The sequence below is a fragment of the Vulpes vulpes genome, chromosome 9, assembly GCF_048418805.1.
Source record: "Vulpes vulpes isolate BD-2025 chromosome 9, VulVul3, whole genome shotgun sequence".
In the NCBI taxonomy this organism is placed as follows: domain Eukaryota; kingdom Metazoa; phylum Chordata; class Mammalia; order Carnivora; family Canidae; genus Vulpes; species Vulpes vulpes.
In genome coordinates, this window is record NC_132788.1 from 16,454,261 (window position 1) to 16,698,122 (window position 243,862).

The 243,862-nt window shown below is 52.2% G+C and overlaps 13 protein-coding genes and 2 long non-coding RNA genes across 43 annotated transcripts; 8 read left to right on the forward strand and 7 right to left on the reverse strand.

Moving 5' to 3' along the window:
• The first annotated feature begins 4,756 nt into the window (after positions 1–4,756).
• Positions 4,757–26,636, forward strand: NPM2 (nucleophosmin/nucleoplasmin 2). 6 transcript variants are annotated; one of them, XM_072719444.1, is made up of 9 exons: positions 4,946–5,123; positions 5,395–5,496; positions 5,601–5,686; positions 5,826–5,951; positions 23,993–24,086; positions 25,061–25,254; positions 25,431–25,465; positions 26,324–26,357; positions 26,442–26,636. In XM_072719444.1, the coding sequence occupies exons 1-9, from the start codon at positions 5,042–5,044 to the stop codon at positions 26,484–26,486; spliced, it is 798 nt and encodes a 265-aa protein (XP_072575545.1). In that variant the 5' UTR covers positions 4,946–5,041; the 3' UTR covers positions 26,487–26,636. The 6 variants fall into 6 exon arrangements, with proteins under 6 accessions (XP_072575546.1, XP_072575549.1, XP_072575545.1 ...); XM_072719447.1 differs by lacking the exon at positions 25,431–25,465 and having other exon boundaries at positions 4,955–5,123; positions 25,058–25,254; positions 26,442–26,572; XM_072719445.1 differs by lacking the exons at positions 26,324–26,357; positions 26,442–26,636 and having other exon boundaries at positions 4,757–5,091; positions 25,058–25,531.
• A 5,050-nt stretch (positions 26,637–31,686) lies between these two features.
• Positions 31,687–37,306, forward strand: FGF17 (fibroblast growth factor 17). 2 transcript variants are annotated; one of them, XM_026007961.2, is made up of 5 exons: positions 31,687–31,808; positions 31,988–32,024; positions 34,976–35,120; positions 35,363–35,469; positions 36,516–37,306. In XM_026007961.2, exons 1-5 carry the CDS (start codon positions 31,774–31,776, stop codon positions 36,807–36,809), a joined length of 618 nt encoding a protein of 205 aa, XP_025863746.1. In that variant the 5' UTR covers positions 31,687–31,773; the 3' UTR covers positions 36,810–37,306. The 2 variants fall into 2 exon arrangements, with proteins under 2 accessions (XP_025863746.1, XP_025863745.1); XM_026007960.2 differs by having other exon boundaries at positions 31,691–31,808; positions 34,943–35,120; positions 36,516–36,882.
• Positions 37,307–37,479: 173 nt separating this feature from the next.
• On the forward strand, positions 37,480–65,921 carry DMTN (dematin actin binding protein). Of its 19 annotated transcripts, XM_072719441.1 has the most exons (17): positions 42,779–42,821; positions 43,119–43,521; positions 54,648–54,849; positions 55,060–55,134; positions 55,547–55,702; positions 56,628–56,672; positions 57,002–57,101; positions 57,492–57,548; positions 57,784–57,936; positions 58,618–58,742; positions 59,348–59,453; positions 63,437–63,501; positions 63,670–63,718; positions 63,899–63,906; positions 64,084–64,149; positions 64,434–64,514; positions 64,682–65,921. In XM_072719441.1, the coding sequence occupies exons 3-17, from the start codon at positions 54,832–54,834 to the stop codon at positions 64,793–64,795; spliced, it is 1,218 nt and encodes a 405-aa protein (XP_072575542.1). In that variant the 5' UTR covers positions 42,779–42,821; positions 43,119–43,521; positions 54,648–54,831; the 3' UTR covers positions 64,796–65,921. The 19 variants fall into 19 exon arrangements, 11 of the variants coding, with proteins under 11 accessions (XP_072575537.1, XP_072575540.1, XP_072575533.1 ...); XR_011994147.1 differs by lacking the exons at positions 42,779–42,821; positions 43,119–43,521; positions 63,899–63,906 and adding an exon at positions 37,487–37,748 and having other exon boundaries at positions 63,670–63,725; XR_011994146.1 differs by lacking the exons at positions 42,779–42,821; positions 43,119–43,521; positions 63,899–63,906 and adding an exon at positions 42,041–42,297 and having other exon boundaries at positions 63,670–63,725.
• Positions 65,922–67,531: 1,610 nt separating this feature from the next.
• Positions 67,532–71,406, reverse strand: LOC140593831 (uncharacterized). The gene is made up of 2 exons (XR_011994153.1): positions 71,315–71,406; positions 67,532–69,709 (listed from the first exon to the last, which is right to left on the reverse strand). It is a non-coding gene; the product is annotated as an uncharacterized lncRNA (long non-coding RNA).
• On the forward strand, positions 70,869–86,966 carry FHIP2B (FHF complex subunit HOOK interacting protein 2B). Of its 2 annotated transcripts, XR_011994144.1 has the most exons (18): positions 70,869–70,985; positions 74,726–74,804; positions 77,287–77,459; positions 80,475–80,579; positions 80,668–80,790; positions 81,012–81,239; positions 81,345–81,541; positions 81,835–81,943; positions 82,175–82,251; positions 82,633–82,822; positions 83,294–83,439; positions 83,540–83,668; positions 83,837–83,927; positions 84,128–84,271; positions 84,632–84,772; positions 84,991–85,091; positions 85,321–85,760; positions 86,247–86,966. XR_011994144.1 is itself a non-coding variant. In XM_072719428.1 (17 exons), exons 1-17 carry the CDS (start codon positions 70,941–70,943, stop codon positions 85,457–85,459), a joined length of 2,217 nt encoding a protein of 738 aa, XP_072575529.1. In that variant the 5' UTR covers positions 70,869–70,940; the 3' UTR covers positions 85,460–86,966. The 2 variants fall into 2 exon arrangements, 1 of the variants encoding a protein (XP_072575529.1); XM_072719428.1 differs by having other exon boundaries at positions 85,321–86,966.
• Positions 86,967–88,564: 1,598 nt separating this feature from the next.
• Positions 88,565–91,217, reverse strand: NUDT18 (nudix hydrolase 18). Of its 2 annotated transcripts, none has more exons than XM_026007955.2 (3): positions 90,838–91,217; positions 89,754–89,967; positions 88,565–89,507 (listed from the first exon to the last, which is right to left on the reverse strand). In XM_026007955.2, the coding sequence occupies exons 1-3, from the start codon at positions 90,997–90,999 to the stop codon at positions 88,912–88,914; spliced, it is 972 nt and encodes a 323-aa protein (XP_025863740.1). In that variant the 5' UTR covers positions 91,000–91,217; the 3' UTR covers positions 88,565–88,911. The 2 variants fall into 2 exon arrangements, with proteins under 2 accessions (XP_025863740.1, XP_025863741.1); XM_026007956.2 differs by having other exon boundaries at positions 89,754–89,946; positions 90,838–91,103.
• A 2,709-nt stretch (positions 91,218–93,926) lies between these two features.
• Positions 93,927–111,632, reverse strand: HR (HR lysine demethylase and nuclear receptor corepressor). Of its 2 annotated transcripts, XM_026007954.2 has the most exons (20): positions 111,505–111,632; positions 109,713–110,363; positions 107,918–108,707; positions 106,331–106,481; positions 106,064–106,251; positions 104,488–104,652; positions 103,564–103,653; positions 103,280–103,395; positions 101,772–101,853; positions 101,218–101,381; positions 100,864–101,100; positions 100,502–100,667; positions 100,245–100,314; positions 99,913–100,043; positions 99,667–99,786; positions 99,449–99,564; positions 97,328–97,492; positions 96,775–96,903; positions 96,538–96,620; positions 93,927–94,866 (listed from the first exon to the last, which is right to left on the reverse strand). In XM_026007954.2, exons 2-19 carry the CDS (start codon positions 110,322–110,324, stop codon positions 96,558–96,560), a joined length of 3,555 nt encoding a protein of 1,184 aa, XP_025863739.2. In that variant the 5' UTR covers positions 110,325–110,363; positions 111,505–111,632; the 3' UTR covers positions 93,927–94,866; positions 96,538–96,557. The 2 variants fall into 2 exon arrangements, with proteins under 2 accessions (XP_025863739.2, XP_072575550.1); XM_072719449.1 differs by lacking the exon at positions 93,927–94,866 and having other exon boundaries at positions 95,375–96,620.
• A 33-nt stretch (positions 111,633–111,665) lies between these two features.
• HRURF (HR upstream open reading frame) lies at positions 111,666–112,226 on the reverse strand. The gene has a single exon (XM_072719450.1). It carries the CDS (start codon positions 111,778–111,780, stop codon positions 111,676–111,678), a length of 105 nt encoding a protein of 34 aa, XP_072575551.1. The 5' UTR covers positions 111,781–112,226; the 3' UTR covers positions 111,666–111,675.
• A 6,676-nt stretch (positions 112,227–118,902) lies between these two features.
• On the reverse strand, positions 118,903–122,886 carry REEP4 (receptor accessory protein 4). The gene is made up of 8 exons (XM_026007953.2): positions 122,429–122,886; positions 121,556–121,628; positions 121,116–121,192; positions 120,904–121,024; positions 120,374–120,487; positions 119,837–119,972; positions 119,519–119,673; positions 118,903–119,430 (listed from the first exon to the last, which is right to left on the reverse strand). The coding sequence occupies exons 1-8, from the start codon at positions 122,458–122,460 to the stop codon at positions 119,365–119,367; spliced, it is 774 nt and encodes a 257-aa protein (XP_025863738.1). The 5' UTR covers positions 122,461–122,886; the 3' UTR covers positions 118,903–119,364.
• On the forward strand, positions 121,901–135,304 carry LOC140593833 (uncharacterized). The gene is made up of 3 exons (XR_011994154.1): positions 121,901–122,032; positions 130,674–130,750; positions 135,186–135,304. It is a non-coding gene; the product is annotated as an uncharacterized lncRNA (long non-coding RNA).
• Positions 126,121–134,938, reverse strand: LGI3 (leucine rich repeat LGI family member 3). Its single transcript, XM_026007952.2, has 8 exons — positions 134,328–134,938; positions 133,364–133,435; positions 132,429–132,500; positions 132,011–132,082; positions 131,835–131,906; positions 131,069–131,238; positions 130,759–130,923; positions 126,121–128,305 (listed from the first exon to the last, which is right to left on the reverse strand). The coding sequence occupies exons 1-8, from the start codon at positions 134,870–134,872 to the stop codon at positions 127,488–127,490; spliced, it is 1,986 nt and encodes a 661-aa protein (XP_025863737.2). The 5' UTR covers positions 134,873–134,938; the 3' UTR covers positions 126,121–127,487.
• A 5,610-nt stretch (positions 135,305–140,914) lies between the features above and the next one.
• SFTPC (surfactant protein C) lies at positions 140,915–143,707 on the forward strand. Its single transcript, XM_026007790.2, has 6 exons — positions 140,915–141,090; positions 141,795–141,953; positions 142,310–142,432; positions 142,686–142,796; positions 143,154–143,304; positions 143,504–143,707. The coding sequence occupies exons 1-5, from the start codon at positions 141,022–141,024 to the stop codon at positions 143,292–143,294; spliced, it is 603 nt and encodes a 200-aa protein (XP_025863575.2). The 5' UTR covers positions 140,915–141,021; the 3' UTR covers positions 143,295–143,304; positions 143,504–143,707.
• A 768-nt stretch (positions 143,708–144,475) lies between these two features.
• Positions 144,476–188,210, forward strand: BMP1 (bone morphogenetic protein 1). Of its 2 annotated transcripts, none has more exons than XR_011994155.1 (20): positions 144,476–144,788; positions 151,925–152,038; positions 154,390–154,554; positions 154,729–154,846; positions 155,171–155,349; positions 156,073–156,178; positions 157,703–157,827; positions 158,382–158,497; positions 167,065–167,167; positions 169,738–169,854; positions 170,107–170,252; positions 170,352–170,547; positions 174,121–174,246; positions 174,980–175,140; positions 175,511–175,691; positions 179,057–179,891; positions 182,852–182,979; positions 183,376–183,589; positions 185,129–185,379; positions 187,474–188,210. XR_011994155.1 is itself a non-coding variant. In XM_072719452.1 (20 exons), the coding sequence occupies exons 1-20, from the start codon at positions 144,635–144,637 to the stop codon at positions 187,606–187,608; spliced, it is 2,961 nt and encodes a 986-aa protein (XP_072575553.1). In that variant the 5' UTR covers positions 144,476–144,634; the 3' UTR covers positions 187,609–188,210. The 2 variants fall into 2 exon arrangements, 1 of the variants encoding a protein (XP_072575553.1); XM_072719452.1 differs by having other exon boundaries at positions 179,766–179,891.
• Positions 188,211–193,318: 5,108 nt separating this feature from the next.
• On the reverse strand, positions 193,319–205,371 carry PHYHIP (phytanoyl-CoA 2-hydroxylase interacting protein). Its single transcript, XM_026007951.2, has 5 exons — positions 204,323–205,371; positions 200,540–200,733; positions 199,144–199,318; positions 197,115–197,232; positions 193,319–195,416 (listed from the first exon to the last, which is right to left on the reverse strand). Exons 2-5 carry the CDS (start codon positions 200,702–200,704, stop codon positions 194,882–194,884), a joined length of 993 nt encoding a protein of 330 aa, XP_025863736.1. The 5' UTR covers positions 200,705–200,733; positions 204,323–205,371; the 3' UTR covers positions 193,319–194,881.
• A 9,091-nt stretch (positions 205,372–214,462) lies between these two features.
• POLR3D (RNA polymerase III subunit D) lies at positions 214,463–221,529 on the forward strand. The gene is made up of 9 exons (XM_026007950.2): positions 214,463–214,597; positions 214,809–214,978; positions 215,902–215,945; positions 216,905–217,056; positions 217,216–217,340; positions 217,528–217,696; positions 218,120–218,385; positions 218,837–218,989; positions 219,153–221,529. Exons 2-9 carry the CDS (start codon positions 214,814–214,816, stop codon positions 219,273–219,275), a joined length of 1,197 nt encoding a protein of 398 aa, XP_025863735.1. The 5' UTR covers positions 214,463–214,597; positions 214,809–214,813; the 3' UTR covers positions 219,276–221,529.
• The last annotated feature ends 22,333 nt before the right edge of the window (positions 221,530–243,862 follow it).

The following is a 243,862-nucleotide window of genomic DNA, read 5'->3' on the forward strand; positions in this document are numbered from 1 at the left end:
CCAACAGAAGTAATGGTGAAAGACTGAATGTTCCTTCGAAGATCAAGAAGAAAGAGAGGGTACCTGCTTTACCACTTCTATTTAACATTGTACTTCAGGTCCTAATGAGAGCACATAGGCACTTAACTCATTAATGGCACAAATCAAAAAGAAAATGAAACTAGTCACAGATGTCACAGTTTGGGGATCGGAAAGCTACTAGAACTATTTGAATTTAGCAAAATCACAGAATACAAGGTCAGTGTACAAAAACCAACTGTATTTCTATATCCTAAGAATAAGCTATTAGAGGATGAAATTTCAGGGGCACCTGGGTGGCTCAGTGGTTGAGTGTCTGCCGTGGGCTCGGCGTGATCCCAGGGTCCCAGGATGGAGTCCTGCATCGGGCTCCCTGCAGGGAACCTGTTTCTCCCTCTGCCTATGCCTCTGCCTCTGTGTGTGTGTGTCTCTCATGAATAAATAAAATCTTTTTTAAAAATGATGAAATTTCAAAATACATATTATTTGCTCTAGCATCCAAAAACATGAAATACATAGGAATAAATTTAACAAGATATATGACAAACTTGTACACTAAAATCTTTAAAGCACTGCAAAGGACAATCTAAATCTAAACAAATGGAAAGATTGTAACATGGTCATGGTTTGGATAACTCAAAATTGTGATGTCTTTCTCCTCAAATTGAACTATGTATTCAACAAGATCCCAATAAAAATGCCAGAAAGTTTCTTCATAGAAACTGTCAAGCTGATCCTAAAATTTATTTGAAAATCCAAAAAATTGGGGCACCTGGGTGGCTCAGTGGTTAAGTGTCTGCCTTTGACTCAGGTCATGATCCCAGGTCCTGGGATTGAATCCTGCATTCGGCTCCACATGGAGCCTGCTTCTCCCTCTGCCTACGTCTCTGCCTCTCTCCCTAAGTCTCTCATGAAGAAGGAAAGGAAAGGAAAGGGAAAGGGAAGGAAAGGAAGAAAGAAAGAGAAAGAGAAAGAAAGAAAGAAGAAAGAAAGAAAATAAAGAAAAAAGACAAGAGAAAGAAAAGAAATGCAAAAAATCTAGAATAGCTAAAACATTTTGAAATAGAAGAACAGAGTTGGAGAGCTCAACAACCTGATTTCAAGGTATACTGTAATGCTACAGTAATCAATACTATAGTGCTGGCACTAGGACAGACAAATCAACGGAAAAGAAAAAAAGTCCAGAAATAGTACATGCTTATTTAATTCTCCACAGAAGTGCCAAGGTATTTCAATAGAAAAAGGGTAGTCTTTACCATATATGGTGCTAGAGGAACTGAGGATCCACTTGGGAGAAAAAAAGAAACGAACCTAGCCCCTTACCTAACACCACACACAAAAATTAACTTCAAATGGATCACAGATGTAAAAGTAAAAGCTCAAACCACAAGACTTCCAGAGGAAAACTTAGAAGAAAATTTTCACGGCCTTGGGTTAAGCAAAGATGTCAAATGCCAAAGCCATGCCCCATAAAAGGAAAAAAAAAAAAAAAAGATTAGCCTTCGTTAAATTTTAAAATTTCTCTCTTCAAAAGATACCACTTGAAAGTGAAAAGATGAGGGGCACCTGGGTGGCTGAGTGGGTTGAGCGTCTGCCTTCAGCTCAGGTCATGATCCCAGGGTCCTGAGATGGAGGCCCAGGTAGGGGCTCCCCGCTCAGTGGGGCCCCTGCTTCTCCCTCTCTCTCGCCCCTCTCCCCTGTCCATGTGCACATGTGCTCTATCTCTCAAATAAAAATCTTTAAAAATAATAAAATAAAAATGAAGAATAGACAAGCCATAGGCAGCAGTAAAAGAATATTTGTAATGCATATACATGACACAACACAGATATCCAAAGTGTATAGAGAATCCCTACAACTTAATAATAACCCAAAATAGCCCAATTTAAAAATGGACAAAGTATTTAAACAGGTATTTTGCAAAAGAAAGTACACAAATAACCAGTAAACACTTGAAAAGCTGCTCAACATCACTTGTCATCAAACACAAACACAGGAGATGTCACTGTATACATGTATATGTCCCCTGGAATGGCTATGATTAAGACAACTGGGGGATCCCTGGGTGGCTCAGCAGTTCAGCGCCTGCCTTCAGCCCAGAGCGTGATCCTGGAGTCACCGAATTGAGACCCGCATCGGACTCCCTGTGTGGAGCCTGCTTCTCCCTCTGCCTGTGTCTCTGCCTCTCTCTCTTTCTCTCTGTGTCTCTCATGAATAAATAAATAAAATCTTTAAAAAGGAAAAAAAGACTGACAATGCCAAGTGTTGATGAAGATGTATGGCAACTGGAATTTTCATTCACTGCTGGCAGAAATGCAAAATGGCACAGGAATTCAGAAAATAGTTTAACAGTTTCACATAAAGTTTAATATATCCAGCAGTTCTGCTCCTAGGTATTTATCAAAGAAAAACTAAAACATATGTCCAAGCAAAGACTTGCTCTCTAATGTTCACAGCATTTTTATTCATAATATGTGTCTAAAACTGAAAACTACCCCAAATATCCATCAACGGGTGTATCAGTCGGAGATGTGTCCTAAGGAATTGGCCTCATGCAGTTATGAGGACTAGCTACAGGTCTGAAATCTGCAGGACAGGTCATCAGAAAAAGCAAACTGGAAGCTCTCTGGCAGGAGCTGAAGCTGCAGTCCACAAGCAGAACTTTTACAGGGAAACCTCAGTTCTGTCCTTAGAGGCCTACAACTGATTGGACCAAGCCCACCCACATTACTAGGAGTAATCTTTATATAAAGGCCCCTGGAGGGACGCCTGGGTGACTCAGCGGTTGAGCATCTGCCTTTGGCTCAGGGTGTGATCCCTGGGTCCCCAGATGGAACCCCACATCGGGCTCCCAGCAGAGAGCCTGCTTCTCCCTCTGCCTGTGTCTCTGCCTCTCTGTCTTTCATGAATAAATAAAAATCTTAAAAAGAAAAAGGCAGCTGGTTGTAGATGTCAATCATCTCTACAAATGCCTTCATAGCCACATCATCATCGGTGTTTGACTGAATAAGTGGCTCTGATAGCCTAGCCAAGGTGACACATGAAACTGACCAGCAGTGACTGGGTATACAAATTGTGGAATACTACTCCACAAGAAACACAAACTACTGACGGAAGTAACAGTATGGAAAAATAAGTCTCAAACAATTTTGTACAACAAATAGGGCAGACGAAAAGACCCTGCAGGATTCTACTTATATGAAATTCTAGAACAGTCGATAATGATCCACAGTGTCAGAAAACAGGTGTTTGCCTGATGTCAATTAGGCATTAAGGTGAGGATATTGACTGCAATGGGAAACAAAATTTAAGAGAGAGGTGGAAATTACAACTGGACTGTGGTGGTGGCTACGCAGGTATATACATTTGTCAAAATTTATCAAATGATGCATTTTTTAAGATTTTTTTTGAAGATTTTATTCATTTATACATGAGAGTCACAAAGAGAGAGAGAGAGAGGGAGAGAGAAGCAGGCTCCATGCAGGGAGCCGGACGTGGGACCCAATCCCAAGACCCTGGGGTCACAGCCTGAGTCGAAGGCAGACACTCAACCATAGAGCCACCCAGGCGTCTCTAAAATTTTATTTTTATTTTAGATTTTTTGATTTATTTACTCATGAGAGACACAGAAGGAGAGGCAGAGACACAGGCAGAGGGAGAAGCAGTCTTCCCCAGGGGAGCCCGATGGGGGGCTCGATCCTGCAACTCTGGGATCCCATACTGAGCTGAAGGCAGAGGCTCAACCACTGAACCACCCACGCATTCCAAGATTTTATTTTTATAAGTAATCTCTACACCCAATGTGGGGCTTGAAACTACAGCCCTGAGATCAAGAGTCACTTGCTCCACTGACTGAGCCAGCCAGGCACCCCAAATTATACATTTTTTAAAAGATTTTATTTATTCATGAGAGACACACAGAGAGGCAGAGACACAGAGGGAGAAGCAGGCTCTCTGTGGGGAGCCTGATGCAGAACTCGATCCCAGGACCCTGGAATCATGACCTGAGCAGAAGAAGACAGATGCTCAACCACTGATCCCCCCCCCAGGTGCCCCAAATTATACACTTTAAACGAATGCATTTTGTATATAAATTATTTCTCAATAAAGTTGATGTGTTAAAAAGGGGGAGGGGGAGCTGATTCCTGCACAGCAGAAGCTCCAGTCAAGGTTCCAAAGACATATATCTAGTTCCTATAGCACCATTTTTGGCAAAGACTATCATTTCCTTTTTTTTTCTTTTAAAGATTTATTTATTTATGAGAGAGAGAGAGAGAGAGAGAGAGGCAGAGAGAGAAACAGGCTCTATGCAGGGAGCCCGACGTGGGACTCGATCCCGGGTCTTCAGGACCACAATCTGGGCCAAAGCCGGTGCTAAACCGCTGAGCCACCCCGGCTGCCCAAGACTCTCATTTCCTTATTGGAAAGCATTGAACGCTGTAGGTAGGTGAGAAGTTTCCTGGATGGGAGTGAAGGATGCAAGTGCAATGAGATCAACTATGCTTCATTTAAGGGAAAGAAGGAGGGAAAGGGGGGGGAGGGAGGGATTAGAGCTTAATCAGAGAGATCCCTGTTTTCTTCTGACTCCCAGGGATGTCACAGGAGGGAGACAGGGGGGTTGTGGGCAGATGACAAACCTCCTCCCCCTCACCACGCCCACCCCACGCAAACATTGCCTGCCCCGCTGTGCCACGGCGGCCTCTGGTGACCAAACGCATTCGCCCTCCTGCTGGCCCCGGGAGAAATCCTCCTCGGGGAACAGGGCTCTTCCTCTCTGGGGACCGTGACCCTGGGGTCCGGGCCTCCTGGCCTTGGAAAAGGCCCACACCTGGGGGGAGGGGGAGGGGGAGGGGGAGGGGGAGGCGCAGGGAGCCTCGCGGCCGCTTCCCCCCGCGTGGCCGGGCCGTCCGCGCCGGGCAGCCTCACCCAGCAGGCCCCGGCGGGTCCCCAGGGGCCGCCAACGAGGCGCCCGCGGCCGGGGCCCGGAGCAGCAGCAGCACCTCCACCTGCGAGCGCGTTAGAAATGCAAAGCGCCCTGGGCGGTCCCAGCCCGGCGAGCGGAGCCCCGCGCAGGTGGGAGGGGCGGAGCCTCAGCAGGCCGCCAGGTGCGCGCGGGCAGCGGGGGGCGGGATGGCGGAGCCGACTGCGGCAGGGGGGCCCCTCCTTTAAGGCTGGGGAGGCGCCCCTGCCGCGCCCCGCGGGCCTCCTGACAGCCGGCGGGACCCGGCCCTTTCCAGCCCCGCGACCTCGGCGCCCAGCGCCCCGCGTCCCGCCTCCCGCCGGCCAGGGGCTCGGGATCCGGGGGGATGCGGGGCGAGCGGGGCGAGCGGGGCTGGGGGCCCGGCTCGGCTCACCGCGGACGCCCCTCCCGCACAGCCGCCGCGCCCCCCGCGCCCCCCGCGCCCCCCGCGCCCCGCGGCATGAACCTCAGCAGCAGCAGCAGCGCTGCCGGGAAGGCGCCCGCAGCCGTGCTCTGGGGTGAGCGAGGGCCCGGCTGCCCCCGAGCCGGGAGGGGGAGCGGGGCGGAGAGCCGGGGAGCCCCCTCCCCCTGAGCCGGCCCCCTCGCTCCTCTCCCTTCTCAGGCTGTGAGCTAACCCAGGAGAAGCGGACCTGGACGGTCCAACCCCAGAAGGAGGGCAAGCAGGACTGGAAGCTGCTGCTCTGTACGGTGGGTGCCGCCCCCCGCCCCCGGGAAGGGCGGCGCCTGCAGCCCGAGGGGCCTGCACAGCTGCGGGGGCGGGGGGAGGGGGGACTCCCCGGGACCAGACCCCCCGGTGGTGAGGGGGCCTGTCTTCAACCGCCCTCAGATTTGCTTGGGGGAGAAAGCCACAGAAGAGGTGAACCTGGTGGAAATCCTGCCCCCGGCCAGCCCGGACGACAAACAGGCCAAGCCCATCACCATCGCCTCGCTCCAGGCCTCCGTGCTACCCATGGTGAGCCTCTCCCCGCCGGCTTCCGAGACTGCCCGCCCTGGGCACCTGCTCGGGCCTCACCCCCAGGGTGCGGATGGACAGGCCCAAAGAGGGGGTACAGGCCTCCTGCAGGGGGGCAGCGCTGCCAGAGAGGCCCCGTAGCCCATAACCGAGAGCCCTGGGTTTAGGAGGCAGAGAGCCCCACTTCCATCCCAGCCCACCCTTTCCTAGCTGCGTGACCTTGGGCAAGTCCACCGCTCTGCAGAATCACCTTTTTTTAAAAAGTTTTTGATGCTGGTGAGAGGACACTGTTGATGACTTCTATACTGATTGTCCATCCAGAAACTCTCTTATTTTTTCTAATAATTTATCATGAGTTCTCTTTGCAAATCATCATTGTTAATGGCATTTTTTTGTGTCTTTTTTTAATCTGACTATGCTGCCTAGGGTCTCCAGTATAATATCGGGTAAGATTATAACGGCAAATGTCCTTGTTTCATTCTTGGGGTGTGTGTGTGTGTGTGTATCATGTATATTTTTATAGCTTATTTATTTGAGGGTGTGTGTGAGCGTGGTGGGGAGGGGCAGAGGGAGAGGAAGAAAAAATCTTAAGCAGACTTGGAGCTGGCGCAGGGCTGACCCTGAGATCATGACCTGAGCTGAAACCAAAAGTCTGCTGCCTAACTGAGCCACCCAGGTGCCACTATATGTATATTTTGAAAGGAATGCTTCTAATGTTTCTCCACCAAGTATGACGTGTTTGGTAAGTCTAGTCCTGCTCTGCCTTTTAAAACTGGGATTTCTTCATTTTAATCGTAAATGGTTATCAAATGCTTTTCTATTCAGGTGACCATAAGCTCTTTTTTCTTTAACCTGTTCATGTGGTAAGTTATATTAATAGAATACTATTCAACCAACTTTGCATTCCTGACAAACACTACTTGATCATACTATAAATTTCTACATTTGCTTTGCTAATATATTAAAACTTATATTTAAAAAATCCCTTATATACTCAGGAGTTTATAGGCCAACCTCACTTATCTTATTTGGGTGTCAAGCGATACTAGCCTCTTGAACTAGGGGATGTAGTGTTCTCTCCTTCTATGTGGTGGAACAGTGAATGTGAGACCAATGTCCTCTGTCCCTAATCCGGGAGGTTTATCTGTAAAACTGCCCTCAAACCCTTTTTTCCCTTCTATCTATGAGATTTCCCTAGACCATTCCTTGCCAGGGTTTTAAAGACCATTTATGCAAATGAACACTCTGGTATTTATTTCTGCCACTCTTTCATGCTCCAAATCCTCTGTCCAACTCAATATATTTAATAGGTATCTAGGAGATAACCCATACTTAACAAATCCAAATCCAAACTCTTGATTGTTATCTATAATCTCTTCTCCCACCCCCAAACCTGATCCTCTCCCAGGATATAATTGCTCTTCCAGTTAATCAGGACAAAAACTTCCTTCTCAAACACTGCATATCACCAGCAAATCCTGTTGGCTCTACCTTGACAGTATACACCAGTCTGACCACCTCCCTTCTATACCCTGGTCTGGATGACCATTACCTCTTGCTCAATTTTATTGCAGGGCCTCCTATCTGGTCTACCTACCTCAACCCTTGGTTCCTTATAGTCTGTCTATTCCAGGGTTCGACAAACTGCAGGATTAAACCCAGCCCAATGCCTATTTTTGTAAATAAAGTATTATTGAAACACAGCCACACTCGTATGCCTGCCTATTTTCCCTTGGTAACAGCAGAACTGAGTCATCTCCACAGAGACCGTATGGTTCATAAGCCTTAAATATGTATCAAATACAGAAAAAAATTTCCCCAACCCCTGGTCTATTCTATGCACAGCTGCCAGAAGGATCCCTGTATTGTGGGGTTCTTTTGTTTGTTTGTTTGTTTGTTTTTTAGCATTTAAGTGATCTCTACACCCAATGTGGGGCTCGAACTAAGACCTCAAGATCAAGAGTTACATATTCTTCGGACTGAGCCAGCCAGGTACCCCTAGAAGGATCCTTTTAAAAGTCAGACCATGTTGCTTCTCTGCTAGAACAGTTAGGTCAGTGGTTTCCCATTTCACTTAGGATGAAATCCAAGATCATTTATGTTCTAGCCCGCAAAAACCTCTCTCAATTTCAACCTCTGCTACTCTCTGCTCCCTAACCCTGTTCAAACCACGCTGGCTTCCTTGCCTGTGCCTTGGAAATTCCAAACATACCCCCTCCTAGGTAGGAGTCTTGCATTTACTGTTCCCGTGCTAAGGACACACTTGCCTCCCACTTCAGTTCAACTTTATTCATATGTCCTCTCACTGAAGAAGTCTTGCCTGACTACAGACAGCACCCCCTCTTCCTATCCTTCCATAATCACTTTTCCTACCCATGGGACCCGTCACTGGCTCAGTCTTCATATGTGCCTTGTCTTTCTCCCCAGCCAGGATATAAACTCTAAGAAAGCAAAGACCGCCTATTTATTTATTGCTTTTGCCACACTACCTATGTAATAGTGTCTGGTATATTGGAGAAACTCAACATACAATTAGTGAATACGGAAGTGAACAAACCATATGGGACTGGTTTGATTTTATTTTTTATTCTTTGGTTTGATTTTAAACTATCGTCATTTCATAGTTTTAGGTCTCAATGTTTCCCTTTCTTTGAGTCAGTTCTTGTATCTGCTCTTTTGAGATATAATTTATATATAATAAGATTCACCAATGCTAAGTATACCCCCTGATGCATTTGACAGATGTATGTAATTGTGTAGCTACCACGACAATCAAGGTAGAGAAAATTTCCATCACTCCCCCCCAAAAAAAATTTCCTCATGCCTCTTTGCAGTCAGCCCTTTCCCCCTTCCACGGTCTCTGGCAACCATTGATCTACTACTTTCTGTCTCTATAGTTTCTAGAATTTCATTTCAACGGAATCACACAATGCGTGGTCTCTCATACCCAGCTTTTTTCACTTAGCGTAACGCTTTTGAACTTCATGCTGTTGGTGAAAGAATCACATGCTCCTTTTTTATATCTGAGTGATAATCTGTTCTACAAATACATATATACGTCGAGATTTATTCATTCACTTGTTAATGGATATTTGGGTAGTTTCTAGTTTTATACTACCATGAATAAAGACTGCTGTGAGCATTTGAGTGTATTTGTAAGCACATATGTATGTTTTCATTCCTCTGAAATTGAGTTAATTTCATTCCTCTGAATTGAGTAAATACCTAGCAGTAGAATTACAGGATCATACAGTCAGCCTATATTAAACTTTATTCCGCCTTCCCATCCTCTTGCATATGTTCGACTTTATACAAAACTGCCAAGCTATTTTCCAAATTACTATACCATTTTGCATTCCTACCAGCAACGAATGAAAATTCCGGTTGTTTCACATCCTTACCAACACTTTGCATTGTCAGTCTTAATTTTAGCCATTCCTGTGTGTGTGTGTGTGTGTGTGTGTGTGTGTGTATTGGCATCTCATTGTGGTTATTATTTACATTACTTCTTAGGGGGTTTTTTTGACTAAAAAAACCCTCTTTTGCAAAAAGCCTGTTTAGATATTTTTCCCATTTTAAAATTGAGTTATTCTTATTAAGCTGTGGAAGTTCTTTATATACTTTGGATACAAGTCTTTTATCAAAACTATTTCAGGGGCGGCTGAGTGGCTTAGTCAGTTAAGGATCTGCCTTCAGCTCAGGTCAGGATCTCAGAGTCCTGGGATTGAGCCCCAGGGAGTCGTCTTCTCCCTCTATCCCTTTCCCCACTTGTGCTCTCTTCTCTCTCAAATAAAATCTTTAAAAATGTATTTATTTCATATATTTTCTCCTAGTACATGGCTTGCTTTTGCATTTCATAATCATTTTTTGAGGGCCACAAGTTTTTAATTTTTATGAAGTCTAATTTAACATTTTTTTCCTCTTTTTTTTTTTTTAAAGATTTTATTCAGGGACATCTCGGGGGGGCTCAGTGGTTGAGCGTCTGCCTTTGACTCACGTCGTGATCCTGGGGTCCTGGGATTAAGTCCCACATCGGGCTCCCCTCAGGGCACCTGCTTCTCCCTCTACCTATGTTTCTGCCTCTCTCTCTGTGTCTCTCGTGAATAAATAAATAAAATCTTTTCAAAAAAAAAAAAGATTTTAAGAGAGAGAGCGAGTGTGCACATGTGCAAGTGCATGAGTGGGGAGAGGGAGAAGCAGACGCTGTACTGAGCAGGGAGCCTGCTGTGGGGCTGGATCCCAGGACCCTGAGATCATGACCTGAGCCAAAAGCAAAGGCTTAACTGGCTAAGTCACCCAGCCCCTGAAATTTTTTTCTCATATGGTTCGTGTGTGTGTGTGTGTGTGTGTGTGTGTGTGTGTGTGTGTGTGTCCTGAGAAATCATTGCCTAAACTAAGGTCAAAAATGTTTTTTTCTAAATTTTCTTCTAGGAGTACTATTGTTTAACTCTTAGAGTCAATGATCCATTTCTTTCTTTCTTTTCTTTCTTTCTTGATTTTACTTATTTATTCATGAGAGACAGAGAGAGGCAGAGACCTAGGCAGAGGGAGAAGCAGGCTCCCCTCTGGAAGCCCAATGTGGGACTTGATCCCAGGACTCCAGGATCACGACCTGAGCCAAGCTCAACCACTGAGCCACCCAGGTGCCCCCAATGATCCATTTCAAGATAATATTTTTTGCCTGATATAAAGTACGGATAGAGAAACAAGTTTAGCAAGTTGATATCCAGTGCTTAGTACCACATTTTTTTTTAAGACTGTCCTTTCACTATACAATTTTGTTGGGATTTTGGTACAAATCAGTTGCCCGCCTATGTATGCATATATTTCTATATTCTATTCCACTGGTTTACTTTTTACCTTTACTCTCATAACAGAGTGACTTAATTATTGTAGTTTTATAGTAAGTCTTAAAATTAGTGTGAGTCTTCCAACTTTGTAGTTCTTTTCCAAATTTGTGTTGGCAATGCTATGGCAATGCTAGGTCCTGAGCATTTCCATAGAAATTTCAAAGTAGGTTTTCTTTACAAATCAGTCTGTTGAGATTTTGAATGAGGTTGTATTGAGTCTATGGACTCCTTTGAGAGGAATTGGCATCTTAGCAATTTTGAGTCACTAATAACTGAACATATGTTTCTCTATTTGTTTATGTCTTTCACTTTTCATTCTAACGTATGTCTTTAACTTAACTTTCCTATTATTTTGTAGATTTCAGGGAACTGGTCATGTACATACTTTGTAAAATCTACCCCAACATTTGGATGCTATTGAAAACAGCATTAATGTACTTATTGAAAGATAATTCATGTGCCATAAGCTGCACCTGTGAAGGTCGACAGTCAGATGGTTTTTAGTAAATTAAGGGTGGCGTAACCATCACAATCTAAGTTTAGAACGTTTTTGTCACCCCAAAAAGTAACCCCATACCTACTAGCAGTCACTCCCTACCTCCTACCCCTGCAGCACTAGGCCACCATTAATCTGTTTTCTGTCCTTCTAGATTGGCCTGTTCTGAGCAGTTCATATAAATGGAATCATAAAATATATGGTCTTTTGTGACTGCTTCTTTCACATAGCATAATGTTTTTAAGATTCATCTATGCTATAGCACACAACAGTACTTTCTTCTTATTGCCAAATGATATCCATTGTATGAACCACATTTCATTTATTCACTCAGCAGTTGATGGACATTTGTTTTATTTCTACCTTTGGCTGTTATGAATACTGTTGTGAACATTCATGCACAAATTTCTGTATAACATGTTTTCATTGCTCTTGATCATGTACCTGGGAGTACAATTATTAGGTCACATGGTAGCTTTCCATATATAACATTTTGGGCAACTGCCAGATTGTTTTCCAAAGCAGCCTCACCATTTTACAATACTAACAGTGTGTGAGGATTACAATTTTCCCACATCCTTTCAATACTTGTTATTGTCTGTAATTTTGACTTGTTGTTTTATTGGGTGTGAACTGGCAGTTCAACGTGGTTAATTTTTTTAAAAGATTATTTATTTATTTATTTATTTATTTATTTATTTATTTATTTATTTATTTAAGAGAGAGAGAGAGAGAGAGAGCAGGGGGAGGAGCAGAGGGAGAAGGACAAGCAGACTCCACCCTGAGCTAGGAGCCTGATGCAGGGCTGGATCCCAGGACCCCAGATCATGACCTGAGCTGAAATCGAGAGTCAAACACTTAACCGACTACACCACCCAGGTGCCCCCAATGTGGTTTTGATTTGCTTTGCCTAATGACTCTTTTGATTCGTCATTTGTGTATCTTTTTCAAAGTATTGTCTCCTTAGGGGTTTATTCATTTTTTTTAATTGTGTTTGAGTTTGATATTTTAATATTGGTCTTTAAATCATAGTTTTTTAATATACTCTGCGTACAAGCCCCTTATCAGACGATTTACAAATATTTTCTCCCATTTTCTGAGTTGTCTTCTCACTTTCTTGATGATGTCACTTGAAGCACAGAAGTTTTTAATTTTGATATAGTTCAATCTACATGTTTTGTTGCTTGTACTTCTGGTGTTGAATCTAAGAAACTGTCACCTAATCAAGGGTCATGAAAATTTGATTCAATATTTTCTTCTGGGAGTTTTATAGTTTTAATTCTTATCATTAAGTCTCTGGGCCATTTTGAATTGTTTTTTGTATATAGTATAAAGTATACAAATGGTCGGCTGACTGTTTGGCTCAGTTAAGCATCTGACTTTGGCTCAGGTCTTGGTCTCAGGATCCTGGGATCAAGCCCTGGGTTGGGCTCCCTGTTCAGCAGTGAGTCAGTTTCTCCCTCTCCCTCTGCCCCTACACCTTCCCCTCCAATTGTGCTCACATCGTTGCTTGTTCTCTCTCAAATTTTTTAAACGTTTAAAAATGAATAAATAAAACCCTTTTTAAAAAAAAGGAAGTACCCAAATGACATTTTAAAATTTCATTTTATCATTGTTCAGTAATAGTATAGTTATGTAATTGTTTTTTGTCTTATCTGACCTTGCTAAATTTGCATATAAGTCCTAGCAGCTTTTTGTTGATTCTTTAGAATTTGTTATGGATTTATTCATGTCATCTGTAAATAAAGTCAGTTTAACTTCCTGCATTTCTTTTTCTTGCCTTCCTTCACTGATGAGGACTTCGAGTATAATGTCGAATAAAAGTGGTAACAGCAGGTCTATCCTTGCCTTCTTCCAGCCTATTACCATTAAGACAGATGAAGGATTTTTATAGATGTCCTATATGAGGATGAGGATGTTGCCTTCTACTTCTAATTCCCTGAGCTATTTTATCATGAATGGATGTCAAGTTTTGTCCAAGAATTCTTTTCTACATCTATTGAGGTTATTTTTTTCCTTTACCCTGTTATGTGGCAAATTACATGTATTGATTTTTCAATTTTTATTTCTTTTCACTTTAGTTTTTTTTTTTAATTTTAAGTATGCTCTATGCCTAACATGGGGCTTGCACTCACAATCTATCGATAAGTAAAAAGATAATACATCATGACCGAATGGGATTTATCCCAAGAAGGTAGGTATAGTTTTATGTATTGCTGAGTTCCATTTGCTAATATTTTGTTACAGGTATTTGTGTTGGGGTGCCTGGCAGGCTCAGTCAGTAGAGCATGTGACTCTTGATCTCAGAGTTGTTAGTTCAAGCCCCGTTTTGGGTTTAGAGATTGCTTAAAATCTTTGAAAAAAATATTTGTGTCTATATTTATGAGCAACATTGGACTGCAATTTTCTCGTCATTTTTTGTTTCTGTCTGATTTTAGTATTAGGGAATACCGGCACCATAAAACGAGAAGGAGGATATCCTCTTCTGTTTTTTTTTTTTTTTTAAGATTTTATTTATTTATTCTTGAGAGACACACAGGGGCAGAGACATAAGCGGAAGGAGAAGCAGGCTCCCCACAAGGAGCCTGATACGGGACTCGATCCTGGATCCCGGGATCATGCCCTGAGTCGAAGGCAGAGACGCTCAACTGCTAAGCCACCCAGGCGTCCCCCTCTTCTGTTTTCTTAAACCATTTATGTAACTTTGGTATTATTTTTTTCTTAAATGTTTTGGTAGAACTCGTGTGAAGCAACCTGATTAACTACAAGTTAAATTTCTTTACTAGAGCTAGACAATTTGGGTTTTTTTTTTTTCCTTAAGAGAGCTTTATGTCTTTCGATCAATTCTTCCATTTTGTCCACGTTGTCAAATTCGTTGGCATAGAGCTGTCCATAATATTCCCTTCCTCTTCTGTAAAGTTTGTAGTAGACTCTATTCTTTTGTTTTCAATATTAGTAATTTGTGTCTTCTCTCCCTTTTCACTGTACAATCTGCTTACAGGTTTAATATTTTTATCCATCTTTTCAGGAACCTGCTTTCAATCTCACTTTTATTGTTTACTCACTTTTGTATTTTATTGATCTCTGTTCTTTATTTCCTTTCTTATATCTGGGACACAGAGAGAGAGGCAAAGACACAGGCAAAGGGAGAAGCAGGCTCCATGCAAGGAGCCCGTCGCAGGATTTGATCCCGGGACTCCAGGATCACGCCCTGGGCCAAAGGCAGGCGCTAAACTGCTAAGCCAACCCCCTCTGGGTTTGTTTGTTTTTTTTAAGAGTTTATTTATTTATTTATGAGAGACAGAGAGAGGCAAAGACATAAGCAGAGGGAGAAGCAGTCTCCAGGGAGCCCAGTGTGGGACTCGATCCCAGGACCCCTGGATCATGACCCCGAGCAAGCGCTCAACCACTGAGCCACCCAGTACCCCCTATTTGGGTTTTAATTTCCTCTTTTTCTAGTTTTTCAAGGCAGAATCTTACATTATTGATTTTTTTTTTTTAGGCCTTTATTCTTTTTCTGGTACAACCATTTCATGCTCTGATTTCCTTCTAAGCACCTTTCTGACTTCATCCCACAAATGTTGATAAGTACAGTTTTCATTTTCATTCCATTTAAATTATTTCATAGTTTTCTTCTTTAGCCGCTGGGGTGTTTAGAAATATGTATGCTTTTAAATTGCCAAATAGGAATTTTTAAAGATTCTTTTATTGATTTCTAGTTTGTCTCATTGTGGTCTGGAAAATATTCAATCCTGTGTTAATATTTTACTCACGATCCTGAGGTCAAGACCTGAGCTAAGATCAAGAGTAAAATGTTTGACTGAGCCACCCAGATGCCCCTTAAGTTTTATTTATTTTAATAACCTTTACACCCAACATGAGGCTTGAAATCACGACTCTGAGATCAAGAGTCACAGACTCTTCTGACTGAGCCACCCTAATAGTCTATATTTTAAAGAGAATAGAAATTAGAATAAAATGTTGTTATATTTACCATTTCTGCTACTCTTCATTCCTTTGTGTAGAACTCTAGGTTGACTTTTTTCTCTTCAACACTTAAGAACATTGCTCCATTACCTTCTAGCTTGCATAATTTGGATAAGTCTACTAGTATCCTTGTCTTCATTTCTCTGTATGAAATGTCCTTTATTTCCCCTCTGGCTGCATTAAGATTTTATCCTTAACACTGGTTTTGAGCAATTTATAAAATGCCTTGAGGTTCATTGTTTTCATCAAATTTGGAAATTTTTGCCCATTATTTCTGCAAACATTTTTTTTTCTGTTCTCCACTTCTCTCCATTGGAGAGTCCAATTACAGCTTATTGTGTTCAGACCTACGTATTTTGTCTCCCTAATCTATCAACTACCAAAATAAATGTGTTAAAATTCCCTATTGTTATTGTGGATTTTCAATGGATTCCCCTTATAATTTTATTGTTTACTTTGTGTTTATTTTCAATTGAAAATTTTTTTTCAATAACTGTAGATTTACATATAGCTGTAAGAAATAATAGAGGGATGCCTGGATGGCTCAGTGGTTGAGTGCCTGCCTTTGGCTCAGGGCGTGGTCCCGGAGTCCCAGGATTGAGTCCCATATTGGGCTCCTTGCATGGAGCCTGCTTCTACCCTCTGCCTATGTTTCTGCCTCTTTCTCAGTGCCTCTCATGAATAAATAAATACAATCTTTAAAAAAAAAAAAATAGATCCCGGTATATTTGCCCAGTTATCCCCAAGTAACATTTTGTAAAACTGTAACATTGTTGCAGTATATGACATTCAATGTAATATAGCATCAAAACGAGGATATTGACATTGATACAATCAGGCCATCTTGTTCAATACAATTTCATCACCTAAATTCATATATTTAGCACCACTGTGGGAAACAACAGAGATCCCTCATATCACCCTTTTATAACCACACCCACCCCCCTTCTGGGTCCTGTTCTATCCCTAACCCCTGGCAACTACCATCTATTCTCCATTTCTGAAATTTTGTTCTAGAAATAGTATCATACATATGGAACTTTTTTGGAACAGGCTTGTGTTTTTTTTTTCCAGTGTAATCTGGAGTTTCATCCAAATTGTTGTGTATATTCTTTGTTTTTTTTTTTTAGGATTTTATTTATTTATTTATTTATTTATTTATTTATTTATTTATTTATTTATTTATTTTTGAGAGACAGCATGAGCAGGGGAGAGGGGTAGAGGGAGAAGCAAACTCCCAGCTGAGCAGGGAGCCAGATGCGGGACTTGATCCCTGAACCCTGGGATCATCACCCAAGCCAAAGGCAGAGCCTTAACCAACTGAGCCACCCAGGCATCCTGTGTATTCTTTTTATTGCTAAGTCTTATTCCATGGTATCACTGTACCACAGTTCAACCATTCATCCCTGGGAAAACTGAGCTGATTCTACTCTGGGGCTGTTATGAAAAAAGCTGCTATAAACATTTGTGTAGAAAATTTTATATAAGCATAAGTTTTCCTTTCTCTGGGATAAATTCCCAGGAGTACAATTGCTGGGTCATATGGTGGTTTCATGCTTTCTTTTTAAAATGCCCAACTGTTTTCTAAAGTGGCTGTACCATTTTACATTTCTACCAGTAATGCATGAGTGATTGCCTTTTTCTGCATCCTCACCAACCTTTAATGCTGTCACTATTTTGTTTTTAGCCATTCTAAAATGTGCGCAGTGACATCTCATAGTGCCTTTAAGTTTCATTTCCCTAGTGGCCAATGATGCAGATCATCTTGTCATGTGTCTATTTGCCATCTGTGTATTCAGTAAAATGTCTGTTTATGTCTTTTGCCTGTTTTTTACTTGGGTTGTTTTGTGCCTGTTGGGTTTTGCTAATTCTTTATAGATTCTAAACACTAGTCATTTGTCAAACCTTTGGTTTGTAAATATTTTCTCTCCAGTTACTTGTCTTCTTATCCTTTTCCAATGAACCTTTATGGGAGAAAAATTTTAATTTTGATGAGGCCCATCTTATCAGTTTTCCTTTTATGATTTTTGGTTTTAAGCCTAAGAACTCTTTGACCATTCCAGGACCACAAAGATTTTCTTTTTTTTTTTTTTTCTTTTCTTTTCTTTTCTTTTTTTTTTTTTTTTTTTTTTGTCCAGAAGTCTTATTGTTTTATGTTTTACATTTAAATCCATGATCTGGGGCAGCCCAGATTGCTCAGCGGTTAGCGCTGCCTTCAGCCCAGGGCGTGATCCTGGGGCCCCGGGATCAAGTCCCACATTGAGCTCCCTGCATGGAGCCTGCTTCTTCCTCTGCATGTGTCTCTGCCTCTCTCTCTCTGTGTCCCTCATGGATGAATAAATTTTTAGAAGTCTTAAAAAAAATAAATCCATGATCTGTTTAGAGCTAATTGTTGTGTAAGTTGTGAGGTTTAGGTCAGATTTCACTTCTTTGCCTCTGGACATCCAGTTGCTCTGGCACCATTTGTTGAACAAGCTGTCCTCCCTCCCTTTAACTAATTGTGCACCTGCATCAAAAATCGGTTGCTCATGTTTGTGTGGATCTATTTCTAGGTATTCTGTTTTATTGATCTTTGTGTCTCTCCTTCCAATACTGTAGTCTTGATACTGCAGCTATATTCTTACGTTAGACTATGTCCTTGGTACGTATGATTTACGCAATTATCTTTTTCATGAACTAACATTGGTTCTTTGTTCCTAAAATGCTTAGTGGATTAGAGCTTACCTCATCTGCTATTAGTTTTCCAGTTTTCTCTTAATATTCATTTTCCTCTATTCTTTAGTAATGGAATTCATGACTCTTAGTGGGCCACAGGCTACTGAGAATAAAGCATGGCCATGAAGGTCTGGCCAATGGAATGTAAGCAGAAGTGGTAAAGTATCCTTAAAGAGAGTTTTTTTTTTTTTTTTTAAGATTTCATTTATTTATTCATGAGAGACAGAGAGAGAGGCAGACATACAGGCAGAGGGAGAAGCAGGCTGTCTGCAGGAACCTGATGTGGGACTCGATCCCGGACCCTGGGATCATGCCCTGAGTCAAAGGCAGATGCTCAACCACTGAGCCACCCAGGCATGCCTTAAAGAGATCTTGTGGTCATTTTTATCCTTTCCTCCTTCCTGCTAGCTGGAATATGGATGTGATAGCTAGAATGTTTGCAGCCATCCTCGCCCAGAAGGTGGAAGGCCATGTATTAAAGATGGTGGAGTAACACAATACAAAGAGCCTGGATCCCTGGTGATTGAAGAGCAGTATACCCACAGCTGACCACTTATCTTCAGATTTAGTTTATGTGACAAGGAAACGAGCTTCTATGTTGTATAAGCCCCTGGTATTGAGTTTTCTGCTGCTTGTTACCAAACCTAATCCTAACGAATACAACTAACTTCATTTTTGTAAGGACTCTGTTTTTTCTTAGCAGTTTTAGGTATACAATAAAGTTGAGATGAAAGTACATACAGAGAGTTCCCATATGCCTCCTACCCCCACGCATACACAGCCTCCTCCATTTCCAGCATCCCACACCAGATGGTACAACTAGCTTCATTTTTGTTTTAAATAGGTATGCTTGCAATCACAGAGACCCAATACAGGGACTCAAAAACATTCAGGATTCATTTCTGTCTTGGATAAAAGACATACAGAGATAGGCAGTATAAGGCCGGTAAGCTGGCTCCATGGTCACCAAAGACTTGGTCTTCTCTTTCTCTTCTTGGTTCAAAACTTCCATGCTCAAAATTGTCTTAAAGTCCAAGAAGGCTGCTGTAGCTCCAGCTCTCACTTTTGCATTTAGAGTAATCAGCATGAAGAAACAGGGGGAGACCAAAGGGACTTTACTAGGTTCTCTGTCTCCCTCTTCTAGAGTCTTCACACAAGCACCACCCACCAAATTCTGCCTACAACTCATTGGTCCAGAAATTAATAACACAGCCACAGCCAACTGTGTTTCCAGTACAGGAAACCGGGATACAGTCTTCATGGGTGCAGTATTTGAATAATATCAGGGCATAGTTATTATGGAAAAAGGAAAGAATAGATATTGGATGAGCCATGAGAAGTTTCTGCCACACCTGGTACATATGCTTTCACATCTTTTCTCCAAAATTTCTGTGTGCTTATATTTTAGATATGTATCTTATAAGCAGTAAGTAGCTATGTTTTTTTTTTGTTTTTTGTTTTTTGTTTAAGATTTAATTTTTTAATTTATTCATGAGAGACAGAGAGAGAGAGAGAGAGAGAGAGAGAGAGAGAGGCAGACACACAGGCAGAAAAAGAAGCAGGCTCCATGCAGGAAGCCCGATGTGGGACTTGATCCAGGGACTCCAGGATCATGCCCTGAGCTGAAGGCAGGCTCTCAACCGCTAAGCCACCCAGGTGTCCCAGTAGCTATGTTTTGTTTTAATCCATCTGGTCAATATAGTCTGCTTATGTTTACTGTGATGCTAATATACTTGGGTTTGTTTGTAACCTGTACTTTGTGCTTCTACATTCCTTGCTTTTTCACGTTTTGTTTTTCTTTTTTCTCCTTTTTCTTTTAGTAGGTAAAGGTTTCTTTTCCCCTACTCTACTAGTTTGGAAGCTGTTGAATCTCCTTCTGATTTTTATTGGTTCTCCTTAATTTTTTAACAATCATGCATGATCAGTCTAAAATCAATATTTTATTCTTGCCCCCCAAACAATCCAGGGAGATTTTCCGGTTACCCTCTTCTTAACTTATATGTCATTATCATGAAATATCTTAGCTTCAACTTGTTTTTCTTTTCTTTTTTTAAGAGTTTATTTATTTATTGAGACACAGAGAGAGGCAGAGACACAGGCAGAGGGAGAAGCAGGCTCCATGCAGGGAACCCGACGTGGGACTTGATCCCAGACCTCCAGGACCACACCCCGGGCTGTAGGCGGCGCTAAACCGCTGTGCCACCAGGGCTGCCCCAGCTTCAGCTTGGTTTTTTTTTGTTTTTTTTTTTTTATTTATGATAGTCACACAGAGAGAGAGAGAGAGAGAGAGAGAGAGAGGCAGAGACACAGGCAGAGGGAGAAGCAGGCTCCATGCACTGGGAGCCCGACGTGGGATTCGATCCCGGGTCTCCAGGATCGCGCCCTGGGCCAAAGGCAGGCGCCAAACCGCTGCGCCACCCAGGGATCCCTTCAGCTTGTTTTAAACCCACTCCACACTTGTCATTAACTAGAATGATTTTATTTTACAGTAATGCTTTGTTGACCAAGGTGCTTGCTCATCACTGCTGCTTGTATCCATTTCTTTTCTCTCCATGTAATTGTCCTCTTTTTAAAAAAATTTTTTTTCTTTAAATTCAGTTTAGTTAACATATAGTGTATTATTAGTTTCAGAGGTAAAATTTAGTGATTCATCAGTTGCATACAACACTCAGTGCTCATCACATCCTGTGCCCTCCTTCACCTAGTGCCCTCCTTCACCATCACATCCTGTGCCCCTGCCCATCACCTAGTTACCCACCCACCCCCACGCACCTCCCCTCCAGCAACTCTCAGTCTGTTCCCTAGAGTTAACAGTCTCTTATGGTTTGCCTCCCTCTCTGTTTTATCTTAATTTATTTTTCCTTTCCTTTCTCTATGTTCACCTGTTTTGTTTCTTAAATTCCACATGAGTGAAATCATATTGTATTTGTCTTTCTCTGTCTTATTTCACTCTAGTTCCATCCACATCATTGCAAATAGCAAGATTCCATTGTTTTTGAGGACTGAGTAATATTTGTGTGTGTGTGTGTGTGTGTGTGTGTGTGTGTGTGTGTATAAATATCTTTATCCATTCATCTGTCTGTGGATGGACATCTGGGCTTTTTCCATCATTTGGCCATTGTGGACATTGTTGCTCTAAACATTGGGGTGCAGCTGCCCCTTCAAATCATATATTTGTATCCTTTGGATAAATACTTGGTAGAGCAATTGCTGGGTCATAGGATAGTTCTATTTTTAACTTTTTGAGGAAACTCCATACTGTTTTCCAGAGTGGCTGTGTAATTGTCATCTTTTTGAGACTTCATTGAGTAGGTCTGGGAGGAGTGAACTTTTTTGGGCTTTGCCTGGAAATATCTTTATTTTACCCTCATTCCTTCATGGTAGTTTGGCTATGATAATTCCACGTACAGAGGTAGTTTCCCTCAGAACTTTGATGATTCTATTCTTCTAGCTTCTGATATTGCTGTGGAAACCCTCTGTCATCTGGTTATTGTCCCTTTTTGGGAAATCTGTCTTTCCCAAAGACAGATTTTAAGTTATTTTAAGATTAACTCTTTGTGAGCAGCCTGGGTGGTGCAGCGGTTTGGCGCCACTGCAGCCTGGGGTGTGATCCTGGAGACCCGGCATTGAGTCCCACGTCGGGCTCCCTGCATGAGCCTGCTTCTCCCTCTGCCTGTGTCTCTGCCTCTCTCTCTGTCTCTCTGTATCTCTCTCTCTCTCTCTCTGAATAAATTAAAAAATCTAAAAAAAAAAAAAAAAGATTAACTCTTTGTTTTTGCTACCCTCCATTTCACAATGGGATGTTCAGGTGTACGTTTATTTTTATTCATCTGCTCAGGACTTAGGTTTCCTGGACATGAGAATCTGTGTCCTTGATTGTTTCCAGAAGCTCTTGGTTATCACTTTGAATATTGACTCCATTGTTTCTCATCCCTTGCTGTGACTAGATGCATGTTGGATCTGCTCATTCTGTCTTCCATACCTCTCAGCTTCTCTCCCATATTTTGTCCATCTGTCTTCTGGGCTGCGTACTGGGCAGCTTCTTCATAGCGTGATCCCAATTTCCTGGCCTTTGCTTTAGCTGGTTTATTCAGCTTTCTAACCATCTGTTCAGTCTAGAAGCTGCATTTGGTTCTTTTTATTTCTCAAACTACCTATTCTTATGGTTCTGATTCCTACTTTTGTTTATTTGATTTTCATCAGCCTGATTTCATAATTGTTCAGGCTGTTATTCCTTTTACCTCACGTTCTTGCTTGTGCTAGTCTGGGGTCATTTTTGTCCCTTCTGCTCACTCTAGCAGGATTGTGTCTTGTCATTATTTTAGATGGGGAGTTGTCTTAAGGGTCTTGTTTTTTTACCCTGAAAGAATACCATGGGAAGATAATTGACAGTGCCCCAAGAAAATAGTTTCATGTCGGTGTCTGTCATTGGCCCCAGGAATGTCATCACCAGCTTGGGATTTTAGACCAGCTTCTTGACTGGGTAGTCCTCACCAAGTGAATTCAAACTTTGTGTGAGAGGTACAGCCATGGGCTTTTAAGTTCTCACAGGTTTAGTTTCTCTTCTTTTATTACCCTTGCATTTCTTTGTTACCTTCCTTCATTGGGGCGGGGGGGTGGGGATGCCTACTAGGTTGCTTTGGAATTCTCTGGCCCCCTACCCTTACCCTGAACATGGAGCTTTTTAGTGAGGTGCAACCCTTGGAGGGTCCTAGCTTCCACGCAACAGCTCCTTGACAGCACTCCTCTCTTGAGCCCGGGCCCTGCCCCCTGTCTCTGAGCGTGTGTCTAAACTCCAGGCCAGAGCTGTTTTCGGGGGCATTTCCCCCCAGCTGCTACAGCAACAGGCCTAGTGCATGGTGCCCTTCTTCCTGGATCATGGGACCACTTTCCTCTGTCTTACTAGTCAGCCATGCAATAACCACATTGGAGTGCATTCTATCCAGCATCTCTAAGTGTTGATGGCTGCAGAGTTTCAATTCTCGCTTATCTCCTTCCTGTATGAGCCCAAAATTCTAAATTAATCTCCCTAAGCTTCAGCTCCCTCCTCTGTAAAGTCATGGCACCTCCGTTGCAGGATTGCTATGAAGGGTTAGGTGAATAAGGCAGGTGCTTAGCACTGGGCCTGGTACACAGTAGGAAGTCAATAAATAGGAGTATCATCATTGATACTCTAGGACATTCGGAAAGTTTGGAGAAGTATAAAGAAAAGAAATATCGTACTATCCACTGAAAATTATGGTCCACACTTAATAGAAGTCTAACTTTATTTGTATGTATATCCATGCATTACTCGTACTGTTCATATCACTTTGTGTCTGCTTTTCTCATTTGTTTAGTGTCTTATTCAGGTTGGTTGCTGTAACAAAATACCATAGACTAAGTGGCTTAAACAACAAACAATAAAAAAAAAAAAAACATTTATTTTGTCACAGTTCTGGAGGCCGGAAGTCTGAGACCAGAGCACCAGCATGGTCAGATTTTGCAGCTGGCTGGCAGCTCTATCTCTTCTCACTTGGCAGAGAGACACAGGGAACTCTCTGGTCTTTACAAGGGCACTAATCCCATCATGAGGGCCCAGCTCTCATGACCTCATCAAATCCTAATTACCTCTCAAAGGCCCCAGCTCCAGATATCCTCAGTCTGGAGGTGAGGGCTTCATCTAGGAACCTGGGGACACAATTCAGTCTGTGGCAATCAGACCTCTCTAACAGCTGCCCCTCAGCTTGGAAGCCCGTCTGTGATCTTCTACAAGAACGGGGTTATCAGATTCACATTATTCTCCGACAGGATCCACCTTGACAGGAAAGGCCAGGGATAACCTCAGTGGTCCAGAGAACCTGTAAAGTGTGTGTACTCGGGGTTTGGGAATACATTCTGAGTGTTTCTGCCAGAGACCTGCCCCCCCCCCCCCCCCCCTGCAGCTGCCAGGGCTGAGTGAGTCCATCTTCTCTTCTCTGTCCTTGTCCCTCCCTTCTCCCCTCCCCCTGCAGGTCGTCATGATGGGATTGGAGCTTTCTCCTCCAGTTACTTTCCAGCTCCGGGCTGGTTCTGGACCTGTGTTCCTCAGTGGCCAGGAATGTTACAGTAAGTGGGAGCTTGGACCCGGGGAAGGTCTCAGAGTACAATGCCTAGCACAGGGCCAAGGAGGGACCAGGTACCCAAGAACTAGAGAGATTCTTGAATCATTAGTAAAAATCCCTAAAGGCAGTATGATTCCCAGTAGTCTGGACTGGAAGTCCTCCTTTACCTTCCTGCTTCTATGGGCTGTAGTCCCCTTGCCTGTAACACGGGGGCAGGGCTATACTTGGTTTCATCTTCAAAGAACAGTTGTGAGGAATAAATGGGATATTCAGGAAAAAGCAGTTTGCATGATGCCTAGTACTAGCCCGCACTTAGAATGTTAGCTGCTGTGAGGGGCACCTACCTGGGTGGCTCAGTGGCTGACCGTCCGCCTTTGGCTTGGGTTGTGATCCCAAGGTGTTGGGCTTCCCGCAGGGAGCCTGCTTCTCCCTCTGCCTGTGTCTCTACCTTTCTCTGTGTGTCTCTCATGAATAAATAAATAAAATCTTTTTAAAAAAATGTTAGCTGCCATGAAGCATGAAGCTGGAGGAGTAATATGGCTCCCAACAAACCACTGTGCTATTGACTCTTTCATACCCTTCTCTGTCCAATTGCGCCTCTTTCATCAGATTACTGTCCTATCCCAAAACCCTGGCAGGCTCTACTTCCCTTTGGATGAGATCTGAATTCCTTGGCTACTGTTTCGGGTTCCTCCCTTTGCTGGCACATCCCATCCGCCCTCACCATCCTGACTCCTTCCCAGCCAGAGCCGCAGCTGGCCACTTCCCCTGCCTTCGTCTGCACACCCCCAAGCTTTCTGGGGTTCTGGGCCCCTCAACCCCCTTACCCTTCATTTTGGCAGAAAGGTCAGAAAGGGTCCATAGGAGGCGGCAGGTGCTGGCTTCCCTGGGGCAGCTCTGAGAGCAAGACCCAGGGCGGACCAGGAGCTAGGCAGAGAGCTGTAGCTCCACGGCCCTGCCCCCTTTCCATGCTAGTAGACGCTGCAGACGTATCCTGGGAGGAAGAGGAGGAGGACCCTGAGGAGGAGGAGGAGGAAGAGGAGGAGGAAAGTCACAGTGATGAGGTTGATGATGACGACGATGACGACGATGATGTAGATGTGTCCCTAGAGGAGACCCCTGTTAAACAAGTCAAGAGGCTGGCGTCCCAGAAGCAGACAAGTGTTGCCAAGGTGAGGGAAGGGACCCCCAGAGGCTCCTCAGAAACCTGGGCCAGCCCTGCCGAGTGGAGTGTGCCTGAGTGTGTGAAGCCTGGACGGGACCCGCCAGGGGCATCTGCTCAGCCCTGGGCCCACCCTAACCCCCTGACCCTCTAACCCTCCCAATAACGCTTGTGTTTGGTTCCCAGAAAAAAAGGATGGAAAAAGAAGAGGAGGCAGTGAGGTAACTCTTTCCATCTACTAACTTGGCCGACACCTTGTAGCGGGGGTGTATGGGGCTACAAAGAGCCTGGCGTGTGTGCACACGGGTATGAGTGCCCAGGTGTGCTGCCACTGCTGGCTGGCATGACCTTTTTTGAAAAGCATTAAAATATTCTTACCTTCTGCCCTAATTCCACTTATGGCACTTCCTTCCGAAGGATGCCGTCCAAAATAGGGGTAAAATGATATGCACTAAGAAACTTATCACTGCATTATTCAAGTAATGGTGAAAAATGGAAGCATTCTCAATATCTACCAATATAGCAGTTGATGGAGCCATGTCACATGTTCCCAATGGAATGGGACATAATGCCTATGAGAACATGGCATCCTGGAAAGTGCTTATAGAATTTTTTAAAAAACAGGATATTAAGTCATTTTCATGTTGCTTCACATGTTTTTAGAAGAAAACAAAGCAAAAAGCCCTCAAAGGAAACACACCAAAATGTTAGAACTGGTAGGAAGTAGAGAAAATAAGTAATTTAATCCCCATTTGCTGTATTTTGTGCAATGTAGTTAAACATTACTTTTGCCATGAAAAAGGCCTATTTGTGATCAGTAAAAGAAAGCAGATGGAAGCCTGAGAAGAAAAGGACATCTTGTTTAAAACAGCGAAAAAAATAAATAAATAAATAAAACAGAGAGCGGTCCCGGGCAGGTGACAGGTGGGGAGGTGAATTCTGCAGCTTCCAGCTCCCCAGGCCACAACCCCCTGCTCTCAGCATGAGCATTAGGAGGGTCTGGGCTACTGGGGTCCGGCTGAGCTCTCTCTCTTTCCCACCCTCATCCCCTGTCCCTGCCCCGCCCCGCCCCCTTCCAGACCCAGGCTTAAAGACCAGAGTCCTGTGAAAAAGGTGAGTATCAGAAGAAGGGGGGCTGGTCCTGGGGTCCAGGGGGAAAGGAGAGTGGGACACTGGCACCCTCCTTTCTATCCATAGGCCAAACCCACACTCAAACCTAAAAAGCCAGGATCCAAGAAATGAGCCAGGAGTGGCCTGGCTGCGGCGACCCCAGGTCTCCCCACCCAGCCTCTCTCCACCTGAGTCTGAATGGGATGGAGCTGCTGAGGCCAACACGAGAGGCCCTCGCCCCAACTCTCAAGTGTTCAGCGGGACCTGGAGCTCCAACCTCAGGGCCATTAATAAAGTTTGCTTTGCCAGGACCTTGTTTCTGCCATCTGTTCCCAGGGGCCGGCCCTCGAGCAGTCTGGCTGCAGCGCGCCCGCGTTCCCGGTAGAGGGCGGCCACGGGCCAGCACACCCCGACCTGGGGGCCCAGCCAGCTGCCTTCTGCTCTACTCCTTTATCTCCCTCCTTCATCCTCAAAGTCCCGCCCACTCCCACCCTCCCCCACCCCCAGCTTTGGGGGGGAAAACAAGTATCTCAACCCCTTGCCCAGCTTCAAATTTCTGCCCCTGGTCTGAGGAAGGGAGCCCCAGCTGGTGTGGGTCTTCCGGTGTCCACACTCCCTTCTGGCTGGCTGGTGTTCCAGGGACCAAACCAAAGGACCAGAGCTGCCTGCCCCTGTCAGACTGGCCTCAGGATCTTCTCTCCTGGTGCAAACCACATCTGTCCACTATCAAGTCCATAGAACGTCTCCTGGAACCTCAGAAGCACGATGCTAGTTCTGCTCTCCAGGCTTGCATCCTGTTCAGGCTGAGCTCCTGCTCATTTGTGTGAAGATCTGTGTCAGGCAGGAGCCCAGAGGCCTGTTCTTTCAAGGAAACCCTCCCAGACAGGGCAGGTGAGGTGGGCTTTTCAGAGGCTGTAGAGGGCCTCTTACAGGAGGTGGACTCCCATGCTAGGCCTCTCCCAGGGCAGCTCTGGGAGCCACGGGAACAGGGTTCACCAAAGTGTTCAGGGAAAGCAGTGGGGGATAGGCAAGGGGGTGAATGACCCATTGCGTGGCTCTGGCCTCCTGCCCTCTCCCAGGCCTGGAGCCTGATTCACCCATCAGGACACACAGAGCCCCCACTTGGGGTTATACTTGCAGGGTCCCTGCTGGGCTTCTCCCTGGCCCTCCCCCACACTCCCACTGGCCAAACCTAAAGTGGGCCAATGGGGAGATGGCCCTGCCTCTCTCCAGGATCCCTAGGCAGGGTCCCCAGAGGGTTGGAGCTCTTTGAAGCCTGCACAGGCAGGTCAGCAGCCAGGCCCAAGTGCTCCTGTTCAGCTTCAGCTTCTCTTCATGCCAGAGAGACGGAGGAGGGTAGGGCAACCATTCTTGTTGCTCGCTCTCTACACCCTGGGAGACGGGTGTAGGCATTGAGCACCCTCTCTGACAAATGAGAATGAGCCACTGACCTCAGGTCGCCCAGATAGTGACAGGGGACGTCAGTTCACATCTGGCTCCAGGTGGGCAGCAGGCGTTCACCATGGCCTCGTGACACAGGGTAGACAAATCCCTCACATCAAGTCACGTACAGTCTAGTGGAAACCAAAGCCACCAATAAAATGTCAGTTACTGTCCAGTGCTTTGGAGGAAACGAAACAGGCTCCCTTCCAGGCTGGAGAAGTACCGTTGAGATCAGAGGAAGTCCCTCAAAGGAGAAGAGTGCCGAGAAGGGGGCGGCAGGCCTCGTGAGTAGCTGCCAGAGCAGAAGCCAAGAGTGCAAAGGGCCTGAGGAAAGCGCAGGCTTGGAGGCCTGAACAAAAAGGAAGTTGTCATGATTCTAGTAATAAGGTGTTGGGAGTGAGGTGCTGCTCCGAGTGCCTCACTACAGTAACCCGGTTTCTCAGGCCTGGAAAGTGAGGCACAGGGGGGCAAAACAACTTGCCCCCAAGGCCGCACAGCTGGTGGAGGAGCCAGGGTCCACCACCAGCTCTAGTCTTGAACCGCACAGCAGCCAGAGAGGTAGGACATCTCAGAAGCGGAAAGCAGGAGTGGGCATGACGTCCCCCGGGCAGCTGGGACCCTGGCAGGGGCGGCCCCCAGCCAGCTCTAGCGAAGCAGGGATTCGCAGGGGGCACTTCCCTTTGCCTCCACCCAGCAGACCCGGCCCGGGGTCCAGAACAGCTAACCAGCTGATTTCATCTCCAAGTGCTGGCAGGCAGTAGGGATCACACAGCAAGGATGGAGGGCTCCCCGTATTGTAAGGGCCCCTGTGCCCTGCCCTGCCCTGCCCAAGCCCCAGCCCCAGCCCTTCTGTTTTTCGACAGGAAAAGGGTGGGCTGGGGTCGAAGCAGGTGGTGACAAGTGGCAGGTCTGCAGGTGGTTTCTGCGGGCTCTGTGTCTGCACCAGCTGGGCTGTTAGAAGGAGCAGGCGTGAGACGCCTCAGCTGGGGGGTGTTGAACTTGGCACTGGGGGGGTGAGGATTAACCAAGGCAACCCAGGCTACTTCTCACTTCCCTTACCACCTCCTGCCACCTCCCCCCATAAATGTTAATGAACCCGACCCTTCTGCCTCCCAGCTCCCTCTAGTCAAGGGAGAGAGTGGGTCAAAGTTGAGATAAACCGAATCTGGACCACATAAGGGGGTCTAGGCCCCTTGCCCCCACTCTTTTGGCACTTGATACTTTTCAGGGAGCGTCCACCTCAGTTGATGCTCGTGGTGGTGGCAGTTTTGACAGCATCAGTAATGGCCATTTTGTTTTTATAAATTAGAAAGCTGACACCAGAGAAGTGAAGGGACTTGCGGTGGGTCACGCAGCCCGGAGAGGACAGGACCTGGGGATGGGGAGAAAAATCCATGGAACACTCTCCATGCTGCCTCGCCTCTTAGAGCCCAGCACTGGCCTTCCCATAGGGGTAAAGGAGCAAGCTGAGTCAGAAAGCCAGGCCTGCAGGTGCACAAATGGGAAGGGACAAGGAGCAGATGTCGCACCATGAAACTGGCTACCCAGCCATGCCCCAGAGCCCCCTGGCACCGGCCCCTGGCTGAGCCCCAAGGCCAAGCTTGACTGCTGGCATCTGTTACCATGGAGACCCAGGCCGGGCTGGGGGGCTGGCCAGTGACAACAAGCCCCTCCCCCACCGACAGGAACCAGGCACTCAGGCTCAGAGGGCAGAGGACTGGAGCCCAGACAGCGCGCTAGGTGGCACTCCCCACACCTGACTCTTGATTTAATTCCATCCCCCAGCTCACCCGCCCACCCCAAACTCCAAGCCTGAACTGTCCTTCCAGCACTTGCTCTCTCACCTGTCATCCCAGGACTGAGGGCCGGAGGGGGTTGCCCTGAGTCCCCCACCTGGGAGCTAGCAGCTGGTGAGACGTGGGGGAGGTCACAGGCTCCCCAGGAGACAGAGCTGGAGCAAGCACCAACCACAGCAGAGACGTAGATTCAGGAGCTTCCGCAGAAGAGACAGAGTTTAAATTGGGCCCCAAAGGGAACAAATGTGGAAAATGGAAATGATCGGGAACATCAGTCAGGGCGAAAGCAGAGAAGCAGCTCAGGCTGGGGCATGCTCAGAAAATGATGAGCACTGGACTGGGAGTCTGGGCACCTGGTAGCTTGTCCGAGTCACGCCACTCACTCACTAGCTGCGAGACCCCCCTGGGCCTCACCAGTGGGTGAGGAGGCTGGACCAGATGCAGAATGTCTAAGACCCCTTCTGGTTCTGACACTATAATTCCAGTATGGTTCCAACCAACCCTGGACTCCCCCAGGGACAGGGCCACCACTGCACCCCCAGGCCAGTGCAGGCTCAACAGGGCCCTGAGCCCCTGCAGGGCACTGGGGCGGAGCTGGGAGCCAGGTGCTGGGGCTGGACAGCTGGAGGTGGCCAGGAGGTGGCCTTGGGGCTGGTCTGTGGGGGGGGGAGGGGTGGCAGACAATTTTGTGGATTGACGTAGCTCAGGAAGGTGAGAAGGAGGCTTGGAGGTGAGAGTTTCGCCCTCCTGCTCATCTCTTTAGGTAAATACATCCACCACCAGCATTTCCCCTTCTCTCTCCATCCTGGGGGCACTTAGACCTCCGGGGAGCCCAGAGCTGATGTGTGAGCTCTGCTTCCCTACGCGGGGTGGGGGGGCTTCCCTCAGAGATCCCCCCCCAAAGCCAGAAGCACGAGCTCGCTTCTACAGTCACCACCACCCACCTTCCGTGGGGAAGGAACAGTTAGAGTTCCTGGTCACCAGCTTCCAGGACCTTGGTGATTGCAGCCTGGAGGGCATGCACACAGCAGACAGGCTCCAGAGAGACCCACGTGGAATAGAAAGAGCACTGACTTTAGGAACCTAGATCTACCTACCATTCACTAGCTGTGTCATTCTGAGCAAACTACATACCCCTGTGCCTCAGTTTCCTTCTCTGTCGAATGGGGTAATACCGGCAGGGTAGGACCAGGGGTCCTGTGAAGAGGCCGGTGGGCACTTCATCCCAGGCAGCTGCTGCTGCCGCCAGGCTGGGGTGGAGGCCCGGGGGTGGCTGCTGCCCAGGCGGCGGATGGTGAGTGAGGCCCAGGACATAGGACGCCTTTGACGTCTGCTAGGTGCAGTTATCTCCTACGGTCCTCTGACGTGAGGAGGCATCTCTCAGAGAAAAAGGTCCCGGGCCCAGAGACAAGTAGTTGGTGCCACTGCGCCAGTCTGTCTTTTCCGAGACGGCAGGCCAGCTTTCTGGATTCCTCGGGGTCCCTCCACAGCCCTACCTGCACCTTGTCTCCCATCCCTGGCCCCCAACCTGTTGCACCCACTATTTGCTGCCAGTCGGGACAGCCTTAACACCTCCATCCTGGTGGCCAGACAGCAGAGGGGGGGGCAAGGGGTGACAGAGGCAGTGGAAGCAGGCGCTCCTAGCCAAGCCCACCGCCTGCCCCCTGGAGGGAGGCTCCTCCTTTTAAGGCTGCTTCTGGGAATTTCCACCCCCAGAGCCAGACTCAGCAACCCCTGGCCCCGGAATGCTACCTGGCTCCCACTTGGGGAGGTGGGGCATCAGACCTGAGGGCACGAGAAGCTGGCCCTGGGAGGGGAGGAGGGGCCCTCCAGTCCAGGTCTGAGGGTCAGGAAAAACCTGGGAGACCACAGGGGCAGCCTCCTTAGCCAGCAGCTCCATCCCCTGTGCTCGGGGAGCCCCCGCCAGCGGCTGCTTTGCCGGCTCACTGGCCGGGAAGGTGGACACCTCACACCTCAGTCTCCCAATTACGCCCTCCTCCCCCACTCCTCCTCCCCTCCCTTCTCTCCTCCTCCTCCCCTCTCTCTCCTCCTCTCCCCCCTGAAAACCTGTGGCTTGAAGAGACCTTGGCTTCTCTGGGACTCTACCCCTGGGGAACTGCCCATATCTGCTCCTGAGTTTGGGGGCAGGGGGGCAACCGCCCCAAGAAATCTCTCCGGCGATGGGAGCCACCCGCCTGCTGCCCAACCTCACTCTGTAAGTGCGCTGCCTCTCTGGGCCGAAGTTCTGTTGCCATTTCCAGCCTGGGGCAGACCTGATCTTACCGGGACTCCCACACGGAGGGGTGGGGGGGTGCGGGGGTGGTGGTGACTGGGTGCTCACCCTGGGCTGACTGCTGGCACCCACACCAGCGCCTGCCTTGTCTTCCCACACAGGTGCCTGCAGCTACTGATTCTCTGCTGTCAAACCCAGGTAGGCGGGCGCCCTACCCCACTAGCTTCCCCCCATCTCTCCCACCCCACCCAGCTGGGGCGGGGGTAAGTCTCCTTTGGGCTGACAGAGCCAGGTTCTGGCCTCTCCCTGGACCCAGATGGTTTTTGAGGTGGAGGGCGGGAATGGTGTCAGGCTTTGGAGGCCAGAAGAAGGGGCTAAGGCAGGTTTGGGGGTTGACTGAGGTCTTTATCTATCCCTCCTCCATGACCCTCCCTACTTGTTCTGGGGTCTCTGCTTCTCTCTGCATCCCGCCACATGGGTTCCCCCAAAAGCTAAATGCATGGAGTCTGGAGTGGGAGGTACAGGGCCAAGGCTCTGGCTCAGGTGAGGCTTATACTTGGAGGTCCCCGAAAACCACTTGTGTGTCCACTGGCTACCCCAGTCCCCACAACAAGGATGTCCCCGGGGAGTCACCGTGCTGGGGATTGCGTGGGCAGTCAGATGCCCAGCCCGGGCGAGGTGACTCCTTACCTACAGGGCAATGAGGTCAAGCCCAGAGAGGTTTGTTTGGGACAAGATTCAGAGTTTGCATCTCCATACTCCCCCCACCCCGTGTCAGCCCCCCATGCACACATACCCCCACCCCAAGCCTCAGCCCCCTGTGCGAGGCTCGGTCCCTTTTTGTGATCCTCCATAAAAGTGCAGCTATTAAAATGCACTCGTCCAGAACCGCTCTGGGGAGAGATCGCTTGGCTTTCCCAGGCCAGAGGCCCGCTTCTCTTCATATCCAGTGGGGACTTTTTTTGAAGGTAAATGCCTTTTCTCTGGGAGAAGGAAAGGGGCTGCCTTTGAAGCAGTGGGGGGGTGGGAGAGAGAGAGACAACTCCCCCCCCTCCCTTCCCCCTTTTGCTCTAGCCCCCGTTCCAGGCCTTTTGCTTCACACATCCAGGGAGAGCAAGAAGAAAGCCCCCAGCCTGGCCGGGAGGGGGCCGGGGGTGGGCCCAACCTGTTCTGGAAGGGGAATTAGCACAATGGTGAGGCTGGCCGGGGCGTTTATGGCCTGGCTGAGGCCCCATTCAGGACTCAGGGAAGGTGGCAAAGCTGTCCTTTCCCCCTTGAAGTGCCCCCTCGCCCCCCCTGGAGGGGGGGCCGGCAGGCCGGACCATAGCCATGCTTGAGGGGCCGTCTGACAAGCAGCTGTCTGCAGCAGTGGAAGGGGAGGTGCCCCCGCAGCGGGAACATGAAAGGGACAGGCCAGGTCCCGCGGGGAGAGCGACTTGTGGGCTGTGGGCTGTGGGGGGGGCGTGGGGCTGCTTTTGTGCAGGGCCTGAAGGGGGACAAGGAGAGGAGGGGGCTTCGGGGGGGCCCTCCCTGCTCCTGACCTGGAACAGACAGCCAGAAGGAGGCTGCCCGCCAAGAGGGGCGGAGGGCCTGAACCTGGGCCAGGAGGCTGGGGGGCTGGGGCCAGGCCGACCCCACCGAGGGTCCCGGGCCAGCCAGACCCCACCCACTGGCAGGGAGGCAGGCCCCCACCCCAAATGCCTGCCTCAGGTTTTTCCAGGATGGGGTGTGGGGCACACTTTGCTGCTCTGAGGCTCCAGACCCTGCTCTCATAGGTGGGGGTCCCGGCGGCCACCCCAGCCTATGGCCTCTCTGGAGTCGGAAATGAGCAGTGACACACACACGAAGGGTTAACCCTGAGCAGGTTACAGGGTCAGCCTGGAGCCAAGCACTCACCGCCCCCTTCCTCAAAGCTGATCCTTCCTGCTCCTGCTCCTCCCTCCACAAAAGAGTGGCCTCGAACAGATGCTGATCTGGGCCCAGGTCGCCTAGGTGGCTGTGACTGGGCCTGGGATAAAGGTGGCCTTAGTGACGTGGGACAGAAGGAGTCTGGCCAGCAGGATCCAGTGGACAGAGAGACAGTTTAGTCTAGGGTTGAAGCTGTCACAAGCAGCTGAGAAATGTCATCTGGTCTGCACCTTACTGGAGAGAGAGGACAGGAAGTGGTCTGTTTTTCTCCCACTCAGTGTTGTAGATAGGGAAGGAGAGACTGGCCGGAGAAGGTACTCGTCCTGGCTTTGCACCACGTGTGGGCGGAACCCGGAAAGCACGGAGGGGGCAACAGCATCGTCCCCACTGGCCTGTTACATTGTGGCACAGGCTGGCGCCCACCGGGCCACTGCTGATGGCTCCTCTTGCTGTGCAGCCTCAACCTCCCTGACTCCTAGACCAGGGAGGAACAGTGAAAGGGGGACGGGCTTCTCTGAGGGCCCTGAGCACCCAGAGTTGAGGGGCAGGGGGAAGCCAGGCAGGAGCTCAGGATTCCACAGTTAGTGCTGAAAAGAAATACCTGGGAGGTGGGGGGGAAACTTGCAGGAACCCAAACAATGCTCCCCATAATGCTCCCCCATAAGCCTAACAGGTCAGCTGCTGTGTGTGCATGTGTGTTTGGGCATGCGTGCGTGTGTTTGCGCCTATGCCAGGCATGGGATCCTTCAAGGCCAGTGGGGAGGATGAAGGAGAAATCCGGTTGTCCTGGCGAATGGAGTCAAGACCCTGGAGTTCTGGAGAGGAGACAAGCTCCAAACCTAGAGGCACAACAGGGCTTCTGTCTCTAATTAGCTGGGTCACCCAGGGCACCTCCTCCATAGAACACAGAAATTGGGTACCATAACTATGAAGGTTCCTTCCAGCAACCAGAGTCACGATTCCAGGTCTACACTTGACCACCAAGTGTCCCCCAAGCCTGGGCAGATGGAGAGCCAAGAGATCATGACTGGCTCACCCACTGGCCTGGGAAGATCATGGCCATAGATACCCTTCCCCTGCACCTCTGCTTCCCAGGACAAATGGCCTGCCTCCATTACACTCACCTCCACAGCCCTCTCCCCTGGATGGCCCCGTGGTGGTGTCACCCAAAGCAAATTGACACTATTTTTCCCTTGGTAACCGCAAAGGGGGAGAATCACCCGTCTCCTAATTTTAACCAGTACGTGAGGGACCAGGGTGCCATGACCGACCAGCTGAGCCGGCGGCAGATCCGTGAGTACCAGCTCTACAGCCGGACCAGTGGCAAGCACGTGCAGGTCACCGGGCGTCGCATCTCTGCCACCGCGGAGGACGGCAACAAGTTTGGTGAGACCCAGCCCTCACCAGAGGCCACTCACACCACCGGCCAGCCTAACCTGGTCCATCCCCAGATCCTGGGCCAGGGCAGGGCCGAGTGGGAGAGCAGGGAGAGGCTTCTTGGAGGAGGGTCTCCCGGTGCCCCCCACCCAAGTTCGGAGGTCAGGCTGGTTGGGGGGGGGGGGCCCTGCCACAACCCTGAGCCGGCATCCCCGATGGACAGAGGTCTCTCTCCCCCTCCCCCATCATAGCCAAACTCATAGTGGAGACGGACACGTTTGGAAGCCGTGTGCGCATCAAGGGTGCTGAGAGTGAGAAATACATCTGTATGAACAAGAGGGGCAAGCTCATTGGAAAGGTGAGACCTGGGAGCAAAAGGGGGGGCAGTGGCTGAATGAATCAATCTCACTGCGTGCCCCACAGCACCCCACTCTCCTCTACTAGGCCCAAGCCAGGACTGCTTCTCCTCACCCCCCAACACTCAGCCACTCTCTGTTTTCTCCATTTAAATGAGTTCCAGTGGGTCTAGAAGTCCTCTGAGGACACTTACTGATCCATGAGGCTCTTTGGCTCTGATTTATGGGGTATGCCCCCAACATCAACGAGTCAGCACTGTAGCACCTCCATGATACTGCAGCCCCCTGTGTTGAGGGTTAATTGCTGATCAGGGCTGTGAGTGTGCATCTAGAGGAGGCCACAAGCTCCCCCGAGGTCACTGGGTCCACAGGATCCCCCACCAGGACAAGGTACACTAACTGCCCACTCGCGTAACCGCCTGCTAGTGTGACCACTCCGCAGTGGCAGGTCCGGCCCTGTCGTGTAGAGAGAGTCCCATTTCCTTTAGCATTTGTCAATCCTGGCTTCCGATTCTGGCTGTTCTCACCAAATATTTGCTAGTTTTGGTCAAGCCTCAGTCTTCTCATCTATGAAAATGGACATAGTGTCAAGGTTATCGATGGGGTCAAACGGGGGGCTGTGTGGCTCCTGACAGTCTCTATTCTGTACACATTTGCCCCTTCATCAAAGACTGTTGTCTCCTTTCCCTGCACCCAGCAGTACCATTTGCCCATATTGAGGAGCACTCCTGTGGCCCGAGTGCCGACGGGGTGGGCACTGAGCTGCAGAATAACCTTGGTCTTGATGCCACGTCCCAGGAGCCAGGCTCAGCATAGCTAAACACTGCCAAAGCCTGCATTCAAGTTCAGATCTGACTCCACGCAAAGCTTGCTCCTTTCTCCCACCTTGGCCTCTTCAACAGGGGCACCTTCTCACCAGGCCATCTCACCTGGGCCTACAGCTCCTGTCACTCCCTCCTTGGTCCTACAAAACGGGTCCAAAAGGCAGATGAGCCAGACAGGCCGGGTGGACAAACTGCCCCCCCTCTCCCCCCTTCCCCCACCACAGCCCAGCGGGAAGAGCAAGGACTGCGTGTTCACGGAGATCGTGCTGGAGAACAACTACACTGCCTTCCAGAATGCACGGCACGAGGGCTGGTTCATGGCCTTCACCAGGCAGGGCCGGCCGCGCCAGGCGTCTCGCAGCCGCCAGAACCAGCGAGAGGCCCACTTCATCAAGCGCCTTTACCAGGGCCAGCTGCCCTTCCCCAACCACGCCGAGAGGCAGAAGCAGTTCGAGTTCGTGGGCTCGGCCCCCACCCGCCGGACCAAGCGCACGCGGAGGCCACAGCCCCTGACGTAGGCAGGGACACAGGGGGCAGCGGCCCCTCACCAGCCTTCCCATCCCCTTCCCTTCCTAATCCCAAGACTGGGCTGGGGTGGAGGGAAGGGAACCGGAGCCCCCCAAGGGGGACCCTGAGGACCGAGGAGCAGCAGCGAGGCCTCAAGCTGGATGGGGCGGGACTGTCACAGACCAGGGCTGGGGCCTCAGGGCAGCCGCCCCAGACCTGACTGGGGGGTGGAGGTTGGGGCAGACGCCCGGGGCCAGGAGCTGTAGCGGGACCGGGACTCGGGCTCCCCGAAGCAGGTGGACCGGGCAGCAGATTCCGGGCCTTGGCACACGCCGTCTGGAGGGGGCCCTCTCTAAACCCTGCCTGCGGAGTCTTCCTCAGTCTGCCCCCAGCTTCCAAATCCCTCCTGGCCAGACTGTAGGAAGGGACTTGTCTGTGCGGGTGTTTCAGGAAAGAAAAAAGAAAAGAAAAGTAAAAGGGAAGAGAGAGAGAGGAAAAAAAAAAAAAAGGAGGGATGGTCATTTTTCACATTCCACCACCCAGGCCTGCACCCCCATCCCCAACTTCGAGCCCCAGAATAAAACCATTTTCCTGCAAACGGGTCATCTGAAGGCGGAGTGGAGGGATCCAGCCGCGCGCAGGAGCTGCCTCCCCGAGGCGCGGGGCCGGGGCGCGCCCGGCAGGTGCAGGGGCGGCGAGCGCGGGGCGCCGGGCACGCGGGCGTGGGAGGCCCGGGAGGCCCGGGAGGCCCGGGAAGGCCCCGCACCTGCGCCGCCGAGGCTGGCGGCCCCTCCCTCCGCGCGGGCTCCGGTTTCCTGGCTGCGCGGCGCGTCCCGAGCTACCTGTTGGGGCGACGCAGGCCCGAGCCCGCGGGCGGGGGGGAGCAGCGGGCCCGGCCCCCGAGCCCCCGACGCCGCAGCCTCCGCCGGCAGCCGGATCGCAGCGTAGCGGTGAGGACGGGGGAGGGGAGGGGAGGGGAGGGGCGGGGAGGGGAGGGGCGGGCGGGCGGAAGGGGGACGGGGGCGAGAATGCGTCCTCTTGTTCCCTGGGTCCCCGCGGGGGGCGGGGGCGGGGGCCACACCTGAGGGGAAGTCGCAATTAGGGGCAGCGGGCCCGGGGGGGGGGGGGGGGGGAGGGGAGGGGAGGGGAGGGACGCCCCCGCCGCCGGCTTCTCGGGTGGGCTTTCCCAGACGCCTCCAGGTGTGCTTTTGGGGAGTGGAACCAAGAGGCCATAGAGGCCGCCCCTTCCCTCCTCTGCGCCGGCTTTTAATCTCGCGGAGGGGAAAGCCCCTCCCAGCAGGGCTCCCCCCACCCCGCCTCCAGGCCGCTCCTCTGGGGCTGGACAACTCCCCCCCCCCGGCCTCAGTTTCCCCTTCTTCTTCCTTCTGGGAAGTTGTCGGAGGGAAGTGTTATGCAGAGAGCGGAAAAGGATGAAAGACCTCCCTGCTCCCCACTTTCCCCAAGAATGGCCTAAAAATAAAGACCGAATGGGAAGTTAGGGAGGAGCCTGGTTTCGTCAGAACGGGAGGTGGGTGAAGCCGCAGTCCTAGGCGGTGGCGGTGGGGGTGGGGGTGGGGTGGGGTGGGGGGGTCCCTCTTCTCCCCTCCCCTCCCCTCTCCTCCCTCTCCTCTGCTGGTGCTGGAGCAGCCTGACACCCCCAACCCTGGGCAATTGAGAAGCCAGTAGCCTAGAGGGAGGTCCCCCGGGCCCCAGGACAGACATTCTCCCCCGGCTTGTCATAATTGCTTTGCACCAGGTTGCTTTCCTCCCCCCCCACCCCCACCCCATCACAAAGAGCCCTAATCCTGGTGAAGACTGCGGGAGATGTGTTGGGGGTCGTTTTCTGAGGGGGGGGGATAGGGAGGGTGGTCCGGAGCCACAGCTGATAACTGGAGAGTTCAATGGGATTTTGAACACAGAGGCAACGCCCAGCAATTACCTGAGGACAAAGGGTTGGGGCCCCCAGGTGTGGAGGTCTGGACTTGGGGGGCAGGGGGCTGGGAAGGAGGTGTGTTGGGGAGGGGGGGCTCTTACAATCCTGCTGATTTCCGCAGGAATTTAAGACATTCTTTAAAACTCTAGACTGCCTCCCCCCAGCCGGGCTCTCAGACCCACCCCACCCTCCCTGGCTCGGGTTAGAGACAGCTTCAAAGGTGGACCGAGCCCTTTGTCCTGCTTCTGCTTTCTTCTCTGCCTTTCTCGGCCCCTCCCTCCCTCTCTCTGACCTCCCCAGCACAGACAGGCCTCTGGGGGCCGACTCCAGAAAGCCCTCACTGTTTCCTTTCTTGCCTTCTGAGGTGAGACCTGGTGAGGAGACACTGAGCGCACTGGGTGAGGGAGGACGGCGGCCTCGAGGCCGGGGCCATCTCCAAGGGGGCCTAGCCCCGCCCTGAGCCCAGAGGAGCCGGCAGGGCTGACGCCTGCTGGTGGCCTTGGGTCTCGGGTTTGGCTCTCCCAACCTTCTCACCACACCTTTCAGTGCCTCTGCCAAGTCCAGGCTCCACATCCAGAGGGCCTCTTCATATTCTGGGCAAGTCTGTTCAGTCCCCTGAACTGGGGATGATTTCAAAGATGCTCAAAGGAAGAGGCCAAAGGAATGGATCTCTGATAATGGGGCCTCAGGGGATTTAACATGGGGCGGTGGGAGAAGGCTCCCCTGAGGACCTCAGACCACCCCGCAGCTGGCTGCAGCCGCCCTGGCTGCTTTCTGTGTGCCAGAAGGTTCGAAGCAAGTGTGAGGATGGGGGTGGACATGGTGGGGGAAGACTTGGGGCTAGATGAGCGCATCCATCTCCGGGAGGATGTGACCAAGTGGAGGGGGAGGGCAGCAGGTGCCTCGGATCCTGTGCTGGTTGGGCTTACCAAGACCTCCAGCTAAGAATAGCCTGCGTATTGATCTGCCCTCCTCTGTCCTGTCCTCCAACAGCCAGATGAGGCAGAGGGGGAAATCCATTCACTCTCTGGTCCCTGCAAGCTGGCTTTTTTTTAAGTCACTCTCCTGAGCCCTGTCCCTATTCTTCAGTGGCCAGTGACCTCTCTGGCTTCAGACCTAGCTGTCCTCAGCCCCATAGCCCTGGACTCTGTGGAGGACCCCCCCCCCCCTTTCTGAAGCTCTTTCCTACCTCTTCATCCTCTGTCACCGGGACCCTTCTCTTTCCTGGCTCCTCTTCATAGAAACATTCCCTAAGATTTCTGCTTTTCCCTCCTCGCCTTGTTCTCCCTGCTGAGCCTCTGCTAGCAATGCAGCACGTCAGCTGTCACCCCCTTGCACACCGCTGCTTTCTCTCCAAACTCAGAAATTCTGCACCATTGCCAGACCTCGCGGGGGTCCGTCTCCGTTACTACAGTAGCTTTCCAAGCCCTGTCTCTGCCTCCCGACACCCCCACCCACTCCAGGACATCACACGGTTTGTTCTGCTCGTCCTACCCCACCCTAAACCACAGCTCTGCCCATGTTATGTGATCACCAGTGGACTCCTTAGCATGATTCTCAAGGCTCCTGTGCAATCCTGCTCTACCTCCCTTCCCAGCCCTGTCCCTGTAAGTCCCCTCCAGGAGCTCTGGCAAAACAGCAACCCTGGCTGTCCGGCCAACACCCCGTGCCCGTCTTGGATCATGAGGTTCCTACTGTCCAGCACACCTTTCTCCAGAACACTTGCATGCCCAGACTGCTGCTGTCCGCTCTGCCCTGTAGACTTGCCCCTTCTCTTGGGCTAGTGGTGGTCTCTGGTGCCACAGGGCTCTCTGGCCACCTGCTTGCCCTTGCCTAATGGCACATATCCCAGCTTGTCCAGAACTGTACTTATTTGTGCTTGTGTAATGGTTGTGCACAAAACAAGTGCCTCCGTATAGGGGTAGTCAGTCTTTGCTTCCCCCGTAGTAACCCCCAGCAGAGTACATTACACAGATTAAGTATTTGTTGAGGGAATTAAACCAACTGAAGGTCCAGAAAGAAGTCTTTGGCCCAACACCCTCAAGTTGGAGGCAGAATGAGAACGAGAATCCTGCCTCCACCTTCCATCCTTAGGTGGAGGTGGGTGAGGACGGGTCCTCAGCGGTTAATCCAAATATTTCTTTATCCCCTACAATGTACAAGCACTGTACTAACCCTTCAGTTAACAAAAAAGATGTCAAGATCTCGAGGCACTTGAAATTTAAGGACTTGTGGAAATCTCTCTCTTGCACCTAAGATAGCAAAGAGGCACTTGGTACATCCTAAAAGAGGGGAAAAGGAGATAGGAGCTATTGGAAATAAGGACACAAATGTGTACAGAACTCTGGAGATGTGCCAGGCAGCCTGCAAGGCATGCTCACATGTAACCTGTTATTCAGGGGCTGAGATTATTCCCATATCATGTGTGGGCGAGCTCAGACTCAGAGATATTAACTCATCCATGGTCTCAGCTAGTGAGCATTACAGTCTAGATTCTTGCCTGTCTTCATTGCCTGAGTGGGCTGTTTTCCACTTCCGGCCAGGCATGGTGGGTTTGGGATGAGAGAGTACATGGGGCCAGGGCATTGGGAAAGGCTGGGGCTTGCATGGTCTTTAAGGATTTCAGGGGTGCTTGGGTGGCTTAGTCGGTTAAGTGTCTGACTCTTGATTTCAGCTCAGGTTGTGATCTCAGGGTCTTGAGGCTCCAAGCTCAGCGGGGAGTCTGCTTGAGATCCTCTGTCTCTCTCTCTCTCTCTGTCCCTCCCTCCAAAAAAATAAAAATAAAAGAATGAGCAGGATTTCATTCAGCAGAGAAGACATTCAAGGGAAAATACTGAGAGGGAAAAGAGCATGAGAAAAAAGGGCTTTGAGGCAGGAAGATGTGAGGTGTGTTTCGGGGGAAAGTGAGCAGCCCATGGCTTTGGCTACAATTGCATGTCTGCCTGGAGAAGAGGCAGGAAAGATTGGGTCACATTATGAAAAGTTTTGTAGCAGCAGGGGTTTTGAGAGTGACCGTGCAATTGTGGGGTTGGGTTTGGTGGAGAGGCTGGTCTGATGGCAGCATGCTGGGGGATGAGGGTCTGGGGTCCACGAGACAGAGGGTCCAGTGCACAGAGGTAGAGGGGTGTGACTTCCAAACTCTTGAGAAAGGGTCACTTCTGGGCCCTTGTCCGTCCTTTTATTCCCGTGGCCCAGTTCTTTGTCACCTTTCCCCTCTCCTTAGGTGCCTGGGTGCCCTAGTCAGCCTCCCAGGGAGTTAATGTTTAGATGGCCCAGGCAGAGGGGAGAGTCCCTGGTGCTCCCAGTCTCAGCAGGTTGGGGCATGGGGCGGGGCGAGGGGCAGTGGAGTGAGGCAGAGGAGAGAGGCCTATCGCGCAGGCCTTGGGAGGGGGCTGGTGGCAGGGCCGGAGTCCAGTCAGGACGGCTGGCACCAGTGATCCTGCCACAGAAGGGAGCCAAGGACTCCGTGTCTGGGGCCTGGGACTGCCTGCCTGAGAGGGGCAGGAGCCCCAGCCCTGGTCGTGGACGCAGGGGTCATCCTCAAGGCCTCAAGGCACTCCTGAGAGGTAGGCGAGTCCCCTTAGCAGCTGGGTATGGCCAAGGGGTGCCCAGGGAGCCTGCCCTGAGGCCTGGACAACCGGCACAGGTGTTCAGTGTTGCCCGGTTCTGGGAGGAAGATTTTGCCTCCCCTCCCACCCCAGCCTGAAGGGGAGGCAGGCAAGCAATGGCGTCGGGCGTGGGGAGCATGGGCCACTGGCCTTGAGGAGTCTGGGGCTGTCTCAGGAGGAAGGGGCTGCTGGGCAGAGCAAGTCCCACCATCGGGCAAGACCGGAGGGGAGGTAGAGGTGGAGGAGGGCAGGCGAAGAGAAGGGTCTCCTGGCTTGGCTGTGCCCTCCCCGTGGACACCCACCACCCACACACCCAGACACACACACACACACACACACACACACACACACACACACACCAGGATCCCTCTCAGTGAGGAATGACCTTGACAGCTACCACGCCTCAGGTCGACAGAGGGAGCCCTAACTCTGCAGTCCCCTCGGTTCCAGGGCTGGCTGGTGGCAGACTCTTCCTGCGCAAGGTGGCTCTCCCACCCCGTGGAAGGACATTCCTAGAGAGTGGGGGGCAGCGGCCCGGGCTCTGCAGGATTGGAAGACTTTCCCTTTGGTCAAGGGGAAGAGAGGGTTTAGGACTGGGAGGAGGTGCTCAGTGCTAGCGGAGGTCCCACAGGGGGGCAGGCTTCTGGGCCCGCAGCCCCATGTCCACCCTAGCCATGCTTGTGGGGGGGGGCGTGGAGAGGGCCTTGTCTTCCTGCTGGGAGCCACCCTCTGACCCTTCTACACGGTCATCCCTCCCTGTTCCGATCACTCCTCCCCAGCTCCACACCTAGCTTCCTGGAATGAGGGACACTGTCCAGTGCTGCGTCCCTCTGCAAGGCCCGCCTGCTGTCGGGCCCTGAATTAGGGGTGTCCGGAGACCGCCCCGGGAGCCAACCCCACAGACTCCCGGATGGGGTAGGGGAGACTCAGTGGGAGCCCTGGCCCGGGCGGCAGCTCCCCCACCCCCACCCCAGCACGGAGGCAGACCTCAGGCCACCTCCCTCCATCACTGAGGAGGCAGTGGGAGCCACCGCCGCCTCCTCCCCCCTCCCTGCTGCCGCCGCCGCTGAGCCGGCAGGTTGTCTTGGCAACAGGAGGCGGAGAGGAGATGCGCCGAGGGATGGAGGTGTATGTCACCGAGGAAGCCGCGGTGCTCCTGCCCCACGCCCCAGGCCCCTGAAGGTACCGGAGAGCCCTCCCCTCCCCCCTGCCCTTGCCCCTGGCTGCTTGGCTTCCCCATTCCATCCAACGTGCTCGTGTCGCAGAGGAGAATGTCCCCCTCTTCCCGGGCCCAGAGGCTCCGATCCATTCGTCATGAGTCTCCTTCCAGGCCCCTGTCCACAGCTGTCCTTCCCCGCAACAGCGCATTCCAGCCCTGCCTCTGGCCACCCTTGCACCGGAAGACAAATCTGGGGTGGGGTCTGGTGGGGGGCGAGTGGCAGCAGGGCAGGAACGTGGCAGCGGGGAAAATCGGGGATCCTGCGGCGCTGGGGTGGAAAGGCACCGGCGCTGGGCTCCTGGAAGGGTGGCAGGAGGCTGTGCAGAGCCGACCGGGTGGGGCCGGGGCGGGAAGGGTGGGCTTCACCGGAGGAGAGCCGAGAGGCTGCCAGGGCCGGGCTGGTTGCCCAGAAGGGCTGGTGCCCGTCCTGCCACACCAAAGGTACACCCCCTCCTGCATCATGTCCTGACCTTTTTTCCCCAAATGTTTCTTCCCCCACCCCCACAATTTCTGGTTCCTTTCTGCAGGGCCCTCTCCCAGCCACTCCCCAGCAGCTGAGCCCGATTCTTCCTCAGCCACTCCGCTGCCTGCCTTCTTCATTTCTCCTTTCTTTCTGGAGCCCATCCTTCAGAATTCATTCTCCTCTGCCTTCCACTACCCCAAACATGCCTCCTTTCCCGTCCCTACCTGTCCCCTCCTGTCCTCTTTTCTTCAAGAAGGAGGTCCGGGGCACACTGTCACCTGTCCCCCTAAAGACCCTTCCCCTGTGGTTTTCCACTCAGAGACCCCAAAGCCTCCTCCCCAGATTCTAGATTTCCCCAAGGACAGCTCATACCATCAGCTGACCGGCTGTGGGCAGCGGTTACCAGGGCAACAGCAAGGGCTGCCTAGGTAGGCAAGTCTGCTGTGAGGTGGAGAGGAGGCTGGGGCCACGGCCAGGGTCAGCCCTCTGAGGTCAGCCCGCTGGGCTCCCTCCCCTACCCCCAGGGGTCACAAATGAATGAGGCACTGCTCTGAGCCCAGAGAGAACCACGGGCCAGTGGCAGGGCCCTGGAGTGGTGAGGGTTTTCCCATTCAGGGAAGGCACATCCTGTAGTTCTGTGCTAGGCCCTGGACATCACCGGGCAGGAAATTCCCTTCTGATGCAGCTGCCCTGGTGAGCGACAGGGTCCTTCTCACAGTTTCCAGGGGATCCAGGTGACCTCAGGGCCAGCCCAGTCTCTGGTGCTGAGGATCCTCCCATCCATCCCTCACCAGGAGGGGGTTAATCCTTCCTTGGGTGACCAATTCTGGCATCTTTGCCCTCTCCTTGCCCCTGAACATCTGTGCCCTTTAGCACCCTAGGGAGGCAGGGCCCCCGGAGGCCTCTGTCACTTGCTTTTAGGTGACGAGTAGGAGATGCAGGTGCTGGTGTTGAGGTGTTGTCACCCCTCGGTTATCAGTAGAGTCCCCTTTTGCCCCCACCCCAACTCAAACTGGCTGTTTCTGATGAGGCTTTAGGGGCTGTGTGTGTGTGTGTCTGTGTGTGCGCGCGTGCATGTGTGTGAGCGAGCAGCAGCGTCGCAGGGTTGGGACTATGGGAAAGGGGAAAGGCCAGCCGCTCCCCTGGTCTGCTTCCGATTCTGCTTCGTCATGATGCCTGGTTAATGCTCCTCTTGTTTGAAACGGATTGAGCTGCAGCGAGCGAGGTGGAAGAGCAGACACACACACACCCTGGGGCGGCCACACGCTATCAGCTGGAGGTGGGGGGTGCCGCGGGGGAGCCAGCGGCCCGCCCGCCAGACGCAGGCTCCGAGCACCAGCTCCGGGAGAAGCAGGGTGGGGACGAGGGGGTGGGGGCCCAGAGGGTAGGTCCCCTCCTGTGCCAGCTCCCCCCACCCACCCACCCACCTACCCCGGAGCCGAGCCGGCTTTTTTCCTGTTATTTGTGCTCTGGGAAAGCGCGGCTGGGTTCCTGGAAGAGACGCCTGTTACCTTGGCTCTTGAGAAAAAGCGGCAGCCCCCGGGGATCTGGGCCTGTGCCTGCCTGGCCTGGCCTGGGGGCCTCAGAGCATCTGGGCCGCACTGTCTGGGAAGAGGTAGGTGGCAAGGTTTCCCACCTCTCTTCCCCTCTGTGGGCACTTTGGGCTCTGGGTGGTGGCTGGGACTCCCTGGGGAGGGGTCAGCTATGGCCCCTGTTCAGTGGGAGAGTGGTCCCAGACCCTGGGACTAGCTGGGTTTGAGCTCATCAAACCTGACTTGGGGGAAAGGGATGGGGTGTTTCATACTGGCACCCCAGGACCCTCTTCCCCTAGCTGTGCTGGGCGGAAGTCCAAGTGATGGCATGGGGAGGACAGAGGTGGGCAGGGGAGCTGTTCTTTCTTTGCTGAATAACAGGGAGAACGTGGGGGGAAGAGAGAAAGGGGGGCAGACTCCCTCCAGCGAGCCCCAGATCTAGAGAGGGGACCAGTCCACACAGAGACCTGCATGCTGTTGGTGACCGGTGTGCTGCTTGTGGGGAGGTACCCGGGAGCCCCTTTCTAGCCCTAGGCTGGCCAGGCTGCAGTGAGAACCACACGCAGAATGAGGTTGGGTGGTAGGGTGTGGCCACAGGCCTGACCCCTGCTCCATCCTGACCAGCCTCCGAAGCACTCCAAGGGCTGGGGGCTGAGCAGACATTCAGGCCCTAAGGATCCAGAGGTGCCTTCTTGTTAGCTGTGCCCCTGCCTGGGCAGATGCACCTGGTGTTTCCCTCCCAGAGGACTGTGTTGCCAGGGTTTGAGAGTCAGGGGAGCAGGGGCAGGTGGAAGAAAAGGAAGGTGGTGGGGCTTTGGGAACAGGGAGCAGGAAAGCCCCCAGGGAATAGGTAAATGGGGGGGTGCTGTGTGTGTGCCGGTACATGTGCTCAGCTTGGGGAGGGGATGGCAGCATGTGATGCGGGTGGTTGTGAGCGTGGAGAACGGGTGCCAAGGGAGGATCAGTGGGTGGGGGTGAGTGGGTGTCAGTGGCACTGTGCAGCACTGTGGGGGGGCCTTGCTGGGAGAGTGGGGGTGTGATCTTGGAAGGAGGGTGCATGGGTTTTGCAACTCTGTTTCAGTGTGGGCTCTTGCCTGTGTGGGTGAAGCACTGTGTCCACGTGTGAGGCTCCGTGCTGCCGGCCTCCCCATATGTTGAATACTTGAGTCATGCTGTTCACCTAAGGGTGCAGGTCTGTAGGAATTCCTCTTTTGGAGCTCACGTGTGTGTGTGTGTGTGTGTGTGTGTGTGTGTGTGTGTGCACCAGAATAGGGATACCCCCAGAATTCAGAAAGCTAAATTTGGGACACAAGACCCTTGCATCTTCCCTATGAATCCAGCTTGTACAAGTGACAGCACAACCCCCCAACCAGACCAGCCATAAATAAAGGCCAGAGCAGGAACATACTGAGGACCATGCAAGCCTGAGGAGTTGGGGGGGAAGACTCAGAAAGAGAGGCCTCCTCAGAGGGAAGGTATAGAGAAAGGATACAGAAACCCAACAGAGATCTAGGAGAAACAGGATGAGAAGGTGCGTATTTGTGTGAAGTAGGAGTGGAAGGAGGTGTCTGGGCCTGGGCCTGCTGCCACCAGGAGCAAAGATGAGGCAGGGCCTTGAGCAGGTGGGTTCTTAGGCCGGGACCCAGTTTTGGGCCCACCCACACCTGCCTGATGCTTCATCAGAGTGTGAGAGGATACTATATAGTGTTGGCATTAGAGGAACCTAACCCTCGTCCTGGCAGATAGAGCAGGATTTAAAAAATGGGGGTGGGGAAAAGGAGAAAGGAGAGCTGGGGAGAGAGGACACAGGCTTCAGGGATGCCCCACGAACCCTGGCCCAGAGCTGGGAGCCCTCTCCTGCTCTTTCATGTCCCTAGGGGCAAGCATGGGTGCCGCCTATACACACACACACACACACACACACACACACACACCCTCAGGTCTTCCCTGCTGCTCCTGGTCTGCCCCTGCACCCCCCTTCCCCACTCCACCCTGGGATGGGATGCTGTTTTGGGAACTGGTGACCTAGCTGGATCCTGCCTTTATTTCTGGCATTGAATTGTTGCCACAGTAACTGTAGGGGTGGGGCCGGGAGCAGGACAGTGTGAAAGGGAAACAGAGCCCAGGGAGGAAAGATGAAGAAAGAAGAAACGGGGAATGGCACGCAGAAAGAGTGGACAAGGAACAGGGAGGGAGCAAGGCAGGCGGCCACACTGTGGCTGAAACTAGAGAAAACAGAGAGGGCCAAGCTCCTGCCCGCCCTGCCCTCGGCCCACTTGGACAGTCCGCACGCCTCATTTCATAACTGGCTTCCTGTGTGCAGCACCCTGCCCGGCTGCACAAAGCCCCCCCACCCCCAGCCCCCCTGCTCCCTGTGCACAGGCCAGGCCAGTGAGCAGGAAATCTGGGTGGCCCCACCAGATCAGGTCATTCTCAACACTGAAGTGGGGACCTGAAGTGGGACCTTTGTTCAGACTGAAGTGGGACCTTCGGGGACCTACTGAGAAGCATGTTCATTGGCTTTGACCCGTCACAGGCCTGGGCAAGGATTCCAGCTTGACTTGTGTTTGGGTGGCCTTTGGCAAGTCACGCTCTCAGCCACGGTTCCCAGTCCCTGAATGGGGAGGGCACTGGCCCGTGTGAAGGGTAGAGGGGACGTATGGAAGTCCCTGGGACAGTAACGGGCACATGGCCCGCGGTGCTTGGCTTGGGACTGGAGGCCTCCAGCCGTGGTTCTGCCTGTTGAGCCTTCATTTCTACCAGTCCAGGGAGCCACAGCCAGGTTAGTCCTACCTGGGGCAGAAGCCGGCTGGGATGGGTGCTCGGGTCTTATCACCCCCAACCCAGAGCCCAGAGGGTCTAGGAGCTGCAGAGACGCAGATGCCAGGCAGGCAGTGTGAGGCGGGGCTGGGCTGGAGGCTCAGATAAGGGGGAGGGTGGGGCGGGGCTGGAGGAGTGAGGATGGGAGTGAGCAGCTGGGAGGTCCTCCCCACCACCTGGGCTGGCCGCCTCTGCTGCTTTTCTTTCCCTTTCCTTCCATCCCGGCCTCCCTTCCTGCTGCAGCCTGCCCTCTTGGTCTCTGTCACCCGGAGGCTGCTGGGATGGAGACAGTGCATTGTACGTGTGTGACACAGGGTGTGTCCAGAGGGGGGAGAGGGCCAGCATGGAGGAGGAGGGGGACAGGGGGTGTTGACTCAAGAGGAAATTAGCTTTGAGGGAGGGGGCCACTCGAGGGTGGAGTAAGCACTTGCCTGCATGATGTGATTTGAGAGAAGCCAAGAAAACCCTCCTTCCCTCCCTCCCTCTCTCCTTCCTTCCATCTCTCTCTCTCTCTCTTCTCTCTCTCTCTTTCTCTCTATCTCTCTATCTCTCTTTCTCTCTAGAGTCTCTCGAGACTCTATCTCAAAACACTTTTCCTTAAAATTTCACCAGTAAGACCTTCACTTCTTTTTTCTTTTTTTAAAGATTTCATTTATTATTTATTGAGACACAGAGAGAGTCAGAGACACAGGCAGAGGGAGAAGCAGGCTCCACGTAGTGAGCCCCATGTGGGACTCGATCTCGGGTCTCCAGGATCATGCCCTGGACCGAAGGTGGCGCTAAACCACTGAGCCACCCAGGCTGCCCAAAAAGATTTTATTTATTTATTTATTTATTTATTTATTTATTTATTCATTCATTCATTCATTCATTCATTCATTCATTCATTTATGAGAGACAGAGAGAGAGAGAGAGAGATATGCAGAGACACAGTCAGAGGGAGAAGCGGGCTCCATGCAGGAGGCCTGACTGGGACTCCAGGATCAGGAGTTCACCTGGGCTGAAGGCGCTAGACCGCTGAGCCACCTGGGCTGCCAAGACCTTCACTTCTTAAGGCAAGCCCTGAATTAAAATGCAGTGCCCCAAAAGGGTAAGAAGTCAGTTTGTCAGCATGTGTCCTACCTACAGCACTGGGCACTGGCCAGCAGGCCCTGGAGGAGTGTGGCTCAGGGGACATGATAGAGGAGTTCCTGAGGCTGGGAGGGCGGGGGTGAGCCAGCACCGGGGATGGGTCTGGGGCTGCAGGCAGCTCTGGATAGGAAGGGTCCGGGGAACAGAGCAGAGACATCATTATTTCAAATCACATTTCTGAGTGGCGATGCCCGAAGGCAGTGTTTGTGTGTGTGTGGGTGCAGAGCATGATCACGCATCGCTGTGACTTGGCCAGTCCTGGACCCTTCCCCTCCCTCCTTGACTGGGCAGTGACCCCTCTGATACACAGTCATTGCCCCACCCAGTACCCCCAACACACACACACTGGTGTTCAAGGGGAGGGTGCCAGGGCCACCGCCAGGCTCACCCTGAGGCTCCAGGACACAAGGAAACTCTGTTCTCCCTGGTGGCTCAGCCATCCGCCTCCCCACCAAACTTTTTCTACCCTCTTCAGCCTCTGTCCCACTGACCTGTCAGATCTGCATATGGCCTCCGCTATCATTTTTCCTGGGAAAATAAGGGCCTCCCATTGGGGACTGGCCCAGGCCACAGGGCCCTGTGTTGTGGATACCAACTTTTCCTTTCCTGTCCTTCCAAGGAAGCCCTGAGTTTTCCTTCCAGAGCCCGCCCTCCTCTTGAGCCTGGGCTGCACCCCTTCCTGCTGCTGGGACCCCACTTCCTCCCCACTGCCTACAAGCATCTTCAAGTCTCCCCTTTCCTGAAACACCTTCAGCCAATCTGGCCTCCTCCAAAGTCGCTCTCCGACCCCCCACACTCCCCTGCCTGTGGCCTAGCTAGGCCTTCCCTGACAAGAAGGCCTCACTTTTCCTCTAGAAGTGTGCTTGGAGGCCACCAAAACAGAGAGCCATCACTCCCTCCAGTGCCTCTCTCCTCTGGCCACAGACTCTTGGCTTCATGACCTTTCCTTATCCCCTTGCTCCCACCATGTCTCTCCATAATGCAATCGCCTCCACTAGATTCACTCCCTGCCCCCAAGGAGCTGGCCATCTCCTTTTCCTGGTCCCTTTCATGCCATCTGGGATGATATTTCTTCTAGTCCCCTAGGTGTTTCCTAGGATTCTGGTTTTTGAACTTCTTTCTGCCTTGGCAACCTCATGTGCAGACTACCACCTCTAGTCAAATGGCTCCCAAGTCTCTCTTTCCAGCCTGCCCCGGGCTCAACCTCCTGTCCCTCCCGGACATTCCCACCTGCTCATCAACTGTACCCACCTCCACCTCACGCTGGCAAAAAGTGAACTCACTGCTTCCCCTTCCTCCGTCTCTGAGCCAGCCACCTTACCGCTGCCCTGGGGGGCTTTCGGATCATGTCTGTTTTGCACATTCTGCCTCTAGGGTCTCTCCCATTTGCTTCCTCTCCCTCTTGGGCTGCACACACAAGTCAAGGCCCTCACGAGCTCTTGCTGGGACTCCTACTGTAGCTTCCAGGCTGGCCTCTGTCCATGCTGCCCCTACCTGTCCAGCCCCCTCTCCCAGGCTGCAGCCACATTCATCGTCCCAAAGTACTGCTTGGATCTGTCACTTCTTTGTTTGAAAAAAGTTTCTAAGCATTCTATTGCCCTGTTGTCCATAAAGTACAATCTAAATCCTCTGGTCTGGATTGGAGGCCTCCATAATCTGACTCCCAACTTCTTGCCCAAACATATTTCAACCCCATGAGCCCTTAGTGTAGCCATACTTGCTGTTCCCTAGATAGACCCAGTGCTGCCCCTCCACCTCAGGCCCGTTACTTTGTTCATTTTGTCTTCTCTGTCAATAATCGATTCTTTAGTTTTTGCATAAACTCAAACTGGGCATTCAAGGCCTACCTCAAATACCTCCTCTAAGGAATCTTCTTTATTTTCCCTTCTCAACACCCCAGCTTGAGTGATCCCTCATCCTATGACCTCTCATGGCTCCTTCTATTATCTTATCTGGCATATGTAATTTTCTGTTTTGCATGGGAGTTATCTATATACATGCCTCATTTCTGCCTGGGCAGCTTGGATCCCTTGACTCGTCTTTCTGTTCCCCATAAGACTTGTCACAGAGTGTTGTCTGTGGTTATTGCAGAAAGGTCAGGAAGTATTTGATGAATGGATGGGTAAAGCAATATATGACTGGGGGGTAGATGGTTAGTGGATGGATGGATGGATGGATGGATGGATGGATGGATGGATAAGTGGATAGGCAGATGGATGAGTAGATGAATGGATGGAAGGATGTACAAGTGGAGGAATGAGTGGATGCGTGGATGGATAGAGGGAGGGAAGGAGGAAGGGATGGATGGAAGGATGGACGGATGGATAGATGGGTAGATACATGAATGAATGAGTGTTTGGCTCTAAGGCTAAGCCAAGTATATAGCTAGTTTGACAATGGCTGTCAATACAGTAAAGATCAGAGAGGAGTGAAAGAGAGCTAACAGCTCTTTGAATATGTATTAGAGTTGATTCTGATCCTCAGACACCTAGTTATAAAAGTATTACAAAGTGAGAGCTAAGAAGGCCGAGAAGGATAAAGGTCTGGAATGGAGTCTTTCCGCGGGCACCAAATACCTAGTGTGACCCAGGAGCTTGTCTTGGAGAAGCCTTGACTCTAGAATTCTAAAAAGACTTGAGAAATGTAGCAGGTTTTACTCTATCCCCACAATGCACCTGACACGGTACTAGCTAGGCACTTTGAACCATGCCGGTGCTGAAGACACATTTTCAGCTTCATGACTCTGGACAACTTTTTAACCTCTTTGAGCCTCTGTCTTCTCATCTGTAAAATGGGTCTACCTTATAGGGATGTCGGAGGGGATGAAACAAATCATCCTTTTAAAGTGCTTATTAGAGGCGCCTGGCTGCCTCAATTGGTGGAGCATGTGACTCTCCATATTGGGGTTGTAGGTTCGAGCCTCACATTGGGTATAGAAATTACTTAAAAATAAAATATTAAAAATAAGTGCTTATCAAAGTACCTAGCTTGAGCATTCCAAAAATGATGGTAATTGCTTTGTTATTTTGCCCTCCAGAAGTTAGCACTCATTCTGGTTAGTGAAAAAACATGTTCCTGCGTTAGGCAACCTATAATCAAGGTCTGTTGTATGGGCCTCTTTTTCAGTCCTGCTGGAATTCAGAGAAGGGTTATCAGAAGGACTAGAATAGTAAGAGAGGCCTCCCAGGAGAGGAAGGCTGGGATCGACCCTGAAGGACAAGTGGCATCTGGGAGACAAGGAAGTGGACAGAGAATAGTGGAAGGGCATGTGCAAAAGCAGAAGGTGGAAATGAGGGCTGCTCGTGGGGCCAGCAGGTGGTTTTGGTGGTGGAGCCAAAGAATGGCCTGATACAAAGTAATAGGTGATAAGATTGGGAGCACTAGTGACCTCAGTCTTTCATTACCCCCTGTGGTTAAGAATGGCTATGGAATAGACATCTAAATTGATTAGTCCTTGGGGAAATAGAAATAATAATAGCTAATACTCTACATAGAATTTATAGTGTTTTTTTTTTAATTTTTTATTTATTTATGATAGTCACAGAGAGAGAGAGAGAGAGAGAGAGAGGCAGAGACACAGGCAGAGGGAGAAGCAGGCTCCATGCACCGGGAGCCCGACGTGGGATTCGATCCCGGGTCTCCAGGATCGCACCCTGGGCCAAAGACAGGCGCTAAACCGCTGCGCCACCCAGGGATCCCTATAGTGTTTTTTTTTAAATAGAGTTTATTTTTTTATTTTTTTTAATCTTTTTTTTTTAAGATTTATTTATTTATTTATGAGAAAGAGAGAGAGAGAGAGAGAGAGGCAGAGACACAGGAGGAGGGAGAAGCAGGCTCCATGCCGGGAGCCTGACGTGGGACCCGATCCCAGGACTCCAGGATCGCACCCAGGCCAAAGGCAGGCACTAAACCGCTGAGCCACCCAGGGATCCCCTAGAATTTATAGTGTTTTAAGCACTTGACATGTTATAACTTATTTAATACTCAGAGCTGCCCCATGACATGGACACTAGTACTATCTTCCATTTTTACAGATGAGAAACATGAGGCACAGAGAGAGTAAGTAACTTGCCCAAAGTCACACAGCTGCTGTAGCAGAGTCAGTACTCATCCCCAGGTACTCTGGTCCAGAGCTCGTGCTTTTAACCACTACATTAGGCTGCCTCTTGCCCGTCCCTGCTGTAGCCATCAGCTCTCTTCACTCTAGGAGGCTTATTGCCAGCAGATGGAAAGCTAGCCTCACTGCCACCATTGCTGGAAGCTCGGCCAGGCATTCACTGAATGGTTGTTACGCGTCCAGGACTAGGGGGTGGGGGGATGGGAGGAGTGCTAAGGGAATTAATGAAGGCTGAAGGTGAAGACACCAAGGCATGGGCTGTGGCCCCAGGGAACTCATAATCTACTGCAGCAGACAAGACCCAACTGTCTAGGAATGGAGAGCAGTGCGGGCTGGGACGCCTTCCTGCTGAACCTCAGGGGTGCTGCCTTGCAGCGAAGCAGCAGTTTGGAGGGCAGCGTCAGCACAGGCATCCTGAGAAGCCTGCCTACAGCTGGGGTGTGGCCTGGGCCCCAAGGGGGGCTCTGTCAAGTGAGACAGACTGTGGGATGGGGACAGGGACAGGGACGCGGGGGTTGGGGGCTCCCTCCAACCTCTCCTCCCTTCTTCCCTGCCAAGGAACCCAGGGCAGAGGACAGGGGCAGGGACCCAGGGAATGTGGGCTCCCTCCAGCCTCCCCTCCCTCCTCCCTGAGGCCTCGCCCCCCCCCCCCCCCCCCATGACCTGACCGCGCCACGCCAAGGCAGTTTGGCTCCATCCTGCCCTCCCGGTCTGTCCACCTCGCAGGGTGAGCAGGTGCCTCTGTTAACCCCGCCTGGGCTGCGGGGCAGAGGGGGCGCCACGGGCAGCTGATTGCTCGGGGAGTGGGCCAGGGGCCGGGCCAGGGAGTGAGACGCGGGGCGGGCAGGTGTCCCCGGGCCGGAGCGCGGAGGCCGCCCGGGCAGCCGGACCCCTGCGGGCATTTCCTTTCCAGCCGGAGAACAATGGCTCCGGCCCGAGTGCGGCCCGAGCGCGGCCCGAGCGTTTCCCCGCGCCGAGGCCGGGCCCCTGCCGGTCCCTCACCCGCCCCCGCGCCCGCCCCCCCAGGCCCGCCCCCGCTCCACGCGCGGACAGTCGCTGAGGCATGAGGACGCCACAGCCCGGGGGGACGCACTCTCTGCTCTCGGGGCCCCGAGCGCGCCGCGCCCAGGAGCCGGCCAGAGCCTGACGCCGCGTCGTCTCCCCGAGCGCACGGGGCTCCGCGGCGACCGACCGGCCAGCTCCCTGCTGCATGGACCGGCTGCAGAAGGTGCGCGGGGCCGGGCCGCGGGGGGGCGGGGGGGCGGGCGTCGACGGTGCCACCTGCCGGCCGCCCGCAGCGCCGCACCCCGGGGCCCGGAGGCCTAGGGCAGCCCCCGCCCCCGCCCCCTCCCTCCGCCAGGCCCCCCGCCCGGTGGAGAGCCTCGCCCGGCCCTGGCACGCACGCTCATCCCCACCGCCCGCCTTTCACTCTCCCCAGCAACCACTTACCTCCCCTGGGAGCGTCAGCTCCTCCCGAGGCTCCAGTGTTCCCGGCTCTCCCTCCAGCATCGTGGTGAGTACCTCTCGGCCACCAGCACCCTCAGGCTGGGACCAGCGGGTGGGGTCGGGACCCGCTGGGCACTTCACCCAGAGCCTCCCCGACGACAGCGACCGACCGTCCTGCCGGGGCTGGTGGGCAGAGACAACCCAGAAACCCAGAGAAGGTTCCCCACCGCCACCTTCTACTGGTCTGGTCCTGCCTCATTGTACCCGAAGTGTTAGGTGAAGGACTATCATCTTTTAAGGTGACTCTCTAAACCCTTAAAATAAAAAAAAAAAAAAAATACACACTACTAACTCATACGAGCTGATGGCTCAAATGGCTGTCCCTTTTCTTCCTGATAAATTGCAAGTCTAGCTGGTAAGGCCAGGATTCTAGGTGAGGCCTTCGGCACATCTGTTCCATTCCTACCATTTCCCCCCAGGCCAAGATGGACAACCAGGTGCTGGGCTACAAGGACTTGGCTGCCATCCCCAAGGACAAGGCCATCCTGGACATCGAGCGGCCTGACCTCATGATCTATGAGCCCCACTTTACCTATTCTCTCCTGGAACACGTGGAGCTGCCCAGAAGCCGGGAGGTGAGGGGTGGGAGGCTCCTCTTGGATGGAACTTGGGGGAAGGGCTCCCCCAGCCACACAGGGAAGGAGGCAAAATCCCTCTCCTGCTTCCTTTCCTGGCAGCCAGACTCCAAAACAGGAAAGGGAACCGTGGGCAGAAATCAACCAATGGTCAACCCAGTGTTCGTGGAGGGCAGGCAGGGACGGGCTGGAGGCCGGAGGGGAGCTCCATGCTGAGAAGCCGGGAGGCCGGGTTGATTGGCAGCCTCACAGAGCAGGGGGTGGAGGGTCGTGGAGGAGAAGGCTGGCAGTGGACAAAAAGTGCAAATTTGCCAAAAGCCTTCGGGAACACTGCACTGGGATTCTGAAGTCCCAGCTGACTGACCTGTGAGAAGGCGTGGTTTGTTTCCCCTCCTGTACAATAGAGGTGATACATCCGCCCCCTACCTCCCTCACCAGTACTTGAGTGCCGGAGATAACACATGGCAGCTACTCTGTAAACCATGTTCCAGAAAGGGCTAGTGTCATGGCTGAGCCTTGAGCTGGAGGCGGGCTGTGGGGAGACTTACTACTCTGCAGGGAGCCCAGATTCCATCCTGGATACTTGTGGCTCCTGGTCCTTCCCCTGGGCTCTAGGCTCTGTGGACAGGCCAGAGCCACCTTCGGTTGGCCCCCAGAGCACAGACACACTGCTGCAAGATCCGTGGCTTCTTCGTGCATCCCAAGAAAGACAGGACTCTGCCCAGGAGAGCACTAAGAGGGAGATGGATGGAGGGCCAGTGCTGGGAACTGGCAAGGACTGACATAGAAGACGTGGCTCAGAAATTGGCCGGGCCAGGGTGCAGAGTTGGGTGGTGGTGGGGGGTGAAGTGGCCCCTCCGGGGATCTAGGGATGAGGATTTACCCCTACCCTCGTGGCTCTGACCAGCCTCCTCTCCATCCGCAGCGCTCACTGTCACCCAAATCCACATCCCCCCCACCATCCCCAGAGGTGAGTCTGCCCCACACCTGACACTTGCCCGGCTCCCCGCCCCCACACATATGCACAGCCCACGGGATGACCTGATCCCGTCGCCGACCAGCTCTGGGTGCATCTGTCTGTCTGACCCAGGACCTCATTTAACCCTGTCTCCCCGGGTCATACACCATCAGCAAGTTGAGTCCTTGGAGACCCTTCCTCTGCCCTGGGGTTGGGGGCTTGTGGGATGCTAGGGTGGGAGGACAGAGATGGTGGTGTGAGGTGAAGCAGTGTCTCCATGGGTTGGAGAGGGTAGGGTGGGGGACCTGGGAGCTCCAGTCAACAACACGTCTGCTCTGCAGGTGTGGGCGGAGAGCCGGTCCCCTGGAACCATCTCTCAGGCTTCAGCCCCAAGAACCACTGGGACCCCCCGGACCAGCCTACCCCATTTCCACCATCCTGGTAGGTTTTCTGGCAGTGTGGCTGCACACTTTCCCCAGGACCTCTTTTTCTAACAGGGACCCAAGCTGCTGCTTCTCAGTCCCCCATTCTCTGAGGTATATGCTCAGCACAGAATGGCTGCACCCCTGATGCCCAGACCCCAGGCAAACCACCCTACTCCTCCCAAGATGATGAGACCTCTTGAGCCTTTCCTCCCACCCAACCAGAAAAGTGTGGAAAAGTCCAAAACCCCTGAGGGACAGTTCCAGGCACTCAGGTTCTGTCTCAGGTCTCGGCTCTCGGCGGGAGCCCATGAATTCCCCATACCATCTCGTTTGTGCCCTTCTCTTCACTGACCCGGCCTCCCCCACCATCAGCATCTCCTCATCTGCTCTTGCTCCCTGTCCACAGAGACCACCCGCCCAGATTCCAACATCTACAAGAAGCCACCTATCTACAAGCAGAGAGGTGAGGGCTCCCCTCTGTGACCTGGGCCCCTTCACGCTGCGGGCTGGGAGGCCACGGGAGAACAGCTGTTCATAGCAGCAGATAACCTCTGCCCCGTATGCCCTTTCTTGTGTGCACTGTTTGTACACCCACAGTGTCCCAGGTGTGAGCAGGGGACAGGAGAGAGAGCTGGGGGCTGGGGTGGGCTAAGTTGGCCTGGCTCAGGATGTGGGCTGACCCTGACCTCCACCTGCAGAGTCCACGGGAGGCAGCCCCCAGAGCAAGCACCTCATTGAGGACCTCATCATCGAGTCCTCCAAGTTTCCTGCCGCCCAGCCACCTGACCCCAACCAGCCAGCCAAGATCGAAACTGACTATTGGCCGTGCCCTCCGTCGCTGGCGGTCGTGGGTAGGAGACTATGCTGGAGGGGGCAGGGGAGGCCCAGGGCACCGCCTCACAGCCCTGTCGAAACTCATGAACCCACCTTCTCTCTCCCCACTGCCACCCTACATACTTCATGACCTCCTGGCTCCCTTCATGACCTCCTGGCTCACCGTTATTCCCTGCATTCCTCTAGTCTTGGTTATGTGGCCCTGCTTGTTAGTCTTTCACTAGCTTTCCATTTACTTATTTGGCCACTCAGTAGACATATCTTAAACACCTGCATCCCAGGCTCTGTAATAGGAGCTCTGGAAGAGAGAAGGAGGAATGAGGCAAGGTCCTGGTCCCCAGTGACTTTTTTTTTTATTTTTTTTTTTAATATTTATTTATTCATGAGAGACACAGGCAGATGGAGAAGCAGGCTCCATGCAGGAAGCCCAATGTGGGACTCGATCCGGAGACTCCTGGATCATGTCCTGGGCCAAAGGCAGATGCTCAACCACTGAGCCACCCAGGCACCCCCCAGTGACTTTAAGTTGTGTGACTGAGTGTCGCCAATTCAGCTTTACCATAAGGCTAGAGAATGGTACTTTTATTTTGCACGAGATGTCTTGTCGCATTCTCTGGAAGGTGCACAAGGCAGCACCTGATAAATACTTGGCACGTGAATGGCTGATTGATGAGCTTGCTTTTGTCTGTGTTCCCCAGAGACAGAATGGAGGAAACGGAAGGCCTCTCGGAGGGGGGCAGAGGAAGAGGAAGAGGAAGAAGATGATGACTCCGGGGACGAGATGAAGGCTCTCAGGGAGCGTCAACGAGAGGAACTCAGTAAGGTAGCATCTCGCTTCGCCCACGTCTTCTTGGGGACCAAAGGCCTTGGGCTCTAACTCTTCTGTCCTAAAGAACCTCCTAGTAGAAACATGAGGGATTCCCCCTTCTTCCCGGGACACCAGGTTGCTGCTACTGAAGGGACACCAGGACTTCATGCTACTTGGGGGGAACACCAGTTAACTTAGGGTTAAAGGAAAGAAAAGTCCCCCTCCCTCAACCCAGTGCCAGGATTCAGGAAGGCTAAATTCATGGGAAGAGGAGCAGGGAGAGAGCAGGCTGCTGTCATCCAGGGCAGCAGAGAGGGTGTCAGGAGTCATAGGAAGGCCAGTGACAGTGGCCTGGGCTTGTGCTCTGGGTGAGTAACCTGGGATGCAGAGGCCACTCAGATACAGTTAAATACCAAGCAGCACTGCCTCCTTGCTCTCGAGGGTGGCCAGACCCCGAACGGCAGTGCCTTAGACCAAAATGACAGGCCCCACAGGCTCCGGGGCACAACCCCAGCCCCTTGGGAAACCTGTCCCCAGTCCTGCCTGCGGATACTCAGCTCCAATGGAGATGAGAAGTGAGTATAGAAGTCTTGGGCGCATCTTCCTTTCTCCTTCCCCAGGTTACTTCCAACTTGGGAAAGATGATCTTGAAAGAAGAGATGGAAAAGTCACTGCCTATCCGGAGGAAAACCCGCTCTCTGCCTGACCGGACACCCTTTCATACCTGTGAGTGACATGGATGGGGCCCCGAATCACCTGCAGAATCTGTCTGTCTATCGTGTGGCTGGCACTGTGCTCCTGTGGTACAAGGGACAGAGGATCCTGTGCTGGCTCAAGGCACTCATGCTCTCCTTAGGGCAAGGATACCAGTCATGGAATAAGACTAGATGATAAAAGATAGGATTAGCTACAGCAGAACTAGCAAATTATGTTTAATTTACCAGATGTTTATTGAGTGTCTAATATATGGTGACACAGGAGATTATAGAGTCCAAAAATATACTGTCCGTCAGTAGCTTCCAGTCCACGGGGAAATTGACATGGAAATTGGGGTCAGTGCAGTGGGGCAATGTTGTGGTGACATGAGAGGCACACAGTGAGTGCTTCGAGGAAACTGTGACAGGGCCTGGGGCCAGAGGGCCAGGGGTAGTGATATGTGTGGGTCACTAGGTCTTGAAGAGAAAGACAAAGTGAGTGGCGGGGGGAGGGGGGTGGAGATGGGCATTTAGGACACTGGGGACAGTGCTGGAGCAAAGGCAAGGAACAGGAAACATTCTGGCCAGCTTACAGGGCCTGCAGGAACCCAGAGTGTGCCCCAGGGTGGCAGGGATTAGCCAGAGAGATAAGGTGGCCTGGGCTCTAGGTATTATGCCTCTAATCATGGGAGTCTAGCCTGGACTTCCCTAGAACATCAAGGCTGGAGCAGAGGGAGGGAGATCTGAGAACCCCAGCTGAAAGTATGAGGCGTCTAAAAGCCTAGCATCAGGAGCCACACAGCATCACTCCTCCTACGTCCTGTTGGACAGAGCAGCTTAGCGGGCAGCCTAGACTCAAGGGAAACCATGACTCAAAGGCACACAGGCCCGGAGATAACATGCAGGCCATCTTCTGAGACACTCCACCACATTTTCCAGAGGTCTAGGTAAGGGCTAAAACTACACATAGATCCAGAGAAGGGAGGTGAGCTTCAGAAATATATAGAAGATGGAGTCAACTGGACTGAGTTGCTGATTGGACATGGGAAGGGAGGGAGAGCCGAGTTGGGATCTTGGCTTGGGTGCTGGGCGGGGATTGGCTTGGGTTTGGGGGAAGGATGAAGGGACTGGTTTGGGACATCCTGGGCTTGAGGCACCGGTAGGTGGGAGCCAGGTCTTGCTCAGTTGGAAGCTTGCAGGATGAGTTGAGTTTTCAGCTTGTATATAGTAGCAAGACCTTGAGAAAAAATGGGATCATGCAGAGAAGAGAGGGAAGAGAAAATGTGAAGGCTGAGCCCTGGAGCTGTGCCCTGGAGTGCTCCCCTCAGCAAGATCCAGGATGTGGGAGGCAGGCGTCAGGCCCCAAAGGCCTCTTTCTCTGTGGGCTGGGGACCTGGGTCTGGGAGCAGGTCACAGGAGAAGTTGAGGCTGTCTGCTGAGTGGAAGCAGGGTGAGGCTGGGTGGGTTGGGGAAGCTTTAGACTACCCATTTGCAGGGAAGGGGAACCAGTGCAAGGCATTCATCTGTAGTGAGGATAATCTAGCAGTGTGGGCTTTATCCCCATGGACTGCAGGCAAGAGAGAGCTGGCTGATTCAGGGCTAGAGTTTTGTAAGGCAGGTGCTGAGGGATGAGAGGCCAGGGGAGCTGCTGAGTGGTGGTGAAAGTAGTGATATACCTAACTGTGGGTCGAAGGTCAGGGGTGGGGGTGGGGGGTTGGAGATCAAGACCCCGGGGGTCCCCATGACACTGATGAACAGACATGCTGGGAGTGAGGTTGAGAAGTTACAAATAAGGAAGGGTATGACGTGGTAGCTGCAAAGTGCGATTCCCGGGCTTCAGGCATCAAGGTATTGCAGATGTAGACAAGACCAGGGGGTGGCCATTTGAAGGGGCTGCCTTGTGGGGGGTGGAGGTGAAGGCCACTGAGATGTGGGATTCAAGGAGCGGTAAGGGTCATATGTGCATGGACATGCACAGGTCACTGAAAGTCCCCAGGATGATATTTCAGGATGAGTGGGAAGAGTTACAATAGGACCTTTTTAGAAAATGTAGAATAGTGAAGGTTTGAAGAAAGAAGCAGATGGAGAGATGCCCTGAGAGTTGGATTCAATCTTCATGTTGCACCAGATTTTGCTATTTAGTCAAAATTAGCTTTTTAACTTCCATTTTGGCCTTGCAAAGTCGAATGGCCAAATGTCTATGTCATCATCATTTTTGGCATCCCTGATCTTATATGTGACCAGTGATCACATGATTGCATAGGTTATGGTCATAGCTAATCAACCTCAACAATTTCAGAACTTTTTCCTAAGATTTCTTATTTACTTATTTGAGAGAGACAGTGAGCACATGTATGAGCAGGGGGCGGGGCAGAGTGAGAGAGAGAATCCCAAGCAGACTCCATGCTGAGCCAGGAGTCCGATGTGGAGCCTGATCTCAGGACCCTGGGATCATGACCTGAGTCGAAATCCCATTGGACACTTAACCTACCGAGCCACCCAAGCACCTTCAACAATTTCAGAATTATGAACAGGAGTGTCATTCCAACTTCATGGTAACATTGAAATGGTGACTTTCAAACATAAATAAGCATTCTAAAAATAATTTGAAGTGAAAATCTTCCTATGTGCTTTGTTGGTTAAAATTCTATCAGCTACTTGAAATATAAATGTATACTTATAAAGTGAAATGCTTCAATAATGAATGATCATTGTAGAAACAGATAATTTCCTGCACAAAATTAAAAAGTATTTTTAAAAATATTAAGAAAAAACAAGTTCCTCAAAATACATTTCATGCTCACTTAACTTCCAAGCCACAGATTCTAAAAGAGTGTTTTAAGAAGACAGATCTGTATATCCTTTAGTTTTGAATCTATCAAGGCTAAAATCTTCAAATAAAAACATTTATCAGGACATCTGGCGGGCTCAGTCGGAGGAGCGTGTGACTCTTGATCCTGGGGTCATGAGTTCGAGCCCCATGTTGGTTGTACAGATTACTTACATACACTTTTTTTTTTTTTTAAGATTTTATTTATTTATTCATGACAGACACACAGAGAGGAAGAGAGAGAGGCAGAGACACAGGCAGAAGGAGAAGAAGGCTCCATGCAGGGAGCCCGATGTGGGACTTGATCCCGGGTCTCCAGGATCCGGCCCTGGGCTGAAGGCGGTGCTAAACCGCTGAGCCACCCAGGCTGCCTTTACATACACTTTAAAAAAAAATAGTTATCCAAATGATCACCGTAGAATGCCAACGATTTCTAGTATTTGGACATGAAAGAGTTTTGAGATTTGGCCAAACTAAGAATCTTAGTTACAAAGTTCTTTTTAGGAAAACCTGTTAACTTAAAACCAATTTTCTTGAGTTACAATCTGTGGTGCAAGAAAGTTAAGTGATATGAAATGTGTAAGTTGAAGGTGACATCTGGTCTTGCAAATGTGAAGTCTATATATATAATTTTAAGTAAGCTTCACATGCAATGCGGAGTTTGAACTCAGGACCCCGAGATCAAGAGTCACATGCTCTCTCCACAAGTGTGACGTCTACTGGCTGCTGGTACAGTCTAGCAGCTGATGGTGCAGAGAACATTATCATTTCTGCATTGTAATAAATAGCAAATGTTGGAAATTTGATTACTAGCATTACTAATAATAATATTGTAACGATTCAGTAATTTTGACTAAATTTCAGACATATTTTTGTAGCCCATAGTGTCATTTTATGATGGTGAGCCTCATCGTCTGGCCGTTATTGGCTGACTATCCATTTTAACACTCAGGCATCTCATCCAGATGTGTATTTGGTTAGAGCGATGGCTCAGAGCCTCAGCACAGTGCCGCTTGCTGAAGGTAATGGGCAGGAGCTGGGAGCCAGTAGGCACCCCCACCCCTCGAGCCCCCCAGGTCCATGCTTCACCGCCTTACCTCTGGCAGGGGAGGCCAGGGAGGCAGCCCTCTCAGGAATGAATGTCAGACCAAAGGCACTGAACAGGGCCTCCTGCTCTCTTCCAGCCTTGCAAGCAGGAACATCCAAGTCGTCTTCTCTCCCCGCCTATGGCAGGACCACTCTGAGCCGGGTAAGGTCCCTGACCAGAGATCACAGACTGGGAGGGAAGAGTGTGCCCTTGGGGCACCTCAGAGGGGCTGAGCTGCTTGGGCATCCGGGGGAGCAAGAGACCTTTAAAGTGAAGGGAAACAGTGCAGACTTTTCCACCTTCCTTCTGATCCCTTCGTGTCCTTTCTAGCTACAGTCCACAGAATTCAGCCCCTCTGGGAGTGAGACCGGAAGTCCAGGTGAGAGGCAGGGCGACCCAATGCCAGGCGAGCTGGGCAAGGGGCCTGAGCAGGCCCCATGGCAGCCCGTGTCTGTGCTGCGGGCAGGGCTGTGGCTTGAGGTTGGGAGGCTGAGCCGGCAGGTTTGGAGGCCTGCTGCCCTTAGAGCCGCCTCTGGACAATAATTCTTCTCTCCTATAGGCCTGCAGGTGAGTGCCTTCTGGAGGGGAACACATGGAGCAGCAGAAGCAAGCCGTGGATGGGTGACAGGGGTGTTGGGGGTGGTGGGGCTACAGAGTTGCCTGGCAAGGACAAGAGAAGCCCAGGGTAAGGCTGGGGAGGTCTCCCTGCCCCACTCTGGCTCACTGCGGCTTTGGTCTCCCCAGAACGGAGAGGGCCAGAGGGGGAGGATGGACCGGGGGAACTCCCTGCCCTGTGTGCTGGAGCAGAAGGTGAGGGGCAGGGGCAGAGTCAGGGGTGGTGGGCAGGGGACAGAACCATCTACAGTGGGGGTGGGTCAGCCAGCCTGTGGGGAGAAGCCAGGGAAGCAAATGCACCAAGGGGTCACTGACGGGAGGGGCAGCAGGGAAGTTGGGGGCAGTGGTTGGCAAAAACAGCATGAGCCCCAATGGCCCTTACAGGCTGATCAGGGGCCCAGGGAATTGAGGGGGTTACACTGACAAGAAACTCTATGAGCCTGAGGTTGCCCCCTCTTTGCCCCCCCCGCCCCCCCCAGATCTATCCCTACGAAATGCTGGTGGTGACCAATAAGGGGAGAACCAAGTTGCCTCCAGGTGTGGATCGGATGAGGCTTGAGGTATGCAGAGGAAGTGTGGGGTGGGCCTAGGGGCTTCCAAAGGGGCAGCCTCCCTGGTGGGCCTGGTGGGGGAGACCTGGGGCCTCTGTGTGAGCGCTCCCTTAGTCATTGGCCCAGCCTCGCCCCAGCCCCTGTCTTTAAGCTGCCTCTGGGTGTCCCCTTTCCAGAGACACCTGTCAGCCGAGGACTTCTCAAGGGTATTCTCCATGTCCCCTGAAGAGTTTGGCAAGCTGGCCCTGTGGAAGCGGAATGAACTCAAGAAAAAGGCTTCTCTCTTCTGACCATCCTTCCTGCTCCGTGACTGATGCTCTCCCCTGCTGCTTCGGGGCTCTAGAGCTGGGGTCACTAGACCCCAAAGCATCGTCTCTTAGGGGCGCAGGGTGGTGGGGGGGGGATGGAGGTAGGGTTGTCTCCATTCCCCAGGTGAGGGGGAGCCAGGACCTCTGCAGTGCTGGGGTGTGGGACGTGAACTTGCTTCCCCATAAAAAGCCAGGGGCCTCCTTCCCTCTTCCTTGGTCCTCACTGCACAGGGCAGACCCAGTCTGGAGCCCAGCACACACAGAGTCAACGTTTGCATCCTCTCCCCCCATCCCACCCCCACGGGAAGGTCCCCACAAGAGAGTGAGGAGAAAGGAAAGCAGCACTTAGTGGTCAGGCATGTTGGCAGTCTGGACCCATGGGTGGGTACAACCCTCAGGCCTGCGGGGGGAGGGGGAGAGTGGGGAGCAGCCAGGAGGGCAGGGAGAGCCCCAGGACTCTGTGCACCCAAGCACGCCTCCTCACCTCACCTAGGACAGCTTCCCCTGCACCTGGGTCTCTGGCTTCTCTGACTCTTAGCAGGAACAGGCTTGAGCTCAGCCTCTAACAATGAAGCCACCCTGCCCTCCAGCTCACCCTCTCCTCTCCTGGTGACCCCTAAGCTTCAAAGCCTCTTGCTCCAGCCCTGTGGCTTCCCTAGAAGCCATGGCTTAGAGTGGAGATGTTGCAGAACCCTGGCCCACCGTCAGCCTCCAGGCAAGTCAGCTAGACTCCAAGCACCCAGGTCCTGTGCAGAACCCAGGCCTTCAGGCTCTCTTTGGATGGGATCAAGAGGCCAGGCTGTGTCCTGGCCACCAGGTCCTGCCCATTTCCATGCATCCCCACCATGCTGTCTAAAGAATGTAATTTATTGGGGCACCCCCAAGCTGCTTTCTCTCCTAACTCTCTGCCCTCCCTTAATCACACTCCCAGCTTCTCTTCTCTACAGATACATATGTGTATATAATTATATATATATTTTTGCCGGGGTCTGGCTTTTGTTCCTGCTCAGGCCCTGGTACCCCTTTCCACTGTGTGTGTGTGTGTGTGTGATAATGCTGTGGGAGGGGGACTCTGCTTGGAATTAAAAGGTTGCATTGGGTCCCCAAATCTATTTGTTCTTTCTGGAACACCTGGGAGCACTTGGGAGAGGCAATGCCAGGCTGAGGGAAGCCTTGGGGGTGAGGGTTCAAATGGGGACCACAGAGGGCTGGAAGAGGCCGGCATCACACACTGCCCCTTCCCCCAGCCCCTGGCCACAAAAGCAGGGGCCAGCCTAGCAGGGTCCCGTCTGCTGCCTCTTCTTCAGGGGCTGCGTGATGAAGTATGGACGAAGGACAGAAGGTCACGCTGGAGACTAATACAGGAGCCGGCTCGGGGGCAAGCCCGTTGTCCTCTGCTGAGGCCTAACCGCTCACCTTGGCAGTCAAGCTCACCAGCATCTGACAAGATTGCACCCTCCAGGGCCTGATACTCCCAGTTCTCTGGGGGAGGCCAAACACACAGAGAAGGTCAAGGATGCAGGAACAGGCAGTAAGCCAACTGCTGAAGAGCAGGCAGGGAAAACCAAGCAATGGAGAAACAAACAGTGGGTGAGATCTAGTGGACCATGGGTGGGGTGGAAGCTGAGAGAGAGGAGGGGGTAATTGACTTGGCAAGGCCTCGCAGGGGGAGCAGACAGGGACCCGGAGTGCGGAGATCTGCCTGGAAGATGGGAAAGAGGATTGTGGGTGCCTGTGAAGGGAGGGGCCAGTCTCAGAACCTAGATGTGGGCGCGTGAGGAGGCATGTGGCCAGAAGGACCAGGCGAGCTGGAGTGCGAACCTAAGGACTGGACCTGATGCAAGTGTCCTACCCCCCGGGATGAGTCTCCACCCCTTTTGGCCAAAGCAAAAGCAAAGTGGTTAAGAATCACTCAAGTATGAACAACTGTTTTAAGCTGTAGGAGTTCCGATGATACATCTACAACATTGTTTTATCCTTCCAACAACCTGTGAGGTCAGTAGCACAGATCAGTTGAAACCTCAGCAAAAAAGAACATTGTAGAAGAGACTGTTCATCCTGAAGCCTAAAGCCACACGCAAGTTAACAAGTGGGGGATGGAGACAGACCTCCCCATTTCTTGGCTACTAAGCCAGGACTCCCCAATATAAGCAGCTGCCTCCCAAGAGGTAGCTGGGAGGACAGCCGATGAGGCGGAGAGAGAGAAAGAGGAATCATCTCCATACTTGTACGCAATTTCAGGTATTCAGCCAATGTTTGGAGGGCTTACCCTGTTCCAGCACTTGGGATACAGTGGTAGCAAGTCCAGTACCTCCACGTCTGCAGAGCTCCCGGACTGTTGGGCATCAAAGGGTGCGGCGGCCGTGTTTGGTCACAGGTCACTGGAAAGTGCTTTTGAGGGGGCAGATTGCATGCTAAGACTTAAAGGATTTTAAGTTCTTGAGACCTGGAGAGGCTTGAAGTGGAGCTGGGTCCCTAAAACAAAACCTTAGGAGAATCTCTCAGTGCCTCTTCCCACAACACGCACACACACACTTACTTGTACGCAGGCACATGCATGTGAACAGATGCAAAACTGTGGTGATCACTCAGTTCAGGGGCTTCCAAACCTTTTTAGTAGCAAACTTAAAAAAAAAATCTTATTATTAGTAATTGGAATACATTTATAAGGTGAATTTTATAGCTAATTATGATGAAAATGAATGAGGACCAAGAAGCTTTGATGACTAAAAAAATTTTAAGGCAAGATTTATATACAACAGTTGCCCTTTTATCAAATGCAGGAGCTAATTCACTATTGTATTTGGCTGCACAGTATCGGGAAAATCCTGATTCACACAGATAAGTAGTCACAAAATTGTGGTGTTTTAAAAATGCTCACAAATCCATTCACACTCCTCCCATTGAGTTAGCACAGTGTCAATGTCCCCTCTTCTAGGATCTGGGCTTAGTGACTCGCGCATTTAAAAACAGTTCACCCAGCAATAGCCTTCCGCCCTCACTTAAATTGACAGGAGGAAAGGCTTTATTTACAGGTCTTCTCTCAAATGAGCTTATCTGGCAGTTAACTGCCACGGGGTCTGTTTGAAAATGCAGTAAAAATTCTGCATGTAGGGGCGTCTGGGTGGTCAAGCGTCTGCCTTCAGCTCAGGTCATGATCCCAAGGTCCTAGGATTGAGCCCGGCGTTGACCTCCTTGGGCTCCCTGCTCAGCAGGGAGCCTGCTTCTGCCTCTTGTCCCTCACCTCTCCACTCTGCTCATGCTCTACCTCTCTCGTTCTCTGAAATGAATAAAATCTTAAAAAAAAGAAAATCTGCATTTAACTTCTGACTGCCTCCAAATAAATTTAACTATTAGCCTGTTAACCAGAAGCCTTAGTAATATAGTTAACACAGTTCGTATGTTATATGCACCACATACTGTATTCCTACAGTAAAGCAAGCTAGAGAAGAGAAAATATTAAGAAAATCATAAGGGAGAGAGGCACCTGGCTGGCTCAATTGGAAGAGCATATGATGCTTGATATTAGAGTTGTGAGTTTGAGCCATGTGTTAGGCATAGATCTTACTAAGTAATTAATAATATATAAAAAATAATAATAAACTTTTAAAAAATGTTTAAAAGAAAGAAAATCATATCTCTCTTTGGGACGCCTGGGTGGCTCAGCAGTTGAGCATCTATCTGCCTTTGGCTGAGGGCATGATCCTGGAATTCTGGGATCGAGTTCCACTTTGGGCTCCCTGAGGGGAGCCTGCTTCTTCCTCTGCCTGTGTCTCTGTCTTTGTGTCTCTCATGAATAAGTAAATAAAATCTTTAAAAAAAAATCATAAAAGAGAAATTACAGACCCAATACTGCACTGTATTTATCTTTAAAAATGCATGTACCAGCAGACCTGTGCAGTTCACATCCATGTTGTTCAAGGGTCAACTGTACATCAGTGGGCTCTGATTATTTTGGCATATAGCACATATAACTGTGTCCATTGACTTTTATTAGAACTTTTAAGATAAAAAATTTTAAGTGAAACCAAATGAAAGGTTATAAATTCCTGATGCACTTCTGTATTTGGGAAAAGCTGATTTAATACATACAGCTGCTTCCCTGACCTAGGAGGAAGCAGGCCCAGAAACCCACAGGGCAGGACTAGACTCAGGTCTCCAGCTTTCCAGGTCGCCTCTCTGTGCACAAACATAGGCATAAAACAGGCTCATTTATTCCCTTTGTTCTTACACATTCTGGCCTAAAAGCCTCCTCTCCTTTCCCATAGGGCTCCTCACCGGGGCCCATTTACAGATGGTCTATTTAGTTCATTTTTCTCAAGCAGCTCTCAGAACTGAGATCCATTTGCTAGCCCTGTCTGTCCCCACCCCCTGGTGACTTAGTTGGGGCTCCAGGCTCCACTCCAGGGTACACAGCCATCTCTGGGCCACTTGGGGCCTCCTGGGCCTCAGCCTGATGGGTGAATGGAGCCCAAGGGGCAGGGCGAGTGCAGTGAAACCCCAAGACCCCACAGCTCTCCATCCTTCAGCTTTGCAGTAGAGGCTACTCTCCTCCCTAGTGCAACCCTTGATCCCTCACCCACTCATCATGTGTTGAGCAGAAATACATTTGGAACAGATAACCAGCCCTCTCCTCAGGAAGATCTTTCCATTGTGGAGGGTGGTGGTGGAGGTGGTAGGGGAAATGGGCTTTAAATCCGTGGTTGTAGCTCAGACATTCCAGGAACCCCTACTCTTTTATACAAGTCCTGCCTGCCTACTTCTTGGGTCCAACCTTCCGGGGCAGGGGCCCTCTCCACATGGGTCACCCACCTTGTGTTTCTTTCCTTGGTGCTGCCAGGACAACCGGCCAGCCGTTCCTTCCTCCGCAGGACCGCTGGACCAGTGCCCTATCCACTAGAAGGAACAAGCAACAAGTGAAATTAATGTTAGTAATATGCTTCATTTAACCCAGTGGACCTAATGCATTACAGTGTCAACAAGTCATCCACACACAATACCACGAATGAACTAGTCTGCATTTTCTTTTCTGTGCAAGTCTTCAGAACCCCGCGTGTATTTTACCCTCAGCACCTCGCAGTTCGGACCTGCACGTTTGTTTCAGCGCTCCACAGCCACGTGCAGCCTGGGGCTACTCTCCTGGTCGTGGGGGGCGGCGGGTGGGTTGGGGCATCTAGAGACTTACGGGACCCACACAACTGCCCCTTCCTCAGGGAAGAAACTCCGGGGCCCCCTCGCCGCCCTTCTCGCTGCCCCTGGCTCCTCCGACTGGCCCCTGCGGAACTTGCACCTGCTCCTCCGCGGCGCCCCTCCCTCCTCCGCTGAGGCTTCAGGCTCCAAGGGCCCCCTTGCTCTCCCCGGCCTCCGTCCCAACAGCGCACGGGGGGGGGGGGGGGGGGGGGGCAGGGGGTGCTGCGGGGGGGGGGGGCGGGTGCTGCAGGGCCTCCAGCGGGCCGGGTTGGGGAGCCCTCAGTGGGCCGGGGGCCAGGGGTGTGCTTCTGCGGGCCCCCCAGCAGGCCGGGCCGGGGGACCGGGGGTAGGTGCTGCGGGGGTGCTGCTGCGGCGCCCCAAGCGGGCCGGGCGGGAGGGGGTGCTGCTGCGGGGCCCCCAGCGGGCCGAGCAGGGGGGCCGGGGTGGGTGCTGCTGCGGGCCCCCCAGCAGGCCGGGCCGGGGGACCGGGGGTGGGTGCTGCTGCGGCGCCCCCAGCAGGAGGGGGGCCGGGGGGGGTGCTGCTGCAGGCCCCCCAGCGGGCCGAGCCGGGGGGCCGGGGTGGGTGCTGCGGGGGGCGTGCTGCCGGGCCCCCAGCGGGCCGGGCCGGGCCGGGGTGGGTGCTGCGGGGGGCGTGCTGCGGGGCCCCCAGCGGGCCGGGCTGGGGGGGGGCGGGTGGATGCTGCGGGGGGTGCTGCTGCCGGGCCCCCAGCGGGCCGGAGGGCCGGGGTGGGTGCTGCCGGGGGCGTGCTGCGGGGCCCCCAGCGGGCCGGGCCGGGCCGGGCCGGGGCGGGGCGGGGCAGGTCAGCCAGGGCCCCGCCCCCGCGCCGCGCCTCCGGGGCCGCCCTCCGCCCGCGAGCTCCGCCGCCGCCGCCGCCGCCGCCGCCGCCCGGGAGCCGAGCAGGGCCGGGCCGCCGACATGCTGAGCCGGCTCGGGGCGCTGCTGCAGGAGGCCGTGGGGGCGGTGAGGCCCGGGAAGCGGGGCGCGCGGGGCCTCGGCCGGAAGGGCGGGCGCGGGGCCGGGGGAGGAGCCGGCGGGCGGCGGGCGCGGGCGGAGGGCCGGGGTGGGTGGCGCGGGCCCGCGGGGGGAGGGACCCCCTCCCAGGCTCCCAGGCTCCCAGGCTCCCAGGCTCCCAGGCTCCCAGGCTCCCAGGCTCCCGGCCGCGGCGCCCTTCTGGGCCTCCCCTGCCCCGGGTCGCGGCCCGCGCGGAGTCCTCCCTGCGCCTCCGCGTGGCCTCCCTCCCCGTCGCCCTGGCCCCGGCCTCTCCAGGTCATGCCCAGCCCCTAACTAACCCTTTTCCCCCAACGGCTTCCGGTTTATTTTCCTGCTCCGCGGTCCCAGTTTGCTCCCGGTTCCCGAACTCCTCAGTGCTGGAGGCTCCCCCGTCAGCCAGCACTTTCCTCCCCAAGGTGCCTTCCTCCTCCTCCCCCCACGCTCCTCCCCCCCTGGTCACCTGGCTTGGAAAAAGAGGTGCCCTTCCGCCTCCTGCTGAGCCCCCAGACAACCCCAGGACCTTAGTCCCGCGGGTGCGCCCAGCCTCGGCTCGGGAAGTGCCGGCCCGGCCCGGCCCGGGACGCGGGAAGCGGGACTGTTGGCAGCGGGGTGGGTGGGCGCCGGCCCGGGAAACAGCCCGCCCCAGGCTGTGGCCTCGCACGGCCCAGGCCTTAGCCACACTGACCTTGAGTCGGGAGAGGCCAGCAGCGGGGGACTCCGGCGTGTTTGCGGCTTTCTCTCCGGTTGAAGGCTGGTCAGAGGGTTCGCTGCATTCAGGGAGATAAAAGTGCATGCAGTTCCGATAGACTAGGCCCAACGCCTTCTGTTGAAAGTAACCCTGCCAAGAGCCTGTCTGTAAAGTTAACAGCTCTTTGGTCTCCAAGCAGAAGTCCTCCTCTAATGGATCGATTTAGTAATATCGTGTCAGATTGGCTCCAGAGCCAAAACCGAGCTTATTATAAATGAGAACAGTCTCAGCCTTAAACTTGTGAAGAAAGTGAAAAGCTCCGCCCACCTGTCCCCAGCGCTGCATTCCTGGCATCCAGGTGCTTCCAGGGCAGCCCACCTGGGGAGGGGTTCCAGAATGATTTCGCCTTCCCCTCCCCCTTGTTTCCAATCAAAACAGCTGTCATCTTAGAAAGTGATAGGCCAAACTGCTACATGCTTCTCAGGGAAAACCCCCTACACCGGGCTGGTAGTCCGGCCAGACAGAGTCTTAGTCCCCAGAAGTGAATTTCTGTTGCTTCCAATGCAGGCACTTCAGCCTCCGTAGATGGAGGAGAGATTGGTGGTCAAGGGAGATACTTTTGGCTCCTGAGTATAGGATATATAGACAATGCCACAGAAGCTTGGCTGGCCCCCCTGTAACGGTCAGGAGAGAGGGGAACCCCTCTTCTCCCCTCCACCCCCACCCACATCAAGGGCATAGGTCTTTCCCTGCCCCCAGCAAGTTGCTTGACTTCTTGTCAAGGAGGAAGAGTGCTCCTTCCTGCCCTCTTCTGACAAAATAAGAACAGCAGTTGTTCTGGTTTTTAAAAAAATATTCTTTATTATTATTAACAGAGGTTGTGAAGATTAATAATTTCTCTTTAAAAATAAATCATCTACAATTTCTCTGGAGTTATAATAGCTAATAGTGGATTCAGGTGAAGATGTTCCCCTTGCTTCCTTCTAACAGTCTACTTTGTTACAGTCTGTTACAGTTTGCTGATCATTGGTGCACCCCAGTCTCTTACTCTTACTGGATTGTTCCTTTTCACTGTAAGCCCAGCTCAAGGGTTTAGGAGACTACAAATGAATCCTAAGGCCCATCGCAGAACTGGAAGATGATTATAGTGCCTGTCAAGGGTCAGAGAGCTTTCCTGAGACAAGGAACTATGGAAAGGATGTCTAAGGGAGTTTGCTGAGATACTTAGTAAATATGAATGAGTAGTCACTATTGACAGCGCCCTTTAGGGGCAGGCAGAACTAGAAAACACAGAATCTGAGCCCTCAGGGAGCTCACAGTCTAGTAGAAGAGGTGACTCTAATCCCACAATAATAGTATCACCCAGGACCTGGTGAGAGGCAGGGGCTCCATGTGGATGGTGTGTTTGGTGTTGATCCTGTAAGGGTGCTGCCCTGCACCACTAACTATGAAAGAAGACAAGCTTGCCTGGGCAGCTGAGGGTTGGGGCAAGAGTTTCAGGGCCTCTGATTCAGTGGTACTGCTTCTTTCTCCTGTCTTAATGGCCTTCTAACTGTTCTTGTCATCATCTCCTACATGCAACTGTCAGAGGACTTGGAGGACTCTGCCTGAAACACCACTAGATGTCCTTGAGCTGCACCCCCTCCCACCCCCGCCTGCAAAAAAACAGTCCTGACTTGGTGACTTGATGTTCAGGAGCCCACACACTCAATCCATCCTTGTCCCAGACACGCTTTGCAGAGTTCCTTCTGCAGGAAGGAACTTCCTTCATCTCTAATGATTAAATTCGGGCTCCATTCTTCATGGTTTATTTCCAGGGTAACTGCAGTAAAGCCTACTCTGTTCCAGCCCTCTCTTCCCAGGGGCCAGTTTCCACCTCACCTGTGTTCTCACACCTCTTCCTATAGCTGAGTTATTCAGGGCGGTTTTTATATTGTTCTCCCCGGCACTGGGTGTTCAGCAGCCTTGTATTACATATAGCATCTAGCATGGTGTCTTGTACACAGTAGGCACTCAGAAGATACTTCCTGAATCAATCAGTAGACGCTCAGTTCTGTGATGCAGTGAAGTGTGAGGTTAGAGAGAGAGGTGTCCAGGAACTCTGGTGAGGCCTTTGTGGAGCTGGTGGCCCTTAGCTGGGCCTCACTGGTGAGCCTTTGGATCTAGGCAAATGTAGGGGGACATAGGGCCTCCTGGGCAGAGCGGCCTGAACAAAGACAGAGAGGAGGAAATGAGCACCTGTGGTGACTATTTGATGATGCATTTTCTCCTGTGTATGTTTACTCTTCAAGGAAAGAGAACAAATGCTCTTTCTTGGAGTTTTTGGAAAAAGCAGTTGTTGGAGGTGGAGATGAAGAGATAACTTCTGGAAAAGGGGCAGGTCTGAGGCTTGCTCCTAGCAAAAATAGAATTCCCTGGGGCTGCAGGCTGTGTATCCCCAGCTCCTCTGGCAGCCTGCAGCCTTGGAAAAAAGATGCAAGCATGGTATAAGTAAGATGCTTTATGAATATTATGCTAACACTACACACCTGGCTGAACGAAGCTTTTCAATGGCCTCAAACACAGATTTTTGCAGACTCTCGGATTGAGAAGGACCTGAAAGCTTTGTCATTGCCATGCTTTCCATCCATATCATTTTGATTTTGTTGTTCTGGGGGGTACTCTCCTGTTTTCTCTCTGTGTCCCTTTATTGTAGCATAACTATCTTGAGAGGATCTATTTCTGTGTCTGTTCCCCCCACCAATATTCCTAGTTCTTCCAGGACAGGCCCTATGGAATCATGACATGTAGTAGGAGTACAGGATTTCCAGGAGAGAAGGGGGCTGGGAGAGGTGCTGAGTGATTGTCCTGGAGAAAATGAGTTACTGTTCCCTTTGAGAATCTGGATCACAGGGCCTCCTCCAGGGCCTAGTACCGACCCAATGCTTGGTAGACGGTGGAACACCTGCTCCGAGTGGCAGTGGCAACAGAGCCCGTAATCACTGTGACAACCACTTAGGCTGTGTCTCTGCTCTCTCCACAGCGGGAGCCCAGCATTGACCTGCTAGAGGCCTTCGTGGAGCATTGGAAGTGCATCACGCACTACTACATTGAAAGCACAGGTGGGGCCTCGTTTTCCCTGGCCGGGGGAGCCTTGCATGCAGTGGGGAGGAAGGTGTGGGCAGGGTCACCATGCCAGTCAGAGATGCAGGGAAAAGGTGACAACTGCCAGCCGCACAGGAGTCAAGAATGGGGGCTGGCCCCACCCTGATCTTTCATGAGAGGAACCGTGTCAGGTGGGAGCAGGAACTGTGAAATTGTGCATGTCCCTGAGCTGACTGCAAGGCAGAGGCTGAGCTCCACTCGTCCCTAGCTCCCAGCGAGGCAGACTGTCCAGGCCGGCAGTCCCCAAGTGCCTGTGCTCAGGGCTTACTGATTAAAAGAAAAGAAATGGAATAAATTCCTCTTTTCCCTGAGCTAACTTAGAGGGTGTGTCCCTTATAGAAATTTACAGTAGCAGAAGCTGAGGCATGTACCGTGCCTGGGTCCTTCTCCCTAGCTGACACCTCAGGGAGCCAGCTTTGGGTAATCTGGGCCCATCAGGATCACTCATTGAGGGGGTGGAATCTGATTGGCTGCTTTGTAGTCAGTACGTTGGTATTGGTGGATACACGCTGGTTGCCAGGTAACCCTGTCCTGCATCCCTGGCTTTCTACCTCCTGGTTCAGATTGTGGTTTGATTCCAGTCTACCCCTTTCCTGAAGACTGTATTTCCAGCCTGAGCTAGCCCAAGAAATTAAAAAACAGTCTTTGGACACTCTGAGGAACACCCCCGCCTTCTGAGAAACACCCCCCCCCCCCGGGTCCTTTTAGACCAGGTTTCTCCATCTTGGAACAGTTGACATTTGGGCTTGATCACTATTTGTGGCGCAGGGCTTCTGGGGGTGCATTGTAGTATGTTTAGCAGCAGCCATGGCTTCTACCGACTAGATAGATGCCAGTAGCAACCCCTCCCCATTTCGATAGCCATAAATGTTTCTCCAAACATTGCCGAATGTTCCTAGGGGCAAAATCACCCCAGTTGAGAACAACTGCTTTAAACTGAAGTCTTTTTTTCTTTTTTGAGATATAATTGATGTGACATTATATCATGTAAATTGGGTGTACAATATATTGATTCGATATATGGATATATTGTGAAGTGATCACCATAGTGAGTCTAGTTAATATCCATCACCCTAACTAGTTACCAATTTTTTTTTCTTGTCATGACAAGTTTTAAGATCTACTCTTAGCAATTTTTAAATATGCAATACATTAACTATAGTCAACAGGCTGTAAAACATTCTCAGGACTTATTTATTTATTTATTTATTATTTTTGTTTTTTGTTTTTTAAAGAGAGAGGGGGCAGAGAGAAATGGAGGGAGAGAATATTAAGCAGGCTCCAGGCCCAGCGCAGAACCTGACACAGGGCTCTCTCTTACAGTCCTGAGCTGAAATCAAGAATCAGACACCCAACTGACTGAGCCACCCAGGCGCCCCAGGACTTATTTATTTTTTGACTGGAAGTCTGTACCTTTTAGACTGATATCTCTTGACAGCCCCAATCTACCAGGATGTAGGAAAAGATCCAGAACTGACTCAGGTCCACCTGGGGCTTCACCTGAACCCAATCCACTAATTTCCAGAACAGTCCCTAGACCACAGGTATGGGGGTGAGTGAGGTGAGCTCTGTTGCTGAAAAGCCAATGCTTTCAAGAAAAGCTAGGGGGTGCTCCAAGGCTGGTCCCAAAGCACCAAAACTTGCTTTACACAAATACTCTCTACCTGAGACTCTCACTAAGAAAGCTCCAGCTTCTCCATCAAGACCTTTGCATGATGGAACAAGTTTGCCTCCAAACCCGTGGTCATGCACAGATTTTTTTCTCCTTTGTAAAAAAAAGTTGTTTCTCCTATCTGCCTCTTGTGAGTGTAAAAAGGACAGGATGTTTACCTCTCAGGAAGCTCCTCCAAGACAGCTTCTAAATTCAATGACAGAGAACCTTGAGCCCACGGCTTCTCACTCAGGCCCAGAGCTGGCCTGAAGCCTGGGCAGTGTACCCTCCTATATGCCCCAGGGTTAGGAGAAAAAATGATGCCACTTCCCTCTGATAAAGTGCTAGAGTATGTACATGTTCCCAGTCAGAAGGCTGTATCCTGGGTCTCATCCCAAAGGTATTTTGTTGTTGTTTTTTTTAAGATTTTATTTATTTATTCATGAGAGACACAGAGAGAGTCAGAAACATAGAGGGAGACGCAGGCTCCATGCAGGGAGCCTGATGTGAGACTAGATCCCAGGACCCCAGGATCATGTCCTGAGCCAAAGGCAGACTTTCAACCACTGAGCCACCCAGGTGCCCCATCTTTTGTCTTTTTAGGTTTAGAGGCACCAACTGTAAATTTCTACTTCCCCATGTCTTTGTTCAAAGCAAACCGGTAACTTGGCCTTTCTCCAGGGATACCCTCAGTCTCCTTCCACCCCTCAGACCCCATGGGTTTGACCTCATCAAGCCAAAGTGCCACTCTTCACCCCACTCACCCTCATTTCCTGAATCTCTATTAGATGAAAACACCCCTGCCAAGAAAACGGATATTCCCTGGCGGCTGAAGCAGATGCTGGACATCCTGGTGTACGAGGAGAGGCAGCAGACAGGAGCTGGCGAGGCTGGGCCCTGTCTAGAATACTTGCTGCAACACAAAATCCTGGAGACCCTATGCACACTGGGCAAGGCCGAGGTGGGCAGGACCCTGGGGTGCCCCTGGAACCTTCCACCCAAACTGGAGCCCTCTGACTTCTAGGCTCGTCCACCTGTGTTTCCATCATGTCATGGATTTGCGCCCATTGTTTAGTCAGGGTTCATTTGGAGAAGGTGTGCTAAGAACCAGGCATGTGCCAGGCAGGATCCTGAATGCTGGGGATACAGTGGTAAAGAAAACAGACAAAACTTCTAGTCAGAGAGAGGTGGGTAATTGGGCGGCCCACACATAGTATATTCAACGATGACAGGGTTATGGAGAACAGAAAAGCGGGAAGGGGAATCGGCAGTGTGGGAAAGCCAGTTTCTTTCTTTTTTTTTTTTTTTAAGATTTTATTTATTTATTCGTGAGAGACACACAGAGAGGCAGAGACATAGGGAGAGGGAGAAACAGGCTCCATGCAGGGAACCCAATGTGGGACTCAATCCCAGGACTCTGGGATCATACCCTGAGCCAAAGGCAGATGCTCAACCGCTGAGTGTTATGTTTTGGTAATTCTTGGTAATATTTCAGACTTCGTTATTATATTCATTATGGTGATCTGTGATCAAAGATCTTTGATGTTGTTGTTGTCATTGAGGGTACTACAAATAGTGCCCATGTAAGACTGCTCCACTGACCAGCCATTCCCCATCTTCCTCTCTCTTCTCGGGCCTCTCTAATCCCGGAGACACCATAATATTGAAATTCAGCCAACTAATAACCCTACAGTGGCCTCTAAGTGTTTAAGTGAAAGGAAGAGTCACATGTCTCTCACTTTAAATCAAAAGCTAAAGTGATTAAGCTTAGTGAGGAAGGCACATTGAAAGCCGAGACAGGCCAAAAGCGGGCCTCTTGCACCAACCAGTTAGCCAGGTTGTGAATACAAAGGAAAAGTTGTTGAAGAAAATTAAAAGTGCCTTCCAGTGAACACATGAATGATAAGAAAGCCAAACAGCCTTATTGCTGATGTGGAGAAAGTCTGAGTGGTCTGCATAGATGAAACCAGCCAGGACATTCTGTTAAGCCAAAGCCTATCCTGAGCAAGGCCCTGACTCTCCTCAGTTCTGTGAAGGCTGAGAGCAGTGAAGAAGCTGCAGGAGAAAAGGTGGAAGCTGCCAGAGGTGGGTTCATAAGGTTTAAGGCCAGAAGCCATCTCTACCATAACCCAGTGCAAGGTAAAGCAGCCAATGCTGGTGTAGACACTGCAGCACGTTCTCCAGGAGATCCAGCCAGGATAAGTGATGAAAGAGGCTACACTGAACAACACATTTCCAATGTAGAGAAAATGGTCTCTATCGGGAGAAGATGCCAGCTAGGACTTTCATAGCTAGAGAGAGGAGAAGTCAGTGCCTGGCTTCAAAGCCTCAAGGAACAGCCCGAACCCCTCCTTAGGGACTAATGCTGCGGGTGCCTTGACGTTGAGGCCAGGGCTCATTGATCATTCTGAAAATCCCAGGGTCCCGAAGAATTATGCTAAGTCCACTCTGCCCCGTGCTCTGTGAACGGAGCAACAAACCCTGGATGATGGCACTTCAGATCACAACATGGTTTATTGAACATTAAGACCATTGTTGAGAAGTACCGCTCAGAAAAAAATATTCTTTTCAAAATACGACTGCTTATTGACAATGCACCTGATCACACGTGAACTCTGATGGAGACGTATACTGAGATAAATGTTGTTTTCTGCTCACATAGCATCCATTCTGCAGCCCAGGGATCAAGGAGTCATTTGACTTTCAAGTCTCATTATTTAAGAAATACATTCTTTAAGGCTGTTGCTGCCATATATAGCGATTCTTCTGAGGGATTTGAGCAAAGTCCATTGAAAACCTTCTGGCAAGGATTCACCATTCTACGTGGGTGCCATTAAGAATATTTGTGATTCATGGGAAAAAGTCAAAATATCAACATGAACAGGAGTTTGGAAGAATTTGATTACAACCTGCATGGATGACTTTGATGGGTTCAAGACTTCAGAGGAGGAAGTGTGGGGGAAAGAGCAAGAGGAGTAGAACTGGAGATAGAGCCTGAAGATGGAACCAAATGGCTGCCATCTCATGATCAGATGAGGAGTTGCTGCTTGTGGATGAGTAAAGAAAGTGGTTTCTTGAGATGGAATCTACTCCTGGGAAGACTCTGGGAAGATTGTTGAGATGACAACGAAAGATTTAGAGCATTGCGTAAACTTAGTCGATAGAGCAGGGGTAGGTTGGAGAGGACAGACGCTAGATTTGAAAGAAGATCTACTGTGAGTAAAATGTATCAAAAAGCATCTCCTGCTACTGAGAAATTATTCATGAAAGCAAGAGTCCATCCATGTGGCCAGCTTCATCGGTGTCTTATTTTAAGAAATCCCCACAGCCATTCCCACCTTCAGCAGCCACCACCCTGATTGGTCAGCAGTCACCAACATCGAGGCAAGCGCCTCTGCCAGCAAAAAGGTTACAACTTACTGAAAAGTCAGGTGATAGTTAGCATCTTTTAGAAATTATTTTTATGTTTTTAATTTTTTAAAAAGATTTTATTCATTTATGCATGAGAGACACACACAGAGAGAGAGACATAGGTAGAGGGAGAAGTGGGCTCCCTGCAAAGAGCCCAATGCGAGACTCAATCCCAGGACCCCAGGACCATGACCTGAGCCAAAAACAGATGCTCAACCACTGAGGCCACTCAGGTGTCCCAAGAAATTAATCTTAAATTAAGATTACATACGTTGCTTTTTAGAACTAAAGCAATTGCACAATTAATAGACGACAGCATAGTGTAAAAAAACAAAGCTTTTGTCTTCACTGGGAAGCCAAAACCTCAATTTTACTGGCTTTATTGGATATTCACTTATCGCAGTATTTGCTTTATTGAGGTGGTCTGGAAGCAAGGTGTGCCTGTAGTGAGGCAAGTGACTCACGGTGACAGAAGACAGGATGGTGCTGTGGGCTGTGGGGGAGGAGCATTCCTGGCAGCAGGCTTGGCTTCACCTGATGGGCACCCTGCTTCTTGACCCCGCAGTACCCCCCGGGCATGCGACAGCAGGTATTCCAGTTCTTCAGCAAGCTTCTGGCCCAGGTGCAGCATCCCCTCCTGCATTATCTCAATGTCCACAGGCCCGTGCAGGTAAAGGACCAGGAAACCAAGGGGTGTCTGAGGGTCAAGCCCCATCTCTTCCCTGCTACCTCATTCTTCTAATTTGCTTCCCTTCTAGAAGCTTCTCCGACTTGGTGGGACAGTCCCCGGATCCCAGACAGAAAAGGAGGAGGTACAGTTCACCACCGTCCTCTGCTCAAAGATCCAACAGGACCCAGCTCTACTCACCTATATCCTGGAAGTGAGCATCTCGGAGGAAAAGAAGCGGGAGGGCCCAGACCCCCAGGGCCAGCCCCTAGGGCCCTTCTGAGGAAGCAGAGGGTGGAGCAGGTATTCACGTGCCTCAGCTTCCCCTATAGCTCCACGCTGAGGCCCGGACAGCCAGCACATCCTGCCTTCCCAAGGGGGCACCGTGGGGAATGGTCTGCACCACAACCTGGCTTCACCCGACCTTCTTTGCAGGGTAAGAAGATGGTCAGTAGGAAGAAGTCATCCAGAGAACCCAGCACCCTGCCTAGAGAGGCAGCCAACATCCAAGACAAGGACGACCCTCACAGCAAGGCTCCTGACAGGAGTTCCGGTGGGGCCCGGGCCTTGAGCCCCCAGCCGCCTGCCGAGATGGAGGAGCCGGGTGGAGGGGCTGCAGACAGCAACCTCATCACATCCCTGATGGGCTTGTGCAAGAGCAAGGTGCTGGCTGCCGAGACAGAGCGGGCAGGGGTGAGGAGGGCAGGTGGCTGGGAGGGGACTGGGGGTTAGATGTATGTCCCTGAAGCGGTCCCCTTATCTCCCCAGAAAGGTCGGGTGGCTCTGAAGGCCCAGGAGAACCTGCTGCTCCTGGTAAGTGTGGCTTCGCAGGCAGCTGCCACCTACCTGGTGCAGAGCAGCCCTTGCTGCCCTGCTGTCGCCGAGCATCTCTGCCAGCTGTACCAGGCCCTGCCCACCTTCCTGGACCCAGCAGACATTGCCGCTTTAGAGGGTATCAGCTGGAGGTAGGCGCTTGGGCTTGGCTGGGAGCCGGGCTACAGCTGCAGGGGATAGAAGCCCTCCCTGCCCTCTGGTAGCCGTTCCTCTGGTTTTCCAGGAGGGTAGGGACCCCTGCTGGCCACCTTCTTCCTGAGGGCACCACCCATCCTTCTGGGGCTTTCCCTCCAGGGAAATATCATTTTGCTTCACCTCCCTCACCTCACCCCCCCACCCGCAATAGAGGGTGCAGGGAGAAGGGGCCCAGGTTCTGGAACATACCTGAGGCAGGCCCCATAGCCCCTCCCTCACTCCCTCTCAGGCTGCCCAGCGCCCCATCTGATGAGGCTGCCTTCCCTGGCAAGGAGGCCTTGGCTGCCTTTTTGGGCTGGTTTGATTACTGTGACCACCTCATCACGGAGGCACACATGGTGAGCAGGAGCCGGCACCAGCAGGGCTCTCTGTGGGGCGGGGGAGGGTGCCCCACGGTTCACCCCACTCCCTTCACCGTGTCCACCTTGAGGACCGAGGGGTCTCTTGAGAGCTAGGCAGGGCCCCCAGCCTGCCTGTTGCGTTAGACACTGTGCAAGGACACAGTTGTTTCTCAGGGGAAAACTGTCATGGAGGTAAAACGTGCATAAGACATGCTCTTTGGCACCTAGGTGGTTGCAGACGCCTTGGCAAAGGCTGTGGCTGAGAAGTTATTCGTGGAGATTCTGCAGCCCCACCTCCTGCATGTGTGAGTCTCTGTTCCCTTGGGCACGGCCATGGTCTGGATCCACTGGCCCACCCCACCGAGTCCCCTCCTGTCCCTAAGGCCGGGGGTCTCCTCGGCCATAGTCACGTGGGTCTGTGGGTCCCATGGTTCATATTTGCCAGGTTTGGCCCCTGACACACGTGGCTCAGAGCCACATGGGCTGACGAAGGCCTCCAGCTCTTGGACTCCAGGGCCTCCAGAGGGCTAGGGAGCAAGCAGGGAAATACCAACCAAGACATAAGGAACCCAGGAAAGGGTGCTGTCATCCTCACATTCATTCACCCCTGGCTCCCTCTCTGGTCTCCCCTCCCCTGCCTGGCTCTCAACCCCAAGGAGGCCTGGCTCAGTGCTCTCTCCCTGTAGTTCAGAGCAGAGCGTCCTGACCTCCACCGCCTTGCTCACGGCCATGCTGCGTCAGCTCCGCTCCCCGGCGCTGCTGCAAGAGGCCGTGGCTTTCCTCCTGGGCACAGAGCCACAGCCTGCAGCCCCTGACGACGGCCCCCGCACTCTGTGCACTCACCTCATCGGGCACTGCGACCACCTCTCTGACGAGGTGAGGTGGGGGGGGGGCACCTCGTCCTTCTGGCTCCCACCAGCCCCCACCCAAGGGATTTCCTGAGGGCTTCTCCCTGCTTGCATTAGCTTACCGGGTGGTACTACCCTTGAGGCATCGAAACACATACCCCCCAAAAAGCATGACACAGTCATGGCGGCTTTTGTCACATAGTAATCATCTGTGATCAGATATTCGCCGGGTGACTTTGTCTTCCAAACCTACTCATACTCATTTGGCTTTTTGGAGGCTCACAGCTCCCCTAAGCTGGGTGAGGCTGCTATTCCATTCATTTCTCAAACCTGGGAACCGAGACACAGAAGCGCCAGTTGGCTCATTTGCTTGGTGACAGAACGCGGGGGGCGGGGGGCAGACTTCCGGCTCCCACACCAGCACCCACTCGCTACCCCTGGTCTTGCCTTATCCGAGGGAGCCATTCCTAGGGACTCCTGCTGACCCTTTCTCACCCAGATCAGCATCACCACGCTGCGGCTATTCGAGGAGCTGCTCCAGAAGCCACACGAGCGAATCATCCGCAGCCTGGTCCTGGGCTACCTGGAGGGCCGCCATTATGTGGCCCGGGGCTCACCCGAGCCCGAGAGCTACGAGGACACCGTGTAAGTGAAACCCCGCACCCCTGGGACCCAGTACGGCCCTCAGTACCCCGCGCTCGCTCATTCCTTCATTCCTGGTGCCACTTGCCGGCCCTGGCCACAGAGATTTGGAGGAAGACCCCTACTTCACAGACGGCTTCCTCGACTCCAGCTTTCAACCCTCTGCAAAGCACCCCCCGGCCCCCCCCACCAACTTGGATGGCAAAACAGCCGTGACTGAGATCGTCAACAGGTAGGGAGCCGCTCTGGAACCCGAAGCCACTTGAGGTCTGTTCCATCTTTGGCCAGAGCCCTGATGAGGCACAGCCCAGGAGGGAGTGCGCCTTCAGGGCTGGAGTGGAGCAAGGAGGAACCGGGTGGCCCAGGCGGTGCCCCTCCACACCCAGGTCTTGTCTCTCAGTTTCCTCTGCCTGGTTCCTGAGGAAGCCAAGACCTCAGCTTTCCTGGAGGAGACCGGATATGACACGTACGTCCACGATGCCTACGGACTGGTGAGTGTCGAGGCCCATGCCCACTCCTCAGCCCTCAGAGTCATGGCATTGATAAGCCCCACCTCCTCCGTCTGTGATCTGCCCAGGGTGCTCCCTACTCCAGCCAAGAGCTCAAGTCCATCCCTCCCACGTGGTTCCCTGTGTCTGCAGGTGCCTCCTGGCCACTGGGCCTCCCTCCTCAACTCTCACCACTGTTTCAGTTCCAGGAATGCAGCTCCCGAGTAGCCCCTTGGGGCTGGCCCCTGGGTCCCACACCCCTGGACCCCCATGAACCCGAACGGCCTTTCTTTGAGGGTCACTTCCTCCGAATGCTGTTTGACCGCATGTCCCGGATTTTGGAACAGGTAGCCAACAGGCCTGGGCCCTGGCTACAGGGTGAGGGCCGGCAGGAGAACTCAGGCAGGTGCCTCTAGAGCCCATCAGGACAGCCGCCCAGCCCTGGGGCTTGAGTCCTCTTTGGTGCTTCAGCTCCAGACCCCCCCACCCCTCCCCCTTCTCCAGGCGGGAAGCCCCGTCTTGCCTCTGCCCCACACGCCCTAACATGTCCTGGCCCTCAGCCCCAGGGAATCCATGACACACACACACATCACGTGAGACTCCCACCCCCGCACACGTTCACACCGGCCAGGCGCCTTGCTGGGGGAGTGCAAAAAATGCTCGCCGCCCCCTGCCAACCCTCGGCTTGTCCACCGTGTTCCCTACAGCCATACAGCCTGAACCTGCAGGTGACCTCAGTCCTGTCCCGGCTTGCCCTCTTCCCCCACCCCCTTATCCACGAGTACCTCCTGGATCCCTACATCAACCTGGCCCCTGGCTGCAGGAGTCTGTTCTCTGTGCTTGTCAGGGTAAGGATGTCGGAGCCCAAGGGTGTGTGCCAGTGGGGTGGCAGGAAGGGAGGGGAACAGGAAGGAGGGTGGGGGCAAGGGCTGCAGGAGTGGGCACCCCGGACAGCTCCGGGGAAAGCACAGGCACACACACCCACCGACCGTGGCATGGCAGAGCTAGGGGACCCTGCACGAGTGTCACTGGCCCCCACCTCAGTCCTGTCTTATTCCTGCTCTAGGTGATAGGGGACTTGATGCAGAGAATTCAGAGGGTCCCCCAATTCCCAGGCAAACTGCTCCTGGTGCGCAAGCAGCTGATGGGTCAGGTTCCCGGGGAACAGTAAGTAACCCAGGGCAGTGGGTGCCCAAGGGTGGACCCTAGGGTGGGAAGGCAGCCTGCTCCAGGGTAGTTGGAGGAACACAGGCCAAGGGGTGACGGTGGCCCATCGCTGAGCTCTGTCTTCACTCAGAGGAGTCTGGCACTGGAACGTGCCTCCTGGGCACCAGGATGTCATACTGGGCACACTCCCACCACCTCCCAGCCATGACTCCCATGCTGTCTCCCTCAGGCTGGACCACCAGACCCTCCTCCAGGGTGTGGTGGTTCTTGAGGAATTCTGCAAGGAGCTGGCTGCCATCGCTTTTGTCAAGTTCCCCCCACATGGACCTCACCTGCACCTATCCCCTCCCCGAGAAGGGCACGTCTGAGCCAGGAGCAGGACAGGACACCTCTGCCCGAGAGCTGCCTCCCACCTGGCACTGCCGCCACCTCCTGCCTCCCAGGGTGGGGGCTCGGCTCCATCTCCTCTACATCCCAGGCACCTCTGCCTCTGAGGAGGCCTGGGCTTCCACTCCAGGTTCACTCCAGGAGACCCGGGCCTGTCAGCCACATGAGACTGGGTTCGGGGAGTGGGTCTCCAAGGTACCAGAAGCCACGGAGCAAAAGAGATGGCCTCCCAGACAGCATGGTGTCCTTGGGGCCTTCTCAGGGGAGCTGGGTAATTGCCAGGTGAGCAGCCAGGCCCAAACCCTCGCGTGTTCTGTGTCTACGGGCCATTTCCGGGGCCAAGACCTATGGTCAGTCCCAGGGGCACAGAGGGGAGTGAGTGATGGTTCTGAGGCTGGTCAGGACTGCAGGCCAGAGAGATGGGGGTGCAGGAGCCCTGTCTCTGACACAGTAGGTGCCACAGACACTGCTGACACTTGACATTTTTTTCTCTTGCCTTCTTGGCTTAACCAGTGGCAAAGGCACAGTGGATGGCCAGGGAAGCCCACTCTTCCTGCCCAGCCCTCCTAGAGACTGTTGCAAAATTCCCAACCGCCTCGTGGCAAATATCCAAAGCCTGCTCCGCGCCCAGGCGGGGGCAGCTGCTAATGAGAGCCTTGGTACAACTGCAGCCAGGGCGGGAGAGGGCTTGGGAAGTGTGGGGGGGCTGGGTGCCAGGCTCCGGCTCCAGCTGGTTTCTCTCTGGCGCCTCTGAACCCGTCTCGGCAGGTCCAACACACCTGGGCAGAGGGGCTCAGAGACCGGGGGAGGCCAGGCCTGGCCCTCAGCATTCCACCCTGCCGCAGTGTCCTTGATGGAATACTCTTCCAGGAGAGCCAGGGAGCTCAGGACTGACGAGGCCAGGACGCCCACCTGACCCCAGGCCCCCAAGGCCTGGCGGGGAGGTGCTGGGGCACAGGCAACCAGTTGTAGTGTTGTTCTCCCTACGTGCCCTTCACGGCTGGGGCTGCCACCCCACCCGGCCCGAATCTGTCTCAACCTGCAGGAACACACAGGCGGCGCCAGGCATTACCTCACAGCAGGACTGCAGTTGCTGGCTTCGCTCCTGGGCAAGGAGGAGCAGGCCAGAGCCTCTTTTGCTTCCTTTTCCTGCCTGTGCCGCTTCTAGAAGCCGGCCGCAGGTTGCCAGGAGGTGACATGAAAGAGGAGGAACTCAGTGACCTCTCCCTCTCCTGCATTCCTCCAAGCTGCGGAGGACTTAACTGCCGCTCTGAAGGACACCGTGCCTGTGCGTGCATGCGTGTGCGCGCACGTGGGAGTTGGTGTGGGACAGGACAGCCGAGCTCATGGGCGAACCGAGTCTGCACTCTCCAAGTCAGAAAATGTTTGAGCGTCCGGGAGTCACAGATCCTCTCCTCCTCCATCCCCTTCAGCATTTGCACTGCGTCCCCCCAGACGACACAGCAATAAATGATTTGGTTGCATGGACACAGCGCCCCTGTTCTGCACCCTTCGTCCCTTCGTGTCCTCCTGCACAGGACTCCACTGCTCATTCAGGCCCTTCTTCTTCCCCAAGAAAGATTCCTTTTCCAACACTGGAGCGGAGGGGGGTGGTGTGCTGGGGGGGGGGGGGGGTGGCAGTGGTGGTGGTAAATAGAGACAGGCTCTGGCAGTGCAAATCTGATGTTCCTCAGTGCCTGCCAGGAACCAGGCTCTTTCTTGGCCAAGCAACACTATTTCTGCCCAGCTTACTTACAGCTGAGAGCCAGCTAGCCTCGGAGACACTGGGAAAGAATGGGCCATCTGGAGCATCTGTATGCGAGTCTCATTTCGGGGTGTTTATGTCGTGGGCTGTACGAATGCTGTAGTGGGCCTCCTATTTTTAAAAAGCTCATCCTTAGGTGCATTTGTGTGGGGACACTTTCAGGAAGGTAGCTGAGAGAACTCCAGAACGGAGCAAGTTGAAAACTTAGGGCTAACGAGTGGCTCTTACCTTAGTATGTCAGAATCACCGGATTGCTTTTTACAATCCCTGTGGAATCAGTGTCTCTGGGGGATGGGTCCCAAGTTGTTTTTCAAGCTCTCCAGGTGATTCTCTTGGGCAGGGCTGAAAACTACTCCAGGCTAAATAAAGTGGGAGCAAAGACTGCCCTTTGACATGGACTGGTGGGTCCCTCAGACACTGAGAGAAGTGAACCAACGTGAAAGGGTTTGATTCCATCATGTGGGAGATGTTTGTCCTCAGAGGAGACAAGAGGATTCCTACCACAGCCTAAGGCCAGAAAGACAAGACTCCAGCTTCAGATTCATAACCCTAGGATCCTTTCTGGGTTTATGGCAGCCAAGAGAGGATGGGATGGGGGGCCCTTATCCTGGTCCATCAGTGTTGGAGTGCAGCTACCTCAGAAGGAAGGTCTAATCAAGTGTTCTCTTGCCCAGAACCAGAAATCTGTATTACATGCAGTGAGTAGCACACGATAAATCTTCTTTGTTTACTTCCTATGATTTTTCCCTTAAATTTTAGTAAAGTTCTTTTTTTTTTAATAATAATACTTTTTATCATGATTCCGCTGGGCTCAGGAGAAATGAATAAAGGGTTTCGGTCTGGCTCCGGCTGGAGTTGTAGAAAGGCAGGGGCAAGAAGCTGGTGGCCCGCAGAGTGATGTAGGGAAGGAGCAGGGGAAAAGAGGTGGGACTGGCTTTTACTTTACAGCTCCTCACCCACCTGAAGCTCCCAGTGTTCTCACTGCCCAAACCCTGGAGGGGATGTGGACACAGGCAGGCAAGAGAAGGAGAGCCCCAGTGGGCCACAGAGGCTATGGTGGATGGCAGGAAGCCTGCCCACCCCAGTCACTTGCTGTCTGGGAAGAGCTGGGAGGGTGTGGTGGGCCAAGGGAGGAGCTTCCTTCTTGATGCAGTCCCCTGCTTCCTGCTCACTTCCTCCCCACAGACACATTTAGGCAGGAAGGCAAAGCAAGTACCACCTATTTACTCAGCAAGGGGCCCACTCCCTTGGAATGACCCCCCCCCCATTCCCACCCCCACCCCGCACCCAGTCTGTGTTCTAAGTGCCTAAGAACCTGGAACCCGGATGTAGGCCTTTACTGAGGGGAGCATGGAAAATGATAAGTAGATGCCATCTCAGGTTCAGAAAGTTCTCTCCTCCCCTTAGGGAGTAGTGCCCTCATCATGCCCACAGAGTAATTAGATCCTTGAGCTCTGAACTCCTTGTTTGGTTAAAGTCACTGTCCTTTTGGTGCAGTGTAGGGACCTGTTCCACAGAAAAGGAAATTACCCTGAGAACTAAGAGAAGCACCTGCTCCCAATGCAACAAGACTTCTGACTGCCAACCTCCTGCCTCCCTCAGGAAGGCAGAGCCACGGTAGGGGGTGGGGCACAGGTGCCTGGCTCCTTGCACCACGATGGCACCTTCCTATCTGTTGATTGGGACGACCGATGATTCCTGAAGCCTCTGTAAGAGCTGGCTTTGTAGGTCTTCCTCCATCACCTTCCACCAAAAAAAGTTCTCACCCCGAACTTTTGGGGGCTCACTCTGCATGCCTGGGTTCCGAAAAGCCACAGTCACCAGCACATTCAAGCAGATGCCATCTGCGTGGTCCTTGCCCAGGTGCTGCAGTCCAAGCAACCCCTTGGTCTCCACTGCCAAATGGTGCAGGGTCAGACATTCCTGTAGCAGCCGCAGGATGGCCATCTTGATGCCACCCCTTTGCTCCATGGGACTGAAGCCACAGGCAGTGATGGGCAAGTGAGGCATCCCCTCTGTGCCCACCAGCACCCACACTGTCTGGACATTGGTAAAAGTGGCCACGAGTCGCTGGCAGACCAGACTGCAGGGAAGCTCCTGGGGCAGAAGAAGAGGGTGCCTGGCTTGCTGGCGGTACCGGGCAGCTAGCTCTACTAGGTGCAGAATGTCCTGGGCTCGCAGCGGGGTGGGCAGGGAGCTTCGTGGGTACCAGCCAGCCTGCAGGGACTCTGCATCTGCCTCCTTGGGAGTCTTGAGAATTCCACCTGGAGGAGATGTCGAGGATGGGGTTGGGAGAAAGGGTCTCTGTTGAGAGAAGTCCTGGGTCCGGCAGAGTAAATGGTCACCCAAGGATCCTAATCCTGACCCAGGGTAATGGGATTGGTGGGGGCTGGGATCTGGAGATGCCAGGCTTGTCCTGGACAGAATAGGGGCTCATCGCACCAGAGGACAAGCTGAGGGGAAAGGTGTCAACTGCCCCCTGCCAAACACTGCCACCAGGTGGGCCATACCTGTGGCTTGAGCGAGGAACACAAAGCGGATCCAGGATGGGCCCCGCTCCTCCACAGAAAGCAATGTCAGGGGCTCACAGTACAGCCCGGCCTCCTCCTTCACCTCCCGCTGCAGGGCCTCCACGATGGTCTCCCCAGGCTCCATTCTCCCCGCGGGTAGGTACCATGATCCACGGCACTCTTTCTTGGCCTCCTGGATCAGTAGAACCTCATCCTGAGGGGAGAGAGAGGATCCTCACCCCCACCACAGCTCCGCTGCAAACCTGCCCTTGCCCCGGGGGTGAGATCCTATCTCAAACACAGCCACCCAACACCCCCTTACTGGTGCACACCTCAAACCGTTGAGCTCTCCAGGGGACTGGCCCTTGTGTGCCTGGGGGCCTGCAGCTGTCTGCAATTTACCCTTCTTTGCATTCAGACTTCTGTTTTGGAAAGGGGTGAAGATTCCTGGGAGCTATTTCAGGGGCTGGGGATTAGGCCCCACAGGGAGCTTTGCCATGTGTCCTGCACTGATTCCTGTCTATATGCCTCTGTAGATCTCTCATCTCCCCTGGTGGTTTACGAACTGCTTGTGGCAGGGCCTCCCACTGGGGCCTAGGCTTTGAAATACCCACTCCCCAAGCCCATACAACTCCTACCTATGACCCCGGCCCCTTCTAGCTGTCGTGGCAACAACTTGTACAAGGATCAGTAGAAAAGAGCAGCGCACAGTGGGACAGGAGGCCCGAGTACAAGTGCAGGTCATGCCATTACTGTTCATGGGACCCAGAGGAGGTCTCTGAGACACTGGGCACATCTTTGAGCACTCTAGGGGCAGGCACTGTGCTCGATTCTGGGGAAAGAAGAGGAATAAGGCAGGCCTCCTCTCGAGACACTGAGGCCTACTGGGAGGGAAGAAACAGGCTCCGGGCCTCAGATTCCTCTTCTGTATAAAGGGATCAGCTCCGGGCTGGGCCGCACAAGGCTCAAGGCTCGGATGCAAGTGTGAGTGAGAGTGCTTTGCAAAACTGGGAGCACCACGCACTAGGAAGCGGTGGCTCCTGCCGGGAGGTCCTCCGTCCCCACCGGGGCTGGCTGCGCTCACCTGCTCGTTGAGGAACACGGCCAGCACCACGTAGCAGACGTTCTTCCGCAGCCGCGCCGGCGCCGGGGGCTCCCCGGCCGGCTCCGAATCATAGCCGTGCACGCTCACCCCCTGGCCCCCCAGCACCGCCGCCAGCACCCTCGCCAGGCCCTGCGAGGCCATCGGGTCCCCCGGGGCCGGCGGACGGAGAGCGGCCGCAGCGCGCAGGGCGGGACGCCGGCGAGGCTGCGGTCGGGCGCCCTCGCCCCCTCCCCCTGCCGACCCGGGCCCGGCGCTCGCGAACGCGGAAGCGCCCGAGGAGCCCTGCCCGCTGATTGGCTAGGCGTCACCGCGGCCTGCGCGGATTGGCTGGCTCGCGTCGGTCATCGCGGGGCGGGGCCGGCCGGGAGCCCGCTAGGAGCGGGGTAGGACCCGGGCGGGAGCCGGGCCTGGGCGCTGGGCGCTGGGCGCTGGGCGCCGGGCGCCGCCGCCGGGCTTCTGCGTCTCTGTCGGTTACCCCCTCGCCTCCCTCCGCGCATCTCCAGTCGCCAGCCTCTCTGACTCCTCCAGCAAGCACTTGTCGGCGCGGGTTCCGACGATGACGTCATCCAGCCTGCGGGCTGCGGAGCGCCACAGGAGCCGGCGACGGTGACGTCACAACAAGCCAGATGACGTCACGGAGGGTGGGGGAGGGGCCGCGGCTTGGACCCACCGTTCATACGCCTACCGTGGCGTTGCCCAAATTGATCACTTCCCAGATAACCTTATTTCTTCGCAAAAAATGTACCGCATGTCTCCACGGCAGGGGGAGCATTAGCTCCTGCCTTGGAGGGGATTCTGACCCTGGAGGTGGACATAGACATATAATGAAAAGTCCCTCAAGGGTTATAAGCCAAGTGCTAAATGATTGGTTTGGGCAAGAGGTGTGACAGGTGCTCAGAGGAGGGAGGGAGCAGGGCTGGGGTGGTCAAGGTGTGGTTGGCGGTGGGAGGAGGGGGTTTGGGGCAGAAAGAGGGCCTGTAATCAGCCAGCCCCAACCTTCATCGGTGTCCTGGCCCCTTGCCCGCTGCATGTCCCACGCAGTTTTAGGGCCCTCTCCACTGCAGACTGAGAGCCCTGGGAGGGCAGGGACCAGGTCCTGCTCCTTCCGCTTTGTTCCCCGCACACCGAGCTCACAAGGCCTGGTGGCCTGGCGCTCTGAGAGCAGGGTGTGGGTTGTTTTGGCGAGTTCCTACTTCTCTCCCAGACTGACCTTTCCTCCTCAGAGCTTCCTTTAACCTACTCTTAGGACAGGAAGGCAGGGCCAGCTGGAGTGAAACTATGAAGGCAGCCGAATCGGAGCTCCTCATTCCCAGTTAGGTCTCCCCTTTCCCTCCTGCCGGCTTCCTTTTGGGAACGTGTTGATAAAGCACTGGACTTGGAACCAGATGTCCAGCCGCAGCTCACTGGCTGGCCCTGTGCCCCTGGATGAGTCGTGGGTCTTAGTTTCCTCATCTGTAGAGTAGGCTCATAATAGCCCTTCTTCCACAGGGTTGTCAGGGAGGTGAACCGTCCTGGGAGGAGCTCTGTAGACTGTTGTACAGGTCATCATGACCAGGCAGCCCAGCCCTCAGGGTGAGCCCTCCTGGCCACAGCACTTGTTGCCGCCACACAAAGGCCCACTGTCATGAAATATGCCTACAGGACCACCACAGAGCTGTAGTCTCAGGAATTCCAGCCACACCAGCCTGACCTCCTTAGGTGCCTCTCACATAGGGAATTGACTGCAAGTTCCCTGGGGGCAGGGCCCTGGATTAGGTGGGGGGGCATCCCTGCTGCCCCTGCTGGACCCTCAAGCATTTGAGGCACTTGGTGAACACTGCTGCCACCAGCCCTATCCAAGGCCTCTCTCCTCCCAAACACTGGGACTCGCGGGGCTGAGAATCAGGCCTCAGGGACCACAAAGCAACTTGTCAACATATTTGCTGTGTGTATGTATCTACACGTCGTCCTTTTTCACATCTGTGAAGTGGGGATAGCGTTGGTCCCAGACTCCTTTCTGCCTCCCAGGGATGATTTGAGAGAGAATGAGGTCATGTCTGGCAGGGCTCTGAGAGCCTCAGAGGCAGCCTAAGATAAACACCAGACTGCCTGGAAGAGCAGACTGCAGCAAACCACGGCTCCACGCTCCCATTATCACTGGGAAAAGCACTCCTCCCCTGTTAAGTGGACCTAATGACCCCTGTGGTGAGGAACACACGAGGCAGAGGACCCTCGAGGCAGTGTACCCAGCCCTTCCGGGAGTGCTGAGGGAAAAGGAGAAAGCAGACCTTCTCAAGGCATTGGGTGGAAGACCAAACACACCAGACTGAGACAGCAGAGGCCCTCAGACCCACAGAAAAGGTGGAGGGAGGTAGGGGGGCTAAGGGAGAAGCCCTCAGAACCAGAGACAAAGAAAGTTCTCCGTTCAAGTTTGCTCTGCCTCTTGCATTCCCAGAGAGGGTAGAGCATCAGCTGGTGGGGGTGGCTACACAGCATGGTGGGCAAGAGTGGCCACACTTGGGAGATCCATAGTATAGCACTCGCAGCACCCATGGGAGCAAAGCCTGGAGCAGCCATTTCAGAGCACGTGGATGGACATGCGTGTGAGCACATGTGCAGGAAGGCAATGTAGACAACCTTGGAAACAGGGCCAGGGATGGGCAGGCAGGGTGGGGCAAGGGCGTCTGTGCTTCCAGAGGCCTTTACAGAGCAACAAACGCCATCCCTTTGCAAAGTAGGAGGGTGAAGAGGGCAGTAGCCCAAGGTACAGGGTGGGGGAGGTTTGGCTCAGCCTGTGCCCTGCCCCCAGCTTGCTGGATGGCCTTGGGGGAGCCACATGGACCCTCTAGGTCATCTGTAAGATGCAGACATAGGTGGATCCTATCTGGAAACAGATAAAGGAATTAGTGGAAAACCGGTGAAATCCCAGTAAACTCTGTTGCTTGGTTAATAGTATAGACAAGTATTTCTTGTTTTGATCACTGTGTCTGTTTGTGTTAGATGTTAACATGAGAGGAAGCTGGAGCAAGGGTAATCAGGAACTTTCTGTACTAGTGACTCGACGGTAAATTTAAAATCATTTCAGAATCAAAAGTCTAAAAATGTACTTTATAAGGAAAAAGAAAAAGTCAGCACTGGTTACCCACATGCCAGAGTCACTTCCAGCCCCAAGAGTCATACTTGGGTGACACGTGGGCCAGTGAGAGGGGCCAGAGCAGAAGGCGGACAGTGGGGTGCTGGGAGAAGCAGAAGCCCCAAGGGCAGTGCTGGGCCCAAGATGAGACAGGTGAGCCTCCACGAACAAGAATGCCACCAGGTGCCCCCCAGTCATCTCAGTATCAGCTCCCACCCGGACTGGCTCTTCCTGCCCAGGGCCAGTCCTGGAACATTTAGTCCACCCGCTGTTTGCAAGAGTCAGACTTTTTTTTTTTTTTTTTTTTTTTTTAAGGATCTCATCTATTTACTCATGAGAGACAGAGAGAGAGAGGCAGAGACACAGGCAGAGACACGGGCAGAGGGGGAAGCAGGCTCCATGCAGGGAGCCCGATGTGGGACTGGATCCCGGGTCTCCAGGATCACACCCCGGGCCGAAGGCAGATGCTCAACCGCTGAGCCATCCAGGGATCCCCCAAGAGTCAAACTTAATATGCCCTTGAGGGTGCTGCCATGAGATGGGAGGTGGGCAGAGGGGTCTGTGGAGAAGAGAAAGGCCTGGTGACCAGGCCATCTCTGCCTTCCCACAGGAAGGACCCTGTGTTTGGGGTTCTGGGGTGACACTATGGCACAGCTATGTAAGGTGATGTGTAGGGAGGGATGGGTCACTCGGTGCCACATGGAACATGATCAGCTATAAAGTGTGTTGAAGGAGGACAGAGAGGACAGCAAGCCCATCTGCAAAGTCCCTTCAGGGCTGAGACTAATGGAAACGAGGCTCTAGTCAGGAAGCTTGGTTCCAGCCCCAGTTCTGCCACTGAAATTGCTGTGTGACCTTGGGTGACTCGCTTAACCCCAGCCGGTCTCTCACCTTTGCTGTAAAATAGAAATAAATAATATCTACCTCACAATCATGAAACAGGATTAAATAAGATCGGTTAAATGAGAACAGTGGCAAAGTATAGGAGCTCCTTGATTTCTTCTTTTTTCTCTATCCCATGAGAATATGAAAATGACCTAGCAAAAAAAAAAAAGAAAGGAAAAGAAAAGAAAATGACCTAGCTCGGCAAACAATGAAGAAACCCGATTTTTTTCCTTTCAACAAGGGATGGTTATATGAATCACAGCAAAGCCACAGAAGGGAACACAAGCAGCCATTTAAAATGAAGGTTAGGTAGCAGCAACACAGAAAATGACCCCAATGCAGTGTTAAAAGGAAGAAACCGAGTACAAAACACACCGACTCAATCATGTATAAAACAGCTCCTTGGAAAAAAATAGGAGGAAATACACCAAAAATGCTAATAGTGGTTGGGTTAGGGGTGAGTGGAGCTGAGCTTAAGGTGATTTTTTCCTATTTTCTAAATGTTCTGAAAGTATATTAACTTTATAATAAAAAATTTTATTTCATAAAAAAATATTCCCCAAACCACTGCAGGAACAATTAGGTATAACAAGAGTCGGAGCGTGTTGGCGCTGAGATGTACAAGGGCAGGGGAGCAAGCAGAGCCACACCAGAGGGCCCTGGGGGTGGGGAGGGGCTGTCAACTGTCACAGGCAGCAAGCCAGTCCCTGGGTAGCGGGCCTGGGGCCAGCCACGGGCACTGAGGGCAGACAGCTAGGCAAGAGCTCTTCTGGGCCACACTCCCAGAGCTCCAGGTCAGGTCTGACAGGAGAGCGGGGGTAGCCTGCAGTTTGCGTACAGGCTGGGGTTCCCGGGTCTCTGGAGCCCTGGAAGGTTCCAACTGCTTCTCAGTGGCAAGGAAGGATCCAGGCCCCGGGAAGAGGAGCAGGCAGGGGTGTCTGAGGTCCCTGTCATCATGCCACCCCCCCACACACACTCCATTTCCTTGTGTCTCCTCCCTCCCCAGTCCATGTGGCCTGCCCGGAGCAGGGCCAACCACTCCAGCAGCATTCACAAAACAACAGACTTTAATGGAAATCATGAAGGAGGGAGGCGAGAAGAGGGAGCAGGGACAGGGCCTGTATCATTCCCTCCAGCCAAACCTGGGCAGGGTCCTGATGTTACCCCCCTTCCCACAGCACACTGTTCTCTGGCAAAAGGGCAGGATTTCAGAGGCCCCTTGCTCAGCATGGCTGCAGTGCGAAGGGCCAACCTGGAGCCCAGTGAAGATGTGGATGGTGTAAGCAGAGCCTGGGAGCGGGTGGGACAGCAGGGGGATGACGCAGCAGAAGGTGTTGCTTAAGCCAGAATGATTCCCGAGGTCCCCCAAAGAAGAGCTGTTTGTCTCCTGGGTGCAGGGGGGGAGCAGAGGTCGGAAGGGGTCTTTCATCCCCGATGTGGGCCTGATACCATGGAGAGGGATGCAGGGACAGAGCAGGTGCCAGCCTGCGAGGGCAGGTGTAAGCTTCGATGGCACTGTGGTTGTTGGCTTTGGGGCCGAGGTTGGAGTGGGGAACAGGGTGCCTGCCTGTGCCCAGAATGGTACTTGAGGGATTGCTCAAAAGTCCCCAAGTCCCCCAGCGTCACTCTCTGCTAAAGCTGTGCCTGGACTGAGCACCTGGTCTACCTGCCCCCCAACCTACCCCAGACACTCAGGATCCCCCTATTTAGCCTCCTGTAATGTTCCCACAGACACCTTCACTGCTTGGAACACCGCCCAGTCCATCTAGAAGAAAGAGAGAAGACAAGGTGTTTACAATCACATTCCTGAGCTCTTCCCACCGAGAATGCCCTTCCCAGGCCCAGGTGAGCTGCTTGCTTGGCACAGAGTGGATTTGCCATGCTACCCCAACCATCCTCCTGGCCAGTGTCACACCCACCTGGGCATAAAGCAGACGGCGCTCTGGGGACAGGCTGGGTCCCTGGTGGCAGAGCTGAGCAGAGAGGGCAGAGGTCTCTGGGGACAGGAAGTGCTGAGTGACGCTCACTGTGTTTACCAGGCCCTGTACCTATGCCAGAGAGGAGATGGGCAGGGGGTCAGTGGAGACTCGGGCTCATGCATCCTTCCCTTACTCCTTTTGTCACTAAGGTCTATATACCATAATGACCCCCGCCCAGCTCTCAGAGAGCAGAGGCCCTGGATCCAGCACCAGGCACCTCAAAGGGCATGGTCAAAACCAGGCCAAGGGGATGGCACAGGCAGGGTGGGTATCCTAGGACATGAAGCCCAGTAGGACTCGATGACTCCCGGGCCGCTCAGCTTCTCTTTTTCTTTCCAGTGGGCTGGGACTTCCTGACCTGCCTCGCTCTTAGGGCCCTGGGAGGGGTGAGGACAGAGTGGGTAGGGGAGCACTGTGGCACTGTGATGTCAGCTCCCACCGCTCCTCATGGGTCAAGGCTCACTGCAGAGCCCCTGGCCTGTGGGGGAAGCACCTGGTGGGGGGCCCCGGCAGGCACCAGCACGGCCTCTCCGGGGGCCTGCAGCAGGGTCCAGCAGTTCACGCCCCACTCCTCCCGCAGGCGCCGCCGCAGCCCTGCATCCAGGTAGCAGCAGCCTGGGGTGCCAGGCTCCAGGTTGCCTGCTCCGGCCGGGCACACCTCAAAAAAGAAAAGGGGGAATATGAGCAAGGTGGGGGAAATAGGAAAGGGCTACAAGATGGGTCACAGACTTTCCAAAGGCCAAGGACTGATGTGGTCAAGTCTCAAGGGGCGGGCAGGGGAGGTCGTAGGGGTGGAAGAAAGGGCTAGGTAGTGAGGGGCAAGGGCTGCTCAGGTCGGCAGAACAGAGCTTTGGCTAGAAAGAGCTTAGAGGACAGGATTAGGGGCTCTGAAGCTGGGGATCTAAACCCCCACTTTTCTTGGGGCTATAGATGCCTTGAATAGTCTCTGCGTCCTTGACCCTGGGCTCCTTTCTCCAAAACCCCAGAAAGATATACTGCATGATCCCAACTCCTAAACTGTTTATACCAGGAGCTCTTAACCTGCAGTCCCTTGAACGTCCTGAATTGTGTGCTAAATTGTAGGCGACTAGATGGCTGTATGTCCCTGGGGAGACAACCTAAAGCATCGATCAGATTCTTCTAAGATCCCAGATCCAGCATAGGCCACACAGAAGCTCTGACGCCCCGGGGATGTACAGGCCGGCCTGGCAGGCTGAGGCCTCTGAAGCAGGCATGGCTATGGGGGGTAGGGGAGCCTTCATCAGCCCAACCAGAGTGGGGGGCTCCTTGGGCAGACAGGGGTTCACAGGGGGCTGGAGAAGGAGATGCCCAGGGGGTACCTGCAGAGGTGAATGCCAGCATCGTGATCCACCTGGCCACCAGCCAAATCCACCTCTTTAGTAGAACCTTAACAATTTTTCCTGGGCATAGGACTCAGCGGTCCAAGACTGGGCCATGGGGAAGAGGAGACTGGTGAGCCAGGCCGGACCCCAGGGCAGCCCCACACAGGTGCCAGAGCTCTTGTGCCCTCACAGGCCATCCCAGAGCTAGATCAGTGTTTCCCAGGCCACCCAGTGAGAATATACCCCTCAAACCTTCTCCATGAATCATCAGGTTTGGCCATGTGAGACTGCCTAGAGCCACCACACCCAGACTAGAGGAGGCCATCTGTGTGTGAAGGTGTGCTTCTGTCGGCGTGTTCCAGCATCTGTGTGTGCAGCTACAGATCTGTGTTTGTCAGTGTGTCCGCACATATGCATGCCTGTGGGCAGGAGGGTGGCGGTGGACAGCCGTGTTAACACCTGCGTGTCTGCACATGTGCCTTAGCAGGGGTGACACTTGGTGGACGTCTTTTTCCCCGGACAATCAGGGTTCAGCTGGATTTTGGAACCACTGTACCTGCCCTAATCTTAACACTGGCCTTCAACCTCCCCTGCCCCCCAGAGCTTCCTGCCTCCTGCGTATCCCATATCTCCTCCTTTCCTGCCCCTTATCTGGGTCCAGTCTCTCCCTCTACCTACCCCATGCTGCCTCCCTCAGCCCTCACTTGCTAGGACCCCAAAGACACCTCCTCATAAGATGTAGAGCAATGGAGAGCGGGGCAGCAGGAGGGCATCTCGGACGAGCCTCCCTTCGCCCTCTGCTACCCGGAGCCCATGCTGGGGAGGCTGTCTGCCCCCAGGAGGAGCAGCGCAGTGACCTGGGGGTGGGAACAACCATAAGCTCAGGTCTCAGCTCTACCACTCAGCCTCAGTTTACCCATCTGCATAATGGGAAAGCAGCAGTGCCTGCGATGCAGGGTAGTTGAGACAATGAACTGAGATAGCGTACCCACGGCCCTTACACGGTGCCTAGCCTGCAACAGCTTCTGCTCTCGTTTCGGCTTTAGGTCCCTCCTCAGGCCCTGCCCTTTCCGTGTGCCCCACCATACAGCTCGCAAGATCCCAATCTGCCTTCTCTGTGAACCACAGCTGTCCAGCTCACCTGAGGGGTGGGGAGAGTGAGCACATGGGGTACGCACAACAGGGAGAGCTTCGGGGGGCTGGGAGCCCCCACTTCTAGGGAGCACGAGGGCAGCGCAGGGGAAGGGGAGGGCTCCCAGCTCCTTCCTCACCATCTGGAGAAAGCGGCGAATGCGCTGGGCGTCCTGTGCCCGGAACACGTGCCACACGGTGCTGACCTGGCTGCCTGGAGACCAGAGCCCCTCCCCGTCCAGGCCTGAGAGGAAGTCTGTGGGAGAAAAACAGCTTAGGAAGGCCCAGGATGGGCACAAACATCACATCAGAATCTGCAGATGGTACCCCCCTACCCCAGCTCTGGCCCAGGACCCACCTTTCTGTGCCCGGTGCCATGCAGGCAGTGGGGCTTCAGCACGTACCAGGACACTGACCAGGTCAGTCACCTCCACACAGAGGTTCTTGGTCCCCAGGTGCCCACGGTGTGGACTCACACCTGCATGAGGCAGAGAAGGGACCAGCTGGTCACCAGCTCCAGGACTTGGGCACAGACACACGTATGCCCAGAGGTAATAGGAATGGATGGGATCAGGGGCTGGGCAGGAGTGGAGTGGGCACTCACCATAGGCTGCCCACAGCTGGGGCTCCAGTGGACGCAGGGCAGGGCCAGGTGGGAGGTAGGAAGCCAAGTTGAGTTTCCCACGGAGGGCACAGTACTCTGGGAGTGGCAGGCTGGCAGCCAGGTTCTCCATCCTGGAGGGGGCGGGGTCAGGCCCAGCAGGCTCAACTCAGGTGCTCCAGATCCCCTCGAAGCCCACCGCTACTGGGGCCAGTCCCAAAGGCAAGCAGGAACACTGAGGATCCCGGAGTGCAGGGCGAAGGAGGAGGGGAAGTGAGGGCAAGGAGCTGGACAGAGGCTAGGCAGGTAGGGCCAGCCCTTGGTACCATACACACCTGCTGGTGTCCTCTTCGCCCAGAGCTCTGTGCAGCAGGAGGACGGAGCCCTCGTCTGACTTTGGGCGAACTAGGGGAGGAGACATGCCATTGGCCTGGAGAGGCACCTCCTTGCCCAGAGGACGCTGGCCCCATGGCAGCAAGAGAGCCCGGTTCCTGCCCAGGGCTCTGCTTCCAGCTGCCCCCAGGGTCACCATGGGGCTTTGCTGCCACCTGGCTCAGCCTCCCAACCACTACCCCCCATCAGGGACACTTACTTTCAGGCCGGGAGAATCCCTCCCAGAACGTTGCACTGCGGAGGCTGGTGGGCTGGGGAGGCCCCAGGGGGGTCAGCGCCTGCACCTGGCCTCCAAGCGCCCCAAGAGCTTCCGTCCCCCACAGGCTGCCCTGCAATGTCCTCTGAATCCCTGACACCAACACGGGCTGTGGTGAGGAAAGGAAGACAGATGCCGGGAGAATGAACTGGCACCCAACTTGGCCAGGCTGGGGCATGTTGTAGGGGCCACCAACCCTGACGCCTACTCTGGGTGACGGACTGGGTGTGGCTGGGCCTACGGGTTGAGGCTCTGAGGGTATGCAAGGCCGTGACGACTGGGAGCCAGGAGGCAAGGAGCCTCACCTGGCCCTGCCTCCAGTGCTCCTGGAAGAGGTGGAAGCCTCGCCGAGGCCTGGGCTCCTGCAGCCACAGCAGAGCTCCGGGGGGCGGCAGCCGGGGCCGTACTGGTGAGAGGGGCAGGCCCAGGCCTTTGCGCAGGCCTGGCCCAGCCCGCAGCCCCGGCCCCAGGGCTTTCTCCTGGATCTTCCGTTCCACCACCTGCGCGATGATGCTGTCTAGGATGTTGGTGATGCGGTCGTCCTGTGTGGACAGAAGGACGGAGGGGCTGGATGACTCAGGACCTGCCTTACCCCACAGGGAGGGCCAGCCCAGCCTCTGTCCCCGGGCCCCCAGGCCTCCCTCTGTGCCCTTGCTCACGCTGGGCAGGGCAGGAGTGACCGGGGCAAAGGCCATGTGTATCCGCTCGTGCCCCAAGCAGAGTTTGACAGCAGTGGAGGCCAGCAGTTCACAGAGAGAGGGGCAAGGTAGGGGCCCTCGGCCGGCACGATCCTCTGCCGGCGTCTCGGTGGAGTCCGGGGTCTCTGGCAGGGAGGAAAATGGTGAGGGGCCTCCCTTTTCTCTCAAGGCTCCACTGCCCACAGGCTCGGCCCTCATCTCCTGGCCAAGTCTCTCTCCTCGCTGGCCTCGCCTGGCTCAGCTCCTCTCGGGAGGCGCTCACCTCCCGCCGCCTGCCTGCCAGCAGCTTCCCCCACCTCTCCGAAGGAGGGGCTCACATGGGGGTCTCACTGGAGAGGGTGAGGACACTTGTCCTACACTTTATTTAGATTCATTTTCTCTGGGATGACTTGAGAAGAGTGATGGAGATTATGGGGGCACAGGATGGCTGAGGCCATTCCAATCTATCCCGGGGACTCCAACCCTGGACCAGCCTCCCCTGCACCATCTGAGCAAGGGCCAGGGGAGCTGCTTACCCTCTTTGATGTCCTTGGTCCTGTTGGTATCCCCATTGCAAGAAGATTGTGGAACAGGGGGAGTTTTCTCTGTCGGTTCCTTCTGTTAAACCCATCCACCACCCCCCAATCCAACCAGAGATTTAAAAATGGCAAACATAGTTTAATCCAATCCAACCCACAAGTATTAGCAAGACTCTAAAATTGTGTTTACAGGGAGCAAAATGTTATGTGATATAACATTAGGTGGGAAAAAGTTGCTCACAGAATTCCACACACAGTATGATTTAAAGTATATAAAAACAGGGGGGCCTGGGTGGATGTCGGTTGGGCATCTGCCTTCAGCTCAGATCACGATCCCAAGATCCTGGGATCGAGTCCTGAGTCAGGTTCCCTGCTCAGCAGGATCTGTTTCTCCCTCTACCTTGTCAGCTTGTGATCTCCCTCTCATGCTCTAATAAATAAAAATATTTAAAAATAAAATAAAATCGGGATCCCTGGGTGGCGCAGCGGTTTGGCGCCTGCCTTTGGCCCAGGGCGCGATCCGGAAGACCCTGGATCGAATCCCACGTCGGGCTCCCGGTGCATGGAGCCTGCTTCTTCCTCTGCCTGTGTCTCTGCCTCTCTCTCTCTCTCTCTCTCTCTCTCTCTCTGTGACTATCATAAATAAATAAAAATTTTAAAAAAACTTAAAAAAAAATAAAATAAAATAAAATAAAATCTACAAAAACAGACTGAACAAATATGTAGACTAGCAACTGGAAAGAAATATGTCAAAATAAGAAGGGTGGTATTATAGGCTATTGTTTTCTTCCTTATACGGGCTTGTATTTTCCATCATGGGTATGTACCAGTGTCTGGCACACAGAATGCATTTATTTATTTATTTTATTTATTTATTTTTTAAAGATTTTATTTATTCATGAGAGACACAGAGAGAAAGAGAGGCAGAGACACAGGCAGAGGGAGAAGCAGGCTCCATGCAGAGAGCCTGATGTGGGACTCGATCCTGGGATCCGAGGATCATGCCCCGGACCCAAGGCAGGTGCCAAACCGCTGAGCCTCCCGGGATCCCTCACAGACTGAATTTAATAAACTATTTCTTGAATGAATGATTTTTATCATAAAAGCATGAACTTCATGAAAACTTTGTGAAATGTATCCTGAGTGCCTGCATACGGAGAAGGTGGGCCCACACTCCGCCTGCAGGAGCCTGTGCCTGGGGAGTGGAGAGATGGGACCCGCCAGCCAGCGGCTCTAGCATGATGTGGCAAGTGCTAAGCTGGAACACGCACAGAGTGGGTAGGAGCTCTGAGCAAGCAGATCCTGAGGTGGGGCAGTGCTAGAGCTCGATCCATGGATCCTAATCCCCGGAGAAAAGTGAGAAGTAGCTTGATTTTACGTAGCTCCTTTAACCCCATCAAAAGATAGGGGCGAAACCCTGCCAAGGTCAGTAATTTCCAGACACACTGCCCGATCTTGGGGTCCACCGGCTAGTGCCAGCACCCGTCCTGCGCTCAGCTTCTTACCTGTTGGCCTCCATCCCCAGGGGCCCACACCCGGGCATCAGCTTGGCAGGGGCAGTGCCCCCGGATGTCAAACTTGACCCAAACCTCGTGCATGGCGGTACTCAGTTCGGCCAAAGCTGTGAGTGGGGAGGGGAGACAGGGTTTGGTAGTGAGTGTGGACAGAGGCCATCCCTGTGCTGCTCAGCCTCAGCAAGCAGGAGGGCATGGGACTGGGCTGAGCCGCATCCAGACAGGAAGCTGCTCTCCCCGCCCTCTGCACGCCCCACCCCTCCAAGATGGCTCACCCTGGCTAGACACGAATTGGGTGAGTATCAGGGAGCTGGCACTATGCCCAGCCTCTTGGGGACACTCCTCCACAGACTCCTCCTGAGGACCTGTGGGGTAGGAAGAAAGAAGCTGCAGGTCAGGAAACCAAGGTAACCACAGCTTAAGGTCACAAAAGAGGGACAAGGGCATGATAGCTTTAAATCAAGGGGCTTGACAATCCAGTGGGCTTTCTGGGACACTTGAGTTCAAGAATAACATAGGATCCTTTGCTTGCAGAACACAGAGCCTTTAAAATGCTTATGTGAAAAAAATAAAATAAAAAATAAAATAAAATAAAATAAAATAAAATAAAATAAAATAAATAACATGCTTATGTGCACTGCCAAACTCCGAGATGATCTTGTGGAATACAGTGTTCTCCAACATTTTTGACCCTGCAACTCTTTGGCTATCTCTATTGGAACACTGGGAAATTTTAAGCCCTTGGGCAACCACGTGGAACCAAGAGAGAAGAAGCTGAGAACCATGAAAAGAGGAAGACTTAATGGAGTTTAAATCCTGGACCCAACACTTACTAGCTGTGTGACCCTGAACAAGTCACTTAACCTCTCTGAGTTTTTCTTATCTGGAAAACGGAGGCAACAATACCCACCTCACAGTGTTGTAAGGTTTAAAAAGGTGCAAGCTGAGCAAAGTGGGAGGCATAGAGTAGGCACTCGACTTCTCTTAAGGGTGGGCAAGGACACAGGCGTGGCCCTCTGATCTGAGGAGAGGGAAAAGTCTGCTCTAAGGGGCATTGAGCCATGGTGGCTGAGGCTGGAGTTGGGGAGGCAGGCTTTCTTGGGTGAAGGCAGCCCCGAAATGGCCACAAACCTTAGAGCAGCCCTTTTGAGGGCCCCCATCTCTGCCCTCCCACCCTCAGCCCCATGTTCCTTTCCTACCTGCTTTGTCCCTGGTCCTCCTAGCACCCGTCATGCGACCACAGGCCACGCACAGCCGGTGGCTGCACTGGGGACATTTCCAGTGGGTGTTGAAGAGGCCACGGTGGCAGCGGCTACAGCAGCGTAGAACACCTGGGTTGTCCTCTGTCCTGGCTGGCCCCTGGCCTGTTGACCACAGGAGAGAACGGGGTCAGAGAAGGCTCAAGCCACTGGGCCCTCCTGAGGACCTCCAGGCAGGGATGGAGAGATGTAGAAGCAGCTTCCACTGCGGGGCCATCCTGGAAGGGAGACAGGCCCCTTATAGACACTCCTCTTTACTTGACAGCCTCTGTAAAGAACCTCCCCATAGCACGGTCTCCAGAAATCCTTCCCAGGGACAGTGCAGGCCTCACCTGCCCAAGTCCTGCCCCCAGGGACTTCCCCATAGCCCTGTATTACCAAACCACACCATTTCTAGCACATTCCTTCACCTACCTCTCTCCCTCCTGAGGGGGGGACTCTGTATACCCAAAGAAGGAACTTTAGAGGCCACTCCTTCCCTCACCCAGCATTTCTGACTAAGCCCTCCGCAGTAGTGGGCACACGATCATTTACTCATGCAATGATCACCCTATCCTGTGTGAGGCTGAATGCTGGGAACTCAGAGCTGGTCAGGGCTCAGAGCTGCCTCCCAGAGCTCATCTTCCAAGAGGGGAGATGGGTCCCATGGCCGTAGCAATGATCATGGCACCACAGGGTGGATGCTACAGCAGAACAGGCTAGAAGGACGAGCAAGGGTGGGGATCGTGGGGCAGCTCCACAAATGGGCCCCAAGTGATGAGTAAGTGTTCATTCATCAGGGAGAAAGGGAACAGAAGGACATTCCAGACAGAAGGAACAGAGAGTGCCAAGGCCCAAGGCGATGGACGAGCTGGGGTGATGTGAGGAGGATGGGCCACCGGGTGATGTGGAGTGCTGGGAATCCAGGCTGAGGGAGTGGCAGGCTAGACCAGCTGAGGAGAGGGGGAGGGGGCTGGACTCTCTGGGACAGGAGAGAGCCACCAATGGGCCCCTAATCAAGCTGTGACCTTACTGCAAGTGTGTGTACACATTTTCAAAAGCACACACAGGGTTGTAGAGGGAGAAGGAGGGACAGCCTGAAGCCAGAGGGACCCGCTGTGTGCTTGGCACCCCACCAGTCTTTCCACATGGGTCCAGGCCCTACTAGCCTCCCAGAGCCTTAAAGCCTCAAACCGCAGAGAGGGCCCCCACCTGCCAGTGCCCTTGAAGACACTTGGCACTCCGTCTCTTTTCCCCAACAAACCCAGAAACTCTTAAGTATCTGGACTGGACCAAGTTTCACACATTCCCAACATCCCTCGCCCCGGCAAGAAACTTCAGAACTCATGTCAACGAGGAGCCTAAGCCAGGAACAAGGTCAAAACAGGGCAGGAGCTCTCCTGAGTTGGTATCAGGATGGATGGTGCTGATGTGGGGGAGGGGTCCACATTCTGCAGGCCCCATGCTCTGTGTAAAAAGACAGTCACCCCAGAATCCAGCCTTCCCGGGCTTCTGCCTGCCCATGGGTCCTGCTCACCTTCCCGCTGCGCCCAGGCCAGGGCTTCGCGCTCCCTCCGCAGCAGGCGGCATAGTCGGTCCCCCAAACCACTCAGCAGATGCTTGGCAAGGCCCTTGCTGAGCCCAGCCTCAGGGCTGGACCCTCCTCCCTCCTCAGAGCTGGCTGCTGAGTCTTCCTCCTGCTGCTGCTCCCCTCCCAGAGGCAACCTGGAGACAGGGCACCAGAAAGTAAGGAGGGAGCCTCGACTGGGAGGCTGCTGGGGGCACCCAGGGGCAACAGGCTCACCTCGGCACTTGCTGGGAGTGGCGGGCTAGCCCTCCTGCCTCTCCAGCTGCATGGGTACAACTTTGGCACTGAGCCATGCCTGCCAGGGGAGCCGAACAAGGTGTATCCTGAAGCCCCAGGTCCTGGATGCTGGCCCTGCCATCTTGGGGTCCTGAGGAGACAATGAAGCTGGTCAGGAGTCTGGGCTTCCTGAGCTTAGGTGAACCCCAGGCCCTTAGCACCCAGCCACCCACAGGCAGAGCCAGCCCAGCCCCTAGGCCCTGGTCTACAAAGCCTGATTGGGAGCTAGTGAAAGTGAACCTGGCAGTCAGAAACTTTACAAAAAGGGCTGGGTGGGGGAGCCTAGGAATGCCCTGACCCGGCCTGATGGCCCAGAGGAGGGGTCTGCTATGCAAGATTGGAGCAGCTGGGATGATCATCCTGCCCCAAGTCCCCAAGTGCAAGATCCAGTCACTGTAAACTTTGTTACATCTTTTTTTTTTTTTTTTTAAAGTAAGCTCTATGCCCCAACACGGGGCTTGAACTCATGTCCCTGAGATCAAGAGTCACATGCTTCGCGGACGGAGCCAGCCAGGCATCCCTGGGTCAGTGCAGACTTTGGATAGCTCCGCAGTGGGCTTAGTGAGACCTCTGGCCTCATGTCAACAAGAGGAGACAATCCTGGCATGGGACAGAGGGTGCCAAAAGGTGAGAAGGCCGGAGAGTTTCAACATAGGCCACAGGTGCAGTAACCCAAGAAGGGAGAGGGGCCAACAGCTTTCCCCCCCCCCGGCAGAGGCCTGTGAGAGCTCCGACAGACCCATGCCAGGTGCAGGGGTGCTTGGGTGAGGCCACTGAGAGCTCCAATCCAGGCCCAGTGGTCCAGGACACCAAGAAACTGAAGTGATCCTGAAGAGCTGAGACTGGGGCCTGCTGTGCTGGAACCCTCCGTGAAGAGCACAGCATGACAGACTGTCCAGGAGGTGCCCCAAGTCCTACTGCTGGTGGAGTCCAAACTGAGTTTCCATGATCCGGCGGGCCAGGGGAGTAGTTGTTTGCTCCTGGGGCAGGACCAGGGGTCCTTCAGGAGGGCCAGTCCCTCAGACCGCCCCAGGTGTGGCACAATCACACAGATGAATGTTTACTGAGTGCTTGCTCACTAAAGTGCCAGGAATTCTTCAAAGCCCTTTATGTGAATTAGACCATTTCATCTTGCAGCAGTCTTTATGAGGTGGATGCCATCTTTATCCCCATTTTATAGATGAAGAAACTGAAGCCCAGAGAGGTGAAGTAACTAGCTCAAGGTCACAAAGCACCAGGCAGCAAAGTCAGGACCCAGGCACTCTGACTCCAGAGCCCATGCTCTGAATTGTGTTGTTACACTGCCACCGACACATCGCAGCTTGGAAGGAGGCAGATGGAAATAAGAAGCCACTTGCTGGAAGGCTCTGGCCTGTAGATGCTAAGGAACTCCCAGAAAACCACCACACCCGGGTGGGAAACCGGACAACTTATGCGATCCACTCATAAAGGGCCTAATGATCCACTTCCCTGTAAAGCCCCAGTCCTGGCCGACCCCTCCCAGGTGGGGCTGCCCCGCACCCTTACCTCTGTGGTCATCACGCTGTTCCGCCTCCATCTGGTTCCCAAATGATGAGTCCAACATCTCCTGCCAGGCTCTGGCCCCCTGCCCCGTGCTCCCCGGGAAAGGGTCGGGCGGGCGCTTGGCAGCTGGGCTTCCACCTGCTTCCTGGGCCTCAGGGCTGCTTGCCCTCTTGAGGGCATGCGGCTGGGCAGATGGGCTCTCGTCGTCCCCAGGGCAGCCACCTGGACACCCAAACTGCTCAGAGTGTCGTGTGAGCCATGTCTTCTTTAGCTTGGTGTGGTGGCTGGGTGGGCAGGCCCTGGGACCAGAGGCCTTATTTGCTTCCTCGATGGATTCACTGGGCCCGATGGTGCCCCCATCCGGGCCCTCCTGGCACTGCCCGCAGGGGCTAAGACCTCCATCTCTAGCACGTGGGTGAGATGAGCAACAGCCCACCTGGGTGGTCGGAGGCCCAGGAGAGGGGCACCTTGATGTGGCTGATGGCCCCAGCTGGTTCCTGAGGCTCCCATCCCCTGGTACAGCCCAGACGTTGCCAAGAGTATGAACCAGGCCTGGGGGACAAGTGGGCCAGGGGGTCCGGGGAACAGCGTCTGGATGCCCCAGGAGAAATGGGCAAAGATTCTGATGCCTGCCCACTCCTGCCTCTCCGTCTCTCTGGTGGAATGAAGGACGTTCCACTTCCCCAGTTCTCTGGAAATGCCCACCGGGGGCTAAGCCTAACAAGCCAGGTTCCGCAGTTGCCAATGGCTCCTTTGCCAGCCTGAGAATGCTTGGATCCTTGTGGTAGAAGCCCTAAAGAGAGGAGAAGGGGTAGAGCTAGTGCTGATTTTGATCCTAATGCTTCAAAGGACGAGCAGAACCCACAACCAGCAGGTGTGTGCCTGTGTGGCCTTAAGGGTCATAAAAACACTGAAGAACTCAATACTGGTTTGTAGGTGGTTCTCCCTAAGTGCCCCCCCCTCCGCCCCGCCGGCCGCACCGCCCTGGCTATTCCAGGGTCCCTCCCCGGGGTTTCTTAGACCTTCGCACAAACCCAGCAACTAAAGGCTTCGTGCTTGCCACCACAGAAGGGCCTCCAAGGATCTATTCAGATTGTTTGATGTCCAGCATCAGGCTGCTCTTAAAATATTTTAAATCTTATTCCTGGGGGCAGCCCAGGTGGCTGAGCAGTTTAGCGCCGCCTTCAGCCCAGGGTGTGATCCTGGAGACCCGGGATCAAGTCCCACGTCGGGCTTCCTGTATGGAGCCTGCTTCTCCCTCTGCCTGTGTCTCTGCCTCTCTCTCTCTCTCTCTCTCTCTCTCTCTCTCTGTGTGTGTGTGTTTCTCAAGAGTAAATAAATAAAATATTTTTTTTAAAAATCTTGTTCCTGGGCATGGAGGTGGGTTGCCTGCGGGGGAGGGGTGTGTGTGCCATAGACACAGGCCATTTGGACACCTGTGCATCCCATTCCCAGACAGAGGGCCTTGTCTGCTCTCACCAAACCCCACCGACCCCAGGATGAGATGGCATATTCCGAGGCCACAGTTCCCAGGGCCTTGTTCTGAGTGGACAATAAGTGAGTCAATCCCTAAAATGGCCCAAAGGCAGGGAAGGCTCAGTGAAATGTAATCACTCAGAGGAGGAATTGCTTGGGGTTGACTGTGTCTGAGCTGACAGGCTCCTCTCCTCAGGTGCTGTCTTATCTTTTGGTGAGAATGGAGGAGCAGAGTGGTATGACCCTGGCAGGGCTGCTCAGGGGTCCCTGAGCTACCTCGCATGGCCGAGGCCCCAGGTGCCCTCTCTGCGCCAACACTCACCTTGCTGCCTAAGCCGAAGGCAGAGGGCACTTTGGGCTGCCCCCCTGAGTACACCCAAGGGTGTGGGGCCAGGGGCCAGTCACACGGACGCTCTGGGGGCAGGCTGGACACCAGGTAGGGTGGCAAGCAGGTAGGCACCCAGAAGGGAGATTGCTCAAGGATCTTGGTCTCCAGAAGGAAGGGGCAGTGCAAGGGCCGGAAGGCCACAGGGTCACTCTTAGGATGGCCACCACCGTGCTCAGGAATCAGGGGGCCATAGCGAGGCGGACACGCTGAGCCACAGAGTGCCAGTGGGTGGGTAAGCATCGCCTCCTTCCAGCGCAGCCCCTCCTTGCTGCCCAGCCAGCTGGCCTTCCTTCCCCCATTGCGGGGACCTTCTCCCTCCACCAGCGGGAGCGTGTCCTTGGGGCTCTGGGGAAAGCCTGGGGGAAGCCAGGAGTCTGGGGTGCTTAGGACACCCCTCCAGAAGGGAGCAGGCTCTCCCAGGCACAGTGCCCCACGGCGCAGGCCGTCTCGAGGCAGAGTATCCGGTTCCTGTCCCACGATGCCATTCTCAGGGGCTGTCTTCTCCCAGGCTGGGGTGTCCTTCAGGAAGCTGGGCGTACTCTCCATCACTCTCCTGCCCTCATGGGGCTCTCCCAGAGGGGGTCCCTGGAGCGCAACCAACAAACCATGAGCGTCTTAAGCACGCGCCCCAAGCACCCTACCACCCGGTACCAAGTAGGCACCGCCCTGGCAGCACCAAGGCAGCTCAAACCAGTAAGGCAAGTGTCAGCCTACAGCTAGGCTCTACGATGCCTGCCCACATGCAACTCGAAGGACCTGCCTAGATGGGATGCTCAAGCGTGGGGAGGTCACCCCTTCCCCCAAACGACTAGGACTTGACAACCCACCTGGGCCAGAGCCCCTCAGCGGAGACCACCATTTCTAGGATGACATGGCCTTGCATTGCTAAGCCTGGACCCTGGTCACGAGCCGTGGGGAAGGGCAAGGGGCAAGAACCCAAAACATGAGGTGAGTTTAAGGTACTTCACTAGGGGCCAAAAGGCTGGATCCTGGCCCTGACTCAGCATCTGCTATGTGACCTTGGGCAAGTCACATCCCTCCTCCGGGCCTCGAGCACCCTTGTGTAAAACAGGGCTTGGAAACTGGCAGTCTCAGAGGCTTCCTTCCACACTCCCGTCTGTGGGGCTGGGGGAGCTGCTTGCCACTCAAGCTTGTAGAGGTGGGAAGTGCAGGCAGGGAGGGCTGGAGTCACTGGGGAGAGCTGCCAGGCAGGGTGTCTCTCCCTACACTTGGGCAGTCCCCAGGGTGCCTCTTCCCAGCTCTCCACAGTTTCTTGGCTTCTGAAGCAGAGTCCCGGGACAACTGCTGGGGGCCGCCACAGCCCCCAAGGGAAGGAGAGAGCCAGCACAGGAGAGGGGGATTAAGAGGCCTCAGCTGGGACAGGTCAAGCTGCTCCGGTCCAGCAGGCAGTGCCAGGGCCGCTGGCGGCCGCTGGTAGCTGCAGCCTGGCAGAGGGAGGGAAGGAGGCGGGGAAAGCGGGCTGGGCCCCAGAGAGAGGCAAAGGAGGGAAAATTGAACGTGCGTGCAAGGGACCAGGGCGACAGGTGGCACCGGAGCCACAGCGCTCTCCCAGCGCGGGCCCCTCGGCCGGCCGAGGAAGCCGCAGGGGAGAGGGGCGGCAGCCCAGGGGCCGCTCGCCGAGGTCGCTCTGGTTTCCGGGCCCCGCGGCCCCGCGCGCACAAGCGCAGGGGACGCCCTCGCCGCGTGCGGCCCCTCGGGCGCTTACCTGGGCTCGGCGGGCCGGGCGCGGGCGGCGGCGGCGGGCGTGGTGGCCGGGGCCGGGCGCCCGCTCCCCATGGGCCGGCTCCGGGGCCTCCCGGCCGGCGAGCGAGGACGCGTCCTCCCGCGCTCCGCTCAGCGCGCTCGCGTGCTCTCCCCCCGGGGCGGCGGGGGCGCTCTAGGGCCGCAGGTTGGAGGGGTCGGATTCCGGGATCTGGAGGATGCGGCACACGGCGCGGATCGGCCGCACCAGCTTCTGGGCCGAGGCCGTGGGCTGCGCCATGGGACGCCGAGACTCCGTGCTGCGCCGCGGGGAGGGCCGGGCCGGGGCTGGGGAGCGGGTGCCCCCGGGGGGAGAGTGGGAGCCGGGCCGGGGGGAGCGCGCGCCCCGGGTGGGAGACCGCCGAGAGGGGGCAGGCCGAGAGGCCGGGGGAGGGGGTCGTGCCTGGAAGCGCGGGACCGATCCCGGGTCCCGAGAGAGGCACCGGCGAGGGCGCGGCGCGGCGCGGCTAGTGGAGGGGGAGCGCGGCGGGCAGCGCAGCAGGACCTCTCATCGCCATCGCCAGACGCGCAACTGAGAGTGGGGAAGCTGCTCCGCCGGTTTCCTCCTCCAGCACCCTGCGGGAAACAGGAGCCCGTGATTCGGCGGCCCCGCCTGGGCCTGCCCCCTCCCGGGCCCCGGGGGCTTCCGCCAACGCCCCGGCGATGCCACCGGCTGCGCAGGGGGAGAATGAGCCCTTTGTTCCCCCCTCCCCCCCGCGGCACCCGGGCGCCTGCCGAGAGAGGCTCCCCCGGGGCAGCGTGCCAGCTTCCCAGCCGCCCCACCCTCCCGTGGGCCCGGCCCCGGAGCCTGGCAGGCGGGCAGCACCCCCACTATAGGTGCCAAGCCCGGGAACTGGAGCAAAGGGCGGGAGGGGCCGGACCTGGCCACGGTGGGGCGGGGTGCCCCCCGGGGTGCTAGGGCGGGGCGGCTGGGAGGGGGCAGTGCGGGAGCTGGCAGGGGCAGTCGGGTTCTCACGGGTCAGTGATGGGCGCCCGACCCGCGCCACCGACCCTGTGCCTCCTGGACCACTTGCCTGTGGTCCTCCAGCTCCCGCACTCCCTCCCGCACACCCCGCCGGCACAGGTCTGCCCTGCCTCAGCCTCACCCCACCAAGCTGCTCTTCACCATTCTAGACACAAGCCCCCTTCCAGGGCCCAATAGCAGGCACCGAGTCGGCCTCAGCAGTTCTGAGGAGACCTAGGCTCTCCTCTGTCCCTACTCTCAGGGCCTAGGGTTCACCAAGTGCCCAGGGAGGAGGTGGGACCAGAGGAGCCCCGACACCTGCTCCAGCCTGGTCTTCTGGGGGGTCCGTCCCATCCCAATTCCTAGTGCTTCCAGGCCCAGCACTGGAGAGGAGCCCATGGGAGTGGCTCCTGGGAGGGAGCAGAGAGGAGGAGAGGAAATGGGAAAGCAGGGCACCCTCCACCCGAGGAAGCATCCCGGCTCCTCTGCGGGGGTGGTTCCAGAGCACAGACACAAACAGACAGATTCAAACACACACAGACAGATTCAGACACACATTGAAACCCACACGCCCAACGGGCGCTTCCCTTCCCTGCAGGCCCCCACCTCCCACCCTACAACTCCCCTGCCTCCCTAGAGAAGCCATCCTCGGCCTACCTTCACCCAGCCTGGGACAGAGGCAGTATCACCCCCGACCCCCCATCCCATGGAAGGGATGAGTTTTGGAATTGCCTCCAGCCTGGTCCCAAGTCACACTACCATCCCTGGAGAGAGGAGCCATGAAGAGCTAGGAGGGAATTGTCTCCCAAGAGACTGAAAGACAGGCAGGAATCCTGTTACCAGTTGAGGAGAAGAGGAGGGGGCCCAAGAAGAGAAGGCCAGAAGGGGCACCGGGCAGGACTTGGGTCACGTTGGCATAGACTTGCTCAGCCCCTCCGCCTCCCCCCAGAGGCCGCTTCTGTGGCAGGGCAGGCTGGTAGGGGTTGTTTACATGACTGAGTTATTAACACTCCCTTCCTCCCCCAGCTCCCCTGAGGGGTGGCCTGGACCTGAGTGCACCAGGGGAAATGATCCTGGAGGGTCTAATGAGCGCTGTGATGCCAAAGCCCCAAGCCCCAGATCCCCACCCCCCAACCACACACACACACACAAGGCTGGCTCCAGGGTATGGGTAGGGGGGTGGGGTGTGCCTGTGGTCCCCCATCTGTGTCCTCTGGCAGCCAAAGCTCGTGGGAGAGTCTGGGGGTAGATTTAATCAGCTGAGGGCCTAAATGAGGCTGGGCAGAGCAGGGTGGGAGCCTGGGCAGTCCTGGGCCCTGAGGGCCTGTCACTGTTATCCCCAAAGGAGTTGGGGACTGTCCCAGGGGAGCAGGACAGATATCTCCCCACACCTCAACCCCAGTTGCCATGTCTGCTTTGTCAGGTCACCGTCTCTGGACCCCAACAGGACTCTCAGGACAGGCTCCTGAAATGCCTGGGGGGTCATGGGGGGGTCGAGGGAGAAGGCCCTTGCCGCCCTCACCCAGCTGCCCATCCTGCTCCACAGCCCATGCCACCAGCCCACAGAGCCCTTGGAGCCGGCTCTTCTGTGCCTGAGGACGGAGCAGATCTAAGGAGACACACAAAAGATACAAACACAGAAGGAAAGCCACACACGCGTGGACACAATGCTGGCTTCACGGACAAAGGCAAGCTGACCAGCACCCCCAGAAGCGCAGGGGCCCACCCTGGGCTCACACCGACCCCTCACGCGCCTGCACCCACATACACACAGATACACACACACACACACACACACTGCTACACACATTCGTGCTGACAAGCGCAGCAGCACTCACGAGCCGGCTGCCCTCACGCTGTCCCCAGAGCCCCTTACCTGGGCAAGCACAGTGCCCCTCGGGTGGAACAGCCCCCTGCCCAGGGGAGGGCAGCAGGCGGGGGCGGGGGAAGGAGCCCCGGAGAGTCAGGCCAAGCTGCCACTAATCCGGGCGGGGAGAGGGGGGGGCACCCACGTCAGAGCGGGGACTGCCGGGTGGAGGGCATCTGAGGACATCCCCTCCCACACACGCGGCCGTCTGGGCACCTAGCCCTACTTCCCCAGCCCCTCCATCCTTCAGACAGCTGAGGCTGGCCTCCCCCCACCCTGCCCCCCACCTTTGTGGCAACGCCTGGACCAGGGGGCATGGGGGAGGGGGAATACTGGGGAGAATTCTCCCAGGACTTGGGGTGAGGGGGAGAGGAAGGGAAGTATCTGAGATGCTTTTGGAGCCAGGAGGAAGCTCTGGAGCAGATGCCCCCTCCTCTCATGCCCACCCACCCACACCCCTGACCTAATTCCTCTTCTCAGTCCGCACCTCCCCAGTGCCCCTCCTCCCTCCCCCAACCTCCCCTCCCCTGCAGTCTAACCACCCCGGTAGAGAGAGCTACCTCATTCTGCCCCAGGCTCAGGACCTTCTGCCTAGCAACCCAGTTCCGGGCGGGGTGGGGCAGGGGGGGTGGGATGGGGGGGGGGCACCCAGGATTTTCTGAGTAGCAGGCCTCATTTTTCTGCTGGGGTTTCTGTCCCCTACCCAGCTATGAGGCATCCTGGTCAGCCCCTGATGTCTATCTAGGACAAGAGGTGAGAGCCTGGGTGCTCCTGTCAACCCCCTCATGGGCGGGGCAGTGCCAGTCCAGACTCCCCAACTCAGCCTGGGCCAGGGCAGTGTTGGAACAAGAGGCTGACTACCTGCCGCCCAAGAGTGGCAGGTAGGATGGCAGTGGGGGCCGAGTGCACACAGAGGCCGGGGGCAGGAAGGGGGACCTGGACACACAAGGGCCACAGGCCAAAGGGAGCCAAGGAGTTGGGGGGAGGGAGCCATCTGAGGTCCAAAGGCAGGTGGGGCGGTGTGGAGGCAGAAAAGAGGAGGCCAGGAATTCAGGACCACACACAGCTGGCTCCTGGGAGACGATGGAGGAGACCCTCAAACAGGCAAGGTGGATGGGGAAGCTGGAGGGTAAGCCCAGGGTGCAAACCCATGGAGGCCCTTGCCTAAGGCCAAGCAGAAGTGTGTTCTTCCCAGGGACATCTCCCTTCTCAGTGCCCAGAGCTCGCTTGGGGGCCCAGCACATCTGTGCTCCAGGCCAGTTGGAACAGAGGCCCCGCCTTGATCTGCCTGGGCATAGCGGTGGATGATGGAAGGCTGAGGGGGACAGGGGCAAGCCAGAGCCTCTGGGGCCTGAGGGCCTGGAATCCCCTGCAGAGGGAAGAAGCGTCAGTGGTGGCAGATGTCTCAGTGATTCTGAGGGACATGGGGGGCTCCAAGGGAAGCCCAGCCCACACCCAATGTTCCAGTCTCAGGAAGGCATGTATGCTTGGCCAGAAATGCTCCAGAATTTATAATTCCCCTTGGCCCTTCCCCTCTGGCTTCAGAATGTCCTGGAACCCATGTAATTACAGCAGCCACTTGGCAAATGTGTGCTATAGAGACCCTGGCATTACCAAGGAGACACAGTGCACAGAGATGAAAGTGCAAGGTTGTCTCCTCCCTCGAGGAGCTTATACTCAATTCGTGCATTTGTTCTTTCACCATTGAACAGTTGCTGGGGCCTCTTCTGTGTCAGGCTCCATGCTGGGCACCATGTGGCGACTATGGGAGTCAGCATGTTAGCAGGGTACTTCTGGTCCCACTCCAGGGAAGTCCGGACAGGGGGCACTTCACAAAGGAGGGGATGCTTGGGCTCACAAGTCAGACAATAGATAAGTGAGCCTTTACCACTGAGCCACGCATGTATGACAATATTTCACTTTGACTAAACCACTATTTGTTCTAGGCTGGGATACAAAAGTGAGTAAGATGCAAGTCTGTTCTTTATGGAGTCACAATGAAAGGGGGAGAAAATCTAATGTGCTCAAGGCAAAAACAGATTGTAAGAATAGATATGGAGAGGTCTGGATGAGCAATCAGTTCCAAAGGGGCAGGGGGTGTGCTCACAGAGGGCTTCCTGGGACAGGTGGTGTCTGAGTGGGGATCACAGGGCAAATAGGAACAGGACAGAGAATGGGGTAGAAGAGGAAGATCATGCGAGGGCAACAGCATGGAGCTAATAGATTGACAGAGGTGGCAGATGCAAAGCAAGTCAGGTTTAGGGGAGGCCAGCTGGGTGGGGAGGGAAGGGTGATGGGCATACCGGCACAGCCCACGGTGTCCCCAGGACTGGGAGCAGGCCAGAGATCAGGACCCTTGGGAGCTTGAGAAGGGGTTAGCCAGTCAGGGAAGGCTTCTTGGAGAAGGCAGGTCTCTAAGGAAGGCTATGGAGGCTGGGAAAGAAAGGTTGTCGAGAGGGCGGGAGATTCATACAGCTGGAGCAAAGGTGGGGGGGGGGGTGCCTACGTGAGCACCCAGGAGTCAGGAAAGGCACTGCCTTGGAGCTGTGGGGCAGCCAGGCTAGCCAGGAGGCTCGGAGAGGGGAAGGTGAAGATCTTGGGCCTAAGAAAACTGTCACCATTTGTACCCAGGGGCCCGGGGGACCCTGCTGCCCACTCTAAAGCCCATCTTTAGAATGAGAGCAAGCAAAGCTTCAGCAGCGTCAACACCCCATAGCTTCAGGCCTCCCCCCAGTGCCCTTTCCTCTGGGCTTATGTTTCATTCACTCCTTCATTGCATACTCCTCTCTTGTGCACCCCCGGGGTTCCGGGGTGTGGATCCTGCCATTCCATGTCTATCACAGCAACTTCTGGGCGAGCTTGCCTCATGAGACAGGGCCCCCATGCACAGGCAGCCTCACCAGGGACAAGCTACTTCATCTCTCCAAGTCTCCGTTTTTCCATCTGTGAAATGGGCCTAAGCCCTACCTGCAGCCTTGTCAGGAAGATTCGAGGAGACCATCTCTATGAAATGCCCAGCACAAGGCCGGGTGCACAACCGGTGTTCAATACAGCTCTGTCTCCTTCTTCTGGCCTCCTCTCATCTACTTAGACACACACAGTGATGAAGCCACACTGCCTGGTTCGAAGATGAGTTCCGCCATTTATTAGCTGTGTAACCTCGGGCAGATCACCTGCCCTCTCCGTGCCTGTTCTCCCATTTGTAAAATGGGTGTTATAATAATAGTACCTGCCTCTGGAGGTTGCTGTGAAGATTAAGTGAATGTATGTTGGGGGCTCCAAGCAAGAGCTGCTGGGTAGTCATGTTTGAGATACCAGCTATTCCTAGACTCCACATCCTGAGTATCTTGAAGCGTGCCCGGTACCCGGGAAACACTCCATAGGGGTTTTCTGAATGAACAAAGGAAGAGATGAGACAACACCACGATGCAAGGGAACACCTAGATAGGAAATCACTGAACACCAATATGTGAGGGGCTAAACCACTCCGGCCGATTAAGTGCCTTCCCCAAATAAAACCCAGATAATCCCCACACCAAGAGTTAATCCATACTCTTCAGGTCACTCAGGGTGACCACCCTATTTCCCCTCTTCCCATCCACCTCTTTGCTTAATCAAAAGTGGGAAGGAAGAGCAGGCATGGGGTGGCCGAGGGGAGCAGCCTTGGGATAGTGTGGTGAGACCAGAACCCAGGGGCAGGGGAGGGCAAAGCCATTGAGGCTGCCCCAGGGATTAGCATAGGGGATGGAGTAGAGTCAGCTGGGGCAAAGAGCCTGGATCTCAGAACAGGGGAGACTCCATGCATGGGGCAGAGGGCACCAATGACCACAAACAACAGGAAGGAGCAGCAGAGAGGGCCATTGGAGTCCAGACCAGAATTCTGCATCGTTTCCCAGCCAGCCAGCCGGCCAGCCAGAGGCCAGGCCCCTCTAGGGCAGGGCTCTGGCCAGACTCCCAACCCCACCCTCCTTGACCTGGAAGCTAGGGGCAGCCCAGACCCTGGCAGCTGCTGCCCTCTCGCGGCCATTCCGAAGACATGCAATGCTCCCAATGCCATCTGGGATGTTTACAGGAACTCAATGCCCCTAGAGCTGCCTCCTAGAGACCCCTGAGGGCCCACGGAGGCAGTTGGTCTCCCCAGGCCTAACTGTTTACAGCTCCAGTTAATCCCCATGAAACTACTGTGCTGCCCAGAGTTCCCTCCACACCTCTGCTCCCACTACCTTCTGCTTCCCATCAAGGTCCAATGCCATCTCCTCCGCTTATAGTCTCAGACTCTGACCCCTCTCCGGGGTGTCCTCCCCACCACCACCCCTAGTCTCCCATCTGTGTTCTCAGAAGTCTCCAAGAGCTTCCTGTGACAGTACTTGCCACATCACAACTATATGTCAATGGCTACGTGCCCCCACCAGGAGACTGGCCCCAAAAGGTCTGTCCTTTTAGCCCCCATCCTAGGCCTGGACTGGCCTGTAACAGGCTGTTTAGCATTGTGTACTGTGAGGACCAGGAATATAAAACCAGGACAAACAGAACACTTTTATATGTTTATTTACCAAAATGTGCATAAACCTGACCTCATTCACCAACACAAAACACAACCAGGGAACACGCGCACGTGTGCACACACACACACACATACACACACAGGGCCTTAGAGGAGGCTGTCAAGTACTTTGAAGGACAGGAAGGAATGAACACAGCTGGGTGGACTTTTGGCTTCATTTGCAGAGGTCTGGGAAGGGCTCTGGTCCCACACACCCAAGAGGGTATAAGGATGAGAAAGGCAATAAATAGAATCATGGGCCCAGCCTGCTTTGGTACATCACAGGTATATCCCTGTGCACCGCCCCAGCCCCTAACCGAGAGCAGGAGCCAGGAGGACACAGCCTGAGCAGCTGGTGTAGGCAGGTCAGATGTGTACCCAGTCACCCCCTCCAAGCAGTCCCTGGTACTCCATAAGGCAAGAGGTAAGACTTGGCCAGGCTCTGCAGATCCTAGCCATTCATGTCTGAAGAAATGGTCTTTTTCCTTGTCCGAACCTTCAGGGAGCGCGAGGTACCCTGAGGGGAGAGAGCAGATACAACGGGAGGAGGTGTAGGCCAAAGTCCCTGGACAGCCCACCTCCCTCACACCTTCCTGGCCACTGACCTCCCGCACGGGCGGCTTCCTCTTGACCACACGCAGGCTCTGGCTGCGGTTGAGAGGCTTCTCTCGGGGCCGGGCCGGTGGCTGGGGGACTGCCTCTGTATCCGACCAGCATTCATCATCGGTGTCGCTGTCCTGCAGCCCCCCTGCCCGGTACCCTGAATAGAGGAGGGAGAGGCCAGGGAGCCAAAGCTGGGCATTTCCACAGTCTGAAGGCCTGGGGCCCAGCCACGCCTTCTTCTAATCCCCAGGGAAGCCACAGCTCAAATGGAAGGAGCATCCCTCTTGGAACAAACAGCTCCAGATCTCTCTCTTACTCACCGATGGGTCGCCTGCGAAGAGGTACTTGGTCCTCCAGGTAGAGGGGATCCTGGTAGGCAGGGGCAGGGGCATCAGGAATAGAGCGCAGGTCCTGCATGGAGAAGCTTCGTAGCCTTCCGGCCAGTGCCCCCTGACTCTGCAAGAGAGGGGGAGCTGCTGCATCACCTGGAGGGATGGAGCAGGGGATCCTAGCAGCATCCTCTATTCCCAGGTCTGAACCAGGGCAGCTGTGCAGGGAAATTAAGCACTGACTGGCAGGTCATCACTGGGGCCCTGGCTTCGGAACTGAAAGCAACTTAGTAACCTTCTAGCTCCATGTCTTTGTGCTGCCAACAGGAAATGAAGGCCCAGAGAGCAGGATTTACCGCTCGCGGTCACTGGCCCAGCTCCATCCTCTGGCCAACACCCCACCCATCACCTCCTACCCTGTCCCCTGGCATGGTCTGGTGCTCTCTCCCAGCTCCCTGACAGAGAGCTGGACTCCCCCAGAAGGCACTGGGGGTGGGAGGGCTGCTGGAGGGCTGGGGCCCAGGTCACCTTGGTGGCAGCCTGTACAGCGGCTGAAGCAGCAATGTTGAGGCCCCGCTTCCCAAAGCTGAGCATCGTCTCATAACTGCGCTCCTTGGCCTGCACGATGCAGGTGTCAATCTCCTGTGGAGGGCGGGGAAGGGGAAAGAGTTCAGGTGCACAGTGGGAGTCATCCTTCCTCTGCAGACCCAGAGAAGCCACTGCGTCCTGTGCCTCCCTGTCCACCCCCACCTACAGGGCGCTGGCAACCACACCAAGGGCAGGGCTCCCCACCCACCCATTCCCCCACCTCAGGGGATGACCATGCTCAGCCTTCTCCCACTGTCCCCAAAACAACTGCCAGCTCTGCACATTCACATGTGCTCCCATTTGATTATCGCAAAAGAGGAAAAAGGCTACTTTCTATCAAGGTCCCACAGCTAAGGGCAACAGGACTCAGATTAGAACCCAGATATCATCCAGTATTCTGAACCCCGAGTCCAGGGTCCTTTCATTCACACCCACCCCTATGTTTCACTCCATGACTCCCCCCGAAGTACCTTCTCATGACGGGACAAGGACGGGTGGACAAACTTTCGGTAAAGCAGGCTGGCCCCTTTGGTGTAAGGTGAGAGCAGCCACAGCACAAAGGCCATCTTGATCTCATAGTAGAAAGGGAACCTGTCAGAGGACAGGGTGGGCAAGGTCAGCAGGGAGCCAGGCTGAGTGGGCCAGCACCTCCCCACAGCCCATAGGCCCCCTGCATGCATACCAGGAAATAAAGATGTCTGTGAAGGTCTCCACCGCCATGAATAGTGCAAAGACTATCCAGTACATCATCCATCGGACCTGGGGGTGGGGGTGGGGGTGGGGGTGTCAGAGGCCAGCAGCTGAGCCTGCAGAGCCAACTCCCCTGTCCTAGGCTGACCCAGAGATTCCAGAGAGCCTGTCCTGCTGCATTCTCCTGGCAACTAGTTGGCCCTAGAGTTGCCTCTGAGAAACTGCCACTCATTTCTGGACCCACCCCCAAGAAGCTTCACCCACACGATTCTGCATGGGCACCCCAATTGCCTGCCTTCCAACCACACCCACTCTGCTTAGGATATGCCACCTGCTTATGCCCTGGAGGCAGGGGATGCCAGTTCAGACCCTCCCCACCTTGCCAAGTCCCCCCAGACCTGAATGAAGCCCTCCCGCCAAAGCCACACTCACATATTCACGAATGTTCTTGGTCTTCACAGCCTTGTAGGAAGCATAAGCTGGGTATAGCATCCCAAACACCAGCCTAGAAGAGCAGCCCATAAAACAGAGGGGGAATATGAGCAGCATCCTGTCCTCCTTGCCCCACCAGGTGGCCACCTCCCTCACAGATGTGAAGTGGCAAGGGCCTACCTGTTCTTCCCGCTTGGCTTGCACAATGTGTGCCTGAGTCAGTGCCCTGGAGGCCACCTCCCCACCCTGCTGTTTACAAACACCCCAAGCCTGCCTGGGCCTGCATCAGTGGCCTATGGGTGCATGATCGAGCGGGAACACACACAGCCGCACACAGGTGGGTGGGAGGCAGGCTGCTGAGTTGGTGAGAGCACCAGGCTGTCCGCTCCCGTGGACATGCCATCAGGTCCACGGCCACCAGACCTGGCACTGCCAGGTTGCAGATAGGAATACTGGAGCCAGATGGAGTACTAAAAGGTGAGAAGAGGCCAGAATGGGGAGGCTGAGGCCAGGATGGTGAGTCAGGTGACTGCTCAGAAGGGAAGCAGGCACCTGGAACATCCGCCCATGACGTGCCACAACACCTTGTGTTTGCTAAGGGACTGCAGGTCGGCCTGAAGTCCTCTGCCCCACACACCTGTCTGCGGTGTGTGTGACTGCGGGAGGGGTGGCCACAAACCAAGGAGGCTTGAGGGCTGGAGGACAAGCCAGGGTACCCCATGGCACGTGCAGGCCCGCAGGTCCGTTAACCCTCACGGTGAGTGTTGAGGGAGCCCCACAGGAAGCCCCTTTCCCATCAGATGTCCCCGTGTTCCAGATCAGGAGCGCTGGGGCTCCTGGGGCTAGAAGGTGTAGGAAGGCACCCATACTCACACCACCAGGCGACAGATCATCCAGGACACCATCCTGCAGCCTCGGGGACGAAGGGGGAGGGGATCCCCCAAGAAGAGGAGCAGAGGGACGCTCAGGCGGGGCTGGGACGGGGCTCGGCGGAAGCGCGGGAACCAGAGGGGCGCTCGGGCCGCCCCTGAGTCTGCGAAGCGCGGAGCCGGAGAGCGGGGGGCCCGGTGCCGAGGCTCGGAGGCCGGGCTCGGGGGCACCGACTCGGGAGCCCGGGGCGGGCACGTCCTCCCTCGCCGCCGCGCTCCTGGGCGGATGCCGCGCCGGGAACAGGTGTCGGGCTCCGGCCGCGCCGCGGGGCGGGTCCGGCCTCCGCTCGCCCCGGTCCCCGCGGTCTCGCGGCGCCGGGCCACCGGTACCGGCCTCGGGGCGGAGTTTGCAACTCGCTTGAAAGTTGCACGGAACTGCGCGCTGCCCAACCCCTGGGCTCCGGCGCCCCGCGCAGGCGCAGTGCGGCCCGGAGGGGGCGGGGCGAGGGCGAGGAAGCCGGGGGCCCGCCCCTTAAAGGGCGACCCGCCTCCCCGTCGTGCGTGGGGGCCCGCGGGCCCAGGAGCCCGCCGGCACTGGCAAGATCAAGGGGTGGGAAACCGCAACAAAAAAGATGCAGAGGAGGAAACTTGGACTCCACAATTTTCGCGGCTCTTCCCCGGCTTCCCCTTTTGCCTCATCTTTCCCTTCTGTAAAATGGGAAAAAGTCCTGGGCCGGGTGCAGGATCCCGCTTCCAGGCTCACGCACAAGGGGAGGGAGGCTTGGCGGAGCGCCGGCCGAGCCAGGTCTCGCAGCTGCGGGGCAGGAGATGCATAAGCGCCTCCGTGACGCTGAGATGACCCAGAAAGAAAGCGGGAGGAAGTGGGAGAGGCGAGCTGTCGTCACATGCGTGGCCCATCATCCCTTTGAGACTCACCCCGAAGAGTGGGCTTCAGGAGTTGACTTCTCTCAGGGATACCTCTCCAGAGGCACATACCTGGGCGGACTGACCACGAGACATTCTGGACAGAGAGCCCCCAGCCCCCACCCCCCACCCATGCCTTCTTCACCAGACCTTTGAAATTCCACCTATTTCTGTGAGGACAGAACACAAATGTCCCCAAGAGCTGAATCATATCAACAATTGCCACTTAGTAGCTAATTTTTGTGTGCAAGGTCTTGCAAAGATTGCCCCCCCCCCTTTTATTCACCATTGATGAAAAGTAACAGCATCTAGTGGCATTTGTTGCTGGATGATGGGTGAATGAAGACAGAATGATCAGTCTTCTGAACACAGCTCTGGAAGGCGAGAGGGAACGGAGAAGCTCCTCCAGGGGCAGGTGTATATGGGGAAGAAAGTGGGAGGCTCAGAGGAGAAGGCAGGCTTGGTGGCTTCCAGAACTTTGTATGTAGGATTGCATGCTTTGTATCTCTTCTGCACAGTGCCCCAATCCTCCCGCTGACAATGGGGACTGTGCCCTTCACCCTGCGCAGCCTCCCCCCTGCTTCACAGGGCTGGCAGCAGAGTTACCTAGAACCATGGGGATGGGAAACTTGAACAGTTATTACTTTTTATTAGAGCCATAGTTAACTCCCATCACCTATAGAGAGGATGGAATAAATAATGATGGGGGCCAGGGAAAGGAGGCTTCCTGGGAATAAATAAACACAAGGTAATTATGTAGTCTTAATTACTATCATCCATTTTATTGGTGATGTGGGGTGTGAGAGCTAGCAGTGAAACTGACCCACAGGAGAAACTTCCCTGAGGCCTCCCTCTTTCCCATCTAACCACCCCCTCACCCTGGGCCTCGCTCCTACCCTATGTTGGAAGAACAAGAAACTCCAAGAGCCAGAGTCCCACCCTCCATCTCTAGCCACAGACGTTGTGAAAATCTGCACCTAGAAAAAAGGATGTGGTAACTCCATAGGGGGCCAGCTCAGGAGGAGCAGGGGGCTGCAGTAGAGAGAAGAGCACCCGTTCCTCGGGAGATAAGGGTGCCTGGGCTGTGTGCATGTGCACTGCGGGCCCTTTGGTCCCTGCTGCAGAACCACGTCCTCCCTGGCTGCCTTCCAGAGTCACCTGACCTGACCTCAGCATCTACCCTCACTTGCTGGTGAAGAGCTCTCTTGTGCCCACTTTAAGACCTCTCTCCCCAAAAGACCACCCTGGAGGGGAAGGTCTCTCACATAGAGACTCCTGGTCCTCCTGATGGCATAGGAAATCTAATGGACATCAGAGGTGTGCTCCTGGGAGCAGGGCCCAGCGTGGAGGGGTGTGCGGCTGGGAGCTGAGGGGTGTCATCCTCAGCTCTGCAGAGTGAGTGGACTCTGTCTCTCATGGCCTTTGGTCATGAGATGTTGACATAGTTACCCAGCTACACTGGATTGCTAAGCAACTCTCTGGACACACAGATGACCCCCAGGGCAGGTGACCAGGCAGGCATACAGCAGGCCTCATTCGCTGTGGCATTCAAGAGGAGGAGTGTCTCCCACCCCTGGAAGGAGTCCTAGGGGGAGTGACAGTCAGAATGATGTTTATCTTTCTACCGGGCAACAGAGTGCCAATGTGTCTGGGAGGCTCAACCCACTTCCCCTGGCAACTTCTCCCTGGCATAGAGTGAAGGGCCATTCCCCATTTGAGAAAGCAGAGCAGGAATTCCCAGGATAGTGTGGCTGGGGGACCTGTGAGGCACCTGCTAAGCCAAGAGCATATGGATATGGTTTCAAGAGGTGGAACCCCAGACATGGCACCTGTGAGATTCACCATTATGAGGTTCGGCCAGGGGCAGGTTTGTCTGGGCACCTGAGGCTACAGGTGAGACATAGGGCTCAGGGGCTCTGAGACTGATGGATAAGAAACCCAGGTCCACAGACAGCAGTTCTCTCCAAAGATCAGCCTCCTTTCCCACTAAGTACCCTTCTCTGAGCCACCTCTGCATCTCATGGAGTCCCAAGGACCAATACAAGTCACAATTCTGTGTCAGACACACTATTCCATGGGCTATCCATATACGAATATATTATACATTTCATGCATGTAAATCTCACACTAACCGTGTCAGCTAGGTGTCTTGATTATCCACATGTTATAGATGAGGAAACGGAGATACAAATGGGTGGAATAACATGGCTGAGGCCACGCCCGCTGCTAAGTAGCAGAATTAAGAGTTGACAGAGTAGGTTTTATCTACTTCACAGAAGGAGAAGCCAAGGGCCACGGAACTCAGTGGACTTGCTTGAAATCTCACACCTAGGGCAAGGGTGGCAGTAGTGGAGTGGAGGGGAGAGGTGAGGAGAGGGACTGTTGCGCTTGTCTTTGGCCATGTTGGTTGGAGTTGACCTGACAGAGGGACAGGATTGCATGCTTTGTATCTCTTCTGTAGTCTCGGTGGGGCCCCAAGACTGGGAGCTCCAGGAAGAACATTTGGGTCATGAATCAGCCCCAGGTGGTAGACTCAGGTAGTAGTCACACTTGCTCTGCACCTGAGTGTCATCACTATGAACTCCTGACCCCAGCACCAGCTGATCGTGGGGTACCCACTTGCACCTCTGGAAAAAAGCAAGGAAGAAGGGGGTCTGAATGCTGATGCTGGCCCCCTAAAAACAGTAGGGACAGAGAGAGCACAGCCCTGGCTCTGTTCTTAGTGAAACAGCTGCCTCTCACTGTAGCCATTGGACACCTGAGAGTCAGTAATGGGGTGGGAAATTTTTATTTGCAGCAGTGAATCATCACATTGCCCCTGAGTGCTCCTGGGCATCCTGCCACCAGTAGGCCCTCACACAGTCTAGACGCAGAGAAATTTCCCCACCCCATGCCTTCTCCACTGGCCTTGCAGCTCAGAGCTGTCTATTCCCAGCATACAGCAGAGGGCAGCAGAAGCTTGGCTCCCAGGTGCTGCTTCTACCGGACCCTCACCCCCTCTATCGCTCAGCTTGCAATAAAAGGCAATGCCTGCGGCCTGCCTCTGTGGATCGGAGAAGCCCTAGGATCCCTAAGATGCTCTCTAGCCCCATTCCACTCTTGGCACCCACCCAGTTGGCCCAGGTACTTGCAGAGCCCCCGGAGTGGCCAGCTCTTGAACCCACCACAGCCCAGAGGTGGGGCTGAACCAATGGGTGGTCTGAAGCTGGGGCAGCTACAGTAAAGAAGAGCTGAAAGGCTTTTTTCCAGGTGGTCTCCTGTCCACAGGTGAGCTGGATTCAGGCTCAGAGCAGGAAACTCCAGTGAGAACAGAGAGGGCCCCCAGAAGAACTCAGGGTCTGCTTTGTTATTGCTTTGGGCAGAGGGGCTTTGCCCCCAGGAGACCAAGCTGGTACTCAGAGGCAGGCACCACCATTCCCATCCTTATCAGCTACAGGGTAGGCACACCAGGGATGAGCAGAGGAGGGCAGGTGCTGTGTGCCTTCTCCAAGAAAAGAGTCAAGGTGATGAAGGAGACCATCCTTAGGCCACATTGAATCTGGACATATGCACACAGAAGTGGGAATGTCAACAGGTGCGTGTGCATGTGTAACTGAGGGTGTCCATTAGCGTCCCTGGGTGCATGCACAAGGAGGACAGCATGGGTGAGTGAACCCAGTAGGGTGAAGGATGTGGCTGTGGGCTGCAATGCGGAGCATGAGTAGATAAACACACACCTGGAGCACCGACAAGGAGAGGCCAGAGAGCTGAGAAGATAAGCCGAAAAACAGGAGGAGGGGGTGGCTCTGCCCCTCCCACTCTTCCCCTGGGGCCGGAGCATGGGAAAGTGGCAGATCACGGGCCAGGGGGCCTTTAGGTAGGGGTGTGGGGCCGACATGTGCCCACACATGAGGGGCACAGGGCCGCCGGCTTGCCTGGTGCATATACAAATCTTCATGCTGTCACAACTACGGTAAGCGGCTCCCCTGGGCTAGTGCACAGTGTGTGCCCATGCTCACGGGGGGCACGGGGGACATCTGTGAGGGCACGTATGCAGGTTGGTTACATGTGTCTTCACATGGGCACACATGCTGCTCACACAGAGACTTCTATGCTAGCCTCCAGGGGCCACCCGAACGCCCAGAGGACTCGGCACCGCTCTAGGCACTGAGGTCCACCACTACGTGCCGGTACACGAGCGTCTGTCCCTTGAAGCTGGGGGCCAGGAGCAGCTGGGCGTCCCCCGCAGGCACGTAGCAGAATGCCCGTGGGGCCTGCACAGCCAGCTCCTGGAACCGCACGAACTTTTGGCGCCCCTCATCCCACTGGTAGATCTGCGTGAAGGAGAAATCACTCCCCAGCGCCAGGTAGCGGCGGCCACCCACGAGGAAGGGCTGCATGGCCAGGGAGCCCCGGGAGGGCAGGGCCTGCACCTCGGAGAAGCGGGTGCCCTCCCAGCGCAGGATCTTAGAGTCGCCGATGTAACGGCTGAGGCACAGGTAGCTGTCGCGCCCGGCACGGAAGTGTTTCACAGCCTGGGCATCGGGCACCTGGCTCACCTCACCCTGAGCCACAAACTGCTTCTGGGTGCGGCTCCACTGATAGATCACAGGTGCCTGCGAGCTACTGGACACAATCAACCGTGGCTTGCCCTCACCATCCACAAACTCCAGGTCGGTGTCTCGGTGCCAGGCGTGCAGGGCCTGGTGGGAATAGAAGCCATTCTGGTGCCAGCGGTAGAGGCTGGTGGCCCCCGCCTTGGAGCTGTCGGCCACGGCAAAGTACCAGTCGCCGTCGATGCGGAAAGCCTCTAGGTCGTTGGGCTTGCGCACACGCTGTGGGTCGATGTCCTGCAGCTTGGTGAAGCGCGTGGTGTTGGGGTCCCAGTGGTAAATGTAAGAGCCACCAAACAGCTGGGCCACAATCACGTACAGCTGGCTGTCTACCACCATTGGCTTGCAGTGCACCGCGGAGGGGGCTGCCAGGACGAGGAGAGGCAGCATCAGGGAGTGTCAGGCAGCCGCAGACCCCCACCCTGTGCCAAGCCCTCAGGAAAGGGGGTCAGTCCCCTCTGACCCTGGCCCAGAACTAAGGCTCTCCACTACAGCATCCCTGAAGCTCAGCCGCCTTTCACAGCTAGTCATCTGTCTCTGCATCACTGTCTCTCCACCCTTGCCCCTAAGGTTTAAATATAAGCTAAAACTGAGCACAAAAGAGGTGCCCCTCGATATTGACCAGTTGTTTAGCCATAATGTCAATTGTTGAATTTTTATTGTGTGAAGTCACTGTGCTAAGTGTGAACAGATCGCTTCACTTAATCAACTCTGAAATGGATCCTATTATGTTGCCCATTTCACATCGAAAGGAGCAGGCTTATGGGACACTTGGGTGGCTCAGTGGTTGAGCATCTGCCTTCGGCTCAGGGCGTGATCCTGAGATCCAGGATCGAGTCCCACATCGGGCTCCCTGTGAGGAGCTTGCTTCTCCCCTTGCCTGTTTCTCTGTGTCTCTCATGAATAAATAAAATCTTAAAAAGGAAAAAAAGGAGCAGGCTCAGAGTCTAAGTGACTTGCCCAAAGCTAGCCGGCTGGCCAGATGCCAGACAGGGAAAGAGGAAGAGTCTGATCCCATCTGCAGCCCGGTGACAGAGCCGAGGTATACCCAATGTCAGTTTGATTTTTGCATAGTTGTGTATGAAAACACATTCTCCTAAGCACTCCCACTTTTGAAAGGACTTTTATGCACAAGGATGTCTGCATGAATGTACTTTTGCTCAATAACCAGATTGATATGGCCCTTTCTCAGGTACCCGAAGCACATGGGGACACACTTCACCTGTCCTGGTGTCCCGGATCATCGCCTCTCCTCTCCTCCTTCCCAGTGCTGCTTTACCCACCCTTCTCCTCCTCACCTCTCCCTAGCAAGAAAGCGGATGCTGAACCTCAGGCTCTGGCAATCACCCCAAATCCCTTCCACAGCCTTGGTCCACCTGCCCAGATCCTCATGATCCCCAGCTCCCAAGCTGCAGTTCAGACCCTCCATGCCCACGCTCACAAGAGCACCTCAAATTCCAGCTGGCCATGACTAGGCACATATCTGTGTGCTCCTCTGTGTACTCAATTTCCATTTGTGGCTCTACTCAGTCACCCCCTCCAGAAACCTGGAGCCATCCCCCACAGCTCCCTGTCCCTCACTCCTCCACAGCTGGTTGGCCTCGAGTCCTGTCAACCCTCCCCTCTGCTTTCTAAGACAGTGTTTGGGGGATTGCTGTCATTTCTTCTGTAAATGTTTTCTAGAATTTACCAGGGAGACCATCTGGCCCTGGAGTCTTCTTTTGGGTGAAGGGTTTCTTTCTTTCTTTCTTTCTTTCTTTTTTAATAAATTTTATTTATTTATTCATGAGAGACACAGAGAGAGAGAGAGAGAGGCAGAGACACAGGCAGAGGGAGAAACAGGCTCCATGCAGGGAGCCCGACGTGGGACTTGATCCCAGGTCTTCAGGATCATGGCCTAGGCTGAAGGTGGCACTAAACCGCTGAGCCACCGGGGCTGCCCGGGTTTCTTTTTTTATAAGGACTTTGAGTCCTTTCAGAGATAATTTAAATTTTCTGTTTCCTCTTGTGTCAGTTCACTCCTCCATTCTAAATATCTCTTTCCATCCCCAGTGCTATTGCCCCAGCCCAGACTCCAGCACGTTCCCGTGATGGTGTGCCCACATGTCTTACCCAGTGCCAAGCCATTCTCCATACAGCATAGTGTTCTAAAATACACCTTGGTTTGGTTCACACACTCTGCTCAAAACCTGTGCATAACCTGTCTCTTGGGTCTCATCTGCTTCTCTCCACCTTGAACCTTATGCTATAGTCATATGAGATGCTTATAGTTTTTACACAGGCACTTACTCATGTACTAAGCTTTTGCACACCTTCTTGAATTTGCTCATGCTGTTATCTTTGCCAGAATATCCTTCCCACATTTTTTCTCTGAACTCCGCCTTCTAGACTCAGCTCAAATTCAGTGGACCTCAAGCTGAACTCACTAGCCACTCCTATCTCCTCCTTGGTTCACTGGCACCACCCAGTTACTTAAGCCAGGCATTTAGGCATCACCTCCGACTCTCCCTCATCGTTCAAGACTCAGCTCAGGCATCCCCTCTACCAGGAAGCATTCCTTGATTGACCTCAAAGGTAGGCCTCTCCTTTGTGATCTCAGAGCATCGTATTCATATCTCCCTCCTCATACCCACCTATTATATGGATGTTATCTGTGTATGTATTGGCTTCTCCCCAAAGACTGGGAAGTTATTATGGGCAGAGATCATGTCTCATCTATGCCTCTACCTACAGGAATTCAATGGAGAGGAACGATGGAGCCCAGCACCTCCCTGCCTCCTTAAATCGGAGCCACCACAGCCAGGCTGGGGGTAGGTACCTGGGATTCTATCATAATCTCGAAGCTGCCGTTCAACATAGTCCCACTTGAGGACAGTGCAAGCACTGGCACCTGGCTGGGCTAGAGCCAAATAGAGGTCGCTGGAGTAAAGGAAGGGCTCAGCTGACACTGCTGGGAAAGGCAGGGTCTGGTACAGCACGAAATCTGCAGGGATAAGAGGTGAGGGGTGGGGAGAAGAAGGGTAAGTAAGAGCTTGTTGGGGGAATGGGTGGCTGGCCTGGGGATTGGGGGTGCTTCCAGCAGTATCTGTGGAGCTGCTCTGGGGAGGGCTGCCGGCAGCACATCCTACCCGTGGTGATGCAGTCGAATTCCCGCAGTGGCAGGTCCTGCACCTTATGCTCTTGGAAGCGAGGAGGGCTGGCGCAATAGATGGGGGCCACAGTGGTGTTAGTGTGTGCCAGCCACTCCACCAGCCACTTCACCTTGCAGTCGCAGTTGAGCGAGTTGCCCCGCAGGTCCCTGGATCATGAGGGTGATGGAGGGAACAGAGAGAGGAGCAGGCTCCCAGCTGCTCTGCCCACCCAGGCTCTCTAGGTTTTTGGAAGTAGATATACTCAAGGCTGCTGCTCATTGCAAAGGTTAGGGAAAAGATCCCCTGGGGCTAGACACACTCCCATGCACACATGCTTGGTTAGCAGAGTAGGGGCCCAATCTCAGACCCTACTTGCATCTCAATTCCTCAAACCTTCTACAATCCTGGGTTGTTTGGGTTTTCTTGTGTGAATACTGATTAATGGTTGTGGCCATGCTATAGGACTTTAATGTATTTAATGTATGTTCAAATCAAACATACATTTAAAAAGCACATATTTAAAAGACATACATATATGTCTTTTATAAACACACACACACACACACACACACACACACACACACACACAGGCGCGCGCGCGTGCGCGTTGTGTAGCTACTTAGCCTTCTAAAAGGCATCCCCAAACCCAAGCACTCCCAGCCTCTCAAGACCTTATGATCTTCCCAATTCTGACTCCCACACCACTCCCTCCAGCGACACACCCTTCTGTGGCATTGTCAAAAGATGTAGGGCTCAGCCTTACAAGTCACTCAGGATGTCCAGGGGCCGAAAGATGTCTCTAGGCAGTGTCTGCAGGTTATTGTTGGCCAGTGATCTGCAAGAGAGACCCCTGGGTCACCTGAAGATTGTGACTGAGGCCAAAGGCCACAGGAGAGATGGGACTTTGGTCCAATGTGTGTATGGACATGATGTACTCACAGGTGTGTCAAAGACTTGAGTCCTCTGAAGGTGAACTTGGAGAGTGCCCAGATGTCATTATTCTCAATGAAGCTGGAGAAAATGAGAACTCACCTTAGATGCCACTTAGGATCCCAGACCCCCAACCAGCTATTTCCTTCTGTCCCACCTAGATTCCTGCCCATGGTCCTGAGACAGGCTTCCATTCTGATTCTGGTGACATGAAGCCTGTGGTGACAGGGCATTCAGGTAGATGGTTTAGGCGGAGGGATGGATGCAATGACCCTCAGCTTGGGTCCTGCAGTCAGAGGATTCAAAGGCTCTCCCTCCCCTCTCCCCCCAGCCTTCCTCCTTCAACCTGCCCTCTCAGCCCACCGCACCCAGGCCTGGGGCTCCCTCCTCCCTCCTAGCTGCCATTGCCCGGCTCCTTGCCACACACAGGTACTGGAGGTGTGACAGTCCTGTGAAAGCGTTGTCTCCAATCAGAGTAAACTTGTTGGAGTTGAGTAACCTGGAGAGACAGAGGGGGAGTTAGAGCTTCCAAGGGTGTGACCATCACACCAGCCCCCAGCCTGCTGCCTCCCCTTGGCGCTTCCTCACAGTTCCAAGGCCATGCTGCCCCACAGAGTCCCACCTGGCCCACACCCCCACCCCAGAGCAGCCCTGCAGCAAGACCACCCAATAGCCTGTCCTGGGGCAGATCACTCCTATCAAGCTGGGTCCTTCCCCACTGTGTGTCTCTCTGTCTCTGTCTCCACTTCTTCCCCCACCCTCACCCCAGCTCATTCAGTCCCTCTCAGCCTGGTTGTGGGTTTTAGGATAACTTGCAGTGAAAAGGAGTTGGAGTAACTCACAGGTACTCTCTTGCAACTGGGGCCTCAAGCAGAAGCAGCTCTGTTAAAATTCCACACCCTTACACGCCCCTTCCTGTCGACCCCCAGCTCTTTCTTCAAACCCTGCTCCCTGGGGTCAGCTGTCTCTGAGATGACCCCTCTCCCCTGCAGTGTCCACCCTCTGGCATCAGCCCAAGCTACTGCATCCAATTCCTTTGGCTCTCCAGAGGAAGTAAGTCCATTCCTAATTGGGCCCCAAATACCCACTCTTGGCTTTTGCATGCAACCCCCCACCTTCCTTCTCCCCACTGCCACTCCCTGTACCCTTCCTGACTCTAGGCAGATCCACATTTGGTGGCTATCCCATCCAGGGAAGAAAAGGGACACCTGTACATTAATCTATTAATCCGCAGTGGCTACCTGCATCTGCTCTATCTGCTCTTCTCTCCCCAGTCTGAGGAAGGGGGATGGAGGTAGGGGGGTGTCCATGCCCTTCTGCTGCCCTACCCCCTACTGGCCCTTCCCAAGGCCCTGTCCTTACAGGAACTGCAGCAGTGGCAGGTGGGAAAACGCTCCATCCTGGATCTCAGAGAAGGCAGCATTCACCAGCGTCCTGCAGGGGACACTGGAGTCAGTACAGTGGGGACTATGCAGGGACTGGGGGAGGGGGCACGCAAGGTGAACAGGGCGATGGTTCTATGCACACTTGGCCTGGAAACTTCCCATTTCACCAGCCTGGGCTCCCTACCTGGGGCTATCTTTCTCTTCCCTTCATAAACTCATCGCCTTCTTCATCACTGTGCTCACCTCCTGCCTCTCTGAACACCAGTGGCCCCAGGCTGAGCTTCCCCTTCAGCCAAAAGAAGCTTCCATTACCCACACCCTCAAGATCATCCAAACACTCTGTGCTGGGTGCTGTTGAGGGATGGAGCACCGGGGATGCTCACCCCAGAAGGTTAGCATCCTGCTCTCAAGGACCACACACCCCACCTAGTCCCTGAGGCCACTGACTGCAAGTGACAGGCTGGCTGGCCCAGCGCAGAGTGAATGGAAGCCCAGGCGGCTGTCCCGTGCCAGGGCACCCTGTGGGTGTATCTCACTTCCACCCCTCCCCCTGCTTCCACCCTCCCTCCCCCCACAAAAAGCCTTTCTGCCCTTGGTGTGACATCACAGGCAGGGGCCCACATGCCCTTGTAAACAACCCCTCCCCCCGCGCCCAGAGCCCCGCACACAGTAGGTCTCATTGTTGCCGGCGGTGGTGATGATTCATTCTTGGCCACAAACTCCTGCTTTCCCCGGCCATGGCTGCTGAGCCTGCATGACTACAGAACTCTCCACCTGGCTGATGCCTTGAATCTCCAGTCCCCGAGGACCCCCCAGAGTCCTCCCGCTCCCCGCACTTTGTAGAGGGGGAGCAAGGGTTTTCCCCAGGGGCTCTCGGAGCGGCTGCAGCCTGGCTGCCTCCCTGGGCTCCCCCACCTCCCCAGCCAGGGCAGGACACTCACAGAGAGATGACCTCGGAGGGCAGGTTCCTGGGCACTGCCTTAGAGTCCACGCAGAAGGCGGTGTCCCTGGTGCAGGAGCAGCTGGGCGGGCAGGGGGGCGTCTTGGGGGGCCTCTTGGCGCCGACTGGCAGCATCAGACAGCAGCCGAGCGCGGACAGCGCCAGCAGCCCGAGCCCGAGCCCGGAGCCCCGGCCGGCCCGCAGCCCCGCCATGCTGCCTGCAAGCTCTGCCCCGGGCCACCGGCCGCGGCCCCCGCCCCGCGGCTCTCGGCCACCCCGCGCCGGCTGCGCCTCCCCGCCGCCGCCGCCGCTGCCGCAGCCAGGGGCCCCGCCGCCCGCTGCGCACAGCGGAGTCCTCCGGCCCGGGCGGCTCGGGCCCCTCCCCTGCTCGCGCCCGCCAGCCGCCGGGGTAGAGCTGCGCGGGCCCGGAGCCGAGCCAGGGCTGACCGGCGGGGGCGCGCGCAGGGCGGAGGGGTGGGGAGTCCCCGGAAAGGGGTGGGGGCGGCCCTGGCCGCTGGCTGCCCTAGGGGCGGTCCCTGGGGCCATCTGCCTGGCTGGCTGGCACGCAGTGAGGCTGTCGCGAGTGCAGGTGTGCGAGGCGTACGTGTGCACCCCATGACCGCATGACTGTGCACCTGTGCGCATCGGGGGCACGCGCTCCCCCAGGACGCACTTCCGCGCTGTGGATCCGCGTGCCTCTGTGTGCCCGTGTATCTGTCGTGGCCTTCAGGGGACACGTCCTCTGAACAAGAAGAGTTCACGGGTGTGCCATCAGCGACATGCGTATGTAGCTGTGTTCACATGTGTTTCCACAAGCCCGTGAACAGAATGTGCCTTTGTTTCTCTCTGCGCTGAAAAGGGGAATGTTGTCACCCAGTTGGAGTGTGTGGAATTCTGGAACATCTCTCCCTACCCAACCGTAAACTGTTGAACCTTCCTAGAGCCCTGGATGTTTCCTGGTCCAGCTCTTTGTCCCAAATGAGGAAACAGGCCCAAACGAGGAGGAAAGCAGTCACGAGCTTGATGTCACATCTACTGTGTGTTGTGTACTCTATGCACTTAACGCTGCCAACCTTTTGAAGTGGATGATATGAATCCCCTTTTACAGAGAAGAGATGTGAGACTGGTAGCGCCCGAAGAAAGCCACAGAACAGGGATCTCAACCCGCTCTGCCAAAGTTCACCGTGGTACTTCTATACCAGGGATTTTCAAAGTGTGGTCCAGGGACGCGTGGGTGGCTCAATGGTTGAGTGTCTGCCTTTGGCTCAGGTTATGATCGTGGGGTCCTGGGATCGAGTCCCACGTGGGGCTCCCTGTGGGGAGCCTGCTTCTCCCTCTGCCTGTATCTGTGTGTGTGTGTCCCTCATGAATAAATAAATAGAATCTTGGGATCCCTGGGTGGCGCAGCGGTTTAGCGTCTGCCTTTGGCCCAGGGCGCGATCCCGGAGATCCGGGATCGAATCCCACTTCGGGCTTCCGGTGCATGGAGCCTGCTTCTCCCTCTGCCTGTGTCTCTGCCTCTCTCTCTCTCTGTGACTATCATAAATAAATAAAAATTAAAAAAAAAAATAGAATCTTAAAATAAAATAAAATAAAATAAAATAAATAAAATAAAAGTGGAGTCCAGGAGAACCTTCCAGGGATCACTGAGGTCAAAACAATTGTCCTAGGAATTTTTTTTAAAAGATTTTTCTCTTTCTTTGTTTCTTTCTTTCTTTCTTTCTTTCTTCCTTTCTTTCTTCTTTCTTTCTTTCATGAGAGACACAAAGAGGCAGAGACACAGGCAGAGGGAGAAGCAGGCTCCATGCAGGGAGCCTGACGTGGGATTTCAGGGGCCCCAGGATCACGCCCTGGGCCGAAGGCAGTGCTAAACCGCTGAGCCACCCAGGCTTCCCCTTGTCCTAAGAATGTTAAAATATAATTTTACTTTTTCACTTTCACGCCATCACAAAAGTACCTGGGGGGGCACCTGGGAGGCTCAGTGGTTGAGCATCTGCCTTTGGCTCAGGTCATGATCCTGGGGTCCTGGGATTGAGTCCCATATTAGGCTCTTTGCAGGGAGCCTGCTTCTCCCTCTACCTGTGTCTCTGCTTCTCTCTAAATATCTCTCATGAATGGATAAGTAAAATCTTTAAAACAAACAAAGTACCCTGGAATTTCCCAGAGGCAACATGATGTATCTTCTGTTAAGCCAGAAATTAAGAGGGTTGCAAAGGGTGCCTGGGTGGTTCAGTCAGTTAAGCAGCTAACTCTTGATTTCAGCTCAGGTCTTAATCTCAGGGTCCTGGGATTGAGCCCTGTGTGGGGTTTAGCACTCAACAGGGAGTCGGCTTCAGGATTCTCTCCCTCTCCATCTGCCCCTCCTCTGTGCACATGTTGGCTCTCTCTCTTTCTAAATAAATAAATCCTTAAAAAAATAAAGAGATTTGCAAAAATGTAAAGAAATAATACTCTAATCTCTAATTTTTGACTTTGTAAAATAATTTTTAATTTATGTTTTTATGTTAAAAATAGAATAGGTTTATTGCTACAATTTTCATTAATTAATTGACACTTTGAAATTTCTCAGTAAATATTAATATGGTAAATATCAATAGATATAACACACATCAACAAATGCTCTTTGGGGTCCTAAATATTTTTTAAGAATATAAAGGAGTCCTGAAACCAAAATGTTTGAGAACTGCTGCTCTATGCCATGTTACCTCCCTGAGGGTCTGTGTGTGGGACTGACTGTGCCAAAGGTTCTCTGGGACAGGACTAGGGGAGGCTGGGAGTCAGGTGAATGGACTCCCAGTCTAGTGCTCTTTCCATATCAGGCCAGGAAATAGATTGCTGGGTTTAGGATGTGTCCCCAGCTGTCCCCAGCCTCTGCCAGCAGAGGCTTCTCTAGTTGGAGCTTACGTCTGTCCATGTTGTCTCAGCCAGGGATGCCCCTTCCCTTTGATCCTCACTTGTCACTGCCCATCCAGCTGCCCGTGCAGCCCTCTGCATGCCAGCTTGTGGAAAGAAAAGCTATGGGGGGTGGGGAGGGCCGCTAGGGCAGCTGGGCAACCGTCCCCACCCGTCCCTGGCACAGCTCTGCCCAGCACACAAAGGGCAGAGTGAATCTTGTCCCAGCCACTGCAGCTGAAGAGCTGGAAGGAGAAAAAGAGGAGGTACACACAGAAGGGGTGGCTACCGTAGGGCTCTCCATCACCCATGGTCCTCCCAGAGACAGAAAGGGGGAGTCTGGGTCCTATTCTCAGCTAGTGAGAAGAGGTACTTGGGAGACGAAGTAGATGATAATCATGTCAACTGGATTGATGTCATTGGATCATCATAACAGCTTGTCTGAGGGGGGACAGGATAGGCAGACTAGTACCATTTAACAGCTGAACATACTAAAGCCTGGAAAGGCAGAAAGAAAGATTCATTCGGGGTCCCAGAGCTGGTCGGTCAAGCATTAAGACCTCCACACACTGATGGAATGAACATTGACCACTCTCCAGGAGCTCCTGCATGTTTGGTGACAGTCTCAGCACTGAATAGAATTACATGTTAGCTGTGTGCATGCTCCTTGCCCCACAGCAGGTACAAAGAAGCCTCAGGAAACCATGGTCTTGGGGCCAGTCCCAGGGAAGACAGGGCAACAAAAAGCACCCTCACAGCTGATGAGAACAGCAGTGCATGCTAAGTGGCAAGTGAAAGGGTAGCAGGAGGCTGGGAGATTTTGGAGGAGGGAAGAGGCACCGTAGCCTGGGCCTGTGAGGTCACAGAGCAGGTGCCATTGGCTCTTGTCTGACCTTTTAGGGTTGGTGGCACTCAGAGAGGTGGAGAGGCATTGAGGGTGGGATTTCCAGGAGGGAGAAATGGCCTAAGTAAAGGCCCAGATGTGAGAAGTTTGCAACAGAGGGCTGATGGGGGTAGCGAGGTGACAGCTATCCATGCCCAGTTACAGGTCCCACATTGCTTCGTGAGAACAAGGATGAGGACCCCAAGACCTCCACTGGGTCAGTGCCAGAGAGGTTGATGCTAGCATATGAACTCCCCTTATGAAACTTGAGGGCAACCTTCTTATCCCAACCTCCAAACAGGCAAAAACAAGTAGATAAAAAAGAAAAGAAAAACCATAAAGCTTGTGAGAATTACAGCCTAAGAGCAGCCTGCCGGGGAGACTGAGGACCTGAGAGAGCAGAGGCTTCTTTCCAAGAGAGACTCCTTTCTCAGCACCAGCTGATGATGGCAAGCCCTACACACAGCGCCTGCTTAGAAAGCTCCACAGCTGGACCATGCGGCCCCCTGAGATGCCCGCAGGGACCCCGAGATGCTTGCAGCCCTCCTGGGCTCTCCCACTGGCCCGCTGCCCACCTGGCTCAGGCCCAGTGCGTGTGAGTCAGCCAATCAATCCCAGTGTTGCCAGGACAATCTGGGGCGGGAGTGGGGGCGCTGGGGGCAGGCAGGGGTGGGCACCACAGGCAGCTGTCTCCTACATCTGGCACCTGCACACAGCTGAGACTGCACAGTTGAGAGGAGGACGTTTCCCCCTCCTCCCTGGACACCCTTCCCCAACACTCCTCCTAGGACACTTGCTGCTAGAGGTTTTGGCAAATATTTAAAGGGGCAGCTGGGGAGGAGGGTGAAGAGGATGGTGGGAGCAAACACTCCCTTCCCTCCCCTATCCCCTTCCCTGAGCTTTTCAGGGACTCTCAGCTCAGATGCCATGCTGTTGTGCAACCCGGAGACTGAAGGCTCTCCTGGTGGAGAGGAGGTCCCTGTGGGGGCAGGGAAACCGGCTAAGGCTAGAGAGCTGGGGACCAGCTCATGACCTCAGGGCAGGGCCAAGGTGGGAGGGAGCCCCCAGGCCAGGGACAGAACCTGGGGTGGAGTGTTGGAAGTAAAGTAGCAGGAAGATAAGGGAGTTGGGCCGAGAAGAGTAAGGGTAGGTATCTGACTTAGACACCTGTGAAAGTTCCAAGGTAAAGGCACTGTAGATACCCCTTGACCCGGCGAGTGGAGGAAAGCCCAAGAGAAAGGCTGCACCCACTCATGGATTTGACTTAGTATAACAAAGAAATAGAAGTGGCTTTGAGGAAGGAGGTAAAGAGATGGAAGGGAGAAGTAGAAGGTCCAGAAAGTGGATCACACTGGGGTGAGTAGCATTCTTAGGGCAAATTTAGGATCAAAGGCTATAAAAAGAGGAACACAGAGGAACAGGGTCAGAGGCAGCACCAAGCAGGTGAGATTCAAGAATGAGGAGATTGGGACCCGTGGGTCACCATACCCAGGCCCATGCAGAGCTGTTTGGGCACAAGAAAGAAGTGTCAGGTGTGGAATCTGCTATCAAAAGCCTTCAGCTTGATCTCTGAAAATGGTTCACCATTCAGTTGATGCAAAAAACCCCACAAAATCATTCAAATCCAGAAGTTCAAATCTTCACATTCATTTTAAGAACACTCATGAAGCTGCCCAGGTCACCAAGGCTATGTCTATCCCCAAAGCCATCAAGTATCTGAAGGATGTCCCTTTACAGAAGCAATGTGTGCCATTTCATCATCATCATGGTGGGGCCGATAGGTGGGCCCAGGCCAAACCGTGGGGCAGGGCATGGTGTCAGTGGCCTATAAAGAGTGCTGAATTTTTGCTGCATGGGCTTAAAGATGTAGAGTAATGCTAAACCTAAGGGTTTAGATGTAGATTCCCTGGTCATCGGGCACATTCAGGTGAACAAAGCCCCAAAACGAGCCACTAAATTTACAGAGCTTGTGGTCAGATTAACCCCTGCATAAGCCCTCCTTGCCATATCGAGATGATCCTTACTGAAACAGAGCAGATGGTTCCCAAACCAGAAGAGGAGGTTGCACAGATGAGAAAGATATCCCACAAGAAGCTGGAGAAACAGCAATGTATGGCCTGGGAATAAATTCAGCATGAAATGGATGCAAATAAAAGTAAAAGCGGGAAAAAAAAAAAGTAAAAGCAGGGGGAAAGGCCTTTAGCTTACAAACCAGCCCATAGCAGAGAATGAAAAACCACATATTGGTAGATAAAAACTTATAGCCAGAGGGGACAGAGTCTTCAGGATCAGGAAAAGAATGACTGAGGCAAGTCTGAGGTTAGGTAGCAGATGTGTGGGAGGAGGCCAGGCAGGTGGCATACTGGAAGTGAAAATGTGAGGCTCTTCAAGAAATGGCCATGATGAACCCCCACACTGATGCCAAAGCACCACCTGCCTTCAGCTGTGCCCCCTGGGCTTGCAGGCACTGCCTCCTCACTCCTCTCCCTGGAGCTCATCCCTAGACACAGGGAAAATTCTGTCGGGAAGTGTGCTGGACTCCACATTGGGTCAGACCCCTGGATGCCTGAGAGGTTCAACCTGGCAGAAGAACAGGGAAAGCCACAAAACTGCAGGGGCAGGTGCCAGCAAGAAAGGCGGCCAATGCCAGGAAGACACCTACGGAGAGAGGTGCAGATTGCCCAAGGGCAAATTTGCTCAGCGCACCCAGCTTTGCTCTCACCGAGGCCAAGAGGACTCATGTGCCAGGGCTGAGGGTCCTCAGGCGCTCTTGAGCAGGCTTATCAGGACCTCAGTTCTGGAGGGCCAGGAACAAACAGGTTTCAAAGTCAAGGGCTTGGCTGGCAGAAGGAGACTGGGTCCTTCACTTCTGTCCCCTCTCCCTACCGGCGTATATAAGATCCTAGGTCCCATTTGGGAGATGAGAGGGGAAGGCGCCTGCAGCAAGATGGATGTGGGCAGCAAGGAGGTCTTGATTGAGAGCCCGCCGGTGAGTATGACTGTGTGTGTGTATATGTCGGTGAGCTGGGCTTTGCCTCATCCAACCCCCCTCAGCCTGTTTCTTCATCCAACTTCATCTACTTAATTAACCTAGGACTGTGCTAAGTTAGGGCAGGGACACCAACCACTAAGTCCCTTGGGGAGATGGACATGGCAACCAATCATTCCAACATGAGGGGCAGAGAAGCACAACAGTGGTCAGTGCAAAGGGCTGCAGAGAGCACTGAGTAAGCAGCAGCGATGTGGGAAGTCACAGGAAGCTTCACAGAGAAAATGACATTTAAGCTGGCTCCAGAAGAATAGGTAGGAAGGAGCTCACTAGGTGGAGGAGGCAAGCACTGGCAGGAAGAAGGGGTAGCGTGTGTAAAGGCAGGGAGGTGTGAGAGAGCACAGATTATTTGGGGGAATAGAGAGGGATGGGAATGGCTGGGGTGCCAGGGGTCCAGAGGAAACAGCAAGAGACGAGTCTGGTGAGGCAGGCTCCCTTGGGTCTCTCCACGCTAGACTACACGTCTAAGCATTTCTGGTGGAATCCAGGCCACCTCCTCCAAGAAGCCTTCTCTGTTCTCAGCCCTCCTCTGCACATCCATAGCATTGGTGTCCAGCTGTGGGAGGGTGCCCAGCTTGTGCAGGGAGAGGAGGGACCATCCTCATGACCTCGTACCTGTTTCCCTGCCTGCCCCACCATGTCAGGACTACTCAGCAGCTCCCCGGGGCCGGTTCGGCATCCCCTGCTTCCCTTCGTCCCTCAAACGCCTTCTCATCATCGTAGTAGTGATAGTCCTTGTGGTCGTGGTGATTGTCGGCGCTCTGCTAATGGGCCTTCACATGAGCCAGAAACACACTGAGATGGTGAGCAGGCCTAGAATGGAGTGGGCTGTGGGTACAGAACCTGTGAAACAGAGGGGCTTGGGGTGGGCTTGGCAGATAGGGAAGTGTTTGATGGGAATGGAGAGGAGGAGGCAGGGGGTGCCTTGAGAAAGGACAGAAGCAGGAACCAGGTAGCAACCGGGGCTTGGGCTTTTCCACCAGGCTTGTGGCTGGCATGGCCACCTGTTCCTTGCAGCATCCTGTCCCACCCAGCCTGTCTGAGCTCTCAGGGAAGAGGGGATTGCACTTTAGTAAAGAGGGCTGAGGGTGGAGGTAGGCACCAAAGGGATGTGTGGGGAAAGAGAAATACCAGGCCACCACTCTATGACTTCCCCCAGGTCCTAGAGATGAGCATGGGGGGGGCAGAAGCCCAGCAGCGCCTGGCCCTGCAGGAGCGTGTGGGCACCACTGCCACCTTCTCCATTGGCTCCACTGGCATCGTAGTGTATGACTACCAGCGGGTGGGTACACCTGGACCTCTCAACCCTGGGGATGGGGGCCAATGACAAGCCTTTGCCGGACCCACCGAGCTGTGTCACTTCATGCACACCCATCTCTCCCCGGCTCCTAGTCCCTTTGCCTCCCCAGGCTGAGCCCCAGATTCCAATATGACTCTCCCGGGTGCCTAGCCCAGAGGAAGATGGCCCAGGCTCAGGGTTAGGGAGTGAGCAAGACGGGTCCTTCCTGAATGAACTCTGGGGTTCGTGTACTCAGCTCCTGATTGCCTATAAGCCAGCCCCGGGAACCTGTTGCTACATCATGAAGATGGCTCCAGAGAACATCCCAAGTCTTGAGGCTCTCACTAGAAAGTTTCAGGACTTCCAGGTAGGTGTGTGAGTGAGAAGAGGTGGGTCGTCCCCTTCCCAGGGCTGCTGGGAGGAGCATCTGAGGAGGACAGCAATTTGTCACCTGTAAAGCGCTGCTCCCTGTGGGCTGCCAGGTGAGTGCCCTCTCTAGACTCACCTGTACCACCCCTTCCCTACCTGTGCCAACCTGCTGGCCTCAGCTGAACCTCACCACCTGGGGGCTTCTGACTCCAGCACAGCCCCTCTTTACTGGTGAAGAAAGCAAGGCTTTTATAAGGCCCAGAGAGATGGCCTGACACGCCCAAGGTCCCACCGTAAGGACCACAGGTGAGACAGAAACTCCGTTCCCAGGCTCCAAATCAGGTGCTCTTTCTAGGTCAAGCCAGCGGTGTCTACCTCTAAGCTGGGACAGGAGGAGGGCCATGATGCTGGCTCAGCATCCCCTGGGGATCCCCTGGACTTCCTGGGCACCACAGTGAGCACCCTGTGTGGTGAGGTGCCCCTCTTCTACATCTAGGACCCCTCAGGTGAGCAGGTGTGACCTCCAGGCACCGAGCAGCAGTGGCCCGCGCAGGACCGCCCCACTTTGCCATGTCAGCTGACCCGGAGCTGGGGAACCCACTAAGCCAGATCATCCTGGGAGCTCTGGGGAGGGAAGGGTCATACACTTCCCTGTCCCCCAGCCCCTCCCCCTCCCCCGATACACTGTGTTTCTTTGCTCCTCAGGACCCACGGAAGCCCCAGGTGAGGAGGGAAGATCCACGCTCAAAGGGTCTTTTGCAGAGACGCAGGAGGCTGCTCCTGCCCACACCACAGGGACCAGCGCTGGCGAAGTGGGAGCTGTGGGGAGAGGTGGGAGCGGGCAGGAGCTGCGGCTCCTGGGCACACGGGGCTCCGACCACGAGAGAATAAAGCAACCTGATTGAAAAATACAGGGTGCGGCTCTTCCATCCTCCAAGCCCTCGCCCTCGTCCCGCCCTCGGTGGGGCCGGCGCGGGGAGGGTGGGGCCCGGGGTGGGGGCGCGCAGGGGCTTCCCCTGCCCCCTCCGCCCAGGCTTGCTGGGGGACCGGGGGCCGCGGCCGGGGCACCGGGCAATCCGCGGGCTTGAGGCGCCCTCCAGTGGTGTCTCCCGGGGGAGGAGGAGAGACAGAGACGGCCAGAGACCGCAAGAGAGCGAGAGAGACGAGGCCGGCGAGGGCAGAGACCGAGAGACGCGGGCGGAGACGCGCGGGCCGAGACCCGGGGGGCGCGGCGGGCGGCAGCGGCGCGGCGACCCCACAGCGCGTCCCGCCGCCGGGAGGGCCGGGCCCGGCGCCCGCGCACAGGCCGCCGCTAGAGGGCCCCTCGCGGGAGCGGCCGTCGGCCCGGCACCCCGGGGCCCCGCGCCCCCTCCCCGGCCCCGCGGCCCGCGCCCGGGGAGCGCCCGCGCCCCCTCCCCGCCGTCCGCGCCGTCCCCGCCCCCGGCTGGCGCGCAGCCCGGCCCGGCCGAGCGCCGTCCCGGACCCGAGGGGGCCGAGCTCCGGGCGAAAACCCGCCCTCCAGCGAGCTCATTTCCCTAAAAGGGGGGGGGAGCGGGAGGGAGGAGAGAAGGGAAGAGGAAAAGACGGGAAGGGAGCGGAGAAGGCTGGAGGCGCGGGCACAGAGGCCGGGGAGCCGGGCCGGAGAGGGGGCGGGAGACAGGAAGGGGGGGGGCGAGGACCGGGACGCGCACGGGGGGGCCGCGGGAGGGAGCGCGCGGGCGAGCGCAGGGGAGCGCCCTCCCTCGCCGCCAGTCCTCCGCTTCCCCTCTCGCCGGCTCCCGCGCCCGGGCGCGACCCGCCGCCGCCACCGCGCCCGCCGCCGCCGCGCCCTCCAGCATGCCCGGCGTGGCCCGCCTGCCGCTGCCGCTGCTGCTCTGGCTGCTGCTGCTCCCGCGCCCCGGCCGGCCGCTCGACTTGGCCGACTACACCTATGACCTGGGGGAGGAGGACGACTCGGAGCCCGTCAACTACAAAGACCCCTGCAAGGCGGGTAGGCGCCCCCCACCCCGCGGGCCGGCCGGGGCGCGGGGGCGCGGGGGCCGGGGCGCGGGGGCCGGGGCGCGGGCGGGCGCCGCGGGGAGGCGCGGGGAGGCGCGGGCTGCTTAGGGTTCGCGCTTGGGGGAGGACGGTCCAGTGTGGGAAGCCGGGAGCTGCCTGGTTGGCAATGCAGTGGGGAACAAAAGAAAGAGGGAGAGAGGGAGGGGGGAGTTTGGGGGACTTTAGGACTGAAGTTTCGCTGCTATTCGTGGAAGCTGCTGCCACTGCCTTCTCTTCCGAGAGGGCTCCTGGGGAAGGTTCCTTGGGTCCAGGCTTTTCCTCCTGCAGGAAACTTTTCTGGCCAGACTCCCGTGTGTGTGTGTGTGTGTGTGTGTGTGTGTGTGTTCGCGCGCGCGCGTGCCCGCGCCTGACTTTTCCCTTCTCCCCCATCGTGGGCTCCAGGACGTTGGTGTTTTCCAGCCTGTCTGGGCTGCACCCAGGCTGCACATCTGTCTGCCACGGGGTGCGGGAGGCCTGGGGCTCCCAGGGGCGAGTCTCCAGAGGCCCCCACCCAGCCCAAGTGAAACAAGAAAGTTTTCCAAGGAATCCTCTGATGTCATGCTCCCTGGGTATCCCATGGTTCTCCCCACCCCCACCACCCTCACCGAACAGCAATCTTCTGGCACAGAGGAGACAGCTGTCAAAGTTGGAGAAGCCAGCCAGGGAGGGGGGTTACCTCTGCCCTAATGCGCCAGAGGTACCTACCAAGGCCAAGTTGCGGTGGAAAGGGGGAAAACAGAGAATTCAAATACTGTGTATCAGCTCTCTTAGTCCACAGACATTGGAGGCTAATTAGCTGAGCTCAGGGCCCCCGGAGTGTGTGTTTGTGTGTGTTCTTTGTCCATGAAGACCCAATATAACCCTTTCACTCCCACTGGGCCCAGAGGGGTCTTGCCCCTGGAGTGACCAGATGGCCAGGCACTCAGGCCATTTGCCTAATCAGATGACCCTGAACAGGCTGCCTGGGACAAGAGAACACACAGGGCATAAGGTGTCAGAACCTTTCCTCAACTTCCTGCCTCTGATTTCAGCCTGTCTCCAAATAGCTGGGGCCAGGGGTAGTGACCCAGTCCCTAGAGTTCTAGGAATGCCTGTATGTGGCAAAAGGGGTGGGGTCACTGTGGTCCTGACCTTGGGCTCCCCCACTCTTTTGGGTGGATGGATCACAGCCAGCTCCAAAATAGGGAGACCCTTCTTCCAGTGGGAGGAGGAAAAGCCAGATCTCTCAGCCCTTCTCCACCCTTGCTGGGCTGTGGATAAAGCAGACGTTAGCCATCATCTTTCTCCCTGGGCTTGGGGTGGGCATGAGGCTAAGCGGATGGAGCTTGGGCTTTGGAGGCACGCAGACCTAAGCTGTCAATCCTAGACCTACAACTCATTAGCTCTACTGCCTGAGGAATGTTAATTATCATCTCTGAACTTTGCTTTTCTTACCTGTAAAATGGAACTGATAATATGTCTCTCTGTAGAGTTGGTGGTGAGGATTAAATATGAGAACATACGTGAAACACTTACTAGAGATGAATGCAAAGTAAGCGCTTAGTAAGTGTTTGCTCTCTTGCCTGTTTGCTTTCTGTGCCTCACACACTCCATTTTTTTCTGAGGGAATGGGCTTGGTTTTCAGGAAAAGGGAGTGTCTCCCTGTCCCTGTCCTTGGGACACTTATTCATTCAGCTGATCTAGATGTACGGAATGCTAACAGTATGTGCCAGGCCCTGGGCTTGATGTTATGGGGGATACAGAAGAAGATGGCCCCTGCCCTCAAAGAGCTTCCAGTCCAGGAGGGGTACAAGACACGTGGGGATGTAACCGACTGTGTCAACCAAGATGCATTCTGTGCCACCTTGGAGGGAAAGGACTTAAAGGCTCCCGGAGCCTCCGGCCCCTCTGCAGTCCTAGTGGTGGTTGGTGGCAGAGAACCAGTGATCACAGCAGGCTGGGAAGGTTTGGGGGTTCCTCATGGCAGAGGGAAGGCCCGGAAGAATGGGAAGGAAATCAATCTGATGTGTTTCACCACTGGATGGATTTGGAGTGATTTTTGGAGGAGGCAGCAGGAGGCTGAGGGCTCGATCCCCAGTCTCAGATTTCATGCTAGGGTGGGGCTGGCTGAGTTGGAACTTCAAACACAGGCTCTGGAGAAAGCTCTGCACCGGGGTGAAGTGAGGCTGGTGGGGAGCTGGGCCAGGCCAGGGGGTGGGCCGAGAGGGCCCCAGAGCCTGACAAGGCCAAGACTCAGGGTCAGATCAGGCCTCCCTCCTGGGTGTGACTGGTGCCCCCAGGCCTACTTCTGCCCTGACTCCCTGAGACCCCACATCAACATCCTCAAGCCTCAAGTCCCCAGGTTCTTTTTTCTGTGTTGTTGTGTCCTCTCACCTCCTCTGAGCACTGACATCCATATGCTAGACGTGATGGTGCCTGCCTTTACCTCCTTTGGATGCACCTGATATACCTGCTTACCCCTGCTCCCTTGACCTTTTCCAGCTCTCTCCTCTTCTCCTTGCACACAGAGGACCAAGAATGTAAGCTCCTGTTGACTCCTCTGGCTCACCTTTCAGGATAACCAGGCTCCTAAATTTGAGATTATCTCCTGTAGTTACTGTCAGAGTTAGGGCAAAATTGAGGGCAGTAAGGCAAAATTAAGACCCTTGGTACTCTGGAGAGTTTCCTGGATCTTCTGGGCAACACTAGAACAATAGGCGGGAAGCAAGAGTTGGTTTATGTGTGTGCTGGGGGCTGGTTCCACCAAGCTTGCACTCTGGTGTGCACACTCTCACGTGCACATGCAAGCTCTTACTCTCCACCACCCCCTCTCCTCCTCTCCCCCTTGCCCAGGGAGATTGCGAGTCAGCCCTGATTTCTTGTATGTTTGGATGCCAAACCATCAAGGAAGGCCTTCCCTGAGATTCTCAGCTTTCTGTGGCTGCCCCACAACACTTGGCAGTGACCTTCAGGGCTCTGGGAGAGACCCAATTGCTCCCATAGGCAGAGAAGCACATGGGGACTGCCCTTGAATCAATGAAGATCTTACTTTGGCCTCAGCTGACAGCTCTGAGGTTTGCTTTAAGGCATGAGGTGGGGTAGGAGCTTACCGACTCTCATTACTGTCCCCATCCCAGGGGCCTTGTGGCCCGGGTTTGGACCTCAGGGGGCCTCAGCCATAAGGTCTGGAGATTGAGAAGCAATCCCTTTTACTGGACCACATTCCCCCTCCAGACACTCTAAATGAGTCACCCACCCACCTATGCCCCTGCTCCCTGAGTCACCTTCTCTTTTAGGTGCCCTAAGGGAGGTGGAAAAGACTTAGAATCTCCCTGGGCTCCAGATACAGGGGGACCAATGGGACTATCCAGAAAGAAGGAACTCTCAGGAATTTTAGTTTCTCCAGAGATCTTGGGAGAAGACATTGGGGGAGGATGAGGAGGGAGTAGAATGTGTCACTCGGGCCACTAAGGGCCTCTTAAGGATATCCAGGAGAGTCAGCTAATCTGTCTGTCTGTCTCTCTCTCTCTCTCTCCACCCTCCATTCATTTCTAAGCATGCCCTTCTTTGGAGGGTATGGTGTGTGAAATGTGTACATGCAATTATTTGTGTGTTTGAAAGCACTAGGGCTACAAAGAAGTAGTCAAGAGAGCGTTTGGGCACATTTGTGGGTGTACCCCTGCTTTACGGGTAAGTGCATCCACCTGTGCACACAGGTACTCCTGAGTATATGCAAGGGTGTGCACAAGTACACACCTGTGTAGAAACGTACAGCTGTGATTAAACACAGGTATATGTTTGTGGGAGCTTAAGCGTGTTCTCCCCCAGCTAGAAGCTTGCATTTGTGTGATGGGGCATGTGTATGTCCTGTACACACGGCATTGGGGTTCCATCACACCAGTGAGCCCCTTTCCTGCTCCCCAGAAGGGGATGCCTGGCCATGCACCAGGGGAGGTGACTCCAGAGTGAAGAGGCCTACCTGGAGGATGGGAACATGGCATCCACTTTGCTCTTTTCTTTCCTCTCCTGCTCCCAGCCTGGCTATGGAGTGGCCATGAGGGCTCCTGGCTGGTTTACAGCCAGAAAACAAAACAAACTTTTGATCCTGTGTGGAAAACAACTACCCTGACCCTGACCCCAGGGCTTCCTTCCGGGTAATGGGGCGGGGTGAGGGGGGGTGTCCTGGACTCTCCAGCATCCAGATTCCCTAGCTTCCACATGAGAGAATCCCAAATGGGCAGGGCCTCCAGCCTCAGCTCCTGGCCAGAAGGCTCTCCTGCTCCCTGCACACACAACCCCCCTCCCCCCGCCCCCGCCCGTGTCTCCCCAACCCCCACTCTGTTCCCACACATTCTTCAGCCATGACATCCCCACCACAGGACGCCCTCTCGGCAGAAGAGCTCTGTGGCCAGCCTAGGGCCTGTCCTGCCTTCCGCTTGCCCTGTTCCCCCCCTACCCCCCCACACTGCCCTGGTCTCCCAAGCCGGCACAGTTCTGTGGCCTCTGTACTTGGAATTCGAGGTTCAGCTTCTGAGCACTCTGGGGCTTCACTCAGCCAGGAGGCCAATGTCGGTGAACCGATATGCCCTTGGAAAGTAGAGAGCTGATCTTGAGCTTACAGGGCTGTTACTGGGGTAGTATTAACAGTGGCCATTTAGTGGGTGCTTACTGTGCTCCAGGCTGGGTGCTGGGTGCTTTATTTACAGGCCTTATTTCAGGCAGTCATCCTGGGAGACAGATGCTATTGTTAGCTCCTTTTTATGTAGGAGAAGATTGAAGTTTGAAGAGTTGATATGACTTGTCAGCTAATAGTAGCCAAGCTAGGATTCAAAGCCAGGCCTGTCTGCCTGCAAAGATTTTGCTTTTTGCTGCAATGCCCAAAGATGAGTCTAAATGTCCAGCCGCATATGTATATGATGGTGTCCATGGGTGTGGGCACATGAGCCTGGAGGTGCCAGGGTCTGTGCAAAGGTGTAAAGTATGGGAAGGTGTGAGGGTATTCATGTGGCATGTGTGTGCCTCTATGAATGCTAGCGTGGAGGAGCCAAACACTGCCTTCTTGGAGTGTACCTCTCACCCCGTGACATTTATGTCATTTATGTGTCATCTAAGAAACATCTTCTGGTTATGTCCAATCAGTTGCTAAGGCCAAGGCCAAGGCCACCAATGGTGATGGTTTACGGAAAAGAATCTGTCTCATGTGGTGGAAGACATTCTGGGCCACTTGACATTCTGGTGACCTTGGGCAAGTCATTTCCCTTCTTAGGCCCATGTTTTCTGATCTCTAAAGTCAGGAAAGTGGACTGGAATCTAGCCACTCTCGAACTCTCTCTTGAAGGGTTTGTAATTGCACACTCCTAGGCAAGTGCACATGTGGCATATGACTTAACAAGCATGCCCTTAGTGGGCCAGGATTAAATGAATTTGTTAATATGAAAACATTCTGTCAACTGGGAAGGACCACATGGATTTCAACATTTACATAAGGTGTCATTATTGCTACCATTACTGCTTAATGGGTTTGGAGCTTGCAGTTTGCCTGTGGGTGTTGGAGCTTGTGCATGTGTGTTTTTTAGAACTGCCTGTGACTGTATTTGTGTGTGTGTGTGTGTGTGTGTGTGTGTGTGTGTGTGTGTCTGCGTGTCTGTTTTTGTGGATAACTATTTACAAAATGGGTTCTACAGCGGTAATGCACTTGAGTACATTGGGTGCCAGACTGGGAATCAGGAGGCCTGAGTTACAATTCCAGCCTCTCTAACGACTAGCAATGTGGGAGACCATTTCCCTTCCAGGCCTTAGTTCCCATATCTGTAAAATGGAATTTGGCCTGGATAACTAGAGGGACCCCCATGTTCTGTCAATCCGGGTCTATGTTGCATCAGAGTATGTGTCTATGGGCATGTGTCTGCAGGGCCAAAGAATATCGATGGAATACTTCACCCAGACAAACATTCTGGAGTGCCTTCCACCTGCCAGGGCGATGCAGGCACTGCTTGGGTGAGGGGGGTATCTCTGTGACTCAAACAGAGTCTGTGTTTGAGGGCATGGCTGTGGATGTCACCATGTGTCTGTTTCTGTATGATAAAGTATGTGTGTGTCTGTGTGTGTCCACCCAACAGGCCATCTGGGGAGGAGAAACCTGTGTGCAAGGCGTCAAGGTTAAAACAATTTGTGTAATGCTGCCGCCAGGCCTGTGTAGCATTTGGGATGAGAAGCAGATGTTGCCATGGGTGGAGCTTCAGGGAAGCTTCGGAGCTCCACCTCCATCCAACTCAGCCTCCCGCCTCCCCCAGCCCAGCCAGCATGAAGCTGCTCTGAGCTCCTTCTAGAGTGTTCACTCTGGAGAGCTGACTCTACAAAAGCTTGCTCCCAACAGGCAGGCAGATTGTTTAGCCCTTCTTCCCCAAAAACATCTCTCCCCAGGCCCAGAAATCAAAATGGCCTGTTCAGGGGGCTTTTCCCTGCCCCAGGCCTTTCTTCCTCCAGAGAGGGGACCCTGAGTCTCAGAATAGAGGTCACTTGAGTCCGGTTCAACTTCTTCCTCTAGCTGGGCAGCTCCTGTTACATCCTGGTTTCCCCAATATGCCTATCTGCTCCAGTTTTTATTCACATCCTCCCCTCGATCTAATTGAAATGGCATTTGTTGAGTGAATACCACATGTTCAGCACAGCTTTATGATTATAGCACCACAGAGTAGACACTTTATTATCTGACCCCCTTCTGTTTTCTTCATAGCACTCATCGCCATCTGGAATTCTCGAGTTCAGTGTTTGTTTACTTATGTGTCGTCGAAGGTTAGCTCTGTGCAAGCAGGGACCTCTTCTGTCTTGCTAATCACTCGAGTGGTACCTGGTCCACAGAAGGGGCTCACTAAATATTTGCTACAGAGTGATAGGAAAGGTGACACAACCGTGTCTTCCTCTGGTAGGGGGTGGGTATCAGCTTGGCTGGATTCCCAACTCCAAAGTGATCCTCAAAGCCAGTCCACCGCTCCCTTCTTCCTCAGAAGGCATTTGAAGACTAACGTTGCCACGGGGGTGCCCGTGGGGTTGAGGCTGTCAGTACTGGGTGGAAGGATTAACTCCCCCAGCCTCTTCTTTTCTCTCTAGCTGCCTTCCTTGGGGACATTGCCCTGGATGAGGAGGACCTGACAGCCTTCCAGGTGCAGCAGGCTGCGGATCTCAGGCAGCGTACAACCCACAGGTCTTCCATCAAAACTGCAGGTACACTGGGTACAGACTGGCCTTCCTATGTCCCAGAAATGGGTTCCAGAATTGGAGAAACAAGGAATCTCCCTGTTTCCCAGCCAGGCTTTCTCAGGACAGAGGCTATGAGCTTGAACCCAGCATAATGGCTTATCTTCCCTGGGGATATCTTTATCCCTTCCCCAGAGAAGTAACAAGTATAGACAAACCCAGGAACTAAGAACTGAGATTCTTTTTGCTTACAGTTTATGAAGTACTCTCAAAAGCATTATCTAACTTAACTGTCCCCCGCCACCCTCAAAGGTAGATGTCAGGACAACTCCTGCATTGCAGATACAGAAATTAAGACTCACGGTGGTCACACTATTCATTCAAGATCACATAGCTGGTCAGTGGCAGAGCTTGGAAAGGAACCCAGGCCTTCTTACTCCAAATCTGAGGCTCTTTGCTCAACACCCCAATCCCTCCTGGCTTCTTCTCGTGCTCCCACTTTGCAAGCTTTTATGTATCTTTCGAAGCCCATCTCCAGAGCTTCTGTGGTGAAACCTTCCTTGGTCATCATCCGGGCATGGTTATACCTCCTTTTGTTCTCTCTCTCTCTCTGCTCTCTGTTTACCACATTACTATCTTACTCGGCGAAGCATATTTCAATGATTTTTTAAACTATGTCTATCCTTCCAATTAGACCCAAAGCTTTTTAAGGTCAGGGATGCGTCCTTCTTATCTCTAGGTGTGACCTAAGGAATGGGCAACCTACCTGGCACTTGTGAATGGATGAGACAACAGGAGGAATCAGGGCATGGGCTGGTTCAGTTCTGTCCAGCCTTATCACTGCTCTGGAACATGGGGCTGCCTACAGGTAATGCCCCATTGCCAAGGATAGGGATTCTCACCTAGAGCCCATTCTGCACACATTCTGCTGGTGCCAGGCAATTGTCCTGTCTAGCATGAGGGAGGATCCTGGCATGCACAGCCATGGAGTAAAGGTCAAACTACCCGGGATCCCTGGGTGGTGCAGTGGTTTAGCGCCTGCCTTTGGCCCAGGGCGCGATCCTGGAGACCCGGGATCGAATCCCACGTCGGGCTCCCGGTTCATGGAGCCTGCTTCTCCCTCTGCCTGTGTCTCTGCCTCTCTCTCTCTCTCTCTCTCTCTCTCTCTCACTGTGTGCCTATCATAAATAAATAAAATAAGAAAAATTTAAAAAAAAAAAAAAAAAAGGTCAAACTACCCCACAGAACAGTTGGCATTGGAGGGTGACATGGTGGCCTGATAACTAGCAAGGCTTATTTGGCCTGAGAGGGGATGAGCAGACATGGTACAAGCAGAATGGAGGAGCTGGAGCACCTGGGCCTGCCACGAACCCACCAGGTGACTTTGGGCAAATCTTTGGCCTTAGTTTCCTCATCTGTCAAATATACATAGTGGCACTTGCCCAGTGCATCCCAGAGAGCTACTAGTCCACATGAGAACATGTGTTTGGGAACACTTAAAGACATCAAGTTCTGTATGCTCCACAAGGGAGAAGCTTTATTAGGTGAGAAGGGAACATTTCCTAGTACCAACCCCCTATAGTTCCTCGGAAATGAGTATAGTATGGTTCTCTTTTTCATTTATGGTCAATTCTTGCTGTCCATGGTAGTTATGAATAGAGCTATAGAATAACCTTGTTCTATAAAGTCACCGCGACCACTGAATTAACAAATACTGAGCCATTCATCACTCCCAGGAGAAATACCATGCTCAGTTCCTGCTAGCGTCTTGTCATAACATTTTCATCAACTGATCAGCATGTAACCCTGTCTTATGTGTGTTTCCATTTAAAGACCCCTTATTTAATACATAGTTGATTCGTTTAACATTGAACTATGGCCAGCAGCACTATGACTCATGACCAAGCGAAGCTTATGTAACACACATGTATTTTCTCCATAAGGCACATCAAATCCTTCTAGCACTTAGGAACACCAGACAGCACTGCAGTGCTTCAGCTCTGTCAGGGCGGTAGGGAGTCATGTTAAGCAGCAATATCACCAAGAAAAAGCCCCCAAATGAAAAAAAAAAAAAAAAAAGTGGCACTAAATAGACTACGAAAAAGATGCTTGTTTACAGTATGACAGCTGAAACAAGAAGGCAAAGCATCACCTTGTTCCACCTCGGCTGGGTATGTGGATGACTCATACTTTTCCCTGCTCTGTGCATGTCAACGAATAAGCATCAAAGAGTTGAGGGTATAGATTTGGGGGTTACAAATAAATGTTAGTGAGTGGGCGAATATGGAATCCTCCCCAAAATGAGGATCGATTATAATCTGTTTCCCCTTCCTCCCCTTCATTCACTTACTACTATTGTGGTCGTCTTCCAACACCAGGAAACTCTTCTGCCTTCAACTGCCAGAGCACTAGTGGGCAGCTGCAGAGGAGAAGCCGCGGGAGATGGAGAAGCAGGTCCCGGAGCCGGCGGGCAGCAACATCCAGACCAGAGCGGGTGTGGCCCGATGGGGTCATCCCCTTTGTCATTGGGGGAAACTTCACTGGTGAGTGTGATGCTGAAGCTGCCTCTGGGCCTGGCCGCGGGACAGCCGGGTTGTGCCTGGTGGTATGAGTGGTGCCTTCTGCCTATCTCTGCAAGGAGAGGCTGACACCCTAGCAATGGGTGGAGATGGGCGCCCTTGGACACTGTGACCACCTGGCCCCCTTTGTCCTGGCAGGCAGCCAGAGGGCGGTCTTCCGGCAAGCCATGAGGCACTGGGAAAAGCATACCTGTGTCACCTTCCTGGAGCGCACTGACGAGGACAGCTATATTGTCTTCACCTACAGACCCTGCGGGTGAGCAGGGGCCCCTGGGCGCAGCACCGTCGGCCATCACCCCAACCCATATCCTGCCCTGGGCACTGCTGCTGCCCCGATGTGGCCTGACACACTGCGCCGTCTGTCTCTCCTCCAGCCCCTCCCCCATCCCCCATCCTGGGGCATCTCCCCAGGAACCACCCCGGTTGTGGCCTTGACCCCTGCACACAGCCTGGGCATCCTGCGCTCAGATCCCTCCCCACGCGCCTCACTGCCCCGCCACCCTGGCAGCCTCGCCCGGCCCCTGAGTGGATGCACTCCCCCAGCTCGGGACCGCCCCCCTGAGCTGGCCCCGCCCTCCAGGTGCTGCTCCTACGTGGGTCGCCGTGGCGGGGGCCCACAGGCCATCTCCATCGGCAAGAACTGTGACAAGTTTGGCATCGTTGTCCATGAGCTGGGCCACGTCATCGGCTTCTGGCACGAGCACACGCGGCCAGACCGGGACCGCCACGTGTCCATCGTGCGTGAAAACATCCAGCCAGGTAGCACCTTGACCTTGACACCTGCCCCAGCCGGCCCTCCGGGGCCTCGGGTGGGGGTGGGAGCTGCTGCTTGGAGCCCTCACTCTTGGTCAGTCCACTTAGTGGGCAGCCCTTTGCCCAAGGCCCAAGTTGGTCCCTGCCTTGGGGCAGCTTTACCCTGCCCGGAGCAGCTCTGAGACCACTGATCAGTTGTGGAGCTGCTTGGGGGGCTGGGAGAGGCCTGGTCCTGGACACAGAAGCCATCCGGCCTGGGGTGGGGGAGGCAGGCGGGGAATTGGCACATCCCCCATGCCACCTCAGCCTTTCTGTTCACTTTCCCCGGTCTTCTGCCCTCTGCCTGGTCTCTCCTCTAAGGGTTTTTTCTTTCTTGTTTCTCCTGGCTGCCTCTCCCCTCCCTCCTCTGCTTCCTTCCTCCCTCCCCAGGCCTCCTCCATGCTTCCCTGCTTTCCTCTCCCTGTGGTTCTAGAAATGGGTGCTTCCTTTCCATACTCCCTGAGCCTTCCCTCCAGCCAGTCCTCGTTGACCCTGCCCCTCTGCTGGACAGACTCTTCTAGAGACCCGCCCCTACCCCCCAGGCTTCCCTTGGCTGCTCCCTGGACCCTCAGGTAGGGGGGCACCTCTCAAGTACAGGGAGGACCCCACTCCCCACCCTGAAAAGGTGGCACTGCATCCCACACAGACCCACCCCTCCCACCCCCCACACCTTTTTCCTGGTCTTCGCAGGGCAGGAGTATAACTTCTTGAAGATGGAGCTGCAGGAGGTGGAGTCCCTGGGGGAGACCTATGATTTCGACAGTATCATGCACTATGCCCGGAACACATTCTCCAGGTGAGAGATAGGGCCTGGCCTCCTCAGGGGCAGCCCAGTCCTGCCCTCTGTGGGCCATTCTCTTTGGGCCTCTCACTTGGCACTGTGCTGCCCTGCTGGGGCACTCACCAAGGATAAGAGTGGGCTTCTGGGTGGCTGCAGCCCCTAAGCAGAGGACCTGTAGGAGCTACTGCCCTGCTATCCCCTTCCATGGTGGGTCCATGGCATGGCCTGGACTCACGAAGGTTAGTACCATGTACTCTGAGGGCACCTGGCCCAGGGGATTGAAATCCAGTTACTTTGCCGGGCATATATATATATATACATATACATATACATATACATATACATATATATATATATGCCATGGCTGCAGAACCACATCAGCTCAAGGAAGCTAAGCTTTTTTCTCATCTGTGCACCAAGAGGCACAGTTTTCTAATTGGGGGCATCCTTTCTCATCGGTCTGCCTTTTTATAACTGGCTGATTCGTACAAAGGTTGGTTCCTTCCCTAGACTAGCCTCTCTCCGTTGCTCACAAGCCCACACACACTTCCTCCTTTTCCTGGGCCCACGTTCCCAGAAATCATAGCCAGAACCCTCAGAGGTAGCGGTCCAGCCTCCGCACCCACAGCTTTTCCTCAGCAGAGTGTAGGAACTGGCCCCTCCTTCCTCCTCCTCAGGCTCCCTTCCCAGGCTGGCCTTTCCCATGCCTACCTCTCTCCTCACTCTCTATCTGCTTCCTGCTGTGTCCCACAAACAGTAGCCCTCCTTGGTCTCCCTGCCTCCAGACTTGAGGGCACAGAGACCAAGGAAGGATGTTGAGGTCATCCTGCCTGACCCCACCCCCACCCCACAGCCACAGACCTCCCCTGGAAGCTTCCCACCACATCCCACCCTACCCCCTGCCGAGTTCCACCCAGCTGGGTGTGAGTCAGGGGCCCTGGGGAGGTGAAGAGCCGCCTGCTTCCCCTCGGTGCTGCCCCTCCCAGATGGGAACACCCAGGACTTAGCAAGCAGGAACTGGGGATGGGGGGACAGGAGACCGGGAGTTGTGGTGCTGTCCCCAGGATTTGGTCTGGCCACAGTAGAACTTGTCAAAAGCAGCCTGTGCCAGGAGGATGAAGCGTTGGCCCTGTTAGTCCTAGGAGAAGTTCCATCACAGCTGAACCAGCATTAGGAGCCACAGAAGCAGGGGCTGGATGAGGCTGGACACAAAGTTCATTCAGGGTCCCAAGCTGTCCTGAGGCTGGGGACGGGACCCAGACTGAGCCGGAGCACCAGGTGGCCAGGGCATGTGGAACCTGTGTCTCTGACCTCCCAGAGTATTCTTGGGGCTCCCCCAGGCTCCAGCAGTGTGGCTGCCACGGAGCAGGGTGGCAGCTGGTCAGTGGGCAGCATAATGACAGGGTGAGCTATCTCCACCCGTCCCTGACCCTACTGAGGAATGTCTGGGCTCTGGCAGGGTCATGACCTTGGGTACACACAGGCACCCCACCCCTCCTTCCATCAGACTCTCACCCAGGATGGGCTTTTCCTCCTCAGGGGCATCTTCCTGGACACCATTGTTCCCAAGTACGAGGTCAACGGGGTGAAACCTCCCATTGGCCAAAGGACCCGGCTCAGCAAGGGGGACATTGCCCAGGCCCGCAAGCTCTACAAGTGCCCAGGTCTGGATGGGACAGGGAGGTGGGGAGGACAGAGCCCGAGGCAGACAGTGGCCAGGGCCTGGGGCTGAGGAAGTTAAAGCTGTAACTCTTAAAGAAGGCCAGAGGCTGCCTGGTGATGGAGGTGTGGGCACCCAGGCAGGGGCAGTGTTCTAGTTAAGGAACCAAACCAGGGCTGGGATCAGGAGGGGGTGAGATGCTGAGCCCCACACACCTTCCAGGGTCCTGGGAGAATAGGGAGCAGGGGCAGTAAAGAGGACCAGCAGAGCATTTCCCAGAGAGTGAGGTAGAGTGAGGCCATCAAAGGAGCTTGACCTTAACTCTGGACCATGTTGCCTTGACATCCTGCAGCACTAGGCCAGAGAGGTCAGATAGTGTGAGCTTCTCTGTGAGAGGCAAGGAGCAGACCTTAAATGGACAGGACCATCCCAGACTCCCCCTCTCCTCAGCTGTTCTTCTGTCCCCCAAAGAATGCCAGGGATCAGGGAGGGAAGCCAGAAGGTTGGGGGGATTGGGTGTCTGCAGCCAGCAGTTGAGTCATTTCCTTTTGTTGACAGCCTGCGGAGAGACCCTACAGGACAGCACAGGCAACTTCTCCTCCCCTGAGTACCCCAATGGCTACTCTGCCCACATGCACTGCGTCTGGCGCATCTCAGTCACGCCTGGGGAGAAGGTAACCATGCATGCCCGCCTCTGCCAGGACCCCAGAGCACGAGAGCATAGTCGACTATGTGGAGATGTAGGGAACATAGACCCACTCACCCCACAAGAAAGGAGCATTACCTTGAGGAGGGCTTTCCACCACGAGTTGTAAAGGAAGGCTGACCCACACAGAGTGCTTGCTACCCCAGGGCACTTTTCCAAGTGCTCCTCAGATTCATCCACAGGGTTTTCATGTCGAATCCTGACCTCTCACCCACCCCTGGACTTTCCATGTCCTTCCATGCCTCTTGATCATTTCCAAGAGTCAACTTTAACACTTTATTTCCCTTGACTGGTACATGGTACTTAATGTACTATAATGCAGTCTGGAGCCCAGCTAGATTTTATTCCTGATCACAGTGTTCATTCCAGCAGCTCACAAGACCATTTGGAATCCGATTCCACCATTCAGCAGGTAGCCATCCCTTTCTCTGTCCCGAGCTCTTGATAAGCATGTCTTCTGGGTCTTCAGAACCTGGTCTTTTCTTTTAAGATTTTACTTATTTATTCATGAGATTGAGAGAGAAAGAGAGAGAGAGAGAGAAAGACAGAGACACAGGCAGAGGGAGAAGCAGGCTCCATGCAGGGAGCCTGATGTAGGACTTGATCCCGGGACTCCAAGATCACGCCCTGGGCTGAAGGCAGCGCTAAGCCACTGAGCCATCCGGGCTGCACGGAACCTGGTCTTTGATCAAAACATTGAATATGTCATGAATCAAAGCAGATCCAAGATCCCTTTCAGAGCTGACACGGTTCATCTGCAGACTTTGGGCAGAGTTATTCCTGGCTATGACACCACTTAATGTCACTACCATCCAGCCACAAGTCACTACCTTGCTGACTGGGAAGTGAGCTTCTCAGACCACGCCTTTGTCGTCTTTATATCCCTGGTACAGAAAGTAGCAGGGATAAAGGCTGAGTATGTAGACAGATTGTCTTACCAAATCAAACCTACTGTTCCACCAGTTGGTAAAACACCTTTTAAAAAGGAAATGATGTTTGTCTGATGTGCATTGTTTCAAGTGAACCCAAACTAGTTCCTGTTAATCAAGTATCTCTTTTCTAAATGGCGGCAGACCATCTGTTTAATTGGAGATTGACATTCAACTCCGTGGTTTGCAATTCCCAGAATTCCTTCCAAACCCTCTTTCCAACATGCGCCTGCGCACGCGCACGCACGCACACCCCTTTCAAAAATTGGCAAAGCTTTTGTTCTGAGTTCTCAAGATTACAGACACTGATCACATCTGTAAGTTATTTGAGTGTCCTCTGATGTCATTTTTGAGCCTAGAGGCAAAAGCCGGTTTAAAGAGGTGCTCGCTGACTCTCCTCCAATATGATGCAGTTTCCATTTCCTTTCCAACTGTGCCTATTTTATTTTTTGTGATTTGAATATCATTCTCATTTGTGCTAGACTTCTATTGAGGATTGAGTAATTCCATTACCTCTCTCAGTTAACATTCTTTTTCCCTCAAAAATGAACCCATCCCCTCCTTGTTCTTTTCTTTTCTTTTTTTTTTAAATTCAGAATCAAACTTAAAAATTGCTGTCCTTTTTCCTGTCTTGTTCTGACTTGTCCTGGCCTCCTTCATCCTCTGCCGAAGGTCTCCACTACTGCAGCCTTTTGGAGATCTCACAGCAGATAACAACAACAACAACAAAAAAAAACCCCAACAACTAACAATTATTGAGCACAGGATCAGCCAGGCATGTGTTAAATTCTTTATGTGTTATGTGTTGTAATTAACACAAGGGCATTTTAGGCCAGTGCTAATGTTATCTTCATTTTGCATATGAGAGAACTTGGAAAACTTAAGGAACTTGACCAAGAAAACAGATTATGACACAAAACTCCGTGATTGCAATACTGTGTATTCTAAAGCCCTGTCCCATAGCAACAATTGCTAAAGCGTCTGTCCACAGACGTGTGTGACCACTACTCACCCAGCACTGGAGGATGGAAAGTCCTGGCCCTGAGGAACATAGAGTAGGGTAGAGCATTGCTGTCCTTCCTGTTCAGAAGATTTGCTGGGTCAGCAGGGATATGGCAACTTGGTCAGGATCAGTTTCTTTCCCTGTGCTTCCAAGCTGGAGTGGGCTGGCCCTAATCTCTTGTAGACACATGGCCTGGTCCCAGGAGGCTCTCTGTGCCTTGGGCCTGTTCCTCCACCTCTCCCAGGAAACTCCCCATCTTTTTTCAGAGGCCTGCCTGGAGCTCCAGGGAGAAAAGGAAGCTACAGAGAAAGATTCCAGATCCATCAGTGTGTGGTTGCAGAAATAGAAAAAGTAAAACTCACAGTCCTAGATGAAATTGTAGAGTTGTAAGTGAGTTGAAGATGGACCTCTGGGGGCAGAAGCCCTTTAAGGGCTTACAGACCTTGGGGAGCCAGGGAAGATGGCATCATGACATCACAGCAGCCATTCTTTGCTGTGTACCCATTATGTACCAGGCATAAGTCAAGTAGCAGGCATCTTGGGTGCATGACCTCATTATTCCTCACATCAGTTTTGTGGCACCAGTGCTATCATCTCTTCTGTATAGATGAGGATGTCGAGGCTCAGAGGGCCTGAGTAAATCTGCCCAAGTTTACACAGACAGTGGTGGTGGAATAAGCGTTCAGTTCCAGGACTGTCCGACTCCAAAGTCTACGCTCTTTCAACAGTCACCCTTGAGTAAACCTGCCTGCATTTGTGGGTGCAATTGGATGTCTCTTCTGTGCTGAGAGGTTGTTTCTCCCTGCTCTCAACTTCGATTATGGCCAGGAGTTCAAGTGACACGTAAATTTTTTCTTAGACAGTTGTGTAAGGATATATCAGACAAGAAAGAGCCACTTTGGAAGGCTTCTTTTAGGGCTCTCACGTCTCTATACTGTGCGTCATTAGCAGCTGCCCCAGAAAGGACTTACAGTGTTTCCCAAGCAACGGAGCCAGCTCCTTATGAGCAGGAAAGTAATTTCAGGAGACCGTGGTCTATTGTTGCAGAGGAGCCAAGAAGATAAGAGCTGAAAATGTCCTTTGGATCCAGCAGTGTCCACCCTCACTCCCATCCCTGCCTTCTGATAGCCTGCCTGTTCTTCAGGATCCAACCCACATCCCGCCTCCCCTGGAATGCCTTCCTCAACCCCCACCTCCCGTTCCACAGCTGGGCAGAAACAAGCCCTCCCTGCCCTACAGGGCCCGGGCCAGACCCTCCCTGGAGTCCCTGCTTCCCTGTGCTGAAGGGCGCGGGGCTCTCGGGGTGAAGGGAAAGCTGACCCTCATTCTTTGCACAGCTGTTGGGCAGAATTGAGCGGCAGGCCTAGGGAGGCCACATGGAGTGGTGGTTAAAGATGGAAGTGTAAGAGCCAGAGTGCCTGGGTCTGACTCAGGTCTGCTGTGCTGTTTACTGCGTGTACGATCTCCAGGAAGTTGCTTAACCACTCTGCCTCCGTCATGTGTAAAGTGGGCCTATGCTGGTAGTGACTCCTCATGGGGCTGATGATACGAGGATTAGATGAATTAATGGATATGAAGTGACTAGAGCAGTGCCTAGCTCGTGGTGGGGGTTCAATCAACCCTAGCTATTATTATCATTCTGCAGTCTTTTTTCCTTAAGATTTTATTGATTTCTTTGAGAGAGAGAGAGAGCACCAGGAAGGGGGAAGGGCAGAGAGAGAGGGAGAAGCAGACTCCCCACTGATCGGGGAGCCCGACCCAGGGCTCCATCCCAAGATCCTGAGATCATGACCTGAGCTGAAAGCACATGCTTCACCAGCTGAGCCACCCAGGCACCCCATCATTCTGTCATCTTAATCTATTAATTGAGTAATCCCTGGTCCTCTTCCCTGGGTTTCCCATCCGTCTCCCTCTACTTCCAGATTCTTTTTTGTTGTTGTTGTTGTTAAAGATTTTATTTATTTTTATTAACAAAAGATACAGAGAGGCAGAGACACAGGGAGAGAGAGAGAAGCAGGCTGCATGCAGGGAGCCTGACGTGGGACTCGATCTCAGGTCTCCAGGGTCACACCCTGGGCCAAAGTCAGGCACCAAACCACTGAGCCACCCAGGCATCCCTACTTCCAGATTCTGGCGTGAACTATTTCAAATTTCAAAATCTTAAGCAAACTCAACTCTGGTAGTGAAATTAACTTTTTCTGAGTGGCATACCCTTTAGTATATATACATGGCTTGTATGTATGTTGTATGTGTGACACATACGTGTGTCAGTGTTCCAAACTTTACGTATATTAACTTAATTTCCTAAGTCCTATGAGGTAGGCACTATTACCATTACCATCTTACGAATAAGGAAATGGAGGCACAGAGGTGTTAAATGATGAGCCTCAGGTGGTCTGGCAAAGGCAGACTGAAGCCAGGTTCTGGGTCCCCAGGAGTTGACGTATTGTCCCAATGGCTCCCTTGATGGCATCCAACAATTGTGAGGAGTACTTCCTATATGAAGAGTGCACTTGGAGCTTCTGCACGCTGTATCTCCTAATCCCCCAGCTCCTTAGGTTCGCCTCCAAGTCTTAGACAAAGATGCCAAGGCACAAAGAAGGCAAGCCACAGGCCCAGAGTCACCAGCCAGGAAGTGGTGGAGCCGACCAGGTTTTCTTTGGCAAAGGGCAGTGCCTCTGCCACCAGAGCACAGCTGTCTCCACATGACAGGAGCTGTTACAACTCTTAATTAGACATCTCTGATCTCAATATAGCCACGGCTGTGCCTCCCTGGAGGATGCCCCTAACCGCCAGCACAGGTCTCTTCCTCCTGAGTAAGATGGCCCCTGGCTCCTTCTGCCATGGAGGAAGTCTCTGGTGGGCCCTGTGGGGTCGCGCCGGCTGGGTGTGGTTTCTGCAGAGGGTGTGAGTTCATCCGCCCTGGACAGAGCCAGTTGTTTCCAAGGATGAAGGGAAAGTTGCTGCTGTTCTGAGCACAGCTGCTGAGCACATCGATTGGCAGACTCGGTGGGCCACATGGAATAGTGGTAAGGGAATAAATTGAGGAACCAGAGGGCTCTCACTGGGCCCTTTGCATTCCTTCTTCCATCCGGCAACTCCTTAAAAGATATTTTTGTTGTTTGCCAGATATAAAGATGACATATCCATGTTGTAAGGATTTTGAAAAATAGAGGAATTCATAAGGTAAAAAGGTGAATATTCTCCCCCTGGATCCTCCAAATCCCACTCTTCAGAGACAACTAGGCATTGGTAAACCTGCTACCTCCTTCTAGATCCTTCCAAGCATGTGTGTACTGGGTGTATGGATATGTATGGTCTTATGTAACTTGCCTTTCATTCAGCAGTGAATTGGTGGTTTTCTTTTGTTTGTTTTTTTTAAAGATTTTATTTATTTATTTGTTCAGTTTTATTTATTTGTTCATGAGAGAGAGAGAGGCAGAGACACAGGCAGAGGGAGAAGCAGGCTCCATGCAGGGAGCCCAATGCGGGACTCGATCCCTGGACTTCAAGATCGTGCCCTAGGCGCTAAACCACTGAGCCACCCAGGGATACCCCTCCCCCCCAGCAGTGAATTGTGGTCATGATTCCTTGTCCACACGTCAAGTTTGACCTCAGACATTTTCATGGCTGCTTAGCTGTCATCCCCGTTTCTCTTCACTGCTTAGCCATCACCTGAAGGTCTCTATTGATGGATGTTTCACTTAAGTGTTTTCTAAGTTTTTAGTATTACCAAAAATGCTGCAATAAACATCTCAAAACTTAGAGCTTTATGCACTTGGGCGAGTATATCTGTAAAAAAGATTCCAAAAAGCAAAATTCTATTCAAGAAATTTTTATGAAGCAACTACTACGTGCCATGCACCAAAGATTCCATAATGAATTAAACAAAATTCCTGTCCTCACAGGGTTTACAATTTCGCAGGGCTGGGGGACAGACAAGCAAACAAAAAGTACATTCAGCAGGTCAGGTGGTAATAAGTGTCATGAAGGAATTAGCAGTTGGAGATAAAGGAGGGAGGTGGAGGTTACTGTTCCATGTGGGATAGTCTGGGAAGGCCTCATTCATATCAAGTGAGCTGGAGTAGAAATGGGCAGGAAGAGAGGGAGCACATGGGGTAGATATCTGGGAAGAACTTCTAGGCAGCAAGTGCAAAGATCCTGAGGCGGGAGCTGGAGTGGTCCATTTGAGGACTAGCAAGGCCCATGTGGCCAGAGCCAAGTAAGCAAGGAGGAAATTGAGGGGAGATGGAGTCAGAGAGATAGCAGGGAGTTAGACCACAGATGGCCTTAGAAGACACGGTGAAGACTTTGGATGTTACTCTGAGTAACATGCATTAAAGGATATGATCCGATTACATCATGAAAGGTCTGCTGTGGTGGGAAGCAAGATCAAGAGTGGAGACTACTGAACTAATCTTGAAAAAAGATAATGGCAGGGCCAGGACTGAGAATCAAGAAGAGGAACAGGTGGTTCGAGGAGAGACGGGGAAGGTGTAAAAGGAGTATCTTGGCATCACAGAGGGCCCAGTGGAGGTCACCAGTCTCACATTTCAAATGAGACCATCAACACGCTTGTATTTTCTCTGCCATGACCTTTGGCCATCTGGGAAGAGCCATAGAATAGGTAGAAAGTTGAATTTAACCAGGGATGCAGTTTTCAGATGAAGAAGAGGAACAAGAGGGTTGAGGTCCTACGCTAGGAAGTGATGAAAAAGGTAGACCATGGATTTGCTTTGAAGTGAGGTGACTGCCCCCAGCCTTTACTACTTCTTCTGTGTCCTACTTTGGTCATTTTCTAGAAAGATGAAATGTTGGACACACTGTCTGTCTCCAGAGCAAGAGCCAGAACAAATTTTCAACTTCAGTTTTCCAAAAAATGTCAGGACTTTTATCTTCATAATAACAACTCTCAATGATGACTAATAATTAGCATCAAGAGTAATATAGTGCACTTTTCTAAACATGATCTTCCTCAGTACGTCTCAGAGTGCCACAATTCATAAACACATCCCCAAACACATTTCAGTTCATGTACAAGTCATAAGAAAAGAAGCAGGATGGGCTGTGAGTTCCAAGCTAGTCAAGGAGAGATGTGAGTACGTGGAGGTAAAAGGCAGGAAAACCTTGTTGGCTCAGGTTGATGGTCATGGTGAATTGGAAGAGTTGTTGGACTCAGTGTATAGAGTGGGTGATCAAGGAGAGGTTGGGGCAAGTGGTTGGAGAGTAGGGTCCTTGAACCTGAGATTATGTGTTGGAGGATGCACAGTTATTGATCATAACAAAGTGTAGGGCATGATGTGCCATGTGTGGCTGAGAAGAAGTGGAGAGGGGAAGTCATGGTGGAGAGGCCAGGAAACCAGAATAGTCGTCTAGGTGGATGTTGAAATCACCAAGAATTCTGAAGGGGTCAGTGTCAGGGAGTGACCTCCAGCCAGAGCTCTTCCCTGAACATTGACCATTGCAACATTGACACAGGCCATAGACTGTTCTTGCCTCTGCTCTGACAGCCTCCAACTCTGCAGCGTGCCGGAGGGGAGACATCTCCTTGTCTCCCTTTTCTCCAATGGGGAAGCCAGCTAGATCTAACAACAGGTGGGCCCTCTGGGCCATCGTTTGTCCTCTGTACATACTTCTCAGGTCACCACGAACCATTCCCTGGAGTCCCTACTTGTTGGACTCTAAATACACAAAAGGCTTTGGGATGCATTCTGGAAACTACCAAAGCAATTTCCCGCCTGGAAAGTGTGCTTCTCTACCTGTTAATATGCCCACCTGCTGGGGAGAGTATTTATCAAAGTGTCGAACATTCCTCCAGTATTACTTGACCATTTGTTGAGTTCATGCTCAGAAGGCACTTAAGGCAGTTCCTGTAGCTGTGAGGTGCTACGTCAGGGCGAGATGCCCTTTCCTCATTTTATGCTCGAGGCCGCTGAGGACAGATTGGTCAGGTGATGGAGCCAAGGACTCACAGCAGGAAATGTAGAGGTGACATTCTAACCCAGGCCTGTGTGTATGTGGATCTGAGGTTTTTCACTTAAGTGAGCTTTTCATGTGTATACATCCTTCTGAATCCTAAGCCCCTTGGCAGGGACAGACCTTAAGCCCACTCACAGGAAAGATTCAGATCTGGAATTCTCCTCAGCAGCCAGCATGACTCCCTGCCTGCAAACAGCATTCATTAAATATGGGATGACAGGTGACTTGGTCCTTCTCTTCCTCTCCTCTCTGGACCCTCCATTCCCATTTCAGAGCTCCTGGTACCCACAGGCCTCCCAGGCCCTTCCTGTCACTGAGATCTCACCCCTCTAAAGGTGCTGGGATTGGAGTTACTTCAGTTGACTGCCAGGAGAGCCAGGAGTAATTGGAAGCAATGGCTTCACTAAGGGGATCGGTAAAATGAGAACTGGGATGTCCAAGAAGAACACTGGCTGTCATTGGCAGATAGCTGGGGAGAGGAGTGATGTTTCTATGCTGGGAGCACATCCTCTGGACCCCTTCGCTATTCCATGTAGGGGCAGGCAGGCCGCCACGTGGGCTGGCAGGCGAGGCTGGCAAGGTGTGGGGGCTGCGTGACCCTCCTACTCTTCCCATTTCCTCTAGATCATTCTGAACTTCACGTCCATGGATCTGTATCGCAGCCGCCTGTGCTGGTATGACTACGTGGAGGTCCGAGACGGCTTCTGGAGGAAGGCACCCCTCCGAGGTAACTGGCACCAACCCACCTCCTGCCTCTCTGCGGCTGAGCCCTTCCGGTTTTTTTAAATTGCAATCTAATCGACATACATTATCCTCTTAGTTTTAGGTGGACATCATAGTAATTGGATATTTTTATACGTTACTAAATGATCCCCAGGATAGGGCTAGTTACCATCTGTCACCATACAGTGTTATGATGATATTATTGATTATATATCCCATGCCCTATTTACATACCCATGCCTTATTTATTTTATACTCGAAAGCTCATATGGCTTCTCAGCCTTCTGCCTAAGACCAAGTGGAAACTTGAATCTCTTAATCCCTTTACAGCTAGTCTGTCTGCCCCCACCCCTCCCCTCTGGCACCCTTCAGTTTGTTCTCTGTATCTGAGTCTGTTTTGTTTGTTCATTTGTTTTGCTATTAGATTCCACACATAAATGAAATCATACAGTATTTCATTTAGCATAATGACCTCTAGGTCTATCCGTGTTGTCACAAACGGCAAGATTTTATCCTTTTCTGTGGCTGAGTAATATTCCACCGTAAGGCTATCCCACATCTTCTTTATCTGTTCATCTACAGCGGGACACTTCAGTTGCTTCCATCTCTTGGCTGTTGCAAATAATGTTGCAATGAACATGAAGGTGCACATACCTCTTTGAATTGGTGTTTTCATTTTCTTCAGATAAATACCCCAAAGTGGAATTGCTGGGTCATACGGTAGTTCTAGTTTTAATTTTTGAGGAACTTCCATGCTATTTTCATTCCCCCCAATAGTGCATAAGGGCTCTCCTATCACTGCTTCTTCAAACCTGTTATCATTTTCTTCTTGATCCTAGCTAATCTGACGATGTGAGGTGACATCTTATTGTGGTTTTGATTTGCATTTCCCTGATAATTAGTGATGTTGAGCATCTTTTCATGTGCCCATTAGCCATTTGTATGTCTTCTTTGGAGAAATGTCTGTTCAAGTCCTCTGTTCATTTTTTATTGGATTGCTTATTTTTTTATATTAAGTTGTGTAAATTCTTTATGTATTTTGGTTATTAATCCCTTATCCAATGTATGATTCGCAAATATCTTCTTCCACTAAGTAAATTGCTTTTTTGTTTTGTTGACAATTTCCCTCACTATGCAAGGCTTTTCAATGTGGCTAATTCCTTCTTAGAACTACTTATTTCACACTCTCTTCATCCTCCCGTGGAACCCAAAGCTTGGCCAAGGGTGATCTGGTCACTCTGGTGTGGAAGCCAAGAGTCCTGATGGAGTTAGTGCCTTCTAGTTTAGTGATACATCATTAAGTGTATCACTAAGTGCACTTTGGGCAAGTACCTTCCCTGATCTGGACCTCAGGGTCCTTGGTACAGGATTCTGGGCCTCCCTCAGAGGTGACTCTCAATGTGTGGGTCTCGGGAGTCGTACAGGTTGACAGAGGGAGACAGACAGGTGCAACTCCACAATTCCAGGCTCTCTTCCTCATCTGGGCAATTTCAGAGGCTCCGTTTTCTCTCTCTACAAGGTCTGGCCCATAAGATAGCCTGGCACACTACAGAGGGCTACCTACCTGGCCCAGTGGCCCCAACCTGTTTGCACAGGCTATTTTGTCGCTTGGTGGAGAGGGGACTGGTAAGCGGGGGGTGAGTTGTCAGAACCATAAGACAAAAGGTACTTTAATGCCATAGAATTAGGGTCAAGAGAGGTTTCTGCTTCAAGCCTGTGGAGCTGCATGAATTCTCCTCTTCCAATCTGGACAAATTCCTAAGTAGCCCAGGACTGCTCATTAGCATTAGAACCTTTGTTCCACAGCCTGGGCCTGATGCAAGCTGATGAATCATTGCTAACCATCTCTTTTCCCCCCAGTTTCTGATATTTGAATATTTATTAGTCACCCAAAGCAGCCATCATTTCAATGCTTCCTCCTGCAGACATGCTAGTGTTTCCAAGATTCCACTTTCTTTTTCATAACTTACATTCCTAGGTCAGCACCCTCTGTCCGTTGCTGAAGGTTGGGAAACACCCGATCTTACTTGGAACACACAAGTCATCCCCAGTTGACCCTTGACTACAAAGAATTCCACAAAAGGCCAACTGCATCTGCTTACATGGATTCTCGTTGGTTTTATTTCAAAGGGGATATTTTCTGACCTAGTCACTAGATAGTAGGATTTACTTGGGGTCCTCTGACATCTTGTGCGTGTGGTCAAATGAAAACATTTGTAATGTACAAAGAAAACTGTTCATTCTTGGTGATGATTTGTTTGTGTGGAGATCAAATAAGAAAAGTAATGATGGTAAGATGCTCTTTTAAAAAAGTAAATAAAACACAGATACAGCTGGTTATTCCTCCCTGAACTCATATTCCATCCCTCAAGTGGACAGAACCCTCTAGAAGTCTAGTACTCTCTTGCTCTTCAAGGCCACACTGGATCTTGGACCAGATTCAGGCCAGCTGCGGGGTTTTGGGATCATGTGCCAACTGCAGAGCAGGGCCAGAGACCCTGAGACCCCTGGAGCAGGGAGGGGAGAGCACCCCGCTTCAGGCCTCACTGCCCTCTGTCCACACTGTCTGCACAGGCCGCTTCTGTGGGGGCAAACTACCCGAGCCTATTGTCTCCACCGACAGCCGCCTCTGGGTGGAGTTCCGAAGCAGCAGCAACTGGGTTGGGAAGGGCTTCTTCGCTGTCTACGAAGGTAGGAGACAGAGTGATGAGGGAAGAGTCAGATATCGGGTCCCTGGGCATCCTGGCGCCCCAGGGGCAAGGTTGAGGGCCCTTGAGGGAGGAAGCAGAGATCCCGGTGGGATTGGCCAGGCCTGGTGGCGGAGGGGTGGTGGTGGGGGAACACTGAGAAGCTGGGGGGACATGGGAAGGTCTGGAGGAGGGGAGAGAGGGGCCCTTGAGCTGGGCACAGCACCCCAACTGACCTCACTTTGTGTCCCCAAAGCCATCTGTGGGGGAGATGTGAAGAAGGACAATGGCCACATCCAGTCGCCCAATTACCCCGACGATTACCGACCCAGCAAAGTCTGCATCTGGCGGATCCAGGTGTCTGAAGGCTTCCACGTGGGCCTCACTTTCCAGTCCTTTGAGGTAGGTCAGGGACCCCTCAGTCCCACCTCTCCGGGGCCTTCCTGGTGTTGGGCCCTGGCGGCCGGAGCTCCTCCAACTGATCGAGCTCCCGACCCTCAGATCGAGCGCCATGACAGCTGTGCCTATGACTACCTGGAGGTGCGCGACGGGCACAGTGAGACCAGCACCCTCATCGGGCGCTACTGTGGCTACGAGAAGCCAGATGACATCAAGAGCACGTCCAGCCGCCTCTGGCTCAAATTCGTCTCCGACGGATCCATTAACAAAGCTGGTTTTGCTGTCAACTTCTTCAAAGGTGCTCCTTCCCTGTTCCCCACTGGCCAGCCCCCCAGGGCCAATCCATCTCCTTCATTCCTTCTTTTACTTCTAAAAACTGTATTGTATTATGGTAAGAACACTTAGCGTGACACCCGTCCTCTGAACACATTTGTGAGTGTTCTGTGCGGTATTGCTGACCTGGGCTTGTACAGCAGATCTCTAGGGCTGGTTCATCTTGCTTGACTGAAACTTTATTATGCCTGTTGGTTAGCAACTTCCCATTCCACTCTACCTCTTTGACCCTAGATAGCTCATGTACGCGGAATCCTGCAGTAGTTGTCTTTCTGTAACTGACTTATTTTACTTAACATAATGTCCTTAAGGGGCGTCTGGTGGTTGAGTTGGATGAATGTCTGTCTCTTGATTTCAGCTCAGGTCATGATCTCAGGGTCTTGGGATGGAGCCCTGTGTCTCAGGCTTCGTGCTCAGCAGGGAGTCTGCTTGAGACTCTCTCTCTGCCTCTCCCCTTCCCTGCTATTCATGCATGCTCTCTCTTTCTCAAATAAAAAATCTTAAAAAAAAAAATAATGCCCTAAAGATTTATCTACCATACTACATATGACAGAATTTCCTTCTTTTTTAAGGCTGAATAATATTCCACTGTGTAACACATTTTTTAATTGAAGGACAATTGACATAAAATATCCTCTTAGTTTCAAGAGTACAGCATGGTGATTCAACATTTATGTACATTACAAAATGGGCACCACAGTGAGTCTAGTTACCATCTGTCACCTTACAATGTTGTTACCATCTTGTTGACTACATTCCCTATGCTGTACACGACATCCCAGTGTCTTACTTATTTCATGACCAGAAAAGCATATGTCTTAATCCCCTTCACCTATTTCGTTCATCGCTCCAGCCCCTCCTCTCTGGTACCCATCAGTTTGTTCTCTGTATCTGTGAGTCTGTTTCTGTTTTTTTTTTTTTTTTTTTTTTAAGATTTTCATTTTTATTTCTTCATGGGAGACACAGAGAGAGAGAGCCAGAGACATAGGCAGAGGGAGAAGCGGGCTCTCTGCAAACAGCCTGCAAGGAGCCTGATGTGGGACTCGATCCCAGAACCCCAGGATCATGACCTGGGCTGAAGGCAGACACTCAACCATTGAGCCACCCAGGCACTCAAGCCTGTTTCTATTTTTCTTGTTTGTTCATTTGTTTTGTTTTTGTTTTCATTTTTATTTTTTAAAAGATTTTATTTATTTATGAGAGACAGAGAGAGAGAGGCAGAGACACAGGCAGGGGGAAAAGCAGGCCCCATGCAGGGAGCCCGATGTGGGACTTGATCCCGGGTCTCCAGGATCAGGCCCTGGACCGAAGGCAGCGCTAAACCGCTGAGCCACCGGGCTGCCCTTGTTTTGTTTTTAGATTCCACATGTAAGTGAAATCATACAGTATTTTTCTTTTTCTGTCTAGCTTATTTCACTTAGCATAATACCCTCTAGGTCCATCATGGTGTCACAAATGGCAAGATTTCATTCCTTTCAATGCCTAAGTAATATTCCACCGTGTGGCTATCCCATATCTTCTTTATCCATTTATCTATCGATGGACACTTCAGTTGCTTCCATATCTTGGCTGTTGTGAGTAATACCGCAGTGAACGTTGGGGGTGCCTATATCTCTTCAAATTGGTGTTTCATTTTCTTTGGATAAACACCCAAAAGTGGAATTGCTGGATCATATGGTAATTCTATTTTTAATTTTTTGAGGAATCTCCATGCTGTTTTCCACAGTGGCTGTACCAATTTGCATTCCCACCAGCAGTGCAGAAGGGTTCCCATTTTTCCACATCCTCCACCAACACTTGTTATTCTTGTCTTCTTGATACTATCTATTCTGACAGGGGTGAGGTGATACAGCCTAACATGCTTTTGATTTGCATTTCCCTGATGATGAGTGATGTGGAGCATCTTTTCATGTATTTATTGGCCGTCTGGAAGCCTTCTTTGGAGAAATGTCTGTTCAGATCTTCTGACCATTTCTAAATCAATAGGTTTTTTTTATATTGAGTTTTATGAATTCTTTATATATTTTGGATGTTAACTGCTTATTGCATATAATGTTTGGGAATATCCTTTTCCATTAAGTTACCTTTTCATTTTATGGATGGTTTCTTTCATTGTGTGAAAGCTTTTTAGTTTGACATCGTCCCACTTGTTTATTTTGCTTTTTGTTGTCCTTGCCTAAAGAGACAGAGCAAAAATACACGTATAACACTAAGACCAATGTCAAAGAGCTTACTGCCTATGTTTTCTTCTAAGAGCTTTATGGTTTTAGGTTTTATAGCTTATATCTTTAGCCCATTTTGAGTTTCTTTTTGTGTATAATGTAAGTGGTCCAGTTGCATTCTTTGGCACGTAACTGTCCGATCTGTCCATTTATTAAAGAGACTGTCTTTCCCCCATTTTACGTTCTTCCCTTCTTTGTCATAGAATAACTGACCATATATTTTTTTTCTGGACTCTCTATTCTCTTCCACTGATCTATTTGTCTATTTTTGTGCCAGTACCACCTGTTTTGATTTATTTATTTTTGATTATAGCTTTGTAGTACACTTTGGAATTTCGGAGGGTGCTACCTCTAGCTTTGTTCTTTCTCAAGATTGCTTTGGCTGTTCGGAATCTTTTGTGGTTCTGTATAGATTTCGGGATCACATGTTATAGCTCTGTGAAAAATGATATTATGATCGAGATTGTATTGGATCTGTAGATTGCTTTGGGTGGTATGGACTTTTTAACAGTATTAATTCTTCCCATCTGACACCACATTTTCTTTATCCTCCTCTTGATGGACATTTAGGCTGTTTCTACCCCTTGACTGTTGTGATATTGCTGCAGTGAGTTCATGCCTTCTTTATTTACGCATTCAACACAGAGTCTGTATGAGGGATGCATAGACCCTGGTGCCCTGCCCTTGAATTTATGGCCTAACTGGGGAGAAAAAGTCCACCCCACTGAAACACTGCATATCTCATTGAGTAAATGACACACTTATATAAAAGTAGCTAACACATGATAAGTGCTTAACTATGAATTGAAATAATAATTCGGGAGTTGCCTTAAAGTCCAAAAGTTTGTGTAAAAGAAATACCAATGAGCCATAGAGGCAGAAAGTGCTGTGAAAGTTTAGAGAAGAAGAAGACAGTGTGGATTTTTTTTAACTGGTGTCATAGTGGGGAGATAATCTGTCTGAACCTTATTTCCTCATCTGTAAAATGGAGATAGCAACAGTAGCTTCATCACAGGTCTTGTCAGGATTAATGGAGAAATGAAGAAATAGCACTTAGCCAGAGAATGGTATATAAGAGGCATCACTGTCGTCAGAGGAAGGCTCTGTGGGGTCCACCACCACCTGTCCCTTTGGGGCTCTCATTAGCAGGATCCTCTGGGGACTGAGTGGTCCACAGCTGACCTCTGGCCCCTGCAATGGAGCTGGACGGGAAGGAAGCCTGAGGGACCCTGGACTTGACTCGCAAGCAGAGGGCATGAGGAGGGACCCAGGCTCTGGCCTGGAAGTCACTGACCCCCTCTCCTTCCAACCGGCAGAGGTGGACGAGTGCTCGCGGCCCAACCGCGGGGGTTGTGAGCAGCGGTGTCTCAACACGTTGGGCAGCTATAAGTGTAGCTGTGACCCCGGGTACGAGCTAGCTCCGGACAAGCGCCGCTGTGAGGGTAAGTGTCCCCCGATACTGCCCCACGACCCAAGCCTTCCAGCCAAGATCTCTCATGTTTTGGTCACACCCTCCCTGCAAAAGCTAGGATTCCCTAGCACTTTCTTCACTACTGGCAGACAAGGAATACACACTTACCAGAAGTGGGATGCACTCAGGGTTGTTTTCGTCTTTTTTTTTTTTTTTTTTTTTTTTCATTTTTATTCACTTAAAATGCTGACCTTGACCCACTGGCAAATCTCATCACCCTCCACAAGGTCATGATCCCCAATTTGGAAACCACTGTTCTCAGGCACTGATTTTTCGGCCTCTCCCAATACTCAGCCGAGGTAACAAGCTGGTGAGGGGACTCCCTGCCCAGTGCCTCCAGTTCAGCCCGATCTTGCTGGGCAGCTTCTCTCTACCCGCCTCTCCATGCTTCCAGGCCTCGCTGCCCATGGACCCAGCCGTGCCTGAGCCCCTCACTCACCCTCTTCCCTCTCAGCAGATGTCCTGGCTGTTCTGTGGCAGAGAAAGTAGAAGTGTTCACACATATGTGTCCTCAATTCCTCATACTCTGAAGATGCCCTCCTCACCTTGCCTGCTTCCCTCTCATTCCTGAGAGACAACACACAAGCCCCAGGGCTGAGGGAATCCAAGATCCACATCTCCTTAATGCACCCAGCACATGTCTCTGGCCCTTCCCCAGAGTGGGGACTCCTGGTGGGTGATGTCTCCTCTCTTGTTCCCCCCAGCTGCCTGTGGTGGATTCCTCACCAAGCTGAATGGCTCCATCACCAGCCCAGGCTGGCCCAAGGAGTACCCCCCTAACAAAAACTGCATCTGGCAATTGGTGGCCCCCACCCAGTACCGTATCTCCCTGCAATTCGACTTCTTTGAGACCGAGGGCAATGACGTAAGTGCCCACTGGGTTGAGGAGACGCAGGAAGGTCTGAAGGCGTGGGAGCCAGCTTCCTTTCCTATAAAGAAATACCCAAAGAATGTAGAGGAGGAGAAACTTCTCCCAATTCCAGGAAGCAGGGGAGGGTCAGGGAGGAGGACTTCAAGGCCAGGGAGCATACATGTGGCAATGAGGAGTGAGACAAGACCTGGGGCTCATGTGGAGAGCATAAGAGGATTGAATGGGGGTGACATGGAACCTTTTTGAGTTGTTAGATTTTGTAACTAAAGACAAAAGGACCCACAGAACAGGAAGCCTTCCCAGGTAGGGGTGGTCAGGAGAAACTACATAGAGGAGGCAGGCCTGGAGCTGCACTGCCCTGCAGGTGTGCAAGTATGACTTCGTGGAAGTCCGCAGTGGGCTTACAGCCGACTCCAAGCTACACGGCAAGTTCTGTGGCTCTGAGAAGCCTGAGGTCATCACCTCCCAGTACAACAACATGCGTGTGGAGTTCAAGTCTGACAACACAGTCTCCAAAAAGGGCTTCAAGGCTCACTTCTTCTCAGGTAACCCAGACTCCCCAGCTCTGAGTCCGCCTCCCCTCCTCCCTGCCACTTGTATGCCTTCTAGCTAGCCCTCCCTATTGCCAGGCCCACAGGGTCTATCCTCTGCTCCCCCCACGAGCCCTCCACCACCAGGCCAGCCCCTCCATTCCTGAACCCCATTACTCCTGAATCCTCTGGGCTCTATGGGAGGCAGCCTGAGGACGGGCAGGACATAGGCATACCCATGAAAGGAAAGAGCTTTCCAGGTATCAGGAGCCATTATGACAAGGCCCCAGAGAGGGCAGGCCTGGGGACCAGGGAGTTCATTGTGGACAGAGAATTCAGGGTACACACAAAAGAGGAGAGTGTTTGCCTTGGACTGTGTGGAGCAGATTATCTGGCAGTGGCCACATCTCTAATCAGACCCTCCACGTGCCAAATGGGTTCATGCCGGGGCCTTCAGAAAAGATGAGGAGCCTCCCTCTCTTCAACACCCAAGCCTTCCCACCCATCAGGGACTCAGATCCAGCCAGCATGTGTTTATTGCAAGCCGCCCTATGGAAGGCTTGAGGTCAAGTCCCTTCAATGGCTTCATCTTTGGGTGGCCTAGAAGGTAGTCAGCCTCTCTGAGCTGGGCCTCCAGGGATCCCAAGAGACCTTTCCCCTGCCTTAGTCATCCCTCTGTCCTCATCCTGGGGTGAGGCTGGTGGTCTTTCAGAGGCAGTTGGACCTGGGACATAGATAGGGTGGGGTGGGAACTCCATGAAATTGAAGAAGAGTTGAGGGGAGTGGGAGGTAGAGGGAGTGGCTGGAGTAATGGGTTTTATGGGAGAGTGGCCCAGGGATCCTGATCCCCAGCAGGCCTGGTGGGCCGGGCATGGGGTGGCAGGAAGGCAGGAAGCCCATGGCCGAGTCCACGCTGCCTTCCTTCTCCCCTCCTTTGCCCAGGGTCCTGCATCCTCGAGCCCCCTATGTCGTGGCCCTGCACCCCTGCCTGCCCCACCTGGATGCCATGCACTACCCCTGTGCACTGGTCCCTGCTTGGCACTACCAGCCAACCTGCTCTGCTTAAAGTCCCCCCACCCCGTGCCCCACTGCTTGCTGAGACCCCTCCCCTTGCAACACAAATCCTTTTCTTCCCTGTGCCCACCTGGAAATCCTACAGGTGCTCACCCGAGGGCTGAGGGGTTGTATCACCTACTCAGGGGTGGGCTCAGTCCTGGGGAAACCATTACCTGCTTACTCTCGTCTCTTCCTGCCCTTCTGTTGCTCCAGTCTTGGAGGGGGGAAGGGGGCCAACACCACACCTGTCAGGCCTAGAGCCCAGGGCTCTCCACCCCTGGGTACTGCCCTGCCCTGGCACGACACTGGGCCAGCCGCCCCTCAGCCCCGCATAGACACACGCACACACACGCACACGCACACACGTGCATACACAGGCATTGCCCTGCAGCACAAGAAACCTGCAGAGGACCCTCACCGGTGGGCATCAAGGTTGAGCCCTCAGGGCAGGGGGCATCTGACTCTGGCCCCCCAGGAGGGGGGCTCTTTGGACTTTTGGGACACCCAGCGAGGAGACCCTAAGACAAGAAGGAGAAGAAAGAGCCTGAAGACCTTCAGTCTGACCCCAGCCACCTTCCGGGGCATTTGGCACTGGAGGGTGAGTGCCATCTCCTTGTCCGGGCCCGTGTCCACTCTCCCCGCTCCTGTCCCCCCCCTGCAACCTGCTCCCCTGGCTCCGAGGTGAGGCTGCCACTCCCACCCCCACCCATGCCCAAGCCCTGCCCCGGGACGCTAAAGCAGGCCTTCCGCAGGGCTCACTTTTCTGTCACTCATCCATTCAGCCACCCACTTACCCACGCAATCATTCACGGGCAAGTATTTCTTCTACCCCTCCTATGTGCCAGGCACTGTACTAGGTATTTAGAGTCCAAGTATGAGAAGGCATGGAGAGCCAAACGCTTCTGGGAAATGTTGGCTCAGTTCATGAGTTGGGGCCTCTGAAGCTCCCAGCATAGTCACAGGCGAGTTCCTGGGTAAACCTCCAAGAGAAGTCATAGCGTGCCCCTCACCCCTACCTTCCAGCAGGGGCCGGCACTAAGGCAGCTTCCACAAGGTCCTCAGCCGGGGTCCCCTGTGGGGCTCTAATTGATAAGGAGCCCTGGGGAAAGACTTGGGGACTCCACCTCTTAACCCTGAGTTCCTGCCGGCCCCAACGGGTCTGGCCACCTGAGAATGGAGCCAAGAAGTAGGTCCTCAGGTCCCTCTACTGATGGAGACCAGGAACAAGGCTCCCTCTGTCAGGGACCCCTTCCCCACCATTTCAATGCCAGAGGGCATTCTTCTACCTTGTGGTTCCCCTCTGGAATTCTGGGTGTCCATTCAATCTACACACCTACCCTGAATGCCTGCCTCTGTGCCAGGTGACCACAGACAGCCCAGAGAATATGTGGGTGTGACATACGCATGCCTGGGACTGTGTGTTTCTCCGTGTGTCAGTGCACACGTGTGTGTTCTCATGGGAGAGTACGTGTGCAGGTTGACCCACGCTTGAGCAGCCGCATGTGTGAACACACTCGAGTCCACCGATCTGCTGATGAGCTCGTGGTCTCTGCATTTGCGTGTGCCTTTGTGCCCATGTATTGGCCTCTGAAGGTGCCTATGTTTCTGTACCTGTGCGTGCTTCCTCACACAGATAGGGGAGTGAGGAGTGTGGATCTCTTGTGCGCTCATGTACACAGATGGGTAGATGGCTAATGTAGTGTCCGTGTCTGCCTGTGTATCCTGTGCATGTGTGTGTGTGTACCTGTGGGTCCGTGTCCATGCTGCCGCATGGGGACAACCATGCATCCCTAAGAGGATCCTGTGTCCACAGGCTTGTTGGTGTGAGTGTGAGTGTGTGTCTAAGCACACTTTAAGTGGCAGCAGCCAGAATGAGAGAGCGGAGCTCTCAGCCAGGCCCACCCTTTCCCTGGGATGCCCCCCTCTTCTGGAGATCTGTCTCTCTCCTTCCCTGGGGTGGGGGCCCCATGCCCATCTGTGGCCCCAACTGTTGGGGACCCAAAACCTTCAATGCTCTTAGATCTGTCCTTCCCAGCACCACCTCTCACCTCCTGGACAGCGGCTCCAAACCCCTCCAGGCCCTCTTCCTGCCATAGGCTATCTCCCTGTGTGTCCCCTGTCGCTGTGCCTCTTCCCACCTGCTGTTCCTTTTTGACCTGGCTGCGCCGGACATGGCCGTCCTGCATGTATGTCCCACTGCCTTCCTGCACTGCCCCGTGAATCTGTCTCCAAGGCCCGGGCTGGTTTTCACTGCTCTCCCTCCCTGGCCCCTGCCCTCCACCCCCACCCCTCGGTCCCTTTTCTCCTTCTCTCTCTCGTTTCAGAAAAGAGGCCGGCTCTGCAGCCCCCTCGGGGACGCCCCCACCAGCTCAAATTCCGAGTGCAGAAAAGAAACCGGACCCCCCAGTGAGGCCTGCCAGGCCTCCCGGACCCTTTGTTACTCAGGAACCTCACCTTGGACGGAATGGGATGGGGGCTTCAGTGCCCGCCCACCCCCCACCTCCGCTCTGCCATTCCGGCCTGCCTCCTTCTGGCCGGACAGAACTGGTGCTCTCCTCTCCCCTGTCCCCACTCCCGTGGACAGGGGACCTTCCCCACCCTACCCCCTCCCATTTTGATGGTGTCTGTGACATTTCCTGTTGTGAAGTAAAAGAGGGACCCTCGCGTCCTGCCCCTTTCTCTTGCAGTCTGCTTGTCCGTGTGTCTGTTTTTCCACTTGTCCGTCTGTCCAGTAAGCAGGTAATGGTAGAGGGTGCCCACATGGGTCAGCTGCAGCCCCCGGCCCTCCGTCCACCCCACTTCTACTTTCTCTCCCCACAGCTGGGCCGCTTGGCTGGCTCCGCTGGAGGCACCACCCCGGACCCCACCACCACCACCACCACCACCACCATCACCACCACCACCTGGGCCGGGGCCACCCCTCCCTGCGCTCCCGGGGGGAGGAAGCCTAGCCAGCCTCCCGCTTCCCCTAGGGCGACCACCTGGCCCCCAGCCCTGCACAGACCCGGGCCCGCCTTGTGTGCTCCCCTGCAGACAAGGACGAGTGCTCCAAGGACAACGGAGGCTGCCAGCAAGACTGCGTCAACACATTCGGCAGCTACGAGTGCCAGTGTCGCAGCGGCTTCGTCCTGCACGACAACAAGCACGACTGCAAGGAAGGTGAGCACTGCCCACGCGGCCCCCAGAGCCCTAGGGAGGGGGCGCCCCAAGGACCAGAGACCGGGGCACGGGGAGGCAGAGTTGCCATCACCATCGCCATCAGGCTCCATGTAGGCTCAAGGACTTGAGTGGCCTCTGAGGTCACCGTGTTTGACCTCCCACCTGGTCCACAGACTCCCACACTTCCATCTGCTTGTGCCCATCAGGAAGGGAGGGGCTCACACCTGTCCTCGGCCTCTATTTGAGACTGATTTGGCAGATTAGTTCTCAAAATCAATGTCCAAGTCCCTCTCTTCCTAACAACCTTCCTGTGGCAGAGGCAAGATGGCATAGCGGTTAAGAGCACAGGCTCCCTGGCCCAGCCCTGCCGCTTAGCCAGCTGCCCACCCTCCAGTGCCTCTGTGTGCTGTGTGACCCCTAGGTGGTAACAGACCCACCTCATCAGGACATGGGGCTCTCCGCAGTGCTCTGAGTAGTGACTGGCTCACAGCAAGCACAGTCACGTGTGTCACCCATACTGGTCACACTTCTGACCCCTGGAGGACACTCAGAACAGTCACTGCCTCCCAGACACTAAAACCTTGCAGATATTTGGAAACAGCTCTCTTATCATCACCAATATCATCTGATACCTCTTTGGACATGATTCAACGCTGGCCTGTTCCAAGTCATTAATTCTATTGTGTTCCCTGTCTGCTGGGAACATACTATCCCAGTAGCACAACGTAGACTTGGCTCTGCCACTGAATGTCTGTGTGACTTTGGGTGAGTCCCCTTACCTCTCTGAGCTTTAGGTTCCTCACCCATGAGGTGATAAACAATGGGACCTACTTTGCAGCATGCGAAGTCTTATAGGTCTCACGTAGGCATTTAGAGCAAATGCCTCTTCTCAGTGTTATCAGGTGGATGACCAAGGTATAAACATACAAACTCCTGGCTAAAATATACAGAATTGAAGCACTCAGCAGCGCTCAAGAGCTTCCAAGTCGATCCCTTCAGGCTCCCTGAATATGGACTTCCTGACTCACAAGGACTTCACGTCTTTTAGCTGGAGGGGACCTTATTCCGAGGTTGTCCAAAGTGCACTCTCTCTCTCTGTACTGTGAGAAAAAGAGCACATTAGCACTGACTGGGTAGCCGGGAAGCCGGGAGAGGGCTCACACTTCTGGACAGACAGCCTGTACGTGGCGCTGAGTCACTTGAGAAGCATTCACCGTGCCTCACTCAAAAGCTAGGAGAATGACAAGGCACTATTTCCTGAATCCCTGCAAGGGTGCGGTGCTGTGCAGAGTTCGGCAGGGGGCTCAAGGCAGGAATCCCTCTGCCCCCAAGGAGGCTGCCATCTAGCTGGGGGAGAAGCGGGCATGCATCCAGAAGCTAGAGGGAAGAGAGGTGTAGAAATGAGGGCAGGCAGTAAGCGTGGCCATGGGGGACCACAGAAGGATGATGGACACAGCCCACAGGTCCAATGTAGAGAGCCAGAAGCTCCACCTGCCTTCACCGGGGCCTCTGCACAGCCCACACGCTGCTCTCAGGGCCTCGAAGCTGTGTGTTCGTTCCTCCTGTGAGCTGCTGACCATAGGCGCCCACCCATCCCTTTCTCCTCCCTGGCCCGCAGGACAGAGGCTGCCCATTTTTCCCTGAGGGACCTGTCAGACTGGATGATAATAAATAATGGGCATCAGCTTTTAAATGTGTTTGGGAGGCCAGGCTTTCAGAGGTGGAAGGCAGATTGCAATGGATCAAGGAGCCTTCAGTCGTGAGAATGTGGTGACAGCAAGTTTTCTTGAAGGTCAACTGAGAAGAAAAGGAGAGAGGATGGGCAGTAGCTGGAGGGAATGTAGGGCCATGGGAGAGCTATTTCAGGATGGGGCAAACCTTAGGAAGGTCCGTGGGCTGGCAGAGCTGGAACAGAGACTCAGAGTGGATAATTTGTGGTTCAAGGGTATCCAGGAGGTGGGTGCCAATGAGCTCCAGGTCACAGAAGGAGGGACGCCTTCTTAGAAACAAGGAAAGGGGAAAATGAGTTTACAGGTAGGGGCCAGGAAGGGAAAGTTGTTCATATTTGAGGCCCTGATTTTCTCAGGGAGGCAGGAGGAGAGCTGATCTTCTGGGAGGGAGGAGGGCTGAGGGTTTGGAGCCAACTGTTGAAGAGGTGAGAGGTGGAGCTGGTGAAGGACAGATCCAAGGGTATCTAGTGGTTTGGGTCCCCAGTGGTTGGGGCCACAGATGGGGCTTTCCAAGATGGTATAGTAGAGAACAGCATGTTGATGATAGTTGGGTGATCGGCCACGTGATCAGTCAGATAGGGAAGTAAGTTAAGTCAACCAAGGAGGAAATATTGGGAGAAGTGGGAAGGATCAAGGCCACGGAGGACTCTCTAAAGCTGAAGAAGCAGTGAAAGGACGGCACCATGAAAGAACAGGAGGTGGTCACAGAGACGTGATACTGGAAGCACAAGGAAATGGTGGGGGATGGAAAGCCCACCTCGAGAGGAAGAAGATAAGCACCAGGAGAGCTGAGAAGATCAGAGACAGAGAGGCCATTGTGTTTGCTGACATCACCTAGGATGGCCGCAGGAGTGACCAGAGAACTGAGTCAGGTGTCAAAGTCTTCTGTGATTGTGGAGATGTGGCAGGAGACCAGAGGATGACAGCATCGTGGAGAGCAGACAGGGTGTGACCAGATGGCCTCAAAGATCCAAAGATCTGCACAGGGGCACCTGTGAGGGTAGCTTCCGTGGAAGCTGCCAGGGCAGGACCTTGCTTGGAAGCAAGCAGCTAGATTTCCCTGGCCATAGGTAACTGAGCAGAAAAGAAGTCATGTAAGCCTTCCATCAGTTTGTAGGTAAGGAGCAAGAGAAGCAAGGAGGACAGGAGAGAAGGGCTTTGTTCCTTTCTTCACAGGGGGCATTGGAGCACTGGGGTCCTTCTGATCCCCTTCCCCTCACTTCCCCACAGCCGGCTGTGACCACAAGGTGACATCCACCAGTGGCACCATCACCAGCCCCAACTGGCCCGATAAATATCCCAGCAAGAAGGAGTGCACCTGGGCTATCTCTAGCACCCCCGGCCACCGTGTCAAACTGGTAAGGTGCCCACACCCCAGCCTGCATGGGTGCTCCTGCTCCTCTGTGCCATCTGGCCACCACCTATTTCCTATCAGCTCCAAAACCCTAGGAAATTCAGAGTGATGCAGACTGCAGACTGTGGCCTGGCTGAGCCCACAGGGCTGTCATCCCTGTGAGGATCCGAGTAAGACCCCAGTCTCGTCTGGACGGCAGCCCTTCCCCAGTGCACATAGGGGTGTGCCTCCCATGGCCCATTCCCAGGTCTTCCCTCATTGCTACCCATAGTACCACCAGCAGGGACAGCTTCCCTGGGTCTCCAGGAGCTGGGGTCCAGAGGCCTAGATGTGGGACCACCTGCTGCCCCCCACCCCGCAGCCACATTCTGAATTTGCCATCCTCCCTCATGCCCTCCAGACCTTCATGGAGATGGACATTGAGTCCCAGCCTGAGTGTGCCTATGACCACCTGGAGGTGTATGACGGACGTGACGCAAAGGCCCCTGTCCTGGGCCGCTTCTGTGGGAGCAAGAAGCCCGAGCCTGTCCTGGCCACGGGCAGCCGCATGTTCCTGCGCTTCTACTCTGACAACTCTGTCCAGAGGAAGGGCTTCCAGGCATCCCACTCCACAGGTGAGGCCACCTCGGGCCAGGGCACGGGGCAGCCCGCAAGCATCTGCTGATCCTGGCATCAGAGGCAGGCCCAGGCTCAGGAGGTTTACAGGGGGGTTATGAAGAGCGTGTGACGGGGCAGCTGGACTGAACCTGTGGCCTGGGTGGAGAGAGACTGCGTTCTGAGCACCGGGCAGGGGAGCGGAGAGCGACCACTAAAGGGAGAGTAGGGGAGGGAGGCTTGGAAAACAGAGGGCAGTGACGACAGTGGGTGGGGAACCCAGGGATGGGGAGGGAAGGCCCAGAGTCCCCAGCTGTAGGACACTTGACCATGCAGCAGCCCACCCACATTCCAACCCCCAAAAGTCACTCGTTCATTCATTCTGCAGATATTTATTAACCCATAACATGTTTGAGGCAATGTTGTAAGTGCTGCTCACAAAAACAAAGCAAACATCTCAGCCCTGGAGGCGCTTACTTAGAGATCCCTTGTCCATTGATTGAACAACTGTTTCCTGAGCTGTGGTCCCATGCAAGACTTGGAGGGACACATGGTGATGAATGAGGCATGAGCCCCTCACCCACCCTAGGAACTCACAGTCCAGAGGTGAGATGGGACGTGCACAGATGACTCCAGCATGAGACAGAACATGATAAGCTCTAGCTCCGAAGGTGGTTGGTAGGGTCATTCCAGCAGGGGGAGGAGCCCCAGGCACAGCCACAACCCCAGGAGAACTCTGGTGTATACAAGTGACCACAGGTCATTTCCTTTGGCTTGAGCAATGGGTGTGTGAGGACAGCCGTGACGTCGAAACAAAGCAGCAGCAGAGAGCGGCTGCCCAGGTTCAGGAGGCCTGGCACATCAGACCAGGGGTGTCAGATGAGGGCTTCAAAAGCTCCTTGTGGGACTCGAGCCCCCTGTTTGGGAGTCCCCAGGACTGATGGGCACACAGCCTCCCTTCCTCCCTTGCAACCCAGGCCCTGCCTCAGGCCCAGTCCTGCCCCCCCACCCCCAAGCCTCCAGGGAAACATGAGCACCAAGCCCCTGGCCTGTCCCAGAGGCCAGAGGGCTTCCCGAGGAGGATAGACACCCAGGGCCCTGCCCTGTGCACTCTCCTCCACCCCTCAGTAGAGGATCACAGACTGGAGGCCAGGAATTCTATCTGGCCCTCAGACCTGTTCTGTTTGGCCCACACTGTGTTTTTTACACATTTGAGCCAACATTTAAAAATCAGAAGTGTTCGCAGAAAATCCAGATGTAGTTCTTCTCTCTTAAGAATGGAAGCTCTGGCAGCAGAGGACCCACATTCTTCCATGGAGGCCATCAGCTGGAGCAAATTAGCAATGTCCTCTTTTGACAAGCATGCCCTCCCCTGTGTCCCCGGGCATCCATCTGGAGGTGGAGCAGGAGAGCACTTGCTGTGGGCCCTGTCCTGGGCCGGGTCCACAGCCACCCACCACCAGCCGTGTGGCCCTCCCCCAGGGCTTCCATCTAGCCACGGGGGTTCAGCTCCTGGAGGTGCCCGGGGAGCCGCAGCTGACCTCGTCGTCCTCCCGCAGAGTGTGGAGGCCAGGTGCGGGCAGAGGTGAAGACCAAGGATCTTTACTCCCACGCCCAGTTTGGCGACAACAACTACCCAGGGGGGGTGGACTGCGAGTGGGTCATTGTGGCAGAAGAAGGCTACGGCGTGGAGCTGGTGTTCCAGACCTTCGAGGTGGAGGAGGAGACAGACTGTGGCTACGACTACATGGAGCTCTTCGATGGCTATGACAGCACAGCGCCCAGACTGGGACGCTACTGCGGCTCAGGGGTGAGACCCCCCCACCCCCAGCCCAGCATCCACGCGGCCCTGCCTCTGCAGCTCGGGGGTGCTAGTACGGGTGGGAGCACATGCCTGGCCCTTTGCAGGAGCTGGGACACCCGGCCTGGTGGGTGGTGGCTCATAGAGGCCTGCTCTGGCCTGGGCCATCCCCACCCAGGAAATCTGGTCCTTCTTTGGCCAATGCTGTGGTTACGGTGGCCTCTGGGACAGGCCCTGCCCTGACCAAAGCTGTCTCAGCACTGGTTTTGTGGACCTACAGGGTAGCTGGCATCTGGGGAGAAGGATGGAGTTCCCTCTGCCCCCCTCATCCCTTGTTCCAGTCCCAAGGCAGCTAGCTTACCAGGGCTGAGGGGCAGGGGCAGAGGTTGGGGCAAGAGCCAGGATTCTGGGGCCTGAGCCGAACTGTGCTAACCAGTCGTTCTGGCCGAGCCATAAAAACACCCTCATCTCTTCCACTGCCAAGTTTCTCTTCTTGGTGGGAGGCCAGCTGGTCCCAGAGCCTTTGGAGCTACTGTCCAAGCAGATGCTGAGCATTGCTTCGTCGTCCATAAAAATGGCACTTTTAGAGGCCGTGGGCAAAAGTTTGCTCAATGGGATTTTACCCAAGGCCACGGGAAAACCACAAAGGTGGATTTATTTTCCTCTCAGTCAGAGGTTGTGGCTTCTTTTTTTTTTTCTTTCTTTTGTTTTTGTGAATCCTTTTCCCCTTGAGATAATAGCATCTTTCCCTCTCCATTACACACAGGCACATGCGCGCCCTCCCTCCATCACCTCCCTGGTCCCTCAGCTCTCTCATGGCCATGCTTCAGGACAGCCTGGGCACCCTAAGAAGGGTTAAGCTTCCCAGAGCTGCAGCATCTGCTGGACCCAGCATCAGCCAGCTGAATGTGCCCTTAGTACAGAGCTTCAGCCATTGTAGGACTCTGACTGGGTCGGGAGGTGGAGAGGTAGAGCAGGAGCAGAGCACACAGGCCTCTCAGCCTGCCTGGCTCACCATTATGGAATCCCCTGGCTGTCAAGCCAGCACCCCCTCCCCATTTTGCCCTTGATCTGGCACATTCCACTGAGCTGCACATCAAATCCGGTGTCCCCAGGTGGCTTCTTCCAGAGACTTCCACCAGGCTGGAGCCAGCGGGAGGGGACCTGGGGAAGGAACCCAATCTCGTCAGGGCTTCCTGGCAGGGTTGCTGGAAATGTCCCCAAGGTTCTCGGAAATAATGCTTTCTATGCCCTGAGAGCCAGGGCATCTGTGGACCGATGCACTGGTAACTCTCCCCCTGAGGGCCTGTGCACAGCCGTGAGGAGGGGCTTGCAGGGGCCTAGGAAGAGGCATCATCTGAAGCTGATCATGGCCAGAACTGGAGGGGGACAGGCGAGGAATGGCCACACATCTCTAGCTGGGGGCCCCAGCTATCCCACCTTCTCCAGGAGACAGCTGGGACAGTGAAAAGGCAGCGTCTAGGAGAACTCAGTCTCTTTGTAAAACCCTTTCACAGCTGCCCTCTCCTTTGCTCTCTCCTCAAGCCCCCACCAGCCCTTCTAGGCTTGGAGAGCAGGGAGCCTTTCCCCCCTTTTGCCCTTGGAGGAAATGAGGCCCAGAGAGGGGCAGAGCCTGGCCTAAGACCTCACAACTAACTAGTTAATAGCAGCACTGGGTTTTTTTTTTTTTTTTTAAAGATTTTATTTATTTATTCATGAGAGACACAGAGAAAGAGGGACAGAGACACAGGCAGAGGGAGAAGTAGGCTCCCCGCAGGGAGCCCGATGTGGGACTGGATCCCAGGACCCCAGGATCACGACCTGAGCCAAAGGCAGATGCTCAACTATTGAGCCACCCGGGCGCCCAGCACTGGATTTAGAATGAAGTGTGACTCTGAACTTAAGACAAGCTCCTCTGTGCCCCACTTCCTGCCCTCCTCCAGGCACCCCCTTAAACTCCCACTGGCAATAGTCTTTCTCCTGCTTCAAGGGGCTGAGGGAGTCTGGTGAATCTCTGGGAGCCGCCCGCCTTCCTTAGAGCGGGGGATCCTGGGGAGGAAAAACAACAGCCTCAGCCTCATGCCCATCTCTTTCCTCTGTCAGCCTCCTGAGGAGGTGTACTCGGCGGGAGACTCTGTCCTGGTGAAATTCCACTCAGATGACACCATCACCAAAAAAGGCTTCCACCTGCGGTACACCAGCACCAAGTTCCAGGACACACTGCACAGCAGGAAATGACCACTGCCCTCCCACGGGGGCCAGGACGGGAGGCCTGCTGCCCTCAGTCACCTGGACTGGACAGTGGGAGGTGGGCGGGAGGTGGGCACCCCATCCCCTTCCCCCAGGCGCCAGGACCTGCAGGCCGATGGTCCAGGTGAGGCTGTCCTCAGGAGGCAGGAGAATTGGACTCCTTCATGAGCCTCTTCCACATGATCCCTTCCTCCTTGCCCCCAGCAGAGCAAGGGGACCAGGGCCAGGGAGCCAGAGTTTTCACTGAGACACTTGAAGTGGCCAGTCCTCTCTGGGGGCCTGGCCTGGTGGGGAGGGTGTCAGCAGACCTGCCCATCTCCTCTGCTCGCTCTACGCGCGCTGTATTGTGTATAGCCGGTGGCATATCTTCATTGTAACGTACATTTCCCACCCCTTCTCCAACCTCGGTTTGGTTTGTTTAAGCCTCCACCTCCCCGCTTCCTGGGGCGTGAGTTTCCATCTGAGTCCCACAGGAGCCACAGTGGGGAGATGCCGGGGAGGGGGTGCGGAAACAAGACGGGGCTTCTCTCAGGCCCAGCGGCTGGTCAGCCACACCAGGGCACCCCAGCCAATAAACTGAAAGTGTTACAGCCAGTGTCTTGTGCCAGATGCTGTCTGGGATGGTGGGGGGGGGGGGCATCTCATTCCAGATGTGCCGGCTTGCCATGTCTGGGACCGGCCCACAGCCAGGACACCTGGCCTCGCTGGCTGCCCTTCCATCCCTCGATTCCAGGACCCCTGAGGGTGTGATTTCACACTCGGGCACACACAAACACAGCCGCCTCGCACACTTCAGCCTGTAGGCGTACAGCATACACGCAGTGCTCAGAGCCCTCCCACACAACTTGAGGAGTGGAACATTCTGTAAAGAGGCTGTTTGGGGGCGGGGAGGGGGAGGTATGTAAAAGGGGACAAGCATGTGTCTGCCCAGCTGGTGTCCATCCGGGTTTTCTGTCTCTGTCTGGGGAAGGGGTGGGTGGGCTGGAGGGTGTCCTAGGGGAGCCCACCAGAAGCCAGACTGGCATCAGCCTGAACAGATCCACTAACTAGCCCCGAAACTCTGCCTTCCTGAAGGTCAAACACCAAGTGCTGGCCCCCTGCAGGTCCTTCTCTTCTCATGGAGACAAGAGCCAGACACTCAGCAGCCACTGAACAAACATTCCAGCTCTGGCCCCCTCTCCCAAGGCTGTGTCTTGTCTGGCCTCCTCCTTCCTGCCATTGCCTCCTCCCCCTCCAGCCAGCAGTGAGGCCCAGACCTGTTTCCCAGAGGCCAGGAGGACAGAAGCCACATCTCTGCTCCCTCCTTTCAGAGGAACCTCTCCCCTTTCTCTACAAGGATCTCAAAGGGCAAGAAAGCAGAGAGGGGACCCAGGTTCTTATGCCTGGGCTGGCCACTCTATTTCAGAGAGAGCCAGGCATCCTGCTCCAAACCCTGGGGCTCCCTGAGATCCTTCAGTGGCTCTATAGGTCTTTTACCGGCCCCACGCTCCTCCCTACTGCAGAGGCACATGTCGTGCCAGATGCTATCTGGACTGTGGGAGGGGACCTACCCCCAGACAGCAGTATAGCACGGTGCACCCCAGATGGGCCCTGTAAGCAGAATGCAGTAGTGGAAACCAGACACGTTGCTGGCATCTGATGTGTAGGCAGGACCCTCTCCTTCCAGGAAGCCAGCCTGCTCCTACTGTCAGGCTGCAGCTCTCTCTTCCAGTCCTGCTGGCAGATGAGCCCTTAAAATCCTGTAAGGGAAGGGGTGATGGCCTGAGGGGTTATTGCCTATTGTCCCAATGAGGTCACAGGCTGTGACATCACAGCCACCCCTCCCTACTCCATCTCCTCTGACCTTAGTGCTCAGGACAGCCTGGAGGCCATGAGCAGAATGGAAAGGCCCCCGAACCATTGGAGCTGCCCGGGCATCTCACCCAGACTCTTTGCCAACCAACTTGGCATCAGCTCCTCCACAGCAGAATTTGTAGTCAGTGGTCAACACCTCTCCGCACCAGCCTTCCAGGTTCTTCTGAAGCTCAGAGGACATACTCGCCATTCATAAGCCACATATCCAGAAAGAGCCAAGATCCTAACCCCATCCAGACATAAGGGTTCCAGTCCCTGGTCCTCCATCCTGAATAAGGGCTCTGTGAACAGTAATGCCACAGCCAGAGGCAGCTCATGCAGCCACCCCAGTCCCCTGTCCCAAGACTCCATCACCACCATAGACTCAGACCCCTCTAATGACTCAGGGACTGTGCTGATCCGCCCTCCCTGTCTTCTCTGGGCCTGTCTTCAGAGGCTGCCTCTGGGGGTGGTGGAGGCTGCTCAGGTGCCAGGTGCAGGCCATTGACACATATTCCAGAACTTAATTCCTGTGCTCCCAGAGCTCCACCTACCTCACCTTCTGGCTGCTTCAGGGTTCTAGACTAGACCAGCTGCATGTCAAAGGAAGGCATCCTTGCCTACAACTGTCTTCAGGATAGTGAAGGACCGAGGATCTCTTTGGTCCTGAGTGCGTGGCCAGCAGTGAAAGAGCCGGGATGGACCTGCCCCAGACTGTGCTCCCAGGTTGAGATAAGTGCACACCCTGGAGCTTCAGACTGATCCCTCCGGGAGCACCCACAGAGGCCAGGACAACAGCGTTAGCCTGGCAGTCAGGAGATATGGCTCTGGCATCCTTTACCCAGGGGCTCTGGCCAGCTGTCTCCTCCCTGGGCCTCTGCTCCCTAAGCCTCTCCCCTGTCCCCAGCACCCCTTCCTGCCACCACTGAGGCAGACAAGAATACCCAGGGACTAGTCTCCAAGCAGCCAGAGAGTGGGATTCTTCAGCAGTGGTGGGGGTGGGGAGCGTCTAGGGCCAAGTGTGGCTCAACTCTAGTAGGAGGGAAGTCACATGTCCTACACTGCCACTTTACTCCTCTTTCTTCTTTTTCCCTTCCCTTTCCCCTAAACCCTATATGCTTCTCTGTCATGAAAAGGTCATGAGCTTGCATGCAAACAATAGTCGGTTTCGAACACAAGGTCTACCATTTGGTGGCTGTGTGCCCCTGGGTGAGTCATTTAACCTCTCTGAACCTGTTTCCTCATCTAGACACATGGAATGACAACATCTTACAGGGTTTCAAGGAAGGAATGAGATGCCCTTTGAGGAGATCCTGACATGACGCCTGGCAAATACGATGCTCTCTGCAAATGGACCTTCTTTTCCTTTCCTCTGCCAGACAGTTTTCCAGTTCCTGGACTACTCTCTTTCTATGCAAAAAGGAAACTTCGGAGTACGCTAGTTTCCAGTCAAGTATTAGGAGCTTAGGGCAGAAGTACTCCTGCCAGAGAAGGCAACGCTTAGCCCACAGCGAGGCGGGGCTTGTGGGGCAGGCAGCAGGAGACATTTCTGGCTAGCTGGTAGCCTTTCTGGGCACCTCCCAAGTCACACCCTGTGCTTGACTGTCCCTACACACAAGGCTGATTCTAGAATCCGTGAAAAGATTTGCTGCTCCAGTTTGCAAAAATAGTAGTGTCTGACTTGGGGAGTGGGGAGAAGGGCAGCCAGATGTTTTCCCCAGAGAGCCACGAGCCACCCCCCCCCCAAAACCAGCCTCCTCCTGACCAGCCTGCTTCTCCTGCTCCAGCCTCCTCCTGGCCCCACACCCTCCCCTCCCCCATCTCAGGAACATCTGGTTCCAATCTCTTCCAGATGCTGTGGCCAAGCTGTTTTATGGCCAATCACCTCAGCTCAGCTTCCTGAAGGCCTCCCTCTATTTGGGGGAATGGTCCCTCCTCATCCCTTTCCTTGGGACCCCAGCCACCTCTTTTCCTAACATGGAGAAGAGACACAGACCAAAACCTTATGAAACTGTGAGGGTCCTCAGAGTTGGCACCTCTCCTCCTACTACCTTGGGGAGACTGTCATTCATCCAAGATTAAAAGAAAGATGTTGGCCCAGTAGGGAAGGACTAGGCAGGGGAAGAGAGGCCGAGACAGAGAGCTGGGGGCATGAGCGCATGTGGCCATGTGTATGTGTTGGGTGTGTCTGTGTATTTGCCTACACAGCAGAACACCCCACTTGTAATCTGCAGGCACCCTTTTGTGGCCACTGCCTCATTTTCCCTCCCTGCCTGCATTGAAGCAGGACTAACTTGGGGCCCCTCAGCTGGTCAGCGGCAGCTGCAGTCCAGGATTGTCCATCACTTTGTGGCTCTCTGTGGCAGCCATGAGTCTTCTAAATCCAGCCTAGGGAGGTGGTGTGTGTGTGTGTGTGTGTGTGTGTGTGTGTGTGTGTACACACCCGCACTGGTGCGCGCGCACTCACTGGCACGTAGGCCTCTCTTCCTCCACCAGGTCAGATTAGAGGAACACAGGCCAGAAGGGACCTCAGGGCAGATTCCAGCCAGAGTCCTGACCCAGCTCTGACAGGCGCCTGCAGCAACCGGAGAGCCACCAACTGGACAGAGTAAGGAGAAGCAAGTTCTCTGGAGAAACCTGCGTGCGGCTCCACCCCCACCCCCACCTCAGTTAACTGCCTTCATCCCCCACTAAGAGGACATTGGGAGCCAAATTTCCCTAAGAAGCCCAGAGCATTCACAAAAAGAAGACTAAATCCTGCACCTCTGAGGGATTCTGAAGCCCCTCTGGGGTGAGGTGGGGGTGTCCCGACCAGAGGTAGAAGGATGGGCCCTGGAAGTCACTCCCCATCCATGGAATTCTGGCCACCCAGCGCTGCCCACTATACCTTTAGAAGAAGGCTCCTTGGCATTTGTGACTCCACAGCCCCCCCTGGTGTTATTCAGGATCAAGGCACAGCCTCCGTCAGCCAGAAGAGATGGGGAGGGGATACCCTTGAGAAGGCCAGGGGTTGAGACTAGCCTGCCCAGGTCTTACTGATTGGGTGGCCTCTGGCCTACACTAGGGGAGACAGGACAGTGGAAGGGAAGGTTCAGCTTCCAAATCAAATCCAAGCACTGTTGCCTACCAGCTGTAAGACAAGGGCAAGCCTTGTAACTTGTGCCTCAGTTTCTTCATCTGTTAAATGGGAATACGACAGAGCGGGGCTGTTGTGCAGACCACATGAGCTGCTGTGTGTGAAAGGACTTGGTCAAATGGCTGGCCCACAGTAGGACCTCAGGAAGTGGTCGTTTGCCCTTCAGCTTTCCCAGATCCCAGGAGGCTGTGCCCCAAGCTCTGGATGACACATGTTCATTTGGTCCTGAGCCAGGCAGTGTCATTGAGGTGACTCTAATTTTTCTGGAGCTTTTCTACTCTGGCAGAGGATAATTTTAATAAGTCCATAATAATAGACACAGAGGTGACTCAGATCTGCAAATGAGGAGCCCTGCTGGGGAGGGGACGTTTGGGCTCTGGGGGAGGGAAATTCAGTAGCATCTGGGTCTGACACAGTGGCAGGCTGCTGCATTGGAAGGGCTCCAAACAGGGGACCTTGGTGAGGTCTCCATATTGCTACAGGTTCTCCTCTAAGAGGACTCAGTTTCCCTTTCTGCAAAGTGCAGGGTAGTACCAAAAAGACCTCCAAAGTCCCTTCCAAGCTAGAGATATGGCTCTGCTTTCTGAGCCCTTCCACCCCAGCAAGATTTCGAACACCCTCAGAGACAGTTCCAGATGTCTTGTCCTGGGGGACATCCCCTGTTGAGTTCCTCCGTGACTGTACAACCTTCCTACCCCACCCCTCCCAGAGCTCAAGGAGAGTCGGGGCTCTCAGGCCATGGTGGTTTATTGATGCAAGTCGCAAGCACAACACAGGCAGGTGTGCCCCCAGCTCAGGGGAGACAGAGGGCCAGGGGAGAGCAGTGGGCCCACCCCCCACACACAGCAATGCTGTCAGCAGAAGGGGAAAAGGCCTAGGGGCCCGTGTCCTCTCCTCCATGCATCTCACAGGGCCCCCAGACCTGCTCCATGCCACAGAGACAGCTGACCACACCACTCCCTGTGGCTATACAAGAGGCGACCAGCTGTCCCACCTGCGCTCTTACTGAGATATGGCCTTGTTGGCCTTCTGGCCCCTTCTGTACTTCATTACGGAAATCTGGCTGTCACTCTACCTGATGTCACCTCCATGATCCCCCAAACAGCTATTGGCCTCCATCCACACCTCCACCAGACCCCGACCTGGTCCGCTTATCTGAGGGGTCCACCCTTATTATCCTCATGACCCAGACCGAAGGAGGAAATAGGTGAAAACACTGGGAGGCCCAGGAAGACTTCACCAAGAACTCCCCAGGGAAGGGGCTCTCCGCCAAAAGGCTCGCGGTGGGGAGCGGACAGTGCCAGTGGGCAAGCGTGAGGTGTGGTGGCAGGGGAGCCACAGTCCAGATCACACGCGGGCACAGTGCAGTCACGGCACCGAGGCAGAGCGAGCAAAGCGCACAGTCAGGCAGGGTGCCAGGGCTCTTCTAGTTCAATGCTGGGTCCCCTCAGGGCTCGAGGAGGCCCACTTCTGGCAGACAGAGAAGGGGTACCTATGGGTCTCAGGGGTCTCTCTCCCCCTCCTCGACCCCAGTGGCCGCCGTTGCAGACCTCAGTACTCTGAGCAAAGGAGAAGATTCGCTGGGATATTCATCATCTCCAGAGGAGAAAGGCAAAGTCCCAACAGCCCGGATCCCCCAAAGCCAAAAGGAGAAAGACAGCCCCTTTCTAGAGGGCAGGTGGAGGGGGGGAGGGACAGCTCTCCCCATGCAGGAAGAGGGTGCTGGGGGTCAGGGAGCAGCTGGGGGGCAGAGCGGTGCAGGAGACTATGTATAGGGGGACAGGGCCAGGCCTGGAGTGGGAAGCCCCCAGGGCCAGCACATTGGGGTGGGGTGTTCTGTGAGTGGCCCTGAGTGGGGTGGGCGGGGCTGCAGAGGAGCACCCCGCAGCTCTCTGCAGTGCACCTGGGGGTGGGCAAGCCACACGTGGGCTTCTTCCAGTCAAGGCTGCTCAGCGAGAGCCCCCAGGCTGCAAGTCTCCGTGAGGTGGAGGCTGGGATGAAGCAAGAAACAGCAGGACAGGGAAACCAGGAATGGGGAAATCTCCAGAAATCTACCCTCCTTACACCAACCTGCGGAGGCTAAGAAGCCTTTCCAAGTCCACCGGGGGTGAATAGGCCAGGCCTACCTAGGGAACACCCTCTGTTGACTCCAGAGCCAGGGGTGGGAAAGGGGGAGGTGGTGGCGTGGAGGGAGCGGGGGGCAAGGGAGAGAAAGCCAACTCCCTGAACCTATGCCACCCATCGCCACCCTTCCTGTCGTCTCTCCCTAGCCCCCCAGCTCCCCAGGAGTCCCTAGCGGCCCACACTGATGTTGCAGGTCTTGCAGCTGGGATCTTTCTTGGCATCAGCAGTGGATAGGCTCATGAGCTGGTGCCCGCTGATCTCCCCCAGGGTGCCCAGGGACAGGTCAACGGGCTCGGTATAGATGATCTCCAGGATGAGGTCCTGGGCATGGCGGAAGATCAGCTCCCCATCCTCCACGCTGCAGGTCAGGAACTTGTTGCAGGCAATGTCCAGGAGGGGCAGGCGGTCACGGCAGAAGCGGTCCCCCAGGGAGCCCTTGGGAGCCAGCACCAGGATGGCATAGTGGTAAGCTGTGTACATACAGTAGAAGTCCGCAAAGTAGAGGTTGGTGCTGGGGTTGAAAAGGCGCTGGGCAGGGATCTGGAAGCGCCAGCGGCCGTAGGGGGAGTCCTGAGGTGGCTGGCCTGTGTTGAACTCTGTGTTGCAGCTGAAGAAGACCCCGTGGAGCATGCCGCTGGTGGGGGAGCCGTGGCTGCCACTGTTGTCCTTCAGGTAGGGCTGTAGCATGTTCCCGCAGTGGGTCCTACCCACCCCCGGGGGATCATGCCAAAGGGAAGAGAAAATGCCTCTGGTTAGCTAGGCTAAGGCTTGGCTGCTGTGTGTGGTTGAGAAGGGAGCCAGTGCAGCTCCCAGCTCTCCCACCAGCTGCCGCCTCCACCAGTCGCAAATAGAACATTCCAGAATGTAAGAGCTGGGAGAGCCCTGGAGATGGGCCGATGCAGCCCACTCCTTCACAGAGGAGAGGTCTGAACCCACCATTCCCTACCTTAAAAAGCCCTTGATGGGGCTTTCATGAAAAGCAAGGCCATCAAGATTTGGTCTTCCTGACCCCACCTCCCACCACCCCCACACCCACAAGTAACATCCTCCAGTCACAAGTGAACCCCAATTTCCCTGCCTCTGTGCCTTTGCAGTGCTCTTCCTTCTGCCTGGACTGCCTTTCCCACCTCTCTTCACCTGGCCCGGCAAACTCCTAATCATCCTTCCATCCCCAGCACAGGTGTCCCCTCCTCTCTAAAATCTTCCAGGAGCATCAGGCACTTGTATTCAACAGAACTTTGCCTACTCTGTGAAGAAACTGAATTGTACTCAGCAATCACACATACTTATTACATTCCATCTGTCTGGACTGTCCCCTGATAGACTCTGAAGTTTTCAAGACGGGGGGGGGGGGGGGGGGGGGGGGACTCCGCCTTTATTCATCTTTATATCGTGGCACATATGGGCCCTTTCTGTCTCTTGCTTGCTTGCCGACAGAGTAGCTTAAACTGGGCCAGTGTGCTCACCACTCACCTCACTGCCTCTCTTTAGTACAAAAATCAAAGACCCCCACTAGATTCCTGCTGCCCTGGCGTAGCGCCAGAGTACCACCCACCCCAGCTGAATGTAATGACAAAGACAGTAAGACCACTAGGTTGCCTTAGCCCAGCCTTAGAAGGACATGGACTTGGGGCGGTGTCAGCAGGCCTGGGGAGGATGGGCAACCCCAGACCCAGGTTCACCCTTGACATGTCCTGGGTGTCCCAGGAGATTGGTGATTTACTGGCTCTCTGCACCTCAGCTCCCCATCTGTAGGCTGAGTGGGTTGAATCAGATCATCAACTAGATGAAATATTTCTGGACCACAGGGCTCCTCCCTTTCTTCCCCAAAGGAAATTATACATAGGCAGTGAAATTGAAGCTGCTCCAGTAGAATGATAGGTATGGGGTTCACCAAGCCTCACCCTAATTTTCTCGACAACTCCTCTATACCCCCCTAAAATGCTGAGACACCTCCCTGGAGGCTCCAGTCTCTACAGCACAGTTTGAAAACTATAGCTCTTCATGCACAGAAGCCTCTTATCCTGTGCTCCCCTCAACACCTCCTCCTAGGACCCAGGGCCTAAATTTTAGAGATGGCTGGCCCTTGGCATTAAAACCCCATGAAAGGAACTATCCCAAAGGAGGAGCAAACCTGAGATCTTATTCATCCAGGCCCATCAGCATGATTCCCCCAGGCAGCCCCATCCCTAGAGCCCTCTTGTTCCCTGGAGCCCAATTCCAAGCAGCCAGCCATATCCCCCAGAGCCAGCACCCCCAGAGCCAGTCCATGATTAGAGGCTATAGGAACTCTGTGGGAGGATCTGGCAACGACAAGGTAGGCATGACATCAGACAGCCAGGGCCAAACAGGCAAAGCAGAGCCCGGGAGGAAGACGGCCCCGGCTGGGGCCACGCTGTACCTGGCGTGCTGGAAGTACTCCTTGTGGTGGTTGCGGTAGAAGACAGAGAAGCGGAGCATGCGGCCTGCAATCTGCTCAGCCTTCTCCTGTAGCTGGGCCAGGTGCTCCTTGGCATAATCTGCAAGAGTCCAGGCTGGTAAGCCCAGGGCCAGGCTGGACATCACAGCCTCATCCACCCAACATTCATCCACTGCACACCCAGCATGCCAGCCCACCTCTGTCCTCAGAGCCAAAGGGGACATCAAACAGTCACAGCAATTTGGACCACATAGGAACAGGCCAGGTGGCCCAGATGGATGCTGTTTGTCCTTATCACCTCTGTACTCTCACTGCCAGAAGCTCAAGCTCTCTGAGTCAGAAAGGGGCAGGGGCTGCCCAGTTAGACAGTTGTACCAGGGGCCCCAGAAGCCGTAAGTGTTGGCCATCCTCATGTGAAGAGGATCAGCAAGCAAAAGAAAGACTGAGAGAAGAGAATTTGAGGTCCCCTAAGGAGATCTGGGATTTTGGGCAAATGCCACAGGTAGGAGGCTGTCCATAACAACCACATGGAAGCCAGTTGTAATTATGGGGGGCGGGGCTCATGAGAAGCCTGAAAAACACTGACGTGCCTGGTTAGCCAGAGTGGGGTCTGGGGCGGTGACTGCTTCGGCACCCCAGGAAAAGCAGGGAAGGCTGGAGACAAGACGGTAAAACTGGACACCTCCCAGGGCCAGGGCCAGAGTCTGGGGCCCTGGTGCCCAGGCAGGGCTGCTGCCAGCCAAGACAGAGATTTTGTACAAGTTAGAAAAAGGTGCCCTTTCCTCCTTGCTGATGCAGCCCTGGCCAGGGTGTTGGGTTTGGCAAGAGTAGTGGTGGGGACTGGACCGCAGCCATCCCAGCTCCCCAGTTTAAGTTAAACTCCCACTACGTGTGGAGTTCTGGGGGTAAACTAAGAGGCTTTCCCCACAAGGAGTGGGAGCGCCACCAGAGTGGGGTTTTGCAGCCGAGCTAAGAAAAAGCACCGCTCAAAAGAGAATGGTAACTCAAGGAGACTTAGGGCATGGGCCTTGGCAGAGGATGGAGCCAGCAGCCTCAGAGGCCCGGGGCTGAGAATGTTCCCTACCCCTTCCTTGTGACAGAGAGAGATCTGGAGCACTTCTCACTATGGACACCAGAAGAGTGGAATATTTGTAGGGCAGATCCTGGGTCGTCCATGACCAGGTTCACATTAAGCACAGTGTTTGTTCATGCCACAATTTGCCAACTAAATTCTAAGAGGGTTTGCAGGACCCCTGAGTAGGGGTCACGTTCCCAGGCTAAGTGGAGGCTCAAGTAAGCAAATGGGATTATTACTATTACCTACTGAGCATCCATCTACCGATGATGGATAAACAAATTGTAGTCTATACATACAATGGGATGTTATTCAGCCTTAACAGAAGGACATTGTGACACATGCTCAACATGGATGATCCTTGAGGATATGATGCTAAGTGAAATAATGGAGCTAATGCTCCAGTCACAGGACAAATGCTGCATGATTCTCCTCACGTGAGATACGGAGAGTAGTCAAAGTTACAGAGATAGAAAATGAAATGGGGGTTGCCAAAAGCTGAAGGGAGGAGGGAAGGGGAGCTGTGGTGCAGTGAGGATAGACCTTCAGTCTGGGAAGATGAAAAATTCCTGAAGATCATTTGCACACTAATGTGAACATACTTAATACTACTTAACCTTTCACTGGTTAAAATGGGAAATTTTGTGTTTGTATTTTACTACAATTCAAAAAAGTATGCTTGCCTCAAGCCAGAAAAGTAACTCCATCACTGTATGGAAGTGGTATTGCCCACATGATTAGTAGTGCTGACGTGTCAGACTGCGGGCTTGGTGGGGGCCCGTTTGGGTCTCGTCCACCTGTGCCTCCCTGGTGGCCTAAGCATGGTGCCTTGGGACAGCAGGTGTTCAGAAGTGTCTGCTGGGTTAAGACGAAGCCCCTCCCGACCGACCGTAACTCAAGCAGATGTGGGAAAGCAGCAGGACAGCAGGGTCTCACCCCCGGTGCAGAACTCAACCGTCTCGCTCCAGCCGGACACCAGGTACTCCCCGTCACTCTGCTTCACGGCGGTCTGCACTGCCACGCTGTACTCTGTGCGGGGGCTCAGGAACCAGTGGCCTCTCACTGTCATGGGCAGTGGCACGGCCTTGGCCACAAGCTTGGTAGGGACATCCTGAGAAACGGGATGCAGAGAGCCAAGAGTCAGACTGGGGGGTCGCGCCCAACCTTGGCATTCCACCAGGCCGCACACTCCCCAGATGGCCCCTATGCCGCCTGAGGAGGGCCAAGATCTCCAAGATTCAATGGCTCAGTGCCCTGGCCACCATTTTCCCGTGGAAGCAAGCAGTGGCCATTGGGAAGGCCGCTCAGATGCCCCCCAGCCTCCACCCCTCCGTAACGCCCCCTGATGCCCGTTCTCTTGGGAACTAAGGAGAAAGGCCACGGGGGCGGAGGCCGAAAAGTTGAGGGCGGCGAGACCTCCGTTTTTCGAGGGAGACTTCGAGAGCTCTGCACACTGCAGTGCCGTCTCCACGGCAACGGCAAATGCTGAGAGCCAGGGAGGAAGGGAAAATATGCCTTATTCTTTGGGGGGGAGGGTTAAGGGGGTGGTGTTGAACATTCACGTCACCGTGGCAACTGGCCTGCCAAAAGACACCCAGATCGGGAGAGCCAGTTCCAAAGAGAGAGAGGGTGAGTAACCCACATGATGCAGTCGTCGTGGGAACCAGCTCCTTCCCACCTCACTCTTCCCCCTTCCTCTCTGCCAGCTTGAGAAGATGGGAGCCTTCTTCCCACCCACCCCCACACCAGCTTTAACCCAGGGAAAGGACACCCCAGCCAGCAGAGGACTCTCCCATGTTGCTCTCATCAACCTAGCCACCAAGAGGCCAGAGAGGCAGAGAGGATTACAGGGGCCCAAGAGCGGTCACTCAGGACGGAGCAAAGGGTCCCGGCCCTGCCCATAGCCCATGTTGCCCACATGGTCAACAACAAAGCGGCTTCCTGAGTTCGGGGCTTTGTCGTAGCCTTTTTGACGCCAGCCCCTGGTGTGATGTCTGTGGCCCCCCTCGGGTTTTCCCGCTCGGTCTAAAGCCCCAGTCATGCTGCCGATAATGGTGTTCACGGTGACTGGGCCCCAAGCCAGACACTACGCAAACATTACCTCACTGAAGCCTCTCACAAGCTGCGGGGGCTGGCATTATTCTTCCCTTTTTATCAGTGAAGGGACTTGGGCTCAGAGAGCCTCAATAACCTTCCTAAGATTACACAGTGAGGACCGCCTGGGTTTGGACCAGACCTGTCTGACTCCTGACTATCACCCACAAGCATTCCATTACCCTGCTTCCTTCAAGGAGGTGATGAGCCAGATGCCCCCTGCACCCCCTCCACTCACCCGGTGCTTGAACTTGTTGGAGTTCTTGTTCTCCTTCTTGTTCAGGTCAATGAAGTAATGGGTGACCCTCTCCAGGTCACTGTTCTCCATGGACCAGGAGATGCGGAAGGAGTCACAGGTGATGTTGTTGACCTCGATGCTGTGGGGTGTGGACAGCAGCTCCATGCTCCCCTCTGGCTTGCCTCCTGTGGGGACTGAGGGGAGAGGAAGCATTAGCCCCTTCCCCCACACCTGAGTTTTCTGGAATGTCTTGCTCCCAACATCCCTTGCAAACTGGAACCTTGGGAAGCCACTAATTGCACCTGCCTCATGCCATCTGACGGGGAGATTGCACGCAAAGATGGAGAGGTAGGATGGAAGGTGGGATGGGGTGTCCCCCACCCCTGGGGCAGGGCTCTTGGCCCTCCTCAGAGGGGTCTGCCGAGCAGACGGCACCTGACAGGTGGTTGAGGCAGTGGGAATGCTGCAAACGCCGGGCAGGACAGATTCGCAGCAGATGGAGCCGAGGAGGGGGGCCCTCAGCCAGCAGGCGTGAAAAGAGAAAGGGGTGGGGGTGGAGAGAACCGTATGAGGCGGTGTAAGAGAGGCAGGAAGCACCCACTGAGGAGACCTGTGTGAGGGTTGAGGTGGGCAGAGGGCCCTGGCCGCCAAGAGGCCAAGGGTGCCAGGTTGTTCAGGCTTCCCTCCTAGCCTAGGGGTGGCTAGGGGAGGGTCACCAAGCCTCAGGGCTGGGAGTCCAAAGCACCACAGAGATGCACGTGGATATACCAGTGGTGGGTGGGGGCAATGTGGGCCAGAGCTCTTCTTCCACCTGTGACTTTTCAACTATCACTCTTTCCTTTCAGCTGATCCTCTGTTGCTTGACACATTTGCATAATTCCTTTTACCTTTGGCATCTAGGACAGGCCAATATGTGGTGATGATTGCCTGAGCATCATCTCCTGCAACCCTCACAATAGGTAGGGACTAATATTATCCCCATTTTACAGATGAGGTCACTGAGGTTGGGGGGGGATACTAAGATGCCAGAGGTCATGCAGCTAGACAGTGATTTGAACTCATATCTGACTCCAGAGCCCAAGCTCTTTATCATTAAGCAAAGGTTGTATCCCCTCATGTGAGTGTGTAAGTGTGTGTGTGTGTGTGTGTGTGTGTGTGTGCATGTTGTGTGGGTGAAATGTGTGGCATCTGTATATGCGTAGGTGTATATGGTCTTATTGCCATTTATTTTTCTTTTTTCTTTTTTTAATTTTTCTTCCTTCTATCCTTCCCTTTCAAGTAACCACATTTTCTCTCACCTTCCTCTTCTCTTACCCCGTGGCTTCTACTCGAGGCTGTTCTTCCAGGTATGAAAGGACCACACCGCTGGCACTCACCTGTGCTTCAGTGAGGAAGAACAGATTCTGCCCTTGACTGTGGCCTGGATCACGAGCTCTGGGGAACAGGGTGGGGGAGGGACCAGGAGGGGCGGGGCTGTGTCTGGGACAAGAACATGAACGTGGGTTGGACTTGCTCCCGGGCATTTGCTTAATGCCCCGTGGAGCTCATGCTTTCCTAGTTCTTTCTCAAGCCCCGTCCCAGCACACCTCAGCTTTCTGGAATGTTGTTTCCTTTCCTCCCGCTTCAGCTTCTTCTCCTCTCTTTGCCCAGGCGCTAAGGGTGAGGGTACCTTGTGCCTTCGAAAGCGGGTACTTCTATTTATAGCTTCCAGAAGATCCAACCCACACTTGCCTGTCAGTTAAGCCTGTTGTGAGCCTGGTACCTCTAAATTCATCCGTGGGCTGCCTGAGTGACAGGCATAGGGGGAAGGATATGGGTGACAGCCTTTACCTGTTCTGGGGTGTCCCCTGAGCCCTTGCTTCACCTTGGCTTCCTATCCTAAAGCATGAGCCTGCCTGTTGTGAAGTTCAGCCAAATGTCAGTGGCTTGTGCGCGGAGAATCCTACGGTAAACAAGCATGGGGGTGCTATCTGGTCCACCCCAAAATAAAGCAGAATAGGATGGGGAAACAACTGTATGATAATAAACCAGTTTACAATTCACGGGGACAGATGTGGAGACTTGGGGAGTTGCCATCCTCTGGGCTCCCAGTGAGGAGCTCCCCAGGAAGACACACACATGCACCCACATGCACATACACACATGCACCGACACGACACACCAACATAGACACACTCCCACCCCAGAGAGGGCCTGAGTGACCACCTCCCACCCACACGGGATTCAGTTGATGCCTACCCCACAGGGGGGTACCTATTCCTGCCTCAGTATTCCTCTCCTTAGAGTCTCCCCCAGAGACAGGGGTAGCCATGTTTGGGGGGGGGCGTCCAGGACCCGGTTCCTCCTCTCCTTTCTACAGTTCTAGAAGAGCTGAGGTTACTCCCCGGTGCTCACTTGGGAGAGTGGTCGTGAATGACACTTTAGAGAACAGCAAAGCCAGAGTGGGCTGAGGGTGGGTGTGAGCCCCAGTTCTCTAAGGCCAGGTGAGTGGGGAAGGTGAGGGTGTGAAGGACAGGTTGAGACGGCACCTGAGAAACACCCACACTGCCAAGACAAGCATTTACACACCCACACTCAGGCAGGCACATGAGTGCACACGCATACACACATGCACCGAATGTGCCCACCCGCACCTGCCACGCAGGGCTGCACATACGTTCTCAGACATTCTCGGTCCCATGCACTCACCTACGCATTCTGGTACTTCTACCACCTTCCACGTTTTAAGAATGTCCCACAGTTTTCCTTCTACAAGCTGTCACCTCCACATAGACCCACACATGTTAAAGTCCACAGGCTCACACACACATATGCACACACACCTTCTCGCAAGCCATATTTGGGGAAAAAAGAAAGCCACAGGCACCAAGATGCACGTGTGCTACCTCCACAGATGGCATACAACCCATACATCAGCTTGCACACACATGTACATTCACACACATGTCAACCTCTGCCCATATTCTGATATCCTCTCTCAGATCTTCTTCAAGATCAAAGACCCAGACTTTGAAAATGTGGTTTGTCCCTAGCCACACTCTGCCAGCCCTGATCCCTCACATGCCAACAGGTTTGCACACCTACGTGGGTCTGCCCACACTTTCCACCTATCTCCCCGCTTCTGCTCTGCAGTTGGTCCTCCCCACATAGAAACCTTTGGTTACATGCACTCCCTCCCTCAACATGTACTCCCACACACATGACAAGTGATGTGTCCACCCCAGAAATATACTGCCTCGCACTGCCCCCACCCACATAAGCCAGAGGCTACTCAGATAAGTGATCCCCCCACACATGCACCTCACGTGTACAGGAAACATATGTCCCTAAACATGCCACACGGCAGTGGAAACCCACACAAGAGCATAAGTGCGTGCATACAGAACTATCTACGCAAGCAAACCTCCAGTCTCCTCGCAAGCGTGCATCCATGCCGTACACACCGACACCCTTCACCCACCCAGAAAAGCCACCCAAAAAAAGCCACCCGCGAGCCACGGGGAAATCTTCCCCCACCCCACTGTCCCTGTGGGCATCACTGACTGCAGCAGAATGGTCACGGGGTGACTAACTGTGGTGCCCCAGGGACTGGATCCAGCTGTTAATCCCTCTGCCAAGGCCCTGGGGGGGACAGGGGACAGGGAACAAGGTCGTTGGCCCTGGCAGTCCAGGTGGGCACCACGGGCAGTGGCAGGCCCCTGGTGCCCCCAGCTCCTAGCCCCTTGCCACCTGAGTCCCTCTCAGTATTGACAGCAGGATGCTCTGAGGAGGAAGGGCACTCACCTGGCTCCACTGGGCTCTGCAGAGGACGACCTGGAAGGGAGGAAAGGGAGAGACCTCTGGGTGGATGTGCTCCCCCGGGGAGAGGGGCAGCGGCGACGCCTGGGTCACAGGCAGCGGCGCGCGCTCGCTCCTCTCGCTCCAGTCGAGGCCGCCAGAGAGGCTTCTTCCATGCCCCGCAGGCAGCTCCTGCCCGGCTCCGCAGCGCACCGCTGCTGCCCCCCTGCCCCCGGAGAGGCGATGTTCCCGGCCGTGCGCAAGGAGAGGCAAGAGCGAAATCAAAGCAGCGTGGAGGAGAGAGAGAGAGAGAGAGAGAGGCAGAGAAGGCGAGGAAGAACGAGAGAGCCAGACCGAATCTGGCTCCACCAATGGGATCAGTGGCTGCCCAGCGTCAGGTGACAATAAGCAAGCTTGGTCCCTGCTCGCCCGGGCTGGTGGGAGGGGAAAGGGCAGAGGGTCTCCCAGGAAGCTCCGCTGATGTCCTCAGAGTCAGAGACGGTGGCTGCCACTTTTCCCCTGTTCTTCCAGGACAAGCTGGCCTCCAAAGAAGTCCCTCCAACACACCTCTATTTGGAAATCTCTCACTTGAATGCAGCCCCTAAACTTTAGGATGCTGGGAAAGGGGTGGGGCTGAGCCCAGAGGCTTGGGAGCCCCAAAACAAGGATCCTAACTGGGGGAAGGGAAAGGGGGCTGCAACAGGAAAGCGTCCAGTTGGGGGCATGAGGGGGTTCCATCTTCAGTCTGGATTCTCTCCTTGGGGACTTTGGCTGACCCATGACTCCATTTTCTTATCAACTCTATCAACTGATGTTAGACCTGCAGCCCCAGGGATCCCCAATCATCTAGGGAGAGTCCTCTGGCTGCGCAGGTGCCCCAGGAAAAGAGACGGGGGAGAGAGAGAGGTTGTAGGGCAGAGAAGGGTGTGTAGAGGCAAGAAAGTGGGGGTGGGAAAAACACACAGAGAGCTTGGAGTGTTCTCATCCCAACCAACCATCTGGGCTAGAGAGAGTACTATCTGCTCTTATTGACAAGTGGCTTTTCTACCACCAAATGAAAACGCCAGGGATGCCACTGTGAAGAGCACTCAAGGAAATTTGAATCAAACAACAGCAGTGACAAGGAGAGTGCACAGTGTGGGAAAAGCATGGGCTTTACAGCCAGGCAGATATGGTTAAAATTCTTGTTCTATCACTTTCTAGCTGAGTGATATTGGACAAGTTACTCAACCTCTCAGAGCTTCGATTTCTTCATCTGCCAAATGAGATAAATACTGGATGAGAAATTATGTAAATCACTAAGGCTATGGGCTTGGTACACAAGAAGGACCCCGACACCCATCAGAACTGTTGTCATTGCCATCATTACTGATAGCGTCTGCCTGCAAGGATTCCACAGTTTTTTGTTTTTTTTAGGGGAGAGGAAGGTGCATGTAGAGAACAAGAAATAATTAAATTGCAGGGTGCCCATAAAGATTTGGAGAAGAAAGAGTCAGAACTAGCTTGAATATAGACAGAGCACAGCCAAGAGGGGACCGTGGAAGCAGGAGCCCGGTGTGGGTGGGGTGGGGAGGACTTGGTGCAGGGGCAGCGGACAGATCACACAGGTCCTGGCTGATGGCCTCAGAGTACCATAGAAGGCATGAGCTGAGTGCAAGGGACACTCACCAAGAGGACTCGGGGGCTGCAGACATCGGCAGGTGGCAAAAGGTAGAGGAGGTGACAGTGGACAGAACGTAAATATTTTACAGAAAGCAAAGACAAGCAGAAGCCAATCCTTCCCAAATGGGTGTGGAGAACCTGAGCAAGTTGGGTCAGATCCTGAACCATGGAATGCAGTGTGGTGCGTTACACTGAGACAGGATTAAGCACTCCCTGGGCCAAACATAAGCAGGTCCCGCCTCTCGCACACCTACACTAAAATGTTGCAATTCTGAAAGGATGCAAAACGTAATCTCACGGTTATGGCCAGCACCAGCCATCTGGACCCAAACCTGACCCTACAGCTAACCCAAGGGGTGATGAGAAAAAGTCAGGTTCTCTGCAACTCGGTTTCCCTCTTAAAAGGAAGACGTGTTCTAGCACACCTCTGCCTCCCACCTTCCCAGGATGGCATGCGGAGTCCGCATGAGATCATGTGTCCCAAGGGTGAACAGCAGCTATCTGAATGTGCTTTTGTGGAGATGTGTGATAGCCTCAGGTAAAGGCACAGACTGCGGCAGGGCTTCTGCTGCTTCCTGCCTCTGAGGACTTCTCTTCAGATCACATGAGAAAACACATGGTAAGACGAAAGCTTAACAAGCCAAATAGAACTAACTCTGTATGAAACCAGACAACCGCCAAGATGCCCTTCTGCTGCATTTTTATTTTTAATGGCTTTTTGTTATACAAGGAATACATGATCACTATAAAAGAATGAGAAAATTTAACTCTAACACTGAAGAGAGAATTAAAATCATTCATTTCCCCATTCAGAAATAGGCACATGAGATATATATATATTATTAACAAAAATAGAAAGTGTAGGGAGCCTGGGTGGCTTAGCGGTTTAGTGCCGCGCCTTCAGCCCAGGGCGTGATCCTGGAGACCCGGGATTGAGTCCCGCGGTGGGCTCCCTGCATGGAGTCTGCTTCTTCCTCTGCCTGTGTCTCTGCCTCTCTCTCTGTGTCTCTCATGAATAAATAAATAAAAATCTTTTTTAAAAAACAAAAGTGTAAATATGGTCGTATAACCTGTTATTTTTTTTTCACTTACCAATACCTTTTCTGTTCATTACATAGTCTTTCTGCAGTATTGTTTTAAATTGCTGTGTATGTTCTATTGTCAGGTAACATACCAATCCCCAACTCTACTATGGTTATTTTACTTTTTCTCCATTCTAAATAACACTAAAATGGACATTCTTACAGCAAAACTTTTCCCACATCTTAATTATATATCTCCAATAAAATATTCAAGGGTATGGACTTTATTTGGATACTGACTTAACTGTTAAAAAAAAAAAAAACTATGTGACAGTTGGGCAGTTTGAATACTAAGGGGGTATTTGATAATATTTAGCGATGATACCCTGATAATTATATTTTATTATTATTTCTTAAAAGAATATCCTTCAGAGATACATACTATAATATTTATGGAGAATGACATGATAGCTGTGATCTATTTAAAAATAATCTGGAAAAAAAAAATAATCTGGGGGCAGCCTGGGTGGCTCAGCGGTTTAGTGCCTGCCTTTGGCCCAGGGCGTGATCCTGGAGACCCGGGATCGAGTCCCACGTCGGGCTCCCTGCATGGAGCCTGCTTCTCCCTCTGCCTGTGTCTCTGCGCCCCCTCCCCTCTGTGTCTCTCATGAATAAATAAATAAAATCTTAAAAAAAAAAAAAAGGGCCGCTGGTGGGAAATGAGACTCAGTCTATAAGAAGTAAAACTAGATTCAAATTCAGGTCTGAGTGCAAGGGCTGGGTTCTTCATGGTAGAAGGACACAGAACGGATATAGAATGAGGCAATAGAGGTTGTAAGTGAAAAAGATCTACAGTCTTAATATTGTTTGTGAATTTTGTAGACTCAAAATGTTTACATATATTTCTTCATGGTGGAGCTAAGTGTGGGGATCTCAAGGGCTAATGAATACAGACACATCCAGAAAGCTCATAAAAACCACTTTATTTGTTTACATGTGTTAGCAATGACAGGAGTGGCTAGTGACTGTGTATAAGACCTGTATGGATTTCTCAGCATTTATTTACTTTATTGTTTTGAAATTACATTTAGACCTCTTTCAACCCTCATCACTTTGAACTTTTCAAGGTTTTTTTAGCTGTTTTTTACTTAACTATTTAACAATTTTAAGACTGGCAAAATGCTGAATTATACTTAAGCACACTGAAAAGCAAGAAAAGAGACACTAATGAAATGTTGAAGGTGCAAAAAGAAACTTCATGGGCAAAGACCAAGAACAATGAAGAAAGAATCACCAGTTCAATGAGAGGTAGAAGGACTAATAGGATGAGTCCATGGTATTGAGTAGTCACCGAGCTATACCAAAAGGGGAAAAGTATAATATAGAAGCTATGGAATACCACTGGGCACTTCCTGGCAAGATGTCAAGGACAAGACTTAGACTTACACTGACTGCTGCCGTGCTGCAAAGCCTTCCCTCCAGTCACTCAGTATTTGCTCAGTTACTCCTTTAAGCAACTTGGATATAGAGAACCTATAGAGAAGACATATGGATGTGCAATGCTAGGATGGCTTTTACATCAGTGGTGCTAAAGTTAAATCACTGGCACAATCCACCTAGAAACAATCCATCCTTTTATTTCTCTAGTGCATATCCGGATTTGCTACTTGGTCTCGACACAAACTGGAATTCATTCGTTCATTCAACAAAAATTTATTGGGTGCTGACTCTGTCAGGCACTATTTCAGGCAGTGAGAATATGGTAGTGGAGGAGGAAGAAAATAAGTCCCTGCTCTTATGGTGCTTACTTTCTGGTGGGGAGGAAGACAGAGAGACAAACCAACTTTATAGTCTATTAAGTGATAGTGCTGTGGAGAAAATTAAGTCGGTAAATAGGGATGGGGAATGTCATGAGGAGGTTACAATTTTTAATGATGCCATCAGAGAAAGCCTCCTTGAAAAAGTGACTTGGGGAGAGGGCACCTGAGTGGCTCAGTGTTTGAGCATCTGCCTTTGGCTCAGGTCATGATCCCGGGGTCCTGGGATCAAGTCCTGCATCAGGCTCCCTGCAGGGAGCCTGCTTCCCCCTCTGCCTATGTCTCTGCCTCTCTCTCTAAAAAAAGTGATTTTGGGATAGAAAACAACCTGACTGAAGAAAGGAGAGGAGTCATGCAGAATAACATGGGGGAAGGACATCCAGGCAATAGATGTAGAGGCCCTGACAAGGGAGCATGCTACATTGTTCTAGAAACAGCAAGGAGAGCAGTGCAGCTAGAGCTGAGTGAGTGAGGGGTGTGTGGTAGGAGTTAAGGACACAGAGATGGTAGGTGGAGGGACAGATTATGTAGGGCTGTGTAGACCAGCCTAAAATTTTTGGGTTTTACTCTTAAATGGGAAGCCTCTGGGAAGTTGAGAGCAGATACGTGACCTGATGTGAAATATGTTAATTATGCTATGTTGCAACCAAACTGACAGGACCCACGTGGAAGCAGGGAGATCAGTCAGGAGGTTATTAAAATAATCACAGCAAAAAAAAAAAAAGAAAAAAAAAGATGGTGGCCAGGTTCAGGGTGGCATGTCAGTGAATGCAGTGAGAAGTGGTAAGATTCTGGATATACCTGGAAAAGCTGATGTACTGGATGAAAAATATGACAGAAGGGGAGACTGGGTGGCTTAAGAGTTGAGCATCTGCCTTTGGCTTAGGTCGTGATCCTGGAATCCTGGGATGGAGTCCCACATAGGGCTCCCTGTAGGGGGCCTGTTTCCCCCTCTGCCTATGTCTCTGCCTTTCTCTGTGTGTCTCTCATGAATAAATAAATAAAATATTTTTTAAAAAAAGAAAAATGACAGGAGAGAAAGACAGGAGGAAAGAATAACTGCAAAATGTTTGAGTTGAATGGCTAGAGGGATGGGGTTGCCACATCCTGAGATGGGGAACATTTCAAAGTAGGTTGAAGAGCAAGATCATAAGTTTGGATGTGGACATAGGTTTGAGATGCCTTGTGGATATCCAAGTGGAAGTGTGGGATAGGCAGAGATATACATCTGGCATTCAGAGAGGTCCATATTGAGATAAGCACGGAGGAGTCATCAGCATTCAGCACAGGGTTTGAAACTGAGAAACTGAACCATTGCCAAAGAAGTAAGTATAGAGAAAAAGGGAAGAGTTCTGGCGACTGAATCCTAGGGCTCTCCAATGTTTAGAGGTCAAGGAGATGAGGAGGAACCAGCAAATAATGATCTGCAAAATGATGCAAACAAAAAGGAGAAATTGCTCATAGAGAACATGTAATGGCTGGACCTTGGATAGCATTATCATACCACACATTCCTTTTATTCTACTGATGCATATTCAAAACAGTTCCTTATTCATTTGGTATTCCCAATGCCCAACAAGAGTTCACAGAAACAGTCTTTTGACAAAATCTGTTTACACCTTCCAAATTCTGCATTTGGACCAAAAAAACTATATTTGCTCTTATGAGTTTGACGAATAATTTCATAAAGTCATCAGACAACAATGAGATTATCACCTTTACCATGAAATGCATGGAAATAAAATGTTATTACCAACAATTAAGATCTGTTAGAATCACAGATGCAACGATATGGGGTTCAGCTGGTAAGGATTTACTAGTTTCTTTTGAGGCTAGATAAAAGAATGTACACCCTTCAGAAGAAAACAGAGAGGGAAGTGTTAGAGCAAAGAAAGAAAATGGCATGGAGGGCATCTGGGTGGCTCAGTTGATTAACCCTCCAACTCTTGATTTTGGCTCAGGTCATGATCTCAAGGTCATGAGATCAAGCCCTGTGCCAAGCCTGCAGCTCTTCCCTTAGCAGAGAGTCTGCTGGAGATTCTCTCTCTCTATCCCCCACTTCCCATCCCCGCCACCTCCCTGCAGGTGCGCACTCTCTCTCAAAAAAAAAAAAAAAAGAAGGGAAAATAAAGGAGAATGGTGCCAAAAGCATATTAGCCTAATTAGAGAGAACATGGAGAATATTCTTAATGGGAAATTATAGTAATTGTGGTTAGGAAGCAAGCCCCAAAATGTTAAAGATAGAAGTCTTGATTTAAGTCTGCTCTCTTCTTGTTCTGTTGGGGTGAAAAATTTTGCAGAAATCCAATCAGCATTGCAGGAAAGAAACTGGGTTCCTGGTTAATAGGAAACTGGCTAAAGAAATTATGGTGCAAGACAACAATGTGGAGTACTATTTAGCCACTAAAAAATAATTTAGAAGAATATTCGATAACTCAAAAAATGTTTATAGTATATTGTTAAGAGAAAAAAGCAGATCATAGAGCCATATGTAAAACACCTCAGTTTTTAAAAAGGCACATGCATAGAAGAACTTCAAGTATGAAATGGATGACTTTCATTTTCTTCTGGGTGCTTGTTAAAATTTTCCAAATTTTCTACAATGAATAAGCATCTTTGTCAAAAAATAAAAAATAAAAAAACAGGGATGCCTGGGTGGCTCCGTGGTTGAGTGTCTTCCTTTGGCTCAGGGTATAATCCCGGGGTCCTGAAATCGGGTCCTGCATCAGGCTCCCCATAGGGAGTCTGCTCCTCTCTCTGCCTGTGTCTCTGCCTCTCTGTGTGTCTCTCATGAATAAATGGATAAAATCTTCAAAACAAAACAAAACAAAACAAAACAAAAACCTAGGAGATACTTAAAAGGTCTGTGACCTCAAAGCCCAGAGAAATCAAAGCAATTTCATCTAGTGCTACAATCAGAAGGTCAGTTCTGTAGGGGACAGGAAGCATTTTCCTTTGGTTAGGTTTGGTTACCATAAAACCAATACAGAGAAAAGAAATTGGAAAAAGTCTGGTTAGAAACCAATACAAGGGATCCCTGGGTGGTGCAGCGGTTTGGAGCCTGCCTTTGGCCCAGGGCGCGATCCTGGAGACCCGGGATCGAGTCCCACGTCGGGCTCCCGGTGCATGGAGCCTGCTTCTCCCTCTGCCTATGTCTCTGCCTCTCTCTCTCTCTCTCTCTCTCTGTGACTATCATAAATAAATAAAAATTAAAAAAAAATAAAAAAAAGAAACCAATACAAAAAATGTTAACTTAATAGGTATGTATTATGAAATTGGCAAAAAAAGTTTAAAAATTTAAAAGCCCATACTCAAAAGGATGTGGCAAAATTTTACATATTTTACATACTATATATATTCCTAGTGGTGATGCATATTAGCATGGCCCTTTTCAAAAGCAATTTAGCAATACAGATGAAGAACTACAAAATGTACATGTTCAAAATGGTATAGCCATTGTGGACATAGTTTGGCAGAGGTTTTTTTTTTTTTTTTTTTTTTTAAGATTTTATTTATTCATGAGCAACTCAGAGAGAGAGGCAGAGAGAAAAGCAGGCTCTCTGGGGGAAGCCTGATGCAAGACTGGATCCCAGGACCCCAGGATCATGACCTGAGCCAAACGCAGGCGCTCAACCTCTGAACTACCCAGGTGCCCCAGGCAGTTTCTTATAAAACTAAGCATATAGCTACCATTCAACCCAACAGTTGCATTCATGGGCATTTATCTCAGAGAAATGAAAACATTTGTACAAAAACCGGTACACATGTGTTCATAGGGGCTTTATTCATAATAGCCAAAAACTGGAAACAACCCAGATGTCCTTCAAAGAGCAAATGGTTAAACAAACCATGGATACTTAGTAATAAAAATGGAACTAGTGATACATGCAACAATTTGAATAATCTTCAAGAAATTATGCTGAGTTAAAAAAAAAAAAACTATCCCAAGAGATCACATACTGAACAATTCCATTTTTGAGTGAGTTCCCCTTTTGAAATAACAAAAGTATGAAAGTGAAGAACAGATTAGTGGTTACCAGGGGTGGGTGAAAGGGAGGGAGGTGTGGCTATTAAAAGGCAACTAAAAGGGATCTTTGCATTGATGGAAATGTTTTCTATTTCTACTGTATCAATGTCAATACCCTGGTTGTGATATTGTACTATAGTTTTAGGATAGGTTTCTATTGGGGAAAACTTGAGATCTCTGTACTATTTCTTAAAACTGCATGTGTATCTGGGGCACCTGGGTGGCTCAGTTTGTTAAGCATCTAACTCTTGATTTCTGCTCAGGTCATGATCTCAGAGTCATGAGATCAAGCTCTGGGTAGGGTCAACGCTCAGTGCAGTCTGCTTGGGATTCTCTTTGTCTTGCTCTAAACATCAATCAATCAATCAAAAACAAAAAACAAAAAACAAAAACAAACTCTGCATGTGTATCTACTACCTCAAAAACTTTACTTCAAAAAGAAAGTACAACTTCTTTTGGCCAGTTATCACGAGTCTGAAAAGTTGTCCTAGGGATAGATTCCAAAAGAAGAAAAAAAGGTTAAATGCACCAGATGTTCACTGTAGCGTTATTTACAACAGCGGGGGTGGGGGTGGTGGGGGTGAATCTAAGTGTCCAAACAGGAAAATAGGCAAATCATGACACAGCCACCAAGAATTATTACTCATTTGATGCGGCAACAAAGAAATGTTACTTCAAAAGGGCTTCAAAATTGTGGTACAATAGGACAGCTCTACAAGGGGATTGCAATATATTACAAAAGTTTTAATGGTAGTATTCTACGTGGAATTGTAGCAGAATTGTTTTTCCTTCCCTCAAACTTTCTGCAATGTTACGTGGGATGTATTTATTTATTTATTTATTTATTTATTTATTTATTTATTTTGCATGGTTTGGGGATGGAGAGAACAGTAAAGGCTTTTTTTTTTTTTTTTTTTTTTTTTTAATGTTAATGTCGGAGTCACCATAAAAGTTCCTTAAATTCGTCCCTCCCAGTCGGAGCAAACTTCATTTTTCAATTCGGGGCTTGGAACGAGAGTGCACACAAGGGTCGGCAGTCCAGAGCCGGGTGCGTGCTGCAGTCAGCACGCTGGGCGCGGTTAGGCACCCAGGTAGCCCGCGGCAGCTGCCCTCGCGCAGCGCCCGCAGCCCCACCTCGGGACCCTACCAGGAGTCCGGGCCAAGGACCCCCGAGCGCGGGCGAGGCCGCAGCCCAGAGTACAGTGACCACTCCAAGGTCACCATCGAGCCCACAGCCGCGGCTCGGCCGGGCCCAGGGCGCCCCAGCCCCGCGCCCGGGTCTCGCTCCCGGCCCCGCGCCCCTCGCCCCTCGCCCCGTCCCGAGCCGCTACCCCACTGCTCCCAGAAGCTCCGCCACGGCGAATCCCCGGGTTGGGTCGTGGCGGCCGCCGAGGCCACCCCACCCCCCGCCGGACTCCGAGCTGAGCGCCGCTACCCCCTCCGCCCGGGCCAAGCCCCCAAAGCGCGGCACCACAGCGTAACCCAGACCAGACCCCTCTTCCTTTTTCGCCCTCTCAACCCAGCTTTTCCCGACTCCGGGAAGAACCGGGAAGAGAAGGCGGAGGGGAGCGAGGCGCCGCCGGATAAATACTGTGGCCCGGCCCCGCCCCCTGACCTCACTTCCGGCCCGCGGCAAGATGGCGGCGCCCGGGCCCTGCCACGCCGACTTCCGCCCGGCGCAGAGACCCGGGGCGGTCTGCGGGCCGCGTCGGAGGTGAAGTCGGGACGCGCGTGGTGTGGAGCCGCCGCCCGGGTACGCTGGGGTGCGCCTCTGCCTCGTGCCTGGCCGGGAGCCTGGGCGGAGGGCGAGCCAGGCGCTCCACCTGGGTGGTCCGGGGAGCCTTGCCACGTGGAGAGGGAGGGACGCCCGGACTAGGGGAGGCCACGTGGGTGGGGTTCCGCCCCGGGTCCGTGTGTCCGCCCCCTCGAGTGACTGTTTTGCCCCTTTCCTCCTTTTCTCCCAGGCAAAATGTCGCAAGGAAACGCTGCGGGCGAGCCGAGCGCCCCGGGAGGCCCCCGCCCCCTCCTCTCTGGGGGCCGGGGGCTTGTTGGGCGGCGGCCGGCGCCTCCACTCACTCCGGGTCGCCTTCCCTCCATCCGCTCCAGGGACCTCACCCTCGGGGGAGTCAAGAAGGTACCCGACGGCGCCTTGCTGAAGAAACCCTGCTACCTCGAATCCCAGGACCCTGGGGTTCACCTGACGTTCGCGTGGGGCCCGCCGTGTGCCAGGCTCTGTATTGGGCCCAGGGAAACCCCGTCCCCAGACTTCTGCTGACAGATTCTAGGGAGTCTAGACACCGGGTGCAGGACCTTGACGTGGTTCTCAGAAACGGCTGAAGGGCAGGCAACTTGGGCAATGTTTATTTACTTTTTAAAAATGTGTTTTGGATACCTTTAAGAAACCCCTGAGAGCCAGCAGGCATAAAGTTTGCCCTCAATTTTAGAGAGTTCTGTATCTGCCATGGATTATGGTGGGCAAACTGTGATCTAGAGTGTAATGAATTCTAGGCAGGGCCTTGGAGGCTCTGTGTTCTTTTCTGTCGTGTTTATCACTATAGATGTTAAGATCGTCCCGAAATTGGGGAGGGGAGGCAGCTGGTGGTGGTGATGTAGCAGAAGCATAAAGCAGCCAATTTTCAAAGACTTGTTTGCCTTGGGAAATGCTGGTGGCAGTCTAGCTGTATCTGTTTGTGGGTGCAGGCGGACTTTGTACTTGAGGCTTGCTGCGAGAGCTCTTTCCTGTGATATTCAATGATTTGACAAGAAGTGAGATTAGATAAATAAATTGTAGAAGTGCTCAGGGTTCTCCTTTCAGAGGGCAGAAGCTGAGGCCACTAGCTTAAATGGGGTTTTGGTGCCCTGTTCAGTGTGTAAGTCCACTGCTATCATGACAGGATCTTCATCCCTTTTAAGCACATGCCTATTTCTGTAAACCATTACAACAGTAGGGAATGTAGAGTGGTGGTCTTGGTCCATACAAGATCCCTTTTGAGAGTTTTCATTTTTCTCTGTACTTTGGGAAACTTAACAAATCAGTGACTCATATTTTATTTTCAGAAAACCTTCACCCCAAATATCATCAGTCGGAAAATCAAGGAAGAGTAAGTAGCTCAGCCTTCTAAAAACTTTCCCCTTGGGGCACCTGGGTGGCTCAGTGGTTGAGCATCTGCCTTCAGCTTAGGGCGTGATCCTGGGATCCAGTCCTCAGGAGCCTGCTTCTCCCTCTGCCTATGTCTCTGTGTCTCTCATGAATAAATAAATAAATAAAATCTCTTAAAATAATAAAACAGGGAAGCCTGGGTGGCTCAGCGGTTTAGCGCCTGCCTTCCACCCAGGGTGTGATCCTGGAGACCCAGGATTGAGTCCCACATCGGGCTCCCTGCATGGAGTCTGCTTCTCCTTCTGTCTCTCTCTCTCTGTCTCTTATGAATAAATAAATAAAATCTTAAAAAAAAAAAAAATAACACAACTTTCCCCTATTGCTCTGAATTTGGGTCTTTTGGGAAATAACTACGTACGTGGCTCAGAAATCTAAATTTGTGTATTTTTTTTCACTAGTGAGTTTTGACCCTGGCTTCCAGGTGATTGTAACGTGCAAGTTTTAAAAAACATACTGATGCCTGGAAGTCCATCTCTGGAAATGGTGATTTAACTTTTTTGCGATGAAAGAGAATGATTATCCTTTACGGCTGGAGTTGAGAGACACTAGTTTAGACAAAAACGTGTTCAGTTCTCACTTATATTCTTTTGTATTGCAGTCTTCTTGCTTTTAAGCAATACTGAGAAGTCCACATTTAGGGGCAGTCTCTGTAATTCAACTTTTGAGTCGTAGTCCTGTTATATACTCTCAAGCAAGAAGATAAGTAAAGTGAACTGAAAGGAAACTGCCCCATCAAGGAAGTAGAAAAGGTGCTAGACTTAGGATTGGGTTCTGCTTCTTCAGATACAGTCACTGGCTCTTGATTCTCTGCTCGGGTAGAGTGGAGTGTGTGTCAGAGTAAGACCAGTTCTCTGAGGCAGAGTGAGTGAGCGGTTTCCCTTCCTCCATTCTCTTTTCCAGGCCCAAGGAAGAAGTGGCCATCAAGAAAGAGAAGCGTGACAGGGATAGAGACCGGCAGCGAGATGGGCATGGACGGGGCCGAGGCCGCCCAGAAGTGATCCAGTCCCACTCCATCTTTGAGCAGGGCCCAGCTGAAATGATGAAGAAAAAGGGTACAAAGCTTCTGGGGTTCCGGGAAGAAGGAATCCATAGATTTCAGTCCACACTGCCCAAGAGAAGGGCAAGGGCAGTAAGATTTCCCTGCTCTCTGTGTGCTTTTCCTTGCTGTTGGCCTCTTCCATGCCCCTGGTGAACTGAGTTATTTCCCACAGGGAACTGGGATAAGACAGTGGATGTATCAGACATGGGGCCCTCTCATATCATCAACATCAAAAAAGAGAAGAGGGAGACAGACGAAGAAACAAAACAGATCCTGCGCATGCTGGAGAAGGATGATGTAGGTACCGGTAGGCTGGGCAGAGTGGGCTTCTGGGGAGCCAGGCTTGGGGGAAGAAGAGCTCTCTGATGTCCTAGAAGCCTGTGAGCAGCAGGAATCTTCAGTTAGAAAAAGCTGAGGTGGGCTGCAGTCCAGGTATGTGTGCATGCTAGCCAGACCATGTGACCCCCTGACTCTTCCCTGGTAGTTCATCGATGACCCTGGGCTGAGGAATGACACTCGAAACATGCCTGTGCAGCTGCCGCTGGCTCACTCAGGGTGGCTCTTTAAGGAAGAGAATGAAGAGCCAGATGTTAAACCTTGGCTGGCTGGCCCCAAGGAAGAGGACATGGAGGTGGATGTACCTGTTGTGAAAGGTACTCTGTCCATTAACGTCTCCTCTCCTTCCCTGTGGCTGCCCCCCAGGAATCCTCTCTAGGAATGAATCTCCCAGACTCATAAGCGGGTCCTCCCCCATTCCAATTGTGAAGTACATGACCTGAACAGGGACACTAAATTCTCATTCTCAAAAAAAAAAAAAAAAATTAAAAAATTAAAAAAAATAAAATAAAATAAAATAAAAATAAATTCTCATTCTCAGAAAGTTCATGCTGACATGGATCTGTGGGCCTAGCCTCAGATACTCCTTTTTGATAAGCCACACAACTCCTGGACCCTTCTTCATACCAGTGCTTCTCTCCTGCTTCATGGCTGAGTGACAATGAAGCAGATGGGAATGAAGGGATGGGTACTGCAAGATGGCTACTTCATAGCTCTTCCATTTATGTTTCCTTGGGCAGTGAAAGAGGAGCCCCGAGATGAGGAGGAGGAGGCGAAGATGAAGGCTCCTCCCAGAACAGCCAGAAAGACCCCGGGTCTCCCAAAAGACATATCTGTGGCAGAGTTGCTCAGGGAGCTGAGCCTGACCCAGGAGGAAGAGCTGCTATTCCTTCAACTGCCAGATACGCTCCCTGGCCAGCCACCTACTCAGGACATCAAGCCTATCAAGACAGAGGTGCAGACTGAGGATGGGCAGATGGTGGTCATAAAGCAGGAGAAAGACCGGGTATGTGCATGGATGGGTTCTGTGGAAGCACTGAGGGGGCCAGGAAAGGAAACAGCCATCTGTTGTGGAAGCAAAGGGGTGCCACCCAAGCTGAAATGCCAGAATAATACGCTTTCATTCCACCCACCCACAAGGTGCTTGAGGCTTTGTACTTCAAACCCTGTTATGTTTTTTAACTTTTTACAATGAAATATTTTGTGTGTACACAGAGAACATGAATTCTCATGTATCATCACTCAGCGTCAGCAGTGATCAATATTTTGTCTATTTGTCCATTTGTTTGCTTTGGGTTTTGTTGTTTGGCCAATGGCAGGAAGCTGTGAAGAAAGGCCCTCTTAGGGAGCTCATTCTAATCTTTGCTGCTGACCCCTTCCTTTGGAAACGGTATCATTCATGCAGGCTGGAGGAAGAAGCTCCTTATCTTATTTCCATCTTCTGATTCTCTCCGCAGGAAGCCAGGCTGGCAGAGAATGCTTGTACCCTGGCTGACTTGACCGAGGGTCAGGTTGGCAAGCTGCTCATCCGCAAGTCAGGAAAGGTGCAGCTCCTCCTGGGCAAGGTGACTCTAGATGTGACGATGGGAACCGCCTGCTCCTTCCTGCAGGTGAGAGCCTGTGGGGTCATGGTAGGGGCTCTTTAAGAGGTAAGGAGTGCTGAGGAGTCCATGCTAACTAGGGGAGAAGCATTCTTGGGATTCTCCTAAATCATAGGGCTGAGGAATGGGCTGTATGGTTTTGGTTCACATCGCTGTTTTTGTTGATTGGCAGGAGCTGGTATCCGTGGGCCTTGGCGACAGTAGGACCGGTGAGATGACAGTCCTGGGACACATAAAGCACAAACTTGTATGTTCCCCTGATTTTGAGTCCCTCTTGGATCACAAACACCGGTAAAATGAGCAGATGGAGGATGATGGTGACTGTGCCCACGGCTGCCTGCTCCAGACGTTTTGTTCTCAAATCTGTGCGACCCAGAAGGGGCCTGTTTAGCCCACCCACTCCAGCCTTTGGCAGCCATTGTCCCAGTTTCCCCACGGGGCCCACATGGCTTCCTCCCACGGCAGCTGTGAATGGCACCGTGGCCTTCCCACAGCATGGATCCTGCACATCCTCGCTGCTGGGGGACTTGTCCCTTCTATTTATTTTTATATTTATGTCTTATCTCTTCGAGTGACTGCACCCTCCCCAGGTAGAGAGGGGAGGGTCTATGGAAAAGTCCAGGCTCCTCCTGTCTTGCTGACTGTCTTGTTCTCAGGGTAGGAAGCGTAAGGACTGCTGCTGCTTTTACTCCCTCCTCTTTCCCAAGAAGCAGTGTTGGAGAGAGAGCTGGGAATTTTGAGTCTGGGACTCAGTGCTCAATCCCAGCTCCATCAGTTACTAGTTGTGTGACCTTGGACAAACTACCTAACCTTTCTCAGCCTCATATTCCTCATGGGACAAAAATGAGGACAATACCTACCTCACAGGGTTGGTGTGAGGATTAAGTGGAATGTTGTAGGTGAAAACTCCTTGCACAAGGCCAGATCAACACAATGGGCACTCAATAAATGTTAGTTTCCCTTCCCTTTGCCTGAGTCTGTTTTCAAACAAAATAGAGATTCCAGGAATCTCTCAAAGACATGAATAGAGCTGCTTTGTCCTGGCCTCCTGACTGCACTTACAATCCCTCTGGGCCTGAAGCTCTGAGGGTACAGGTCCAGGCCCTTCCCTGCCCGTCTTCTCCTGAGCACTCTTAGCCAAGTACTGCCTATTTACTTGGTGAGGTGCTAGCTATAGTTCTACCAGAGGTGAAGTCAGAGACTGCCCCCCAGCACCCTACACCTGCCTTTGGTGAAACAAGGCCCCAGAACTCATCCCGTCCCTTCCCCACAAGCCATGCAATGTCTAGCAGTACTCTTTTGGCTTCCATTTAAATAGTTCCCAAAAGAATCCTGTGAGTACTCAGAATTATGACCACACTCCTCAAATACTGCTGAAAAAAACAACCTTGGTAACATGGCAATTAAAGATTTATTGCATAACAACTTATTCAACACTTGAGAGATGACCTCCCATTTCAAAAGTTTTGAATTTGAGAGCCCCCCCCCCCCCCCGCCCACTTCCTGTCCTGCCATCACCAGGTCTGCATCCCAATCCCAGCTGGCCACTGTGGCCTTTTAGTTCATGAGTCTATTACTTTGTTCCTTTTACCAGGTCATCACACTCTTGATCCTTTCAGTGTGTCGTTCCTGGAGGAGCAGCTGCTCTTCCCTCATCTCTTGCCTATGGGGCTGGGTTTTTTCCCTGGTTCAGTGGCAGGAAGCATCTTAGAGCTTAGGAAAGGCTGCCTGCAGCAGTGTCTGGTTGTTCGATGCCAATGTCACAGATCCCTTTTCTGTGAGCTTAGCCAACCGCCTCTGGAACAGTGATGGACCACACAGGTTCCATAAGAGTACCTCCTCCTGACTTTGAGGTGGCCCCAGAGGTTTGGATGAATATTCCTTCCTTTAGTCTCACTTTTCTGTCCTGTGAATCTGATTTTGTTCATGACAGCTGGGGTATTCCTGTGCCCAGCCCCTCAAACTGCATACCTAGCCAGCAGCTATGAAGGAAGATTGAACATTGTCCCTTCTGTAGCTCAGAGCTCATGGGAGCTCTGTTGGTAGTGTTGTTCTTTTCTCCTATTGCAAGGGACCGAAGGCTTCTGTGGGAACATGCAGAAGTTCTGTTTGCTCAAAGGCTGAGCTCTGTTCTCTGGGCTCCCGTGCTGCTTTCAGAAGCTAAAGCACTGCCAGTACACCTCAATTGCAATCCTCAGTTTCTCTTCTGTTTCTTTGGTTCAAAAACACTCTTCTGCTTTTCTGGGTCAACTCAGAGTCCCTGCCTTGTTAGCTCTTTGGTCTTTTGCAGTCTTTAGCTCTTTGACTCCCCCGAGAAAGCTTGGGGAAGAACATGTACTACTTTCACATTATCCATCTCAAGTATCTTGGGGATTAACTATTATGACCCTGCATCAGAGTCCCTGTGACCTGTCTGTGTATCCCTGATTCACAGATTGGATGTCATCAGTGAAAGTGTGGAAAAAAGATGAAACAAGTCTGCTTTCTTGACCAAGTCTCTGAAGCATACATTTCTACCAACAAATAAATGCAAATAATGGAAGTAAAAAGCCTAAAGTCAAAATTGCTATGTGTGAGTGCAAATGCATGCAAATTTATTACTACCTGCATCTGTGTGTAGGCATTTTTTTTGCGATTCTAAAAGGGAGAACTATAGACTCGTTAATTTTTTAACTGTGTGAGGAAAGTGGCACAGTGTGGGATTTAGAGTCAGGGTTGGGTTTGAATCCAACCCCACTGGTAAACCTTGGGGAAAATTACTTACCCTCCCTAAGCTCAGTTTTATTTATTTTCTATAAAAATTATGTAATAGTGGCCTTTTGATAGAGTGGTTTTTAAGTTAGAGTGAAAATAAAGCATTTATTTGGTGCCTGACAGAAAAGTGCTTCTCACAGAGTATGATCAGCATAAGTGTAACGGGAAGCTGGGCTGACAGTGGTATAAGCAATAAGGATGCTCAGTTATCGCCTGTAATGAGGAGTCTAGAGATAAATGGCTCCAGAGTTGGGTGGCAGCCAAAACATCATCAAGATTTTCTTAGATCTGTTTGTTCTGCTAGCCTCAGTGTTGCAGAGTGGCTGCTACAGCTCAGCTTCATTTTTTCAAATGAGTGTCCAGAGCTATAGCAGGAAGCAAAGTAGATAGCAGTCAAGGAACTTTCTCCTCATTGTGCTCTCAGGGAGGAATATCCTTCAGAAGCCCAAAGAGACTTGCCTCTGTGTCTCTTTGACAGAGCTAGATATAATATTGTCTTATCATGTGCTTTATCTTAAAAATATATACTGTTCTTTGTTAATAAGCATCTTGTACTTAAGATCTGTCTAGCTAGTTGAATGAATTAAACACAAGGTCTTTTATCCTAGACCTAACCCCATGGTCCAGTTGAATTGATCACTTACCACTTGGCTCTTTAAAGGAAAAGATGCTTATTTCTTAGGTCTTATGCATGATATAAAAAAATGACATCCACTGCCTGTTCCTCCTTTGCTCCCACCCCCATCCTAGTGCAGGACATTCACAGTAGGGGCATTTCCCCCTCTTCAGATCGCTGTAGCTAGTGACAGACGTGGTATTAAGAGCTCCTCAGATATGATTCAGCTGTCAAAGTTCCACCAATAGAGGGTAGAGGCGGGAGAGTGGTTGGGTCTCAGGGGCATCCTCGAAAAAAATGGAGCGAGAATGCCAACTCTAGTAACTCCTTGTGTGGCCAACTTCTGACTTAGCTTCTCTGAAGCATTTCTTTTGTTCCCTTGTATTGGAGCAGTCACTGGTCCAACTCCCCAAGAACTGAGGCAGGGGCTAGGCTTTCTTCTGTTTGGCTCATTTACATCTAAGACCCAGTCAGAAAAAAAAATGCAGTCTCGATCATCATTGGTCTGACAACTGTATCTTGTGTATTTTTCAGTGTTCTGTGGAAAAATTAAAACCATTCCAATTATTCTAAGCAGAAAAGTTTAATACAGGAAAGTAAGTGTTTATAGGCTCTTGGGAAAGCTGGAGGACTAAGTAATAGGTGGAGCCTCCAGGAATTGGGACACTAGAGAACTCCCACCAGAGGAGCTACAACCTCTCCCATAGTTGGGTGGGTAGAGGATCCGGCTATGGAACTGTTGAGTTACAGAACACTGCATAGCTGCAGCCCAGTGATAATGAAATCCCCAGTTTCAACTGCCTCTGGGGAACCCCAGAGCTAAAGACTGGACCCTAGAACACCTGAGGAAAAAAACCCCACATACAGTGCCTCCTTGGTGCGAGGCACATTTTAACTTAGGATACATCAGTGACCAAAGAGGAAGATCTCTGTCATGACGGAACTTTCATCTTAGTGAGGGGGACAGACAATAAGACTAAGTAAGTTGCATGGTATTTAGAAGGTAACAGGTGCTTATGAATTTGTTTTGAAGGTAGGGGGAGTCTAGTTAGGTCATCATGTCACAGTAAGATAAGGAAGTGAACTGGCAGGATCCATAGAGGGTGAGGACAGCTAGAATCAGGAAGGGCAGAGGCAAAGGAAACAGGTTGGAGGTTGAAGCCATAAACAGGAGAGAGAAGGGTAGCAGAGGAGGCGTGCGGTGGGTGGTCCAGGTCAGCCAGGGCTTAGGACACTAAGAGGAGTTGGGCTGGATTCTAAGTAAAATGGTTGGCTGTCACAAGTGTTACCTGGGTTTTAAAGGCTTGCTTTAGCTGCCGTGTCAAGGCAAAGGTAGAAGCAGAGACACTGATTTGAAGGCTGCTACAGTCATCCAGCAACAGATGTGGTGTGGACCAAAGTGGGAACAGCAGAGGTGCCAGAAAGTGCTTGGATTCTAAATTTCAAAGGTAGAGCCAGCTTGGTCTGCTGATAGACTAGAGGTGAGGTGTGAGGGAAAGAGAAGAGTCCAACCTCACAGCTTCAGAGTAGGAAACTGCTGAAGTGGGAGGAAGGTGGCTGCACTTCCACTTTCCACATCTCAGTTCATGGAACTGAACTCCCATCCAGAACTCTGGCACAAGAGATTTGGGGAAATGTATTCCCTTCCTAATCCTAGTTAACAGGTGGCACTACTCACCACAGTCAGTTTAAGGTTCCAAAAGCTTTAATAAAAGCTTTCAGTGATCATGTTATGCTGTCAATCCAAAGCTAAAGTTCTGATTCATTCCTTCAAAACAGTTTATTCCAAAAACAAAACAAAACAAAACAAAAAAACAGTTTATTCCAAATGAAAACATAGTATGTAACACTAGCCATACTCCATGTGGCTCTTAAACCTCTCCCCAGGGCAAGATAATCATAGAAAATCTTTTGGAAATGTCTCAATTATTTTCTTAGGATTCTTTATTAAAAATGGCTTTGCTGAGTCAGTTTTATGACTTTAAATTTTTTTTTTTTAGGTTTTATTTGTTTACTTATTTGAGACAGAGAAAGAACACAAGCAGGGGCAGAGCCAGAAGGAGAGGCAGGCTCCCAGCTAAGCAGGGGGCCAGATGCTTGGCTCGATACCAGGACCCTGAGATCATGACCTGAGCCAAAGGCAGATGCTTAACCAACTAAGCCACCTAGGCACACTAGTTCTATGATGTTTTTAAGGGCTTTGATAGATACTGCCTTCCAGAATGCTCATACCTGTTCACACGCCCATCAACCATGTGTAAGAGTTGCTCATGCATTTATAAAGTTAAATGTATAATCAAAATTCTGTTTTAAATTATATAAAAAAAAGATGGTGAGTAGCAAATCTGACCCCTACTCAACAGGATAGAAAACTGATGTTCCCTCTCATCCTTCCGTCAAACATCAGAGAGGGTTCTTCCCACAAAGAACGTGCTGTTCCCACAGTTGATTATGTGCTTCCCAAAAGTCAGTTGTGTTTTCCCCAGCTCATTTCTGCTGTAATTACATAACTCAAACATTCCATAAACTAATAAAATATGAGGGCTAAGAGAAAATATTTTTGATGAAAATAAGATAAATATGTAATTTAATCTTATATAAACTGATGAAATGTAAGTGCTAAAACAAAGTTCTTTTAAACCAAAGTAAACACGAAAGAGGAAAGGTGAGTCAATAAAAAATACTTTCGAATTAAAGTGTTGGCAAGGAAGACGTAAAATGAGGGTAATTGTAAACATCCAGGGTACTTCTGCATTCACATGGCTTCACAAATTCCCTAAGGCTTTGCCATTGCATTCTGCTTTTGAAGAAAATGAAATGTGATCTTAGCCGTGTATTATGGGCATGTGTAGTTTCCATGGAATGCTAATTAGTGGAACCCTACTCAAAGAAAAGGACTTGTCCCTACACCAAAAGACCAGTGAGTAAATATCCCATTTCTAAGTGTCAAGTTAAAATATTTGAAATAGCCATGTTTCTTTCATTAAAAATGTTCCCCCAGGGGATCCCTGGGTGGCTCAGTGGTTTAGCACCTGCCTTTGGCCCAGGGTGCGATCCTGAAGTCCCGGGATCAAGTCCCGCGTCGGGCGTGGAGCCTGCTTCTCCCTCCTCCTGTGTCTCTGCCTCTCTCTCTCTCTCTATCATAAATAAATAAATCTTAAAAAAAAAAAAAATGTTCCCCCAAAGTATCAGTTAAAATTAGATTCAGGTATGAGAAATGGTGCTCCCCCCCCCCCAAAAAAGCAATTGTTTAAACAGATAGAATTTTATTTCTCTCTTGTAAAACTTTAGAGATGCACAGTCAGAGCTGGTATAGTAGCTCAGTGCCACAAAGCCCTAAGGGCCTATGGTTCCTTCAGCCTATCTCCCTATGGTGCCTGGGCCTGGATCTCATCCTCATGTTCTAAGCAGAAGAGCAGAGCTCTAGTCATTATATCCCCACCCCAGGCAACCAGATAAAAGAAAAGTTCATGCCCCCCCCCCCTTGCAAAATGACAGGTATGTATATGTATCATATCTCCTTTTAGGGAGGTTCCTGGGAGCAGTCTCATAATATTGATGATTATATATCTTTGTCCAAAAAGTAGAGACATAGTCACCTCTGGGCTTAAAGGAGACCAAGTAATGTGGTCTTCGTCTTGAATAAACATATACCTTTCTAAGATTCAAGGTTCATGATCACGGAAGAAGGAAACAAGAAATTGTGGAATGATGAGCAGCCTCGGTCACATCTATTTAACTTACTGTAATAATAACTGAACAGGGAAACCTTGGGTGACTCAGTTGGTTAAGCATCCAATTCTTAATCTCAGCTCAGGTCTTGATCTCATGTCATAAATTCAAGCTCCATGCTGGGCTCCATGCTGGATGTGGAGTCCACTTAAAAAAAAAAATTATAACTGAATGGCTGCTAGTCCTATTTGTGCCAGGGAAGAGCTTCCAAGGCACGTCACTTACGTAAGCAAACCCTCAATTGCGTGTGTAGATATCACATGGGGTTATTATAACTACTTCCTTGCATACAGTCTTTGTGCCCTTGCCCTTTCTCTCCTGTCTTATTAATTGGACAAAATCCCACTTTTAGGTAAGTCTAAATCTCTGCCTATACTGCATTTCCCCTGAGAGCTTAAACTTGGCTGGAGAAACAGCCAAAGCTGATGGTCTCATTTTAAGACCAATAGTCTACATTTCCCTTGTCTATTTACTTTTCCTCACTCCTGAGAGAGTACAGCTAACCTCTATTCCTGCGTCCTCAAACATGCAACACCTCTCCCCTTCTCACTCTTAGCTGACGACCCTGCTTCTTACTGCACTAAGAAAGTAGAAGCACTTAGAACACATGTTCTCTCTACAGCATCCACAGGTCTATTTGCATCTGTGTCCAGGGGCACAGCCTCGCCTCCTGTTACTATGGATGGACTGTCTTGCCCCTCCCTGAGACCAGACCCTTCCTGGGGCACCAGATTCCATCCCCTCTTCCCTATTCCAAGGATGTTGCTCCAGCAACGCCCCTAACACAGCACTCCAATTTTCTGCTCTATTAGATCAGTTTCACAGGATATATATAGGCTCTTATGATCCATCTTGAAAACAACAAATTTTCCTTCAAGGTCGAGTTGGCCTCTACTTAATCTTTTTCTCTGCTTCCCTTTGCAGTAAAATTTCTTGAGAGTTGTCTTTACTTGTCTCCAGTTGCTCTCATTCATTCCCTCTTGAACTCATTCCAAACAGCTCAAGGTCACCAGTGACGTCTTTACTGAACAATGGTAAATTTGCAATCCTTACTTGATGGAATCCGGAATCCATTACCACATGTGACACAGTTGAGCACTCCTTCCTTCCTTAAGTACCTTCTTTTCTTGGTTCGGGGTCACTACCCTCACATTGGACGTGCTCCTCATCCTTCCCAGTACTGCCCCATCTCCATACCTCCAAACCTTTAGAGGGTTTCTCCTGTCCTCTCATTCCCTCAGCAATCACATCTGGAATTGGCTTTAAACTCTCTCTGTTTATGACTTTCAATTTATTGTCAACAGTTGGATCTCTCCTGTCTCCCAGTCTTACATCCAACTGCCTACCCTCCCATCTCTTTTTGTATGTCAACTAGGCCGCTCAACCCTAAGCACCAATTTTGGGGAAATATAAGGAGCAAGAAACTTGTTAAAATAAGCCATGAGAGTCCAGCCAGCAAAGACTTGATTGTGTCTACAGGACAAATTACTCTGTTTCTTCAACAAACAAGTTGTAAGGGATAAAAGGGAAGAATGAAGGAGGACCCTAGAGGTTAAAAAATTTTAAACGGAATGTCAATCAGTTATGTGATCTGATCTGATAGTGATTCTGAAAACTGCAATAACTTCTCAAAACGAAGACTTCCTGCCCTAAGTAAAAGTATTGACCAAACTTCAGTATGGCTTCTAGCAGCTTAAGGCTTGACCCCCAGGACAACCCAGTCCTTTCTGAGTTCCTGTTCGGAAAAACTCAGAGCTGTCCAAAAAAAAAAAAATGCTATTTGTCATAGCAAACACCTGACATCGGCTCCACCTCATTTTCTTTGAGTACTCACTAAAAAGGGCTTGCAATTGTAAATCCTTCCTGGTCCCTTTGAGAGTTATGTATATCCTCTATAACTCCCAAATATCTGTTTCAAGGACCTGAAAGCCATTTTTTTTGAAGTCTAATCAGAAAGGAGAAGTTTTTGGTCTCCCTGTCTCTGGGAGGATAGAATCCTAACTTCCCTAACTGCCAGCTAGCTGACACTGCTGCCCTAATCACATTTACAGTGACCAACTCTTTGTAATTTTCAGCGTGAGGCCCTGCTCTACCCCCCTGCCTCCATTCTCCCTTTAAAATGCCCTGTGGTCTCTTCACAAAACAGAATGGAGCTCAGCTCTTTGCTATTGTCAGTAGTTACCGAATAAAATCTGTTTTCACTGCTTTAATACCCAGCTTTATCTTTGATTTTTTTTTTAAGATTTTATTTATGTATTTTTGAGAGAGCACAAGAGGAAGAGCAGAAGCAGAGGGGAAAGGGCAGAGGGAGGAAGAAAAGCAGGCTCAGGCTCCCGCTGAGCAGGGAGTACCTGAGCTAAAGGCAGGATCCCAGGACCCTGGGATCATGACCTGAGCTGAAGGCAGACACTTAACTGAGCCACCCAGATGCCCCTATCTTTGACATTTATAACAAATGTGTTTAAAAAAAAAAAAAAAAAAAACTCATGAGGTAATCTTGTATACCTATATATTGACTAGATATGTGATAATATTAAATATTGTTAGTTTTTTAAAGCTATGATAATGGTGTTATGCTTCTGTTTTTCAAAATCTTACTTAAAAAGAATTTATCTGGAATGTTATCACTTCTCACTACACTTGCAGCATTATCACTCTTGACCAAACTAGCATCCTCTTTTGTGGGATTTTTATGACTGCCTCTTGAACAATCTGCTTGCCTCTGCACTGCACCCCCACCCTACCCCACCCCACCACCAGTCTGTTCTCAACACACAGCCAGAGAGATCCTGGTAAAATGTGCCATATCATGCTACATTTCTACCTCATTCTGAGTTAAAGCCAAGTCTGTTCAACCTGCCAAGACCTCATGGATCCTCGCGTTTCCTCTGTGATCTCAATCAACTCCAGCAGCACAGGCCTTGCTACTTTTGAAACAAAGCTGGCAGACTCCAGCTTTAGGGTCTTGGTGTTATTTCGCCCCTGCCTAGAACCCACCTCCCTGGATCTCTTCACCTCCCATATCCTCAGTCCTTCAGGTTGCTGAGACTAAGTAACCTGACCTCACTACAGAAATTAGCGAGGCCCCACCCCTGACACTCCCAGTGCCCCTTTTCCTGATTCCTTTTTTCCATAGCATCTACCACCCTCAGACATGTTTTTATTTCCTTTTTTTTTTTCTGGCCTGATACTCCCCCCTAGAACGTAAGCTATGAGACAGTAGAAACTGTTTTGTTCATTACTGTATCCCCAGAACTTGAAAAAGTTCCTTGTGCATAACAGGCACCAAATGAATGTTTGTTGAAAGAAGGAAAAAATGGCTATTACTAATGTAGGTTGTATGTGCTAAAGAATTATTCCACATTTCTGAGCAATTGCAAGAAAGTACTTTGCAAGTCTCACTTCCTCCCAAGGGAAGAATGTCCCTCACTTTTCTGGAGAGAAGAAAGGATCTCATTGACCTTGTGGGCAGGGCTTTGGGCCAAGTCAATGTACTGTTCCAGTGGCTTTCACTACTGCATGTGTAATTGGCATTTGTGTTTTCCATGAACGCACTGTGAATGCTCATAAATGTCCAAAGGGATTAGATCAATTGGGAATTCTGCATCAGAGAAGTGCTAGCATTTTGGGGACTCCACAACCTTATGACACCTTTAAACTAAAAGTCTCTCTGATTGATCAATTTCCCGGTTGATCACTTTCCAGGGAGGCTGCCTCCACCAGGAGTTGCCTCCCTCCTGTGGCTAAGAGGTACACCTCTTTTGAAAAGCAGCTCTTAGTATCTCTTGGGTTCTTGTCAGATCTGAACACCTGATGGTGCTAAAACACACTCCCATCGAGGCCTTGTGACTGTTATCCTGAGAGGGTAGGTTAACTTATTAGACTCAACAACTAATAATGTGGGAAGGGACCTGACGGCCTCACTTGTCTGATGGAAATGGTATATTCAAGTCTGCAGCTGCCTGGCCTTGGTGGCATTTTCAGCTTTACATGAAGAAGAGGCAGTTCTCCCTTTGGAGGAAAGGTTATCCCTCCACTCCATAGCTGAAGCAAAGCCATTTGCTCAGCAGGGCTCTCAATCCACAGAGCTTCCCCTAAATGCCTGGGTCCAGTGTGCTGATGGTCTGGCTCAGCTGAAACCCATGGTGTCCACTGGGCTGCTGTGGCTGGTCAGTGTCGGTGCCAGATACGTGGAATGGAAAACAGATGTGCTCACTCCTCTCGATGGTCAGAACTCAAAGCCGTCCTCACAGCTCCAGCCAGTGCTCCCTGATGAACCTTGTTACATTTTTTTACTGCCTCTTGGGCTGTTGACAATGTCCTAGCTGTTTGGTCTGCCACTTGGAAAACTACAGACTGGCAGATTCTTCCCTCTTTGGGAGCATGAACCATGGAAACAAATCATGGCTACTGATGAAACTGTTTGGGTCACTCGTGTACGTGCTCAAGATGAGGGCCCATCATCTGAGACCAACCCAAGTCAAGCTGCAGATCCAGCCTGCATGGCTCAGACAGCCACTTTGCTGCCTGGACCCATCATTAAACCAGACACACAGCACACCCACAGGCGTAGACTGGGCATTGGGTAAAGACTATTTCAGATGCACTGGCCATTACTGCATGCCAGGCCCGCCACTCATGATAAAAGTTGAACTGTTTGTCTCTTGGAAAGGGAGGCCCCCTTGCACAGGGTGAGGCAGTTGAGTCCATGGGACATTTGATCCCCTCCTGGGGCTACTGGTAGTGGCTCACCACTGTTGATCATTTTTCAGGCTGTAATATTGCCTCCATGTTGAGTCTAGCTCCTTGTAGCACTTGAAACTGTTATTTGTTTTATTTCTGGCTTTCCGGATATTTGCAGTCTGACCACATGCACCTTTGACTGCAGTGGGCTGTCAAGCTGCTCAAGGTATTTGATGGACCTTCCTACTATCCACCATCCACAGGCGTCTGGGATTGTAGAGCCTTGGAATGCATTCTTCAAAAATCAACTCAAAATGATTTCTGACCCTTCCTCCATCAGCTCCTCCTGGTTCAGGTGTGTTAGTAAGGCAGTGTGGTCACTAAATTTGACTGTTTTAGAAAGCAATAATTTCTTCTTGGCCACTCCCTGATACTAATCAGGATGAAAAGGTGGCGTGTTATACAGACCTGTTTTGAGAATTTAAGATTCCCTGGTACATGCAACGTTTTTTTCTTTCTCCCAAAGGCAACCCCAGCAGACCTGGTAGCTTCATCCTCTGCTGGCTGCCCAGCCACAAGGGAGCCTATGAGATTCACATTTAATGCTGATTATCAGGTTTTTTAAAATATTAACTTGTGGGACACTTGGGTGGATCAGTGGTTTGAGTGCCTGCCTTTGGCTCACGCATTGATCCCAGGTTCCTGGGATCGAGTCCCACACTGGGCTCCCTGCATGGAGCCTGCTTCTCCTCCCTCTGCCTGTGTCTCTGCCTCTCTTTCTGTGTCTCTCATGAATAAATAAAATCTTAAAAATAAAATAAAAATATTAACTTGTTATACAGTTTATTAACATTTACACTATTAAGGAATATCAAGTATGACAATCTGATTTTGATTTTCCCTCCAAGAATTTTGTGCCCCAAACTAAACAATTCTTTGTGAGACCCAGACCACCACACACCAGCGTGCTGTAGTAGCAAGCCTATGGACCACCAGAGAATATTTTAAATATTCAAGGGAAGCACAGTGATATTCGACATCTGAGGGAAACTGTGTGAACTACTAGTACAAGGTGGATTGTGGTTGCAACATGGGATTATTATCCTATTAATAATGTCATAGCATCGCAAAGTTGGATTTTCTGCAGTTGCTGTGATAAAAAGCACTTACTGGGTGAACATCAATGTGGAATCAACGAGCATGGCAGTACCCAATCTGATGCCAATGTTTGAGAACTCATACAGCACCTAGCACATCCCATTAGCAAGTAATGATAGTTACTTAAAAATAGAATAACAGTATTATTTTTCTTTCAATTTATGTGTATTATTTTTTCAAATGGCTATACAGTGGTGACAACATAAATATGTATTAAGATATCTGGACCTGATAAATTAATAATGGGATCGTTAGGTGTTTCCTTTGTCCCTAGTTGATGTGAAAGAAATTATTCAGGCATTAGGAACAGAACTGCTTAAATTTTTTAAAAACACCTTTGTCCCTCTTGTACTTGATCCTTCTGGACAAATGGTCTGGATGTGACAAATAGTTTATAGTTACTGGAATGGAACAGAGTGGAGGGAGAATAATGAATTAGGCACCAGGGAGGGAACACTTCAGTCCCCTGCAAGGTGTAGGAGAGGGTAGGATGTTAATCATCTTTGTCTTCCAGAACTGCCTCTCTACCTTCCCCATAAAGGAAAGCACCCTGCTTCTCGCCACCTGCTGCAAGCCCTTGACACTGAACTGACTGCTGAGGTGGCCTTCCGTTCCATTACCATTCTCTTCCATCTTAGCTAGGGTCAATCAGAAAAAGCAGAAGCAGGTCCTAGTTTCTGCCCCTTCCACACAAAACACCTATCAGCACCTCTGGATATCACCATCATTCCCCTAGTCATTGATCAGTCATTTCATTGAATGGATGGACAAATGCCACTTGGTTGGTGGTGTAGACAGGTAAAGACTGACTGACCCCTAGCAGTCCTTCCAAAAACAAGGGCTAGACTCAATTCTTGGAAGAACACTAAGACCCAGAAGGATCACACAGAAGGATCACAATCCTGTGGGGAAGACACAGTGGAGATAGTGTCAACCCATACCCCTGACTGATATAGGGTCCTACTTGGGGGCCCAGCAATTGTAAATCATGCTGTTTTTTTTTTCTTTTTTCCAGGAGCACCATGAACACCTTTGGTACATGGAAGCCAGGCATTAACTTGCCTGCTTCTCCAAATCATGGTGACTTGCACTTTATGGTGAGTGATAAGACACCATAAGAACACCAGTAGATCACGTGGCTCTTAGATCTCTGCAGATTCCTTCAGAATGAGGCTGTCCTTTATTACTTGGAGATAACAAGCTTGTTATTTGTATGGATTCTGTGGCGAGTTATCCTCACAATAGGAGTTGTCCTGTGAGAGGAAGTGCTATGAAATTTGTCTCTGAATTTAGCTGAAGTGATCAATGATACCACCTTGACCCTGGAAGGTATTCAGATCAGAACCCTGTCTTTCCAGTTCTTGACAAAAGTTCTGTTAGAATAGCACCTGCTACATAATAAACTCTATATGAATATTTGTTAAACAACAAGCACATAAAACCAATAAAGCCTGTGATCTGTGTTATTCCAGTTTTCTCTAACCTTCCTGAATTTTTTTGGTTTGCTTGTTCAATTACTGAGAGATGTATATTGTCAACTTCCAGTTTGTTGGTGGATTTTTCTATTTCTCTTTGTGTTCATCAGTTCTTGTTTTACATATTTTGATGCTGTTAAGTGTATATAAATTGAGAATTGTTAAAACTCCAGAATCCTTCATCATTAATTGACCCACTTTTTCTCTAATAATACTTTTGCTTTAAAGTTATTTTGTGTGAAGTTGATACAGCAGCACCAACTTCTTTTTTCTTTTCTTTTTTTTTTTTTAGCATTTGACTTTCAGTCTTTCTCTATTATGTTTTATGTCTATCTCTAATATTTGTCAAATGCTGTATCACTGGATTTTGTATTTTAAATCTAGCCTAATAATCTTTGCATTTGGAAAGTTAAGTTCATTTATATTTGTCATCATTACTAATACTGTTCGATTTATTTCTACCACGTATTTTGTGCCTTCTCTTTGTCCAGATTTTTCTGTGATTTATTTTTTTTCTTTCTTGACTTTTTGTTTGGATTGACTTTTTTTCTGCTTTTTCCTCATACTGATTGGGAATTTATGCATTTTATTTCTTTCTTAAAATGGGACTAGCACATGATCCATAAGATCCAGCAATTCAGGGCAGCCCGGGTGGCTCAGCGGTTTAGCGCCGCCTTCAGCCTAGGGCCTGATCCTGGAGACCCAGGATCGAGTCCCACATCAGGCTCCCTACATGGAGCCTGCTTCTCCCTCTGCCTGTGTCTCTGCCTCTCTCTCTCTTTCATGAACGAATAAATAAAATCTAAAAAAAAAAAAAAAAAAAAAAAAAAGATCCAGCAATTCCATATACATACATATATATTATTCAAATATAAAAAAAGAAGTCCTGCCATTTGTGATGACATAGATGGAATTGGAAGGTATTATGCTAAATGAAATAAGTCAGACAGAGAAAGACAAATACCATATGATCTCACATGTGCAATCTAAAAAATAAGCAAAGGGCCTGGGTGGCTCATTTGGTTAACTGTCTGCCTTCAGCTCAGGTCATGATCCCAGGATCCTGGGATTGAGCCCCACATCAGGCTCCCTGCTCATTGGAAAGTCTGCTTCTCCCTCTCCCTCTGCCACTTCCCCTGCTGTGTTCTCTCTCAAATAAATAAATAAAATCTTTAAAAACAAACAAAACAGGCTCATAGATACAGAGAACAGATGTGATTGCCAGAGGCAGAGGGGTTGGTGGTTAGGAGAAATAGATGAAGAGTGTCAAAATGTACAAACTTCAAATTATCAAATAAATAAGTCATGGGATGTACAATATTCTGATTATAGTTAATAATACTGTATTGCATATTTGAAAGTTGCTAAGAAAGTAAATCTTAAGTTCTCATCACAAGAAAGAGAAATTATTTTTTGTGATTATGTAAGGTGAAAAATGTTAATTAGACATTGTGTAATCATTTCACAGTGTCTACAAATATCAAATCATTATGTTGTACACCTGAAATTAACATAATGTTTTATGTCAATTATACCCCAATTTTTAATTAAAATTTAAATTGTACGTTAATTATACTTCAATAAAAATATTATTATCATTTTTTAAATATTTAATTTATTTATTCATGAGAGAGACACAGGCAGAGGGAGAAGCAGGCTCCCTGCAGGGAGCCTGATGCGGTACTTGATCCCGGTACCCCAGGATCATGCCCTGAGCTGAAGGCAGATGGATGCTCAACTGCTGAGCTACCCTGGTGTCCCGTTATTTTTTTTTTAGAGAGAGAGAGAGTATGCAGGGTAGGGGAGAAGTACAGAGGGAGAGAGAGAGAATCTTAAGCAGGCTCCATGCAGGATCTTATGACCCTGGGATCATGACGTGAGCCAAAATCAAGAGTCAGACACTTAACTGAGCCACCCAGGCACCCCCAATAAAAATTATTTTTAAAAATTTTAATATGCATACTTACAGAGTGCAGAGTTATTATTACCCTCCTCCAGAATTTTATAATGCTTTCATCCTAATTACCCCTCTCTTGATTTATATGTTATTTTTCTTAACCTTCTGGCTCTACTTTTTTTTTAAACTTCACTGTATTGGACCCCTCTATGCCTCATTACAGATCCTCTCAGCTTTCTCTCTCCTTATATAGCCAGCTTTGTGGTGAACATCTCTGTGGGCACTCACCAGGTCTACACAGATTGAATCTGATAATGTCTAGCTTCAGGTTTGTCCTCTGCATCTCCTGCCTATCCTGAGGCATCTGTGTTGATGCCAAGGCATAGAAGAGCACGGAAACCATGGTGCGCCTAGAATATATAAGGCTCTTTGAGGTGAGCCTTCAACCAAGGGAAAGGAGAGAATCAATGGATACGTGCATCCCACTTGCTTTCCCCGTGAACATTCTCCAGGATAAGTAGTTGCGATATGTACTTCATATGGTTTCTCAAATGGTCCTGAGTGATGGAGCAACCAGACCTTTGTAGCTGTGGCCAAATTAATCATATATCCTTGAATGAGTTCTCCTGCCCTACATCATTCCTACATCCCTCACTCTTGTTCCCTGGGATCACACACACACCAGTAAAATCCTTGCACTTAAACTTATTTTAGACTCTGCCTTCTGAGGAATCGATGTTGAGCTACCCACATTATTATTACTATTTAGCCAAGTACTTTATTATGATTCTTTTTTCATCTCAAATTTTTCCTCTGGGGTCATTTTTCTTCATTTTAGTGTTTTGTTGGAGGTGAATCTTTTATATTTGTCTCATGTTTAACTTTCTCTTGTTCTGGAAAGAAAATTTCACTAGGTATGCAATTTCTAGGTTGACAACAATTTGTTGTTATTTTTTTTCCTTTAACTTTTTGGGCCTGTGGTTATATAATACCACTGTCTTCCAGGCTTTTTCTATTGAGCCAATTTTCTTTCATTTGTAGGGAATGTGTTTTGTCTTTTTTATTTTTATTTCTTTGCCGGGGGTTGGGGGTATGTGTTTCTTCTTAGATCTTTTCTTTGGCTTTGATATTGTACAGTACAACTATGATGTTGTGTGTAGATTTTTACTTTTCTGTTTGAGATTCCTTGGGCTTTCTGATTCTAAAGATTTGTATCCATCAATTCTGAAGAATTCTCAGCCATTTAACTCTTTAAATATTCTCTTTCCTCTTTATTTTTTTTTTAAGATTTTATTTATTAATGAGAGACAGAGAGAGAGGCAGAGACACAGGCAGAGGGAGAAGCAGGCTCCATGTAGAGAGACCAATGTGGGACTCGATCCTGGGACTCTGGGATCACGCCCTGAGCTGAAGGCGGATGCTCAACCACTGAACCACCCAGGCATCCCTCTGCTTGTTTCCTAATGTGTATATTTTAAAACAGCTTTGTAAGGTGTATGTTACATATCATCAAATTGATCCTATTCAAGTTTACAACTCAATAATTTTTGGTAAATTTATCGAGTAGTACAGACATCACTATGAATCAATTTTAGAACATTTTCATCACCTTAATGAGATCCCTTAGGTCCATTAATACTTACTCCCAGCCCTAGGCAACTGCTATTCTACGCTCTACCTCTACCCATTCGTCTTTTCTAGACTTCTCATATAAATGGAATCATACAATATGTGGTGTGATTCACTTAATGTTTTTGAGGTTCATCCATGGCATATAGCATAGTTTGTTCCTTTTTACTGCTGAATTTATCCATTGTTTAGATATTCCACATTTTGTTTATCCATTCATTCACCAGCTGATGGATATTTAGGTTGTTTTTAAGGTCTGTTTCTCATCAGTAATGCTGCTAGGAACATTTGCATGCATGCTTTGTGTGGACATATGTTTTCATTTCTCTTAGGTAGTTACCAAGAAGTTGAATTTTTGATTCTTACAGTAATTTTTGTTAAAATTTTTGAGAAACTGCCAAATGTTTTCCTAAGTGACCACACCACTTTACATTCCCAGGAGCAATGTATTACAGCTCTGGTTTTGCCACATCTGTTTTGTGTCAGTCTTAGCCTATTGATAGTGGTGCTATCAGCTAGGAATGCCTGGGGGCACTCACCTGGCATTTACTGTACTACTTGTGGCAAGCCCCCACAGACATTTCCCTGACCAGAGCCAATGTTTTGACTGGACCAACCTTTATGGTTCTTAGGATTGTAAGACCCATCTCGGCAACAACCATTGGGGGACTTTGAAAAAAACCAAAGCTTATTACTCACAAATCCTGGAGGGTACACAGCATGCCTGAGGGCCACACAGCAAGGTCAAGAGAAGAGAAAGGAAGGAGAGAGATGGGGTAGGCGTGGGAACCTGGCATTCTGCCTTTATTAGGATCTAGGGTGGGGTGCTGGCGTTTTGTGGGTTTGCTCTTTATTTGATGAATTTAAAACATTGGAGTATGGGGTGTCTGGCTAGCTCAGTGGAGTGTGAGACTCTTGATCTCAGGATTGTGAGTTTGAGCCCCACACTGGGTGTAGAGATTACTTAAAATCTTAGGGGTGCCTGAGTGGCTCAATCAATTAAGTGTCTGCCTTCAGCTCAGGTTATGATCCCAGGCTCCTGGGATCAAGCTCCACTTCAGGCTCCCTGGTCAGTGGGAATTCTGCTTCTCCCTCTCCCTCTGCCCCTTCCTCTGGCTTGTGTTCTCTCTCATTCACACTCTAAAATAAATAAATAAAATCTTTTTCATGGGGATCCCTGGGTGGCTCAGCAGTTTGGCACCTGCCTTTGGCCCAGGGTGCAGTCCTGGGGTCCCGGGATCGAGTCCCGCATCGGCTCCCGGCATGGAGCCTGCTTCTCCCTCCTCCTGTGTCTCTGCCTCTCTCTGTCTCTCTATCATGAATTAAAAAAAATAAAATCTTTTTCAAAAAATTAAAAAACAGAAGAGCAGAAAATAAGGTGTGGGAAGGGAAAAGTGGAGGCATTTAAGAAATCATAGTTCTACAAGGTTTTCTCTTTTTAAAGATTTTACTTATTCATGAGACACAGAAAGAGAGAGGCAGAGACATAGGCAGAGGGAGAAGCAGGCTCCATACAGGAACCTAACGTGGGACTAGATCCCAGTACTCCAGGACTATACCCTGAGCTGAAAGCAGATGCGCTTAACTGCTGAGCTACCCAGGTGTCCCTCCATAAGGCTTTCTAAAGGGGAACTTCATGGATGGAGTTGGCGGGCTCCTTACCTAGTTGTTTAGGTGGTAATATGTTTGTTTGAGAAGCATGTCTTTGAAATGGGCACCTCAACAATCAAAAGCTTAATGTCAGGCACTGCACTTACACTTCAACATCCTTGTTGACATTTATTATTGTATTAGTCAGCTAGGGCTGCCCTGGCAAAATACAAATAGGAGGGGTGGTGACGGTGGTGCTTCTTCCACCCAGTCTATTTATTTCTCACAGATTTGGAGGTGTAGAAGTCTGCAATCAAGGGGCACCTGAGTGGCTGAGTAGGTTAAGCAGCCTGCTCTTGACTTTGGCCCAGGTCATGATCTCAGGGTCCTGGGATTGAACCCCATGCCAACTTTGTGCTCAGTGTCTGCTGGTGATTCTTTCTTTCCCTCTGCCCCTCCCCCCATTAGTGTTCATGTGCTCTTTCTCAAATAACTCTTTTTAAAATTTATTTTTATTTTTTAGAAGAATTTTATTTATTTATTTATTTATCTATTTATCTATTTATCTATTTATTTATTTATTTATGAAAGAGAGAGAGTACACACAGAGGGAAAGGGAGAAGCAGACTCCCCGCTGAGCAGAGACCTGGACACGGGGCTCCAACCCAGGACTCTGAGATCACGATCTGAGCCAAAGGCAGATGCTTAACCAACTGGGCCACTCAGGTGCTCCTCAAATAAATAAATCCTTAAAAAAAAAAAAAAAGAAAAAGAAAGAAGTCCATGATCAAGGTGCTGGCAAACTCAGTTTCTGGTGGGAGCTTTCCTTGACTTATAGACAGCCACCTTCTTGCTGTGTCCTCACAGGGCCTTTCCTCTTTGCTCACATGGAGAGAAAAAAAGATCTCTGGTGTCTCTTCCTCTTCTTAATCTTATCAGAATAGGGCCCCTACCCTTATGACTTCATTTAACCTTAATTACCTCTGTCCTGTCTCCAAATGCAGTGACATTCCGAGTCAGGCTTCAACATATGAATCTAGGGAGAGCAAAATTCAGTCCATAACTTCTGCCCTGTGGATTCCCAACATTTATGTCCTTCTCATAGGCAAAATACATTCACTTCATCCCAGTATCCCTCCCCCAAGGTTTTAACCCATTCTAGCATTAACCCCAGTCCACAGTCTGATCAGGATATTATCTAATCAGATATAGGTGACAACTGATGTTGATTCATATTCCTCTCCAGCTGTGAACCTTGAAGAAGAAACAGCTTTGCCTCCCAGGCTGTGGTGGGAGTGCCAGTCCTGATGATCTCTGAGCCACCTTTGGGGTTATTCTTCCCTCTTCTTAAAGGATAAAGCATGTTGAATAGCTCTATTGTCCTGTCTTCTAGAGTCCCAGAAATCCAAAAGCCTTCCTTTCATCCAGTCTCTTCCTTTTGGTCCAAACTGGCAGTGTCTCTGCTGGTATAATCCTATCTTTACTCCTAGCTTCTGCTGAGATAGCTGATTATCCCCATGGTTAATCATAGATAATCTCCTAATGGGGTGGATCATCTAGCTACACCCTTGATGTTCTCTCTAGAACAAGCTTTCTCATTTTTGCAATATGGATAGGTTGAGAACTTTCCAAGTCTTCAAGTTTTGGTTCCTTTTTGCTTAATTTTTCCTTTTTTAAATCCTTTCTTCTCCCAACTTACTAGAAGCAGGAAGGAGAAGCCAGGTCTCACTTTCAACATTTTGCTTAGAAATCTCAACTAAATAAACAAGTTTATTGCTTATGAGTTCAACCTTCTATAAAATACTAGACAATTCAGCCAGGTTCCTTGCCACTTTATAACAAAGATCATCTTTCCTTCAGTTTCCATTAACATGGTCCTCATTTCATCTAAGAACTCACCAGAAGCACTTTTATTTTTTTTTTAAAGATTTTATTTATTTATTCATGAGACACACAAAGACATAGACAGAAGGAGAAGCAGGCTCCCTGAGGGAGCCCGATGTGGGACTCGATCCTGGGATGGGGATCACGCCCTGAGCCAAAGGCAGATACTCAACCACTGAGCCACCCAGGCATCCCATCAGAAGCACTTTTAACATCCATACTTCTACCAATAGTTTCTTCAGGGCAATCTAGGCTTTTTCCAGCATGCACCTCAAAACTCTTCCAGTCTATATCAACTACCTAGTTCCAAAGCCACTTATACAAAATTTAATGTATTTGTTACATCAGCATCCCATTTCATGGTTCCAAAATCTGTTACTAGTCAGAGTTCTCTGGAGAAACAGAACCATTAGGATACATATATGGTGGTATTCCAGTCTGAATCCTAACAGGCTCAAGACACTGAAAGAGTCAATATTTTAGCTTGAGTCTGAAAGTGAGGAAAAACAGCTGTCTCAGTTCAAAAATAGTCAGGTAAAAAGAATTCTCTTATTCCAGAGAGAATCAGCCTTCTTGTCCTAATCAGGCCTTCACCTGATTGGATGAGGCCCACTTATATTACAGAGGCAGTCTGCTTTATTCAGTATCTCAGTTTAAATATAAATCCCATCCAAAACACAGAGTAATGTTTTACCAAAACTTGAAGAGGTCCAGAGATGGCCAAACTGATTCATAAAATTAACCACAACAGGCATTATCTGTCCTATTTATTTATTTATTTATTTATTTAATTTATTTTACCAGGACCCTGGGATCATGCCCCGAGCCTATGGCAAACACTCAACCACTGAGCCACCCAGGCATCCTGCTGTCTTATTTATTATAGGCATTCTAGAGAATATGAAATAATATCTCATTGTGGTATTACACATCCCTAATAACTAATGATATTGAGCATATTTTCACATGCTTGTTAGCCATTTGTATATCTTTTTTTTTCCATTGTATATCTTCTTAGATAAAAGATCAGTTCAATTATTTACCCTCCACTTTTTTTTAGTTTTTACTTATTTATCTGAGAGAGCAGGGGCAGGGGGAGGGAGAGGGGCAGAGGGAAAAGCAGATTCCTCGCTGAGCCCGGGATAGATAGGATTGTGACCTGAGCCCAAGGCAGACAATTAACTGACTGAGCCACCCAGGCACCTCACCCTCCACTTTTTTATTGAGGTGTTTTATCTTCGAATTGAGCCTCATCTGTGATTTTTTTATGTGCACTCACATGTATTTTACATTTAAATTACAAATAACAAAAGAACAGTTCACCCATTTTATTGATCCTAATGTGTTTTGTGATTTATTCATTTTTCTTGTGAGCTCATATTTATGACATTGTTTATGGGAGGTTTGGGGCCAGGTTGAGGCCATATTTCTCCTTGGAGAATCTGTATTTACCTCTATCTGGACCCCAGAGGCACTACAGACATAGGTCTGCTTCCAATTAAATCCTCCCTGTAGTTTCTAGGCCAAATAGGCAATGTAATTTTCTGCCCTTGATCTTGCTGTGGCTGTGGTGATTTTATTTTCTGAACAAAAATAATATGGAAATGTGGTCAGAATGGAAGTAGTTATGGGGACAAAGGGCCAGAATATTTGAAGTCATGACTTCCTGGGAAAATCCAGATTGCTTATAGTTACAGGGTCATCCTTACCCTGAACTTTAAAGCCTGGTAGGGCCAAGTGGACAGAATTTGGCAGTATGAAAATATCATTCGTAATTTAATTTTAAATACTTAAAACAGTAGATGTATGCGTGCTGTTTTTAATCAGTATCCTAAAGATAGTTAATTAACAACTGAAGTACCCTGATTGGGAATAGAAACTCCGGGAGAGGTTGATTAGCTTTTTGAAAGATTCTAAGCAGATGCCCATACTTTAGAGAGCTTCAACCATCTTTATCGCCACTCAGGACCGAGATCATATGGATTTTTCTTTGGTGAATAAGTAGTATTTATAATGTAGGGATTAGCTAGAAACACTGTTCCGAGGCCACCTACTCTTGCATGACAAGATATAGAAAACTAGGGAAACCTAGATCCACCCTTTGTAATGCATATTACCATTACTCTTTGTAATGGTGCTCTTGGTTTATATTCCAAAACTGACGGCCTCAGAACATTACCTGAGAATTACTGTTGTGAAGATCTTCTGAATCCTGCCCCGAAGATACTGTTTCCTGAGCATGGAATGAATCTTTCATGCAAAGTTTGGTCAAAATACCTAAAAGAACAGGGAACTGGGAATTTACCAAGGTTACAAAACAATTTGCATTACTTTTTTGGAGTGCACTTGCTACTGATGTTTGCATGGGCAACAAAATTCTGCCTACTATATACCTTAAAAGAACATAACATTGTAACATTGAAAGGTAGGAAGGTTGTAGAGTAGAAGAACTTAAAATGTAAAACAAATACTTCCACAAAGAGTAAAGGTATATTTTGTCAATTAGATCCCTGCTTTGTAAATCGTCCTGCTCCAATACTTTTCAAATACTATTCTAATTTGAGGAGAGTCCTTGAATGTATGGATTAAAACAGGGTATGAGATATCTAAGGTTTGGAAAAGCCTTCTGTAGTGCAATTCCATGCAGAGCATTTACATGTCTCTATAGCATCGGCTGTGGTCTCTTGAAGCTTGACCCCAACCACCTCCTAAATCCTGGAGTTGACAAGGGGTGTAGTTATTTGCCAAAATATTTGGAGAGAGGGAGAGGTCTATTTCTTTGGGTGAAAATATTCTATAATTGAAAATTAACCAACACTTTTATATAGTTGGGAGAAAGCTTTTCTTGGTTTACAGATTCAGACATCAATAAATAATAACAGTAGGGACACCTGCGTGGCTGAGTGGTTGAGTGTCTGCCTTCAGCTCAGGGCATGATGCTAGAGATCGTGGATCGAGTCCCGCATTAGGCACCCTGCCATGGAGCCTGCTTCTCCCTCTGCCTGTATCTCTGCCTCTGTATGTGTGTGTCTCATGAATAAATAAGTAAACAAAAATTTAAAAATTAAAAATAAATAAATAATAACAGTATGCAACATCTATTGCAGGCAATCCTTTCCTTGAGGTACATAATTCATATACATCATCTCATTAATACAAGTACATTTCCATACAACCCTAGGAATGGAAGCTTTCATTCCTATTTTACATATAAAGAAAGTGAGGTGCAGAGATCACATAGGTATCTGAATGTAAACTCAAACTTACCCTTGCCGAGTCTCTACCTATATTCCTATATCCTCTTGCTGGGATAGATGGGGCAAGTCCATTTCATTATGAGCGGGACACCTGGGTGGCTCAGCAGTGGTTGAGCGTCTGCCATTGGCTCAGGTTGTGATCCGGCTCCCTGCATGGAGCCTGCTTCTCCCTCTGCCTGTGTCTCTGCCTCTCTCTATCATAAATAA

Coding starts and splice junctions, on each gene's coding strand:
- NPM2 (XM_072719448.1), top strand. CDS start 5,042: ATGCAAAGCGCCCTGGGCGGTCCCAGCCCGGCGAGCGGAGCCCCGCGC. Junction 5,687..5,825: donor GGAAGCTGCTGCTCTGTACG/GTGGGTGCCGCC, acceptor AACCGCCCTCAG/ATTTGCTTGGGGGAGAAAGC. Junction 24,087..25,057: donor CAGTGGCCAGGAATGTTACA/GTAAGTGGGAGC, acceptor TTTCCATGCTAG/TAGACGCTGCAGACGTATCC.
- FGF17 (XM_026007960.2), top strand. CDS start 31,774: ATGGGAGCCACCCGCCTGCTGCCCAACCTCACTCT. Junction 32,025..34,942: donor TTCTCTGCTGTCAAACCCAG/GTAGGCGGGCGC, acceptor GTAACCGCAAAG/GGGGAGAATCACCCGTCTCC. Junction 35,121..35,362: donor GGAGGACGGCAACAAGTTTG/GTGAGACCCAGC, acceptor CCCCCATCATAG/CCAAACTCATAGTGGAGACG.
- DMTN (XM_072719441.1), top strand. Junction 56,673..57,001: donor CCCCCCCACCATCCCCAGAG/GTGAGTCTGCCC, acceptor TCTGCTCTGCAG/GTGTGGGCGGAGAGCCGGTC. Junction 57,937..58,617: donor TCCGTCGCTGGCGGTCGTGG/GTAGGAGACTAT, acceptor TGTGTTCCCCAG/AGACAGAATGGAGGAAACGG.
- FHIP2B (XM_072719428.1), top strand. CDS start 70,941: ATGCTGAGCCGGCTCGGGGCGCTGCTGCAGGAGGCCGTGGGGGCG. Junction 74,805..77,286: donor CTACTACATTGAAAGCACAG/GTGGGGCCTCGT, acceptor AATCTCTATTAG/ATGAAAACACCCCTGCCAAG. Junction 81,944..82,174: donor TCATCACGGAGGCACACATG/GTGAGCAGGAGC, acceptor TTTGGCACCTAG/GTGGTTGCAGACGCCTTGGC.
- NUDT18 (XM_026007955.2), bottom strand. CDS start 90,999: ATGGCCTCGCAGGGCCTGGCGAGGGTGCTGGCGGCGGTGCTGGGGGGC. Junction 89,968..90,837: donor CCGTGTTCCTCAACGAGCAG/GTGAGCGCAGCC, acceptor CTCTCCCCTCAG/GATGAGGTTCTACTGATCCA. Junction 89,508..89,753: donor GTTCCTCGCTCAAGCCACAG/GTATGGCCCACC, acceptor CATCTCCTCCAG/GTGGAATTCTCAAGACTCCC.
- HR (XM_026007954.2), bottom strand. CDS start 110,324: ATGGAGAGTACGCCCAGCTTCCTGAAGGACACCCCAGCCTGGGAGAAG. Junction 106,252..106,330: donor CACTCCCAGCAAGTGCCGAG/GTGAGCCTGTTG, acceptor CCCTGTCTCCAG/GTTGCCTCTGGGAGGGGAGC. Junction 101,101..101,217: donor TCACTCCTGCCCTGCCCAGC/GTGAGCAAGGGC, acceptor CTGTCCACACAG/GACGACCGCATCACCAACAT.
- HRURF (XM_072719450.1), bottom strand. CDS start 111,780: ATGGCGCAGCCCACGGCCTCGGCCCAGAAGCTGGTGCGGCCGATCCGC.
- REEP4 (XM_026007953.2), bottom strand. CDS start 122,460: ATGGTGTCCTGGATGATCTGTCGCCTGGTGGT. Junction 119,674..119,836: donor TCTTCGCAGGCGACCCATCG/GTGAGTAAGAGA, acceptor TCCTCTATTCAG/GGTACCGGGCAGGGGGGCTG. Junction 119,431..119,518: donor GGAAGCCGCCCGTGCGGGAG/GTCAGTGGCCAG, acceptor CTCTCCCCTCAG/GGTACCTCGCGCTCCCTGAA.
- LGI3 (XM_026007952.2), bottom strand. CDS start 134,872: ATGGCCCCAGGGACCGCCCCTAGGGCAGCCAGCGGCCAGGGCCGCCCC. Junction 131,907..132,010: donor CTCAAGTCTTTGACACACCT/GTGAGTACATCA, acceptor TCTCTCTTGCAG/ATCACTGGCCAACAATAACC. Junction 130,924..131,068: donor ATTCGACTGCATCACCACGG/GTAGGATGTGCT, acceptor TTATCCCTGCAG/ATTTCGTGCTGTACCAGACC.
- SFTPC (XM_026007790.2), top strand. CDS start 141,022: ATGAGAGGGGAAGGCGCCTGCAGCAAGATGGATGTGGGCAGCAAGGAG. Junction 141,091..141,794: donor TCTTGATTGAGAGCCCGCCG/GTGAGTATGACT, acceptor CCACCATGTCAG/GACTACTCAGCAGCTCCCCG. Junction 142,797..143,153: donor GAAAGTTTCAGGACTTCCAG/GTAGGTGTGTGA, acceptor TGCTCTTTCTAG/GTCAAGCCAGCGGTGTCTAC.
- BMP1 (XM_072719452.1), top strand. CDS start 144,635: ATGCCCGGCGTGGCCCGCCTGCCGCTGCCGCTGCTGCTCTGGCTGCTG. Junction 154,555..154,728: donor CATTGGGGGAAACTTCACTG/GTGAGTGTGATG, acceptor TTGTCCTGGCAG/GCAGCCAGAGGGCGGTCTTC. Junction 182,980..183,375: donor CCGGCCACCGTGTCAAACTG/GTAAGGTGCCCA, acceptor CATGCCCTCCAG/ACCTTCATGGAGATGGACAT.
- PHYHIP (XM_026007951.2), bottom strand. CDS start 200,704: ATGGAGCTGCTGTCCACACCCCACAGCATCGAGGTCAACAACATCACC. Junction 199,319..200,539: donor CCAACAAGTTCAAGCACCGG/GTGAGTGGAGGG, acceptor CCCGTTTCTCAG/GATGTCCCTACCAAGCTTGT. Junction 195,417..197,114: donor GAGTACTTCCAGCACGCCAG/GTACAGCGTGGC, acceptor GGGGGTGGGTAG/GACCCACTGCGGGAACATGC.
- POLR3D (XM_026007950.2), top strand. CDS start 214,814: ATGTCGCAAGGAAACGCTGCGGGCGAGCCGAGCGCCCCGGGAGGCCCC. Junction 217,697..218,119: donor GGATGTACCTGTTGTGAAAG/GTACTCTGTCCA, acceptor TTCCTTGGGCAG/TGAAAGAGGAGCCCCGAGAT. Junction 218,990..219,152: donor CCGCCTGCTCCTTCCTGCAG/GTGAGAGCCTGT, acceptor GTTGATTGGCAG/GAGCTGGTATCCGTGGGCCT.